Genomic DNA, 245,628 nt, shown 5'->3' with positions numbered 1-245,628 from the left:
CTCGCCGCAGCTTGGCGGCTCAGGGGAAAGAATCCGGGCTGGGGAGCCAGAGGTCCTAGGTTCGAATCCCGCCTCGGCCACTTGTCAGCGGTGTGACTGTCACTTCACTTCTCAGTTACCTTCTGATGAAGACTGGGAGCCTCACGTGATGACCCTGCAATAGTAATAATGGTGGTATTTGTTAAGCGCTCACTATGTGCCGAGCACTGTTCTAAGCGCTGGGGTAGACACAGGGGAATCAGGTTGTTCCACGTGGGGCTCACAGCCTTCATCCCCATTTTAATAATAATAATAATAATAATAATGTTGGTTTTTGTTAAGCGCTTACTATGTGCCGAGCACTGTTCTAAGCGCTGGGGTAGACATAGGGGAATCAGGTTGTCCCACATGGGGCTCACAGTCTTAATCCCCATTTTACAGATGAGGGAACTGAGGCACAGAGAAGGTAAGTGACTTGCCCACAGTCACACAGCCGACAAGTGGCAGAGCTGGGATTCGAACTCATGAGCCCTGACGCCAAAGCCCGTGCTTTTTCCACTGAGCCACGCTGCTTCTCTAGTCACCCCAGCTCTTAGAACAGTGCTCTGCACATAGTAAGCGCTTAACAAATCCAACATTACTATTATTAAGACATGCTGCTTCTCTGAGTGCAGTGACTTGCCCGAGGTCACACAGCAGACAAGGGGCAGAGCCCGGATTAGAACCCACGCCCTCTGACTCTCAAGCCCGGGCTCTTTCCACTAAACCACGCTGCTTCTCTGAGTGAAGTGACTTGCCCAAGGTCACAGAGTGGACAAGCGGCAGGGCCGACATTAAAAATAATGGAATGGCTTGGAAAAGGGAGACCAGGTGGGGACTGCTTAGAGAAGCAGCACAGCTGAGTGGAAAGAGCCCGGGCTGGGCAGTCGGAGGTTGCGGGTTTTAATTCCGCCGCCACCACTTGTCGGCTGGGTGACCTTGGGCAAGTCACTTCACCTCTCTGGGCCTCAGTGACCTCATCTGGAAAATGGGGATGAAGACTGGGAGCCTCACGTGGGACAACCTGATTACCTCTACCCCAGCGCTTAGAACCTTGCTTGGCACATAAGCGCTTAACAAATACCAACATTATTATTACTATTCTTATTAATTAAGTTTAGCCCCACCTCAGTTAGTACCTTATTATTCCCCTTTTTAGACTGCCTGTTGTTGGGCAGGCATTCTCTCTATCTATTGCCGAACTGTAGAGTCCAAGCACTTAGTACAGTGCTCTGCACACAGTAAGCACTCAATAAATAGTGTACATTCGAAGTGCTTAGTAGAGTGCTCTGCACACAGTAAGCTCAATAAATACAATTGAATGAATTAGCATCACCTCACCTTCTCCCCAAAAGTAATCAATCAATCAATCGTATTTACTGAGCGCCTACTGCACGCAGAGCACCGTATTAAGTGCTTGGGCGAGCATTCATTCAATTCATTCAATAGTATTTGTTGAGCACTTACTGTGTGCAAAGCACTGTATTGGACTGCATGGTGAGAAGCAGCGTGACTTAGTGGAAAGAGCACGGGCCTGGGAGTCAGGACGTGGGTTCTAATTCTAGCTCCGCCACGTGTCTGCTGTGTGACCTTGGGCAAGTCACTTCACTTCTCTGTGCCTCAGTGACCTCATCTGTAAAATGGGGATGAAGACTGCGAACTCCAGGTGGGACAAGCTGATGACCTTGTATCTACCCCAGCGCTTAGAACAGTGCTTGGCATGTAGGAAGCACTTAATAAATATCATTATTATCGTCGTTACTAAGCACTTGGGGAAGTGCAATACAGAGTAGTTGTCGATTCACCAAATAGGGCTGTCTGACAGGCCCGTCAAGTCAGTGGTATATCTTCACAGTTTAATGCGTACTGAGCGCTGTTGTCTGGGGAGACACTCGAAAACTGTACAGATAGGAAGTCACGGGACCTGGGTTCTAATCCCAGCTCTGCCACTTACCTGCCTGGTGACCTTGGCCAAGTCACTTAATTTTCTGGGCCTCAGTTCCCTCCTCTTTAAAATGGGGATTCGTTACCTGTTTTCCCCTCCCTTTTAGCCCTGTGTGAGGCAGGGACCGTGGCTCAGTGGAAAGAGCCCAGGCTTGGGAGTCATAGGTCATGGGTTCGAATCCCGACTCTGCCCCTTGTCAGCTGTGGGACTGTGGGCAGGTCACTTCACTTCTCTGGGCCTCAGTTCCGTCATCTGTAAAATGGGGTGAAGACTGTGAGCCTCACGTGGGACAACCTCATTCCCCTTTATCTACCCCAGTACTTAGAACAGGGCTCTGCACGCAGTAAACGCTTAACAAATACCAACATTATTATTATTATTATTATTAACCTGATTAACTTGTATCTTCTCCAGTGCTTGGCGCATAGTAAGCTCTTAACAAGCATCACAATTATTACTATTAATGGCAAGAAGGAAAAGGGGTCATGTCCATGAATTAGTAGATAGAGCACGGCCTGAGAGTCAGAAGGACCAGGGTTCTAATTCTGACCCCGCCATTTGTCTGCTGTGTGACCTCGGGCAAGTCACTTAACTTCTCTGTGCCTCAGTTACCTCAGATGTAAAATGGGATTAAGAATGTACGCCTCGTGTGGGTCACGGATTGTGTCCAACCTATTTAGCTTGTATCTACCCCAGTGCTTAGAACAGTGACTGGCAAATAGCAAGCGCTTAACAACTATCATTGAAAAAATGAAATAAATAGGATTTCATGATTGAGTGACTGATGAGTTTACAGTCTAATGGTTAAGAGTTTCTACTTGTATGGAGAGTAATGGACGATTATTTGAGATTTTTAAGGAGCGGGGAGGTGTACGCAGGATGACATTTTAAAGAAATGATCCGGGCAGCAGAGTGAAGTATGGACTGGAGAGACCAAAGGCTGGAAGACCAGAATTCAGTAGTCAAGTCAAGAACATGAAAAGCGCCTGACCCAACACGGTGACAAGTTTGGACAGGAAAGGGTATGTCTTGGAAATGTAATGCATGAAAAAAAAAGGATTTAGTGATGGACTGAACGTGCAGGTGGAAAGAGAGGGGAATGTCAAGGATAATGCCAAAATTGCAGGCTTGAGAGTCTGGGAGGACGATGTTAGGAAAAGTTCAGAAGAGTTAGGTGGAGGAGAGGATTTGGGAGGGAAGCCGAGTTCGGTTTCGAACACGTCGAGCTTGAGGTGCCAGGTGACATCTGTGCGATGTCCTCCCTCTGGCCTGGAACGCCCTCCCCCTCCATATGTGCCAGATCACCACTCTCCCCATCTTCAAAGCCTTATTAAGGTCACATCTCATTTCCTCTTCTCCCATTCCCCTCTGCATCGTCCTTGTACTTGGATCTGCTCCCTTCATTCACCCCTCCCTCAGCCCCATAGCACGTATGTACATATCCCATGAATTTATTTCTATGAACACCTGTCCCCTCCTCTAGACCGAGAGCTCGTCGTGGGCAGGGAACGTATCTCCCAACCCTATTTTATTGTCATCTTTTGTTCTCCCAAGCGCTCGGCACGATGCTCCTCACACAAGCGATCGATCGAGACGGACTTGCTCGCCCTCCCTCCCTCCCTCAATAGTCTTCGAGCCCACGAGGGGAAGATACGGTGTCCAATCTGATTATCGTGTAGCCGGCCCAATTCTCAGCAGATAATAAGGACTCAATAAGTACCGCTAGTGTTATCGTCGTATGTGACGGTGATGCCCTGGAGGCAGGAGGAGATGGGAGATTGCGGAAGACAGGGAGCGATGCTAGTGAGTGGATCGTTGTCTTGTTTTTGTTTTGCCGTCCGTCTCCCCTCTTTACACCGCGAGCCCGTCACTGGGCGGGGATGGTCTCTCTCTGTTGCCCGATTGTCCATTCCAAGCGCTCAGCGCGGTGCTCCGCACATAGTAAGCGCTCCGTAAATACTACCGAGTGAATGAATGGACTGGGGAGTCACCTGGCCCGAGGTAAATTTCTAAGGGCCGTGGGCCCAGATGTTCATCGACGGAACCCCAGGGGCCCCCGGCAAACTGCGAATCACCGAAGGCGGCTCGGCAGTGAGTGCGAAAGCGGTCCCTGCTCCCACACGCGGGTTGGGCGAGAACTTTATGACCGATTTAAATGGCTCACGGAAAGCGAGCCGGAGTCGGGGGGTGGTGGTCCACTCTAAATTGCCTCTGCAGGCCGCCCTTTTCTTTGCCCGCCGGGGCCAGAATGACGGCCCTCGACAGCCGCCCGGCCGGCTTCTGGCCCTGGAAATCCCCGGCGGGGCGAGGGCCGAGCGGGACGGGCCGCTTCTCCCCGCTGGGCGCCACTCCGAGCATCCCCAAGGCGGCCCGGCCGCGTCTCCAAGGCAACGCGGGGACGGTGGGGAGCGGCCGGCCGGTCCAGCGTCTCCAGGGCAACGGGCCTCCGGGCGGGAAGCCGGCGCCTCCATGGCAACGAGAAGCAGCGCGGCGCAGGGGCTTGGGAGGCGGAGGTCGTGGGTTCCGGTCCCGGCTCCGCCGCGCGCCGGCTTTGCCAGCCTCACTTGCCTCATCGGTCAAATGGGGATGAAGACTGTGAGCCCCACGTGGGTCCACCTGATCACTTCGTAGGCAACGTGGCTCAGTGGCAAGAGCCCGGGCTTGGGAGTCAGAGGTCCTGGGTTCGAATGCCGGCCCTGCCATCTGTCAGCTGTGGGACTGTGGGCAAGTCACTTCACTTCTCCGGGCCTCAGTCACCTCATCTGGAAAATGGGGATTGACTGTGAGCCTCACGTGGGAGAACCCGGTTACCCCGTATCTACCCCAGCGCTTAGAACAGTGCTCGGCACACCGTAAGCGCATAACAAATGCCAACGTTATTATTACTATGTGCAGAGCACTGTACTAAGCGCTTGGAATGGACAATTCGGCAACAGATGGAGACAATCCTGCCCGACTACGGGCTCACGGTCTAAACGAGTTAGTGATAATAATGGTGGCGATTGTTAAGCGCTTACTATGTGCAAAGCACTGTTCTAAGCGCTGGAGGGGATGCAAGTTGATCAGGTCGTCCCACGTGGGGCTCACAGTTTTTAATCCCCATTTTACAGATGAGGGAGCTGAGGCCCAGAGAAGTGAAGTGACTTGCCCAAAGTCACATGGCTGGCAAGCGGTGGAGCCAGGATTAGAACCCATGACCTCTGACTCCCAAACCCGGGCTCTTTCCACTGAGCCAGTTGATTCTCTAGTAGACACCATCCCTGACCTCGAGGTGTTTACAAGCAAGCCGGAGAGTCAGACCCTGGCCAGGGATTCTGTCTACTGATGCCACTCTACTGTCTAATTACTTTGTGCTAATTTATATTTATTTTATATATATGTATATATATATATATAATTCCTTGTAAATGATTTTTAAACAGACTCAGCACAACTGGGAAGCACCATGGCCTAGTGGAAAGAGGACTGGCCTGGAAGTCAGAAAGTCATGGGTTCTAATCCTAGCTCTGCCATTTGTCTGCCGTGTGACCTTGGGCAAGTCACTTCACTTCTCTGGGCCTCAGTTCCCTCATGTGTAAAATGGGAATTAAGACTGTGAGCTCCACGTGGGACAGAGACCGTGTCCAACCTGATTTGCTTGTACCCACTCAGTGCTTAGTACAGTGCCTGGTGCATAGGAAGTGCTTAACAAATACCACAGTTATTATTATTATTATTATTATTACCTGTCTTCCCCTCTAGACTGTAAGCTCCTTGTGGGCAGGGATAGTGTCTACTAACTCCTTTGTATTATACTCTCCCAAGTTCTTGGTTCACTGCTCTGCACCCGGAGGAACTGAAGAAGAGAAAAAATCATAACATAAAAAATTCTGAAATGTGCTTTACTCATTCATTCATTTAATAGTATTTATTGAGCGCTTGCTATGTGCAGAGCACTGTGCTAAGCATTCGGAATGGACAATTCGGCAACAGATAGAGGCCATCCCTGCCCAACGACGTGCTCACAGTCTAAACGGGGGAGACAGAGAGCAGAGCAAAACAGAACAAAACGAAAACAAGGCAACATCATCAAGATAAATAGAATCAAGGGGATGTACACCTCATTAACAAAATAAATAGGGTAATAAATAATATATTCAAATGAGCACAGCCTGCTTCCTTATGGAGCCACATTCATTCATAGGTAATAACAATCAAAACCGTTGTGTGTGTTAAGAGCTTACTCTGTGCCTAACATTGTACTAAGAGCTGGGGTAGATACAAACCAGTAAGGGCTCAATAAATGCCTTTGAGTTGTTGACTGATTGATTGATTGATTGATTGATTCAAAGCCCTCCACCTCCAACAAGTTTTCCCTGATTGGTTCCCAACACCCCAAGTCACCTCACATCCTCAGCCACCTTTAGTACCTACATGTTTATTTATACCATTCCTCAGCATCGATGTGCGAATAATCTATTTATTCTGATCACCTCATGTATGAATATTTTTATATCCATCTCATCAGAATGTAAGCATCTTGTAGGCAGGGAATGTTTCTCATGCTTCTGTTGTATTTTCCCAAGAACCTAATACGGTGCATAGTACCCAGTGGGTGCTTAATAAATATCTTTACCGTTACTTCTAATCAATTATGCATTCAATGAATAATTCTAGTTACTCTATTTGTAAATAATATGATTGTCTCCCCAATTAGAGAGTAAGCTTCTTGGGAGCAGGGAAGTGTCACTTCTTTATTTTGTAGTAACAGTAATAATAGTAGTAGTTCTGAAGTGCTTACTATGTGCCAAGCACTGTTCTAAGCACTGGAGTAGATACAAGTCAATCAGGTTGGCTGCAGTCCCGGTCCCACGTGGGGCTCACAGTCTTAATCCCCATTTTACAGATGAGGTAACTGAGGCCCAGAGAAGTTAATCAATTTGCTCATGGTTACAAAAAAGACAAGTGAAATGGCAAGGCATAATGGATAAAGCATGGACCTGGGAGTCAGAAGGTCATGGGTTCTAATCCCAGCTCAGCCACTTGTCTGCTGTGTGACCTTGGGCAAGTCACTTCACTTTACTGTGCCTCAGTTACCTCATCTGTAAAATGGGGATTGAAACTGAGCCCCAAGAGTGGGACAGGGACTGTGTCCAACCTGATTTGCTTGTATAATAATAATAATAATAATGGTGGTATTTGTTAAGTGCTTACTATGTGTATAGCACTGTTCTAGGCGCTGGGGGGGATACAAGGTGATCAGGTCATGCCACATGGGGCTCACAGTTTTTAATCCCCATTTTACAGATGAGGTAACTGAGGCACAGAGAAGTTAAGTGACCTATCTACCCCAGGACTTAGTAGAGTGCCTGGCACATAGTTAAGTGCTTAACAAATATCAGTATTATTATTATTATTATTATTATTATTAACTGGTGGAACCAAGATTAGAACCCAGGTCCTTCTGATCCCCAGGTCCTTCTGACCCCCAGGTCCATGCTCTATCCACTAAGCCATGCTTCTTCTCCTAAGTACTTAGTAGGGTGCTCTGTATCCAGTGGGAACTTGGTTAATTAACTGTGGTATTTAACACTGTGCCAAGCACTATTCTAAGCACTGGGATAGATAGAAGGTAATCAGGTTGGACCCAGTCCCTGTCCCACATGGAGCTCACAGTTTAAGTAGGAGGGAGACCAGGTATTGAACCCCTTTTTAAAAATTAAGGAAACTAGACTGTGGGCAGGTAATGTGTTTGTTATATTGTTGTATTGTATCCTCCCAAGCACTTAGTACAGTGCTCTGCACAAAGTAAGCACTCAGTAAATACGATTTGATTGACTGAATGAAATTGAAGCACAGAGAAGTTAAGTGACTTGCCCAGTATCACACAGTGGACAATCGACAGAGCCAGGATGAGAGCACAGTTCCTCTGACTCAAGGCCCATGCTCTTTCCATTAGGCCACATTCCTTCTAGTAATAATAATGTTGGTATTTGTTAAGCGCTTACTATGTGCAGAGCACTGTTCTAAGCCCTGGGGGAGATACAGGATAATCAGGTCATCTCACGTGGGGCTCACAGTTAATCCCCATTTTACAGATGAGGTAACTGAGGCACAGAGAAGTGAAGTGACTTGCCCACAGTCACAGAGCTGCCAAGTGGCAGAGCCAGAATTCGAACCCATGACCTCTGAATCCCAAGCCCGGGCTCTTGCCACTGTGCCATGCTGGCTCTCTAGTAGTGAATGCTTTCCCAACTACTTCGGTTTGGGGTCAGAAGCTTGTTTTGCCTTTTTGACACCTACTGAGTGCTAAGCATTCTACTGAGCATTTGTGAGAGTCCAACAGAAACAAGACCCACTGCTCCCCACCCTCAAAGAACTTGTAATCTATTTCAGGAGACAAAAATGTTTTAAAATAGTATGAGCAGAAGGAAGAAGTAGACTATATTGTGATTACGTTGTCTTGTTTTTGTCCGTCTGTCTCCTCCGCTTAGACTGTAATCCCGTCATTGGGCAGGGATGGTCTCTATCTGTTGCCGAATTGTATATTCCAAGCGCTTAGTACAGTGCTTTGCACATAGTAAGCGCTCGATAAATACTATTGAATGGATGAATGAATGAACTATAACAGGTAATCAGATGAATGCTTGGTTGAAATGTTGAAATCAATAAAAGACTATCTGTCGGCCCAGCTTTCCTAAGCTTGGAAGGGATAGGGTTTCTTCCTGGTGACGGGGCAAACTTGTGCTTTGTTGTGTTGTCCCAGTGTGTGCAGAAAGGAAAATCACGTTCTGGCAGAACTGAGGTTACACATGAATGCTGAATTTGGTTAAAACAATGGTTTCCATGGAAGCAGTCTAGCGCCTTACCCCGGGTGGACCTGAGCCCAAGGGAACCATGGTTTTGGCCCAAGATCGTCCAATAGCAAGGTTTGGGGTGCGGCTATGTGGTCCACAATTTTCATTCTCTTTCTTCCACCTGAGTTTGTGAAGTGATGAGTCTGAGACAAAGGAAAGAAACAGGGGACTTCAAATCAAGACCGGGAAACAACATGCATATGGCATCGACTATTTATCTCTATTACTGTTTATTACCCAACCCCATTTTACCAAGAAGAAGCTGAGGAAGAGCAAAGGATTCACAAATGACCTAGCTATGTAGAGTAGAAGCAATGCAGCCTCATAATAATTCTGGTGTTTGTTAAGTGCTTACTGGGCACCAGACATTGTACTAAGCACTGGGGTGGATACAAGCAAATCAGGTTGGACACAGTCCCTGTCCCAGTGGAGGCTCACAGTCTCAAATCTCCATTTTATAGATGAGGAAACTGAGGCACAGAGAAGGGAAGTGATTTGCCCAAGGTCGCACAGTCGACAAGTGCTGGAACCGGGAATAGAACCCATGACTTCCTGATTCCCAGGCCCGTGCTCTATCCACTGCACCATGATGTTTCTCTAAGCACAAGACTGGGAGTCAGAGGGCCCGGGTTCCAATCCCAGCTCTGGCCCCTTGCCTGCTGGGTGACCCTGGGCAAGTCACTTCAATTCTCTGGGTCTCAGATCAAATACCTACTTATCCTGTGAGTCTCAAGTGGAAGAGAGATTGTGTCCATACTGATTATTTTGTTTCTACTAAAGCACTTAGTACAGCGTTGGGCATATAGTTTAACAAATTCTATTAGTAATAATGGCATTTATTAAGCACTTACTATGTGTCAAGTACTGTTTTAGTGCTGGAGTAGATACGGGTAAATCAGGTGGGACACAGACCTTGTCCCACGTGAGGCTCACGGTCAAAGTAGAAAAGAGAATAGGTATTTAATCCCCATTTTACAGATGAGGAAACTGAGACACAGAGAAGTTAAGTGACTTGCTCAAAGTCACACAGCAAGCGCTTCACAGAAACGGAATTAGAGTCCAGGTCCTCTGACTTCCAGGCCCAGGCTCGTTTCACCGGGCCACTCGGCTTCTCATCTTCTTCTTATTATTATTATCATTATTACTGTTATAGTCATTATAATGGTAACTATAACTCTTTCTCCCTTCAAACAATAATAATAATAATAATGTTGGTATTTGTTAAGCACTTACTGTGTGCAGAGCACTCTTCTAAGCCCTGGGGTAGATACAGGGTCATCAGGTTGTCCTACGTGAGGTTCATAGTCTTAATCCCCATTTTACAGATGAGGTAACTGAGGCACAGAGAAGTTAAGTGACTTGCCCACAGTCACACAGCTGACAAGTGGCAGACCTGGGATTCGAACCCATGACCTCTGACTCCCAAGCCCAGGCTCTGGCCACTGAGCCACACCGCTTCTCTAATCTGGAAGACCACAGGTCTCCCCATCTTCTCTCCGCTGCAGGCGGCTTTTCCTGTTTAAGATTTTTCCTCTGTCCAAGTCACATCCTCCCTATTATTAATTAATCGATGGTATTTATGGAATGCTTACTGTGCAGGGTACTTTAGTAAGTGGTTGGGAGAGTACAATGCAATAGAGCTAGTAAACACGTTCCACTGTTTGAACACTTCTTCCCCTGATTTGTAAATACTTTAGCCTAGTGGAAGGAGCATGGCTTTTAGTAGGAAGCAGCATGATTTATTGGAAAGATCCCGGGCCTGGGAGTCAGAGGGCGTGGGTTCTAATCCCGGCTCCGCCACTTTTCAGCTGTGCGATTTTGGGTAAGTCACTTCGCTTCTCTGTGCCTCAGTTACCTCATCTGTAAAATGGGGATGAAGCTTGTGAGCCCCCCCGTGGGGCAACCTGATCACCTTTTATCTACCCCAGACCTTAGAATGGTGCTGGGCACATAGTAAGCCCTTAACAAATACTACTGTGTCTCTATCTGTTGTCTAACTGTACATTCCAAGTGCCTAGTACAGTGCTTTGCACAAAGTAAGCACTCAGTAAATACTATTGAATGAATTATTATCATTATTATTATTCTCTGTGCCTCAGTTACCTCATCTGTAAAATGGGGATTAAGACTGTTGGCCCCACGTATCTCCCCCAGAGCTTAGAACAGTGCTTAGCAATAATAAACATGGAAAAATACCATCCTTATCCTTAAAATGGGGATTAGGACTGTGAGCCTCACGTGGGACAACCTGATGACCCTGTATCTCCCCCAGCGCTTAGAACACTGCTCTGCACATAGTACGCGCTTAACAAATACCAACATTATTATTAGTAGTAGTAGTAGTGGAAAGTGCAGGGGACTGGGAGTCTGGAGACCGGGGTTTGAGTTCCAGCTCCGTCCCTAGCCTGTAGTGTGACCTTGGGCAAGTCCCTTGACCTCCCTGGGGATCAGTTTCGTCTTCTGTGAAATGGGCATGAGCCAGCTTGCCCATTTCAAGTGGAAGGGACGGCGTCTGGACTGGAAACTTTGATTCTACCCTAGCCCGGTCAGAGTCAGGTCTTACTCCACTACCGGGCCTCGGCCTGAGGGCGGCGACAGTCTTTAAGGTAAGAATCCCTGGTCAAGCAAAGGGGCAAAGACAAATAATAATAATAATAATAATAATAATAATGTTGGTATTTGTTAAGCGCTTACTATGTGCAGAGCACTGTTCTAAGTGCTGGGGTAGACACAGGGGAATCAGGTTGTCCCACGTGAGGCTTACAGTTTTAATCCCCATTTTACAGATGAGGTAACTGAGGCACAGAGAAGTGAAGTGACTTGCCCACAGTCACACAGCTGACAAGTGGCAGAGCTAGGATTCGAACTCATGACCTTTGACTCCAAAGCCCGTGCTCTTTCCACTGAGCCACGCTGCTCTCTCAAATCTTGATGACAGAGAAAAAAAACTGTTTTTTCTCCGCTATGACCCACGACGGATTTCGTGCGAAACACTGGCAAAGGTCTGCGGGGCCAGACCATCTCACCACCCATATTTAAAGCTCCGGTGGGAAAGGGCAGGGCTTCCTCTCTGTTCTAAAGAATATCTGAAGAAGGACTATCAATAATCCCTGCCGAGTGCCTACTCCACGAAGAGCACTGTTCTAAGCACTCAGGAGAGTACATTCATGCATTCAATAGTATTTATTGAGCGCTTACTATGTGCTGAGCACTGGACTAAGCGCTTGGAATGGACAATTCGGCAACAGATAGAGACAATCCCCGCCCAATGACGGGCTCACAGTCTAGTCGGGGAGACGGACGGACAAAAACAAGACAACTTTATAGCAGTACAGTTACGGTAATAATAATAATAATGTTGGTATTTGTTAAGTGCTTACTATGTGCCAAGCACTGTTCTAAGCGCTGGGGTAGACATAGGGGAATCAGGTTGTCCCACGTGGGGTTCACAGCCTTCATCCCCATTTTACAGATGAGGGAACTGAGGCACAGAGAAGTTAAGTGACTTGCCCACAGTCACACAGCCGACAAGTGGCAGAGCTGGGATTCGAACTCATGAGCCCGGACTCCAAAGCCCGTGCTCTTTCCACTGAGCCACGCTGCTTCTCCAACTCTTGCAGGCTAATGGGGGAGATGGATTCATTCATTCATTCGTTCGTTCAATAGTAGTTATTGAATGCTATTCGATATGAAGATGGAGGGACCCACGTTAAGTCAAAAGGACCTGGGTTCTAATCCTGCCTCCACCATTTGTCTGCTGGGTGACCTGGGATAAGTCACTTAACTTCTCTGTGCCTCATCTGTAAAATGGGACTCAGGACTGTGAGCCCCATTTGGACATGGATTCTGTCCAACCTGATTAACTTGTATGTACCCCAGCATTTAGGGGAGTGCTTGGCACATAGTAAGTGCTTGATGAATGCCGTTAAAAATAGTTAGTAAATGGTATTACTTAATAGTAAATATTAAAATAGTAATTGTGAACACCTTATTAGGTGCCAAGCATTGTCCTAAAGGCTAAGAAAGAAGTACCCAGATGAGACCCAGAGGACCAGTGTGACCTAGTGGAAAGAACATGGGCCTGGGTGTCAGAAGACCTGGGTTCTAATTTGACCTCTGCCAGTTTCCTGCTGTGTGATGTTGGGCAAGTCACTTCACTTCTCTGGGCCTCAGTTTCTTCATCTATAACATGGGAGTTCAATGCCTGGTCTCCCTTCTACTTTGACTATGAGCGCCACCTGGGACAGGGACTATGTCCAACCTGATGAATTTGAACCGAACCCAGTGCTTAGCACAGTGCTTGAGATGTAGTAAGTGGTTAACAAATACTATTATTATTATTGTTGTTGATATTATTATTCTTAATAATGATGATGATGGGGCTGATGAGACATAAGCATGGTCCCAGGTCCCTGGCGGGCTCACGGTCTAATAATAATAATGATGGTAATTGTTAAGCGCTTACTATGTGTGAAGCACTGTTCCTAAGCGCTGGGAGGGATACGAGATGATCAGGTCGTCCCACGTGGGGCTCACAGTCTTCATCCCCATTTTCCAGATGAGGTAACTGAGGCCCAGAGATGTTAAGTGACTTACCCAAAGTCTCACAGCTGACAAGTGGCGGAGCCGGAATTAGAACCCATGCCCTCTGACTCCCAAGCCCGGGCTCTTTCCGCTGAGCCACGCTGCTTCTAAAGAGTAAGGGAGAGGCAATTGGTAACAGACACATAAAGAGAGATGAAAAACAAAAATTTTAAAGTCCTCTGGAACCCTGATGGACATTTAAGGGCCGGTATCCGTCATAAAGAAGGGGTGAGTCGCCGCCCCCCCCCCCCCGGTCACCCAACTCCACCCCAAACTACACTTAAGGATGAGAAAGTTGCCTGATCCAAGCCCTCCGAGGGAAGGCGTTGTTTACACTCCACGGAGCAGAGAGAGAAACCAGGCTTGCCTTGCAGAGCGACGTCTGCTCGCAAGCATCCAGTCTGGCTGCCACTTCTCCACAATGGGTCTCCTGGTGCTTGAGGGACACGTGGACACTTCTGTCATTGGCCACGACTGCCTCTGGCCCGTGGTCTGACCCATGTGTGCCAGAAATGGGGAGAGGGAGGGGGGATTACTGGAATACCAGTTAATTACCAGAGGCACGGAACAAGTGGACAGCAGTACACAGGTTACGTCAACTGGAGATGCACCCAGGGGAAATGGGTCTCACGTCTGAAACTTAATGAATCAGAAATATTTACTGAGAGCACTGTAAAGTACACCCAAAGGCTTTTGGCTCGAAGGACCCACCTAAGGTCGCTGTGAGCCCAGCCCAGCGCCAAGGCTGTGCAGTGGCACCAGGACCCGGCCTTGCCATAATAATAATAATGTTGGTATTTGTTAAGCGCTTGCTATGTGCAGAGCACTGTTCTAAGCGCTGGGGTAGACACAGGGGAATCGCGTTGTCCCACGTGGGGCTCACAGTCTTAATCCCCATTTTACAGATGAGGAAACTGAGGCACAGAGAAGTGAAGTGACTTGCCCACAGTCACACAGCTGACAAGTGGCAGAGCTGGGATTCGAACTCATGGCCTCTGACTCCAAAGCCCGTGCTCTTTCCACTGAGCCACGCTGCTTCTCCAGCCATCCGTTGCTATCTGTGCCACTCACATCAGCCAACAGTTTAGGCGCCCAGGGTGGCCGGGATTGCGGGTCCTGCTTTGGCCTCTTCGGCACACACGAACTTCTCTGCGATTGGTGCCTTCTTCCAGGAGGAAAGGCAATGTTACACACTCAGCGGTTCAGGCGGCTGTGTGGAATGGCAGTCCTTGGGTAACTGGATCTGACCCAGTTATCACAGAATGGCTCCAGAGGCCAGGGAGGCCAGCGGCTAAAATGGACCTAGAAGCCGACTCCCGGAGGGGAGCTGGAAGTCCTCTCGCAATCTGCTCGGCAGCTGGCTTCACAGTCGGTCGGGGCTCACCCTCTCTCTGGTGAGCCCCGTCGTCAGGCTTTGCTGTTCCCTTTCCATTCATTTCATTCATTCATTTGTATTTATTGAGTGCTTACTCTGTGCAGAACACTGTACTGGGAGAGTATAATATAGCAATAAACAGGTACATCCCCGGTCCACAACAAGTTTACAGTCTAGAGGGTGTGACAGACAATAAATAAATAATAATACACAAATAAATGTCTATTTACAATAATAAATAAATAAATTACAGCTATGTTCATGAGCGCTGTGGGACTGGGAGGGGGGATGAACAAAGGGTGCAAGTCAGGGCAACGAAGAAGGGAGTCGGAGAAGAGGAAAGTGGAACCTAGTCAGGGAAGGCCTCTTGGAGGAGATGGGCCTTCTTTAAGGTTTTGAAGGCCGGGAGAGTAATTGTATGTTGAATTTGAGGGTGTTTCAGGCCAGAGGCATGACACGGGTAAGGGGTCGGAGGTGCGATAGTTGAGATCAAGGTACAGTGAGAAGGTTGGCATTAGAGGAATGAAGCGAGCAGGCTGGCTTGTAGTAGAAGAGTAGCAAGGTGAGGTAGGTAAGGTGACTGAGTGCTTTGGAGCAATGGTGAGGAGTTTTTGTTTGCTGCAGAGGTGGACGGGTAACCACTGGAGTTTCTTGAGGAGTGGGGAAAAATGTTTGCAACCTTTTTGTAAAAAAATGATTTGGGCAGAAGGAGTCTGCTGACAACCTGTGAGTCTGTTCAAGGCACAAAGGGCCCTGAGCACCTTTCTGCTTTACCCTCCCACTTGCCAAGACCCAGCAGAGACCCAGCGTTCGTCCCACCCTCGGGGCAAGAGACCCAAACCCAGTCTTCAGGAGAGCAAAAAAGGACCTCGTCAGGAAGGCCAGAATCCCCGATTTCAAGCCCAAGCCGGCTGGGCCGTGGGGCTGGAGAGCACCAGAGCATGAGTACTTGAGAGCACAGAGATGAGCGCCTCAGGCTATTTCCTCATAGACTTGCTCCTGGACAGGCGCCCGAGTCCCCCGTCCTTGGGTTCCAGGAACACCCGTGGCCGTGCTGACGTCCACCCCTCTGGGGGCAGGGTGAGGGGCCGGAGTCCCGGGGAACGGGCCCAGTCGGAGTGCTACCACCCAGGCTCCGATCATTCGCGGCTGCGCTGACGCCTGCCATTCCAGGGGAAGGGCGAGGGTCTGGAGTCCTAAGGAACGGGGAAGGGGCCAGATCTGAGTGGCATCACCCAGGAGGTAAGTAGCTCTCTCTGGGCCTGAGATCCCCGTCCACCGGAACGAGGGTTTCAGGATGAGCATCAAATGGGGTTAGAGCCCACGTGACCCCTGCCAGCCTCCAGCAGAGTGAAGCCCGAGAGCCCGCCCCACAGAGAAAGGCCCAGGTCGGTGGTCTGAGGGTCAGAGACCGTGCTTGAACCGGGCCAGCGGGAAAGGAGGCAGGGCCGGCAGGGAATGTTTCGATGGGGTGAGGGATGGTGGGGAGGAGTCGGCAGGGGCCTCTGGAAGTTCGGGGGCATTGACTGGGGGCGGTCTGGCTTTGGGGTTGGCCGCAGGAGAGGCCGCTCAAATAGATAGCGCTGCCATCCCTCAAAATGGGAGATGTGGGAGAGGGCTGCCAGGGCAGGTGCAAGCCTGAAAACAAGCCAGGCCACTGGGGATCATGTGTTCCCTTTTATCAGCAGGATCGTCCCCTCCCAGCACTGTTTGTCACAGTTCTGCGTAGGTGGTTGTGGCTTTACACTGACCTTATCCTGTTAATCATTCCCCATAGGTGTTTCTCCCTGCCTTGATTCTTCCAGCCCTTTCACCTCTGTCAGTGGTCAGTCAGTGGTATTTATGAAATGCTTTACTTTGTGCAGAGCACTGAATTAAGTGCCTAAGAGAGCATAGTTCAACAGAGTTGGAAGAAATGTTTCCTGCCCACAGGAGCTTCTAGTGTAGATGGAGAGACAGGCATTAATATAAATAAATTACAGATATATACATATGTGCTGGGGGGTGTGAATATCAAACACTCACAGGGTACAGCTCCAAGTATGTAGATGATGCAGAAGGGAGAGGGAAAAAGGGGAAAAGAGGGCTTAACTGGGGAAGGCCCCTTGGAGGAAATATGATTTTAATTAGGCTTTGAAGCTGAGGAGAATGGTCATCTGTTTTATATGGAGGGAGAAGGAGTTCCAGGTCAGAGGGTGAACATGGGTCAGAGGAGAAATAGTCAAGATGGAGGCACAGTGAACGAGCTGGGGTTAGCCGAGCAAAGTGTGTGGGCTGGGCTGTAGTAGGAGATCAGTGAGGTGAAGTAGGAAGGGGCGAGCTGATTGAGCACTTTAAAGACAATGGTAAGGAGTCTTTGATACGGAGGTGGATGGGTAACCACTGGAGGTTCCCTGGGATTGGAGAGACGTGGACTGAACACATTTTTGGAGAAATGGTCTGGGTAGCAGAGTGAAGTATGGACTGGAGTGGGCAGACCTCTGACCTCTAGCCTGGGGAAGCCTCCCCAATCCCCAGGAGCCTGGTCTGCACCCAGATCCTCCAGCCCTCCCCCATTGTTCAGTCCAGTGCCCTGCTTCCAAATGAAAGCAAGAGGGCAGATGTAGATCCACTCAACAGGCTTCTTGGGAACCCAGACCAAATGGGACATCCAGCAGTCCTGCAGCCCTGGGAGTCCTGGGTTGTGTTCTTATCTGTCTGTCTCCCCCGATTGTAAGCCCGTCAAATGGCGGGGACTGTCTCTATCTGTTGCCGACTTGTTCATTCCAAGCGCTTAGTACAGTGCTCTGCACATAGTAAGCGCTCAATAAATACTATTGAATGAATGAATGAATGAATGAATGAATGAATGAATGAATGAAAGACCAAAGCACCACAAATGTCAAGGTGGGAGCAGGCCCAAGCCTCAGGTGGTGGGAGGTGAGGTTCCCCTAGGACCTGTGGGGAGACCAGATCTGAGCCTGGGGACTCAGCGTTTTGTGCTCGTGGTTGCCTGGCTCTGAACAGCCTTTCCAACCTCTTAACCCTGTGGGTGGTGTGGCCTTCCCCTCAATATAGCAATAGTTTCTTCAATCTCCCTTTCTTGCCCGTAAAATCAAAGTGTGCTTCAAACATAATTTTCAAGATTTCTAAAAGAAAATGGAAATTTTTCATCTTGAAATTGCCAGAAGCTTTTCACTGGGGAGCCAACTGGCTGCAAAATGATCTCACAGTTGTCAGTTGGGTTCTTCCTGCCCTCGGTTCAGTGTGAGCCATGAGGTACTTTCAGTGGGAGTCGGCAAATTCCTCCAGCCTCTTGTCATCTGCCAGGCTCCCAGGGAAGCCGATGGGGAACGGAGTTGGCATTTGTCCCGGGCTGCATTCCTAGGTTTCTCCCCCAGTCCAGCCAGCAGAACCCCAAACAGTTAGGGAGAGGAAAAGAAATCTTCCCTTGCTGAAAATGTGGGATTAATTTGAAATACCCTGAGGAAAGTGCTATCATTCAATCAATCAATCAATGGTATTTGTTGACCTTCACTGTGTGCACAGCGCTGTACTCCATGTGTGGGAGAGTACAATATAACAGTGTTGGTAGACACGTTCCCTGCCTACAACAAGATTACAGTCTAGAAGGGGAGGCAGACATTATTCATTCATTTCTCCTTTCCTTCAGTCGTACTTATTGAGCACTTACTTTGTGCAGAGCACGGTACTAAGCCCTTGGGAGAGTGCAATATAACACTAAACAGACACATTCCCTGCCCACAGTGAGCATACTATCTAGAGGCGGAGAGACAGACATTAATATAATTAAATCAATTACAGATATTACTTAAGTGCTGCTGGACTGGGAGAGGGGAAGAACAAATATAAATAAATACATTTCGGAAACATCCATAAATACCATGGGGGTGAGGATGGGGTGAATAAAGGGCAAGACAGAAGAGAGTGGGAGTAGAGGAAATGAGGGATTAGTGGGGGAAGGCCTCTTGGAGGAGATGTGATTTGATTTATTTAGAGAAGCAGCATGGCTCAGTGGAAAGAGCCTGGGCTTGGGAGTCAGAGGTCATGGGTTTGACTCCCGGCTCTGCCACTTGTCAGCTGTGTGACTTAACTTTTCTGTGCCTCAGTTGCCTCATCTGTAAAATGGGGATTAACTGTGAGCCTTACGTAGGACAACCCGATTACCCTGTATCTACTCCAGTGCTTAGAATAGTGTTCTGCACATAGTAAGCGCTTAACAAATGCCAACATTATTATTTAAGCTTTGAAGATAGGGAGAGTGATGATCTGTTGAATACGAAGGGGGAGAAAGTTCCAGGCTTGAGGCAGGACTCTAATTTAGATTTGTTTCATACCTAGGAATCTCTTCATAAGTGCACTGGTAATCTTTGAGGGGGCCTTGGAATCAACCATTGCACTAGTACTTGTTGCTCATAATCCTTAATGAGCTGCATGTTTTGTCCCAGAACAAATCTCCTTAAACACAAGCTACTAATCTATCTCAGTGTCAACTCTATAAGAGAAAATTGCAGTTCATTTGTTCAGAAATGATGAAATTAGTCACCTAAGAACATTTTAATTTCAAAAATGCTGTAAAAAAATAACTACAGATACTGAAATAATAAAGAAGGTTTAAAAATCAGCTTAACCTTTCGATGACATAATCTTAAAATTTTCTCTTCTCGTGGTAGTCAAAAGGCTATTTTATTTTTTTTTTCCGAAAGGGTGTTTTGTCAGAGATGCAGAATTAGACGGGGTTATCAATCAACCAAAATCAACAGCATTTTTCTTGACTACTTACTGCATTGCAGAGCATTGAACTAAGATGTTGAGAGAGTACGGTAAAGTAAGTAGATACTAACTCTGCCCTCAAGGAGTTTACAATCTACCATATCACCTGTACTGAGATGGGGTCAGATGATAGTTTTTAGAGTGGTTTGGAACCAGGAGCTGTAATCTCTTTCAACATATTATCGCATCAAGGGAAAGTTGGGATTGATAGACGGATCTGTGAGTGACGGCCCAGCCCTGATCCTCCAGAGTTAAAATCCGGGCCTGGAGAGGTGAGGCAGAAGGGAATGTGCCCTAAGCTGATCACCAGTTTTCAGCGCACATGACTATGTTTGTCTCTCATATCCTCTACTCAATTTTCATTTCCATTCCCATGCCAGAACAAACCAGGGTCAAAGGGCTCAGGACCCTGCGTGACCATCTGGATGGTCCAGGGGGTGTCAAGTCTAGCGCTTGGCTCTTTCCTCTCACAGACTTCTCAAAGCTTGGCTTCTGCTGTGGGCAAAGCTCTGGACTCCTTGGGGCCCCCCGGGAGTGCCCTGAAATGAACTTGGGCAGGGAGGGGCTTGGCAAGGGTGGGAGTGGCGGGAGAAGGGGAGGGAGGGGAAGGCTGGGGTTGTTGTGACCCTTAGAGGCAGAGAGATTGGCTGCACTGAATGGTCACTCTAAACTCTGGCAAACCCTCCTGGATTTCTTCTGCCTGCAGCCTCAGGGGAGCTCGTTGCGAGCAGGGAACGTATCTGTTTTGTTGCTATACTGTACTCTCCTAAGCACTGAGTACAGTGCTTTGCACACAGTAAGTGCTCAATAAATACGACTGAATGAATGAATAAATGAATGAATGAGGGCACTTTCTGGGCACGCTTGAGTTTGGCCAAACACCCCAGCTCTGTCTCAGTGTTGGCGGACAGAGACCACCCGGAATGCAGTCGGCCTCGGGAGAGACCCTGACACTTTAAACTTGTGCCAGAGCGGAGGAGAGCTGAGCCCCTCCATTTCTGGTCTGGAACACTCCACCCCAGCCCCCACCCCTGCCCCAGGGCCTAATAAAGGGGTTCTCTGAGCATTCATTCAGGGGTCTCTGGGAGGGGTGTTATGAGCCCACCATTGTACATTCCAAACGCTCAGTACAGTGCTCTGCACATAGTAAGCGCTTAATAAACACTATTGAATGAATGAATTCCCAACGTCAAGTAGCAGCATCACCCCGGCCCGAGCCCCGATCATGACTGCGGTGGGGCGAGGGGGCGGATGCTCTGGGATTTCTTCCCCTGATGGCTAATCTGGCCTCTTTGTCTTCTGTCTTGTTGATTTTGGCTTGGTTGGAAATGCAGTGGGTAGAAAGCTATGGCACAACAAGTTTCTAAACTGAAAGCACTTATGTACATAACCAGAATTTATCTATTTATATTAATGTCTGTCTCCCGCTGTGACGCTGTGTAATGTCTGTCTCCCGCTGTGTAAGCTCTCTGTGGGCAGGGATTGTGTCTGCTGTAGTACTATATTGTACTCTCCCAAATGCTTTATACAGTGTTCTGCACACAGTAAGCACTCAATAACTACAATTGATTGATTGCTCGATTGAAAGGAAGAAGAGTGGGGGCTGGGGCAAACTGCATGGCTTGATGGAAAGAGCATGGGTCTAGGAGTCAGGAGACCTGGGTTCTAATCCTGGCTCTGCTACTTGCCTGCTGTGTGAACTTGGGCAAGTCCCTTCACTTCTCTGAGCCTCAATTTCCTCATCTGTCAAATGAGCCCCATGTGGGACAGAGACCGTGTCCAAGCTGATTAGCTTTAATAATAATAATGATAATAATAATGTTGGTATTTGTTAAGTGCTTACTATGTGCAGAGCACTGTTCTAAGCACTGGGGTAGATACAGGGTAATCAGGTTGTCCCACGTGAGGCTCACAATTAATCCTCATTTTACAGATGAGGTAACTGAGGCACAGAGAAGTCAAGTGACTTGCCCACAGGCACACAGCTGATAACAATGTTGGTATTTGTTAAGTGCTTGCTATGTGCGGAGCACTGTTCTAAGCGCTGGGGTAGATACAGGGTCATTAGGTTGTCCCACTTGGGGCTCACAGTTTTAATCCCTATTTTACAGATGAGGTAACTGAGGCACCGAGAAGTCAAATGACTTGCCCCAAGTCACACAGCTTACAGGTGGCGGATCCGGGATTGGAACCCATGACCTCTGACTCCTAAGCCTGTGCTCTTTCCACTGAGCCACGCTGCTTCTCTATCTACCCCAGTGCTTAGTACAGTGCTTGGCACTTAGTAAGTACTTATCAAATATGGCCATTATTCTTATTCTCATCGAGAGAAGCAGCGTGGCATAGTGGAAAGAGCATAGGTTTAGGAGTCAGAGGATGTGGGTTCTAATCCCGGCTCTGCCACTTGTCTGCTGTGTGACCTTGGGCAAATCACTTCACTTCTCTGTGCCTCAAGTTACCTCATCTGTAAAATGGGGATTTCTTAATCCCTGTGAGCCCCATGTGGGACAACCTGAATATCTTACATCTACTCCAGCGCTTAGAACAGTGCTTGACACATAGTAAGCACTTAACCAATACCATAATTATTATTATTATTATTATTATTATTAGATAGGAATGGAGGCTGGGGTAGGGACAGGGGCAGAATGGTCCCTTGGCCTGCGATATCCCAGGGGAAGAGTGGGGCAGCTGTGGCTGGAGTTCCTCGAGTCTGTTCCTGACTTGACTTTGGCTCTGGCTCCATGCTCTCAGTGTCGGAGCTGACGGAGGGGCAGGATGGAGCTATCTGTGATCCTCGGAAGCCTCTGGCCTCCCTCCCAGGCCGCGGGGCCGACATAAGTTCCCTTCCGGTAGGTCCAGTGCCTCAGCCTCACTGTGGTCTCCAGAACTGCTCCGGTCTTCTCCGCTTGGGACCTCTCGGATCAGAGTTGATGCCTTGGCCCGGGCTGGGAGCACTAAGGCAGCCTGCCTGATTCTGGCATGCCTGACACTGGTCCCCCTGGCTCTGGTCCCCTGCCTCTGGCATGCCTGGGCACTGGGCTCTGCCTTCCAGACCAAAGTCCCTACCCTGTCTTACCTCTGCCCCCGCTGGTTCTGCCAACAGCTGCTCGATTCAGAATTAGCCTGTCCGTATTCCACACAAAAGTGAGGGGGCGGGCTTGGAGGGGGTGACGGGCAGCTTGGATTCGGACCCCTGAGGTGGCCACCCGTTTCAGAATCCCACAGTAGCCCGCTGAGCCCTAAGCAGGTCCCCGGGAGAGAAGCAGCATGGCCTAGTGGCTAAACCATGGTCCTAGGAGTCAGAGCAACCTCGTTTCTAATCCCAGCTCCTCCACTCGCCTGCTGTCTGAACCTGGGCAAGTCACTTCACTTCTCATCAGTAAAATGGGGATTAAGACTGTGAGTCCTTTTTGGGACGGGGACTGTATCCAACTCAATTACGGTGTACCTATCCCAGAGCTTAGTACCTTGCCCGGCACGTAGTGAGTACTTAACAAATACCACAATTATAATTATTATTGTCATTATTATTATTCAGCCCCATGCTCCACTCTGCTCCCACTGGGTCCAACTGGGTTTGGAAGACTCCCTGAAGAGACATCCAGCCCTGTAGCTTTCCCGACAGATAGGATTCCTTGGCCAAGCCGGCCTGGCTTCGGCCTTCCGTACCCTGCCCTCTGGGTTTGGCTGGCCTAAACCTACTTGCTGGATTTCAGTGGGAAAACCTGCGACAGCAGTGGCAAGGGGAGCGGTGCCAGTGGAGGTGGCATTAGCGGGAGCAGGAGCCCAGACTAGTCAGCGCCCCGGGCCACCTGGGGTTGGGCCTGCACACCCGTGTTCTGCCGGCAACTGCGCTTCCTCCCTGGGAGCCCCACCCTCTCCAAGAGCATGGGAACACGGCCCGGCCTGCCCACCCGCTGCCGGCCCGCCACAGGATGCGGAGTTTCTGGCTCCGGCGCCACCTCGCCCTGGGTTGGGCCGCTCTCGTCCGTGTGTCTCCGGGTCCTGCTCACTCTGGCCGGAGAACTGGGCCTCTTCAAGCTTCTGAAAGCTCCCCCGGGAGGGACCGGAGAGTAACCCCGAGGCATTTGTCTCTGGTTCATTCGTTTCCCGGCTCTGCCACTTGGCAGCTGTGTGACTGTGGGCAAGTCACTTCACTTCTCTGTGCCTCAGTTCCCTCATCTGTAAAATGGGGATTAAGACTGTGAGCCCCACTTGGGACAACTTGCTTCCCCTGTGTCTACCCCAGCGCTTAGAACAGTGCTCTGCACATAGTAAGCACTTAACAAATACCAACATTATTATTCCCTCCTAGCACAACCCTGTTCTAGAGTCCCCGTCCCCACACCAGGCCCACGATGGCAGTCTGGCCCGGACTGGACTCTTCCCGCTTCCCGGTCCAATGCCTGACTGATGACCCCTGGCCGCCCCAGTCCTCAGCCCTTCCCCATTAGAAGAGAAACGGGTCTTGTTCCGTCGTAGGGAACGCTGGGGTTTTCCTGCCTCGAGGAAGAAGAGTCCAACCTAGAAGGGTCTGGGGCGGACTTCATGCTGGACAGTGGGGAGGCAACAGAAGCCCCTTTGGAAACTGAGAAGAAGCTCAAGTGCACCCTGCGAAGTCTGACAGCAGCGCTCTTGTTGAGGGGGAGATCAGCATCCCTTAAAATCATTCATTTATTCAATGTATTTATTATTTATTGAGCGTTTACTGGGTGCAGAGCACTTTACTAAGAACTTGGGAGAGTACAGTACAGAAATAAACAAATTCCCTGCCCACAGTGATCTTACAGTCTAGACGAGGGGAGATATTAATATAAATAAATAAATTACAGATGACCCATTCCACAGTAAATCCTGGATTTTCTGAATCAGTATTGCAGTATCAAACATAAAACCATCTGAGCAAAGGTTGCTGGAGAGCTTTATGGTCATAGAGTGAAATTCCCACTAGAAGGTGGAAGTGAAGGATGGACCTGTCAGATAGGAGGATGGGGCTATCTCTACCATTTGTAACTACTGAGAATGCAAGATAACTACACTGCTTCTCTAGAGAACTTAGGATGCCGGTGTTCTTGCACGAGTGTCCCCCGACTGATTCGGGCTAGCAGGTTCAGGGCCAGGTCAGCAAAAAGAAACCTCTCCCTGATGCCCTATCAGTGTTTTTAATCAAAATGTATTTTTGGAAATTTAATGTCTTATAGAAAATGCATAGCTAGGAAAGGTGGGTGTTGGATGGATGGGAAAGTGGATGACGGATGAATGGACAAATGACGGTTGGCTGCAGATGAATGGATGGGTGACCTTGGGCAAGTCGTTTAACTTCTCTGTGCCTCAGTTACCCCTTCTGTAAAATGGGGATTAAAACTGTGAGACCCATATAGGACATGAATTGTGTCCAACTTGTCAGTCAGTCAATCATATTTATTGAGTGCTTACTGTGTGCAGAGCACTGTACTAAGCACTTGGGAGAGTACAATAACAATATAACAATAAACATTTTCCCTGCCCACAGTGAGCTTACAGTCTAGAAGGAGAGACAGACATTAATATAAATAAATAAATAAATAAATAAATAAATAAATAAATAAATAAATAAATAAAAATTACTGGAATCGTTAAACATATTGTAAGTGCTTAACAAATAACACAATTATTAGTACAGTGCCTGGTGTATAGTAAGCACTTCACAAATACCATAAAGAAATGGGTGGATGGATGGGTGGGTGGGTGGGTGGGTGGATGAATGGATATTTTGAGACAAAGGAAAGACAATGCCAGGTAAAAGGGATTCCGATGAAGTGATGATGACAATGCTAATGGAGCTCACTTCTCCCTAGAGCAAAACATACTTGGAAGCTCAATGAACAAGCCTTCCAGACAGCTGGGAACCCATTGTAGTAGGACCAGTTTGGCTACAAAGATAGAAATCACAGAGAAGAAAACTATTAACTCCTCAAGGGCAGAGACTGAGTCTCTTCCTTTTCTGTCGGTTCCCCAAACACACAACACTGTGCTCTGCTTCACTGGGCTTCTAGTCCATACTATGATGGGAAAAAGAGAGGAGCAGTTTGGCCTATTGGAAAGAGCGCAGCCCTGGGAGTCAAAAAATCTGGGTCCTAATCCCAGCCCCACCACTCGTCTGCTGTGGGGCCTTGGGCAAGTCACTGTAAGCTCCTTGCGGGTAAAGAATGTGACTGCTGACTCTGTTGTCTTGTACTCTTTCAATTGCTTAATACAGTGCCCTGCACCTAGCAAGTGCTCAATAAATACCATTGATTGATTAATTGATTGATTTAGCTTCTCCGTACCTCAGTGTCTTCATCTGTAAAATGAAAGTGAAATACCTGTTGGCATTTCCCCTTGAACTTGGAGTCTCTCAAGAGAAAGAGAGTGCGTTGGATCTGATTGCATTATTTTTACCCCAGGGCTAGAATAGTGTTTGGCCCATATTTAAATGCCAAATCATAGTAATATAATGATATATATACGTATATGCATACTTATACATATATATTTACACAAGTATATATATGTAATAGTAATAATAATAATAAATAACTGCCACAGCCAGCAGCCCGAGTGAGCATATTCCTGGGCAAAAATGTTCCAGCTGTCCTGCCCCGTCCCTGGGGGTGGTCCATGTCCCCGGTAGTGTTGTCCCTGGGAGTCCCTACTCCTGGGGGGTGCCCTTCCCACATTGTCTCTCCCTGGGGCCCATCCCTGGGGGTCCTTATCCCCCAGGCGGATCCCTGTCCCCAGGGGAGCCCATCCCCAGTGGTACCTCTGACTGGTGGTCCTCATCCTTGGAAGTGCCCATCCCCAGGAGGTCCTGGTGGCCCAAGCTTTGGTGGCTCCCAGGAAAGCACACTGCTGAGCCTTTTTTTTTTCCTATATTGGTATTTGTTAAGCACTTGCTATGTGCCAGGCACTGTTTTATGTGCTGGGGTAGATACAAGGTAATCAGATCCCACATGGGATTTATAGTCTTAATCCCCATTTTGCAGATGAGGTAACAGGCCCAGAAAAGCAAAGTGACTTGCCCAAGGGTGCACAGCAGACGAGTGGAAGAGCTGGGATTAGAACCCAGGTCCTTCTGACTCCCAGGCCCATGCTCTAGATACTAAACCATGTTGCTTCTCCAGTAGAAGCCCCTCAATGGCTCTCCTGGATAGAGTCCCTTGGGGGGTTGCCTGGATAAAAGTTAGAGAGGGAATCTAGCAGAACTCAATCGATCAATCAATCAATCATCCACATTCCTGAGTGATCACTTTCATTCATTCATTCATTCATTCATTCAATCATATTTATTGAGTGTGTACTGTGTGCAAAGCACTGTACTAAGCACTCGGGAGAGTACGATATAACGATAACAGACACATTCCCTGCCCAGAACGAACTCACAGTCTGGGATGGGGGGCGGGGAGGAGACATTAGTAGAAATAAATAAATTGCAGATATGTACATAAGCGTTGTGGGCGGAGAACTATGCACTTCGTGAGGAGCCCTCTACTAAGCATTTGAGCCCTGTAAATGGCTGTTTGGAAGAGTCGGGTTTTTTGGAGTTTAAAAGACTGGGTGGGAGCGGACCAGGGGGTTTGACTTTTAATCTTAGCATTGTGCAGCCACCGGGAATCATTTCCAGACTAGCCTCACCCTCGAGATATCCGTGGCTGATGAGGTGCCCCCATCTCCCTCATTGCAGGCTGGGAAGCCTGCTCTGCCCTTTACCTCCTCATGCATGCTCTTCTCTTCTCCCTTAGCCTCTCCCGCCACCCGCCCTCCCTCATCTCTCTCTTTCTCACCCACTCCCAAACAGGTCAGCCACCATTGGTGTTTACTGAGCACTCACCGTGTGCAGAGCCCTTTCCTAAACGCTTGGGAGAGCCCCATGCCACAGAGTTTGTGTTCCCATCCCCGCCCACCAGGAGTTTCCAGTCTACAGTGTGCCCCCTCCCCCCCGGCGCCTCCATTGCCCCTCAGCCAAAAGCAAACCATGATTCTTCCCAGGGAGTTTTTGGTGTTGCCCGCCTTTCACTTTGGACAAACTCGAGTGGGCAGGCAATGTCACTGTTTATTGTTGTATTGTACTTTCCCAAGTGCTTTGTACAGTGCTCTGCACACAGTAAGAGCTCAATAAAAACGATTGAATGAATGACAAACACACCCGTCCCTTTGCTCAATCTCTTGGCAGAGGAGCCCAGGCCAGCTGACTGTCTCCTGGGCAAACTGAGGAAGGAGGGGTCCCGAGAGTGGCTTTGACTGAGGAGGGGTCCAGACCATGGCTGTGTCTGAGGAGGGGTCGCAAGTGTGGCTTTGTCCAAGGAGGGGTCCGGAGCATGGCTTTGACGGAGGAGGGTTGTGGAGCATTGGCTTTTTCCCAGAAAGGTTCTGAAAGCATGCCTTTGTCCGAGGGGGGTCCAGATCGTGGCTCTGTCTGAGGAGGGGGCAGGAGCATGTCCCCGAGCTGGTTCGGGAACTGACCGCTCAGAGAGCAGTTGGTTCAGGAACTGACCGCCCAGATAGCCCGTGCAAGTCTTTGGGCAGTCCGAGGGAGGCAGGGGAACCTTCTGTCGACTGATAGACGCCTTTCTTTTCTAGACTCTTCAAAATGAAGCTGCAGGCGCTGTTCAGTGTCGTCTTCGCAACTGCTCTGGCGGTGGGCCCGGGGAGCCGGGTAAGGGCGGTGGCCCAGACCAGTCGGCACCGCCAGCTCAGGCCTGCCTCCGCCTGCCACCGCCACCTCTGTCCGCCCCACCGCTTTATCCGCTCCACTTCCTTTATCCACGCGGTCTCCTCCATCCTGCCCCACCCCCTCCGTCCGTGCCTCTTCCTTTATCCGCAGTGTTTCTTTTACCCGTGCATCCCCCTCTGTCAGCCACCACCACCTCCAACCCTCCTTCCTCCTCCTTTATCTGTGCCACCTCCTTTATCTGCGCTGCCTCCTCCGTCCTCCACTACCGCCTCTGTCTGTGCCTCCTCCTTTATCCACACCGCCTCCTTTATCCACACTGCCTCCTTTATCCACTCTGCCTCCTCCACCCATCACTACCATCTCCAACCATGCTAGCGCCTCCTTTTTTTATCTGTGCCCCCTTTTTTATCCACACTGCCTCCTCCATCCACCCTCCCTCCAACTTAGCCCGAGGAAACCGAGTTTGGAGAATGAAGGGTGGTTCAACGCAGAAACGCCTCCTGTACAGCGAACTAAAAGCTGGGTTGCACGGCCCATCTCATCCTGGGACCCCAAACTCCCCCGACCCTCCGCCTAAGCCCCTGAGCCCACAGCAGTGGGGACGAGACTGAAGCAGCGTGGTTTAGTGGAAAGAGCACGGGCTTGGGAGTCAGAGGTCATGGGTTCTAATCCCTGCTCTGCCACTTGTTAGCTGTGTGACTTTGGGCAAATCACTTCACTTCTCTGTGCCTCAGTTCCCTCTTCTAAAATGGGTATTAAGACTTTGAGCCCTATGTGGGACAGAGCCTGTGTCCAATGTAATTAACTTCTATTTCCCCCAGAACTTAGTACAGTGCCTGGCACACAGTAAGTGCTTAACAAATACCATAAACAAACAAGCAACCCAGGTCTTCTCACTCACAGGCCCTTGCTTTTTCAGCCAGACCATGCTGCTTCCCAGTTGAAAATTGTTTGGGGTCCAGCAACTTGTCTGGAAGAGTTTTAGGGCTTCCTCAGTAGCCTCTTCAGTAGAAAGAGCAGAGCATGAGAGCACGGAAGCCAGAAGGAGACGTGAGCTCCTTAGAGAAGTGGCACTGGAGAGTCAGAAAGAGCCATCATCATAAGAGAAGCAGCGTGGCATTGGGCAAGTCACTTAACTTCTCTGTGCCTCACTTACCTCATCTGTTAAATGGGGATGAAGCCTGTGAGCCCCACGTGGGACAACCTGATTACCCTGTATCTACCCCAATGCTTAGAACAGTGCTTGGCATGTAGTAAGTGCTTAACAAATACCATTATTATTATGATCTCAACTCATCAGCTCCCCAGGTCTATCTATCTGTCTATCACTGCTCACACTTTCTGTTTCCCTGGGCTTTCTCTGCTCACGCCTGGAGACCTCTTGCATAGTGGAACGAGCATTGGCTTGGGAGTCAGGGGTGGTGGATTCTAATCCCAGCTCTGCCTCTTGTCAGCTCTGTGACTTTGGGCAAGCCACTTAACTTCTTTGTGCCTCAGTCTCCTCATTTGCAAAATGGGGATTAAGACTGTGACCACTATGTGGGACAACCTGATTACCTTGTATCTACCCCAGAACTTAGAACAGTGCTTGGCACATAGTAAGCATTTAACAAATACCATCATCATCATCATTATTATTATTATTAGTGTCATATCTATTAGTTGGTCAGCCACTCAGCAACATAAGCAGAGATGGGGCTTTCTGTTAAAATATGGGAAGACTTGAGCAGGGGAACCAGGAGCAGGAGATCAGGGGAGTGAGGAAGGAGGGGACCATGAAAGTGGAGAATGGGGGAAGCGAGGAAACAGGGTGGTGAGGAGAGGGAAGTAAGGAAGGGGAAGGAGGGAACAGGGAAACAGAAGGGTGGGGAGCAGGGGAGTAGGGGGAGGGGGAGTGACAGGCAAGAAGGGATTTGGGGTTTAACCTAGCCTCTTCTCTTGGCCCCCCGAGGCCCAGAAGGACTGCCTGCAGGAGCAGCTGCGCCTCCGCGCTCAGGTGAGGATGCTGGAGCGGCAAGTGAAACGGCAGCACGTGGCCATGGAGCAGCTCCGGCGGGAGAAGGAAATCCAGCTCCTGGAGGCTCCTGGGGAGGGGATGGAGGCCGTGGGCCTCGGGGGCCTGAGGACATACGCAGGTGAGGGAGACCTCCCCTGGTTCCGCGGTTCCTTTCCTTCCAAACACAGGCCTTTGCCAGCCGGGATGCCCAGCAGTGGCATTCTGGATCTTCTTTGCGCTCTCAGAGGCCAGTTACCTTCCCCTGACCTGCCCCCTTCACCCCCCGTCATCCTCACTCCTGCTCCCTCCCCTGCAGTTTCACTCCCATCGACCTCCTCCTTGACTCCCCACCTGCAGCTCCATCCCCCACCTGTCCCCTACCATTCCTCCTCCTGCCCCACCACCTGCAGATTCATTCCCCACCTGTGCTCCACCTGCTCCACCACCTGTCCCCACCTACAGCTTTGTCCCCCACCTGCCTCCCTCATGTGCCCCCACCAGTTAGGACAAGGCACCTCAGGGAGGGTCAACCAGGTGGTTGCAGGGTTTGCCTCTATTGGCTGAACTGGGACCACTTTTCCAACTGTTCCTGTGCCTAACTAGGATCTGTTAAACATACATAAATACATACATACATACATGTACACACCCACATATAAGCATGTGTGATGGGAACCTCTGCACAGTGGCATTTCTCTGGAGTCCCATTTGCCAGCCAGAATGGGGCCCTACCGAGCCTGGGGCAGTGGCCCCGACCAGCTCTGCCCTAGCATCTCTGTGGCCAAGTCAGGCGGGCAGAACAGAGGCCGGCGATGGTGCTTTCAGGTCAGTCAGTCAATCATATTTCTTGAGCGCTTACTGTGTGCAGAGCAGTGTAGTAATCGCTTGGGAGAGTACGGTATAACAGTATAATAGATTCCCTCTCCACAACGAGCTTACAGTCTAGAGGGGGAAGCAGACATGAACAGAAATAAATTACAGATATGAACCTAAGTGCTTGGGGGCTGGGAGGGAGATTAATGAAGGGAGCAAGTCAGGGCGATGCAGAAGGGAGAGGGGGAAGAGGAAAGGAGGGCTCATTTAGGGAAGGCCTCTTGGAGGAGATGAGCCTTAAATGAGGCTTTGAAGTAGGGGAGAGTCGTCTGTCAGATTTGTAGAGGGCGTGCGTCCTAGGTCAGAGGCAGAATGTGGGCGAGAGATCTGCAGTGAGATAGATGAGATTGAGGTACAGTGAGAAGGTTAGCATTGGAAGAGTGAAGTGTGCGAGCTGGGTTGTAGTAGGAGAGTAGCGAGGTGAGGTAGGAGGGGTCAAGGCGATTAAGTGCTTTAAAGAGGATGGTGAGGAGTTTCTATTTGACATGGAGGTGGATGGGCAACCACTGGAGTTTCTTGAGGAAAGGGAAAAGATGGGCTGAGCGCTTTGCTGATGTTACTGACAGACTGTTCCGAGATCTACAACGATGGCCACGCGAGCAGTGGGTTGTACCAGATCCAACCACTCCGGAGCCCAGAGCGGCTCTCCGTGCACTGCGACATGTCGGACGGAGGGGGCTGGACCGTGGTGCAGAGGCGTTCTGATGGCAGTGTGGATTTTAACAGGTACAGAGAGCTCCACGGGGTGGTGGTGAGGCCAGGGGGAGAGTTGGGTTAACCGGACCCCTCCCTGCACTGTTTCCAGGGCCGGGGCATCTGACTCCGAATTTATTCAGGAAGGACTGAGCACCCAATCTCTCCCTGCTCCATCTTGTAGAGAGTGTCTAGTGCTCTACAATTCTCGACTATGGGAGGGACAGTCAAGGAGAGGCCTGTCCATTCCATTCCTAGCTTGGGCAGTGGCTAGCCAGTGGAAGGCAATCTGCTACAAGTCAAAACTCACCTGTGTTGGGCAGCAGCAGCAGCAGCATGAGAGAGAGTTGAGGGCGGAGACTCAAGTTTACTGAGTGGAAGGAGGCAATGGTAAACCACTTTGGTATTTTTACCAAGAAAACTCTATGGATACGCTACCAGAGAGATTGCTGGAGATGGGGCGTTTTGGGAGAGATGTGTCCTTGGCATCGCTATGGGTCAGAGACGACGACCGCAAAAGACCAGACAAACGAGAGGGCAGCGAGGAGACTGTAGGGAGTCTCTCAAGGCTCGGGTTCTGGGTCCCCTTCTAGTCTCCATCTCCCTCAGGGAACTCATTTGCTTCCATGGCTTCAACTATCATCTCTACACTGTTGATTTCCAAGTCTAAACCTCTAGCAGCATGGCCTAAAGTGTATAAAGCATGGGCCTGGGAGTCAGAAGGACTTGGTCTCTGATGCCGGCTCTGTGACTTGCCTGCTGTGTGACCTTGAGCAAGTCACTTCACTTCCCTCAGTTACTCATCTCTAAAATGAGGAGTAAGAGTGTGAGCCCCACCTGGGACAGGGACTCGCTTTTATCCACTCCAGAGATTAGTGCAGTGCCTGGCACATAGTAAATGCTTAACAAATATAATAATAATAATAATGTTGGTTTTTGTTAAGTGCTTACTATGTGCCGAGCACTGTTCTAAGAGGTTGGATAGATACAGGGTAATCAGATTGACCCACGTGAGGCTCACAGTTAATCCCCATTTGACAGATGAGGTAACTGAGGCACAGAGAAGTTAAGTGACTTGCCCACAGTCACACAACTGACAAGTGGCAGAGCCGGGATTCGTACTCATGACCTCTGACTCCCAAGCCCGTGCTTGGGAGTCAGATTATTATCTTTATTATTATTATTATTATCTCATTGTCTTATCTTATCATCTATCTTATTATTATCTCTAGCCCTGACCTCTCTCCTTCTCTACAGTCTCGCATTTCCTCCTGCCTTCAGGTCATCTCTACTTGGATGTCCCGCTGACCTTGCAAAATTACCATGTCCAAACCAGAACTCTTCATCTTCCCACCCAACATCTCCCTCCCCTTGACTTTCCCATCGTTATAGACACCACCACCAACCTTCCTGTCTCACAAGCCCACAACCTTGGCATTATCCTCAACTCATTCCTCTCATTCAACCTGCATAACAAGTCTGCCATCAATATTGTTGGTTCTACCTGCACGATCCCTTTAAAATCAGCCCCTTCCCCTCCATCCAAACTGCTATTACACTGATCTAGACACTTAACCTAGCTCACCTTGACTACTGCATCAGCCCCCTCGCTGACCTCCCTGTCTCCCATCTCTCTCCATTCCAGCCCATACTTCTCTCTGCTTCACGGATCATTTTTTCTAAATAAACATTTAGTCTCTGTCTCGCCACTCCTCAGAGAATCCCCAGTGGTTGCCCATCCACCCCTGCATCAGACAGAAACTCCGTACCATCAGTTAAAGGCTACTAATTCGCTTTTCCCCCGAGATGTAATGTCTCTGATCTCCTACAACCCAGTCTGCTCATTTGGCTTCTCTAACGCCAACCTACTTACTGTATGCCAATCTCCTTTCCTTTGCCGTCAACCCCTTACTCATGTCCTTCTCCCGGCCTGGAACTCCCTCTCCCTTCGCAGCTGACAGACTGCCGCTTTTCCCATCTTCGAAGCCCTAGTAAAATCGTAGCTCCTCCTCAAGTTCTTCCCTGACTAGCCTCTCATCTCCCCTCCCTCTTTACTCTCCCTTCCGAGTCTACTATGCACCTGGGCCTGTACCCCTTAAGCACATATACACTCACCACAACTCCAACCCCACAGCACTTACGTACATAACATTATACTCTGCTCCTTCTCCTATCTGTAATTCATTTTAATGCCTGTCTCCCCGACAAGATTGTAAGATGCTTGAGGGCAGAGATCAAATCTACCACTTTTATTGTATTGTATTCTCCCATGTGCTTAGTACAGTCTTCTGCACAAAGCCACTTGTCTGCTGTGTGACCTAGGGCAGATCACTTAACTTCTTTGTGCCCCAGTTCCCTCATCTGGAAAATGGGGATTAAAACCGTGGGCCCTATGTGGGACAGGGACTATATCTAACCTGATCATCTTGTATCTAGCCCAGTGCTCAGGACACTGTCTAGCACATAGTAAGTGCTTAACAAATACCACAAAAAAGTAAACACCCATCAAATTCCATCGATTGATTGATCGATTGATTGATCGATTGATTTCAATCAGAAGTGAAATCTCATTTCTACAGTGTATTCCTTCTTGGGTTTTCAGAGGCTGGGATGACTATGAAAAGGGGTTTGGAAATTTCGAACTGAAAAATGGTGAATTCTGGATTGGAAATAAAAACCTTCACTTGTTGACATCTCAAGGTAAGTCTGGAACTGCAGCATGTTCATCTGTTCTGCCAGTGGTCAGTCTGGGACCACGATGTGTCCACCTTCCTGTTCGCAGTCAGATTGGGACCACAGTGTGTCCTCACTCCTGCCCGTGATCGGATTAGGACCGTGCTATGTCCTCTCTCTTGTCTGTGGTCAGACTGAGACCACGGTGTTTTCTCTCTCCACTCTGCGGTCAGACTGGGACGACAGCATGACCCACAGCTCTGCCCCGAGCCTGACTGTCATTCCCTTTAGCTTGACACCTATCTGGGCTGAACTCACTCCCCAAGATTGGCACTGGCTCCTTGCTCCTGGCTGATGATCCCTCAAATCCTGGGACTCTGGTAGTAGAAGAGGAGGAGGAGGAGGAGAAGGCAGGAGGGGATATTCTGAATGGAGAAGGAGATCCTGTTCTGCCTTTTTTTACCAGGAAACTACACGCTGAGAATCGACCTTGCTGACTTTGAAGGAGAGAGCCGCTTTGCCCAATATGAAAGTTTCAAAGTTGGGGATGAAAAGGTAGTGTGAGCTGAGCCTGGGTGACTCACAACCTGAGTGACTGACAGCCCGGACTACTGACGGCCCTGGTGACTGACAGCCCGGATGACTGACATCCTCGGTGACAGATAGCCCTGAGGGACTGACAGCCTCGGCGACCGACCAACAGCTTGGGCTTTCAGCTTTCTCCATTTCTCCGGTCTCCTGCAAGGCGAGGCTCCAGGTTCCTCTCAGTCGTCTCTTGGTTCCCCCAACCCCACTCTCCTCTGCCTGCAGAACCAGGCCCTCAGGCTCCCTGTGTCTCTCCTCACATTCTCCCAGTGAAGATAGAACCCCGGAGCCCCCCAGCCTTAATAATGTTGGTATTTGTTAAGCGCTTACTATGTGCCGAGCACTGTTCTAAGCGCTGGGGTAGACACAGGGGAATCAGGTTGTCCCACGTGGGGCTCACAATCTTAATCCCCATTTGACAGATGAGGTAACTGAGGCACCGAGAAGTTAAGTGACTTGCCCAAAGTCACACAGCTGACATGTGGCCTAGCAGGGATTTGAACCCATGACCTCTGACTTCAAAGCCCGTGCTCTTTCCACTGAGCCACGCTGTAGCCCTGCTGTAGCTAAGCTGCCTCTAGGCCTCCCCTGCCCCCAGCCTGGGCCCCCCAACCCCTTTCCTGGCTCCTCATGTCTACTTCTCACCCGTGAGAGATAGTTATCCCGGCCCCTCTCTCCCCAGCACAGCCTCCAACCACACCCCGCCCCACCCCACCCCCTTCCCCGCCCTTCTGGCTACCAGGAATGCTGTGGTGGTCCACGTCTGGGGGACTGGACTCCTTCGGTCATCTTCCTTGGACCACGTCGCATCCTCTCGCCTCCCAGCTTCTCTAGCCAACTCCAGATCAACACAGGTCACTGACTGGTGTCCTCTGCTTGTTGCCGTTCCACCCAAGGGGCTCTCCCACCCTAAACTCGGCATCCAACCCAGCCCTACCCACCTGCTCCAGCCCGGCACAGTCCAGCCCCCCATTCCAGTCCATCCATTCATTCATTCGATTATATTTATTGAGTGTTTATTCTGTGCAGGGCACTGTACTAAGCATTTGGGAGAGTACAACAGTAAACAGACACATTTCCTGCCCACAAGGAGCTTACAGTCTAGAGGGGTAAAGTAGACCTCACCTCCATCCTCCCCTCCTTCTCCTGCCTCCTGCTTTGACCCTTGCTGCCCATAAAAAGGGAACACCTTTCCTGCTCCTGCTCCCCAGGCCCTCTCCCTACCCTTCTTAAGAAGTGGCACACGACCACTCCCTTCAGGAATTGTTCTGTGAGAAACTCCTCTCGTTCTCTCAGCCTTTGGCCAAGTCCACCCCTTCCCCTCCACACAGGCTACTATTTCTGAATGTGTGTGTGGCTGTGTGTACTTGTGTGTGGGTAGATTTATACGTGTGCGTTTGTGTGTGGATACATACCTTTGGGGGAGGAGGTGTGGAGAAGCAGGAAACAGGGGAGAAAAGGGTGAGGGCTACCCTATCTGTCCTTGCCAGCCAGAGTGGCACCTGTTCCCCGGCAGGGTCCTTGGTGCCACCCACCCCACTTTCACCCAGGGCCGGCAGTCAGTGCCCTCAGGCAGGCAGCCTAGAGCAGTTCCCCGGGTGAAGACCCCCTCCCCCTGTACAGAGCCTCCATAGCAGAGCCCCTCTGACCAGAAGCCCAGAGCGGAGCTCCCCAAGTAGGTCCCCCCAGGGCAGAGCCCCTCCAAGCTCAGTACCCCTCAAGGTGAGCCCCTTGAGACAAGCCCCTCCCCAAGCCCCGTGAACAGAGTCCCTTGAGCATGTCCCCCGACAAGCAGAGCCTCTCTGAGCGAAGCCCCAGAGCTCTCCATGTAGAACCCCCTCGAGCTGAGCCCCCCAAGTGGAACCTTCCTCCAGTAGAGCCCCCTGAGTAGAGAAGCAGCGTGGCTTAGTGGAAAGAGCCTGGGCTTGGGAGTCAGAGGTCATGAGTTCGAATCCCAGCTCTGCCACTTGTCAGCTGTGTGACTGTGGGCGAGTCACTTCACTTCTCTGTGCTCAGTTACCTCATCTGTAAAATGGGGATTAACTGTGAGCCTCACGTGGGACAACCTGATGACCCTGTATCTCCCCCAGCGCTTAGAACAGTGCTCTGCACATAATAAGCGCTTAACAATTACCAACATTATAATTATTATTAGTTCCACACACCTCTCCCTTAGGAGAACTGCCAGAAGGGCAGATGGGAGAGGAAACACATCTGGGCCTCTAGGTGTGCAGAGCCACTGAGCTGGCTCACTCACTCCGGCCCACCATCCTGGCTCACTCACTCCCACCTACCATCCCGGTTCACTCACTCACTCACTCACTCACTCACTCACTCACTCACTCACTCACTCACTCCTGCCCCAAGCCTGGCTCACTTCCACTCGCCCACTGGCCTGGTTCACTCACTCCCGCCCACTGACCCGGCTCACTCACTCCCTCACTCACTGGCTCACTCACTTCCTCACTCTTGCCCAGGCCCGGCTCACTCCCACTCACCCGTCGTCCTGGCTCATGCCCGCGACTGGCCCAGCTTGCTCACTTCTACCCACTGTGCTGGCTCACTCTCTCCCACCCTCCAGCCTGGCTCACTCCCACCCACTGGCCCTTTCTCGCAGAGCGCCTACGTGCTGAGCTGCGGCCGGTATTCTGGGACGGCGGGGGACTCGCTGGGGCTGGGGTCTGACCCCGAGGCAGAGTGGTGGGGAAGCCATCGGAAAATGAAGTTCAGCACTTGGGACCGGGACAACGATAACTACGAGGGCAACTGTGCCGCCGAGGACAAGGCCGGCTGGTGGTTTAACAGGTTGGTGGTGGTGGCTGGAAATCGGGGGAGGGAGGGCTGGCACCGGCACAGGTTTTCGGGGACCACAGACGCTTGGCAGGTGTCTTCAGAGACCTCGATGGTGATCACCCAGCCGGGAGACCCGCGGGGTCATAGGCCCGGGCTCCGGCACGATCTGGGCCAGAGATTACCAGCGCTGGCGATTATGTTGGGAATCCTGGGCTCGGCCGGGCAGGGCGATGCGAGGCAGAGGGATCGGTGGGAGGAGCTGCTTGCAGATCCCAGTGGTCTGCAGAGCATGCAGTGCAGGGAAGCGGTGTGGCCTAGTGGAAAGCGCGTGGGCCTGGGAGTCGGATGAAGTGTGTTCTAATTCCAGCTCCGCCCTGTATCTGCTGTGACCTTGGGCAACTCACTTAATTTCTCTGTGCCTCAGTTACCTCATCTGTAAAATGGGAATTCAGACTATGAGCCCCATGTGGGACAGAGATTGTGTCTGACCGATTAGTTTCTATCTACCCCCATTTAGAATAGTGCTTGGCACATAGTAAGTGCTTAGCAATTACCACAATTATCATTATTATTATAATTAGGAAGAGGGGCAGCCCCACAGGAGGAGGAAAGTTTGAGCCTCCCCTTTCGTAGCCCTGGATCGGGGGGATGGACAGATGAATGGATAAGTGGGTGCAGTGGAAATGGGCTGGTGGAGACCAGGACCCGGTTCTCTTCTGCCACCAGCAAAGGGCTGGAGCAGGAGGACCCCTAGAAGCCTCACCTGGGGGCCCAGAAGTTTGAGACCCAGAAGTGTGACTGTGGGGTTGGAACAGGAAGCCTCTTCCCAAGAGTGAAGACCGGTCCAGGTTCGGCCCTGGGCGGCGAGGGTCTGAGGGTCCGCTTTCTGAAGTTAGACTGTAAGCCCGTCAAACGGCAGGGACTGTCTCTATCTGTTGCCGACTTGTTCATCCCAAGCGCTTAGTACAGTGCTCTGCACATAGTAAGCGCTCAATAAATACTATTGAATGATCTGGGTGCAAGTCTCCCCGAAGGCCGGGAACCCTATTAGGGGTGGCTGGGGTTCCCCACTGGGTCTTGGGGCCGTTGGGGACACCTCAGGCCACTAGTTGGAAAGGTGCTGGGCTCTGACTGCATGGTCCCCCGGAACCCCGACCTGGGCAGGGCCGTTGACTGTTTCTCACATGGCCTTCTTCCCATCAGGTGTCACTCTGCAAATCTGAACGGCATCTACTACCGTGGCCCTTACACGGCCTTGACAGACAACGGTGTGGTGTGGCACAGCTGGCACGGCTGGTGGTATTCCCTCAAATCCGTGCGTATGAAGATCCGTCCGGGAGACTTTGTTCCAAATGTGGTCTGACACTCGGCCAGTGCCCCAGGCTGACCTTCCAGGCTACTCCTGCCCCCCCCTCCACTGCCCTGTGCCCAAGGCTTCCCCCTCCACCGTGCCCACCTGGCATGCCCCAGCATCCCAGCCTGCCCCTCTCGCTCTCTCCACTTGAGATCTGACTCTCACCTACCAAAGCAAAGGGGCACCGAGGGCATGGGGGCAGGACTAGGCCAACATGAATCAGTGATTCTCTTTATTTACAAGTTCCTTTTTTTATATTTGTTCATCAATCCATCAATCAATGGTATGAAGACTGTGAGCCCCACGTGGGACACGGACTGTGTCCAACCCGATTAACTTGTCCGTGTCCCACATGGGGGTCACAGTCTTAATCCTCATTTTACAGACGAGGGAACCGAGGCACGGAGAAATTGAGTGATTCGCCCGAGGTCATACAGCAGACAAGCGGCAGAGCGGGAATTAGAACCCAGGTCCTTCTGACTCCCAGGCCCGGGCTCTATCCACGAGGACGTGCTGCTTCTTTTTCTTTCTCTTGCTCTTGTTCTGGCCCTTCGGGGCAGAGTGATAAACAGAGGTGTCCTTGGCCGAGCTGCAGAGACACCTCGGAGCAGGCCCGGTGCCGTGTCTGGCGCCGTGCCCGCCTTCTGTGCTCATGGGCACGTTTTGCCCCCAATGCCTTGCACTCTGCCAGGCCACAGAAGGCCCCACAGGCTGACCGGCCTCACCGTTCTCGGCTGCGGAATAGAGTTCCTCCTGGAAGCCGGGATCTCTCTGTGCCTCCGACTCCCTGGGGTCTCTGTGCCGGCGAGGGGAGGCCGCAGCCGGCACAGCCTGATCCGCGAGGGTCGTTGCCACCGCCCCTCTCTTGAGGTGAGGCTGGCGTTTCCTGCTACGTGGCCTTGGATGTGTCTGCTTTGAGCTAGTGAGGCCGGTCTGAGCCTGGCTAATCGGAGTCTGGGAGGTCCGAGTTCAGCTCGATGCATCATGGGCTGGGGGGAAAGGTGTGGCGGGGAGGGCTCACAGATCCCTGCTTCTGCCATGCTCTTCTTCCCGCACACGGTGGGCATCAAGTCCAGCATCCTGTACACTGTGGGTACTTAGTACAGCACCCTGAAACCTGTCGAGGCTCAGTACGGCACCTTGCACACTAGGCACCCAGTACAGCAGCCTGAACGTTGTAGGCATCCGGCACTCCGAACACTGCAGGGACTCAGTACAGCAATCTGAACAGTGTAGGGGTTTTACAAACAGTGGTGCCTAGGACTGTGCCCCGCACGGTGTAGGCACCCATTGCAGCCCTCTGCACCCAATAGATACCCAGTACAGTGTCCTGCACACCACAGGCGCTCTGTTCAGCACCTTGCTTACGGTAGGGCCTAGAACGGAGTCCCAAACAAGTTGGTGCTCAATAAAAGTGGACAACGATGTTGATGCTGATCCCGCGGACGCATGACCCCGAGCAGTCTGGAAATGGCCCGTGACCCTGCTGCTGCAGCGGGGCCACCCAGGGTCTGGATGTGGGGGGTCCCACCCCAGCCTCACAAGGAAGGATGAGTAGCTCTGATTTATTCCAGCTGCAGCTCATGAATGCTTCTCCTGGGGAAGACCAGGGCAGACCAGACCAGACCAGGCCAGGGAGGCCGGGGCGGCCCTGGCGTGGCCATGGGGCGGTCCCGGCCCCGTGACCTCCGTTTATGGGAGTTGATTCCCCGCTTGTGGCTTCACCGGTCGGTGACTCAGGCTTCTCCCAGCTCATGACCACGCGCTTCATGGCTCACGGGAGCCCCAGAGGTTCTGGCAGGAAACCACAGGCAGGAGCATCCCCACCCTCGTGCTTGCGGACATCCAAACGGGCACACGCATGCAGACACACACACACACAGACACACCCACGCGCAGAAACGCACATAAGCACACGGACACCCACCCTTGCACTCACACACACACACGTGTGCCCACAATGGGGAACCGGGGCTGGAGCGCAGCCCAGAGCCCCAGAGCACCGCATATTGGATGAGACACTCCGGTTTCCCAGCCGTCGGGTGGGTGGGGATCGGGGGCAGGGGAGAGGCGTGTGGGCAGATGGGGAAGCTTTAGTTTTCTAGTGAAATATCGTGGACGCTATCAGTCTAATGGCTGAAACTGCCGGGCAGCGGAGTGGACCCCGGACCAGCTGCCCAGACCGCTCCCAGGTCAGGGGGGCGGATGCTTCCGACTGCTCGGACGTCCGGTCCGCTCCGGCCTCCCTCCGGCTCCTCTCCCCGCCCGGTGCCGGGGACTGTGGAGGAGGGGACGGTTTCCAGGACACTCTGCGTTCCTGCTCAACCCCGAGACCTTGTGGGACTCTCCGGCCCCGGCCCAGCCCCCAGGTCATCCTCTCCTCCTCTCTGTTCCCTAATGCCACCCCGAGTCATGTCTGACCTTCTTCCTTCCCACTCCCGGGGCCCGTGGGATGGGAAGGGCCTAACCCGGGATCATCCCTCTGGCCCCGGGATTCGGGCTGGGTCGTCCGCATCACCCAGGGGCACTGAGGGCGGGGGTGAATTCAAACCCAACGGACCAGGCGCGGGCCCAGAGGCGTCCGGTGTCAACCACCAGCTGGCCACGTTGCTCTGGCAGTCCAGGGGGAAGCTGGCAGCATCCCCAAGCTCGTTAAATCTTTAGGAAGTCAGAACGTTCACCAGTAAACGCAGGTCAGTCCCCCACCCGTCTCTCCTCTCCCCTGCCCGCCGCAGGTGTGACTGGAGTCGGGGGTGGAAAAAGAAGCCAGAGGGGTGGGATAATCTGTATCCGGTCACTGAGGGAGAGGCAGAGATGGACACTAATAATAAGGTTAACCACTTTCTATGTGCCCAGGACTGTAATAATAATGTTGGTATTTGTTAAGCGCTTACTATGTGCAGAGCACTGTCCTAAGCACTTGGGTAGGTACAGGGTCATCAGGTGGTCCCACGTGAGGCTCACAGTCTTAATCCCCATTTTTACAGATGAGGTAACTGAGGCACAGAGAAGTGAAGTGACTTGCCCACCGTCACACAGTTGACAAGGGGCAGAGGCGGGATTCAAACCCATGACCTCTGACTCCCAAGCCCGGGCTCTTTCCACTGAGCCACGCTGCTTCCTGGCGTAGATACAAGATAATTAGGTCACACACAGTCCCTATCCTAAATTCATAATCCAAGAAGGAGCAAGAAAGGGAATCGAGCTCTCCTTTTAGAATGAGGAACCTGAGGTCCAGAGAAATTAGGTGACTCGCCCACGGTCACACAGCAAGCTAGTGGTGGAGTCAGGAGGAGAACTCGGGTCCTCTGACTCCTCGGCCTGGGCTTTTTCCACTAGGCCGCACTGGAAAGAGGAGAGTTAAGGGTATGGTATGGTTAAGGGTATGACACAGGGGAATCAGGATGTCCCCCGTGGGGCTCACAGTCTTCATCCCCATTTTACAGAGGAGGTCACTGAGGCACAGAGAAGTTAAGTGACTTGCCCACAGTCACACAGCTGACAAGTGGCAGAGCTGGGATTCGAACCCATGACCTCGGACTCCAAAGCCCATTTGGGTAGGAATTGTGCTCTCTGGGGAGCAGAATGGTCTCTCTGGGGAGAGGGAGCTGGCTGGACAGGTTCTTGCTGCTCAGACTTTGGATCTAATAATAATAATAATAATAATAATAATAATAATGTTGGTATTTGTTAAGCGCCTACTATGTGCAGAGCACTGTTCTAAGCGCTGGGGTAGATACAGGGTCATCAGGTTGTTCCACATGAGGCTTGCCCAAGGTCATACAGCAGACAAGTAGTGGAAGTGGGACTAGAACCCACATCCTTTGACTCCCAAGCCCAGGCTCTTTCCACTGAGCCACGCTGCTTCCCCCTTACTGTGTGCAAAGCACTGCACTAAGCGCTTAGCACTGTACCAGGCAGGTGCCCTGATCTGTCAAGCGTGGCTTAGCGGAAAGAACACGGGCTTGGGAGTCAAAGGATGTGGGTTCTAGTCCCACTTCCACTACTTGTCTGCTGTATGACCTTGCACTTCACTTCTCTGGGCCTCAGTTCCTTCACCTGTAAAATGGGGATGAAGACCGGGAGCCTCACATAGGACAACCTGATTACCTCGCATCTACCTCGGGGCTTAGAATAATAATAATAATAATAATGCCGGTATTTGTTAAGCACTTACTATGTGCCAAGCACTGTTCTAAGCGCTGGGGTAGATACAAGATAAATCAGGTTGTCCCTCGTGGGGCTCACACTCTTAATCCCCATTTTACAGATGTGGTGACTGAGGCACAGAGAAGTTAAGTGACTTTGCCCAAAGTCACACAGCTGACAAGTGGAGGAGCGGGGATTAGAACCCACGACCTCTGACTCCTAAGCCTGGGCTTTTCCCACTAGGCCACCCCGCTTCGGCACATAGTAAGCGCTGAACAGATACCATTATCATTGTTATTATTGTCCGCCCGAACGTGGAGGCCCAGGGTCTTGTGGAAAACATAGTTATAATAACAACCATGATAATGTTGCTATTTGTTAAGCTCTTACTATGTGCCCAGCACTGTTCTAAGCGCTGGGGTAGATACCAGCTAATGAGCTTGTCCCATGTAGGGCTCACAGTCTTCGTTCCCATCTGACCCATGAGGAAACTGAGAATGAGAGAAGTGAAGTGACTTGCCCAAGCTCACCCAGCTGACAAGCGGCCGAGCCGGGATCAGAACCCACAACCTCTGACTTCGAAGACAGGGCTCTTTCTACTGAGCCACGCGGCTGCTCGGTTATCAGTTCGCTTTGCTCAGCCCAACCCGCCGCAAGGGCCCGCGGCGGGGCGCAACTCAAGGTCACTGAGCGGAACGTAGGGATGGTCTCTATCTGTCGCCGCATTGTCCATTCCAAGCGCTCAGTCCAGTGCTCTGCACATAGTAAGCGCTCAGTAAATACTATCGAATGAATGAATTCCTGCTGGACGATGGCTTGGGCCGGCCCTGCCCCTCCGAGCGCGGCCCCCGAGGGCAACGCCGCCCCTTCCTCGCCCCGCGGTCCTGCCCAGGGTCTCTGCCCCGGCCGCCCGGGGGCGTGCCCGAGTCGTTCACTCATCCAGTGGTATTTATTGAGCGCTTACTATGTGCAGAGCGCTGGACTAAGCGCTTGGAATGGACAATTCGGCAATTGTCTGTGAGCCCGTCACTGGCCAGGGATTGTCTCTATCTGTGGCCCAGTTGTAGTCATAATGATGTCATTTGTTGAGCGCTTACTATGTGCGAAGCACAGCAGCGGGGCTCAGTGGGAAAAGCCCGGGCTTGGGAGTCAGAGGTCATGGGTTCTGATTCCGACTCCGCCACTTGTCAGATGTATGACCCTGGGCAAGTCACTTCACTTCTCTGGGCCTTAGTGACCTCATCTGGAAAATGGGGATGAAGACTGTGAGCCCCACGTGGGACAACCTGATCACCTTGTATCCCCTCAGTGCTCAGAACAGTGCTTTGCACATAGTAAGCGCTTAAATGTCATCATCATTATTATTATTCTCTGGACCTCAGTGACCTCATCTGTAAAATGGGGATGAAGACTGTGAGCCCCACGTGAGACAACCTGATCACCTTGTATCCCCTCAGTGCTCAGAACAGTGCTTTGCATATAGTAAGCGCTTAAATGTCATCATCATTATTATTATTCTCTGGACCTCAGTGACCTCATCTGTAAAATGGGGATGAAGACTGCGAGCCCCACATGAGACAACCCGATCACCTTGTATCCCCTCCAGTGCTTAGAACAGTGCTTTGCACGTAGTAAGCGCTTAACAAATGTCATCATTATTACTATTCTCTGGGCCTCAGTCACCTCATCTGTAAAATGGGGATGAAGACTGGGAGCCCCACGTGGGACATCCTGATCACCTTGTATGCTCCACAGTGCTCAGAACAGTGCTTTGCACATAGTAAGCGCTTAACAAATGTTATTATTATTATTATTATTATTTATTACTTATTATTATTTAGAGTAGCAGGGTGGCTCAGCGGAAAGAACCCAGGCTTGGGAGCCAGAGGTCGCGGCTCCGCCACTTGTCAGCTCTGGGACTCTGGGCAAGTCACTTGACTTCTCGGTGCCTCAGTGACCTCATCTGGAAAATGGGGATGCATTCAGACTGCGAGCCTCACAGTGGGGGGCAACTTGATGACCTAGTATCCCCCCAGCGCTTAGAGCAGTGCTTGGTACATCGCAAGCGCTTAGCAAATGCTATCATCATTAGTATGATTATTTATTATTTATAGGAAGCGCTCAAGAAATACGAATGAATGAATGAATGAATGAATGAATGAATGAATGAATGAATGAGCTTTCTGCGGCCCCGCCCCCTCGCCCAAGCTCCCAGCAGGATGAGGTTCTTCCTCCTCCTCCTCCTCCTCCTCCTCCTCATCATCATTGGGAAGCAGCGTGGCTCAGTGGAAAGAGCGGGCTTGGGAGTTCGAGGTCATGGGTTCGAATCCGGACTCTGCCACTTTTCAGCTGGGGGACTGTGGGCAAGTCACTTACCTTCTCTGAGCCTCAGTTCCCTCATCTGTAAAATGGGGATGAAGACTGTGAGCCTCACGTGGGACCACCCGATGACCCTCTATCTACCCCAGCGATTAGAACAGCGTTTAGAAGCAGCGTGGCTCAGCGGAAAGAGCACGGGCTTTGGAGTCAGAGGTCATGGGTTCGAATCCCGACTCGGCCACTTGTCAGCTGTGTGACCTTGGGCAAGTCACTTCACTTCTCTGTGCCTCAGTTCCCTCATCTGGAAAGTGGGGATGAAGACTGTGAGCCTCACGTGGGACAACCCGATTCCCCTGTGTCTACCCCAGCGCTTAGAACAGTGCTCGGCACATAGTAGGCGCTTAACAACTACCAACATTATTATTATTATTATTATTATTATTATTGTTATTATCATTGTTATCCTGCACCCTCCCCCTTGAAGCCCCGCCCTCCGGGCTCGTCACTTCACTTCTCTTGCCCCGCCCCTTTAGGCCCCGCCTCCCTCCCAGACTCGGAGCCGGATTGGAGCCGACGAAGGGCGGGGTTTATCTTGCCCCGCCCCTTTAAGTCCCGCCCCATCGCCCAAGCTCGGAGCGGGATTGGATGCGGCGGGGGGCGGGGCTTTCTCCTGCCCCCCAGTCCCCGCCCCCTTCCGGCCCCGGCCGGGCTCGGGATTGGCCGCGGCGGGGGGCGTGGTTTCCCTCTGCCCCGCCCCCTTTAGGCCCCGCCCCTCGTCCCGGCTCGGAGCGGGATTGGCTGCGGCGGGGGGCGGGGCTTTCTCCTGCCCCCCCCCAAGTCCCCCTCCCCCTTCAGGCCTCGGCCGGGCTCGGGATTGGCCGCGGCGGGGGGCGTGGCTTTCTCCTAACTCGTCCCCTTAGGCCCCGCCCATCTCCCTGGCTCGAAGCGGGATCGGAGGGGACCGGGGGCGTGGCTGGCTCTTGCCCCGCCCCTTAGTCCCCGCCCCCACCCCGGCTCGGAACGGGATTGGCCGCGGCGGGGGGCGGGGCTTTCTCCTAACCCCCCCCTTAGGCCCCGCCCCCGACTCGGAGCGGGATGGGCTGTGGCGGGGGGCGGGGCTTTCTCCCGCCCCGCCCCCTTTAGGCCCCGCCCCTCGGGGCCCCGGGCGGGCTGGGGATTGGATGGGTCGGGGGGCGGGGTGTTGGGGGGCCCCTCCCCCTGTCCCTCCCCTTCTCCCCCTCCCCCTCCCGTCCGGGCTGGGGGGGGCGGGGCCCAGGTGCGCTGCGGCAGGTGCAGCTCCCGCCCCCGCCCCGCCCCCCCTCCCCTCCCGTCCCCTCCCCTCCCCTCCCCTTCGCTCGGTCTGCCGGGGCCGGGAGCGAGTCCGGTTTGGCGTGGCAGGTAAGACGGGCCCGGGGCTTCCGAAACAACTTCTTCTGCCGTCCCCCTCTCTCCCCCCTCCCCACTTTCCCCTTCCCGCTCCCGGTTGCACAGCTGCGGCGGCTGCGGGCGTCCTCATCCCCGTCGGCCGGGCCGGGCCGGGCCGGGCCGCCCCGCGACTCCCGGGCCCGCGTCGCCGGCCTGCGGGGGGCTGCGGGGAGTTGCAGAGGGCTGCGGGGAGTTGCCGGGCGCTGCAGGGGGCTGCGGGGAGCTCCGGGGGGTTGCAGGGAGTTGCGGGGGCTCCGTGGGACCGCAGGGGACCGAGTGGGGCTGCCCAGGGTTGCGTGGGACTCCGTGGGGCTGCAGGGAGCTGCGCGGGGCTGCCCAGGGTTGCGTGGGGCTCCGTGGGACTGCAGGGAGCTGCGTGGGGCTCAGCGGGGTTGCGTGGAGTTGCGTGGGGCTGCAGGAGGCTGCGTGGGGCTCAGCGGGGCTGCGTGGAGTTGCGTGGGGCTGCAGGGAGCTGCGTGGGGCCGCAGGGGACTGCGTGGGGTTGCGTGGGGCTCAGCGGGGTTGCAGGGAGTTGCGTGGGGCTGCAGGGAGCTCAGCGGGGCTGCAGGGAGTTGCGTGGGGCTGCAGGGAGCTCAGCGGGGCTGCAGGGAGTTGCGTGGGGCTCAGCGGGGCTGCATGGAGTTGCGTGGGGCTGCAGGGAGCTGCGTGGGGCTGCAGGGGACTGCGTGGGGTTGCGCGGGGCTCAGCGGGGTTGCAGGGAGTTGCGTGGGGCTGCAGGGGACCGTCGGGCGCGGGGGTCCCGTCCTGCGGTCCGGGGGTCCGTGCTGGACCACCCCCCCTTCCCGATTTTACGCTGGGGGGGCTGGCACCGGCCCACCGCCCCTCCCCCGGCCCCGCGCTCCCCCTCCTCCGTCTTCAGTCGTATTTGCGGCGTGGCTCAGTGGAAAGATCCCGAGGTCGTGGGTTCAAATGCCGCCTCCTGTCAACTGGGGGACTCTAGGCCAGTCACTTCTCCTCTCTGGGTCGCAGTGACCTCGTCTGGAAAAGGGGGTGAAGACCGGCAGCCCCACGGGGGACCACCTCATCACCTTGTAACCTCCCAGCGCTTAGAACAGTGCTTTGCATGTAGGTTAGCGCTTAACAAATGCCATTGTTATTATTAATTGGGCGCTTACTGGGTGCAGAGCACCGTACTGAGCGCTTGGACAGTACAATTAGGCGACAGAGACAAGCGCCGACCGGGTGCAGGGCACTGTACTAAGCGCTTGGACGGTACAGTTCGGCGCCTGAGACAGGCGCCGACCGGGTGCTGGGCACTGTACTAAGCGCTTGGACGGTACAGTTCGACGACGGAGACAAGCACCGACTGGGTGCAGGGCACTGTACTAAGCGCTCGGACGGTACAGTTCGACGACAGAGACAAGCGCCGACTGCAGAGCACTGTATTAAGCGCGTGGAAGGAACAATTCGGCAACAAAGATAATAATAATGATAATGTTGGTGTCTGTTAAGCGCTTACTATGTGCAGAGCACTGTTCTAAGCGCTGGGGTAGACATAGGGGAATCAGGTTGTCCCACGTGGGGCTCACAGTCTTCATCCCCATTTTACAGATGAGGTCACCGAGGCCCAGAGAAGTGAAGTGACTTGCCCACAGTCACCCAGCTGACAAGTGGCAGAGCTGGGATTCGAACTCATGACCTCTGACTCCCAAGCCCGGGCTCTTTCCACTGAGCCACGCTGCTTCTCTGATACAATCCCTACAATTCAAAGATACAATCCCTACCCAACAACGGGGTCACAGTCTTGAACGACTCCCCAGCCGCCCTCCTCCCACCTTCCTTCCATCCTCATTCATTCATTCAGTCGTATTTATTGAGCGCTTACTATGTACCGAGCACTGTACTAAGCGCTTGGAATGGACAATTCGACAACAGATAGAGACCATCCCTGCCCAACAGCGGGCTCACAGTCTAAACGGGGGAGACAGTCAACAAAACAGAACAAGTAGTCAGGCGTCAATACCATCAAGATAAATAGAATCATAGCTATAGACACATCATTAACAAAAGGAATAGAGTAATAAATAATATATATAAATCTGCACAAGTGCTGTGGGGAGGGGAAGGGGGTAGAGCAGAGGGAGGGAGGAGGGATGGGGAGGAGGAGCAGAGGGAAAGGGAGGGCTGAGTGTGGGAAGGCCTCCCGGAGGAGGTGAGCTCTCAGTAGGGCTTGGAAGAGGGGAAGAGAGTGAGTTTGGCAGAGGTGAGGAGGGAGGGTGTTCCAGGTCAGTGGTAGGACGGGTGCTTCAGTTATAATAATAATGTTGGTATTTGTTAAGCGCTTACTATGTGCCGAGCACTGTTCTAAGCGCTGGGGTAGACAGGGGAATCAGGTTGTCCCACGTGGGGCTCACAGTCTTCATCCCCATTTTACAGATGAGGGAACTGAGGCACAGAGAAGTTAAGTGACTTGCCCACAGTCACCCAGCCGACAAGTAGCAGAGCTGGGATTCGAACTCATGAGCCCTGACTCCAAAGCCCGTGCTCTTTCCACTGAGCCACGCTGCTTCTCTATCTCATCTGTAAAATGGGGATTAAGACTGTGAGCCCCATTCATTCATTCAATAGTATTTATTTATTTATTTACGGTGCAGAGCACCGTACTAAGCGCTTGGAATGAATAAGTCGACAACAGATAGAGACGGTCCCTGCCGTTTGACGGGCTTACGGTCTAATCGGGAGCCCCATGTGGGACAGGGACCGTGTCCTACCCAATTACATTGCATCTGCCCCGGCGTTTAGTAGCGCCTGGCGTGTAGTAAGCGCTTAACAAATACCACGATCGTGGTTATTTTTTATTCCTAAGTACGATTGACTGACCCAACACAGACCCTCCTACTCCCCCGACTCTTCTCCGCTTCTCCCTTGGCTCTTCGTCCAGTGCGTTTGCACGGACGCTCTCTGCAAACCCCTTTGGACCTGCTGAGGTTCCCAGCCGCCCATCTCTCCGTGGGATTGGATTCCCTGTGCTCGCCCTACTGGTGGGGGAGAAATAGTTGCCGTTGTTTGTCTGAGCCGACTGCCCTCCGGCTCCACTCCCAGCTTTTCTGTGCCCACCCTTTCCCTGCTTCTGTAAACGCTCATCCTGCCCTCTCCCCACTTGCCCAAGCACTTCACTTCTCTGTGCCTCGGTTACCTCATCCGTAAAAGGGGGATGAAGACTGTGAGCCCCACGGGAGACAACTCCATGACCCTGTATCTTACCCCAGTGCTTAGAACAGTGCTTGGCACACAGTAAGTGCTTAAATGCCATTATTATTATTAATAATGATAAGCAAAGTTGTGCTAATAATAATGATGTTGGTATTTGTTAAGCGCTTACTATGTTGAGAGCACTGTTCTAAGCGCTGGGGTAGAGAAGCAGCGTGGCTCAGTGGAAAGAGCCCGGGCTTGGGAGTCAGAGGTCATGGGTTTGAATCCCGGCTCCGCCACTTGGCAGCTGTGTGACTGCGGGCAAGTCACTTCACTTCTCTGGGCCTCAGTGACCTCATCTGTAAAATGGGGGTTAACTGTGAGCCTCACGTGGGACAACCCGATTAGCCTGTACCTTCCCCAGCGCTTAGAACAGTGCTTGCACGTAGTAAGCGCTTAACGAATACCAACATTATTATTATTATTATTACAGGGGAATCAGGTGGTCCCACGTGAGGCTCACAGTTAATCCCCATTTTACAGATGAGGTCACTGAGGCACAGAGAAGTGAAGTGACTCGCTCGCAGTCACACAGCTGACAAGTGGCAGAGCCGGGAATCGAACCCATGACCTCTGACTCCGAAGCCCAGGCTCTCTCCACTGAGCCACGCTCACAGTGGCATTTGGTAAGCGCTTACCGTGTGCCAGGCACTGTACTAAAAGTGCTGGGTTGGATACAAGTAAATCAGATTGGACATAGCCCCTGTCCCACGTGGGGCTCCCAGTCTCGATTCCCATTTTACAGATGAGGTCACTGAGGCACAGAGAAGCGAAGTGACTTGCCCCAGGTCACAGAGCAGACAAGTGGCGGGGCTGGGATTAGAACCCATGACCTTCTGACACCCCGGCCCCGTGCTCTCTCCGCGACGAGATGTCTGCTCCCGTGGGCTCACAGGGACCCCCCGGCGTGTCGGAGGTTGTCGGTGCCGGATTGTGGTGGGTGAGTAGAGGAAAGCGCAAACCGTAGTTGTCGTCTGCTCCTGTGCCACGTGCACAATCGTTTCCTGCCACGCTTCCTACGCAGGCTGGTGCGGGTTCCTGGACCGGCGCCGCTGGTCCCGCCGTCCCGCTCCGGCCCAAGTGGGAGTTAAAACCTGCGCTCTGGCAGCTCTGGCTGGTTCCAGAGACCCCCATCCCAACGCCCCCAGCCCTGCACCTGTGCCCTCCGTCAGTCGGTCCGTTCTTACTCTGTGCAGAGCACTGTACTAAGCGCCGGGGGGAGTACAATGGAACCCACACATTCCCCCGTTTAGACTGTGAGCCCGTCATTGGGCGGGGATGGTCTCTATCTGTTGCCGAATCGTACAGTGCTCCGCACAGAGTAAGCGCTCATTAAATACGAGTGAACGAATGGATTCCGTACCCACATTGAGCTTACCGTTGGGCATCACTGACCCATCGGTGGGGTTCCGGGCTGGGAGGGGCTGCCGGGGGAGTCGGGGGCCCAGCAGAACCCGGTGGGCTGCCAGCTCACTATCTGAGCCCGAGCAGTTGTGGTCATTCATTCAATCGCATTTGATAAGCTCTTACTGTGTGCCGAGCACTGTACTAAGCGCTTGGGAGAGTACATGCTGATATTGCCATCCAAGTGCCCCCTCCCCCTGCACTGCCCAGCTGTCCTGCGACCTGGGTGCCCTTTGACCTTCTCTCTGCTCCCCAGAGGTTAGGGAGGACAGTGAGGGAACGGATGCCCGAGCAGAGGACCTGTCCCCCGCGTTGCCCCAAGATGTTCCAGAGAGCCGGGCCCGTCGATGCCACCGTGCCCAACGGGCGACGGTCCGGGCGGGCCGGGGCCCCAGCCGGGCATGGGGCGGCTTCTCTGGGTGGTAGGTGACCTTTACCGTGGTGGCATTTGGCGTCCTGCCTCGTAAGCTGATCCCGAGAACCTGCAAAGAGCACGCACCACCGGAGCTACGGGGAGGGAGCTGGGGGATGATCCCGCCGGGGCCTGGTCTCGGGCCCGCTGGAGAGTGGACCTAGACGGGAGGGGCTCGCGGAGTCCGTCGCGGACTGGGCCCGGCCCGGCAGTTTGGGGTGATGCGGTGTCCTTTCCAGACTTGGCCGTCCTCTCCCGTCAGCCCGGCGGGACAGAAATAGCCTCGGCCGAGTCCCAGGCCTCTCAGCTATGGCGCTCCCGCATTCCTGGTTGCCGCCTTGTGAGGCGCGGGTGTCTGTGTGGCGGGAGGAGGCCGGCGGGGGACGGATGGCGGCCGGGGCTGGGGAGAGCCGCTGGAGAAGTCGAGAGGCTCTCAGCGGTGGGGTGTGTGTCTCTGCCCTGGCACCTTGCCCGTGCCCCGGGGCCCGCGCTGGGCTGGACTTTGGCATCGTCGTTGAGGCCCGGGGCTGGGGGGAGGTGGGCGGGCCAGGAGGTGGGGCGGGAGTCCGGTGGGGATTGGCTGAACAGTGAGAGGCAGTGGCCGGCTCTAATCCTGCCCGGGCAGTGGAACTGCAGGCTGGCTGAGGCCCGGGCACTGCCCCCACTGTGGCCAGCCCTGGGTCGGGCTTTCATTCGATAGTATTTATTGAGCGCTTACTGTGTGCAGAGCACCGTACTAAGCGCTTGGAATGGACAATTCGGCGACAGATAGAGACAATCCCTGCCCACTGACGGGCTCGCAGTCTAATCGGGGGAGACAGACCAAAACAATAGCAATAAGTAGAATCGAGGGCATGTACACCTCATTAACAAAATAAATAGGGTAATAAAAATAGGGACAAATGAGCAGATGAGCACAGTGCCGCCGGGAGGGGATGGGAGGGGGGAGGAGCAGAGGGAAAGGGGGGGAAAAGGGCTTAGCTGAGGGGAGGTGAAGGGGGGGCAGAGAGGCAGCAGAGGGAAAAGGGGAAGCTCAGTGTGGGAAGGCCTCTCGGAGGAGGTGAGCTCTCAGTAGGGCTTTGAAGAGGGGAAGAGAGTGAGTTTGGCGGAGGTGAGGAGGGAGGGCATTCCAGGATGGCGGGAGGACGTGGCCCAGGGGTCGATAGCGGGATAGACGAGGACGGGGCACGGTGAGGAGGTGGGCGGCAGAGGAGCGGAGCCTACGGGGTGGGCAGTAGAAAGAGAGAAGGGAGGAGAGGTGAGGTGTTTGGGCCCAGTCGCTAGGGCACTGGACGGGCTCCCACAGCCTCTCAAGGGTCAGGGTGAGCCCAAGCCACTTCTGGGGCTTTGTCTGCTCACCCAGACTGGACACCAGGCAGCTGGACAGTGGGCCTGGATCCCACTCTGGCCAGGCGTGGACACCCTGGCCGGGGACCTGTCTTGCCTTCACCACCCCATGCCTGTCTTGACTTCTGTCCCCTCGACCCTGGACCCTCCTTCATCTTCCCGTCCGCTGTGCGGGGGAACCAGGTGGTTTCTTGCAATGGCTGCAACCCAGAGTGGCCCCGCTGCCCGTCGGGGAGGCCCATGGGGTCACGCGCCGGGGAGGGAGGCCCACCTGCCCTTCGGCTCCAGGAAGTAGCTCCGGTAGCGGTGCCCTGGGGGAGGGGGACGAGAACACTGCTGAGCTACGGAGCGCTCTCCCCATCCCTCTCCACCCTACTCTTGTGCAGACCCCAAAGAGCTGCAGGTGACCTGAGACTGGAGATCCGCTTTTCCCGATTCAATTCAGTCGTATTTCCTCAGAGCTTACTGTGTGCAGATCACTCTACTGAGCGCTTGGAGAAGCAGCGTGGCTCGGTGGAAAGAGCCTGGGCTTGGGAGTCACAGGTCATGGGTTCTAATCCCGGCTCCGCCGCTTGCCAGCTGTGTGACTTTGGGCAAGTCGCTTCACTTCTCTGTGCCTTAGTTACCTCATCTGTAAAATGGGGATTCAAACTGTGAGCCCCACATGGGACAACCTGATCACCCTGTATCCCCCCCAGCGCTTAGGACAGTGCTTTACACATAGTAAGTGCTTAATCAATACCACCATTACCCCTGGAGGCTCATGCTCTCAACTGGCTTCCACTAGGAGGGACAGACAGCACTGGGCCATCCACACTCTCTCACCCAGGCCTGGCACCCTGAACCTAGTCCTGGTCGTGTCACTTGTGTGCTGTGTGACTTTGGGCAAGTCATTTAACCTCTCTGGGCCTCCATTTATTCATCTGTAAAATGGGGATTAAACACCTGTTCTCCCTCTTTTTTTTTCTTTTTAAATGGTATCTGGTAAGCACTTGCTATGTGCCAGGCACTCTACTAAGGGGCAGATTCAAGCTAGTCAGGTCAGACACAGTCCCTGTCCCACATGGGGTTCACCATCTTAATCCCCATTTTACAGATGAGGTAACAGAGGCACAGAGCAGTTAAGTGACCTACCCAAGGTCACACAGCTGTGATCCCCCATGAAGGACAGGTGTCGTCTGATCTGATTATTTTGAATCTACATTAGTGCTTGACACATAGTAAACACCTAACAGTTTTTTGTTATCACTATTATTTTCATTGTTACAATTATTTTGAGCGGTCAAGCGGTGGTGTGGAAAGAATGATTAAGTGTGGCTAGTACTTAAAGGGAATTGGGCTAGACTGGGCCAGACCAAGACTGGAAAGGAATCAATCCATAGTATTCGAGGGCTTGATTTGCACAAAGCACTCTACTAACCAGCTGGGAGAGTAGAGTAGGCTTACTAGATAAGATCCAACCCTGAGAGTCAGAGGACGCGGGTTCTAATCCCTGCTCTGATAACTGACCTACTGTGTGACTCTGGACAAGTTATTCAACCTCTCTGTTCCTCTGTTCCCTCCCCCTTTAATCTGTTAAATACCTCTACTCCCTCCTCCTTGGACTGGATGTTTATGAAGGACAGGGACTATGTCTGATCTGGTGGTTTTGAATGTATCCCAGTGCCTAGTACACTGCTTGGCACTTAAATGCCGTCGTCCTATTCCCTGTCCTTAAGGAGCTTACAATTTAGTCGGGGAGGTGGAAACTAAAATTACACTTAAGGGCAGCAACCGAGTATAAAAATATGTTCGTAATTGCTAGTGGGGGCTAGGAAAGGGTGCGAATACTCAGATACTTTGGTGATGCAGGCTGTCAGTTGATCATTGGTATTTGAGCGCTTAGTTTGTGCACAGCAGTGTATGAAGTGCTTGGGAGATTACAGTAGAGTTGGTAGACGTGTTTCCTGCTCAGAGATAAGGAGTTTACAGTTTAAAGGATGAGACAGGGCATTCACTCAGTTGCATTTATTGAGCTTTTACTGTGTGCAGAGCATTGTACCAAGTGGTTGGGAGTGTACAATACAACCATAAACAGACACATTCCCTGCCCACAACGCGCTCAGAGTTACAGGTAAGCAAAGCAGCTGAGTATAAGGATATGGACGTAGATGTTCACTCTTAAACCCACAGCAGTTAAATGCTAAGGGGATGGGTCTAAGTGCATGATTGAGGAAGTAGGGAGGGAAAATAGGGAGGGGAATAATCAGGGAAGGCCTACTGGAAGAGATGTGATTTCAGAAGGGCCTAGAAGATGTGGGAGAACAGTAGTCTGCCAGATGTGAGGTGGGGAAGGAGTTCCGCGAAGGAGGAAAGGCATGGGCAAGAGGTTTGATAGCAAGAGATGAGCGTGAGGTGCAGTGCATAGGTTGCCTCGAGAGGAGTGGTGTTTGAGCTGGGCTGCAGTGAGGATGGAGAGTTGATTGAGGCCCTTAAAACCAATGGTGAGGAGTTTCTGCTTGATGTAGGGAGGAATGAATAGTCTTTGGAGGCTGTTGAGGAGAAGGGAAGATATTTGCAAAGTGATACAAAATTATGTTTTAGAAAAATGATCCAGACAACAGTATAGTGTGGACTAGAAAGGACAGAGGGAGAGGCTGGAGGCAGGGAGGTCTGCCAAGAGGCTGATGCAGGAGTCAAGGTGGGATGTGATAAGTTCTCAGACTGCCTTCTTTTCAGTTTGGATGGAGAAGGGGCAGATTCTGGAGAGGTTCTGAAGGAAGAACTGACAGGATTTGGTGACTGATTATATGGGTTGAAAAAGAGGAAGGAGTGAAGAATAATGCCAAGGCCGCAGGCTTGAGACACAGAGAGGATGATGGTGTTGTCAAAAGTGATGGTAAGTTAGAAAGAGGAGAGGATTTGGGAGGGAAAGTGAGTTCGGTTTTGGACGAGACTCTTTGCCAGTGGGACATCTATGCAAAGATGCCTTGAAGGCAGGAGGAAATGTGAAACTGCAGAGGAGAAAGGTTGGGGCTGGAGAGGTTAGATTTAGGAATCATCTGTGTGGGGATGATCGAGGAAGTGAATGAATTCTCCAAGGGAGTGGATGTAGATAGAGATTAGGAGATCCAAAACGGAGCTCCGAGGGACTCGGAGAAGGTGGGAGGCAGAGGAGGAACCTGTGAAAGAGATTGAGAAGGAGTGACCGGAGAGATAGGAGGAGAACCAGTCAGTCAATGGTATTTATTGAGTACTTACCATGTGCAGAGCACTGGACTATGAGCCGTTATTGGGCAGGGATTGTCTCTATCTGTTGCCGAATTGTACACTCTAAGCGCTTAGTACAGTGCTCTGCACATAGTAAGTGCTCAATAAATACTATTGAATGAATGAATAAGTGCTTGGGAGAGTACAGTATAACAGACATTCCTTTCATGAACTTAGAGCCTAGAGGAGAGGACAGAGTGAAGCCAAGTGTTTTTTGGTTTTTTTTAATGTATTTTTTCAGCGCTTACTATATCCCAGGCACTGTTCTAAGTGCTGGAGTAGATACAAGGTAATCAGGTTGTACTCAGTCCCTGCCCACATGGGGCTCACAGTCTTAATTCCCGTTTTATTCGTTCATATAGATATGGCAACTGAGGCGCAGGCAAGTGAAGTGAGTTGCCCAAAGTTACAGAGGCGACGAGTGGCAGAGCCGGGATTAGAACCCAGGTCCTTCTGACTCCCCAGCCCGAGCCGTATCCACCAGGCCATGATGCTTCTGTAAGGGTGGGTAATGTTTCTAGGAGAAGGGAGTGGTCCACAGTGCCGAAGGCTGCTGAGGGGTCGGAAAGGATTAGGACAGAGTAGAATTTGCTGGATTGGGCCAGGAGGTCACTGGTATCTTGGAGAGGGACTCTCAGTGGAGTGAAGGGGCCAGAAGTGGGATCGTCCTCAGCAGGGCTGGTGCTGCAGCTGGTGGAAGGGTAGCTCTGCCCCTCTCGGCCCCACCTGGCCCCGTCGGAATGACCAGAACCGAAGGTCCCGTGGGCCAGGGATGCCCGCATGAGGCAGTGGCTCTTGTCACTCACTGGGGTAAAGCCCACCTGGGAAACAAGGCAATTTTTCATCTCGAATGCAAACATCTGGGCTCCTCCGTGGTCCAATTGCAGGAGTTTACTATGTACGCCCATTTCACGGAGCCCTCTAAACTGTAAGCTTGTCGGGGCAGGGAATGTGTCTACCAACTCTGTTTTATTGTATCTCCCAAGCTCTTAGTAGAGTGCTCTGCCCGCAGAGTTCAATAAATACGATTGATCGAGAAAATTGAGGCAGTAAGCACTCAATAAATACGACTGATTGATAGAGTCCAAACCGTAGTGCAGTGTTCCTCTTGGACTTTGACTCCTCCGTTCTTCCCCACCCACTTCTGCCACCACACTGGCCTCTGCAGCTACGATTGGGCCTTGGCATAGCAGGGGCAAGGGGTGCCCAGTGGTGTCCATTCCTGGTGCTTGGTATTTCCTGAGGCCAAACTGGAGGTAGGGTGTGTGGAGAAGCAGCAGAACTTAGTGGATAGGATACGGGCCTGGGAGTCAGAAGGACCTGGGTTCTATTCCTGCCTCCGCCATGTCTGCCGTGTGACCTTGGGCAAGTAACTTGACTTCTCTGCCCCTCAGTTGCCTCATCTGTAAAATGAGGATTAAGACTGTGAGCCTTCAGAGGGACAAGGACTGTGTCCAACGCAATCAGAGAATTAGAGAAGCAGCATGACTTAGTGGAAAGAGTGTGGGCTTGTGAGTCAGAGGTCTTGGGTTCTAATCCCGGCTCTGCCACTGGTCAGCTGTGTGACCTTGGGCAAGCCACTTAACTTCTCTGTGGCTCAGTTACCTCATCTGGAAAATGGGAATTAAGTGTGAGCCCCACGTGGGACAACCTGATTACCTCGTCTCAACCCCAGCACTTAGAACAGTGCTTGGCACATAGTAAGCACTAAACAAATACCATAATAATAATAATTATTATTATTAGATATGAATGCCAAATACCATAATTATTATTATTATTATTATTAATCTGCTTGTATCCACCCCAGCGCTTAGTTCAGTGCTTGGCATATAGTAAGTGCTTAACAAATACTATCATTATTATTATTATTATTATTATTATTACTGTGCAGGGCCCAAATTCCCTCCGTCGGGGCAGAGGGGAGGGGGATGGGGTAGGTTGCGGGGGAGTGAGGGGCTGCAGCAGCGAGCCGAAGGCAGGCTGCCCATGGCAGAACCTCCGTGTCGGCTGTGCTAAAGCCTTGAAAATTTTGGGCTTCCCGATTACCTGATGTTGCTGGGCCCTTAGCCTTGGTGACCCCTGACAAAGGACGGACAGAGCTCGGGGGCGGAAGTATGCCCCAGCCTGGCCCCCACTGCCCAGCAGGGACCCCCCGACCCGTGGGGCCCGGGGTGGCGAGCATGGGACCAGTCCCTGCCCCATGGCTCCCGCACTGGTGGGTGGGCCAGGCCAAGCAGGCAGGTGACTTCACTCAAGGGCCGGGAGGGAACCTGAACGTTCAGACTTGCGCTTTCATTCATCTTCTCTCCCTTCCCCACCGCACATATGTATATATCTGTAATTTATTTATTTATATTAATGTCTGCCTCCCCCTTAGACTGTGAACTCGTGGGCAGGGAATGTGTTTGCTGTTATAGCCTACTCTCCCAAGCACTTAGTACAGTGCTTTGCGCACAGTAAGCACTCAATAAATATGATTAATGATAATAATGATGATAATGTTTGCATGGAGGCGGTGGAGCAATTCCGGATCGACCCCCTGTGTCTCCGGACACGTTTCCTGCAGAGTGTCCCCGTGCCTTTCCTTCCTTTCCCTCCTTCCTTTCCTTCCTTTCCTTCCTTCCTTTTCTTCCGACCCCCGGCAGCACTGAGTGAGGATCGGACAGGGTGGACCAAGTTGGAGAGCCAGAGGGAGGGGGTGTTGCTGGGCCCCACGTTCCCCGGTTTTGCAGGATGGAGGCTACCCCGTGTGCGGCCCTTGGGATGTCCTGGTCAGTCCGGTTCGGTGGCTAAGGCGTTAAAGGGGAGGGGGCGGCACGGGAAGTGGCGGGCCTGGTCTGGTCCCCGGATCCCGAGAACGCGGCAGGAAGTCTACTCAGCGTCTAGGAATGCCCACTGCTCGGGGACTACAAGGTCACCTAGTCCAGCCCCTTGCCTCCGTCATTATAATCATCATCATAATAATAGTACTTGTTAAGTGCTTATTATGTGTCAAGCGCTGTTCTAAACACTGGGGTAGGTACAAGTTAATCAGGTTGGACACAGTCCCTGTCCCACATGGGGCTCACAGTCTTAATCCCCATTTTACAGCGACTAGGAATCTCTGTGCCCACGCCCCCCACCAGAACCACCACCATCACCTCCTCCTCCTTTTCCTTCTCCTCCTGGGGGGTTGGCCATCCCAGCCCAGCCTCCTTTCCGTCTCCCCTCCTGCTCCACCCCCTCTGCTACCCACGCCCGTCATTCCCCTCTCTTCCCCCGCCCCCCCCCGCTATTCCCACCCCCTCTCTTTCTCCCCTCCTAATCCCGCCTGCCATTCCCGCCCCTCTCTTTCACCCCTTCTACCGTCTCCTAGCCCCCTCCCCTTCTCCTGGGGCAGGAAAGGGGGCGAGGGGGCTCACTCTACCCCTCTCCGCAAGCTGCCGCCTTATTCCCCGGGCAGTGCAGGCTCTGAGCCTGCTGCGAAAGGTCAGGCCCCGCCCCGCTCGAGCCCGGGCCCAAGGGGACGAGTCGGGGTGGGGGGTAGTCCCGGAGCGCTGATGTTTGCCCCTGTTTAACCAACCAGCCCCCCAACCCCCCTGGGTCTCTGGCAGGGAGACCTAAGTGCCCCAGGGTGGGGGTGGAGGAGGCCCCGGGCCCAGGGCCAGGACCTGATGGCTGATCCTGGCCCCGATCTGTGGACCATCCCCAGATACTGGGCCTTCTAGGCCTGCTAACCAGGCCCTGCAGGATGGCAAGGAGGCATCGTCCCGGTCCTGCGGCTGACCAGCCCACATCCCTACAACTGACCGGCTCACGGCCCCGCCGCTGATCAGCTCGCAGCCCTCTGTGTGGTTTCGGAGCCCTGCTGGCCAGTGGTCAGCTGGGCCGTGTCAAGGAGAGAAAGTGCCTTGGCGGTTCCCGGTCCCGAGCCGACCTGGCGTTGGCGCCGCTGTACGTGAAAGCCGTGGCAAACACCCCATTTAGTGACTCTTGAAACCCGAATCTCAAGGAAAACTAGATTTTCCTGATTGGAAAAGGGCCCAGACAGAAGGGGAGGGTTTCCAGCCCGGAAGGCTGGGCCTTTTTCCGAGGGATCGGCTTCTAGACTCGCGCGTCCTTAGGAGTCGGAATTTGTTACACAAGATCGGGGAAGATAAGAATTAAGGTAAATTGACTCTTCCTTTTTTTTATATTTTTAGGAAACAAAATGAGGATCAAACTTGTTGAGAAACTTCAAAGCAAGAACAGCTTCCTGAATGCTTTGGAATAAGGAGGCCGGGACAGGGTTTCCCACCTCAGACTCGGGTCCCTGGGCCAGTGACATGTGGTTGACTTGAGGGGCCGCCAAGGATGGAGGCCGAGGAGCCTGGGGACAGAGCTGACCACGACTCAGGGCGGCCGGTCCTTGCACCGGATGGGAACGGGAGCCCGCTGCTGCCTCATGAAAACCCTCTGCCCCCACAGATCATCTCCGCAGCCGGGAGCTGGGCGGTGGCGAGCCAGGAGGGTGAGGTGGCTTCTCCTCCCCTGAGCCGCAGGGAGAGGATTCCTCTGGCCCCCCCGCTGGACACGCCGGGGCTGGAGGAGGGGGCCGCCGGTGCCTTTGAGGGCGGAGACCTCTCCTCGGCGGAAACACCTGTCCGAAACCTGGCTGGGCCGGAGAGAGAACAGGAGCCTGACCGTCCCCCACAGGAGTCCGAGGATTCGGGACCCAGCCATCCTGGGCTCCTCACCCCCTCGGATGGAACCCAGGCCACAGGGGTGGAGTCAGATGGTGAGACTCTGCAGGCCCCTGGCCCTGGGCAATCGGTCGATAGCCGGCGGCATGGTCGGGTGAGCGGGACCGTGTCTCCGTCATCCTCTTCCACGCTGTCCCCGTCCAGCACGGATGAAATGTGCATAGGAGACCGAAGCTGTGACACACAGAGTCCCGAGTCACTGTGGCTGGACCCGTCGGCGCTGGACACCCCCGGGGCGCTGGACGCTGCCTCCCCCAGTCCCTGTGACGTTGACCTGCAGCCTGCCGGGGTTCCCGCCGCCTTGGTTCGTGACGATCCTCGCTCGTATCCGCAGAGTAGCAGCAGTGATGGCGACGGGGTCATCGGACCGGCCGGTGTGGGATTAGAGACTGTGGGGGTCGGCCCCCAGGTTTCAGGAGGAGAAGATCTCCCGGCTGGACCGTCCACACCGGAGCCGCCCGGCGACTTGTTGGCTGATCAAAAGACCAGTGTCCTGGGACGGGGGACGCCGGGCCCCCCTGCAGCAGCCCAGTGCTCGTCCAGAAGCAGACCTGGTCACTCGGGCATTGAGCGCCCTCTGCCTGTGGCGTCCGGGGACGGTCCACGCCAGCCAGAACCTCGGCCTCAGGACAAGGGGGATGTCACCAGAGAAATTCCGGCAGTGCCCGGGAAACCCACCCCCAAGGGGAGCAGATCGGCCCCGGGGTCCGCGGGCCTGACCTCGCTGGAGCTCCGGGGTGAGCTCACGTACATAGTTCTGAGCCCCGGTCCCGGAGCCTGCACCTCCACACCCATCCCGGGAACCCAGGTCAAGTTTCCATCTGCGGCGTTGGACAAGCTCCTGGTCAGCTCGTGCCAGGAGGGAAAAGCGGGCGCAGGGGCACGGGGTGGAAAGGGCTTGTTGGCCAAAAATCTGGGGCCCCCGACGGGGTCGGCGGCCGGGAAGCTGAACCCCAGACCCGGTACCCCAGCTGGGGGCCGCTTGCGGAAAGCCCAGATCGTCAGCTTCCCGAGGCCCAACTTCCAGAACGTCCGACCGAAGGTGATCTCACGGCTGGTGCCCAGCGATCGGGTGCCGGTCCGATCCCCGCAGGTGTCCGCTTCCCCGCGGCTGCCAGCCGCCGGTCCCAGACCGCCGTGCTCCGTGCGACCGGGAGCTACGGTCCCCGCCCTCGCCGGTAAGGCCGGCAAGCAGCCGCCGCTCAGCCGGCCGAGCCCGGGCCCCGCCGGACAGGGAGCTGCCCGCTTCAGAAATGCCGGCTCCCAGGCCCCCTGGGTGGCACCGGGGACCAGGCCTTCCGGCCCCCAGGGGCTGGCCGTGCCCGCTGCCGCGGGGGTCCACCGGAGGCCCCGGCCTCCCCTGGACAGTCAGAGGGAGAGTACTAGGGTTCTGGGGGAGACATTCAGCCCGAGCAGCGAACCCCATGGGAGCCGAGGGCCGGAGCCGACGAGGGAGAAGCTGGACGAGACCTACGACCGGGCACCTCTGGACTGGGTACGTGGCTGGGTACTTGCGGGACTGGGACCGCTGGAGTGGGGGTGTGGTGTGGCCGGGGGCTCCCGATGGCCCCAGGCCGCCCCTCCGAGCGGCTGTGGCCGGTGACGGGTCCTGATGAGTTGGCCACCGGGTGGACGTCTTGCTTCGGGAAGCCCCGCTATTCTCAGGCCCGAGTCACGGTTTTGCTTCAGTTCTGCCTGTGCACCAGCAGTGTAAGTCCCTGCCCTACACAGGGCTCCTAGACTGAGGGAGGGAGAGCTGAGACTGTGTTTCCATTTAACAGAGGAGGAAACCAAGGCCCAAAGAAGTCAGCTGACTTGCCCAAAGACCCCCAGAAGGCCAGGGAAGCGCTGAGACCCGACTCCTTGGCTCCCCGGGTTCACGGTGCTCGGTGGTACCAGCCCTGGCCTGGTGTCGGCCTCAACGCCCCAGCCCCGGTTCCTCCGGAGTCGGTGGCTGTGGGGCAGAGCTGCCGACCACGTGGCCGGACGTGAGTGAGCCCAGGGCACTGCGGGGCAGTGCAGAGTGGTCCGGCAGACGGCAGGGGCAGGTGTCCTGCACCTCTTCTGCTGGACAAGGGATTTGGACTGGCCTGGAGCCATGGGCAAGAGGCACCGCTGCCACCCTGGCCAAGGAAACAGCCCCACTCCCTGGAATCTCTCCTGGCGGCTTCCTCTGGGAAGGTGTGCCCTCGGGGGCAGGCGGCTAATTAAGCCTGGGTAATTAGACTAATCACTTGGCACCTGGGATTGTAATTAGAGAGTTGAACCCTTGGTGGTCCCTGTGCGAGGCTGACCTGGCGCTGACCCCACCCTGCAGGCTTACTAACACTGGCCCGGCAAGCCTGGGAACAGTCTGGTTCTACTTTGGTCACCGGGACTCAAGTTTGGCCCTTTGGCCATTAGTATGCCAGGATGTTGTCCGAACCCTTGGACCGGCAAGCCGGCATCACGGGGTGGCCGGTTACCTTCCGTCCTGGACAAACGGCCGGACACCCCCCTCCTCATCCTTTCTCCTCCTCCCCTTCTCCCCCCTCCCCACGCGCCCCTACCTGTGTACTGCCCAACCTGGCTGCTGTCGGGGGAGGGGTTACGTGTCTATACAGACATGGGCATCACAGGGTCGTTGTCCTTTCTGCCTTCCATCAGTCTGACATGGGTGCTGGGTTCATAGGTCCGTGGCCCCGGGAGGAGGTGGGGGCTGCCGTTTGAGAGGTGGTCATTGTAGTCCCACCGTGACTTGAAGTCTCACATAATAGCAGCAGTAGCAACATTTATTGAATGATCTTTGGTGTGGTGCATTGTTCCCTCCCCACAAGGAGTTTCTAATGGTCTCCCCACAAGGAGACTCTAATGGTCCAGCAGGAACCTGGCCCGGATGCAGGGGTCTGTTTAGAGGAAAGTGTGTGTGTGTGTGTGGTTCGGGGGGTGGTGGGTGTGCACGCCTAGCTGAAAGTGTGCTTTTCTGTCCCCCATTCTCCCTTCTCTGCTTGAGAGGGCGGGGTCTCAGTTGCAGGGGATTTTGTCTTATGACCCCGGAGCCTAAAGTTTCCACATGGTGGGCAGGTTGATGGCATGGGCCGGATCTAGGTCCAGCCTCATGGTGGACAATGTGGATCGTGTTGTGTCTGCACAGGTCTCTGGAGGTGCCGCCAAGACCCCGTTGGGCCACAGCCCCCCTTCCCAGACCAGCCCTCTGAGTTGTGGCGAGGTTCCGGTCCTCCCAGCCGCCGGCGGGAACTCCTCACTCTCTCCACACCAGAACGGCAATGGCAGAAACGTCCGTCCCAACCCAGCCACGTCTCCTCCAAGGGAACAGCCTCCCACTGCCTCCAGTGAGTTCCGCAACCGCTGGGTGCTGAATGGGTCAGGGGATCAGGGAGGTGGAGCAGGGTAACTCGATGGGGAGGATACATGGGGGAGAGCTGATTGAGCACCTTAAAGTGATGGTCAGGAGTTGATTTGATATGGAGATGAATGGGCAACGCTTGGAAGTTTTTTTGAGGAACAGGGAGTCGGGCACAGAATTGTTTTAGAAAAATGATTCAGGCGATAGAATGAGGACTGGATTGGAGAGGGGAGGGGCTGGAGGCGGGGAGGTGAGCAGAAAGGCTGATGCAGTGGTTGAGGTGGGTTATACTGCTTGGACCAATATGGTGTCAGTTTAATTGGAGAGGAAAGGGCAGATTCAGATGTTGTGGAGCAAGAACTGCCAGGATTTGGTGGCTTTGGGAGAAGGATGAGTCAAGAAGAAGGCCAAAGTTGTGAGTCTTTGACGGGGAGGTTGGTGGTGTTTGTCAACAATGATGGGATAGTCTTGGGGAGGAAAAGTTTTGGGTGGGAAGAGGAAATGTTCTGTTTGGATGTGGTACATTTAAGTGGACCAGTCCACCAACTCTTAGTACAGTGCTCTGCACCCAGGAAATGCTCAAATACAATGGATTGATCGATTAAGATGTCAGTAGGACATCCAAGTATAGATGTCCTGAAAGCAGGAGGGAATGGGAGAATGCAGAGAAGGAGAGAGGTCTGGACTAGAGAAGTAGATTTGGGAATCATCCACATACAAATGGTAGTTGAGGCTGTAGGAGCCAATGAGTTTTCTAAGGGAATGGGTGAAGATGGAGAAAAGAAGGGGACCCAGAACCATGCCTCGAGGGACTCCCACAGTTAATCTTATTTACTGAGCATTAACTGTGTACATGGTACTATACTGAGTGCTTGGGAGAGTATAACATAACAGAGTCAGTAGTCACGTTCCCTGCCCATAATGATCTTAGAGTTAGAGTGTGGGAGGCAGAGGAGGAGCCCATGAAAGAGACTGAGAATGAGCGGCGAGAGAATTAGGAAGAAAACCAGGAACCAGGAGAGGGCAGCGTCAGTGAAGCCGAGGTGAGATAATGCTTCCAAGAGATGGGGGTGGTCCGCAGTGTGGAAGGCAGCCGAGAGGTTGAGGAGGATTGAACTGAGCCGAAGCGGACTCCTCTCTGTGGAGTGGCAGCCCGTCTCCACCCTGCGTTCAACTCCCCAAGTCCAGCTCTCCCCTGTTAGCCCCTCAGGCTGCAAGTGGGCACCTCGTGCAGGGCCCTGGGGGTTCCAGCCAGGGACGCTCACTATCAGCAGCGAGTCCGCGGCCCCCACCCCGTGTCCCGGCCCCGGGCCGCCCGAGACCGCGGTCGTGCTCCCTGACCCCCGCCCGCGTCTCCGGTCCTGCCGCTCTTGTTCCTGCCCCAGAGGATCGACCCCGGGCCGGCGGGACTCTCAGGTTTGGCCTTCCTCGCAGGCATGGGACGGACGTGACGTGACTGTCTGCGTTGTGTGCGTTTGGGCTGGACTTCGGGGTTGGGAGTGCGTGAGTCCACACCAGAGCCCGTATGGCCACTGTCCCGAGTTAGCAACGGGGACTGGCGTGCAGCCCGTCCTGGGGCCTCCGTCTCACCCCTGAAGCCTTCCCGTGATCCTCAGCCTCACCAAGTTCCTGGATCCTTCGATTCCTAGAAAAAGAGCCAAGTGAGGTTGGGACTATCCTGTGCCCGGGGGGAGATCCCTGCCCTTGAAGCTCTGCCAGGCTGACGGGCGGGGGGCACCGATGCCGGGCCACATTGCTGGGGAAAGTGCCCGGAGCCCTGAACCTAGTGAGCTGAGTGCTGCTGGGAGGGAGGGAGGGAGGGAGGAAGGGAGAGCGCGTGTACGCACGCACGGGGCAGGTGATGCCATCTGGTGGCAGGAGCCCTGCCCTTTCAAACAGGTCACCCTCCCCGAGTGTCCGTCCTCTGTCCTGCATCTGCACGGTCCACCTTCTGCTTCAAAAGCCATATACACTGTCATCTCTCCACATCACACATTCCTCTGGCATCCACTGGATTGTCATGAACTGGTCGGGTTCTCCGCGGTGGGAATGGGAAGGTCACGGCTGTGTCTTTGGAAGATGGGGAGGGGGCATTAGGATGGGGGTGGGGGAGAAGGTTGGAGCACTCTGACCTCTCTCCGACCCACACGCCCTTTGCAGCTGAGACGGTGATCTGCTGTGAGGGACCTTTGACGATTTGCTCAATCAGTAGTATTTACTGAGCGCTGTATTGGGAGAGTATGCTAGGCGTGATCTCTGATCTCAAGGGGCTTATAATCAAAGTGGGGAGGCAGGGACAAAAAATAACTTATGGGTAGGAGGAAGAAGAGGTTGGAAAGGTGAGTATGTGCATAAGTGCTTAATAATGTTGGCATTTGTTAAGTGCTTACTATGTGCAGAGCGCTGTTCTAAGCGCTGGGGTAGATACAGGATTATCAGGTTGCCCCACGTGGGGCTCACAGTTTTAATCCCCATTTTACAGATGAGGTTGTTCCAAGCCCTGGGGTAGATACAGCGGGAGAAGCAGCGTGGCTCAGTGGAAAGAGCACGGGCTTTGGAGTCAGGGCTCATGAGTTCAAATCCCAGCTCTGCCACTTGTTGGCTGTGTGACGGTGGGCAAGTCACTTAACTTCTCTGGGCCTCAGTTCCCTCATCTGTAAAATGGGGATTAAGACTGTGAGCCCCACGTGGGACAACCTGATTCCTCTATGTCTACCCCAGCGCTTAGAACAGTGCTCGGCACATAGTAAGCGCTTAGCAAACACCAACATTATTATTATACAGGGTTATCAGGTTGTCCCACGTGGGGCTCACAGTTTTCATCCCCATTTTACAGATGAGGTAACTGAGGCACCGAGAAGTGACTTGCCCACAGTCAGTGGAGTGTGTCCATCGCTGTTTTCGGAAGGGCTAGACAGAGTTGTGAGTTCAAAACTGTGGAGGTGGTAGTTGGGTGGGTATGACCAGGAGCAGAGAGAAAGAGTGGTCAGAGAAGGCCTCCTGGTGTGTGTGGGGGCGCTTCAGAAGGCTTTAAAGATAGGTAGAGCTGAGGGTTGGCAGATTTGAGAAGGGAGGGAGTCCGAAGCAGGAGGAAAAGGGCCTGAGTGAGGGCTTGGAGGTGGGGTCGAGTAAGAATGAGGTACGATGAGTATGTGAGCCTGGGAGGATTGGAGAGCGCAAGCTGGAGTGTAATGGGAGAAGGGTGGATAAATAAGGTGGAGGCTCAGAACCTGGGAACTGATGATAAGGAGTTTCCGCTTAATGTGGAGTTGGATGGGCAACCACTGGAGGTTTTTAAAGAGTGGGGTGACATAGACGGAACGGTGTTTTAGAAAGACGATCCGGACAGCGACGTGAAGCATGGACTGGAGTAGGGAGAGACCAGAGACAGAGAGGTCAACCAGGAGGCCGATGCAGTAGAGGAGTTGGGATATGACCAGAGTGGTGGTCTCCCAGTGCCCCCGCCTCCCCCACATCCTCAGTCCTCCCTCACTTCCCCCAACGTCGGTCTCGTGTGTTCACCCAGGAAATCCGGCAGTGGCGTGTGGGAGGGCATCGTTTCTGAAACGCTGCCTCCCCTCCGGCACAGGGGAAGATCCCGCGTCTCCACGCAGGAGGCCCGTCGCCAAGAAGGTCTGCCCGGTGACAGGAGCCGTGCCCAGATTGCAGCTGCCCCCGGCGGGGCCCGTGCGGCTGAGGACGCCCAGCGGCTCTTCGATCAGCAGCTCTCGGAGCGGTGGCAGCACGAGCAGTGGGAGTGGTCAGTGTTGGGCCGCTGGGGTCGGGGGGGGGAGAGTCGGGGCCCGGGTCCAGCCGTGGGTGCTACTGGGAGGAAGCCAGGGCTGGACATTTGGAGAAGGGTGAGAGCCTCATCGGGGCTTCCCACCCGCAAGGAGCGTTCAGAGTAGTGGAAGAGGTGAGGTGTGTTGGCTCTGGGGAACAGTAGCCCATAGGAGTATAGTTCTGAATCCAGAACTGCTGCTGCTCTGGACAGCACGTTCCTGCTTGCGGTGCCCTGACCTCTCTCCTGCCCATGGAGCGGAGCAGGGCAGGGCTCGGATTCTTTCTCCTGCCCATGGTGCCCTGGGCGCTGTCCCACCTGCGGAGCTGAGCAAGCCAGGGCTTGGTGCCCTGGGTGTTCTTCTGCCCTTGGAGTTGAGCAGGACAGAGCTCACGGTCCCGTGACAGCAGGCAAGGGGACGGATGGTTCACCTTCAGCGGTGAAGGAAGCCTCGTACTTCACTGACTGTGGATCCCCTCCTTCCCTCAGTCTCTGGGTCTTTTCCCAGTGTTCCCTGTCCTGGCTACCAGTCCCGGGGTCCTTGAGGGTGAGGAAATCCTGTCTGTGGCCTGCTGGACTTAGCCACTTGCGGGGGCAAGGCAGGTTCCCCCCCCAGGAAAAGCCCACCACCTCATTGCCCCAGCCGGGCCAGGGACTCTGCAGAAATTCCGGGAAACTCTCTGTCCCCGTCTTTGTCTCGCCACAAAGGAGTTTACCGCCGCTACCTGGGATACGTTCCCGGTCAGAGGGAGCATCGGACTGACCGCTCTCTGCCCCTCCCCCCATCTCTCCCCATCCCCCCACCCCTCCCGCCCCCCTGCCTGTTCCCCGGGAGCCGGAGACGCCGCCGTGCAAACATGGCCGCCCTGTTCCTGGCTTGAGCGGGCTCGGCTCTGGGTAAATGACCGCGGCGGGCGGCTTCCGCAGCTGCACAGACACTGGGCCCCCTCCCCCGGCTCCCCCCAACTCCACCCTGGCCCCGCCGGCCGAGCCCGGCAGCCACTATGACCTGACCTTCCTGACCCTGCTGGTGGTAGGATCTTACAGCCTGTGCGCCGTCCCTTTGTTCTCCTCGCTGACGGCCAAGAGAAGTAGGTTGGTGGTTTCGGCGCGGTTCTCTCCTCTCCCCAATTTCCCCTTGCCCCCCACCCGGGGACCCAGTGTCTGCACTCCATGTGTGACAGGGTCCCAGGGTGATGGGGTGCTCGGTTTCCCCATCCATCCCCTCCACCTGGTTGTCCCATGTCTGCGCTCTGTGTGACGGCATCCCAGGGAGAGGGGGTGCTAGGTCTCCCCCTCCTCCATCTGGGGATTCCATGTCTGTGCATTGTGTGTGACAGGGTCCCAGAGTAATGAGGTGCTAGGTTTCTTTCCCGTCCCCCTGGGGGCACCATGTTTGCATGCCAAGTGTGCCGGGGCCCCAGGGAGATGAGGTGTTAGGTCTTCCCCTCCTCCTCCACCTGGAGACCCTGTATCTAAGCACTGTGAGAAACAGGGTCCCAGAGTGATGGGGTGCTAGATTTTCCTGTCATCCTTCCCCTCCCTCGGGCACACCGTGTTTGCACGCCATTTGTGACGGGACCCCAGAGGGATGGGATGTTAGGTCTCCCCCTCCTCCCCATCCACAGGGGACGCAGCGTTCGAGCGCCAAGTATGATGGGGCGGGGGCCAGTCTGAGACCCGTTGAGATTGGGGGGGGCTTTTCCTGAGGATGGCAGGGCAGTCTGCTCTCAGGGAGGGAGGGAGGGAAGGAGGATGACTCCTTCCCACCTACTGAATCCTGTGGCGACCGGAGGCCGACTGGGGCATCGGGAGTTGGGGGAGGTTCCTGGATTCAGGTGTCAACCGATTCACCAAGCACCGCAACGTGGGCCGGCCAGGTGAGGGGCTTCAGGTTCTGGCCGCCGCCCGCTGAGCCGGCGGGGGAGTCGCCGCTGCTGCTTCCCGCGAGATGGGCTCGAAAGACCAGGGGGACGTTTCGTGTCCTCAAAATCAGGCAGGATTTCAGCAGCGTTAGCTGGTGGCTACCGCCACCCAGACTGATCGTCTTTAAATGGAAGCTAAGCAGGGCTGGACTGTAAAATGTCATGAACCAGGGTATGTGCACATAGGTGCACATGTGTGTGTTTATGTTGTCTGGCTCACGGGGTTGTGTGCACATAGGTGCACATGTGTGTTTCCTGGCTCACGAGGCTTCAATGGCTTCACCCTTCTGTGTGAGCTTCCCACTGCCCAGACCACTAGGCACCCACCCCACCCTACCCTCTGGTGGGTTTCCTGGATCAGCAGTCCCAGTCGCACCCCCAAGGCTGGCAACAGTGGGTGGTGACCCAGAGTCCTTATCTATGGGGGCGGGGGAAGGATGAGGGGGAATGAAGGGACAAGAGGGAGAGGGGAGAATTAAGGATGATGGATTGTCCATGCTGGGTCACTGGGGAAGAGTCAGGGGTGGAAAGGGGAGAGTCGGGGTGGTAGGTGGTCCACCCTAACCATGAGGATGGGTGTCCAGGAGGGTGACCTGCACCCAGTTCCTCCCAGTGTCCCAGCGTCCCCACCGGAGGCAGAATCCAGTTATATCTGAGTGCTTACTGTGTGCACAGCACTGCATTAAATACTTGGGGGAGTACAATATAGTAGAGTTGGTAGACCCATTCCCCACCTACAGTGAGTTTACAGTCTAGGGGAGAAATATATGTATACTAAGCACTTCCTATGTGCCAGGTACTACATTAAGTGCTGGAGTAGATATAAGCCAATCAGGTTGGAAACAGTTCATGTCCCATGTAGGGCTCACGATCGCAATTTCCATTTTGCAGATGAGATAATTCGAAGCACAGAGAAGCTAAGTGACTGCCCAAGTTCTCATGGTAGACAAGTGGCAAAGTCAGAATTAGAACCCAGGACCTCTGACTCCCACGCCTATGCTCTTTGCACAGAGCACTGTATAGAGTGCTTGGGAGTGTGCAAGACAACAGAGTTGGTAGACATGTTCCCTGTCCACAAGGAGCTGATAGTCTAGAGGGTCTAGAGAGAGTAGAAAGTCCTGAGCTGGGTGGACCGTGGTGCTTTTGGGGTCTCAAGACCCAAACCCCTAGATTCCGTGGACAGAGGTACAGTGTCAGGCGGCTGCTCTGATCGGTCTATAAGAAGCCGTGCCCATTTTCCAATCCCACAGCCATCAATGCCGCCTTCATCAAGAACCGGAAGAACCCTCTCCCCACGTTTTCCAATGGCATCCCAGCGCCTGTGTTCCCGAAGCCCCCAGCTCCTAGGGTCCGGTTGCCCTCCGCAAGGAGCCCAGCGAAAGGTAGGGGAGGGCCCCACCAGCCCGTGCTCCACCAGCCCGTCTTCCCCCACTGCCCTCGCTGCCCCCACTGGGTCCCCGGAAAGGCCCGGCAGCATGGAGGCCCTGGCTGCCGCAGGATGGCCAGAGTCCCATTCAGCGGTGTGCCGGTGGACTCCTGAGCTGGCCCGAGCCCGAGCTGGGTGCGAATCGTGCCCGGGGACTGGCATCGTGTACTTTCTGGCTTGTGTGGCAGGTGTAACTTGGGGCTATTTTGTCCTTGTTCTAGGGACGAAGAGCAAGGTTGCTGCAAGTGGCCCTGGCCTGGCCCCGTCCCCTAGGGGACCGAGCAGGGCTGCTGATGCCAAGACCAGGCCGTTTCTGGGTAAGGACTTGGCTTTGGTGCCAACGGTGCCCACAGTTCTATGGTTGCTGTGGCTGGCACTTGTCTGGGGGTGCTCGGTCCTCATCTGTGTGTTCCTATCGCCGGCTGTGTATGGCCAGACTGTCCTGCCCACCCGTGGACTGAGTTGGCCTTGGCTGTTCCACCAGTGCCAGCCACTGGCTGTGCCCTGGGTACTGTCCCTCTCCAGGTTCCACTCGGTCCTTCTGGGCCTGGCTCTTTCCCAGGGGTGAAACAGTAACACTCTTCTGTACAGCTCATCTGTCTCTAGCATCTGATGCCCGCTAGCTGTGGAAGGGACTCCCGGCCATGGCGGGGAGGAGCCATTACCTCTGGGTGCAGCCATGGAGGCTGTCCATGCCCTCAGGAGAGCACAGTGAAGGTGGTAGACACAATCCCAACCCACAAGGAGTTCCTAATCTTGCCGTGGAGACACACACACAGCAGTGACTACAGAGAAGCAGCGTGGCTCAGTGGAAAGAGCCCGAGCTTGGGAGTCGAAGGTCGTGGGTTCTAATCCCGGCTCCGCCACTTGTCTGCTGGGTGACGTTAGGCAAGTCGCTTCACTTCTCTGGGCTTCAGTTACCTCATCTGGAAAATGGGGATGAAGACCGTGAGCCCCACATGGGACAACCTGCTTGCATCTACCCCAGCGCTTAGAACAGTGCTTGGCACGTAGTAGGCGCTTAACAAATGCCATAATTATTATTATTAAGGACAAGAGGAAGAAGCACTCAAGCGGTAGAGTGTGTACAACTAAAGGGCAATGAGAAGTGCAAAGGTGCTGAGATGAGAGGGAGTCTGTGACCATCGGAGAAGAACCAGGCAATCTGGGAAGGCTTCCAGGATGTGGGATTTCAGGAGGATTTTGGAGATGGGGAGAGTAGAGAACTGGAGGGTGTGGAGTGGAAGGGAGGGTATGAGACAGAGGTCAGAAGGTGGGAGAGTTGAAAAGCGGGGTGTAAGGTCCTGCCTCGTGCCTCAGGCTTCTACTAGTAGTCAGGCTGGGTCTCTGCCTTATACAGTCTCAATCGAGAGGTGAGCAGACAGTTGCCAGTTTTAGTGATTGTGGTGTGATAAATGGCGGATAATCAGGTCAGAAAGACTGTGGACCCCCTGGTGCAGGTGTCTCATCCCATTTTACAGAGAAGGATACGGAAAGCCAGAGAGGTTCAGTGAGTTACCCAAGGTCAAACAGCAGGCAAGTGGTAGAGCTGGGATTCAAATCCAGGGCTCAGGCACTACAAACTTGTCTGATCTACTTTTTCCTCTCCAACTTCCAGGCTCAAGGCAGAATGTGTCCAGGCTCCTCTTTCCGGCCTCCAATCTGGGTGAGTGACATTTCTGGCCATGGGGCTTCAGAGGGTGGGACTCCCGACGCAGACCCCGAAGCCACCCCTAGTTTCTGCACGGATGGACATTTGGCACTGGAACGGGTGTCTCTCCTCCACCTCACAGTCTCCCTTCCCGTCCCTCTGCCCATCAAAGTGCCGACACTGTGCTGTCGTGCGGTCGACCACGGCAGGGAGAACTGGGCGGATTTGAGAGGGAGCCGATAGGGCTCAGAGGGAGAGAGAGACACAAGGGCGATGGGGAGGATATCTGTGACGGTGGAAATGGGATAGTTGGGGGTGGAGTGGGTTCGGAAGGGAAGAGTTTGGGTAAGTGAGGGATGCCAACAGGGTCTCCCTGAGGGAAGAGGAAATGCAGGTTGCTGTTCGCCAGGCTACGTGACGATGGACACGGTGGAAAGGTTCCTGGCTGCCCCCTGCGGTCACATCAGTTATCCTTAGAGGCTGAGCTCAGTAGCCAAGTGGGCCACTTCCAGGGTGGAAGGGGTCTCTGCGCTTGGCTAGCTTCTCCCCCGTCCTGTCTCTGGAGCCCCCACGTTGTGAGCTGGCCAGGGGGAATGGGCTGGGTATGCAGTGAGGTGATGTGCTGTCCCTTGCTCTGAGCGACTGCCTCAGTGGGCACGTGTCAGGGGTGACCCTGGGCAGCATGAGAGCGGGTGGGCTTGCGGTGCCGGGGCAAGGAGGGTCAGAGGGTCAGCGGGTTGGCTGTGACTTCCAACGTCAGTCTGGCAGCTCGGGTCCAGGCTCTGAGAGTCACCAGCAAAAGATGCGTGGCCTGGGCAACGTCCAAATCTGGCCATTAAAGCCACCTGATGAAGAGGTCATCTCTGTCCGGATCACATTGGTTCGTTACCTCTGCCCAGTCCATTCGGGAGGCCAAGATGGATAGGTGCTCAAGGTCAGCATTGCTGCAACGTCCGGGTTACCGGTCACAGGTTACATGTCATGCACGGGTCAGGTTCGGTCGTAGTATTGGGATAAGGTATGAGGGGGGGTTGGATTCTGTGGGAGTGAGGACGGGAGATGGTGGGGGTGTCTTTGGGTTGGGGTTGGTATGGAGGATCTGTGAGTGGTCGGGGGCAAGGAAGGGTCTGCGGGTTAGGGTGTGTGCTTTGCGAGGAGGGTAGGGCCCTCCCAACTGGGTAGTGGGGCATATTCATTCATTCATTCATTTAATAGTATTTATTGAGCGCTTACTATGTGCAGAGCACTGTACTAAGCGCTTGGGATGAACAAGTCGGCAACAGATAGAGACAGTCCCTGCCGTTTGACGGGCTTACAGTCTAATCGGGGGAGACGGACAGACGAGAACAATGGCACTAAACAGCGTCAAGGGGAAGAACATCTCATAAAAACAATGGCAACTAAATAGAATCAAGGCGATGTACAATTCATTAACAAAATAAATAGGGTAACGAAAATATATACAGTTGAGCGGACGGGTACAGTGCTGTGGGGATGGGAAGGGAGAGGTGGAGGAGCAGAGGGAAAAGGGGAAAATGAGGCTTTAGCTGCGGAGAGGTAAAGGGGGGATGGCAGAGGGAGTAGAGGGGGAAGAGGAGCTCAGTCTGGGAAGGCCTCTTGGAGGAGGTGATTTTTAAGTAAGGTTTTGAAGAGGGAAAGAGAATCAGTTTGGCGGAGGTGAGGAGGGAGGGCGTTCCGGGACCGCGGGAGGACGTGACCCAGGGGTCGACGGCGGGATAGGCGAGACCGAGGGACGGCGAGGAGGTGGGCGGCAGAGGAGCGGAGCGTGCGGGGTGGGCGGTAGAAAGAGAGAAGGGAGGAGAGGTAGGAAGGGGCAAGGTGACGGAGAGCCTTGAAGCCTAGAGTGAGGAGTTTTTGTTTGGAGCGGAGGTCGATAGGCAACCACTGGAGTTGTTTAAGAAGGGGAGTGACATGCCCAGATCGTTTCTGCGGGAAGATGAGCCGGGCAGCGGAGTGAAGAATAGACCGGAGCGGGGCGAGAGAGGAGGAAGGGAGGTCAGAGAGAAGGCTGACACAGTAGTCTAGCCGGGATATAACGAGAGCCCGTAATAGTAAGGTAGCCGTTTGGGTGGAGAGGAAAGGGCGGATCTTGGCGATATTGTAGAGGTGAAACCGGCAGGTCTCGGTAACGGATAGGATGTGTGGGGTGAACGAGAGGGACGAGTCAAGGATGACACCGAGATTGCGGGCCTGCGGGACGGGAAGGATGGTCGTGCCATCCACGGTGACGGAGAAGTCTGGGAGCGGACCGGGCTTGGGAGGGAAGATGAGGAGCTCAGTCTTGCTCATGTTGAGTTTTAGGTGGCGGGCCGACATCCAGGTGGAGACGTCCCGGAGGCAGGAGGAGATGCGAGCCTGAAGGGAGGGGGAGAGGACAGGGGCGGAGATGTAGATCTGCGTGTCATCTGCGTAGAGATGGTAGTCAAAGCCGTGAGAGCGGATGAGTTCACCGAGGGAGTGAGTGTAAATGGAGAACAGAAGAGGGCCAAGAACTGACCCTTGAGGAACTCCAACAGTTAAAGGATGGGAGGGGGAGGAGGCTCCAGCGTAGGAGACCGAGAATGATCGGCCAGAGAGGTAAGAGGAGAACCAGGAGAGGACAGAGTCCGTGAAGCCAAGGTGAGATAAGGTATGGAGGAGGAGGGGATGGTCGACAGTGTCAAAGGCAGCAGAGAGGTCAAGGAGGATCAGAATGGAGTAGGAGCCATTGGATTTGGCAAGAAGGAGGTCATGGGTGACCTTAGAGAGAGCAGTCTCGGTAGAGTGGAGGGGACGGAAGCCAGATTGGAGGGGGTCTAGGAGAGGGCACAACAGCTCAGTGCTCTTGTGGAACAGCTGAGAGTGGTGGCAGCTGAACTCTGATCCCGTGGCATCCTGACTGAGGTATGAAAGCCGACGGGGAGGACTGCCGTGTGCCCTGTGTGTGCTCTGTATGCGCCGTGCGAGAAGAGGTGATGCAGAACTGCCTGAATTTCACTAAAGAAAACGATATTTGGTGTGCGTGTGGGTGTACGTACCATGAACTGTGTGCAGAGTGCTATACTAGGCTCTTTGGAGAGCACAATGAAGTTGACCCAATCTCCGTCCTTGAGGAGCTCACAGTTTTACAGTGGAGACAGACACAAAAGAATTTACTCATAGGAAAAAGAGAATGGAAAATGGATGGGGGAGTAGGATATAAATCTATATGTATAATAAAAGGTACGAGTGGGTGTGAGTGCACAAGTCCTGCGGAGGGAGACGAACTGCAGAAGGCTTCCTTTCATTCATTCAATTGTATTTATTGAGTGCTTACTGTGTGCAGAGCACTGTACTAACTGCTTGGAAAGTACAATTCAGCAATAAAGAGACAATCCCTGCCCACACCAGGCTTACAGTCTAGAAGGGGGAAGACAGACATCAAAACAAGTAAACAGGCATCAATATAAATAAATGGAATTGTAGATAAATATGTATTTACATAAGTGCTGTGGAGCGGGGGCGGGGAGAGCAAAGGGAGCAAGTTGAGGAAGCAGAAGAGAGGGGGAGCTGAGGAAAAGGGGGGCTTAGTCTGGGAAGCCCTCTTGGAACTGGCGAGCCTTCAGGAGGGCTTTGAAGGGGGCAAGAGTGATCGCTTGGTGGATTTGAGGAGGGAGGGCATTCCAGGCCAGAGGTAGGATGTGGGCCGGGGTCAACGGCGGTACAGGCGAGATGGAGGCCCAGCGAGAAGGTTAGCACTAGGGGAGCGGAGTGTGCGGGCTGGGATGTAGAAGGAGAGAAGGGAGGAGAGGTCAGGGGCAAGGTGATGGTCAGCTTTGAAGCTAATAGAAGTTTTTGTTTGATATGGAGGTTGCTAGGCAACCCCCGGAGATTTTTGAGAAGGGGGGTGACAGGCCCTGAACGTTTTTGTAGAAAGATTTAATCTGGCCAGCAGAGTGAAGTCGGGACTGAAGTGGGGCGAGGCAGGAGGTTGGGAGGTCAGAAAGGAGGCTGATGCAGTCATCTCTTCGGGACTTGAGGAGTGGGATTCCACTAACTACAGGAGGTGGGATTCCAGGAAGCTTCTAAAGATGCGGAGAGCTGTGGCCTGGTGCTCAGGGGAAAGGAAGGGGAGTTCCAGGCAGGAGAAAGTATGTGAGCCGGGAGTCAGAGACAGGCAAGGGTGCCTTACAGAGAGTAGGTGAGCTGCAGAGGAGTGCAGAGTGCGAGCTGGAGTGTAGTGGGAAAAGAGAGTGGATTTGGAGGAGGGAGAGAGTCCGTCGGTTGAGTGCTTTAAAGCTGATAGTCAGGAGTTTCTGTTTGGGCGGAGCTGTTGAGTGACAGGAACCCGGAGAGAGATGCGAGACCAGTTTGGGCAGGCAGTGAACAGCAAACCGAAACCACTGAGTCTAGGGGGAGCAGGAAAAAAGAAGGATTTTATGCTTTTACATTTTCTCAAACTCACGCTCCACCTGAGGCACTGTTCTAAGTTTTCCGACGACAGTTTTCACAAGCGTCCGAAGTTGGGCCCTGCGGAGGCCTCGGCCCTCGAAACACCATGCAGTGACTGTGCTCGGTTGAAGTCCTGGCTGAGACTTGACTGATGGTCAGCTCCCTGTGGACGGGGGTCATGGGGTCTACTCACGTCTCCTGGGCAATATAATTAAATTAAGCAATGATCTAATCCCCAGTTATAATACCTTTTATTTAAGGTAGTAGACCTTTAGTCCACAATTATAATACCAAAGACCAAGTGTAATATATGTTCTTATCAGTTTAAATATCTGATATATCCTCTCTCAGGACAATTCTTTTTTTAAGAGAAGTAAAGAGACCTAGTGGATAGAGCACAGGCTGGGAGTCAGAAGGACCTGGGTTCTAGTCCCAGCTGTGCCGCTTGTCTGTAGTGTGGCTTGGTCAAGCCACTTCACTTCTCTGAACCTCAGTCACCTCATCTGTAAAAATGGGGATTAAGTCTGTGAGCCCAAAGTGGGACAGGGACTGTGTCCAACCCAATTTGCTTATATCCACACAAGTGCTTAGTACAGTGTCTGGCACATAGTGCTTAACAAATACTCCATTATTATTATTAGTATTCACATATGAGATCGTATAGCTCTCCCCAAGTGCCTAGTGCAGTGCTCTGCACACAGTGAGCCCTCAAAAAATACCGTGGATCGATCGACAGGACATCCGGAAGATGGGAAATGTCTCACCCCCCCTCCCCCCCCAGTCAGGGAGGGAACCCCGACACCCACAGCAACTCAGCCCCTGCCTTCTTCTCTGCTCTTATTATTATAATAATAATAATTCTGGTATTTGTTGAGCACTTACTATGTGCCAGGCACTGTATTGGAGCAGCAGTGTGGCTCAGTGGAAAGAGCCCGGGCTTGGGAGTCAGAGGTCATGGGTTCGAATCCCAGCTCTGCCACTCGTCAGCCGTGGGACAGTGGGCAAGTCACGTCACTTCTCTGTGCCTCATTTACCTCACCTGTAAAATGGGGATTAACTGTGAGCCCCACGTGGGACCACCCGATGACCCTGTATCTCCCCCAGCGCTTAGGACAGTGCTCTGCACATAGTAAGCCCTTAACAGATACCAACATGATTACTTGACCAAGGTCACAGAGCAGACGGCTGCCCGTGACCTTCCGACACCCAGGCCGTGCTGCTTTTCTTCCCAGCAGGGTGTGAAGTGGGGGAGGGAGAGGAGGGGAGGGGGTCCCGAGCAGGGGGAAAGGGGAGGTGGGGGGGGTCCCGGGGTGGGGGTGGGGGGGTCCCCGCGGGCGGAGGTTCGAAGTCCTCCCGCCCGGGGGCGCCCCAGCCCCACCCAACGGCCCCGGCCCAACGGCTCAACCGACTGGGCCGGCCCCCTCCCCCCGGCCCGCCCCCTGCCCCTGCCCCTGCCCCCTCTCCCGGCTCAGGAAGTCCTTCCCGCCGTCTGCCTTGGCTCCCTCGTGCTGCAGCGGCGGGACACGTCGGACCGGGATCCTAACTGACCCTCCGGACCCCCCGGATCGTCCACCCCGGGGCTGGGTGCGGCGGGGGCTCAGACCTCGACCCCTCCCCTCGTCCCGCCCCTCCCGCTTCCCCGACCGGTCGGGTCCGGTCCCGGGGGGGGGTCCGGTCCCGGGGGGTCCGGTCCCGGGGGGGGGGTCCGGTCCCGGAGGGTCCCGGGGGTGGGGTCCCGGGGGTGGGGTCCCGGGGGTCCGTGGCGGCTTGTGCGTGTGCGGCGCGGGATGCTCCTGGCCCGGAGCGCGTCGCTGTCGGGGCTGCACGTGCGGCTGACCGCCAAGGGGCTGCTGCCCCGCAACCTCCGCGGATGCTCCGCCGGCCTCTGGATCCACCCACTCCTCGGCTTCCCCCCGTGTAAGTGACGCCCGGGACGGGGGGCCTGGGCAGGGACTGGGGGCCCCGGGCAGGGGGCGGGAGTCTTGGGAGTAGGGGTCCCAGGCGGGGGCCCCGGGAGCGGGTCCTAGGTGGGGGTCCCGGGAGTGGGTCCTGGGTAGGGAGTGGGGATCCTGGACAGGGGACGGGGGTCCTGGGAGTGGGTCCTGGCCAGGGAGTAGGGGGTCCTAGGCGGGGGCCCTGGGAGTGGGTTCTAGGTGGGGGTCCTGGAGAGGGAGCGGGGCTCCTGGGAGTGGGTTCTGGGTAGGGAGCGGGGGCCCTGGGCGGGGATCCTGGACGGGGGCGGGGGTCCTGGGCAGGGAGCAGGGGTCCTGGGTGAGGGTCCTGGGCAGGGAGTGGGGATCCTAGGCAGGGGTTCTGGGAAGGGGGCGGGGGTCCTGGGAGTGGGTCCTGGCCAGGGGCGGGGGTCCTGGGAGTGGGTTCTTGGGAGTGGGTCCTGGGCATGGGGTGGGGGTGCTGGGCAGGAATCAGGGGGCCAGGGCTGGGATCCTGGGAGTGGGTCCTGGTGGGGAGGTTGGGTTTCCTGGATAGGGGAGGGGGCGAGGCCACGCTCCCGGCCAGATTAGCCCCGAAGCACCCGGTGTGGATGGGCGGGTTGGACTTCTAGTTTCTAGACTGTGAGCCCGTTGTTGGGTAGGGATTGTCTCGCTTTGTTGCTGAATTGTATTTTCCAAGCGTTTAGCACCGTGCACTGCACACAGAGAGCCCTCACTAAATACGGTTAATGAATGAATGAATTTCAGCGGGACCTCAGGTTGGGGGTTGTGGGGGGGCGGTACCAGGCACCTAATACTAAAAATTATGGTATTTGTTAAGCGCTCACTATGTTCCAAACACTGTTCTAAGTGCTGGCATAGAGACAAGGTAATCAGTCTGTCCCACGTGGGGCTCACAGTCTTAATCCCCCTTTTACAGGTAATAATAATAATAATAATAATGGTGGTATTTGTTAAGCATTTACTATGTGCAAAGCACTGTTCTAAGCACGGGGGGAATATAAGGTGATCAGATTGGCCCATGTGGGGCTCACAGTTTTTAATCCCCATTTTACAGATGAGGTAACTGAGGCACAGAGAAGTTAAGTGACTTGCTCAAAGTCACACAGCTGGCAAGCGGCGGAGTCGGGATTAGAACCCATGACCTCTGTCTTCCAAGCCCAGGCTCTTTCCACTGAGCCACGATCATTGAGGCACAGAGGAGTTGTGGCGTCCCCAAGGTCACACAGCAGACAGGTGGCGGAGTGGGGATTAAAACCCACGTCCTCTGATTCCCAAGCCTGTGCTCTTTCTCCTAAGCCATGCTGCTTGGAACATAGTAAGCACTTAACAAATACCACTATTATTATAGAGCTCACAGTCTTAATTGCCATTTTACAGATGAGGTAATTGAGGCACAGAGAAGTGAAGTAGCTTGCCCGAGGTCACACAGCAGACAGGTGGCAGAGCAGGGGTTAGAACCCATGACCTTCTGGCTCCTAGGCCCCTACTCTATCCACTGGGCCCTGCTGCTTCCTGTGTATGGTTGGAGGGGTGTTTGTGCGTGTAGGGGCGGTCGTGTTTGTGTGTGCACGGCAGGCAGATGCCTTCTGCATTTGTGTATTCCTGTTTGTGCGGCCCGGCAGACGGTGTGAGTATGTGTGTGTTGGCTGCCGGCCATGCCTCCTCCGGCTTCAGAAACTGGGTGTCTGACGAGCCCGAGTCAGAGGGCATTCTCTCACCGGGAATTGGGGTGCGTGGGGCTAGACAGCATCCCCTCTTCAGCCCCCCCTTCTCCTCCCCTCCTCCTTTCCTTCTGCACCCTCCCCCTGCTCCCGCTCCTTCCCCATCTCTTCCTCAAGGCTCAGGAGGTAAATCGGGGGTCCGAGCCTGCCAGCAAGGGAATCATTTTGGGGTGTGAACAGCCAGGATGATAATGATTGTGGTATTTGTTAAGCCCTTACTATATACCAGGCACTGTTCTAAGATTTGGGGTAGATGCCAGGTCATTGGGATAGTGACAGTCCCCGTCCCACATCGGGCTCGCAGTCTTAATCCCCATTTTACAGATGGGTTAACTGAGGCACAGAAGAAGTGAAGTGACTTGTCCAAGGTCACACAGCAGACAAGTGGCAGAGCTTGGATTAGAACCCAGGTCCTTCTGACTCCCAGGCCTGTGCTCTATCCACTAGGCAATACAGGATGAGAGGGCACCTCTTAGTTAGCCCTTGACACCGTGCTGGTCCGGGACGGGACCCGCCTTCCCGCCCTGCCCGACCCTGGCACCGTCCTGGGAAGATATGTGTGTGTATGTGTGGGGTGTAGCACGGAGCCTTGTGCCGCTGCCCCGGGTCTAGAGCTCCTGAAGGACTTGTTGTGCTGCAGCGGATGGGCTCGGAATACTGGACCTCGCTCCCCAGTTCGATTGGTCAGCTCCGCCCTGGGCATGGTGCCCGGCACAGAACTCCCTTGTTCTCAGCTCTCCCAGGACAACAGACTCTGGGTAGGCGGCGGGGAGGAGGGTGGGTGTACGTGGCGTTTGTGTGTGTGTGTGTGTGTGTGTGTGACCCAGAGACAGAGAGAGACACTCACCCCCCGCCCCCCAGAGGATCATTACACGCAGTTGAGGACCCCAACTTTTTCTCAGCCCTGGTTAGTCAGTCAGTTGTATTTATTGAGCATTTACTGTGTGCAGAACACTGAACTGAGCGCTTGGGAGAGTACACTACCACAATAGAGCAGACATATTCCCTGCCACGACGAGCTGGTCCGTGCCTGACAGCCGAGCCTATTTTGGGGGGTCCGTGGCCTTTAGGGAGGATTAGCTCTTGGAGAGGTCTGGTCTCGGACTTTCCTCTCCTAGCTGGAGGACCAATCAATCAATTGTACTTGAGCACTTACTCTGCGCAGAGCACTGTACTAAGTGCTCGGGAGGGTACAGCGTAACAGAGTTGGTAGACACAGTCCCTGCCCGTAGCCAGCTTGCGGTCTTGAGCGGAATGTGGACAATTAGAGATAAGATGGTTTCGCTGCCCAAAGACCACACTGCTGCTCCCAGCAAAGGTTGTTGGCAGGGGCTGCTGATGAGATTGGGTGTCCGCTGACTCACGGCCAGGGAAGCCGCCCACCCGGCAGCCTGTAATAATGTAATAATGTTGGTATTTGTTAAGCGCTTACTATGTGCCGAGCACTGTTCTAAGCGCTGGGGTAAACACAGGGGAATTAGGTTGTCCCACGTGGGGCTCACAGTCTTAATCCCCATTTTACAGATGAGGGAACTGAGGCACAGAGAAGTTAAGTGACTTGCCCACAGTCACACAACTGACAAGTGGCAGAGCTGGGATTTGAACTCATGAGCCCTGACTCCAAAGCCCATGCTCTTTCCACTGCGCCACGCTGCTTCTAGGCTGCTTCAGCCTGTGTCGTGAGATCGGAGCCGGGCCTCCATTGGAGACTGGTGGGAACGACCCTCCCCACCAGGTGAGCCGCGCACCTCCAGTCCTCTAGGCTGTGAGCTCATCATGGACGGAGAATGAGTCTACCAAGTCTGTCTGTTTATTGTTGTATCTTACTCTCCCAAGCGTTTAGTACAGTGCTCTGCACACAGTAAGCGCTCAGTAAATTCTCTTGAATGAATGAGGGGACCACTATGGGGTCGGGGCACCCTGGAGTCCAACGTAGGGTATTTGATGGCCCCCGGACTGCTTCCTGCCCAATAATAACAGTAATTGTGGTATTAACCACTTACTCTATGCTAAGTACTGTACTAAATGCTGAGGGAGACCCAGGATCATCAGGTCAGACACTGTCCTCCCCCGTTCCCCTATGGGCTTGTAGTGTAAGGAGGGAGGATAGTTATTTAATCCCCGTGTTACAGATGAGGAAACTGAAACCCAGGGAAATGAAGTGACTCGGCCGTGGTCACACAGCAGGGAAGTGGCGGAGCTGGGGATAGAGCCCAGGTCTCCTGGTCCCCCAGTCCCTTGCTTTTTCCATGGCCGTGGCGCTTCTCGTCCGCGGTTCGCGGTGTACTTTGCTGTGCTGGACACTCCAGGCCAATCTCGGAAGAGCCCGGCTCCTGGCCGGGCCCGATAACGCTGCCGTTGGAGCAGGAAACAGGAAGAGTGAGCTGGACTGGCCGGGCCTGGGCTGGGGCTGCTGAAGGCAGGGAGGGAGCCTTGGGGGTCCAGCGGAAATAGAGAGGTAAAGGCGCCAGCATCTCCCTGGGTGGCCATCCGTAGGGCGGTCGGGTTGTGTGGTCCTTGCCTTGGGATCGAGCGGAAACGGTATATACTATGTGCCAGGAGCCGTACTGAGCCCTGGGACAAGTCAATCAGGTTGGATCCGTTCCCTGTCCCACATGGGGCTCACATCTAAATTGGAAGGAGGAGGATTTAATCCCCATTTTACAGATGAGGTAACAGAGGCCCAGTAAAGTGACTTGCTTAAGGTCACCCAGCAGACAAGAGACAGGGATTAGAACCCAGGTCTTCTGACTCTCAGGCCTGTGCACTTTTATGCTGATGATTGTTTTTGTTAAACGTTTACTATGTGCCAAGCACCGTACTAATCGCTGGGGTAGATACATGATAATCAGGTTGGGCACAGTCTCTGTCCCACATGGGGTTGTAAGCTCTTTGTGGGCAGGGAATGTGCCTACCAACTCTACGGAAGCAGCGTGGCTCAGTGGAAAGAGCCTGGGCTTCGGAGTCAGAGGTCATGGGTTCGACTCCCGGCTCTGCCACTTGTCAGCTGTGTGACCGTGGGCAAGTCACTTCACTTCCTCTGTGCCCCAGTTACCTCATCTGTAAAATGGGGATTAACTGCGAGCCTCACGTGGGACAACCTGATTACCCTGTATCTCCCCCAGTGCTTAGAACAGTGCTCTGCACATAGTAAGCGCTTAACAAATACCCACATTATTATTATTATTATTATTAACTCTATTATATTGTGTTCTCCCAAGCATTTAGTACAGTGCTCTGCACACAGTAAGCATTCAGTAAATACGATCAATTGGTTAAATAGGAGGAAGAATAGGTATTGAATCCACATTTTGCAGATAAGGGAACTGAGGTGCAGAGAAATTAAATGACTTGCCCAGAGTCTCACAGTAGACAAGTCAGGGAGCTGGGATTAGAACCCAGCATGGGAAGGTTGGACAGCACTCCAGCTCTGTGCAGACCTTTAGTTTGGTCCGGAACCTGCTTCCACATGCTGGCATTCTCCCAGAGGATGTGCTGGCTTTTCTGATTTTGGTTTTCTACTTCCTTTTCTATTGTTGCATTGTGAGTTTGTGCGCTAGCTGTTAACACAGTTCTGTAGCAGCTTTTAGCTCTGGGTTGCCAATATAAATTTGTGATTGCACATATGGCTTTCCTGATGCAGGCTGATACATCACCTCGGATTTCTTTAAACATCATCATCTGGCTGCTTCAGTGAATCGGTTGGCAATCTGGGGTGTGGGTCTTCTGCCCACGGCAGTTCTTGAAAGACTGTGGTTGATGCTGGAAATGTGTTACGCTGGAAGGGTTTCCCAGAAGTTCAGAAGTAAATTTATTTTGTTGAACTCCCCCAAGTGCTTAGTGCAGGGCTCAACCCATAGTTTCAATCCATCACTAAATCCTGTCGGTTCCACCGTCACAATATCGCTAAAATCCTCCCTATCATCTCTTTCCAAACTGCTACCGTTTTAATCCAAGCATCTCTCCTAACCCACCTTGATTACTGTTTCAGCCTCCATACTGTCATCCCTGGCTCCTGTCTCTCCCCACTCCAGTCCATACCTCACTCTGTTGCCTGAATCACTTTTCTACAAAAATATTCAGGGCATGTTCCCCCACTCCTCAAGAAGCTCCAGTGGCCATCCATCAAACAGAAACTCCTCACCATTGGGTTTAAAGCAGTCAGTCACTTTGCCCCCTCCTACCTCACCTTGCTTCTCCTATTACAACCCAGCCCACACTCTTTACTCGTCCACTGCTAACCTTCTCACTGTACCTCGATCTTGTCTGTCCCATTGCCGGCCTCCCGCCCATTTCCTGTCTCTGACTTGGAACACCCTCCCTCCTCATATCCTACAAACGATTACTCTCTCCAGCTTCAAAGCCTTACTGAAGGCATATCTCCTCCAAGAGGCCTTCCTTGACTTAAGCCTTCTTCCCCTCTTCTCCTGGTTCCCTTCTGCGTCTCCCTGACTTGTTCCCTTTATTCATCCTCACTCCCAGCCCCACAGAACTTGTGTCCATATATGTAATTTATTTATGTTAACGTTTATCTCCACTCTAGAGTGTAAGCTCACTGTGGGCAGGGAATGTGTCTATTGTTATATTGTACTCTCCCAAGTGCTTCGTACAGTGCTGTGCACACAGCAAGTGCCCAATAAATACGATTGACTGATTGATCTGCAGATAATAATAGCTCACTAAATACCATTGATGATCGGTAGTGATTCTCACCCCTGCTTCCGGGTCCCTCGTTGGACCCTCCAGCTGGGTGACGAGGCCTGGACAGTGGGTATCAGGGTGGGCCTGGGGAATTCACAGACGCCCGGTGTGGCCCTCCCAGTCTGGCTCGCCGCGAGTCTCTGGCCAGACCTGTCAGCGTCTGAGCCAGTCCGGCAAGACCTATACACCTCAGGTTTCGTCCCCCTTGATGCCGTGAGTTCCGGGGTTCCCTCCGGCCTCTCCCTCCAGGAGTCCATGCTTGGGACACTGACCATTTCCGAGCATGTGGGGGCAGGCCGTTGGGGGGACCCCTACCTCTCTGCCGGCCCTGGGGGGAGACAGGGAACTGGTGTTGAAACGCGATCTTTGAAGAGAGGCCTCTGCGCTGCCTGGTACGAAGGCGTCCATGTCCGTGGAGGCTGGGGGATGATGGGGACCACCTGATGCACCTGCCCACCACCCAGTGGTCACAGGGTCTGCCCTTGTGGACTCGGGGCTTAAGAGGGTGAAACACAGTATGGAATCTCCAATGAAGCCTCGACCCTGCTTAAACACCGCAGGTGGCGAGGGGCTTAGTGGGAAGAACCCAGAGACCCAAGTCCTAACTCCAGGTCCCCTGCCGGCCTGCTTTTCGGCCTTGGACGGATCACCTAACCTCCCTATGCTTGTTTCCCTCTCTTTTGTAAGTAGGAATTGGATCAGTCAATTAGCGGTATTTATCAAGGTCTTACTGTGTATCGAGAATTGACTATAAGCTTCTCATGCTCAGGAACGTGTCTGTTTATTGTAGTATTTTACTTTCCCAAGCACTAAATACAGTGCTCTGCACACAGTAAGCGCTCAATAAATACGACTGAATGAATACTAAGCATTTGAGAGAGTACAATAAAATAGATTTGGTAGACATAATCCCTGCCCTCAAGGATCTGAGAGTCTAGTGAGGGAGACTTACATGATGATAAATTTTAGGTGGAGGAAGCAGATTAAATACCTATCCCCCGTCCCTCTTTGACCGTGAGCCCTGGCTGGGCAGAGATTGGGGCTGTTGTGGTTATCCTATCTCTGCCCCAGCATCGGGCACAGTGCTTGGCACATAGTCCATCGTTCCCAAAAGCCTTATTGCCATTGTCAGCAGTGCTTGAGCCAGGCTGGGCATGTGGGGGAAGGGGATAAAAATCCCAAATATGGTCCCTGTCAGCGAGGATCTCACTGCACGGCAGGCACTGAGGACTCACCTACTCACGATCCACCCTGGGAGATGAACAGGTGGGTGCTGAGGATTCACTCACTGCCCACCAGTCCAGGTGGGCGGGTGTCAGGATTCAGCCTGTTACAGAAAGTGGAGACATCCCTGATTTCAGCCCTCTTTTCCCCGACTCCCTCTCCCTTCTGTGACATCTATAGACTTGAATCTATAGACTTTAATCTTAGAGAAGCAGCGTGGCTCAGTGGAAAGAGCATGGGCTTGGGAGTCAGAGGTCATGAGTTTGAATTCCAGCTCTGCCACTTGTTAGCTGTGTGACTGTGGGCAAGTCACTTAACTTCTCTGGGCCTCAGTTACCTCATCTGTAAAATGGGGATTAAGATTGTGAGCCTCACGTGGGACAACCTGATCACCCTGTATCTACCCCAGCGCTTAGAACAGTGCTCGGCACATAGTAAGCACTTAACAAATGCCAACATTATTAATCTCTATATGCCTTTGGGCATTTGGCATTCATCCCACCCTCAGCCCCATGGCACTTATTTTTAGGTAGGTGAATTATTTGTTTATATTGTCTGTCTCCCTCTCTAGAATAATAATAATAATAATGTTGGTATTTGTTAAGCGCTTACTAGGTGCCGAGCACTGTTCTAAGCGCTGGGGGAGATACAGGGTAATCAGGTTGTCCCACGTGGGGCTTACACACTTTTAATCCCTATTTTACAGATGAGGGAACTGAGGCACAGAGAAATTAAGTGACTTGCCCACAGTCACACAGCTGACAAGTGGCAGAACCGGGAGTCGAACTCATGACCTCTGACTCCGAAGCCCAGGCTCTTTCCACTGAGCCACGCTGCTTCTCCAGCGTGAATGGAGAATGTGAGCTCATTGTGGCAAGGGAATGTATCTACCAACTGTTGTACTCTCCCAAGTGCTTAATACAGTGCTCTGTACACAGTAAGTGCCCAATTAATACCACTGATTGATTATGGACCCTCAGGACAAAACCCAGAGAAGCAATCAAGTGACCAGCGAGGCTCAAGTGCCAAGGTGGCTGTCGGGTCGCATGACCAGGGTTGGGGCTCAATCAGGAAGGGCCTCCTGGTGGAGGTTGGATTTCGGGAGGTTTGGAAGAGTGCAAGGAGGGTAGGGGAGCTCCCAGTTGGGGACCGGGTCTAATGGTGGTGTGGCTGGGCCACCCTGGGCCCGATGCTGTTCAGGCTCGGGTTCTGATGGTGTGAGAGTTGGGCCGTTCCAGGGCCTGGCCCTGTTCAGGCTTGGGTTCTGATGACTTTGGACTTGGGCCATCCCCGGCCCATTGCTGTTCAGGCTCGGGTTCTGATGTTGTGGGGGCTGGGCCGTCCAGGGCCTGGGGCTATTCAGGCTAGGGTTCTGATGACTTGGCCTAGGCCATCCCAGGCCCTGTGCTGTTCACGCTACGGCTTTGATGGTGTGCGAGCTGGGCCGTTACAGGACCCTCTGCCGTTTAGGCTCAGGTTCTGATGACTTTGGGCCTGGGCCACCCTGGGCCCGATGCTGTTTAGACTGGGGTTCTGATAGCCTGGGGCCTGGGCCGTCCAGAGCCTGGGGATGCCCACACTTGGATTCCGATGCTGCAGGCTGCTGGGAGACCAGGCATCGTGAGTTCTGAATGGCCCAACCAGGTCTAGGAGGGTTCTGGATGGAAGTGACTGTCAATGAGAGCCATCTTCTAAGGGTCAGCGAGGGGCCCCGTTGCCCGGGAGGAATCTGCCATGGAAACAGGGCTGGCAGGGGCAGCCTCAGCCTCTCCGGAGCATGTGGGCTGACCGGCTCGGACCTCTGGGAGAATGTGGTGGGGACCGGCTGTCCCAAGGTGACTCTGAGGTACTGACCATCTCAAGGTCAAATGCTATCTCATGACTTCCTGAGCCAGCAAGCAGAACTCAAAAGCGAGGGTGTAATACCGCCCCCACAACCAAGACTGCCAGATTGACCACCCAAGCTGGGAATACAGAAGGTGCCCCTCGCCCCCGTGCCAATCAAATTAGGTATGGAGGAGGGGGGAGGGCAGAGATTGGATAAACTGAGGCCAGAAGTTGGAATGGCCTAAGGGCACAGGTGATAAATACCTGCAGCCTCTAACCTTCTGTGCAGAGGAATGGGACTTGCAGCAGCCGGCTGCGGGTCGCCTCTGTCCAGAGCGTGAGAAGGCCACTCTGCCTTCACCAAGTGAGGAGCCATGGGATAGGTGAGTGTCCCGTCCTGCTGATCGCTCGTGGGGTTGGAAGCCAGATGCTTCGCCATGGGTGTGTAATGTTTAAGTGGATTTGATGCCTAAGTGGGTGCCTCCCGAGTGGGACGTGAACATGGTGGGAGCTAGCCACCTCACCACGTGCGAGTAGCACGTAAATCGATTTGACGCCTAAGTGGATTATGGTGGTACCTAGCCGCCTCACCATATGTGGGTAACGTATAAGTGGGTTTAACGCATAAGTGTATTTAACGTATAAGTGGATTCCTCCTGAGTGGGGCACGCACATGGTGGGAGCTAGCCGCCTCACCAAGTGTGAGTAAATCATAAATGAGTTCCGCCTGGGTGGGCCTGGGTGTTCTTGCCACGCGCGAGTAGCATACGAGTATATTCCTCCCGTTAGGGAAGCGCTAACACCATATTCCTCCCTAAAGAGTAGGTCGATTTGTTGTGTCTAAATAACCAAATAATTCAATTGGCCCCGCGGAATAGATTTTATACAAAGCTCAGGCTTTCCGTCCCGGACCTCTCTCTTTTGCCGCGCCGATTCACTCATTCAATAGTATTTATTGAGCGCTTACTATGTGCAGAGCACTGTACTAAGTGCTTGGAATGGACAAGTCGGCAACAGATAGAGACAGTCCCTGCCCTTTGACGGGCTTACAGTCTAATCGGGGGAGACGGGCAGACAAGAACAATGGCAATAAATAGAGTCAAGGGAAAGAACATCCCATAAAAACAATGGCAACTAAATAGAATCAGGGTGATGTACATCTCATTAAACAAAATAAACAAAATAAATAGGGTGATAAAGATATATACAGTCAAGCGGACGAGTACAGTGCTGAGGGGGTGGGACGGGAGAAGGGGAGGAGGAGAGGGAAAGGGGGATAAAGAGGGTTTAGCTGCAGAGAGGTGAAGGGGGGGTAGAGGTAGCAGAGGGAAAAAGGGGGGAGCTCAGTCTGGGAAGGCCTCTTGGAGGAGGTGAGTTTTAAATAGGTATTTGAAGAAGGGAAGAGAATTAGATTGTCTGAGGTGAGGGAGGGCGTTCCGGGACGCGGGAGGACGTGGCCTGGGGGTCGACGGCGGGATAGGCGAGACCGAGGGATGGTGAGGAGGTGGGCGGCGGAGGAGCGGAGCGTGTGGGGTGGGCGGTAGAAAGAGAGAAGGGAGGAGAGGTAGGAAGGGGCAAGGTGACGGAGAGCCTCGAAGCCTAGAGAGAGGAGTTTTTGTTTGGAGCGGAGGTCGATAGGCAACCACTGGAGGTGTTTAAGAAGGGGAGTGACATGCCCAGATCGTTTCTGCAGGAAGATGAGCCGGACAGCGGAGTGAGGAACAGACTGGAGCGGGGCGAGAGAGGAGGAAGGGAGAGATTCCAAATGAACCCGTCCCCGGCGACGGGTGACACAGGCGAGGTCCTCCCTGGCAGCATGTCCATCTATCTTCTCAGGGGGACATGACCCTGTCCACCCCAGAGGGGGCCCTTCACCCTACCCCCGCGGCTCTGGGCTGAGGCAGAGATGGAGACAGCGGAGAGGCCTCTTGACCGCCCCCTGAAACTCTGTTTTTCTGCCCAGTGGAGAGGAGCAAGGAGAAGACCGGAGGCAGGCCGGGCCCCCACCTGCCAGCGTCTCCAGACCGGCCCCCTCCGGACAGCGGCCCTGAGCTGGCCCGGATCAGAGCCACGAGTGAGAAGCAGCACGGCACCATCCTGCAGCTGCGGCGCCTCCTGGTCAGCGGTTCCCGCGGGGTCGAGGCATTGGCCGTGGTGATCCAACACCTGCTGGCTGAGGTGAGGCCAGGAGCCCCCCCCCCCCCCCCCCCCCCCCCCGAATGCTCCAAATCAAGCTTGACTTGTCCATTGTCTTGGGTCCATGGAGGGTGGGGCTGTGCCTCTATTGCCCTGTCTCCCCATCCCCTCCCCCCTCCCTTCCTGTGGGGTTGGACAGTCCGATAAAGGGTCACCGGGGAGGACGTTGTCCCAGAAGTAAAGGAGGGAGGGGCTCAATCTGGCGAACAAACTGTAATTAGGGGTGACAGTTGAGGCTGGTCAGTCAATCAATAGTATGTATTGAGTGCTTACTGAGTGCAGAGAACTGAGCTAAGGACTCGGGAGAGTTCAGTAGAGCTAGAAGCCAGTTCCTGCTCTCAAGGATCTTATAGTCTAGTGGGGAAGACAGATGTTAAATTAAAGCAGCAGAGCATCGAGATAGGCACAAAAGTGCAACGGGGAGTGGGTGGTGAGGGCCCAGGTGTGAAGGTGACCCAGAAGTATTGGGGTTGCAGTGAGGTTGGGGAAATAATAACAATAATAATAATGTTGGCATTTATTAAGCGCTTAGTATGTGCAGAGCACTGTGCTAAGTGCTGGGGGAGATACAGGGTAATCAGGTTGTCCCACATGAGGCTCACAGTTAATCCCCATTTTACAGATGAGGTAACTGAGGCACAGAGAAGTTGTGACTTGCCCACAGTCACGCAGCTGACAAGTGGCAGAGCCGGGAGTCGAACCCATGACCTCTGTCTCTGAAGCCCAGGCTCTTTCCACTGAGCCACGGAATAGGGTAGGGAGATGACAGTAATCAGAAAAGGCTTCCTGGAGAAGAACGGCTTTGAGGATGAGGAGATCGGGGGTCTGGTGGCCATGGAAGGGGAGGGAGTTTCAGGCAGGAAGGAGGGTGTGAGCAAGAGGCTGATGGCCAGAGATGTGAACGAGACACCATGAGTAGGTTAGGTTTGGAGAAGTGAAGACTGTGAGCTGGGGTGCAGTGGGAGAAGAGGGAGGGTAGCTAAGAGAGAGCTGACAGAGCTATGAAGTCAGGAGGTCAGGGAGCCGGGGGGCCCTCAGAGCACCGTCCCTCTGCGTCATCCAGGTCACTGCCCTGGCTGTGGTCCTGTTGGTGCCTGGAACATGGTGGGGGCAGCTTCCCGCCCCTTCTGAGGTATAGAAGGAAATGCTGCTCCCTCTCCAAATACCCTTTCCTGCCCCTCGGCCTTCCCTCCTCTGGTCTGGTCAGATGCGCCCGGCTCTGCCCTCCGTGGGATCCGCCGGGGCGTCCCAAGCCTCCCCGCCTCCACGCCGCTTCTGAGCTGTGCCTGCCTCTGTTGGGGCCTGTTGTGCCCGTGGCAGACTGGGACCCCCGGATGGCAGTCCACCGGGCCTTGGCACGGCCCGATCGAGGCTTCACGTCTCTGACCCCCAGGACCCCCGGGAAGGTCAAAAAGGGTGAGGGGGCGGTTTCCTTTGTTGTAAACATCGGCACTGCCCCTCGGCTGCTGGTGCGTTGATCTGGCCTCAGCTGGTGCCAGGGCCTAAGGTCCAGCCTGCGGTCCCGGGTTGGGCAGGTCTGTGGGATCTGGAGCCCCGTTACCTGCTCAGGACCGCCTGCAGGCCTCCGGTGCCCCAGCTCCCCCAAGGGCCCCCTCCCCCTCCTCTCCATCCTTCTCCTCCTCATTATACCCTCCCCCCTCCTACTCCCTCTCCCTCCTACTCCCCTCCCCCCATGCTCTTCTCTGCCCCCTCCCATCCTCTCCACCCTTCTCATCCCCTCCCCCCTTCGCTCGCCTCTGCCCCCTCCCCCTTCTCTCCATCCTTCTCCTCATCCCCTCCCCCCTTCATACTCCCTCTTCCCTTCCCCCTCCTTCACCTCCTCTCCTTCCTTCCCTTCCTCCTCCCTGTCTTTCTCCTCTCTCTGCCCCTCCCCCTCCGCTTCATCCTCCTTCTCATCCCTCTCCCCCCGCCGGCCCCCGCCCTCATCACCCCTCCCCCTCGCTAAAAGCCTCTCCCCGTGCCGGTCTGGTCGGCCACTGCCGGCCCAGTCTGTGGTCGCAGACCATGCGGGGAGTCACTGGATGACTGACTGGCCCAGTCCCTCCCTCCCTCAACACCCCCCACCCCCCCTCCCCTTTCCCATCCCTCCCCCTCCCCTCCCCCCCCCCACCCCGTTCCCTCCCTTCCCTTCCCTTGCCATCAGACTGCAGAGCCAGGCTCTGTGCGCCGGGCTCCCCGCCGTCCGTCCGGCCCGTGGTCCCTGGCCACTGGTCCCTGGCCCCCTGCCCTCTGAGCTGTTTCCCTGGAGGGGCCACAGCCGTCAGCAGAAAGTGACTTTCCCACCCCGGGCCCCTCCCCTGCAGCCCCCCGCCCTGCCCTGCCAACTCCTGCCCTGCCCTGCATCTTGCCAGCTCCCACCCTCTGCCCCTCCCTGCCCCCTGACAGATCCCACCCTCAGCCCTGCCCTACCCCCGCCAATCCCAATTCCCATCCCCAGCTCCGATCTGCACCCTGCCAACTCCCACCACCCCCGCCCCGCCCTACCCCTTGTCGATTCCCACACCCCCGCCCGGCCTGGCCCCTCCTGACGTGTGGGTCAGCGCAGGCGGGCAGGCGGCCGGAGGGCCGGGGAGAACCTCGCCGGACTGCGGGGGCCCGGCCGGCAAGGGCGATCGAACCGAGCTCGATCGTCAAGGGACAGGTCAACTCTCGGCCGCCGCCCCGGCTGCTCTGGGAATCCGTGGCCGTCGGTCACGCCGATGTCCGGCTCTCGTCTGCCCTGAGCGAAGGGCTCGGGCCCCAGAGGGCCGGGGACTGGAGCTGCAGGACCCGTGGGGCCTCCTGGGCTGAGAGCAAGTGAGCGACTGGAGCGTGGGGACCCTGCGGCCCGGCTTGGTCCCCGGTCTGGGTTTGGGGTACGCCCCACAGGCCGGAGGGTTTGGGGTGCGCCTCGCCGGGAGATGGGCTGTGCAGGCAGTGGGCTGTGCCTGTACACGCCGTGTGCCGCCACCCAGGTATGGGGACCGACGGCCGTGCGGAGGGGTGGACGGAGCGGAGAAGACAGGGTGTACGGGGCTGTGTGAAAAGCGGGAGGGATGCGGGGAGCAGCAAGGTGGGGGGGGTGTGCGTGCTGACACGTGGAGGGGCGGGGGCCGGGGCCGGAGGAGGAGCCAGGTGATTGAGGTCTGACTGGGGCCGGATGAGGACCAGCCAGTGAACCAGGGGGCGGGGGGGCGGGGTGGGGGTGGGGGTCTTGTTTCCATCTGCCGCAAACTCCATTGTTGTTGCGGGAGCGGAGAGCTACCCTGGAGCAGACCTTCACGCGACCGGTTGGGGCCCTGAGCATGAAATGTTGGCCCTGTGGGGACCGGGCCAAGCCCGAGCCCGCCAGCCCCTGGGGGTGACAGACCAGCCCATCGCCGGCGGCACTGGAGCCAGGGGAGTTGCATCTTGGCTTTGCGTGCCCCCCTCCCTCCCCAGGTCTCCTCTTCCCTGCCCCCCAGTCCTGAGCCCCTTCCCCTCCGGCCCAAGGCCCTGGTCCCGGGGAGCAGTAACTGAGGCCGCTCTCCCCACAGCGGGAGGAGGCACTCAAACAGCGCAAAGCCGCTTCGCAGGAACTGGCCACCCTGCGGGAAGAGCTAGGTGAGCAACCCCCGCGACGCCTCCCCCTGCCCCGCGCCTCCTCCCACTGCCCTGCGCCTCCTCCCCTTGCCCCGCGCCCATGACACTGGTGTTAGGGGCCCCACCTGAGGGCAGCTCTGATCTAGGCTCTCACCTGCACACACCTCCCCACACTCGGGTGTATGCCCAGGGACACGCCCAGCCATATGCCCTGCCGAGTGGGTGCGTGCAGCATAGTCTTCCTTCCAATCAGCCACGAACCAGTTTCTGGAAGGGAGATGGGGAGGACGGTGAGGCACTGACCGTACAGCCCCTGCCCCCACTGCGGGGAAAGGTTCCCGCATAGCTGGACACCCGCCCAGCGTCAGCGCCCGGCTCACGGCCAGGCTTTTGGGCCCCTGCCCCACCCCCGTAGCCGGGCACCCGCCCAGCGTCAGTGCCTGGCTCGCTGCCCGACTCCTGGTCTCATGACGGCCCTTCCTTCTCCCTGCTCCCTCCCCATCGCCTGCATCTGTCTCTCATCCTTCCCCTCTCACTACTCTAGTGGCCCCCAGGGATGCTTTGTCCACTACCGGGGCCAGCAGCTGCTGCTCAGGCCCTGGGGCCCCACGGTGCCACACCTTTGTCCTGTCCGCCAGTCAGACACCGCCCCACGGTGGCCCCGTCACTGCTGGACTTGGTGCCGGTGGGCCTACGGGGGCGGCGCGCCGTGCCTGGGTGATGGGCTGAGTTGTGTTTTCTCGCCTTCCCGGCCCCACCCAGTCTTGGCCTCGACCGCCCGAGAGCAGCTGGAGAGGGACAAGCGGGACCTGCAGACGACGTATGAAGGGTTAATTCAGAAGCTGGACCAACACTACCAGGCCGACCGGACCGAGCTGGAGGAGCGGCTCCGGGACTTCTACACCGCCGAGTGCGAGAAGTTGCGGACGCTGTGCATCCGGGAGGCTGAGAATTACAAGGAGCAGCTGCAGGGCCAGGTCAGGGCCGCCCTCCCCGAGATGGGGGCTGTGGTGCCGGATCAGGGCTGCCCTCCCCAGCGTCAGCGCTTGGGGGTCTGGTCAGGGCTGTCCTTCCCGGAGTCAGAGGTGTGGGGCTGGGTCGGGGCTGCCCTACCCAGGGTCAGGTTTGGGGAGCCGGGTCAGGGATGTCCTCCCCGGGTTCAGAACTGCTCTTCTCAGGGTCAGGGCTGTGGGGCCGGGTCAGGCGTGCATTCCCTGAGATCAGGGCTGTAGGGCCAGGTCAGGGCTGCCCTCCCCAGGGTCAGGGCTGCCCTCCCCAGGGACAGGGCTGCTCTCTCCAGGGTCAGAGTTGTGTGACTGAGTCAAGGCTGCCCTTGAGGGGTTTACATCACTCTTGCTTGTATGTGTTCTGTGAAGTCTTGGGGTGACTGGTGCTGATGCTGTCTCAGGGTGGAGGGCCTGGGGGTGCCGGGGGTCCAGAAGGACTCTGGGTTGCCCTCATGTCAGTATTCTATTAGTGTCAGGGAGGGTCAGCAATTTGGGGTGTTGTAAGGTCAGAGACAACTGGCCCCAGCCAGGCTGTGGATGTTATTCCACCACCCGGCCCCTCTGCCTCGGGACGGTCTCTCCATCCAGGTTTGCGGGGAGAGGAGTCACAGCCCCCAGTCGGTTCCTCCACCTGTGGATGAAGGGAGGAGGGTGTTGTGGCCTCCGCCTGGGGTCTCTGGCTGAGGGGGGCATGTAGGGGTCGTGGCCTTTGGCCGGTCCCTTAAGGAGGGCCGGGCCCCCCCCTTGCAGGTCGACACCCTGAAGACATCCCACGAGGCCTTCAAGCAGGCGTGCGAGTCCAGCCATGCGGAGAAAATAGACCTGCTGAGGGAGGAATACGAGACGTCGCTCTCGGGTAGGGTTCTTCCCCGGGGGCTGGACGCTGCCCGTTTTTGGCCTCGAGCACAACCACCCTGACGGTCCGACACCGTTCCCGGCCACGGCTTGTGCGGCTCATGTCCGTCACTCCCGACAGTTGCGTCTGTCATCTCCTCCCCCGCTTCCTTCCACCTTGCTCCCACCCCGTCCTGGCTACTCTCCGCTCTGCCACCAGACCGTTGTCCACCATTCGAAGTCTTCTCTCCATCCTCCCTTTCTTCCCTCCTGCCCTCTCTTCTCTCTGCCCTCCATCCTGCCTCCTGCTCTCTGTCCTCCCCCTCCCCGAGCCTCCAGTCATTACCCATCTCCCTCTGCAATAGACAGATTCCCAACCAACCAGCCAATCAACCCATCAGTCGATCACTAGCATAGATTGAGCACCTGCTGTGAGCAGAGCACTGTACTAAATGTTTTGGAAAGTACAGTTGACCTGTTCTCTGCCCCGAGAAGGTTACAGTCTAGTAGGGGAGACACAGTTCACAGAAGGAAAGAGAAGTATATATAGCAGATAGTGACCAAAGAATAGGATATGGAAGTTGATATGTGTACAGAGGTACACAGAAGTACACAAGAAGTTGATGTGTGGAGAAACAGTATGGCCTAGTGGAAGGAGCAGGGGCCTGGGAGTCAGGAGGACTTGGGTTCTAATCCCAACTCTATCACTTGTCTGCTGTGTGACCCTGGCAAGTCACTTAAGGGAACTGAGGCACAGAGAAGTTATCTGAAAAATGAGACTGTGTGCCCCTTATGGGACAAGGACTGTGTCCAAACTGATTAATATGTATCTACTACAGTGCTTAGTACAGTGCCTGGCACACAGTAAGCACTTAACGAATACCACAAAAAAAGTGCGGAGTTGGTGCTAAAGTAGTAGTTGGGGGAGATATCACCTGTAGGGAGCAGAAGTTAACTGGGGAAGGCTTTATGGAAGAGATGTGTTTTCAGAAAATCTTTAAAGATGGGGAGAGCTGTACTGTGGTGGATTTGAAGAGGGAGGGAGTTCCAGGCTGGGAAAAAGGTTTAGAAGTCAGAGGCAGAACAGATGAGAATGAAGCACAGTTACTAGGTTGACTTGGGAAGAACAGAACTGGGATGTAGTGGGAGAAGAGAATGGTTAAGTTAGGGAGGGAGCTGATTGAGAACCTTAAAACTGATGGTGAAGAGTTTCTGCTTGATGTCGAGGGGGATGGGCAACCCCTGGAGATTTTTTTGGAGTGGGGAGTGGTGTGCAGGGCAATCTTTTTAGAAAAATGATCCAGGCATCAGAGTGAAGAACGGACTGAGGGGCAGAGGTTAGGCAGGAAGGCCTACGAGGAGGCTGGGGAAGTAGTCGAGTCAGGATATGACAAGTGCTTAGACCAAAATAGAGACAGTTTGGTTGGAAGAGAAGAGGTGGAGTCTGGAGATATTTTCAAAAGAGACTGAAGATTTGGCAACAAACTGCATATAGGGGTTGAAAAAGAGGGAAAAGTCAAGGATAATGTCCAAAACAGAGCTCTTCATCTTCCCACTTAAACCCTTTCCTATCACCGAATAATATACCACTATCCTACCTGACAGTGTCCATGTCCCAGCCAGTGTCAGGACAGTGTCAGTGCAGCCAGGGTTGGGTGGTGTTTCCAGGAGAGGGGGCTGGTCCACAGTGTCAAAGGTGGTGAGGAGGATTGGGCAGAATCCAGCTTGTCGGATTTGGCCACTATCTGCCCAGCCAGAGGGAAGGCAAGTTATTGGGATCGCCTGGTCGGCCAGCGACTCTGCCTCGCCGCCTTCCATGGGCACGGGACTCCCTGTGCCAGCAGAGGAAAGACTGGATGGGCGAGCTGGACACCCCTTTTCCCCCTACCCCCAGCACCCCCCTCAGCTTTGCTCATGCCCTCCCTCCCTACCTGGAACTTCTGCCCCCTTTACAGCCTGCGGACTGCTGTTTCCACCATCTTCAAATCCCTTCTAACTTGCCTCTTCCCCGATTCATCACTCCTCTCCCCTCCACGTCCCTGCAACTTCTCTTTGAGCACTTGGGTAGCTCTGAGGCACAAACTTTACACTCTGCCGTTGCGTTCTACCTGTAACTTGATGTAGTTTCAGTCTCTCCCGCTAGATCTTTGAGGTCTAAGCTCTTTGAGGGCAGGCACTGAGACTACCTACTCTATTGTGCTCTACTGAGCGTTCAGTTCAGTGCTCTGTGCACGGAAAGGACACAGCCAATCCGATCGATCAAGTGACTGAAAGCTCGCATTCCCTGTTTACAGAAATCAAGAAGAGCCACGAGCAGGAGAGGAAGTCTCTGGAAGACTCCCTACTAGAGAGACGGGAGCTGCTGGAGGTGGGTAGCTCCCGGACGGCCCTGAGGACGGCCCGCTCGGTGGCCCCCAGCCCCCCCGGGGGTGGGGTCGGGTCGGCCCGGGGTTCCTCCCTTCCGCTCCCATCATCCCCCCGACAGTCAGGCCAGGGCGCCAATGCCATTTCTGAGCGACCACCGGCCTGCATTCCAGAAACAGATCCTCGAGCTCCAGGCCGAGAATGAGGCTGTCGGGGAGAGGCTGAAGCAGGAGGAACAGCGGAGGCTCTCCAGGGAGAAAGCAGATCAAGTGAGTTGGACCACCACCCCAATCAATCAATTAATGGTATTTATTGAGGAGTTATCCTGTGCAGAGCAATATGCTAAGCTCTTGGGAGGGTACAGTACTATAGAGTTGGTAGATATGTGCCTTGCCCACAATGAGCTTGCAGTCTAGAAGGGGAGAAAGACATTAAACTCAGTTTGAAGATTCCCTCTTGCTATCGAGTTAAGTGGCTGCCGAGCAGACGACCCTTCCTCCCTCTGCCGAGCAGACCCTTGTCTGTCCATGGGGTGTGTGTGTGTTTACACGTGTGTGTGCCCCAGGGACCCAGGGTGCTGACTGATGGATCCCTCCAAGTCCACTGGGGCCGGAGACGTTGGTCGGTGTGCAGAGGACATGGGGAGGAGCTCGGGGCTCAGGGGCCCCTGGTGAGGCAGGAGCAGCTCTCTCTGAGGGAAGAATCCAGGAGGCAATGTGGTATAGTGGATAGAGCTCTGTTCTGGGGGTGAGAAGGTCCTAATCATGCCGCCCGCCACTTGTCTGCTGTGTGACCTTGGGCAAGTCACTTCACTTCTCTTTGCCTCAGTTACCTCATCCGTAAAATGGGAATTAAGACTGTGAGTCCCATGTGGGGCGTGGACTGTGTCCAACTTGACTAGTTTGTATCTACCCAGAGCTTAGTACTGTGCCTGGCACATCATAAGCACTTAACAAATAACACAAAATAAGAGAAGGGGCTAACCCCGGGAAGACCTCCTAGATGAGGCAGGCCGAGGCTGCCAAGGAGGGGCTGCCGGAGGCCTAAGGTCACTCAGATGTGCTGCTCTTCTGATCTTTTCCCAAGAACCCCCAGCTCATGTACCTGGAGCAGGAGCTGGAGAGCCTGAGAGCCGTGCTGGAGATCAAGAACGAGAAACTGCACCAGCAGGACATCAAGCTGCTGAAGATGGAGAAACTGGTGGGTCTGGGGAGGCGGAGTTGTGGGTGATGCGGGCAACAAATTTGGAGAGTTGAGGCAAGAGCATTGGGTGGGGGATCCAGACTCTAGCCCAGCCCTTCCCCTGGACTGCTGAGTGGCCTCAGGCAAGTCACTGAGCCTCTCTGGGTCTGTTTGTTTTCTTTTCTTTCTTTCTTTCTTTCTTTCTTTCTTTCTTTCTTTCTTTCTTTCTTTCTTTCTTTCTTTCTTTCTTTCTTTCTTTCTTTCTTTCTTTCTTTCTTTCTTTCTTTCTTTCTTTCTTTCTTTCTTATCCAACAATAAACAGTGACATGCCCTGCCCACAGCCAGCTTCCTCCATCGGAGAGGAGGGTTAGAGGAAGCTGGACAGAACTAAACTGGGTAGAGAGAGGTCCCAGGTCCAGTGAGTCTGTGGGGCTGTTTGGATACCAAACCTCGCGAGGGTAGGGCCAAGCAGGGGGAGAATACCCTCTGGTTGGAATGCCTGCTAAAGTGCAAGCTCTCCGTGGGCGATGCATCCCTTCTTGATTCTCTTTCCCAAGCACTGTGGGTGTTCAAGAAATGCTTTTACTACTACTCCCCTGCCCACCTGCATTTCCGCCTACCCTCGCCTCAGCAGGCAAACTCTGCATCACCCAAAAGTGCCACTGGGACTACTTGTTTTGGGCAGTGGGAACCGGGAACATCACTGAAGGTGGGGCAGAGGGCCCGGGCTAATCCTTCATTCTCTGCTCCCTGCTGGCTCTGGGATTATAGATGTCCGAACTGGGGGAGAGTGTGGGTTGCAGAGGGGAGAGTCGGGGTGGGGGCTGGAAGATGAGCGTCCAGGAGGACAGTCGGCCAACGGTTCCTCTAAGTGCCCATGAACATCTCTTAGATGTTGTTTTAGTTGTATTCAGAACAAGGTTAGGAGCCCGGACTCAACCTGCCGCCCAGCCCCAGGGCAGGTAGTTTAACTTGGAATGACGTTGGTGGAAAAGAAAGGACAGAGCGTCCCTGGGCCGGCTCCAGCAGCTGCCCAGCCTGGGTGATGGTCTGTGCCCTCAGCTGCTGCCCGGTAGGGCTGTGGCCTGGTGACTTGCCTCGGATGGAGCTGGGCATCGGTAACTATCAGAACTGCTAGGCATCCTGAGTTTCCACACTCGGTGCCACCCAGTAACTCAGGTGCTCTTGGCTGCCACGTCCAGCCCAGAGCCTCTGCCCATCTCGGTTTCCCTGGGGGAGCCAAGGTGACCACTGGGGCTGGGGCCCGACAGGGTGGCCTGGTTTGAGTCCATCCTGATCCGGGCCGGGTCAAAGGAGCTGAGTTCGGATCCTCCCACTCCTGTTCCCCCGACACGGACCCCAACCCCTTTGCTGACCACGGTTCTTTTGGTCCTGAGAGTCTGGCCCCAGGGGATACCCTGCTGGCGGCATCTGGGAGGGGATGACACCCATAGGAGGGGGTGCAGCAGGCGGGCTTGCACACATCCTTGTACGCCTGCTTGCTCCGGTGCCGGTCCCAGGTGACGGCCGCTCCGCCTTCCACCAGGTGGACCACAACGCGGCCTTGGTGGAGAAGCTGCAGCGACTTCAGCAGGAGAACGAAGAGCTGAAAGCCCGCATGGACAAGCACTTGGCATTCTCCAGGTAGACAGGCCCCGGCCACGCCCCACGCCTGAGGCTCCGTGCCGGGGTCCTGTTTGCAAATGGCGTTCTGATGCGAGGGGTGGACGGACCCGGCCGAGGGTGGGGGGGTAATACGGGCGTGGGGTGTGGAATCTTTGAATCCGGCACCTTACTTGTACCCCCGGGCACCGCTAGTGCCTGGGCCTGCAGTGGGCCCCAAAAGCCCGACCGATGCCCTTCCTCCCTGTCTCCCTCCGACTGACCGGAGGCCTGGCCCCGGGGCCCTGGGCCGTTCCTCTTGCAGGCAGCTTTCAACGGAGCAGGCAGTCCTGCAGGAGTCACTGGAGAAGGAGTCGAAGGTCAACAAGCGCCTGTCCATGGAGAATGAGGAGCTGCTATGGAAACTGCACAACGGCGACCTCTGCAGCCCCCGGAGATCCCCCCCGGCCCCGCGGGACCCCAGCCCCAGTTCCTCCCCGAGATGACGTCGGCCCGCCCCGCGCTGCTGAACTGGAACTGGACACCGGATGTCGGAAACGGCTGGTCCGGTACCACGGGAGGACAGGGCTGCACACGGCGCGGGCCGGGGATTGCACACGGCACTTGGGGCGGAGGGCTGGTCCTGCCCGGCCCAGGGGAGGATCCGATCCGGGGCCGGGGAGGCCGCTGCCCGGGGTGAGGGTTGTGGGGGGAGGGGGGTGCCTGCCGCCGTCACCGCCTGATGAAAGCCGGACAGCCGGTGCTGCCACCAGCTTCGCTCAGCCAGAGGTTGTCCCTGTGAAGGCCCAAGCTGTCAACGGGCAAAGTCAGAGGTCAAACTAGGAATCCCCTCTTCCCCTCACATCCACCCTTGGGGCCGGTCTCTTTCTGAGGGTCTGGGTGGGTTGGCGGCGGTTGTCCTTTCCCGGAGTCCAGCTGGAAAGGCTGCCGGACTTCCGGCCCCACCCAGAGCAGCAGGCATAGAGGACGCCACGTGGAGCATTAATTAATTAATTGATTGATTGGAGCCCCCGAATCTCATTATCCCACACTGGGACACCTCCCCGCCACCGCGTCCACCCACCGTCCGCTGCTTTAGATAATTGCGGGAGAGAGGGATCCGGGCAGAGAAACCCGGGTGGGTGCCCGGGGGCGATCAGGGACCCAGCCTCACCTGCGATAGTGGGGAGGGACCGGCGCGCCGGGAGCCAGAGGAGTGCCTGCCGCCATTACGGGAAGAGGCTGGAGAAGGCCTTCCCAGCCACGCGTTCCACCTAGGGAAAGCCAGCCTGGCTTGTGGAGACCGGATGAGGTAGCTGGTCCCGTTTGAGCCGGTCCAGGCGGCCCAGATGCGGTAGTCGGTTCTGTCCGTGCCGTTCCAGTCGACCCGGAACACCCTCGAAGCCGAAGTGGTCGCCGGGGGAGAGTCCAACGCTGATGGCGGCCATTGCCTGCCTTGTGCTGGCCTTGGGCTTGGATGGGTTTGGCTCCTAAGCTTTTCCGGCACTTCTGACCACAAATCCCTGAAGCTCGCCGGGGCGGGCGGGGTCACCTCTGAGTGGAACCTCCCTGAGTCAAAGGCGGCAGCGGTGGCGGCAGGTCATGTGTTTTGCAGTTGGTGGGTGTTTAATAAATGCATTTTTACTGATTTCAGAGGCTGGTGGGGTTGGTTCTAAGGCAGAGGGGGTGAGCGTGTACCTAGACTCTGAGCCCAGATGGACGGATGGAGCTTCTGGCTCTGGGGGTGGGGAGAGGGCGGCTGTTGCGGAAGCATCCACCTCCGCGGCGTTTGCGTGTCTCTACCTGCAATTCAGCGATGCCCTGTGCCATCGTCCTCCTGCTCGGCAGGAGCGCGGCACCAGCTGCCACACCTTGCCAAGGGCTGGGATGACCTATGGAAGCACCTTGGCAATGGGCATGTCCACACCCAGCATGGACCCAGCCCTTAAGGCCAGGGCACGGGGAGGGGAAGGCACCAGAGCCCCCAGGCACTCCATCCTGCCTTACAAAAAAGGTTCATTTTCTGACCGAGAATTTGAACCTGTTTTGACCCGAGGGCCGTGACGGGTCGTGGGGCCCGGACCCAGGGGGTCCCCGTAGCTTATCTGGGACAACCCCCCAATCCGGCCCCACCCCTCCCCAGTCAGCGCCGCGCAGCCCCCGACTGGGGTGACTCGTGAGTGGCCCAGGGGAAGGCCCCGAGGGGACACCAAACCAGCCTCTTGCGACGGCAGGCGGGGAAAGCCCACTGGACAAGACGCGTTTCCGCAAGACAGCGCAGCGTGGCTTTACTGGAGGTGACTGCACTCGCGACCCGATGGCCCCCGTGCGGGGGCAGCACGAGGAATCGGTAATCCCGTCCCAGGGCGACGGCGGCCCCTCTCCCTTTCTTCCTCCCTCCCCCCAGTTCAGACCCCAACCTGGACAGCCACAGTGGTCCGGCCCTGTGGCGTCTGGGCCGCGCAGGTGTAGAGCCCGGCATCGGGGCTGGCGAAGTCGTTGAGGGTCAGGACGCTGGTGGACACCCTGGTGGTGTGGCCATCCCCGCGGGGCACTAATCGCCAGGAGTCTTGAATGGTCACAGGTCGCCGGTCCTGGCCCACCCCGGGGGAGCACAGTGAGGACATCTGCCCACCAAGCCTCGCGGCCAACCCGTCCTGTGCTGGGCTCCGCGATGCCTCTGTGCCCACCCCCTCCCACCTCTGGGTGGGGGCACAGTGAGGCAGGGTCTGGGGCCCTGGCAGCGGTGGTGTATGGCAGTGGGCTTTACCGTATACATCTGTGCTCAGTCTAGGGGAGCAGGGGTCCTAAAAGATGTGGCCATGAACTGCCCCCAGGCCCACACCTCAGCTGTGGGGAGAGACTGAGGGAAGAGGGAAGGGCACGGTGGAGAAGGATGCAGGGAGGTGGAAAGAGAGGGAAGCCGATGAGGCAGTCTGGGAGGCTGGATTTCTCCGGCCTCCCCGGTGGCCGTGAGATTCGGCCTGGGGAGACCCCTTCAGCCTCCTCCGTGGCAATGAGATGTGGCCTGGGTAGACCGTCTCTGCCTCTCCGGTGGCAATGAGATCCGACCCAGGTAGCCCCCCGGACCTCCCCCGCTCAGGGCAGGATAGGAGGATAGGAGTCAGCCGGGAGGCTGCCGGGGGCTGGCTTGGGGAGGTGAGTTTGCCTTCAAAGTCCCAGCGCGGGGCCTGACTCGGGAGTGTTTCACTGACCTTCTGACCTGGGTAAGTCCAGCTGAATTCCACCTCGATACCGGGCTGCCCCAGGGCTGAGCAGTGGACGCTGACACGGCCCCTGCCCCGCTTGCGGCTGTCTGTGGCCAGGATGGTGGTGGGTGGGGGCCCCTTGGGCACTGCGGAGAGAAGACTGGAGATGAGGGATGGGATGGCAGGTGTCGCTCCAGTTGAAGAAACGGAACTTGGTGGCCCCTCCTGGCCCTCCCTCCACCCAACACAGGTTGGTTTGCAGTCCGGGCCACGGGACTGCAGCAGGGTAGGGGGACGATGTGCTGCCGATGTGCTGTGCTGGGAACTAGGAACCAGGGGGACACTGGACTTGTCTATATAGTGTTTAAGGCTTGGGCCTTAAGGTTCCCTCTCCATTGGGAAAATGGGGGTCGTGAAGAGATCCTTCCTCAGAGGAGTCCTGGGGGTTCGGGCAGGGGCAGGGGTGTTCCGGGGGTGATCAGGGAACAATCTGGAAGGTGGAACAGGAGAAGGACAAGAGTGGGGCCCAGAGACGTGTGTGCTGGGGTGGGGATCTTTGGTCACTCTTAGAGCAGAGGGCGGGCATAGGCCCAGCTCCACAATGGGGAAAGGAGTGTTGGAGGAGGAGAAGGTGCCTTACGCCCCCCAATCACCCCGACCTTCGAGCTTGACCCCAGAAAACAATACCCAAATGCACCCGTCAACCAGGCCAGCTTCCAGGCCTCGGCGTCGGCCTCGAGAAAATGGCCAGATGGCTCACCTGCCACAAAGAGCAGCTGGTACTTGTTGGAGACCTGGACCAGGCCCTGCGCGTCGGCCCGGCAGTACACGACCCCCTGGTGCTCTGCCTGGGGTCGCGGAAACACGAAGCCCCTCTGGGCATCGTAGACAACTTCCGACCCGTTGCCGTTGGCCACGATCTCCTGGGCCGGGAACTCTCTGTGCAGCGTGACCCTGGCGGCCGGCACCGTCACTCTGCAGGGGACCACGGCCGGCTGGTCTGCCACCAGGTACACCACGTCGAAGTAGTTGGGGGAAGGCACGAACAGCTCACCCTCCTCTGTAAGAGGGGTGGAGGGGTGGGTGGTTAGTAGTGAGTGGGGGACTGGTTATCCTAGGGATGGAGGCTGAAGGGACTGGGTTACTGCAGGAGTTGGGGGCCTGGGACCAGTTTCCCAGGGGAGATGGGGAGGATGGTTTTCTGCCGGCTGGGCGCCAGTTAATCAATCGTGTTTATTGAGCACTTACTCTGTGCTTGGGAAAGTACAGTGTAACGATATGATAGACACATTCCCTGCCCATAACGAGCTTACAGTCTAGAGGGGCCCAGATATCCAGGGTGATGGTGGAAGGAAACGGGGAGGGGGTGGTTTTCTGGGTGGGGGTGTTGGAGAAAGGGGCGATTGCCAGTTAGCTGGGAGGACAGTGCAGGGGCAAAGTGGGGGCAGTCTGGTCTGGTGAGGGTCGGGCCTGGGGAGCACTTGCAGGAGAGGGGTTTGGGGTCCAGTGTCCGGACTCACAAGGTGAGCTCCAGCTGGGGCGGGGTGGACCGAGTCTCACCGGGAACGAAGACATAGGTGGAGATGGTCTTGGCCTCGTCCTTCCCACAGCCGGGGCCCGGGCAGAGCTGCGGCCAGCAGCCGTACTGCCCGGTGTCGGCCGCGCTGGCGTTGGCCAGGACCAGCTGACTGTAGCGTTCGTGCTGCTGGATGCTGGATGGAGAGTGGCCGAGGGCACCAGTCGGGGGACGGAGAGAAGATGCCTGTAGTCGCAGGGGGCGCAGGCTGGCCTGCCCCCTGAACCGCTGCCCCCTGCTCGGCACGTCTCAGCCGGTGCCTGGGTGGCTCCATTGACTGGTGGGGGCTAGATTTGATGCTCGCTGCTCTAAGGGTTAATGCCTACTCCTCAGACTGGGATCCCCAGGGGCTGGGGACCACAGTGACCTTCCAAGGGAGGCCTGCCCCATTGCTAAGGCTTCTAGCCGATGCTCTGGCTAGAGAGGGATGAGCCCAGCCAGAGCCCTAGCTGCAAGCGTGAAAAAGAGCAGCGCAGGCCTGCTCTGGTCCCATGGGCCTCCGCTGCTCTGGCTCCGGCCCCAGTCCCCGCCCTGGTCTGGCTCTTTCCCTGCCCCATTGGCCTGCTCTGACCCGGCCCCTGCTCTGGTCCTGGTCCCAGCCCCAGGTTTGGCCCCGTGGGCCTGCTCTGATCTGAGAGAAGCACTGTGGCTAAGTGGAAATAGCCTGGGCTTGGGAGTCAGAGGTTTTGGGTTCTAATCCCGGCTCTGCCACTTAGCTGTGTGACTTTGGGCAAGTCACTTAACTTCTCTGTGCCCCAGTGACCTCATCTGTAAAATGGGGATTAAGGCTGTGAGCCCCACATGGGACAACCTGATTCCCTTTTATCTCCCCCAGTGCTTAGAACAGTGCTTGGCACATAGTAAGCACTTAACAAACACCACCATCATTATTATTATCTGGTCCCTGCTCTGGTCCTGGTCCCAGTCCCTGGCCTGGCCCCATTGACCAGTTCTGACCCGGCCCCTGCTCTGACCCGGCTTCTGCTCTGGTCCTTGTCCCAGTCCCTGGCCTGGCCCCATTGGCCAGCTCTGTCCTGGTCCCTGCTCCTGCTCTGATGGCCCTGGCTCTGATCCAGCCTGGTCCTGGTCCCAGGCTCTGGCCTGGCCTAGAGGACCTGCCCTGCCCCGGTCCCTGCCCCAGCTCTGACCTGGGCCCAGAGCTCTGACTTGGTCCCTGCTCTGGTCCTGGTCCTGGTCCCGGTCCCGGTCCCGGTCCCAGGCCCTGGCCAGGCCCCATTGGCCTACTCTGTCCCGGCCCCTGCTCCTGCTCCGATGGCCCCGGCTCTGATCCAGCCCCCGATCTGGTCCTGGTTCTGGTCCTGGGCCCAGTCCCTGGACCAGTCCCTGGCCTGGTCCCATTGGCCTGCTCTGTCCCGGCCCCCGAACCTGCTCTGATGGTCCCGGCTCTGATCCGACCACTGCTCTGACCTGGCTTCTGCTCTGTTCCTGGTCCCAGTCCCTGGCCTGGCCTAGTGGTCCTGCCCGGCCGCTGCCCCGGCTCTGGTCCTGGTCCCAGGCCCTGGCCCACGAGGTCCCAGGACAACCCGTTTACCTTGTATCTACCTGAGCTCTTAGAACAGTGCTTGACACATATTAAGCGCTTAACAAACACCATCATCATCATCATTATTATTATTATTATCTGGCCTCTGCTGTGGCCCCGGTCCCAGTCCCTGCCCTGCCTTACTGCCCTACTGTGCCGCCTGCTGCTTGGAGATTCATTCAATAGTATTTATTGAGCGCTCACTAGGTGCACAGCACTGTCCTAAGCGCTTGGAATGGACAACTGGGCAACAGACAGAGACAATCCCTGCCCAATGACAGGCTCACCGACTAAACCATGTGAGTGCGCTCCAGGTTGGGCGGCCCCGCTCCGTCCCGCACGGTCCCGGGAGCCGCCCACGTGGCCTCTGCCGCGCACACCCGAGGCCCCCGCATCGCCCCCCGCATCGCTCTCGGCAGCCCAAGGCCGAAGTTTGGTCCCGATTCGGAAGCCGCGTTTTGCGGGGTGAGCGGGCGGCGGATCCCCTGGGCCACGTCCTCCCGCTGCCCCGGAATGCCCTCCCTCCTCACATCCACCAAATTAACTCTCTTCCCCTCTTCCAAGCCCTACTGAGAGCTCACCTCCTCCGGGAGGCCTTCCCACACTCAGCCCTCCCTTTCCCTCTGCACCCCCTCCCCATCCCCCCTTCTCCCGCCCTCTGCTCTACCCCCTTGCCCTTCCCGTAGCGCGTGTGCATGTTTGCATATATTATTTATTACTTTATTTTGTGAACGATGTCTCTATATCTACGATTCCGTTGATCTTGATGATATCGACGCCAGACTACTTGCTCTGTTTTGTTCTGTTTGGTTTTGTTGTCTGTCTCCCCCGTTTAGACCGTGAGCCCGTCATTGGGCGGGGATGGTCCCTGTTGCCCAGTTGTCCATTCCAAGCGGTTGGCACAGTGCTCTGCACATCGTAGGCGCTCAATAAATACGATTGAATGAACGGAGAAGCAGCGTGGCTCAGTGGAAAGAGCGCGGGCTGGGGAGTCAGAGGTCACGGGTTCGAATCCCGGCTCTGCCACTTGGCAGCTGGGTGACTGCGGGCAAGTCACTTCACTTCTCTGGGCCTCAGTTCCCTCCTCTGTAGAGAAGCAGCGTGGCTCAGTGGAAAGAGCCCGGGCTTGAGAGTCAGAGGTCACGGGTTCGAATCCCGGCTCTGCCACTTGGCAGCTGGGTGACTCTGGGCCCGTCGCTTCACTTCTCTGGGCCTCAGTACCCCCATCTGGAAAATGGGGATTAACCGTGAGCCTCACGAGGGACAACCCGATGACCCCGTATCGGCACGTAGTAAGCGCTTACCAAATAGCAACCCGCATGAATCCCGGTGGCCGGCCCCCCTCCCCGTACCTGAGCCTGGGGTCCCGGGCGGCGTGCAGGGCGGCGGGGAGGGTCCAGCCCATCTTCCCGCCTTTGCAGCGCAGCTCGAGGGCGCGTCCGGCGGGGACGGTGAGCGGCGCGGCGGGCCGAGGGGGGCGCGCAGGGTCCAGCAGCCGCGGGCCGGGGGCGTCGGGGAGGGGTCGGCCCCGGGCCCGGCCCCGGCCCGCTTTGGGCTTGGCTCTCCTCGGGGCCGGCCTGGCGGGCTCGGGCCCGGGCTCGGGCTCCTCCGGGCGCGGCGGGCCGGCGGCTGGAGCGGGCGGGGAGGAAGCCCCTTCGGGCACCCAACGCCACCCAACGCCACGAGGCCCCTCTCGGGGCCGGCCCGTCCACCCGGCCCGGCCCCCGGCCCGTCCACCCGGCCCCCCGCCATGCCCCGCCGACACGTGGACGCCCCGCCCCGGCCCGCACAGCCGGGCCCTGCACCGCGATGGGGGGCCGGGGCCGGGGCCGGGGCCTGGGACGGGGGTCAGCTGGCCACCACAGCAGACCCCTCCCCCTCCCTCTGGCGCCTCTTACCCTCTTCTCCCCCTCCCCTCTTTTCTCCCTCTCCCCCCACCCCTTCCCCCCTTCCCCCTCCCTTCTTCCCCCCCTCTTCTCCCCCTCCCCCTTTTCCCGCTCCTCTCCCCCTTTCCCCTTCCCTTTTCCCCCTCCCTTCTTCCCCTTTTCCCCTTCCCCTCTTCCCCCCTTCTCTCCCTCTCCCCTCTTCCTCTCTCCTTTCTCTCGCTCGCCTCCCTCCTTTCCCTTTTTCTCCCTCCTCTCTCCCCCTTCCCTCTCCTTTTCCCCTCCCCCTTTTCTCGCTCCCCTCTTCCCCTCTCCTTTTTCCCCCTCTCCTCTTCCCCTCCCCCTTTCCCCCTCCCCCTTCCTCTCTTTTTTCTCGCCTTCCCCTCCCTCCTTTCCCTTTTTTCCCCTCCTCTCTGCCTCTCCTTCTCCCCGTCTCCTTTCTCCCCCTCCCCCCTCCTTTTCCCCCTTCCATCTTTTTCCCCCCCTTCCCTCTCCCCTCTCCCCTCCCCCCATCGCCGTCTCGCCTCCCCCGCCCCAGCGCGGTCACCGACCGTCCGGCAGCGCCGGGGTCAGCAGGAGCAGGAGGCCGAGCAGAAGGGTCGCCCGCATCTTGGGGCCTGAGCCGGGCGGGAAGCGGCGGCGGTAGGTCGGGTCTCTGCGAGGAACGATTTGGGAAGAGAAGCCGGAGTTTGGGAAAAGTTTCTTCCCTCTAAACCCCGAGTCCCCGCCCTCTGCTGGACACCGGGCCAAGGGGCGCGCCCAGCGGCCCGCAGCATTGATCGATCGATCGATGGACGGATGGACGGATGGACGGATGGACGGATGGACGGATGGACGGATGGATGGATGGATGGATGGATGGATGGATGGATGCCTTCACTGTCCAGTACCGCGAATTCCTCTATGCTCCACTTCATTAATGTCTAGTCAGCCCCGTCCCGTATTCAGTCGAAGGACGTGTAATAGTCCAGCAAGAATACTGGTAGGAGATTCAGTACAGGAGAAGCAGCGTGGCTTAGTGGAAAGAGCTCGGGCTTGGGAGTCAGAGGTCGTGGGTTCCAATCCTGGCTCCGCCACTTTAGGGGAAGCAGCGTGGCTCAGTGGAAAGAGCCTGGGCTTCGGAGTCAGAGGTCATGGGTTTGACTCCCGGCTCTGCCACTTGGCAGCTGTGTGACTGTGGGCAAGTCACTTGACTTCTCTGTGCCTCAGTTCCCTCCTCTGTAAAATGGGGATTAACTGTGAGCCTCACGTGGGACAGCCTGATTCCCCTGTGTCTACCCCAGCGCTTAGAATAGTGCTCTGCACATAGTAAGCGCTTAACAAATACCAACATTATTATTGTCAGCTGTGTGACTGTCATTTAACTTCTCTGTGCCTCAGTGACCTCATCTGTAAAGTGGGGATTAAGACTGTGAGTCCCACATGGGACAACGTGATTCCCTTGCATCTCTCCCAGTGCTTAGAACAGGGCTTGGCACATAGTAAGCGCTTAACAGATACCATCATCATCATTATTATTAATACTGTCAGTCTGCATGATGTCCAAGTTGCGTGATTTGAAATCCTGGAAGGCTGTATGTGTGCATACATGTGCGTGTGCGCGCACACACACACACATGCACCCTTTGAGTTTGGGCTGTGGTCGTGATGAAGCGTTTAGTGGGACTAGTGTAGGTTGCCAACTATGCCCCTTACCTAGACATAGCAGTCTCCCTTGAGAAAGGAGAACCAACAAGACCCTATCCCTGCCTAGGTGTGTGTGGGGGTGGACAGAACAGAAGGAAGGGATCATTAGACTCCCAGACCCCTCGCGTCCCTGCTGGTAAATAGGAGTAGCAATGATCTAGACCTTGGGGTGTGGAAGAGGGAGCTCAGGAGTGAGGTTGGGATCGGGACAGATACCTCATGGCTGATGGTAACGGCCACCTCCAATCCAACGTTGGTACCTACTGTGTGGAGAGGACCACGCTAAGCCTTGGGAGCAATTAATATAATAGATTAAACTGACATGATCCCTGCCCTCAAAGAGTTGGACATCTGGGGAGGGAGTCAGACACCATAATTATTTACATACCCCCCCCTTTCCTCCGTCCTTTCCTTTCCTCCACGAGAAGCAGCGTGGCTCAGTGGAAAGAGCCTGGGCTTGGGAGTCAGAGGTCATGGGTTCGACTCCTGGTTCTGCCACTTATCAGCTGTGAGACTGTGGGCAAGTCACTTAACTTCTCTGTGCCTCAGTTACCTCATCTGCAAAATGGGGATGAAGACTGTGAGCCTCACGTGGGACAACCTGATGACCCTGTATCTCCCCCAGTGCTTAGAATAGTGCTCTGCACATAGTAAGCTCTTAACAAATACCAGCATCATCATCATCCTTCTATCTAATTTAGCAAACGTTTACTACCTGTGGATGGCACGACCATCCTTCCCGTCTCTCAGGCCCGCGATCTCGGTGTCATCCTTGACTCGTCTCTCTCGTTCACCCCACGCGTCCTATCCGTTACCGAGACCTGCCGGTTTCACCTCTACAATATCGCCAAGATCCGCCCTTTCCTCTCCACCCAAACGGCTACCTTACCGTTACGGGCTCTCGTTATATCCCGGCTAGACTACTGTGTCAGCCTTCTCTCTGACCTCCCTTCCTCCTCTCTCGCCCCGCTCCGGTCTATTCTTCACTCCGCTGCCCGGCTCATCTTCCTGCAGAAACGATCTGGGCGTGTCACTCCCCTTCTTAAACAACTCCAGTGGTTGCCTATCAACCTCCGCTCCAAACGAAAACTCCTCACTCTAGGCTTCGAGGCTCTCCATCACCTTGCCCCTTCCTACCTCTCCTCCCTTCTCTCTTTCTACCGTCCACCCCGCACACTCCGCTCCTCCGCCGCCCACCTCCTCACCGTCCCTCGGTCTCGCCGATCCCGCCGTCGACCCCCGGGTCACGTCCTCCCGCGGTCCCGGAACGCCCTCCCTCCTCACCTCCGCCAAACTGATTCTCTTTCCCTCTTCAAAACCCTACTTAAAACTCACCTCCTCCAAGAGGCGTTCCCAGACTGAGCTCCTCTTCTCCCTCTACTCCCTCTGCCATCCCCCCTTTACCTCTCCGCAGCTTAACCCTCTTTTTCCCCTTTTCCCTCTGCTCCTCCCCCTCTCCCTTCCCATCCCCACAGCACCTTCCTCGTCCGCTCAACTGTATATATTTTCGTTACCCTATTTATTTTGTTAATGAATTGTACATCGCCTTGATTCTATTTAGTTGCCATTGTTTTTACGAGATGTTCTTCCCCTTGACTCTATTTATTGCCATTGTTCTTGTCTGTCCGTCTCCCCCGATCAGACTGTAAGCCCGTCAAACGGCAGGGACCGTCTCTATCTGTTGCTGACTTGTTCATCCCAAGCGCTTAGTACAGTGCTCTGCATATAGTAAGCGCTCAATAAATACTATTAAATGAATGAATGAATGAATACCTGCCAAGGATGGTACTAAGTGTTGGGATAGGTTCAAGATAATTAGTAAAGCAGACAAACAATCCTTGTCTCACGTAGGACTCACAATCTAAGGGGCAAGGAGAGCAGTCAATTTATTTCCATTTAAAGAGCAGCGTGGCCCAGTGGGAAAGAGCCTGGGCCTGAGAATCAGAGTACCTGGGTTTCAATCCAGGACCCGTCACTTGCCTGCTTTGTGACCTTGGGCAAGTTATTTCTCTTTTCCAGAGAAGTAACTTGGGAGGGACGAAGTGGGCAGGACTGTGTTTTAGAAAAACGATCTGGGCAGCAGAGTGAACTAAGGACTGGAGAGGGGCAGAGGCTGGAGGCCGGGTGGTCAGCAGAGAAGGAGCCTGAGGCTGACGCAGAAGCTGAGTTGGGAATACGCCACGTGTCTGGATCAGCAGATCAGCCATTTGGATGGAGAGGAAAGGAGGGATGCTGGAGATGTTATGGAGCAAGATTTGGTGGCTTACTGGAATATGAGGTAGAGGGAGGAGGAGATGAGGATACTATGATTAAAGGGACCCATGACATAGGTTTCTTTCTGGGGGCAGTTTTCTGATAATAATGTTGGTATTTGTTAAGCGCTTACTATGTGCAGAGCACTGTTCTGATACCCACTGTGGTCCTTCCCAGGATGGACTGTGGTGTGGCCGGACTGTGGCACCACATCGGTTTCCCTCCCACCCCTATTCGTCTGTCCAACCGTCCCTCCTGTCCCCCTCTGTCTATTCGTTTCAGCCCCACGGCGCTTATGTGTATATCCATAATTTATTTATTTGTATTCATGTCTGCCCTCCCCTCTAGACTCTAAGCTCCTTATGAGCTGTTAATCATGTCTGTTAGTTTTGTTCTATTGTACTCTCCCAATAAACAAACAGATGGATTTTGGAGCAAATTAAGCCAAAGTGGTCTTTGGAAGGCCAAATGACTCAACTTAGATTAGCATATTTTGGACACATAACCAGGACTAATTCTCTGGAGAAGATGCTAATGCTAGGAAAAGTCCAGGGAAAACATGGAAGAGGCAGACCAGCAGTTTGATGGATAATAATAATAATAATAATAATGATGATATTTGTTAAGCGCTTACTATGTGCCAAGCACTGTTCTAAGCAATGGGGTATATACAAGGTATTTAGGTTGTCCTACGTGCGGCTCATAAACTTAATCCCCATTTTACAGATTAGGTAATTGAGGCACAGAGAAGTGAATTGACTTGCCCAAAGTCACACAGCTGACAAGTAGTGGAGCCAGGATTGGAACCCATGACTTCTGACTCCCTAGCCTGGGCTCTTTCCAGTAAGTCACATTGCTTCTCTATAGAAGATAGAAACTATAACAATGATAACGGAAGAACCATTAGCAAGGTTACGCATTATGGCAGAAGACAGGATGTCCTGGATAAAATGTAACCATAGAGTCGCTTTGAATCAGAAACGACTTGATGGTACCTGGTAATAAACTCTCCCAAATGTTTAGTACAGTGCTCTGCACACAGTAAGGGTAGTGGATAGACTTGGGCCTGGGAGTCAGAAGGTCATGGGTTCTAATCCTGACTCTGTCACATCTGCTATGTGACTTTGGGCAAATCATTTTACTTCTCTATGCCTCAGTCACCTCATCTGTAAATGGGGATTGAGACTGAGCCCTATGTGGGACAGGGGCTGCATCCAACCCAATTTGCTTGTATCCACCCCAGGGCTGAGTTCAGTGCCTGGCACATAGTAAGCACCCAACAAATGCCCTAATTATTATTATGCGATTGAGTGATTGATTAATGATTGAAGCTGTGGGAGCGAATGATTTCTCCAGGGGAGTAGGTGTAGATGGAGACTAGAAGGGGACCCCAGAACTGAACCCTGAGGGACCCTCGCATTTAGGGGGTGAGAGGCAGGGGAGTAGCCCACAAAAGAGACCGAGAAGAAGCAGTCAGAGATAGGAGAACCTGGAAAGGACAGTCTCAGGGAAGCCCTCCCGTCCCCCTCCATCCATCCGTCTGACACTTTCACCCTTTGTCCGTCTGTTCCTCCCCATCCTCCCTCTCTGTCAACCAATCAATAGTATTTATCGAGCTCTTGCCGTGTGCAGAGCATTGTTCTAAGCATGTGGGAGAGCACAGATTCCCAGATACTTATTGGCAAGCTTTGGGAGGCGGTGTCTGAGGAGTGCTCTTCCTTTACCCAGGTGAGTCTCCCCCTTTTCGGACATCTTCGGTGGTGCCCCTTGCTGGCTCTGAGCCCCCCTCCCTTGCTAGCCCCACATCCCTTCTCTCCCCTCAACCTCCCCCAGCTGGCCCCCTCCCCTCTCTTGCTAGCCCCCATCCTCCCCACCCCGACCCACCGCTGGCCCCTCGCCCCTCCCTCTCTGGCTCTGAACCCCCCTGCTTTGCTTTGATTTGGAATTCTGTTTATTGCCATTGTTTTTGTCTGCCTGTCTCCCCCGATTAGACTGTAAGCCCGTCAAACGGCAGGGACTGTCTCTATCTGTTACCGATTTGTACATTCCAAGCGCTTAGTACAGTACTCTGCACATAGTAAGCGCTCAATAAATACTATTGAATGAATGAATGAATGAATGAAAGAATAGGCAGGCATGGTCCCTGCCCAAAAGGAGTTAACTTATTGGAGCGGGGGGTCTCCCCGATCGATCTTCCCCTCCCTCTGTCCATCTCTCCTGCCCTCTCCGTCTCCCTGCCTCCCTCTGTCCATTTGTCCCTCCCTCCTGCCCTCCATCCGTCCCTCTGTCCACCCCTCTCGCCCACCATCCGTCGGTCGGTCTCGGGTCGGATGCCGGGGTCTCCTCCCTAGGGCGGAGAGGGGCAGAGCCTGGCAGGGACAAAGCCAAGGCCCTTGTGGGATGGGCAGAAGGTCCAGACTTTAGGCCACAGTTCTGGTCCCCGGTCTGCTGGGTGCTGCTATCTATGATCAGCAAAATTAATACCCTTTCCCCATGAGGATTGTAAAACACTTGGGAGCCTGAAGAATCGATTGTATTTATTATCTGGTGATCTCTGCTAGAAATGAATGTATAAATATCTTTCTTGAAGAACTCATTTATAAAAAATATGGTACACGCTATAAAATCGTAATAGTTCAAAATAGCTTAAAACCTAAAAACTTCACATAGAAAGGCTTAAGAATGGAGAAGGAGCCAATTTCCTTGGTAGCAAATGCAAGCAGAATTTGGATCCATTTTGTCATATCTCTCCCCGGATCGGGCCACAGGCATACACACACACACACACACGCACGCACGCACGCACATGCACGCACACGATTATTGAGCCCTGGTTATATAGCGCAGTGCATTAGATACCCCCACCCCCGCCTTCTGTGAGTAAATGGGAAGCTTTGCCTGGGAAGGCAGGCAACCCTCTTAGGTTTTTGTATTACAAAATCCTCCAATTTGGAACTATGCCCGAGGACCTGAGATTTTCACTTTCCGGGGTGCAAGGATGGTTCTGACAGCTTTCTTGGCAGCGTGCCTTGTCAGAAACGCCCCCATAGACTTGGATTTGGGTGAGGGGCTCAAAGTGGTGCCAGAAGGGGCCACGCGGAGGAGCACGGGGCCGGAGGCTCCCGGCTCACCCCCTACCAACTGCCCTCCCCATCAGCAAACCTGCAGGGAAGATGAGTCCGGGAGGCTGGGGAAGGAGGTCAGGATTGGAAGCTAGAAGGAGGGAGCCCAGGAGTCCAGGATTCCAAACTAGGGCTCCCGAGCTTTGATGGAACGGGACATCCCCAGAGACTGGGGCCAGGAGTAGCCGATGAGGTTGGCCTTGTGGATCGGTGTCTCGACGTGGAGAAAACAAAGACAGGTTATGAAGCTGCCCCCCCAGCCAGGTGACGTGCTAATTAGCTGTTGGAAAGCGGGTTGGATGTGAATCTGCCCCTTGGCTCTCCCAGGGTGGCAGCTCTGAGCAGCGTGCAGGCTGGCGGCTGGAGCTGGGACAATTTGCCACATGAGGTAGCCCAATTCCAGGTGGAGGAGATTGCTAGTCAGGGCCCCTGGGAATCACTCACCCAGGCCAGTCTGGCAGCTGAAGAAGCGACAGGGTTGTGGGGTGCCAAGGGCACCCTGGATGTGAACCCCATTTGGTTAGTACCATCATGGTCAAGATTTCTCAGCTTCTCCCCAGGGATGTGGCCTACACCATTCTCTTTCCTCTTTGCGTGTCCTGACATTTGCTGCGCAGCCATCCCAGCCGAGCTCAGCCTGGCCACCCGCTCTCCCTGACTTGGACAGACAACGTCAGGGCATTTCAAGCACTATGTGTTTGGAAAGGTCTGCCCAACCCTACATCACAGCAGCGAAAGATGAGAGGGGCGGACTCGTTCTGAGCCTCCAGATCCGATGCTACGGTCCGCTCCCCTCTCGCCTCTAGGCAGGGAGGGGGCATTCACAGGGCCCAGGGGTCCACCTGAGAATTGAAAACAGAATTGAAGAAAGGAGAAACACGTGGGCCGTGGTTGGGCCTCCAGAGAGGAAGATGGATCGGTTCTCCCCCGGGAGAGCGGGAAGCAGGTGCTGAAGTTTAGTTTCTGAGTTTGCCTTAGTGAGAATGAGCATCTGCACCAACTGCCCTTGGAGGAAGCCAGAAGGGATGTGTTAAGCACATGACCCTGGACTTCTCCAGCTCCTCATCCCAGACTGAACAGAACAGATCGCATCACTGTCTTCTCTTTGCTAGGGGACCGGAGGCAACTTCCAGTTGAAAGACCAGTCAGAAGTGGGTGTGCAATCACACACACACAGTTTCTGTGGTCCTTTGGGTTCCAAGATGATGCTATTCGAAGTGCTAACGATCATCTCCCTGACCTTGGCTGTGGGGACTGGGGTGGACAATGAGGCTTTATTCTTATTACTAATCATAGGAGCTAGGCTTCCCACTCACGCAGAATTACCCTTGTCAGATGCCCTCTACCTATCTGTTTGTTTGTTTGTTTTAGTTTGTTTGCTGTCTTCCCTCGATCCCCTCTGCCTCCCGCTGTAGTGTTTGCTAAACACACACACGCACACGCACACACACACACAGGTTAAGGCTTGAGACCTTGACTTTTCCAGGTCACCGACATGTGTAGTGTTGCCGTTGGCCCTTGCCAGAGCCTAGGCACATCTATGGATGGGCCCAATGTCCCCAGCAGTGGCTGCCCTGCGGAAGCCCAGTCATTCTGGGTGCAGTTACTCACGGTCACTTTTCTTCTGGAAGAGGAGAGCGTGGCCAGGAGGTTGTAGGCGGCAAGACGGTTCCACCCTGGCCATTGACAAACGCTCTTCCTCCTTTGGCCTTTCTCCCTTCCTCAACAGGCCTGCTTGTTTAGAGAAGGGACCCACACTCGTGACCTCGGAATAGGGATTCGGGATCATTTTGAAGTGTGATGTGAATTTACCCGAATACAGCCGATGCGAAAGACACACAGACACACACAGACACCCACACACCCATACACGCTCCCCCCCTTGCCCGCCATGGGCACGGCACATCCTCTCCTTCAGCCCCTCATCTGGGAAGAGTCTCCGTGTGGCGGCAGTGCGGGTTCCGCGGCTGCCACCGGCTCCCACCGGCCCCCGCTCTCGCTGGGGTCAGGTCACGCTGGAGGCACCACGCTGGAGGCAGGCCACACTGGCTTGGCCATGGTGGGGATGGGTTACGTTGGGGACGGTCTGTGCTGAGGATGGGTCGACACTACAGGAGGGGCCACGCCGCAAGAGGGCCATGCCGGGGACGGGCCACGCCGGGGATGGACCGAGCCGGGGTCGGGTCACGGTGGACGGGTCACACTGGGAGAGGGCCACCCTGGGTTGGCCGTGGGTCACTGCTGGGATCCTGTCATGCTGGGGGACGGGCCACGCTGGGTTCAGCCACGCTAGGGCAGCCCACACCGTGGGAGGGCCATGCTGGGAGCGAGCCACACAGCAGGTGGGCCACGCTGGGAAAGGGCCACGCTGCGGGTGGGTCACCACGATGCACAACGAGTTGAGTTCAAGGGCGGCAGCAGACTCACAACCGACCAACCGAGCCGCTCCGCTGCGCCCGCTCCCCGTGTTGGCGCTGCGGCATCAACACTGGCTGGTTCGTTCGTGGAGGAGGAAGTGGCTGTGCTCGTTCTCAGGGTGCAGCTCCCCGGCTGCAAAGACACTCTTGACCTCCAACGTGCCACCGCTTGCTTCCAAATATGCATCTTCTTCCTCCTCTTCCTCCTCCTCCTCCTCATCACCCCTAGGGAGGCCTTCCAGGCTATGTCTGATGCCATAGGCAAAGTAGATCAGGAAACCTTGCAACAGAGAAGGAACTCCAAAGTTAGGGATCCAAGTGACGCTAGTGGCAAATCACCAAATTAATCATTAATGCTGCAGGCTGTATTGGGTGCCTACAGGATGTAGACCGCTGTAGTGGATGCCTACTGTATTGGGAGCTTGCTGTGTGTGCACCTGCACTAAATGCTTGGGAGACTACGACAGGGTCCTTGTCCTGAGGGAGCTTTCGGGCTAACGGGAAGACAATGGTATTTGTTGAACACTTACTGTGTGCCCAGCACTGTACTAAGCACTTGGAAGAGCACAATATAATGGAGCTGGTAGACTTGTTCCCTGCCCACAGAGAGCTTACAGTCTAGAGTATGTGCAAACTTTCACAAGTGCTCGTGACAGGCACAAACCATTCCCAAATGGAGGAGGATGAAAAGAACGAAGCCAGGCTCCAGTTGCTGAAGGCAGGAGTTTGGAAGGGAGAGTGGATACCCAGCTATAGCTTCAGGCCTCCTCAAGTCCTGGAAAAGGGAGGGAGGGGAGAACCTCCCAGCTGGGGAGTACCGGCCACACCAACCAGTTTTCTATCTGGGGATGCAATGGAGACTCAAGGAGGTGGGCTCACCATGACAAAATAGCTGGTGACTCAGAGTAGCCCGGATCCGGGCACCCTCTGTGCCCAACTGAGGTGTCCATCTAGGGCTGAAGGCAGACCCCCGTCCGAGTGGGGCCTGACCCCAGTGGGTGCCCAGGCTATCTTCAGCCGGCTCGGTTCTTGCACTAACCAGCTACACTGCTGTCGGGGCCTTGAAGCCCCGCAGAGCAGAGCAAGGCAGGGTAGGACAGGACAGGACATTGTGCATTTATCTATGGTTCTATTTATCTATTTTGATGGTAGTGATGCCCGTCTACTTGTTTTGTTTTGTTTTGTTGTCTGTCTCCCCCTTCTAGACTGTGAGCCCGTTGTTGGGTAGGGATTGTCTCTGTTGCCGAATTGTACTTTCCAAGCACTTAGTACAGTGCTCTGCACACAGTAAACACTCAATAAATATGATTGAATGAATGAATGAATGAACGACAGGGCAGAGTAGGCTGGGGAGGGGTGTACCGGTGAGGGGGACCACACTTCTGCCTGGGGGGACCTTGAAGTTGCCGGCAGGAGGCCCCTGAAACAGGTGCCTTTCTGCTTTGAAGTGAAGGGTAGGAGGTGGGGTGTGAGCTGGAGGGAGTACAGTCAATCAATCAGTCACTCAAATGATTCTCATCTTCCCTCCCAAACTCACTCCTCTTTTGGACTTTCCACCACTGTCGGCAACACCACCATCCTTCCTGTCTCACAAGTACCATGACCTTGGCATTATCCTCAACTCATCTCTCTCATTCCACCCGCATATTCAGTCAGTAATTAAATCCTGTCGATTCTATCTCCATGACATCTCCAGAATCCACCCCTTCCACTCCATCCAAATTGCTAGCACACTGGTTCGAATGCTTGTCATAGCCTGTCTCGACTACTGCATCAACCTCCTCACTGATCTCCGTGCCACCTGTCTCTCCCTACTCCAATCTATCATCAATGGTATTTTTTGAGAGTTTGCTCTGAATAGGCTGACATTAGAGAAACAAAGTGTACGGGCTGAGTTGTAGTAGGAAATCAGGGAGACTAGATAGGAGCGGGTGAAGTGAATGAGTGCTTTGAAGTCCACACGTCCTTCCGCTGCCTGGATCATTTTTTAAAAAATCGTTCTGTCTCCATCTCCCCAGTCCTTAAGGGCCTCCAGTGGTTGCCCATCCACTTCCCCATCAAACAGAAACCCCTCACCATCGGCTCCCTCCCCTTTACTTATCTTCTCTCCTCTCCCACTACAACCCAGGCCCCTCACTTTTCTTCTCGAACACCAACGTATTCCCTGTGCCTTGATCTCATCTGCCTCACTGTCGACCCCTTGCTCACATCCACCCTCCAGCCTGGCACTTCCTTCCCATATATATCCAACAGACCACCATTCTCTCCATCTTCAAAGATCTACTGAAATCATATCTTGATTGACTAATCTCTTCCAGGAAGGCTTCCCAGACTAAGTTGTCATCCCCCTACCTTACTTTTCTTGCCTACTGCCTAAGCACTTAGGTACCTCTCCAAATCCCCACCCCCACAGTACTTACGTACATCTTATACTAAGTTGCTGCCCTTAATGGTAATTTATTATAAAGTCAGTCTGTGGTCTATATGCATCTTGAGGGCAGGCATAGTGCCTACCAACTAACTGTATGCCACCAATCAGTGCAATTTATTGAGCACTTGCTATGTTCGGAGCACTGTTCTAAGAGTACAATACAACAGAATTAGCAGACACATTAGAAGCTCATAAGGAACTGTACTGTGCTTTTCCAAGCACTCAGTACCATGTTCTGCACAAACTAAGTGCTCAATATATACCACTGATTGATTGCGTGCTTGGCTGGGGTGTGGGGCCAGGGGAGCCAGTCCCCCTAGCCTCAAGGAGGCAGAAATCAGGCTTTATTCCGATGGAAGCTGGGGAACCTTTCTCCTGGGACCCCTCCCCATCCACCCAGGGGCTCCCACCCCGGCACGGCCTACCGAGAGCCATCCATATGCTGAACCGGACCCAGGTGTCGGCACTCAGCTGTACCATCAGGTAAATGTTCACCAAGATGCTGGACGCCGGCAGGAAAGGCAGGAACGGCACCTGCGGGCAAACGTGCTGGCCGTGAAAAAGCGCTTCGTCTCATACCCCACCTGGGCTGTCCCCCTCACTTCCGTTGGGCCCATTTGGGGAAGAAATGGGATATGGACCGTGTCAGATTGGTCCTCTCTCAGCTCAGGACTTGGCACAGACAGCATGCTCAATCACTGCTGGGTCCCAACCTGCCCAGAGCGCATCCAGCCTCAATCCTGACTAACGACAGTGAAGCCTGCCTCAGTCAGCCCCGCCTGCTGGGCCCGAGTCCACACCAGGATCCAAGGCACTAAGCTGCTTCCCTGGTGGACAGAAGGGCCACAGACTTTTCTGCCCCCCGACCCCTCTTGTCTACCTCCCTGTGGAGCTGGGAGGCTTCAGGGATATGGGAGAGCCCAGGCAGGCTGACAGAGCAGGGGGTGGGTGTGTTGGGGGGCAGGAGGGGCTCGGTGCTACATCGGCTGCTAACTGGACAGCTCCTGGTCTGCCGGGGAGGCACGCGGGCACACTTACCATGAAGGCCACTTTGTGCTGGTTCTGGGGCTGTCTCCAGATGATGAGGACAATGGCAGTGCAGAGAACGATCAGCATGACCAGCAGGGCCAGGCTCCAGGCCTCCAAGTTGCCAATTGCTTGGACCCCGTAGGTGGTCAGAATACTGAGGCCTAACACCAGAAAAGCTGCAAGGAGAAAAGACGGTTTGCAGTTATCTTGATGGATAGTGTGGCGCTCAGACAGGCTTCTGTTGGTGACCAGTGTGCTAAGAGGCAGCAGGGCCTGGTGGAGAGAGAGTGGGGGTTGGGAGACCCTAGTCCCAATCCTGGTCCCAGCTCTGCCACTGGCCTGTGGGATGGCCTTGGGCCAGTCGCTTCACCTCTCAGGGTCTTATTTCTTCCTCTGTAAAATAGAGATAAAGTTTCTGCTCTCCTTTCTTCTTGGACCGTGAGCTCCACGTGGGTCAGGGACTGGGTCCCAAATGATAATCTCGCATCTGCCCCCTAAGGTTTAGCACAGAGTCAGAGCTCAGTAAGCACCATGGTGATAACCACACCGGAAACAAGAAACCCTTGTCTTTTTCCAAGACTCCCTGCTGTGTTCCAGTTCCGTCTGGGACCCCATTTTCTGTCCCCATATTCCCCTGGTCCACTCTCAGTTTTGAAGTTCATTGTGAGCAGATAGTGTGTCTGTTTATTGTTATATTGTACTCTCCCAAGCGCTTAGTATAATGCTCTGTACATATTAAGTGCTCAATAAATATGACTGACTGATTGACTAGTAGATGGTTATTCAGGGCCAAGGGGTCCTCCTCTAGACTGTAAACTCATTATGGGCAGGGAATGTGTCTACCAACTCTGTTATATTGTACTCTCCCAAGCTCTTGGAACGGTGCTCTGCACTTAATAAATGCTCAATAAATTAGATGGATTGAATGATCCTCCATTCCCTCCCTGGGTCTGCTCTTTGACACCCCCAAAAATAAAAGAGAAGGGCAAGAAGGCACCGGGGGCTACTTCACCACCAGGGCTTGTTCTTTGAGGACCCTCTGGGATGGAATTCCAGGGGCCCTGGGAATAGAGCAGGGAGAAAACACTTAGTGGGTGCTTAATAAATGTCAACAGTAGGAGCACACATCCCTAGGCTTGGAAAGGAAAAGTGGAGGGCAGAGGACTTAGATAAAGCAGTCCTGGTCAGGGAGTCCCAGTCCTGACTATGATGGGTGGTGTCCAGGAGGGTGACCAGCACATGGTCCCACCAAGAATCCTGGTCCTATTGTTGGAGAGAGAGCCCCAGGCTGAATGGGCCTTGAGTATTTGGTATTTGTTAAGCGCTTACTATGTGCCAAACACTGTTCTAAGCACTGGGGTAGATACAAGGTAATCAGATTGTCCTACGTAGGGCTCACAGACTTCATCTCCATTTTACAGATGAGGGAACTGAGACACAGAGAAGTTAAATGACTTGCCCAACGTCACACAGCTGTTAAGCGGCATAGCCGGGATTAGAACCCATGACCCCTGACTCTCAAGCCCGTGCTTTTTCCACTGAGCCACGCTGCTTCTCTTGGGCCTCAGTCGTGAATAGTGTGTAGCTCAAGGCTCAGGCTTTTTGCTCCCTTCCTGTTTTACTGGCTGCCCAGGGTACACCAGTTCCAGCCTCTGACTCTACTGTTCCCCGGAGTGGGTAGGAGGTAGGGGAGAGGCTCCCTTAACCATTGGGGGCAAGTGGTGGGGGATGGGCTTACCCAGCAGCCCCACCAGAAAGCTGACCGCAGAGGCAGACTGTGTGGTGGGGAAGACGGATGGGTTGAAGAGTGACTGCAGACTGAAGCCGTTTCCCTGAAGCATGCTGAGCTGAGATTCACTTTTGGTCGCGGGCTTGGCCGCCGCTAGGGCTTCCTTCTCTGGAGAGTATTTGGGCTGCTCGTAGCTCTGGAAGCCAGGCTGGTACCTGGCCAGAGAGAAGTTCTCAGCTTTACCCGCGAGCAGACAGCCAGGCACTCGAATGGGCAGATGGACAGACGGACAGACACAGAAAGGGAAGCCAGGGTGCTAGACTTGGGGCTGGAGTTTCCCGGGGGGGTCACTAGTCCAGATGGCAGGGCTGCAATCACTGACTTACGTGAACACTGATGTTGGAGATGGGCAGGATGGATGGTGTGTGGGGAGTGAAGCCTAGGGAGCAACTGGGGGGGCAGCTCGGGGAACACTCAGAGGAGAAGCCCAGGGAGCAACCTAGGGAGCAGTCAGGAGAGCAGGCCAGGGAGCAGTCAGGGCAGCAGCTTGGGGAACAGCCTAGGGAGCAGTCAGGGAGTAGCCTAGCTAACCAGGGGAGATCTGGGCTAGGTCAAGGCATTTCTGGGCATGCTGGTCTCACCTGAGGATGAGCACGCAGGCAGCGACGAGAGAGTAAGCCAGCAGTGTCCCTATGGACATCATGTCCACCAGAGCCTTCAGGTCGAAGAGAAACGCCATCACAGCTAGGGAACGGAAAGATGGTGGGAGTGAGGGATGCTTACGGGCCAGGCTGGGGCAGTTTCAGATTCCTCAGGTCTCGATGGGGTCTGGATTTGCTGAGCCAGATGTTTCTGTAGAAACACCAGCTTGAAATCTGGCAAAGACTCAGGGTCCCGGGGAGGGATGATGACCTTTCTTGGCCTCCAGGCTCTGGGGAGATGCAGTGTGCTAAGGGGAATTTGGAATGAACCTGTTAGTTCAGAAAATTCCAGTCCAAGCCCCATTGTTTTGGATGTTTTCAAAGTGTCCACTGAGCTTTCTCATGGGATTGGCTCAAGAGCCATGCTGAAGAAGGCTGGTGAAGGCCAAGAGCTAGGGCTGTCTCTCAATCAATCAATCCACAGATGACATTTATTGAGCACTTCCTGTGTGCAGAGCACTTTACTAAGAGCTTGGGAAAGTACAGTACAACAGAGTCAGCAGATGCAATCCCTGCCCTCTCAGCAGAGCCACTGGAACACCCTTCTGGCCAATGAAGGCACTCAGTGCTTGAAAAGGAACAGGCGATTCTCGTGGGCTATTTAGCATTCAGGTAAAAGAGTTTGGGGGATTTTGAATATATTTGACAATCTAAATTTGAACAAGGATCTCTGGCCCGAATCACACCTGACACTTGATAAACGATCTCTATGCTAATAAACTTTTGCATATGGCCACTTCAGTTCTAAATCACGGTGTCTGAAAGACTCAGGGCCCAGTCAGACTCTGATTTCACACTGCTCTTGAGAGAGGGAGACAGGTTCATTTCCAGTCTGCCAACATCCTCTCCGGAGTGGGAGACTGGGCCTTTGCTAGCATTTTTTCCAGCCAACTCAGGCCTCTGCTCTTTAGCCCAAATTAGCAAGAATTCTAGAGGTTTTTTCAGTAACTTGGGTGTTGTTTTGGAGGGTAATTGGCTGGGTCTTCACCAGCATCAACTAGGAGTCAAAATGGCTAGCCTTTTAAAATGGGAAATGTTGTGTCTGTTTCCCCACAGGGTGCTCGCTTCTGTGGTTGGATATGTGCTGTGTGCTCTGGATTGCCCCTCTGGTTATATGTTGTGTGCTCTGGATTGCTCCTGTGGTTCTAAGCAGTGTATTCTGGATATCCCTTGTGGTTACAGGCAGTGTGTTTGGCATTGCCCCCGTGGTTATATGCTGGGTGCTGTGAGTCATCCCTGCAGTTATATGCAGTGCTCTGGATCGTCCCTGTGGTTATAGGCGGTGTGCCCTGGATCATCATGCCTGCAGTTATAGGCAGTGTGCCTTGGATTGAAGGCGGTGAGCATAGTTCCGCTGCCAAAGTAACTCATTACAAGAGATTCATGTAAACATGCTAGATTCTTGCTCTCATCTCAAAGGGCGAGGTAGGGATGGGTAGGGTGTGGAAGGGAACAGGAATGTGAAGAGTATTTTGCTATGTTGTTTATTTAAAAAACAGTCAAATGGAAGCTTCCTTTAAAGTCTTCCTTTAAAATTATTGGGCTTCATCATAGTTCAACATTTTTATAAATAAAATGTTCATAAATGTCTAAAGGTGGGTCTAAAGAGTAGGTTTTAAGGGAGGTTCTCCCAGTAGAATGGAGCAGATTTTTGAGTCTCGATTTCTGGTCCTTTTTGGGTACTTCTGGGGGAAGCCAGTCTTGACCAGAGGGAGGGACCGGGCATGGGAGACTGAGTCTACAAGGAAGGACTAGTCCCAAGTAGTGGCTAAGGCACTGATACCAGGGAATGGCCTTTCAACAGTGCCTGACCGGACTGGGAACATGACATTCTATAGCAGAGGATGGAGAAAACCTTCCTCCTTCCCCATCTACAGCTTGAACCCCTGCTCCCCTCCCACCTTAGTTCACCAGGTGACAGTGCTGAAGGCATCTTCAAGCGGTCTTTGGTTCCCCGTCTCTCAGGGCCATCACGTCCCCCTGTCTCCCCAGCTCCTCCACGGGATCCTGGAGGATTCGTTCCACCCATCAGAGGAGGGCAAAGTTTGCCCCCTCAGGGGCTAGCCAGCATAGGCCCAGTGTGACAGGGCTGCTCAAGCATGAGCAAGGGGGGCAGCCTATGGTGGGCCTAGAGCCGATAAAGCCTGGGCACAGTCTTGCCAGGGCAGCCTTCTTAGGCCCTGAGAGCTAAATTTTTCCTGGGTGAAGGGACGGGGCAGAATGGGCCACTTTAATGGTGGCCAGTCCCCTTTCCCCTCAGGGCCCCCAGCTAGGAAACCCCTGGCCTAATTCTTGGCCTCCTCAGTTCATCCCCAGAAGAAAGTCCAGCCATAAACTGCTCCGGCAAGGAGGGGTACAAGGGGCAAACAGAGAACACTCACTGGGATCCCTGTCTGGGGCTCTTTGGGCAAATCGCCTTGCTCTTGAAATCATCTGGCTTTACCCACTCTAGTATTGATGCCTGACTACTTGTTTTGTTTGGTTGACTATCTCCCCTGTTTAGACTGTGAGCCCGTTGTTGGGCAGGAATTGTCTCTATCTGTTGTGAAATTGTACATTTCAAGTGCTGAGTACAGTGCTCTGCACACAGTAAGCGCTCAATAAATACGATTGAAATGAATGAATGAAATGACACTAGTAGCTTCGGGGATTTTGCTTTCTGCCAGTACCAGCACCAGCTCCAGCCCCAGTACCAAAACCAGGGCTGGCAATGGGAGGGGTAGCCACCTGGAGCTAGGCATGGAGGCGAGGACGAAAGGTTGGAAAGGTGAGGGATAAGGGGTCTTTGTTTCAGCCTCTGTGTAAGGCTCTAGAAACAGAGGCTAAACATCTGCTCAGGTGCAGACTTTCAAGAATCTTCTTCTCTGAAGTATGAGTGAGCCTTCGGTTTGACTCAGGGATGCAGGGGCAGCCTCAGCAGGCAGGCTCTGCCCATCGGGAGGCTAGGTTGGCACAGGATGTGGGCAACCCCAAGCAGGCAGACTCTGCCCACAGGAGACCAAATTGGCACAGGGGCAACCCCAGCCGGCAGGCTCCGTCCACAGGAGGCCAAGTTGGCACAAGACACAGGGGCAGCCGCAGCAGGGAGTTTCTGCCCATTGAGGAGGCCAGGTTGGCACAGGACAAAAGGGCAGTCTTTCCAGGATTTTCTATGTGGTGAGGTTTCCTCTTGGAAGGGTCTCAGTTCTCTTGAAAAGCCCTACAGTTGGTGCTGTTGTGTAATGGTGACAGAATTCTAGGGAAACACCAGGGCTGCCCAGGGCCACCAGGGCTCCCGATGGCAGACCGGGCAGCTTCATGGACTTCACCCATGCCTATGGGAACACACTCCCTCTTCAGCCACCCTTTTAAGCACTGACCTCTAAGCAGCCTGGTGCTGTTAACAGCAGCAATAGCTGAAGTCAGGCAGGCCGAAATTTTCCCTGTGAAATTGTCCTCCTGGGACCTGGATCTGCCCCACTGGAACTGCCCCCCTTCCTGGGACGTCCTTAGGGTAGCTGGTCCTGGGGTATGGTCGAAGGTAGCACAAGGCCTCACCAGGCCTAAGATTGGCTGGATGGTTCTTACCTACCAATTTCCTGTTCTGGGCTATGCTGGGCTAAGGTGAGAGGCTGTGTGCCAGCAAACTGGGTTTAGCCTGGAGTGTACTTCCCTTGGCATGAAAATACTTGACAGTTACCAATGGGTGAGAGGGGAGGGTGGGCCACAGCCCTTTCTCCAACCCAAAATGCATTTCCAGCTATTTGTGGCTTACTGTGACTTCCTTTCAGCGCTACAGCTCGCCAGTATTTGTTCTGAGGCTGGGCTGGGCTGGGTTGCGCAGGGGTTGGGGACGGGGAGGGGCTGGGCTGGACTGAGGCTGGGGCCAGGGCTGGATGAAACTGGGGCTGGGGCTGGACCAGGTCCAACTCTTGCTGCAGCAACACCAACTGAATCTAAGGAGAAACATCCATTCCAGTGGGGCAGAGTGAGGGGCATGAGTTGGGAGAGAAGTAACCAGTTATCTGAAGTCCAGAAGGGCTGGAACAGCCCAGGCCCACTAAGGAGCACTGACTTCCTTGGCTGCTGATTGTTATTGCTAAGAATTCAAACCACTGTTTCAGGACCTGGGCCTGTCCCTACCCTTGCCCCTGCCCTTACTCCTGGATTAATCACTTCCCTTATGCAACTACACGTGAGGGAAATGTGGTGTCCAATCCGCTCCTGCTGGGGATCCTGAGCTAAGGGACTGTGTCTGCTCTATATGTACTATGTCCCAGAGCTTAGCACAATATTTGCCACAGAGTAAGTGCTTAACAGATAACACAGTTATTTTCAATCGCTGTTTGTTTCTATGCCCTAGACCATTTTTCATGATTAATACTGGAAAAGAATGGATTCACACTTGGGTCGAGACTCTTCTTCAGCAGGTCTAAATATCAGGGTACAATTTTGTGTGGAAAATTTTGCCAGCAACTCCCGATCCTGGATTCCCAGGATGACCTCTAAATTGTGACTCACTGTGGGCAGGGAATGAGTCTGTTTATTGTTATATTGTACTCTCCCAAGTGCTTAGTACAGTGCTCTGCGCACAGTAAGCACTCAATAAATATGATGACTGAATGACTGAGCCAACAAAAAGGAAGTTTTTAACCCAGAGCCGATGAAATCAGTCGTACAGAGGGCAAGGAGAAGACGGAGAGAAAGCCCGCAGATGGTTCAGAGCGCTGAAGACTGAAACGTGCTGGGATGTTGAGTTGACTCCGCCTCTCCCTCCCTCACCCCCGGTGATTGTGCATGCCACCAGCACACTGAGTCCTCAGGCTGCCCCAATCTCCGCCACCGTCCACACACATGCCAAAACGTGCAGGCCCTCAGCCGAGGAATGCTTACCCGAGATGAGCCCTGCCGTCAGTGTGGCAGCGACTGGGGTCTGCCTCTTACTCACTTTGGCCAGAAATCTGAAGAGTAAGCCATCGCGGGCCATGGCAAACAGAATGCGGGGCAGAGGGAACATAGAGCCCAGGAGACTGGAACAGAAAAAGGATGGTTCAGTGACAAGCTGTTGCATGCATCACTTCCCACGGAACACACGTGCATGTGTCTCCGTTCCCCTCCAAGCTGGGAATGGAGGGATGTGGCAGGGACCTAGAGATGCACCGTCTCCTGGGAGGAAAAGTTTCAGTAACCAGAGCCAACACTACTTGGCCTTTCCCGTGTCCTCGAAGATCAACTGTGGCTCATCTGCCACAGCAGCGGATGACAGAATGGCAATTACCGAGGTCTTCGTTTTGGGATTAATTTGAGTTAGACATTGGAAAAGCAACCCAACCTCCACCATGGCATAGATTACCCACGGCATCGGGAAGATGGAGCCAAGAAGGTGGGGTAAAAACAAACACAGGCGGAATGGGAAACACACATCCAAGCAGGATTCCTCCAGTGAGTGAGGAGAGAGGAGAGAGAAAGAAAGGGAGAAAGAGAGCGACACAGCATCACTGAGCACAACTCGGTGTCACGAGACCATCAGAGGCACCATACTTTACAGTTGGGACCATCCAATCCTCCAGATCACTGCTTTCCTCCTCTTTAAGGCCCTTCTAAAATCTCATCTCCTCTAGGAGGCCTTCCTGAACTAAGCTCTCATCTCCTCACCCTATTTCCCCTGTAGTAACTCTTCAATGCCTCCTAACCACTTGGGATAATCCCCCACTGGGCTGTAAGCTCTCTAAGGGCAGAGACCAAGTCTGCCAATCGTGTCTACAATTCTGTTATAGTGTACTCTGTTTAATAATGTTGGTATTTGTTAAGTGCTTACTAAGTGCAGAGCACTGTTCTAAGCGCTGGGGTAGATACGGAGTAATCAGGTTGACCCACGTGAGGCTCACAGCTAATCCCCATTTTACAGATGGAGTAACTGAGGTACAGAGAAGTTAAATGACTTGCCCACAGTCACACAGCTGACAAGTGGCAGAGCCAGGATTCAAACCCATGACCTCTGACTCCCAAGCCTGGGCTCTGTCCACTGAGCCACGTTGTTTAGTATGGTGCCCTGTACATAGTAAGCTCTGAATAAATATGATTGAATCATTGATTACTAACTCTATTGAACTCTCTCCTAAGTGCTTACTCAGTCTACCCTGTTGATTGATTGCTTGATGGAAACAGTGCTATGCATTGGGCTGAATGTGTCTCACCACCAGGGGAATGAGATAGGATCGTCACATCATTCATTCAATTGTATATATGGAGCGCTTATTATGTGCAAAGCACTGTACTAAGCACTTAGCATCTACCCTAGCTCCAGGGTTTTGGGGGACTTATAAATCGTTATGAAACATTTGTTGGGCAATTCTCCAATTTTTTCTCCACATTTGTTGGGCAATACTCCACGATCCTGTTAAGGAGTAAGGAAACTAGGCATAGTCGGAGACTGTGAGCCCGTTGTTGGGCAGGGATTGTCTCTATCTGTTGCCAAACTGTACATTCCAAGCGCTTAGTAGAGTGCTCTGCACATAGTAAGCGATCGATAAATACGATTGAATGAATGAATGAATTTCAGTTCTTCAGGAATAAAGTATGACCTAAAATGCAATCAACTCTCAATTATTAGAGGCAAGGAGGTATAGGGTGAATGGAGGGAAATTCCAAGCAAAGAGGTGGAAATAATTGGCTACGCAAAAGTCATTCATTTAAATGAGAGAAAAAAAATCTTCCCCAGTCTTTCCCCTGAGCTAAAGAAGTGAGAAGCAGCATGGCCTAGTGGATAGAGCATAGGCCTCGGAGTCAGAAGGTCCTGGGTTCTAATCCCAGCTCCGCCACTCGTCTGCTGTGTGTCCTTGGGCAAGTCACTCCACTTCTCTGTGCCTCAGTTACCTCATCTGTAAAATGGGGATTAAAACTGTGAGCCGCATGTGGGATATAACCGTGTTCAACCTGATTAGCTTGCATCTACCCCAGTGCTTAGTACAGTAAGTGCCTGGCACATAGTAAGCACTTAACCCCATAAAATAAAAAGAAAAGTGACTTGCCTAGGGTTATACAGCAAGTAATTGGTGGAGACAGGTCCTCTTACTCCCAGGCCTGTGCTCTTTCCATTAGGCCATGCTGCTTCTCTACAGCTCCAGGGAGACCTCCACAGCCTGCTGGGGCAGGCAGGTAGGCAGGCCTGGGCAAAGGGAATGATTCCTAGAGCCATCCATCACAAGCAGTCCTCTCCGTGCCTGTATGAGCACCCTGATGAACCAGCGGTGAGGAATGTATTTGTGGACTGCTGTCATGGATTCAGCAGACCATACTAAAGCACGGTAAAGAACATCTGAAAAGACTACAGGTCATTCTGAAACAAAGTTTCACATGACTGAGGAATTTTCAATATTAAAAAGAGAAGAATGAAAAATGAATGTCTCCAGTTGAACTTGGGTACCTAAAATTGTTCAAATGAAATGGGAGATGTTGAAAGATGGAGCAGGCTACTTCATTTATTCTAGAACATGACCAGACTGAGCTGCTGCAGGACATGTGCTTTCCCTGGAATTGCCCTGTAAAGAGTGTAGTTGTTTAGAATGAGAGTACTAAACCTTTAGGCTCTCGAGTAGAAAAGACTAAACAATTCCCCAAATGGAAAATGAATGACCCAGACCCATCCCCTCCATCACCCCTGCCCTGGGGAACAGCTGGGGACACCAGGGTGCCTGGAATGGGATGGGGTGAGGGAGGTCTGGGGAGAGGATGGCGGGCCGCTGGCCCAGCCCTTCCCCCCAGGTGCCTCCACTCCAACCCTGCCTCGGGGATCTGTGGGCTTCTGCCTGAGATGACAAGGCCTCTTGCAGGACTACCCTCCCTAGGGTCTGGGGCCATTCAAAATGGGCCCCGGGTTCTAGTTTAAATTCTCTAAGGACTGAATTTGTTCCCGCTCATATCTGCTTGGACCCCCCCACCCCCGCCGCTGGAACTTCCAGTGGGTTCTGGCCCCAAGCTGCTCCTGCTCACAGAGTAGGTGGGAGGAGGTGGGGAGCCTCTCCCTACTCCTTCCTTCCCTTCCCGATCACCTAGCAGTCTGAACCCTCCAACCGACCCACCCCCAGGGGCCAGGTGCCCCTTCCCACGGGCCGGGGAAGGCCCCTTACCTGGTGGATAGAGCGCAGAGCGAACCTGTGGCCACCACGTACTTGGCAGGCCCCCATCCGACGTACTCAAATGCCACAGGGAGGGGGCTTTTCTCGTCAAGAAGGTAATACGGCATCATCAGGGTCAAAGCCGCGGAAACCCCAAAGTACGCCATAAAGCAGACCAGCAGAGAAGTCACGATTCCGATGGGAATAGCTTTCTGGGGGTTCCTGACTTCCTCTCCTACAGAGGGAGGGAGGTGAAGCACCGTAGGTTTGGTTTCATCCACCCAACTGCCCGCCCAGTCCTTCACTCGTCTTCTCCCCCTCAAATTCAAATCCAAATTCAGAGGGCCACCATGCCCTACTGCCACCACCCGGTACCTCCTTGCTCCCACCCTACTTGCCCCCAAAGTCTCCCCCCCCAGTTCCTCCCCCATGCTGTTCCCAGAGTCCCACCCCACCGCAATGCTATTGCTTAAGCTGAAGGGATACTGAGAGGTGAGACCGATATTCAGTCCCAAGCCTATTTATCCAGCTCCTCCCACATGGAATCCCTCCACTAGCACCCACCCCTCTTCTGCCTCTCCACCCATCTACCACCCGTCCCCAGCCACAACAACCCCTCTGCCTTTCACCCTCCCTTCACCTTCAGCTCCTTCACTCCCTCTCCCTCCACCCCCAGTCCCGAGGTGGAGAGTCTTTCCTTACCGGTGGTTGCGATGCAGTCAAACCCCACGAAGGCATAGAAGCAGGTCGCTGCCCCCGCCAGGGTCCCGGCAAAGCCGTAGGGCATGAAGCCCCCAGCCCCATAAAGACTGGTCCCGTTCTCTGAAGGGGGCTCTCTGGAAAAAGGAACATCCCAGGACCAGGGAGGATGTGGGAAAAGGCAGGAGATTGGGCCCCTTCCCCCAGCTATTTTCTGGATCACAGGGAGTCAGGGCCTGTACTTTCTTGGGGAGTTCAGCTCCTCGGGGTGGCTGAGCTTTCTTGGGCCCGGATTACATTCTGGCCTGTTCCTCTGGGTAGAGGGCAAAGTGATCTCGTTCCCTGCCCCATGGTGCCCTGTGGTCCCCTCCTCCTTCTAGGAGCTTGCATGGACAAGGGGAGGGGCCTGCCGTGCCCTGCACCCCAGGACTCCAGGGGATGAGATCTAGGGGAGTCTGTCTAGGGATGGGATCTGGGGGAGTATGTCTGGAGACAAAGCCTGTGGGAGGCATTTCCGTAAGCAGAAGGAAATAAGTGGGAAATGGCTCTAGACTCGTGGGCAGGGAACATGTCTACCAACTCTATTGTACTGTCCTCTCTTGAGCATGTAGTACACTGCGCAAAGTAAGCACTCAATAAATGCCACTGACTGATTGAACGAACACAACACCCCCGAAGGGCACAACTACCTTGCAGCTGATGAAATGTTTTTCAGAAAATCTTCACTGATTTTCCAGTTGGCCACGTTGCCTTTCACAAAGCCGGCAATCATAACGAAGAGGAGGACGAGAATATTAATCGCAGTGAAGACTTTGTTCACCCAGGCAGACTCTTTGACTCCAAAAGACAACAGGCCTGCAGTTAGGTAAGAAAGGCCAATTCAGTGCGCCGTCCTCTTCGGGAAGACCGATACAGTTTGGTCCCATCGCCTGCGGTGGGGACGGATTACTCCTTTTAAATTTCCTTTCATTTTCACAGGTTCTTTCTCCATGTTCTCTGACTGCGGGCCCTGGGGAGGGTTTCCTAGCTGTGCTGTCAGAAGGGGAACATGGACCCAGAAAGCCAGCCCGCTTTCAGCTACAGGAGCCTCCTCTTCATACACAAGCTTCTATACACACACACATATACACACGATACACACGGAAACATTCTGCCTTGCTCAGTCATACCCACCAACCCACTCTCATAATAATAATAATGATGTTGGTATTTGTTAAGCGCTTACTATGTGCCAAGCACTGCTCTAAGCGCTGGGGTAGACACAGGGGAATCAGGTTATCCCACGTGGGGCTCACAGTCTTAATCCCCATTTTACAGATGAGGTAACTGAGGCACCGAGAAGTTAAGTGACTTGCCCAAAGTCACACAGCTGACAAGTGGCAGAGCCGGGGCTCGAACCCATGACCTCTGACTCCAAAGCCCGTGCTCTTTCCAGTGAGCCTCGCTACTTCTCTCATCATCAGCAGTGCATGGGGCTTCAAACACACAGGACTGAGTCTGTCTCCTGAACTCTCTCAAGGCCTCTGGTGACCAGGGGAAGTCGATGCGAGAGGAACCTCAGCCGACTGGTTCCAGGGGGAGCCTTCTCCCCAGCAGAAAACTGTACTCTCCCAAGTGGTTAGTACAGTGCTCTGCCCACAGTAAGCGCTCAATAAATACGATTGAATGAATGAATGAAAGTAGGGGCTAATAGGGACAGGGACCAAGATGGGGCCGCGTGATGTGGAGGGAGGCGTGGTAATCCAGCTGGACGCAGGTCCCTGGGGTCCCGGCAGAGCTGTATGGGTCAGGTGGGACTCAGCTCCCAACCGATACTCCTTTGGCCAACGGGGTCCTGGAAGGACTTCACTCAGAAGAAGATGCAGCTCTTGTCAGCCCTAGTGAGACCCCGTAGAGGCCTCTTCTGGGAGCAGCTTCCTGAGGCAACTTGTACCCTAAGATAAAATGGGAATGACAGAGGGACTGGCATAGCCCTGGTTTCTGGCAAGCTGGAGACAATGAGTGTGTACGTGTGTGTGTGTGTGTGTGTTTATTTGAATGTGAATTTACTTTAGCACACTGGAATGCTAACTATATATATTTATATATATATGTGTGTATATATATATATATATATATATATATATCTCACACACATTTACAAAAATTAAAGACTGGCCATAAATCACGTTCACATACACATAGATACATACACACCTCTCTGTCTCTGTCTCTGTCTGTCTCTCTCTCTCTATATATGTGGATGTATATGTATACACACACATACACAAATATATTCATATATCAGAATGCAGAATGCTCAAATTTACAAAACAAAAATGGTACAGTGATAGTTACGATTCTGATTTGACAAAGTGAATTCACATTCAAATAATTCCTTAATTTATTATAACTTATTTCCAAGGTCGATTTTCTCTAGGAAAGAGCAAGAGCAATAACTTACTTTTAATGATTTAACGTTTATGAAAGTTGCTGAAGGTTGGATGACTTCTTCTATTGTACTCTCCAAGCACTTGGGAAGTACAGTGTTCCTCTTGTTCAGCACTCAACAAACACTACTCTTTCTACAGGGGAAGTTATCTCACATATTTGCAATATTCTTTATTCTATAGGCTCAACGATTGTCACTGGTGATGGTGATAATGATGATGCAATCTCCTGTTATAAATGATGGGCAAGCCCTGACCCAGTCACAAAGACTTTGGGACCAAAAACCTGTGCAAAGGAAAGGAGGGTAGGGCTAGTGGCTGGAGCTGCACCACTCACACTCTTTCATCCTACTCCTCGCAATCCGGCTGGGATACCGAGTGCAATGAGCAAGTCAGTAGGCAGGGATGCAGCACATAATAGTAATAATAATAATAATAATGATAATAATAATAGTTGTGGTATTTGCTAAGTGCTTACTATGTACCAGGCACTGTACTAAGCAGTGCAGTAGATACAAACTAATCAGGTTGGACATAGTCCCTGTCCCACATGGGGCAGACAGTCTTAATCCCCATTTTTCACATGAGGTACCTGAGGCACAGACAAGCAAAGTGTTGCCCACGGTGACAGAGCAAACAAGTGGTAGAGCCAGGATTAGAACCCAGATCCTTCTGACTCCCAGGCCCAGGCTCTAGTCACTAGGCCATGCTGCGTCTCAATGAGATGTGACTATAGCATGTTGATGGCACAGTGCTGCAGTGCCAAACACCCCTGGGGGTCTTTGTGCCCTCTTAGCCAGCTGTTTTTCAGGATTCCTTCTGGGCCTGCCCACCCACCCTTCCTGATACTCTAGGAGGTTCTTTGGTCCTGCTAGTATAGTCCCACTGCACTACTTCTGGCTAGTCCATTTTCCCACGGCACGGGGTGGGACAGGCTTGAGTGGGAAGGACTGTTTCATTTCTCCATTGAGAAACAGCATGGCCTAAGAGCAAAGGTCTTAGATAAAGGACCTGGATTCTAATCCTGGCTCTGCCACTTGTCTCTTGGGTGACCTTGGGCAAGTCACTTACCTTCTCTGGGCTTCAGTTTCCTCATCTGTAAACTGGGGTTAAAATACCTGTTCTCCCTCCCTCTTAGATTGGGAGCTCCTTGTGGAAGAGGCACTATGACCCACATGATTAACTTGTCTCTACCCCATAGTAAACTCGGCACATAGTAAACACTTAACAGATGACATTATTATAGTTTGCCCAATTATGTTCAAAGATTTAGCAATCTTAATTTTAATCTTGAGGTGGGGGAGTGAATTATCCACAGAAGAGTTATGCTGATTATTATACAAACTGTACTCAATTCAGCTAAGCTTCCAGCAGTGGAACCAATCTGTAAACCCTATAAAGGACAGGGACTGTGTCCAATCTGATTGCCCTGTATCGATCCAGGCTCTTAGTACAGTGCCCGGCACATAGCATGTGCTTAACAAATACCATTAAAATAAAATCTACTTCCCAGGCCTGAAATTCTTACCTAAACCCATAATGTTCCACACTGGTAATGGTTTCTTGGTTTGGCATTGGTCATTGTGAAGTAAAATTGGATTTGTAATGCGTGAAATTTGCAAGAACAAGATAAAATGTAACTTTGAGTCTCATTTGGAATGGGAGACAGATAGGGCAGAAAAAGGAGATGAGCCACCTCAGTCTCACAGCTTCTCTGGAGAACTGACCAGAGCCTCAGTGGGCCAGTAATGGGCTCGTTCGGGTCAACTCTGGGCCAGCTATGGGCCTGCTGACATGTGTGACCTCATCATTCTGGGATTAACTCTGCAATGAACCCACCAAGAGCTCATCGTTGGCTTTTCGACTCTGATGCTCAGCCTGTCTAACTGTATGGAAGTAGAGGAACTGTATTTTTCTTGCTTCCCCAAGCAGGAGTGATTCTCTTCTTCTCTCTGGACCCTGCCCGAGGTTAAAGAGAACCTCAGTGTGGCTTAGTGGAAAGAGCACAGGCTTGGGAATTGGAGCTCTTGGGTTCTAATCCTGACTCTGCCACTTGTCAGCTGTGTGACTTTGGGCAAGCCACTTAACTTCTCCGTGTCTCAGTTACCTCATCTGTAAAATGGGGATTAAGACTGTGAGCCCCATGAAGGACAACCTGACTACATTGTATCTACCTCAGTGCTTACAACAGTGCTTGGCACATAGTAAGTGCTTAACAAATACAATTATTATTATCATTAATATTATTACTAAAGAGACCCAGATTCTAGCCATGCCAGAAACACCAATCCCCAATCCCCAGGCCGACACGGTGGGAGCGGTGATGGTGGTGGCAAAAGGAGACTCCTCGCACTCCTGTTTAGTACAGCAACTACATTTACGATGTCCCATCATTGCCAAGAGGTCCCCAGACTCCTGAGGTGAACTGGGAACCTCAGCCCAAAAGTGGGACTCCCAGTCACCGATGCCCACAGGAGGCATCGTCATAGGGCAGAGTCGGTGGAGTAGTGGTGTTTTACCTGCCAGAATCAGGATAAGGCAAACTGCAAAGAAATCCGGATACTCCGCCAGGCCGGTGGAATTCATCCTGAAGTATGTTCGGAAAAACTGGCCAATCTGCTTGTTGAGAAGTTCATCGAAGGTGCCACTCCACGCTCTCGCCACACTAGAGGTGCCTGCACACAACACTCTGACTTAGGGAGTACACACTGAGTCCCCCAGCCCACATCCCCAGCTCTGCATGCTCCCCAGTTCTGCCATCCCCAGCTCTGTATGCCCCCGGTTCTGTCACACCACTGCCATCCCCAGCTCTGCCCACCCTCAAGCCACGACACTCTGAGAGAAAAGCTTAGACCCCAAGTTTGTCTTTTCTTTTCAGGTGAGAACCCATGGGAAAATTCAACAAAATTTTGACTCCACTAAAATGAAGACCAGCTGGGTAGTAGTCTCTTTCAAGTCCAGGACCAGGAACAAGCCATGCGCTGGTAGCCTGCTTAGTACAGCTCTGCGCAGAGAAATGAGCCCTCAATAAACACCATTGGCTCCTGGCTTGCCTGACTGGTTGTCTGATGGCTTGCTTGACTGGCTGACTTGTTGACTGATTAGCTGCCCACCTGCCTGCCTCATTGACTAATTAGCTGACTGACTGACACGTTGACTGATTCATTAGCCGACTGCCCATGTGACTGACTGGCTGCCGGCCTGACTGACTGGCAACTGACTGGCGGAATTCCCGCCTGGCCGGCTGACTGACGGACCACCTTTTCTCGGGCAGAGATTCGGAAGGAATCAGAATGTTGGGATTGCTACTGAGTCTGCTTCTGGAGGCGGTTGGTGCCCACCAGCGAAGGGTTTGTCCAGGGGTTGGTGGAGTGCACCCTTCTGGCATACCTATCACGTAGGACAAGATGAGGTTCCAGCCCGTGATGAAAGCCCACAGCTCGCCCACGGTCACGTAGGTGTACAGGTACGCCGAGCCGGTCTTGGGCACACGGGCCCCAAACTCCGCATAGCAGAGGCCAGCCATGACTGAAGCCAGGGCAGCGATCAGGAAGGACACCACGATGCTGGGGCCCGAGTCTGCTTTGGCCACTTCTCCGGCCAGCACGTACACGCCGGCCCCGAGCGTGCTGCCCACGCCCAGGGCGATGAGGTCCACGGTGGACAGGCAGCGGCACAGTTTGGAGTCTTCGGGACCATCCATCGTGACGACTTTTCTCCGAATCAGGCACTGGGCGAATGACACGACCGCTCCGCAGGGGATCATCGTGGACACTGCAATCTGGGGAAAACAGGGGACCCGGTTACAGCCCTCAGCCCGCTTCTCCCTGACCTGGGCCTTGGAAGCAACCCTAACTTGCCTTCCAAGGGTGTGCCTTTGCCACCAGAAATCACGAGAGTGGGTCGCTCCCGTGTTTGGCCACCTAACTTCACGTTCCCTGAAGAGACACGGCTCTCCGGAGGGGCCATGGGTTGCCGTTGGGACACAATCCTCCAATGAGGACATGGTTCTCTGGCAGGAAAACAGTGTTCTGGTGAGGAACCTTCTTCCTTCTGAATAGGCAGAGCGTACTCTGGGCTGAGGAAGACTTGAGGCATAAGTTCAGGCCAGGGGCAGTGGTGTCTGAGTGGCCTTACAAAGGGTCGAGTCCAGGACGCCGTGCCATCGATAAGGGTGCTACCGAGCCAGGGGAGGGCGAGGTCAGCCCAGGTGGACTGGACTAAAACAGGGGTCTCAGCCACTTCAGCCTGGCGTTTCAGTTTTGTGTCGGCCTGAGCCTGGTATCCGGGTTCTGGCTGGAAAATGGGCAGAGCTCTCCCACCCCACATGTTCTTGGATTGTGGCTGGGCCAGACCCCTTCCCCGACCCCCATTAGCCCCACCATCCTTACCAAACCCAGCCCGGTAGGCATCAGCACCAAGCCAAATGGACATAATCATATCCCACAGTCCCACAGGGCAGGCACCAACCCCTCCTTTCCTCCCACCCGGGCAATGGCACACCGGGGCCACATCCAGGCAGGGGGCAGCTCCCTCCGCCCGCCGACTAAGGCTCCTCCTGGCCAGAATCTTGAGGGAGGCTGCTGTGTCAACATAAGCACGAGGCCCTGAAGGTGCCCCCTTTTTCGGGTCTGTGGGCTCACCTCAAACATCCTGCGGCCTGAGCTCCCTGCACACTGGAGTACTGTGGACCACTTTGAGACTCACATATCACGGGGCTCGGGACTTGCCGTTTCTACAGCCATCCCACAACATTTGCATACAAAGAAAGTGTTTCACTCACGGTCAGGCGTGAGGCGTGGGCCCTGGGCTGGAGCCAATGTTGGGGCGGAGAGAGGAACTGCAAGGGCTTCATTCCTCACACCCTAGTCTCTGAGGAAGCTAGTGACAGCAGAGGAGGGCTTCAGAACAGGCGGAACGTTAGGAGCCTGATGGAAATCTGGTTGTGACAGCCCTTGGGCTGCTTAGAAACCACCAGGATGATAAGATTACCCAGATCTCAGTGGGGGCAACAGCTTGGAAGCTCTCGAGCTGCATTTTCAGCCCCCATCGCCTACCTGATGGCTGAATGTTATCCTTTGCACCAAAACTTCCCCACTAAGACCTCAACCCCACCCCAAATCCTGTCAAAGTCCCCCATCCTCCCTGCACCCCATGGGTTACTCCATCCAAATCTGCCTAAGCCTCCCTCCTCTCTCCACCACATAGGCTGCTCCATCTATATCTGCCCAAGTTCCCCTCCGATTCTCCACCACATGGGCCAATCCGTCCCGACCTGCCGAAATCCCACTCCCCAGGTGGGTTGTTCCATCCCCTGCTCATTTGTCAATCTGTAGGGCCCAATCTTGGAAGAATGACTACACTGAGTTGGCTGACACAGAGAAGACCCAAATGTGCTAATCTAATTCACTGACACGCGAGATTCCGGAATGCCACTTTTGACCCGAAATGTAGTCCTGGGATTTTCTGGCTCAGTAACACACCACTGCTACCAGGCCCCCTGCCCGGGGGAAGGGGGGGAGACACCCGACCCGGAGGCTGAAATTTCAAACTTCACCCTTGTAGCTAAATCTCAGACCGGCCAGGGAGCTCACCCTGGGGTCGGAAGCCTTAACTAGTTGCCCTGATGGGCAAAGGGTGCAATTTCACACCTGAATTCACAACTCTGAGAAGCTCAGAGTGCCATCGGCAGCCTCAAGCGAGGGAGGACTTGCGAGCAGCAATTTTGATGGCTCTGGGCCTGCCCTGTGCAGGGAGCATTGGGAAGAGCTGGGTGAATTCTCCAGGCCTCGGAGCATATTGATAGTCACCCCTCCCTCTGTCAAACAGCACTTACATATATATCCATCTGTAACTTATTTTAATCTCTGTCTCCCTCTCTAATGTGTAAATTCCTTGCGGGCAGGGATGGTCTATAGCTACTCTTTTGTATTGTACTCTCCCAACTGCTTAGTGTAGTGCTCTGCAGACAGGAAGCACTCAATAAATACCTTAGTTTGACTAACTAATCCCATGGTTTCCTCACACCCAGTACCCGCCCCTCTGCTTGGGCATCAGCAACTCAACAGTACCACACTACAGGCATCCTGACTCCTCGATGCCCCTCACACCCTCCAATGGGCCACTCTCTCATCAGCCTGAATACCCCAACCCCAGTGAGCGGATTGGCCTGTGGGGAGAAGTTTTCCAGGGGGCAGGGAGTAAGGGGTAGGAGAAAGGTTCATTTGGAATGGACTTAAGACTTGGTCTCCCCAAGGAGGCGTTCTCACTGGTGAAGAAAGGGACTTTTCAAGGTCCTTCTAGACTGCAAACTCTTTGTGGGCTGGGAACACGTTCACCAATTCTGTTATATTGTACTCTCACAAGCATTTGGTATAGTGCTCTGCACACAGTAAACCCTCAATAAATATGACCGATTGATAGGGAGAACTACTCTCTCCTATCTCAAGGAGGCATTGCCCCTCAGGCAGACAGCTGGAGAAGGGGCATGCCCAGGGCAGTGCTGGGGTGGGACTGGCAGCATGAGGCAACAGGGATCATGTCTAGGGCATGCCATTGGTCCATTTTTACTCCCAACAGTATGGTTTTCAGCTGATCAGTCCCCTCCCCGGGGACAGACATGGCCTGGGATGCCTCTGTATGCAGGATTTTTATTGTCAGGGCCCAGCCTTCCTCCCCTTTGGCTCCTGGTATTTGTTAAGCGCTTACTATGTGCAGAGCACTGTTCTAAGCACTGGGGTAGACACAGGGGAATTAGGTTGTCCCATGTGGGGCTCACAGTCTTCATCCCCATTTTACAGATGAGGGAACTGAGGCACAGAGAAGTTAAGTGACTTGCTCACAGTCACACAGCTGACAGGTGGCAGAGCTGGGATTCGAATTCATGACCTCTGACTCCAAAGCCCAGGCTCTTTCCACTGAGCCATGCTGCTTCTCCTGCTGCCAAGTGCTGCGGTTCAGAAGTGATGCCTGTGTTCATGGGGATCTTTTTGGGGGTGTGTGTGTGTGTGTTTATGTGTGTGTGAAGGGTAACAAGGTTGCGCCACTTATCTGCTGTGTGACCTTGGGCAAGTCACTTCATTTCTTTGGACCTCATCTGTAAAATGGGGATTAAGATGGTGAACCCCACGTGGGACAACCTGACTATCTTGTTTCTACTCCAGTGCTTAGAAGAGTGTTTGGCACATAGTAAGTGCTTAAAAAATACCAAAAAAAAAGTGTAGAGTGTCAGGTGTCACTCCTTGAGAAACACTTTAGGTTAGGCTAGGCTCGGATGCCTTTCTGCAAGATGTTTTGTATGACAACAAAACGCAATGCTTCTTCATCTGGAATGATACATGCAAGTATCATATGTCTGGTATTCAAGAGGGTGGCTCATGGCCATGCTGATTCTGTCCCCGTGGCCACCCCTGATTCTGTTCTCCTTGCAGGGGTTGCCAGAGCTCAGCCTGGGTCTGGCAGAACTTGTGCCCAGCTCTCTGGTGTATGGGCAGCTCAGGAAGACTCCCCTGGCCATACCTAAAAGAGCCCCTTGTTAAGGTGGCCCTGCACTCGGCAGGGAAATGAAGCTGTTCATTGTTTTTGGTCCTTGTTCCAAAGGCCCGTCACACTGTTCTAGTGTTTCTGCTAAAGCTTGAAGGCATTAAATAAGACCTTATATCTGACAATATTTTCAAACTCCTTTAAAAGATATGAATTTCTGTAAGTTACCAATTGATGAGCTCAAGTGGTAGTCAAGGGTGCAATATAATAATCCTATTTTAATAGTCTGTTTATGACATTATTCATTCAATAGTATTTATTGAGCGCTTACTATGTGCAGAGCACTGTACTAAGCGCTTGGGATGAACAAGTCGGCAACAGATAGAGACAGTCCTAAAAACAAATCTTGGAAAAGGTGACCTTCCCCCCACCCAACTCCCTGCTTCTTTCCCCTGACAAAGACTTAAATTAATCAATTGTATTTATTGAGCACTTACTGTATGCACAGCATTATACTTAGCACTTGGGAAAGTACATGTCCCATGACCACAGATAACTCAGAGGGTAATCAAATACTGAACTGGAAAACACCACATCATATCACAATCTTACTGCTCTCTGATCAAAACACAACTCTGGCCACCCCTGTTGTGTAAAAACTGGTTTTGTGCATTTTTTTATAGTATTTGTTAAGAGCTTACTATATGCTAGGTGCTAAACTAAGCACTGGGACAGGTAGAGGCTAATCAGTTTCATTCATTCATTCAATCGTATTTATTGAGAACTTATTTTGGGCAGAACACTGTACTAAGCATTTGGAACGTATAATTCAGCAACAAATAGAGACAATCCCTGCCCACAACAGGCTCTCAGTCTTAATTCCCATTTTACAGATGAGATAACTGAAGTGCAGAAAAGTGAAGTGACTTGCCCAAGGTCACACAGCAGACAAGGTGTTGGAGCCGGAATTAGAGCCCAGGTCCTTCTGATTGCCAGGCCTGTCCTCTATCAACTAAGCCATGCTGCTTCTCTAACATTTTGATCCCCCACCTATTTTCTCCCCAAAAGGGCTAAGAGTTGTTTGGGAGGAGTCAGTCAGGTTCAGGGACTAGGTCTCTTTGCTGCCAGGGGAGATGGGGGCTTTCTCCTGTATCCTGGAAAAATGGGATCACGCAATTTCTAATTTCAACCTGTACTGGATTTGGAGCTTAACTTTACATTCATTTTACCAGATCACTTGATGAGAAGTATCACTTGTAAAGCTAAATTTTTAAATTTCAAAAAACACACTAAAATTGGATACTCCCCCTAGTCCCTCCCTCTGCTCCGCCCCCTTCCCCTCTCCACAGTACTTGTGTATATTTGTATATATTATTTATTACTCTATTTTATTAATCATGTGTATATATCTATGATTCTATTTATCTTGATGGTATTGATGCCTTCTTGTTTTGCTATCTCCCCCTTTCAGACTGTGAGCCCATTGTCTCTATCTGTTGCTGAATTGTACATTCCAAGTGCTTAGTACCGTGTTCTGCACACGGTAAGTGCTCAATAAATACGATTGAATGAATGAATGCTAAAAAACATTCGAGTGTGACACTGCCAGAAATCTTCAGTCACTCAGTCCTGGCAAATTTTCAAACACTGATATGAGTTTGGGGAATTTCTCAAGGTCACATTGGTTTCAAGTAAAGCTAAATAAAATATTTCTATTGCGTGTTCAAAAATGCATGCACAGTTGCCAATTTTTCATATCCATGATTCAAAGCCACTAAAATTTTAAATTTAGAATGTGCTAGCGAAAAGGAATTCTTGAAAAATATCAAACTTAAAAAGAGAACACTCTTTTATCTCTGAAAGACAACAATCCTGCCACATTATTCTCTACCTTTCAATGTTTCCTTCACCAAAATCTTTCTCCTGACAGGTGTGCCAGACTCTTTCTTGATTTTGGAAATGGCTTACTGCACACATAGAAGGCTTCTCCTTTCCATCCCATCCATAGCCTTTCACCTTCCCTTTCCCCCCTGTGCTCTCCCTGCAGACCATCTCTTGACTGTAGCTTATGCCTGGGGATAGCTCTGCTAGTTCTTTTGGATTTCACATGGAAAACCTTCCAGTATGCACCTCCTCCCACCCTCCCACCTCCATCCTCCCACTCCCCCAACACACAAACACGCACACACACACACAATTTTCAACAATAACAGAAAGCATTCGCCCCATGAGGCTAGTCTCTGTTATCAACCAGGTTCCCAGCCAGGGACCCCAGGACAGTGCTGATGCCCACCCACCCACCTGCCCATCCCTGGGGCTGGAGAGTTGACAGTATTTGGATTCAAGGGAATCCCAAACACTTCCAGCTTCTCTCCCTACCGGGACCCCAGCGAGCCATCAGAACACACTCCTGATTTAATCTGGTGACAACACACTTCGCACCTTCACTGAGTCAGGAAGTTTCCTCTTTCCCTCGATACTCAAAAATGAACCCACGATTGCCTTTTCATAACCAAAGGCAGAATTTGGCTTGAAACACATTATACATCTGGAATTCAAAATGTAAACCCTCAGGTATTTTCCTTAATAAGCCCCATATTTGATTAAGGAAGCTGTCCTGAGGGATGTCTTAAGTGGTAAGGTTTTAATCTTGGAACATGACAGCCCAATTCACAACTCCAAACAATAATACATTTCTTCCCAGGCCTTTAAAAGTGCATCTCCATCAGAGCCTTAAGAGACATTAAAATTTGAATTTAAATGACCACAACTCTTAAAAGTGAACAGAATAGAGGACTGTGGACAAACGTTCATTTTTTTTTCTCATGATGAGATTACAACCCACCCCTCCCCAGTTCCATCCGGCAGTGTAAGAAGAACTAGGGAAGATGATTACTCACCAACTCTTCCCCCAAATGGGTCCTTTAGAGAAGACCGTTTTCACGCTTTCTTCTTCCAGGAACCAAAAGGCCAGTCCTCGGCCGCCCAGCCCCTCTGGCTGCCCAGCCCCCAGCCCCCGGCCCTCCTGCCCCTCCCCCTCTCCCCACCGCAGCTTTCTCTGGCTTGTGGGCCTCCTGGCCAACTCAGCTGCCCCCGACCAAGCGGCGCCAGCACCCAGCAGGAGTGTCCTGAGGAGCGTGCCCAGGAGCCAGGCGCATGGGGCCGAGGCCCGGGCCCTTCCAGATTAGCCCGAAGGGGATCGACAGAGGCCCCCTCCCCACGCGTAGGACCCCCTGGAGTCGGAGGTTAGGTGGGCCCGGTCCCTTGGGCAGCAGCGGGGTTCCTGGAGCAGTGCCCTGCCTGCGGAGTCCTTTGGCCCGGTCTGGCCCAGCTCGTCCCCGTGATGTGTTCAGGAAACGAACTGCCCGTGGCCACGGTCTGGAAGAGCTTCTCCTTCCCGCTCCACAACCCTGACTGTCAATACGTCTGTGGGAGGGTCTATTTAAACTATGCCGGGCAGAGGTCTGTAAATAAACTCGGTGGCCAAAGTGCTTTCATCTCCAGAACGCTCAAGCATGCTGAGAACCAGAAAATGTCAAACCCCGTATCAATCGCCTAGTTTGCGGAGGGCCGGAGAGAGCTGGGCTCTGCGTCTGGGCCCTTTTATCGCTCCTCTCCTCCAGCACCATCCATTGCCGGTGCCCGGAGACTGTGCTGCATGGGCAGCGGGTGGCGGGAGATGGTAGTTAAGCAGGCGAGCGGCACTTTGCCCCTAGAACCGTTTCTGGGAAGGGCACTGGGCAGAGAGATTGCACCGACTAAAACCAGTTTGTGAGCTGAAGCGAGTCCCTCCGGACTCGAGCCCGTTTCCTCCGGGGAGTGAGGTCAGGGTGCTGAGTACCACTACATGGCGTGGTGTAGCATGTTTGAAGACGTTTTGGCAGGCGTATTGTACCATGTGGGAAGCACAACGTGGAATGGTGGAAAATGCAGTGTGACGTGTCGGAAGACATGTTGGAAAGCACAGAGCAATGTGTTAAAGCCCAGTGTAGATTGTTGTGTAGCACAGGGCAGCGGGGTCAAAAAACATGGAGAGCGCGGTGGCCGGACAACCACGTCCCGGATGTCAGGAACGGCAGTGGCTGTCAGCAAGTCGATGAACTGATGGAGATCAATCAGTTCATCAATCAAAAGATCACCTTCGAATGGGTGGCAGAAAATTCCCAATCTGACAGAGACTAAGACCCCTTGCTACTTTGCCCGGTCCCTCTGCCGCAGTAGTGACTGTCAGCCCCCAGATTTGGGAATGGTTCCTTTTTATTTCTTTCTAAATGTTGTGAATTTGCGTGCCCCCGGCTTGCCACATAATTGTTTGCTTCATCTAGATGCCTAAGCCTGGAGATTGTAATCTCTCAGAGGGCAGGGTCCATGTTTTTTTAGCACCCATTTTGTAGACACCGTGTGCACAATACAGGCTCCCAAGAATCTGCCCTCTGTCTGGGCGGTTGTCCGGCTGGAGTAGAGGGAGCTGGAAGAGCTATCTCTTCACCAGCTCCCACAGGCTGGGGACACCCGGCAGCTGCTGCTTGGATCACCGCCGCCTCCACTTCCTCCCTCACTCCTGCTTCCCAGCTCCAGATTCAACTGCTTTGTGCCATTTGATTGCAAACAGAAATCTCAGTGAATGGGGGTCATCTTCCAGCCCCCGCCCCCATGTGCACATACACACATAGCCCTAAAAGTGAAAGCAAGAACAGGGAGAGAGAGGTGACTGTTTTGTCTTCCAGGCCTAATGATGACTGGATCATTAGCTTCCCAGCCTGATTCACCTCATGGCCCGGCAGACTCCTCGGGTCAGTTCTCGAAAAGGTACTCTAGATCTCGAGATGTCCAGCTCTCCGAGGCCCCGAAACCTGGCGGCGGACCTTGGAGGTGTTGCTTTAAGCCCCGGGAAGTGGAACAAAAACAGCTCTGTTTGCCTGCCCTGTCTGAGGTTCAGATCACCATGGAGGCTCCACAGCTCTCGGACCTGAGCCAGAACCGCAGTTGCTGCCCACGCTGGCAGTGCCCACGCCGGCAGCTCCCACACCGGCAGCACCCACATTGGCAGTGCCCACATTAATGAAACTCGCATTAGCGGTACCTTTGCTACCAACATTTAGGTGTCCCCAGAAACGCGGGTGCTGCTTCCGAGCGGCAGAGGCTGAGGCTAGGGGGAGGCCAAGCGTTGGGAATGAAATAGTGGATTCATTCAATAGTATTTATTGAGTGCTTACTATGTGCAGAGCACTGTACTAAGCGCTTGGGATGAACAAGTCGGTAACAGATAGAGACAGTCCCTGCCGTTTGACGGGCTTACAGTCTAATCGGGGGAGACGGACGGACAAGAACAATGGCAATAAATAGAGTCGAGGGGAAGAACATCTCGAAAAACAATGGCAACTAAATAGAATCAAGGCGATGTACAATTCATTAACAAAATAAATAGGGTAACGAAAATATATACAGTTGAGCGGACGAGTACAGTGCTGTGGGGATGGGAAGGGGGAGGTGGAGGAGCAGAGGGAAAAGGGGAAAAGAGGGTTAAGCTGTGGAGAGGTAAAGGGGGGATGGCAGAGGGAGTAGAGGGAGAAGAGGAGCTCAGTCTGGGAAGGCCTCTTGGAGGAGGTGAGTTTTAAGTAGGGTTTTGAAGAGGGGAAGAGAATCGGTTTGGCGGAGGTGAGGAGGGAGGGCGTTCCGGGACCGCGGGAGGACGTGACCCGGGGGTCGATGGCGGGATAGGCGAGACCGAGGGACGGTGAGGAGGTGGGCGGCGGAGGAGCGGAGTGTGCGGGGTGGGTGGTAGAAAGAGAGAAGGGAGGAGAGGTAGGAAGGGGCAAGGTGATGGAGAGCCTCGAAGCCTAGAGTGAGGAGTTTTCGTTTGGAGCGGAGGTCGATAGGCAACCACTGGAGTTGTTTAAGAAGGGGAGTGACAGGCCCAGATCGTCTCTGCAGGAAGATGAGCCGGGCAGCGGAGTGAAGAATAGACCGGAGCGGGGCGAGAGAGGAGGAAGGGAGGTCAGAGAGAAGGCTGACACAGTAGTCTAGCTGGGATATAACGAGAGCCCGTAACGGTAAGGTAGCCGTTTGGGTGGAGAGGAAAGGGCGGATCTTGGCGATATTGTAGAGGTGAAACCGGCAGGTCTCGGTAACGGATAGGACGAGTGGGGTGAACGAGAGAGACGAGTCAAGGATGACACCGAGATCGCAGGCCCGAGAGACGGGAAGGATGGTCGTGCCATCCACGGTGATAGAGAAGTATGGGAGAGGACCGGGTTTGGGAGGGAAGATGAGGAGCTCAGTCTTGCTCATGTTGAGTTTTAGGTGGCGGGCCGACATCCAGGTGGAGATGTCCCAGAGGCAGGAGGAGATGCAAGCCTGAAGGGAGGGGGATAGGACAGGGGCGGAGATGTAGATCTGCGTGTCATCTGCGTAGAGATGTTAGTCAAAGCCGTGAGAGCGAAAGAGTTCACCGAGGGAGTGAGTGTAAATGGAGAACAGAAGAGGGCCAAGAACTGACCCTTGAGGAACTCCAACAGTAAAGTCATTTCCAAAGCAGGCAAGGGACAAGCTTGGCCTGTTAATATGGGGTAAGATCAGACTAATGGCTGCTCTAGCTCTCAGGCCGGCCTGGAGGCCACTGAGCCAGCTGCACAGCTGGCTCACCTGTCCTAATCGTGTTGTCCACGGGGATGCAGAAAACAAAGCAAATTTGCCTCAGGGTAAATCCAGAGTGTTGGTGAAGGCCCCAAGGACTTGTAAGTCATCCCCATTCCCTTCTGGAGTCAGCAGGAAGCACCACCAGGACGAAGTCGCCATGGCACCATTCCCTCCCCAGCCCGAGCTGGGCCTTCTAATTATGTCAGTGCTGACTGCCCCTGAACAGCCTCGGGACCCCCAGTCCCATTGGACCAACAACGTGATCTGCCCCAATGTGGCTTTGGACTCCCCCACCCATCAGTCCAACTGTGCAGGCTGCCCCTGCATGGCCTCTGGCCTTTCCACCAGTCACCAGTGTTTTCTCAGTGCTTTAAATCAGGCAGAAAGACCATCTGACCAACAGCAAAAAATCCTCTGGGCCTGGCTAGCCCCACTGTCCCTTCATCCCCCATCCTCTCATTGATAGGGCACTAGGTTGCTTGGAGGAACAGAATGGCAGCCAGGCTGAGTTGAGGGATGCTGTGTTTAGATCAGGGATAAGAATATTACCCAAGGGCTTCAGTAATCTCCTCTGGGAAAATGTTCTTTCTCTCAGTCTGCCTGCCCAATGGCACCGGATGTCTGGCCTCTCTGGTTCACCTTTATCCATTCCAATTCCTAGCTAATCCACCAGGCAATGATTTCCTCTGCAATATTTCAAGATGCCATGATGTCAACCCAGCAGGCTCCTTTTATACCGTTCTCTTACCTCCATCGTTCAGAACTGAGCAACGACCAGAGGCTATGCGCAGCTCAGCCTAAACTCAGCCTCGGCTCCAGTCCAACACTGGCTCACGCCCAGGCATGGCTCCCCGCAAGCCCCAGCTCCCACCCAAGCTCAGCTCCATCCCCAGCCCCAGCCCAGGCACCAGTTCCTGCTTGGCCCTGGCTCCCTCCCAGCCCCAGCTTCTGCTCAGCCCCATCTCCTGCCAGGGCCCCAACTCCAGTGCAACCCCAACTCCTGCCCAGTTCAGGCTCCTGCCCAGGCCTGGCTCCTGCCTGGTCCCAGCTCCAGCCCAGCCCCAACTTCAGCCCAGCTCTGGCTCCAGCCCAAGTCTCCAGCCTGGCCCCAGCTCCAGCTCAGCTCCAGCTCCAGCTCCAGCTCCAGCTCAGGCCCACCAATGGACAGATGGACAAACAGACAAAGTGCCCGTGGCCTCGTCAAACAAGGTGAACAGACAGATCAGTCACTTTTCGGGGAGCAGTAATTGGCCATTATTCTTCTGGCCACAAAAGTCCTCGATGACCTGCCATTCCAGGGGAATTTTGTTCAGGAGAATGACATCTCAGAGTCCCTCCCCCACCCTATGTGAGAATTTCCAATGCTTGAATTCCCAATTTCATTTATCTCCTGTCAACAAAGTCCTAGTTTGTTTAAGATATTTTCATAGGAAGGTTTCAACAAAAGCCGTTTGCAGGAACGTCCTTGTGTGCAGGCCGCAAAGCAAAGTTTCGCCATACTCCCAGAAACCTCACCCCGTTACCTAATGCAGCCTCAGGCCCAGGTGGCCCACACCCACCAGACCAGGCCAGGCCAGGTGGGATCAGACAGACGGACCCTCCCGGCCAATCAGGCGGCAGCAAGTTTGAGCCTTCCACGGTGCCTTCAGGCCAAAACCATCTCTCTCTTCTGCCTAACCTTCCAGAGTGCCAACTCCAGTCCCACAGACCCTGCCTCCTCAGCACTTGGCAGAGGGACACTTCCTCCGACTGTACTTCACAGAGGAACAGAAGGCTCTTGCCGCCTGACCCCACACTAATCTCTCTTACCAATGGGCTCTGCCCACCTACTTGTCTATTTCCCATAGAGAAGAGCCCACACGTGGACACTCAGCACCCTTTCTGGCCACCAGAGGAAGGACCATCATCTCCAAAGCACAACGGCCTCGACAGGGGCCTCTAGAGAAGCAGCTGGAGGAACAGCCAGTTTGTCAATTGGAGGGGCACCTGGTTGGGTCTCCAGAGGAGCGACTGGTTGAGTCAGTAAAGGAACAGCTGGTTTGTCTATTAATGGAGCAGCTGGTTAGGTCCTCTGAGGAGAGGCCGGTTTGGCCCCTGGAGGAGTGTCTGGTGGGCCCCTGGAGAAACATCTGGTTAGATTCTTGAAGGAGTGTCTGGTTGGGCCTGTGGAGGAGTGAGTAGTTGGGCCCCTGGAGAAACATCTGGTTGGGCCCATAGAGGAGCAGCTTCTTGAGGTCCTAGTGGAGCATCTGGTTGGGCTCCTGGAGGAGTCGCCAGTGGGGCCCCTCGAGAAGCATCTGCTTTTTCCACTGGTGGAGGAGCTGACTGAGTCCTTGGAAGAGTGGCTGAATTGACCCCCAGAGGAGTGGCTGGCTGGCTGGCTGGGCCCCTAAAGGAGCATCTGGATGATCCCCAGAGGGATAATAATAATAATGCTGGTATTTGTTAAGTGCTTACTATGTGCCAAGCACTGTTCTAAGCACTGGGGTAGATACAGGGTAATCAGGTTGCCCCACATGGAGCTCACACTCTTCATCCCCATTTTACAGATGAGGTAACTGAAGCACAGAGAAGTTAAGTGACTGCTGAGTGGACCCCTGGAGGAGCGACAGATGTGTCTGCCGGAGGAGCCGCTGGTTGGGTCCCGGAGGAGTGGCTGACTTGGTCCCCAGAGAAGCAGCTAGTTGGAAACCTGGAGAAGAAGCTGGTTCGTCCACTGGAAGAACCACTGGTTGGGTCCCCAGAGGAAAGGCTGCTTTGGCACCCAGAGGAGTGGCTGACTTACCAGGGCCTCCGGATGCTTGAGTTTTCTCAAGTCAGGAGCCAAGAGCAGCGATCAAACAAATTCTAAGCGATACTGAATGAATGAATTCACTAATTATGATATTTGTTAAGTGTTTACTATGTGCCAAGCACTGTACTAAGTGCTGGGGAAGATACAAGGTAATCAGGTTGTCTCAAGTGGAGCTCACAGTCTTAACCTTCATTTTTACAGATGAGGTAACTGAGGCACAGAGAAGTTAAGTGGCTCACCCAAGGTCACACAGCAGACAAGTGGCAGAGCTGGGATTAGAACCCACGTCCTCTGACTCCCAAGCCCGTGCTGTTGCCACTAGCCTATGCTAAACTGGCGGGGCAGGCAGGCAGGTGACTGGGGTGCCGCCAACATGCAGAAACCATCTGCGGGGTGGAGGAAACACGGCCAAACCCAAGGTCGCATAGCTTCCTGCCCAAAAAACGGCTCGATGCCAGTCTCCGCCACACAAGTCTGCTGATGGGCACAAGGCTTCTGAGGAAGAGCAGGTGACTGACCTCCAGCCAGTAAGGGTAAACAAGGATAGCTCAACCTCAGCCCCACACTACTTAGGTAAATATTCTTATAGTCTACTTTATCCCTTATCCCTAATCTATTTTAATGACTGTATCTCCCCCCTCACCCCGCCGTGACCAATCAATCAATGGTATTTACTGAGCACTCACTGAGTGAAGAGCACTGTACAAAGTTCTCGGGAGAGTATAATTTAAAGAGTTGGTGGACATGTTCCCTGCCCACAAGGAGCTCATAGTCTAGAGACTGTAAACTGTAGAGACTGTAAGTTCCTCGTGGGCAGGGATTGAACCTACCAACTGTATTGCACTGTGCTCTTTCAAACGTTTAGTATAGGGTTCTGCACATAATAAAAACTCAATTAATAGCACTAATTGATTGATCTGATCTCCACTGTGGAAGAAGTTTCCTACCCTTGGATAGGCTGGGATGGGACCACTCTCAGTCCCTCTAGAAGGATGGAGGCTTCCAGCTGCTGGACAGTGGGAGTTCACCCCCCGAGCCAGTATTTTCCCAGTCTTGAAGGCCAAAGAGCCCTCACCTAAGTCTCTGATGAGAGGTATCCAACAGCTACTGGGATTTCAAATAGATGATGTCATAATGGCTCTGATTAGCCATTATCAAATGGGAGTGGATTTACAGATGTAAATTAGTCTTTCTCACAGGTCTCTTCAAGGAAGCAATGTGGTTTAATGGATAGAGCACGGATTTGGGAGTCAGAAGGACCTGGGTTCTAATCTCAGCTCTGCCACTCTTCTGCTGTGTGACCTTGGGTACAGCACTTAACTTCTCTGGGCCCATTACTTTATCTGTAAAACGGGGATTAAGACTGTCCCATATAGGACAGGGACTGGGTCCAACCCACTTTGCTTATATTCACCCCAGTGCTTAGTTCCACGCCTGGTACATAGTAAGTGCTTAACAAATACCATAGTTATTATCATTATTATTATTATTTAAAAGTCAGCTTCCTCGCCTTGGCAACCCCAGTCCATTTCCTCTGGTCTTTGTTTCCCCAGGCCTCTGACCAAGGATTCTCCAAAATGCAGCTTGGAGTCCTGGGTCCCTGGTGATTTTCCAAATCCAGCCAAGCAATCTTTGCTCAAGTTACTGCACATATGTTCTCAATCTATACCCAGGGGGCAGGACCCTAGTCCCTCCCCTTTGCTGCAGAGAAGAGCGTGTTCCTGGGACAAACTGGACAGTTCTTGGGGAGGAAGTTGTTTTCACCTCCTGGAGCCTTGCTTAGGGCTTTGGTAGAGGCCGGAGGTGTTTTGGAAATTGTGTACTGAGGACAGGATCTTGAATTAAAATTAAAGGAAGATTTTTTTAAATTTTAGCTCAGAAGCCTTGTAACCCAATTAGCCACCAGCCCAGTACATGAAACAGCACTGGTTTCAATCTCACCTGGCAGGTCGCCATCGGCCTCTCCCCAAACAAAGAGCACATCCTCCTGGCACTGGACCTCCTGAGGGCTGGAGGGTGGCTGTAGGGAGTAGGGGGTGAGGGGCAGCCAGAGACCTGGCAGTGGGAGACACTCTCTCTCCTCCCCATTCCCCATCCCCACCCCAGCCTTGGTTGCTCCAGCAGATGGACACACAAGGATCTGTTTAACCACAGCCTCCGCAGTGTGGGTCCTAGGCCCAGACAGAGGCTGGGAGAGTTTGAGAGGGTGGAGTGGGGAACTTCGAGAAAGAGTGTGTGTGCGTAAGAGACAGAGAGAGTGAGTTGGAGCATAATGGAAAGGGGAGGAGGAGGATGAGAGAGGTATTTGTGAGTGTGAGTTGGGGCATAGCGGAGAGGGGAGGAGAGGGGTGAGAGATGTTTGTGTGTTTGTGCGGAGGGGGCGGGCTTGGGGTCGGCACAGGGCTGGGGAGCAGCTGGCAGAGGCACCGCTATTGCTGGGACTACAAGGCTCAGCAACCCAACTCACCCCGGCCAGCACTGCAGCGCTCTGAGAGGTGAACACTCGTGGGCCAGGCTCAACCTCCAGCATCTGGGGCACGGCTGGGCCAGGAGGGCCGGGGGCAGGCCAGGAAAACGCAGCCCCTCCCAGCTTTGGGGCAAGACCCCTAGGATGCCAACTTCTATGGGGAAGGATATGCTGTAGAGTTTTGGCTTCCAAATGTGGGGATTTTTCAGGCAACCACAATCACTGCTCTCAAAGGATCAAGGGACACTAAACTACATTAAGTGACAAAGATGTTCGATTTTGTCAGTCCTTACCTAGGGACCAAGGGTGTCGTCTAGCTAGGCCGGGCCTTCAAGAGCTAACGGACACTACTGTCCTGAGCCAATGGGGAAGGGAAGCAACTGGCTGAGTCAGAGGTGGATTTCCAGTTGAGGGCTTTAACCACCAAATCTTCCCTTTCAGGTTGCTCCGCTCAGGGAAGCTGCATGTTCTAGGGGATGGAGCACAGGCCTGGGAGTCAGAAGGACCTAGTTTCTAATCCAGGCTCCTCTACTTGTCTGCTGCGTGACCTTGGACAAGTCACTTCACTTCTCTGTGTCTCAGCTACTTCATCTGTAAAATGGGGATTTCATCTGTGAGTTCCATGTGGGACAGGGGCTGTGTCCAACCTGATTAACTTGTATCTATCCCAGCATTTAGTACAGTGCCTGGCACATAGCAAGTGCTTAATAAATACCATAAAAAATTAGGTCTCGATATAAATAGCTCAATTCCAAATGTTCACACCAGGGCTCTTTGACTAAAAAAATTAGAAAATTAAAATGAAAAAGGAGTGGAATGCCATCCCTGCCCACTGCCCTCCCACCCCAAGTCGGATGGCCCCTCTGGCTGTGGGCATGTACCTAAAAGAGGGCTACCAGAGTCTGAGATCTCATTAGAAATGTCCTGAGGAAGAAAATCCTGGGACCCAGACTACCACCTGCAAATTCCTGGAATAATCACTGTGGTATCTGTTAAGTGCTTACTCTGATCCAAGCACTGTACTAAGCGCTAGGGTAGACAAAGGATAGTCAGGTCAGGTGCACTCTGTACCACAGGAGCTCAAAGTCTAAAGGGGAGGGACACCAGCTATTTAATTCCCATTTTAAAGCTGAGAAAACAGAGGCCAAGAGAAATTAAGTGACTTGCCCAAGGTCACACAGCAGGCTCAGGAACCCAGAAATGCACCTGCTTTGCTTAGCTCCCACCCTGCCCTGTCACCAGCCCTGTGCCCATTCTGCTGGGGTTGAGGCTTGCCAGAGAACGCCAGGTACCTCTCTGTGCTGGTTACAGTAATAACCCAGTGTGACAACTGTGGTTTCCTTGGGAAATCAGCCCCGCCCATCCCAAGTGTGTCTGCTATGAGTTTCCCACGAGTTCTCATGGGAAGCAGCGTGGCTTAGTGGAAAGAGCAAGGGCTTGGGAGTCGGAGGTCGTGGGTTCTAATCCCAGCTCTGCCACTTATCAGCTGTGTGACTCTGGGCAAGTCACTTAACTTCTCTGTGCCTCAGTTACCTTCTTGGTAAAATGCAGATTATAACTGTGAGCCCCACGTGGGACACCCCGATTACTTTGTATCTATCCTAGTGCTTAGAATAGTGCTTGGCACATAGTGAGCGCTTAAATACTATCATTATTATTATTATTACTATTATTCTCTTCATCTCCTCTGAAATCCAGCTTTATCCTGGCTTCTAGGGTCTCTCTTCTCCAGTAAACTGCACAACTTTTGCACTTGGTTGGATTCAGACCAGGAGACAAACAGGGCCCTAAATGTGGGTTCGAAAGGAGACGGAGGAAGCAGAAGGCCAGGAGGGTTCAGTTAGGGTCCACGTGCGCTGTGATATGATGGCACTGCCCCCATGACGGTCCACACGGCCCACGATGGCCCACGGCTGTTGATTTTTCTCCTGACCAACCAGGATCCCCGTGGGCTCAGTTGGCTTCCTCACAACACATTGCTCTTGGCCTCTCTCGTGGGGGGAAGCCTTAACCTCTGAAAAGGATTTTATGATCATAACTCTGAGCCCGCGGTATAAGAACATTTAAAAATAACTTGGAAGCAACCGTGCCAGTGAGGGAGTCTTGAAGAGAAATTCCTGGCTCGAAATAGCGGCCGTGTGTTCATTCAAACACGCCCCTCGGGCGCAACCACTAACGCAGCTCCATCGCCGCCAGCTCCAGGAGATACCTGACACTCACTCTTCTCTTTCCACCTCGGGGAAATTCAGAAACCAACATGACCAACCCAACTACTGTCAACAAGACACAGGCCCCCAGCCAGAACCTTGATTCCTGCCCAGTACTCCCTGGATGTTTCCTGGAGGTCCACGGAAGGCTCTGCAAATGCTGCCCGGTGCCCATTAGTCGGGAGCCCAGCATGTTGACTCTCCCTCCATCCTCCCCCGTGGACCACAGTCACAACGGTCACCACCTCGTTATACGGGATCCAGCAGAGAGGGCTCCTCTTGGGGCTCAGGGATTAGACACTCCAATCCCAGCTCTGCCGCTGGCAAGTAGCCGGGCCTCACTCGTAATCATCGCTGCCTCTTCCTTTCCCACGGTCTCCTTTAGGGCAAACAGGGCAGCTCCTTGCCAGCTCCATCTCTGGGCCACCACCAAGCCTCTAGCCCCCTGGCTTTGCGCATCGCTTGGAGCCCGGAGGCAGTCCACCCACCCCCTGCTACTCAGGGCAGCTCAGAGTCACACCCACTGAGCCCGCTCAGATGGACTGGCAGAAAAGACCGCTCTGACCTTTATACTTTACAGATTGCTTTGGTCAAGTAGCAGGGGATTAATCCACCCTGAATGAGAATCTGTGTCCTCCACTGAAGACACAGAAAGAGTCGCTCCGATGCATCAGCTCTGGAGGACCTCATGGCACACAGTGGAAGAGGGAGGAAGGGGCTTGGCTCTGAACCACTCTCTGCTCTTACCTTGCACCAAAGCCAGTGGCATTGGGCCTCCAACACCAACCGGTCTGTGGTCTGAAACTCCAGTTTCTAGGGTAGGTTCTGGGTCTCCAGCACCGGTCTGGGGTGAGAGTCAGCTGATCCCGAGCAGTCAGTCAGAAAACCCCCTCCCCTCAGGAACATAGTGCAGCAGTGAGAAAGGGAAGACTCTTGTGCGCATCCTCAGGATCCCTCCCCCAAAACACACGTGCCTGAGACCAAGAGGAACAAACACAAAAATCCAAACTAAACCTCACTAGAATGCCAAGGATCAAAAAGCTTGTCCCTGGGCTCTAGGTGGCATCCTGTATTTACTGTCCAATCTGAATACCTTATGTCAGCCCAGGGCTCAGCACAGTGTGCGGACACCTAGAAGCACATAATCAATAGCATGATTAATTATTTAATTACTGCCTTGGAAAGAGAGGATAAGCCTGCCCTGAATCCCCTCTGTGCCAAGCTGGGATTCAGTGCCCAATAGGAGGCTGCAGCACCAGGAACCGTCCCCCTGGGCAGCTTGGGGGTGGGGGCGGGCCAGGGGGAGGGCACTATTTGCTTCCATGAGAGCCTTGCCCCAGCTTATTTTTAGAAGAGGGCTGAAGCAATTTGATATGCCAAGAGGGCAAGATTTTAGGCAAATAGTTTAGGTCAAAGTCCACCCTGTCACATGAAAACAGCAAGTGGCAGCAGAGAAGGTACTGTGACATGAGCAAAGAATTCAGCTTGAGGAGAAGCATGGTCCAGTGGAAAGAGCATGGGCCTGAGAGTTAGAGGACCTGGGTTCTAATGCCGGCTCCACCTTGGGCCTGCTGTGTGACCTTTGGCAAGTCACTTCATTCACTCATTCAATCGTATTTATTGAGCGCTTATTGTGTGCAAAGCACTGTACTAAGCACTTGAGAGAGTACAATATAACAACAAACAGACATATTCCTGCCCACAGTGAGCTCACAGTCTAGAGGGGGAGACAGACATTAATATAAATAGATAAATGAATAAATAAATTACAATGTCACAACTTCTCTGTGCCTCAGTTACCTCATTTGTAAAATGGGGATTCAATACTTGTTCTCTTTCCCGTTTAGATTGCGAGTCCTGTGTGAGACAGGGACTGAGTCCGACCTGATCATCTTGTATCTTCCAGAGGGCTTAGAACAGTGCTTGACACATAGTAAGAACTTTACTCCTTTCCCTTCTGGCCTGATGACTTCAGAAACTTATTTCCATTCCAAACCTACAGCTCTCACTAACCCCCTGCTTCGGCTTGGGATTTGAAAGCTTGTTTGATGCAATGCATAATCACTTCAGTGCCTTGGATGGCCTTTCCTACATCCGCCACTGATCCTGTTTCCCGCTCCTCCCAGTCTGTGAGTAGGCTAAAGTACCATGCTTCTACATCGGGTCCAGACCTGCTTCCTCCTTCTCTCCCTTCCTCCTCCTCGCACCATTTCCTAGAGAGCAGGAGAGCTGCTGCCCCTCACCTCCCTCAAAAGCCATGGCCAGCATGGACACCGGAACCCAGGGGTTTTCGGGGAGAGTCTGGGTTTGCAGGTAGGACAATCACCGGGTTCCCAATTGGGGACCACCCGAGGGTGGCATCTTGGGGCTGAAACTCACCTCCCCAGATGGAATCTGCTGCATGTAGGGCCAGTGATGGCTGGGTTGACAACTGCCCTGGGCAAAAACCACCTGAACAGCAGGAGTGGAAACATTTACTGAGTACCCACTGGGAAAGCACTGTACTAAGCACGTGGGAAGAACAAAACAATCAAGTGACCGATTCCCTGCCCACAAGAAGCTTAAACTCTAGTCGGAGAGACAGATGTAAAATCATTTTCAAACAGAGAAATGAAAATAAATAATTGAATGTATAACTGAAAAAGGGCACATACGTAAGTGCTGAAGCATACACAACAGTAGAAGTAGTAAATAGTAATTATTGAGTCCCCACTGGGTGCAATACGTCAAATAGGTAAGGAGAAGCAGTGCTGTCCATACTTCACTCTGCTGCCCGGATTATCTTTCTACAGAAACGTTCTGGGCAAGTCACCCCCCTCCTCAAAAATCTCCAGCGGTTGCTTATCAAACTCTGTATCGAGAAAAACTCCTCACTACTGGCTTCAAAGCTCTCCATCGCCTTGCCCCTTCTTACCTCACCTCCCTTCTCTCCTTCTACACCCCAGCTTGCACACTCCGCTCCTCTGGTGCTGCTAACCTTCTCACTGGGCCTCGTTCTCACCTGTCCCGCCGTTGACCCCTGGCCCACGTCCTACCTCTGGCCTGGAACGCCCTCCCTCCTCAAATCCGCCAAACAATCATACTTCCCCCCTTTAAAGGCCTAATGAAGGCTCACCTTCTCCAAGAGGCCTTCCCAGACTAAGCTCTGCTTTTCCTTAGCTTCCCCTCCCCTCTGTATCACCCCGACTCACTCCCTTTGCTCCAGCCCCCTCTCCCCGCCCCCACAGCACTTGAATATATACATACATATCTATAATATAATCCTTAACTCCCATTCTCTCCTAGACCCCCTCCAATCTGGCTTCCGTCCCCTCCACTCTACCGAGACTGCTCTCTCTAAGGTCACCCATGACCTCCTTCTTGCCAAATCCAATGGCTCCTACTCCATTCTGATCCTCTTTGACCTCTCTGCTGCCTTTGACACTGTCGACCATCCCCTCCTCCTCCGTACCTTATCTCACCTTGGCTTCACGGACTCTGTCCTCTCCTGGTTCTCCTCTTACCTCTCTGGCCGATCATTCTTGGTCTCCTACGCTGGAGCCTCCTCCCCCTCCCATCCTTTAACTGTTGGAGTTCCTCAAGGGTCAGTTCTTGGCCCTCTTCTGTTCTCCATTTACACTCACTCCCTCGGTGAACTCATTCGCTCTCACGGCTTTGACTACCATCTCTACGCAGATGACACGCAGATCTACATCTCCGCCCCTGTCCTCTCCCCCTCCCTTCAGGCTCGCATCTCCTCCTGCCTCCGGGACATCTCCACCTGGATGTCTGCCCGCCACCTAAAACTCAACATGAGCAAGACTGAGCTCCTCATCTTCCCTCCCAAGCCCGGTCCTCTCCCATACTTCTCTATCACCGTGGATGGCACGACCATCCTTCCCGTCTCTCGGGCCTGCGATCTCGGTGTCATCCTTGACTCGTCTCTCTCGTTCACCCCACTCGTCCTATCCGTTACCGAGACCTGCCGGTTTCACCTCTACAATATCGCCAAGATCCGCCCTTTCCTCTCCACCCAAACGGCTACCTTACTATTACGGGCTCTCGTTATATCCCGGCTAGACTACTGTGTCAGCCTTCTCTCTGACCTCCCTTCCTCCTCTCTCGCCCCGCTCCGGTCTATTCTTCACTCCGCTGCCCGGCTCATCTTCCCGCAGAAACGATCTGGGCATGTCACTCCCCTTCTTAAACAACTCCAGTGGTTGCCTATCGACCTCCGCTCCAAACAAAAACTCCTCACTCTAGGCTTCAAGGCTCTCCATCACCTTGCCCCTTCCTACCTCTCCTCCCTTCTCTCTTTCTACCGCCCACCCCGCACGCTCCGCTCCTCTGCCGCCCACCTCCTCGCCGTCCCTCGGTCTCGCCTATCCCGCCGTCGACCCCTGGGTCACGTCCTCCCGCGGTCCTGGAACGCCCTCCCTCCTCACCTCCGCCAAACTGATTCTCTTTCCCTCTTCAAAACCTTACTTAAAGATCACCTCCTCCAAGAGGCCTTCCCAGACTGAGCTCCTCTTCCCCCTCTACTCCCTCTGCCATCTCCCCTTTACCTCTCCGCAGCTAAAGCCTCATTTTCCCCTTTTCCCTCTGCTCCTCCACCTCTCCCTTCCCATCCCCACAGCACTGTACCCGTCCGCTCAACTGTATATATTTTCGTTACCCTATTTATTTTGTTAATGAATTGTACATCGCCTTGATTCTATTTAGCTGCCATTGTTTTTACGAGATGTTCTTCCCCTTGACGCTGTTTAGTGCCATTGTTCTTGTCTGTCCGTCTCCCCCGATTAGACTGTAAGCCCGTCAAACGGCAGGGACTGTCTCTATCTGTTGCCGACTTGTTCATCCCAAGCGCTTAGTACAGTGCTCTGCACATAGTAAGCGCTCAATAAATACTATTGAATGAATAATTCTATTTTTTTATTGATGTCTGTTTATCTGTTTTGATGTGTATATATCTATAATTCTACTTATTTATATGGATGCCTGTTTACTTGTTTTGATGTCTGTCTCCCCCTTCTATACTGTAAGCTAGAATTGCTGAATTGTACTTTCCAAGTGTTTAGTACAGTGCTCTGCACACAATATGCACTCATTAAATACGATTGAATGAATGAACGAATAAAGAAGGGCCTGGGAGTCAGAAGGACCTGGGTTCTAATTCTGACTCCTCCACTTGTTTGTTGTGTGACCTTGAGCAAGTCACTTCACTTCTCTGTGCCTCACTTACCTCATCTGTAAAGTGGGGATCAAGACTGTGAATCCAACTTGATTAACTTGTATCTACCCCAGTGCTTAGTATAATGCCTGGCACATAGTAAGCACTTTAAAAATACCATTAAAAAAGGTGCAGAACTGCCAGGCACGGCAGCTGACTCCTGGGTAGATAGGCAGCTCGGAGGAAATAACATCGCCTGCCTGTGCCGAGAAGGAGGGTTTCTGGGAATGGGACATGCTCACTTGGGCTCTTGGCATGCACAGGGCAGCTGGCTGGGTCAGGTCCCCTGGCAGTGGTTTCCTTTGTCTTCCGCTCACATAAACATGGGTTTATGAGAAGAAGAGTCCCTGAGGGCAGCTGTCGGATGCCACTCTTCTCTGCAGCCCCCGACGCAGGACCCACTGATGACCCCTGTGGACCTGGTGGCCTTGACTGCTGTACCATCTGCCACAGGAACCTACCTCTTCCCTCTCCTTCCCCTCAGTTTCACCATTTTCCAGATCTTCCACTGACTCAGCTCCAGACCATAGCCAGCTTCCAGGAGGGTGGTGGGCCCGAGGAGCATGAAGCATGATGGTCCCAGAGGCCTAAGAGCCAGCAGAAAGCCTGGTCACTTCTCAGGGAGGTCCAGTGGGTGTCTGGGGCCTTTCTGGAAAGTCCCTTCGAGACGAGACCTGCAATCTTAAGAGCCATGGGGGCATCCAGCTGCTGCATATGGCTCAGAAAGCCCAGCCTCCATGGAGCTTGCCCCTTCCAGAAAAGTTGTTCTGGTCTTCTTTTGTGAATTCACACTATGATTGTGATTATTATTATATATTATATAATGTGTGTGTGTATATATATAGCTATAGATCTATATCTATATATAGAGAGAAACTACTGATGATGAAGATCACCTTTGAGTATGAGTGTATGTGTGTGTTTGTGTGTGTGTGTGTGTATAGGTGGCCAAAAAAGCCAATGTGGAATCCACAATCCTGGCCCACACTATGCATACAAAAAAGCTGTTTTTCATTGTGCTTCATTGCTTAATGTTTGCAGTGCCTGGTGCTGTTTCCTCTTGTCTCTTGTTCCTTGCAAAGCTTGGGCTTGAAAACAGTCACTGTCCTTTCTTGATAGCATGACCCCATTCAAACTAGTCTGTCCTCGGCCACAGGTTCCCAGTTTTCAGCTGAGAAGCAGCACTGTCAGAGGCTTGGTTATACCATCATCATTATCACTACTAATAACAATAAAGATAATAACTTAGCACTTTCTCTACACCAAAGCACAGTGCTAAGTACTAAGGTTGATATAAGAAAGAATCTTATTCCACACAGTCCAGGTCCCATAAAGGACTCACAATCAGAGGCATTTTACAAATGAGGAACCTAAGAGGCTCAGAGAGGCTAAGCGATTTACCCAAGGTAATACAGCAGGCCAGAGGCAGAGCAGGGACTAGAACCCAGGACTCCTGACTCCCAGCCCCATGCTTGTTCCACAAGGCCAGACTGCCTCCTACTATTACAGGAAGAACCTGGATTCTAATCCCAGCTCCGCCACTTATCTGCTGTGTGACCTTGGACAAGTCACTTCACTTCTCTGCTCCCTCATCTGTTAAAATGGGGATTAAGACTATGAGACCCATGTGGGACAGGGGTGGTGTCTAACCTTATTAGTTTGTATCTGCCCCAGGGCTTAGTGCCGGGCACATAGTAACTACTTAACATGTGCCACAATTATCACAATGATTATTTATAAGCTTCATTTACATCTGCAGCAGCAATGTGGTGAGCTTTTCAATGATTTTGTCTTTTAATTCAGTTCAGATCAATAGGGCCTAATACTTTCACAACACATTTCTTCCAGAGAGGCAAAAGAAAGGCTGATATTGGCATGAAGTTTGAGTAGAAGAGACCAGAATTAACTGCCCGTCATCTCACTCATTTAAAAGTTATGTATTTGAGTTTTGGGGGGTTAAAAGCCCTTGTCCAAGAGTGGCAGAGCTAGGAGTTTCTTTTTGCTTCAGTGCAGAGCAACTGGGAGAACCGGGCTCCCTCCCCCGCTACACAGGGGCCCCTACCACCGATGCTCAAGATCTAGAGGGGGAGACAGACAAAGAAATACATTATGGACAGGAGAAATGGCAGGGAATAAGGATGTGGACATGTGTTCAGGGGGATGAGGGTGGTAAGCTTCCCACAGAATGTAAGCTCCTTGTGGGCAGGGAACCCTTCTACCAACTCTATGTTGTACTTTACCAAATGGTTAATGCTCAATAAATTCCACTGATTGATTAATTGGATGGATATCAAGTGCTTAAAGGGTACAGACCCAAGTGCATAAGTTAAATGGAAGGGAGAAGGAGTAAGGGAAATGAGGGTTTAGTGGGGAAAGGCCTTTTGGAGATCTGATTTTAGGAGGGTTTTGAATCAATCAATCAATCACATTTATTGAATTGCTTCCCGTGTGCAGAGCACTGTACTAAGCACTTGGGAGAGTACAATATAACAGAGTTGGTTGACACATTCCCTGACCACAAGGAGCTTACAACCTAGAGGGGTGGGGAGAGTGGGAGGGGGTTCCAAGCTAGAGAAAGGACATGGGCAAGGAGTAGGCAGTGAGATAGATGAGACTGAGATACAGTGAGAAGGTTGGCATTAGAGGAGCAAAGTGTCCAGGCTGGGTTGTAGTAGGAGATCAGCGAGGCAAGCTAGGAGGGGATGAGTTGATTGAAGGTTTTAATGCTGAATTAGGGAGTTTCTGTTTGATGCGGAGGTAGATGGGCAATGACTGGAGATTCTCGAGGAGTGGGGAGGCAAGGACTGAATTTTTTTTTTGGAAAATGATCTAGGCAGCAGAATGAAGTATGGACTGGGGTGGGGAAGAGACAGGGCAGGGAGGGCAGTGAGTAGGCTGGTAATCAAAGTGGGGTATGATAAATGCCTGGATCAGTATAGTTGCAGTTTGGATGGGAGGAAAGGGTCACCTGCAAAGGTGACAGAATATGGTGACAGGCTGAATATATGGGCTGAATGAGAGAGATGAGTCAAAGATATTGCTAAGGTTATGGGCTTGTGAGACAGGAATGATGGTGGTGTGGTCTGAAGTGATGGGAAAATCAGGGGAAGGTCAGGGTTTGGGTAGGAAGGGGAAGGGCAGGGTTTGGGTGGGAAGATGAGGAGTTCTTTTTTGGACATATGAAGTTTGAGATATTGGCGGGACATCCTTATAGAGATTGTCCTAAAGGCAGGAGGAAATGTGAGACTGCAGAGAAGGAGAGAAGCCAGGACCGGAGAGATAGATTTGGGAATCACCTGCATAGAGAAGGTAGCTGAAGTTGTGGAAGAAAATGAGTTCTCCAAGGAAGTGGGTATAGAGGGAGAATAGAAGAGGACCCAGAACTGAACTTCGAGGGACTCCACAGTTTAAGGGTGGCAAGGAGAAGAGGAGCCTGTGAGAGAGACTGGGTGGCCAGAGAGATAGGAGGAGAACAAGAGATGGCAGCGTAAGGGCTGTGGATTCCACAGTGGCCTTTTCAGGCACAAACAAACACACATACACACACACACACAAGCACATACACATGCAATTCGCTGTCACAAGTACTTTCCATACGTTCAAAGAGCAACTCGATATATTTACTGTCCTCAAAGACAAGACTCCCATCTTTTACGTCTACTGACTGCTCCCAAGTGCCCAGTACAGTTATTATTCTTATTATGATTTGTTCAGTGCTTACTACATATCAAGCACTGGAGTAGATACAGGTAAATCAAATCGGACACAGTCCCTTTCCTACATGGGGCTGAGAGTCTCAGCAGGAAGGAGAACAGGCATAGAATTCCCATTTAACAGATGAAGAAACTGAGACACAGAGAAGTTATGTGACCTGACCAAGATCACACAGCAGACACCTGGCAGAGCTGGGATTAGAACCCAGTAAACCCTCACGATAGATAGGTACACAATCATACACACCCAAATGGCAATGGCATGGCATTTGATGTACTTGTTAGAAAAATATTTAAAAAAGGGGGGACGTTTATTTGGGAAAGGGCCAACACTGCACTTTTTGCCCTTCACTGGTCTTATACACATTTCAGCAAGAAGACCACCATTGTGTAAACACACCTTGAATTATTCAGAAAGTTCGGTGTGGATAAAATACATTATCAACAGAAATTTTGTGCAATGTCGGCTCTTCTTTTATTTGGTCCACTGCACTAAGTGCCCCCCATCTGTTGCAGCATACACACACAATTTCTCTCTCTCTCTCTCACACACACACACATGCACACATAGTCCAAACCCCCAGATATTCAAACACTGAAAACAAGCAAACTGCTGGCTGTGGGTTCAATGGACCTGAAACAATATTAATGAATTTTTAAAAAGTTCTTTTAAAAGGTGACCCAAGATTTCCAAAAAACAATCTAAACCTTATAAAGATTATCCAGTTTAATGTTATTTTTCAGTGTGGTCTCATCATATGCATTCCATTTCATAAAAGAAAGAGTTCCATGACTGAGTTTCTAGGAAATTCTTTAATAACAGTAAGACAGATTAGTGCCTGGGCACTTCTTTTTGCAAAAATGAAACAAAGCAAGATGTCTGGCAAGGAAATTGTTTACAGGCTCCTTTATACAAACCTCACTAAGTCCCACCCAACATGCTCCTCTTCCTTCAAACTCTCCTGCCCCCAGGAATTCAAATTTCCATTCTGGGTATCAAGAAGCAGTGTGGCCTAGTGGTGAGTACAATATAACAGAGTTAGTAGACATGGTCCCTGCCCACGATGGACTTATCTTCTGAATTCACACAATAATAATAATGATGATGATATTTGTTAAGTGCTTACTATGTGCAAACACTGTTCTAAGCACTGGGGTAGATATAACCTAATCAGGTTTTCCCACGTGGGGCTCATAGTTTTAATCCCCATTCTTACAGATAAGGTAAAAGAGGCACAGAGAAGTGAAATGATGTCCCCAAAGTCACACAGCTGACAAATGGCCCAGCCCAGATCAGAACCCACGAGTAGGTGCTCTATAAATACTATTGATTGATACAGTTGAGTAACAGCCCTAAGTGGGGCTAAACTGTTGCAGTATTCTATTGGGCAATAGTAGGGAAGATGACTTCATTGTGATTCAGTGATATTTTATTTTTGTCCCATCTAATTTTGAGCTTTTCTTGAAATTTCTCATTTTTCTTCAAGGAAAAAAATCCTTCAAAATTATCTGGCAGATGATGAATGAGTGAACAGCTGGAGAAGATTGTCCCCAGTCATTAAAGCAAATGCCCAAAGAGCAGCCAGAGAGGAAACACATCCAGTCTTCTGGTTCTCAGCTTTAAACTCTTGTGTTTAGGGGTACAATGTCTAAAGGGATGTAATGAGTTTGAGTGTGGGTGTGTGTATACACTACCTTTGCATTTCCTCACACACTTTTTTACTATGTTTTATTCTATTGGCACTAAAATTACCTTCTTTTTCTCTGTTTCTAAAGTTTTTTGGGGTTTTTTTGGTATTTATTAAGTGCTTATTGGATGGCAGACACTGTACTAAGCATTAGGGTAGTACAACTAATCAGGTTGGACACCAAACATGTCCCACTTGGGGCTCACAATCTTAATCTCCATTTTACAGATAAGAACTGAGGTAGAGCGAGTTTAAGTGACTTACCCAAGGTCACCCAGCGGACGTGTCGGAGCCAGGATTAAAACTCAGGTCCTCTGATTCCCAGGCCCTTGCTCTTTCCACTAGTCCCAGTTATTTACCCCCCTTATTTGTTCATTTCTCGTTTTTCTGTTTATTTTTCTTGTTGTCACTTAAATGTGTTTTCTCTTTCATCACCATTTTATGTCTTCTATCTAGATCTACCTGTTTCCCCTGCCAGACTATAAACTTTACGAGGGCAGAAACTGCTCTTCTCCTTTTACTGTATCCTCCCACGTGCCCAGTTTGGTGTTCTGCCCAAAGTCAGCACCAATAAAGTGCCCAACACACATTAAGTGCCCGTTTGGGCACTCTATTCACAGGAGGCATCCAGAGGAGCACTGTGGCTTAGTGGATAAGGTGCGGGGCTGGGAGTCAGAAGGAGGTGGGTTCTAGTTTTGGCTCCGCCACTTGTCTGACAAGTGACTGTGGGCAAGTCACTTAACTTCTCTATGCTTCAGTTACCTCATCTATAAAATGAGTATTAAGACTGTGAGCCCCACATGGGACAGGGACTGTGTCCAACTTGATTACCTTGTATCTACCCCAGTGCTTAGAACAGTGCCTGGCACATAGTAAGCACTTAACAGATATCATAAAAAGGCAGTGCTCTAGCAATAGTACTAGCAGTAGTAATATTAAGTGCTTACTGTGTTCAAAGCGTTGTACCAAGAAAGGGGAAAGATTACCCAGGTGGGAATTGGACACAGACCTTATCCCTCAAGAGGCTCATGATCTACATGTAGAAGGCACTCAGTACCAGCCTCTGCACATAGTGCACATCCAGTACTGGGCTCTGCACCCTGTACAGCGCCCTGCACACATTGGGCACTCAGTAGAAGCTTCTGCAAACAGTAGGCACTCAGTAAGTTGATGAAGATCAACTTGGTATGAGAAGCACTCTTCCTTTGGCCAGTACAAAAGAAAGGGGTTTGTTTAGACTTCAAACATGCATCCTAGGCACGTGGAATCTTTTTTACCTCATCATTTAATTTACTTCCTCATCTTCTATGACAGCATTACCTCGTGAAAGCTTTGGCGACTCCAGACCTCCATGTGTAAATCTTAGCCGGATTTTGCAGCCTACTAGAAAGAATGTGACCTTTCACTCCAGCACCGTGACTAGCTGACACAGGTATCTAATTGAGATGAAAGCCAAAGAGAAAGAGCTTTGGTGGGGAGGAAGTCTCTCTCGGCATGGAAGTGTCTTTCTAGGAGCTGGTCTGGCAGCTCTGCCAGACATGCCCGTAAGTTTTTCACTCACTCAATTGCTCACACAGTCACTGCTGCTGTAGCATTTCCTGTCCCCCATTCACTCAATGGAACCAAGTGGCTCAGGGAGCTGCCACAAAGGCATCAATCAATCTATCAAAAGTATTTATCAAGTGCTTACTGTGTGCAGAGTACTGAACTAAGCGCTTGGGAGAGTACAACACAACAACATAATATAACAGACTCATTCCCTGCCCATGACGAGCATACGCTGCTCATCTAGACCAGGCGAACGTCTATCATCTAATGTCCTTTGAGGAAGAGGCTCCACTTCCCAAGTGCCCCTAGGGATGACACCAAGCCTGTGGGCTTGTAATAATGTTGGTATTTGTTAAGCGCTTACTATGTGCAGAGCACTGTTCTAAGCGCTAGGGTAGATACAGGGTAATCAGGTTGTCCCATGTGAGGCTCACAGTTAATCCCCATTTGACAGATGAGGTAACTGAGGCACAGAGAAGTTAAGTGACTTGCCCACAGTCACACAGCTGACAAGTGGCAGAGCTGGGATTCGAACTCATGACCTCTGACTCCCAAGCCCGTGTTCTTTCCACTAAGCCACGCTGCTTCTCTTGTGAGACGGGAAGGATGGTCGTGCTGTCCACAGTGACAGGGAAGTCAGGGGGAGGACAGGGTTTGGGAGGGAAGACAAGGAGCTCAGTTTTGGACACGTTGAGTTTTAGGTGGCAGGCAGACATCCAGGTGGAGACGTCCTGGAGGCAGGAGGAGATACGAGCCTGAAGGGAGGAGGAGAGAACAGGGGAGGAGATGTAGATTTGGGTGTCATCTGCATAGAGATGATAGTTGAAGCCGTGGGAGCGAATGAGTTCACCAAGGGAGTGAGTACAGATGGAGAACAGAAGAGGGCCAAGAACTGACCCTTGAGGAACCATCCTATCCAATAATGGACTCACAATCTAGAAGGGGGGAGACAACAAAACAAAACAAAATAGGTACAAGTAAACAGGTACCAATAGCATCGGTAAAAATAAATAAAATTATATATATATACATCATTTATAAAATAAATAGAATAATAAATGTGTATATATATACATGCATACAAGTGATGTGGGGCGGGGAGGGGGGTAGGACAGATGAAGAAGTCAGGGCAATGGGGAGGGGAGGAGGAGGAGAGGGGGACTTAGACTGGGAAAGGGGAGCTTAGTCTGGCGCTGAGGTCCAGGACCCCCCCTCCCCGGTCTCTGGATCAGAAATCTCCAGAGGCCTGCAGGGTCTTGTTAGAGGCTATCGAGCACTTTGCCTTTCCGTCAAGAGGTCCTGCTGGAGTCCACATCTCCTCGCTTTTTCCATGTTTGGGGGAAAACGCAAGCATTCCAGCCCAAATCCCTTCCATTTCCTGCTCACTAAGTTCTTGGCCCACTGGCTCCCAGCTAGAGGCCGAGAAATAACTTGTTTCCCCCAGGAATCCGGCGAGTGCCACAAGCCGCCCACGGCTCTGGGGCCCGGCCAGTAGCAGTTACGGAGAAGGCAGGAAAGCAGGAAGGCAGGGAGGCAGAGGGAGGCAGGGATCGCCGGGCAGGGTCCCCGCCTCGAGGAACAACGGACAGGCTGTGGTGAGTCAGACACCGCAGCCACTGCGGGCTCACCGCTTGCCCATCCATCTCATGAAGGGGATCCCCACTCTGGGAGTTTTTAGGGGCATCCAAACAGGGACTCTGCTGACTCTGCTCCCAGGCTTCTGTTCCCCGGTGGGCGACCCTCTTCCTCCCTGAGGGCCCCTGATTCCTTCACACTCCACACAGGGCAACACTCTGGAAGTTAAAACCCCCACTGGCTATGTCTCTTCCTCTGACTCACGGCTACCCAACTGACAGAGGCTGAAAGGCCAGAGGCCACTTGGCCCAGTCTCGTAGCTAACTGTCCTAAATCTGCTGCTCGCATGTCCCTGGCCCTTCCTCCCACTAACCCAGAACCAGTGCCTTCTCTTTCTCACCCAGGACACAGTTTCTCGCTTTGGCAGTTAGGCAAGTGACTATTTCCAAGCCACTCTCCTTCCCTCTTAGGCTGTGAGCCTCATGGCCGCCAGGGTCCGTGGTTGACTTCTACCCCAGTGTTTGGCACAGTTCTCAGGACACAGTAAGTACTTAAGTATCATCATTATTAGAAGGCTCTGGGACCGTGAACCCAGTGGATTCCGTCTCTGTGGAAAAAGTATAGGAATGGGAGTCGGGAGACCCAGGTCCCAGATGCAGTTCTATCACTGGCCTGCTCTGTGTCCTTGGGCAAATTGTTTAATCTTTCTGGGCCTCAAGCTCCTCATCTGTAAAATGGGGATAAAATACCGGCTCCCCCTCCCTCTGAGACTGTGAACCCCATGTGGGGCAGGGACCATATCTTATCTGATTCTCTTCTGTCTGCCCCAGTGCAAAGAACAGTAATTGGTAAAGAATAAGTTAATAAGTAGATCAATCAATAGCATTTATTGAGTAACTACTGTAAGAGTAGCATTTATTAAGTGCCAATTATATGCAAAGTATGGTATTAAGCATTTAAAGAACATAGTAGAGTTAATAGATTAGATGTGCACATATATATATATCCATACATCTATAATTATGCTTATTTATATTGATGCCTGTTTACTTTTTTTGACCTCTATCTCCCCACTTCTAGACTGCAAACTCAGTGTGGGCAGGGATTGTCTCTATTGCTGAATTGTACTTTTCAAGAGCTTAGTCCAGTGCTCTGCACACAGGAAGTGCTCCATAAATAAAATTGAATGAATGAATCCCTGCCCTCGAGGAGCTTAAAGACTAAATGGGGAGACAGACATTGAAATCATTTCCAGCTAGGAGAAGTGGTTATGTACACGAGCCAGTGCTTTAGTAGGGAAGGTAAACAAATATGCACAGAAATAGACATAAAGCGCACGAATAAATCAATAATTGATAATCTTGACATTTCAAATTCCTAGCTAAGTGCCCAAATTTTGGTAATTTCCTAGACCAGCGCAGAAGATGATCCGGGGACTAGAGTGATCACTGGAATCTGGGGACTCTGTGGGTTGGGGAAAGACAGAAGTGGGGAGTTTAGACCGATGAGGAAGATTGACCATCATCTTCCACAAGACAGAAACGGTGCAGGAACAAACTTGGATATAATCTGCTCAGGTTACACCACTGTGGCTCTCAGGTTGTGGAAGGTGAAGAAGCTGAGAATGAAGGCAGGCAATAGGACAAGGTTTACCAAATCCTGTCGGTTCAACCTTCAAAACATCACTTAAAATCTGCCCTTTCCTCACCATCCAAACTGCTATTATGTTGATCCCAGCACTTACCCTCACCCGCGACTTCGTCCCTGAACTCCTTGCCTCCTGTCTCTCCCCATTCCAGTGCATACTTCACTCTGCTGACCAGACCATTTTTCTACAAAAACATTCAGTTCGCTTCTCCCCACTCCTCAAGAACCTGTAATGGTTGCCCATCCGCCTCCACGATCAAAAGGAAACTCCAGGAGGGAGGCAGAACTTTGGACCCCAGACTGGGGACTTCACTCACCCAGAAACAAGTGGGGTGTCATGGAATGAAGTGCTCCCCGTGCCAGCCCAGAGACAGGCTGCTTGCCTTTGTGGAAGCCTCTATCTCTTTAGACTTTCAGAGAAGAGACCAGACCCTGATTAGCTCCTAAAAAGCTTCCTGCTTTTAAAATTGCAGTGGTAAATTACAGACCTGCACATGCGCGCACACACACGCACACACACACACTCACACACACACGGTCTGGCTCAGGGTTTGCGGCTTTGCTGCTCAATCCAATTTGTATAATTTGGCATTATACAGCTTCAGCTTTCCACTTGAAACATTCCTCAACTCCCCAGGACTCGTCCCACTGTGTAAGTGCCAGAGAGGCTTGAAAAGCCTTTTGGAGAGGAGAGAAGGGCACCATGGGGGCCGGCAAGTCTCCAAATCACTCTCACACCCACTGAGTAGCTCTAATCCAAACTAGACAACCAAAAAACATCTCCTCCGCCAATCCCACGTGCTCACACAAACACGCACACGCCCCTGTAGGCACATACACATACCCCGGCATACACACCCCTCCCACACATATACATCCAACCACACACACACAAATGCTGCAAGCCTGAGTCTGCTTCAGGAGCAGTAAACTTTGCTCAGTTCCAGCCCTTCCAGGACTTGACAGGAGGCTCTATATTTACACAGAAGAGTGGGGTGGGGTGGAGGGAGATAAAGCAGGGGAAGGGCAGAGCCAGGACCCCTCCTCTAAAATTTATTTTTAACGACTCGGGAGGAGTCCCATCTTCTCCCTCAGCAAAAGGGAGCTCCCCTTCTGGTTACAGAAACAGAGTCCGGTCCATCCCGAGTCATGGGGGGACTAGGAGAGAATGTGGATGGTTCAGTGCAACCCATCACCACTAATGGGAAAAATTATTCCCCAGTGCACGTCCAGCTGGCAGCGGGCACTTCCTCCCTCACAGAATAAAAAAAGTTCCCAGGAAGCAGGGGCCCAGGATAAGGCTCGGAAGATGGCTGATGAGACAGGGGTGCTGCTCAGTGACACCTGACTGTATAAACAACCCTGGAGAAGGGGCCTCAGTGTGCCCTACACAACACCGCCTGTTGTCTCATATTTAGAATGGAAGCTCCCTGTGGGCCGGGAAAACGTCGCTTCGTTATTCTATGCTTCCCAAGAGCCTAGCACAGCGCACTGCACCAAGTGGGTGTGCGATAAACCCCATGGCTACTGCTCCTACCACCCAATTCCAAAGCCACACTCACACGCACATGCACACACACACACACACACGTGTGTGTATGTACAGGTCTCTGTAATAGTACAGTGCTCTGCACATAGTAAGCGCTCAATAAATGCTATTGAATGAATGAATGAATGTAATACTCAAAGGCAAGAATTAACTAATAGTATTTACTGAGCGTTTACTCTGTGCAGTGCACTGTACTCAACAATTGAGAGAGTACAATGCAGCGATTAGCAGAAACGTTTCCTGCATAATGTCACCCACATACCCTACTAGCAGCCAACTAGCCAAAAACTCCAGGTGACCAAAAGAAATCAAAAGAAAACATTTCATAAATATGCTTTACAATATAATTAACTCTGAACAGAGTGAACCCATACAAGTGAAAATGATCACACTCAAAAGAAGCGCATTTTTTTGTTCACAAGGAGTATATTTATTTTTTAAATGCTGCACTCACTTGGGCCATAAATAAATTTTTATCTACAATTTTTGCATGCAGTTCCCAATGTGTGGCTGCATCCCTGCCCCTACATGCTTACTGCCCTCACTGCCCCAGCGGGCATATAATGGGCAGGAATGAGAGTGAGATCGGTGCCATGCAAACCTTCAGCGAGAGCCGTCGACTTCTTCAAATACAGCCTTATGTAGTAGTAACAGTGTTTATAATACTAATGATGATAATAATGGCATTCGTTAAGCTTTACTATGTGCCAAGCACTGTTCTAGGAGCTGGGGTAGCTACAAGGCTACTACTGTGTGTAAAGTACTGTATTATGTGCTGGGAAAAAAATACATAGATGAAAATTCTAGACTGCAAGCTCGTTATAATAATAATGTGGGTATTTGTTAAGCGCTTACTATGTGCCGAGCACTGTTCTAAGCGCTGGGGTAGATACGGGGTCATCAGGTTGTCCCACGTGAGGTTCACAGTTAATCCCCATTTTACAGATGAGGGAACTGAGGCACAGAGAAGTGAAGTGACTCGCCCACAGTCACACAGCTGACAAGTGGCACAGCCAGGATTCTAACTCATGACCTCTGACTCCCAGGCCCGGGCTCTTTCCACTGAGCCACGCTGCTTCTCTTACTGATTGATGGTACTTGCTAAGTGCTTACTATGTGCCAAACTTTGTTCTAAGCGCTGGGGTGGATACAATCCCCATCCAGAGTGTAAGCTCGTAATGGGTATGTAATCAAGCAGCATGACTTAGTGGCAAGAGCCCGGGCTTGGGAGCCAGAGGTCATGGGTTCTAATTCCGCTCCCCCACTTGTCTGCTGTGTAACCTTGGGCAAATCACTTCACTTCCCCAGGCCTCAGTTACCTCATCTGTAAAATAGAGATTGAGACTGGGAGCCCCATGGGGGACACAGACTGTGTCCAACCTGATTGCCTTGTATCTACCCCAATGCTTAGAAGAGTGTTTGGCACATATTAAGTGCTTAACAAATACCACCATCATCATTATTATTATTATAATTAATGGGTAGGAAACGTGTCTGATTATTCTGTTGTATTTTGCTCTCCCAAGCACTTATTACAGTGCTCTGCACAGAGTAAGTGCTCAAGTCATTCATTCATTCAATCGTATTTATTGAGCACTTCCCAGATGCAGAGCGCTCTACTAAGTGCTTGAAAAGCACACTATAGTAAGTGCCTAACAAATACGATCATCAATACTATTATTATTATTATTGCTATTATTAATGGGTAGGAAATGTATCTGCTAATTCTGTTGTATTATACTTTCCCAAGCACTTAGTACAGTGCTCTGCACATAGTAAGTGCTGAAGTCATTCATTCATTCAATCATATTTATTGAGCGCTTTCCAGGTGCAGAGCGCTCTACTAAGCTCTTGGAAAGTACACTACAGCAATAAAGATGGGCAATCAACACGATTGATACCTTGATTGATCTAGATCATCATCATCACAGTCATATCCAGAGATACAGTATCATCCATTTAAGTACACCCACTGTGACACAAGGTCACAAAGTCTGCCATTCACATCGACAGTTCCAGGCCCACACAGCCGATGCTGCTTAGTGGCAAGAGCCTGGGCTTTGAGTTGTACAGTCCGAGCGCTTAGTACAGTGCTCTGCACATAGTAAGCACTCAATAAATACGATTGAATGAATGAATGGGCGTCAGAGGTCTAATCCCGGCTTCGCCACTCATCAGCTGTGTGAGTTTGGGCAGGTCACTTCACTTCTCTGTGCCTCAGTTCCCTCATCTGTCAAGTGGGGATGAAGACCGTGAGCCCCACGTGGGACAACCTGATCACCTTGTATCTACCCTAGCGTTTAGAACACTGCGTGGCATATAGTCAACGCTTAACAAATACCATCATTATTATTATTACGATTATGAGAAGCAGCGTGGCTTAGTGGCAAGAGCCCGGGCTTGGGAGTCAGAAGTCATGGGTTCTAATTCCGGCTCTGTTGCTTGTCTGCTGTGTGACCTGGGGCAAGCCACTTCACTTCTCTGTGCCTCAGTGACCTCATCTGTCAAATGGGGATGAAGACTGTGTGCCCCACGTGGGACAACCTGATGACTTTATATTTATCCCCGGGCTTAGAACGCTTGGCACACAGCGAGTGCTTAACGAATGCCAACATTATTATTATTATTCACCTGAAAAATGGGGATGAAGACTGTGAGCCCCACGTGGGACAACCTGATCAACTCGTATCCTCCCCAGCGCTCGGCACGGTGCTGGACACCTAGTGAGCGCTTAACAAATAACATCATCATCATCATCATCATTATTCACCTGAAAAATGGGGATGAAGACTGTGAGCCCCACGTGGGACACCCTGATCAACTCGTATCCTCCCCAGCGCTCGGAACGGTGCTCGACATCTAGTGAGCGCTTAACAATAATAATAATAATGTCGGTATTTGTTAAGCGCTCACTATGTGCCGAGCACTGTTCTGAGCACTGGGGTAGACACAGGGGAATCAGGTTGTCCCACGTGGGGCTCACAGTCTTAAGCCCCATTTTCCAGAGGAGGTAACTGAGGCACCGAGAAGTTAAGTGACTCGCCCAAAGTCACACAGCTGACAAGTGGCCGAGCCGGGATTCGAACCCATGACCTCTGACTCCAAAGCCCGTGCTCTTACAAATAACATCATCATCATCATCATCATTATTATTCACCTGAAAAATGGGGATGAAGACTGTGAGCCCCACGTGGGACAACCCGATCAACCCGTATCCTCCCCAGCGCTCGGAACGGCGCTTGGCACCTAGTGAGCGCTTAACAAATACCATCATCGTCACTGGTAGGGTCGCCTCTGTTGCTGGGTTGTATTTCCCCAGCGCTTAGCGCAGCGCTCCGCACACGGCCAGCCCTCCCTAAATTCGATGGAATGAATGAATGAACGTGGGTGGGTCCCCCCCCCAGGTTGACCCCAGTGACCCCGAGGGTCCCCCCCCCCCACCCCGTCCCGCAGGGCGCAACCCGGCGCGATGCCCAGCCCGGTGCCCACTCTGTGCCACCTGCCCCGCGGGCGGGGGTCTCCGCCCTCCCCCCCCCCGTGCGCGCCCCCGCGGAGCCCCCCCCCCCCCCCCCCCTTGCCCACCCTTTGGGACGAACTGACCGAGCGCTTCCCGGGGGCCCAGCGCTCGGGGGAGGGCCGTGCAGCCGTAAAGAGAGACGAAGGTGCGGACACTTACGGGGCCGCTGCGGCCGGGGCACCGGGAGTCAGGAGGAGGAGGAGGAGCAGGAGGAGGAGGAGCAGGAGGAGGAGGAGGAGGAGGAGGAGGAGGAGGCGGGCCGGGCCCACGTGCGGCCACACGCCCCTCTTCACCTCCCCTCCCCTCGCCCCCTCTCAGCGGCCCCGAGGTCCCACCAATGGGAGGCGGGGGCGTGGCTCCTTCTCTCTGTCAGTGAGTGTGTGGGTCTGTGTGTGGGTCTGTGTGTATGTTTTGGGGTGGGGATAGGGGGTGCCCCGCGGGCCCGTTAAGGCTCCTGCCCTCCTGCCTTCCCTCCTCCTGCCCGCCCTCCTGCCCATCCTCCGGCCCACCCTTCTTCCCTCCCTTCTGCCCACCTTCCTGCCCGCCCTTCTTCCCTCCCTCCTGCCCTCCTGTCCACCTTCCTGCCCACCCTTCTGCCCTCTCTCCTGACGCCCTCCTGCCCACCTTCCTGCCCACCCACCTGCCCTCTCTCCTGCCATCCTCCTGCCCGCCCTTCTTCCCTCCCTCCTGCCCTCCTGTCCACCTTCCTGCCCACCCTTCTGCCCTCTCTCCTGACGCCCTCCTACCCACCTTCCTGCCCGCCCTCCTGCCCTCTCTCCTGCCATCCTCCTGCCCGCCCTTCTTCCCTCCCTCCTGCCCTCCTGTCCACCTTCCTGCCCACCCTTCTGCCCTCTCTCCTGACGCCCTCCTACCCACCTTCCTGCCCGCCCTCCTGCCCTCTCTCCTACCCTCCTGCCCGCCCTTCTGCCCATCCTCCTGCCCTCTCTCCTGCCCTCTCTCCTGCCCGCCCTTCTGCCCATCCTCCTGCCCGCCCTCCTGCCCTCCCCCCACAGCCAGCGCCTGGTGGACCAGGGAGCTCATCGCCATCCCCCTCAGGGCCTTGTCCCCTCACGTCTTTCGTTTCCCCTCAGTGCCCTGACCCGCGCCCCCGACCACCTCGCCCTTCCACGGTCCAGAGCTCCCCGAGGTGGTTCCCTCAGAGGTCCCGCCTCCACGGATCCTGTCCGACACCCCCTGGGGAACCCCCAACCCAGGAACACTCAGACCCGGGCACCAAACACAGAGCCACAGCCAACACCTGGGACAGCTCCCTGTCTAGGGCATCCCACTGGGCCATCCCGCTTTCCACTCGCCCCCTCCACCCCAGGATAATAATAATAACCACCACCACAACAACAATAATAATATTCATTCTTTCAATCGTATTTATTAAGCACTTACTATGTTTAGAGAACTGTACTAAGCGCTTGGGAAAGTACAACACAACAGTGACATTCCCTGCCTACAACGAGTTCACAGTCCAGATGAGGGGAGACAGACATCAATACAATTATTTGTTAAATGTTCTCTCACCCTCCTGCCTGGGATAACAACAATAATAATAGTTATGTCTTTAAGCACTGTAATAAGTTCTGAGGCCAACTGGGAAGTGAGAATTCTGATGCTGCAAATGTGTCTCCATGTCCAGGCCCTGGGAAGTGGATGACAGACCACAGCCTTTCCCATCTCAGGTCTGAGCTGAAGTGTATTTTCCAAGGAAACAAACATTGTATTCTTTCCCTTCCTGTGGGTGAAACCCGGGTTTGATGGTAGAGGCATCTCTCCTCAACCCTGGTAGTGTTACCTAGCTACGCTCTGGACCGTAAACTAGTTGTGGGGAGGAATGTATCTGTTATATTGTACTGTCCCAAGTGCTTAGTACAGCATTCTACACACACTAAGCACTCAATAAATACAATTGACTCACTGCCTGACATGCTGGGTCTTGGCTAGAGAGTCCATCTGTCTGGTTTTCAGCAGACCTGACCCCATCCTGAGTCAGAATACCTGGGGGGGAAAAGGGTGGAGAGAGCTGTCAAAAGGATGTCCAGTACAGTTATGTGAGTGTGTCTCTGTGTGTGCATGCTGTGCGTTTGCATATGTGAGAAAGCTGATGAAGGACTGTCTGGTATTTTTGAGTGTGGCCACAGATGCCCATCTCTGGGCTGGGCCCTGGCAGCATCTACAGCAGAGCAGAGTATGTTGAGGATGGTTCATGGAGCCACTGGGAAGACTCCACTCCTGGATTTGGCATCCACATCTGCTGGCATGTGATTCCACGAAGTATTCCAAGTCATTAGCCCTTGTTATGGGAAAAAGCTGGGGCATAAAACACAACTCCAGGAAGTATCTGGAGACAGCAGGGTCTTTCTTCTGGGCGGAATCTAGTGGCTAGATCAGGAAGCTGGCGTAGAACTTTTAGTGGTTCTCATGGGATAACCATGCTTCAGATCTTGCCCCATCTTTATTTTTTTTCCTTTCCCCCATTTTATCATTATGCCCACTGACATCTGTCAGACTTACATTTTGTGGACCAGCCCTCACCACTTTATCAGTGCCCTGAGTAGACTGTCAGTACCTTCCCAAGTGACAGAGCCCAAGATTTATTTTCCACACTGCCAAAATTCCAAGGGTGCGGGACCACTTTTTCCTGAGTGAAAAATTACCAGGTGGCTTTTCTAGGCAAGAAGAGAGCAATCCACAGGTATGTCTTCATTGCCTGTAGTATTTGCCTTCTTACTCAGCTAAAATTGGTTATTGGAGAGAGCACAGGCCTGGGAGTCAGAAGGACCTGGGTTCTAATCCCGGATCCATCACTTGTCTGCTGTGAGACTTTGGGTATGCCACTTAACTTCTCTGCACGCCAGTTACCTCATCTGTAAAATGGGGATTAAGACTGAGTCCCATGTAGACAAAGACCAGGTCCAACCTGATTAGTCTGTATCTACCCCAATGCTTAGTACAGTGCCTGACAAACAGTAAATGCTTAATAAATGGTATTTTTAAAAAATCAGTCAATCAGTGATATTCTGGGCATCCATGAGGAAATATGCTATGAGTCCCCTGGAGTCTACTCTGACTAGGAAAAGAATAAAGAAAGAGCAGAGAATGAAGTGAGTGATTATATCTGTTTAGACTTTGGAGAAAATATGGGAAAATGGGGCATATAAAAAAGAAAGCCACAGCATTTCCACCTGAAAAGTGATATTGGGTGATACTGTACATTTGGGTGGAAGAATCAATATTTTTTCTAATGAAAATGAAGTGTCAGGAAGGGAGAGATTAGGAGACATTATTTATAAGTCTGTCAAATAGGTCAGTACTCTTTGCTCTGCATTTTCATATTTACAAGTTTAAACAAAGACCAGATTGAAGTTCCAGCAAGGACTCTTAGATATTCCCAGAAGCAGCATGGGAATTCTGCATGCTGACCCTTGGCTTCCTGCTGGTCTCTCCCATTGGCCATCATTCAAGAAGAATTCTCGGCTTCCTTCCACCCTTTTGGCCAAGCCTTGTGCTTGATCTGCATCTTCAAGCGCTTAGTACAGTGCAAGTAAGTGCTCAGTAAAATGATTGAATGAATGGAGGAAAGCAAGTTTGAGAGTGGCTTCATTTGGGGCAAGAAGGTGCCAATCTTGACAGGAGGAAGAAGACCTAATTCCTTCTATTGAATTTCATTGTCGTATTCACTGAGTGCTTACTGTGTGCAAAGCACTGTACTAAGTGCGTGGGAGAGTACAATACAACAACAAACAGACACATTCCCTGCCCACGGTGAGCTAACAAAAGTCACTCCCCCATAAATGACAGCTAAACTTCCTTGCAAGGAGGAGGTCAGTGAGGTAGAGAGAAGGAGGAGTGTGAGGGGTTAGACATAACCTAGCCCCAGGGCATTGTGATAATAATAATAATTATTGTATTTATGAAGCACTTACTATGTGCCAAGCACTGTTCTAAGCCTTGGGATAGATACAGAGTAATCAGGTTGTCTCACGTGGGGCTCACAGTCTTAATTCCCATTTTACAGATGAGAACACTGAGGCACAGAGAAGCTAAGCGGCTTGCCCAAGGTCACACAGCAGACAGGTGGCTGAGCTGGGATTAGGACCCATGTCCTCTGATTCCCAAGCCCAGGCTCTTTCCACTGAGCCACGTTGCTTCTCCTAGAGACCAGAAGGAGGAACTGCGCAAGTAGGAATGGGATGAGTATTTGAGGGAATGAGAGAACAGAGAAGATTCAGTCAAGGACACTGAGGAAGGAGAATCAAAGCCAGAGAGGTCACGAATGATTTTGTTGAGCTCGCTCTGCTGTTGATCCAGTGGAAAGAGCATAGCACTGGGAGAGGGAGTAAGGGAAATGAGGGTTTAGCTACGGGAGAGATTGGACCAGCACCAACACTGCCAAGCCTTCAGACCTGCCAGTGGGCGGGCGTTCGGGCATTTCACACAGCCCCTGGACACTGTCTGGAGGCTGCACTGGGCCGGAGCACTGGGACCAGGCTTCCCCCTGCCCCAGGTGGGCGGGCTCCTTGGGGACCGGGGATCTCCTGGAGGCTCTGTCCCTTAGTGAAGAAACCACCCAGGGTGGAGCCTCGGGGCTCCTAACACTTCAGGAGACCACACAGGGCCACCGTGGCAGAGCCGGATCTGCTCAGACCTGGTTTCGAGGTCGGAGTTGCTTCAAAAGTGAGCAGACTCTTTGACAGGAGACACGGATGGCAACCGAGCAGATTCAGGAATCTCAACCTCCACCCTAGTTTCAACCCTTAGGCTTATTTGCCTCTGGTTTCCGACCATGTTTTCTGCTCTATTGAGAGCTGTCTCCCCCTCCTCACCGGCTGTCAGAGGGTCGGGTTGCCACCCTCCCTCAAGTCCTCTCCGGCTCCCTGTGGACAGATGACCCCGAGTTGTAGAAGTCAATTAATATAGGAGAGCTTGAAAACACATGACCTCATCTAGAGGCTATTTCCACAGCACTGCAGGGAGAGATATTTTCAATGCTGTTGTTGTGACTGCAGAAGACTGGAGCTGTATATTAGGGGACCACTGCTAATCACGACAATAATAATTATTACTATCGCGGTACTTGTTAAGCACTTACTAATAATAATGTTGGTATTTGTTAAGCGCTTACGATGTGCAGAGCGCTGTTCTAAGCGCTGGGGGAGATACCGGGTAATCAGGTTGTCCCATGCGAGGCTCACAGTTAATCCCCATTTTACAGATGAGGTAACTGAGGCACAGGGAAGTTAAGTGACTTGCCCACAGTCGCACAGCTGACAGGTGGGAGAGCCGGGATTCGAACCCATGACCTCTGACTCCCAAGCCCGGGCTCTTTCCACAAAGCCACGCTGCTTCTCTGAGTTGAACGATGAGTTGAACATAGTATATATATTTATATAGTCGAGCTATAAGCAGATGGAACAAGGTCTGTGTCCTACACAGGGTTCACAGTCTAAGGGGGAAGGGAGAACAGGTATTTCATCCTCATTTTACAGATGAGGAAACTGAGTTCCACAGAAGTTTAAGTGATGGGCCCAAAGTTACACTGCAGGCATGCAACAGAGCTCATCGATCTTGGTTTCACTGACCCTGTCCTCTCCCGGTTCTCTTACCTCTCTGGCTGCTCTTTTACAGTCTCTTTCACTTCTCTTCCTTTGTCTCCCACCTCCCAACCAGAGGTGTCCCGTAACGTTCAGTTCTGGGTCCTCTTCTATTCTCCATTTACCCCCATTTCCTTGAATAACTCCCCCACTCCCACCTCAAAAGCAGCATGGCTCAGTGGAAAGAACCCGGGCTTGGGAGTCAGAGGTAATGGGTTCGAATCCCGGCTCTGCCACTTGTCAGCTGTGTGACTGTGGGCAAGTCCCTTAACTTCTCTGTGCCTCAGTTACCTCATCTGTAAAATGGGGATTAAACGTGAGCCTCATCTGGGACAACCTGATTACCTTGTATCTCCCCCAGCGCTTAGAACAGTGCTCTGCACATAGTAAGCTCTTAAATACCAACATTATTATTATTATCAAAAAAGCATAAGCTTGGGAGTCAGAGGACCTGGGTTCTAATTCTAACTCTGCCACTTGATTGCTGTATGACCCTGGGAGAGTCACTTCACTATGCCTCAGTTATTCATCCTTAAAATGGGAATTAAGACTGAGCCCTATATAATAGGACGGGGACTGTGTCCAACTTGATTATTTTATATCTATCCCAGGGCTCACTACTGTGTCTGGCATATAGTAAGTGATTAACAAATACTATTAAAAATATTAGGGTGATGCCCAAATCTATCTCTCCAGCCCTGACTGGTCTCCTTCCCTGTAGTCTCTCATTTCCTCTTACCTTCAAGGACATCCGTACTTCTAAATCCTGCTGACACTTCAAATTTAACATGTCCAAAACAGAACTCCTTACTTTTCCACCCAAGCCCTCCCCTCCCCCTGTTTTTCCCATGAATGTTGACAAAACCATCATCCCCCCTATCTCTTGCCTGTGACCTTAGCTTTATCCTTGACTCATCTTTTTCCTTCATCGGTCACACTGTCAGTCACCAAATCCCGTCAGTTCTTTCTTCAAATCATCTCCAGAAACCATTCCTTCTTCTCCATCCAAATTGCTACTCTGCTAGTCCAAGCATGTGTCATATTGCTTCCCTACTACTGCATCAGCCTTCTTGATGACCACCTTGCCATACTTCATTGCTGCCCATACTTCATTGCTGCCCAGATCATTTTTCTAAACATCCATCTGCAAACATCTCTCCACTCCTCAAAAACCCTCAGTGGTTGCCCCTTTATCTCTGTGTTCATTCATTCAATTGTATTTATTGAGCACTCACTGTGTGCAGAGCACTGTTCTAAGCGCTTGGGAGAGTACAGTATAATAATAAACACATCCTCTGCCCACAACAAGCTTACATCTGGAGGAACTGCATTAAATAGAAACTTCTCACCATTGCTCTAAGGAACTCGATCAGCTCTCTCCCTCCTACCTATATTTGTTCCTCTCCTACTACAACTCAACTCACACACTTCTCAATCGATAGTAGTAATTGAATGCTTACTGTGCGTAGAACACTTCACTGAGTGCTTGGAAGAGTACAATGCAACAGAGTTGGTTGTCACGTTCACTTCTCTGACATTGATCCACTTTTTGGGTCTCAACCTCATCTCCCTTGCCACCAACTCCTTGCTCAAGCCCTCCCTCCAGCCTGAAACTCCCTCCTCTTTCATATCTTTCAGAGAAGCAGCGTGGCGCAGTGGAAAGAGCACGGGCTTTGGAGTCAGGGCTCATGAGTTCGAATCCCAGCTCTGCCACTTGTCAGCTGTGTGACTGTGGGCAAGTCACTTAACTTCTCTGTGCCTCAGTTCCCTCATCTGTAAAATGGGGATTAAGACTGTGAGCCCCATGTGGGACAACCTGATTCCCCTGTGTCTACCCCCCCAGCGCTTAGAACAGTGCTCTGCACATAGTAAGCGCTTAACAAATGCCAACATTATTATTATTATCCAACTGATCATCACTCTCCCCATCTTCAAAGTCCTACGAAAATCATATCTCTTCCAGGAAGCCTTCCCTGACTAACCTCATCTCCCCATCTTCTTCTCCCTCCCTTCCTCATTGCCTATGTACTTGACTGGATGCCCCCCAAGCATTTTGATACTCATCCCACCACCACCCTTACAGCATTTATGTCCATATCCTTATACTCTGTTGGTTCCCCCATCTGTAATTGATTTTAATGTCTGTTTCCTGCACCAGATTATAAGGCTCTTGAGGGACCAGAAGGTGGATGTGGACAAGGGGCCAGCTGTGACATAGTCGAGATTGAGGTACATTGAGTAGGTTGGGGTGGGAGGAGCGAAGCACTTTCAGTCATTCAATCGTATTTATTGAGCATTCACAGTGCTCTGCACTAAGCACTTGGAAAGTACAATTCGGAGACAGATAGAGACAATCCCTACCCAACATCAGGCTCACAGTGTAGAAGGGGGAGACAGACAACAAAAAAAACAAGTAGACAGGCACGCGGGTTGTGGTGTAGTAGGAAATTAGCTAGGTAAGAGAGGAAAGAGGCCATCTAAATGAGTGCTTTAAAGCCAATGGTAAGGAGTTTCTGTAAGATGCAGAGGCAGATGGGCAACCAATGGGGGTTCTTGAGGATCGGGGAGATGTGGACTGAATGGTTTTCAGAGAATGACTGGGCAGCGGAGTGCAGAAAGGGCTGGAGTGGGGAGATACAGGAGACGGGGAAGTCAGCGAGGAGGCTGACTCAAGGAGGGATATAAGTGCTTGAATCAGCATAGTAGCAGTTTGGATGGAGAGGAAAGGGTGATTTTAGCAATGTTGGGAAGGTAGAACTGACAGGATTTCGTGACAGATTGAATATATGGGTTGAATGTCAGAGATGAGGTTTCTTCCCTTTGGACAGCCTGGCCCAACACTGAAATTGCTAAGATCAGTTTTGGCTTAAATCATATAATCAGTTAGAACCGTAGACATAGGGAAGCACAGCAGCAGGCTGTAGCGAGACCCCAGAGCAATCAGACAGCCTGGTGGGCAGCGTCCGGGAGAGGGGCTGCTTACCTTGAGCAGAGGATGCTGGGAGACCCTACAGGGGACAGACAAGCCTGGTGGACTGAGGTCAGGGGAGGGGGCTCTCTTCTGGAGCAAAGACTTTGCGAAAATCCAGATAATAATAATGATGGCAGTTGTTAAGCGCTTACTATGTGCAAAGTGCTGTTCTAAGCCCTGGGGAGGAATACAAGGTGATCAGGTTGTCCCAAGTGGAGCTCATGTTCTTCATCTCCATTTTACAGATGAGGTAACTGAGGCCCAGAGAAGTTAAATGACTTGACCAAAGTCACACAGCTGGCAAGTGGCGGAGCCGGGATTAGAACCCATGAGCTCTGACTCCCAAGCCCATGCTCTTTCCACTGAGCCACGCTGCTTCCCTAATGGGATAATGGGAGGGAGGATTGAAAACAGAGACAGGTTCTGTAAGGGAAAAATCCATTACTGCCCTCAGATCACGCAGGAGTGCCCACCCCACATTAGACTTTTCAGCATCTTCTCATCCAGAAGACCTTCTCTGGTCAATAAGCAGGAGCAGTGTGGCTTAGTGGAAAGAGTACGGGCTTGGGAGTCAAAGGACGTGGGCTCTAATCCCGGCTTTGCCACTTGTCTGTTGTGTGAATTTGGGCAAGCCACTTGACTTCTCTGTGCCTCTGTTATCTCATCTGTAAAAATGGGGATTAAGACTGTGAGCTCCACTTGGGACAATCTGATTACCTTGTATCTACCCCAGTGCTTAGAACAGTGCACTGCACATAGTAAGCACTTAACAAATACCATTATTGCAATTATTATTATTTCTTCTTTCCACCTTATTTCCCCTTCAGCTATTCCTTTCCAACACTTTTGCCCCACTTGAGCACTTGAATACTCATACCTCTCATACCCCTGTAGGTCTTATGTACATATCTTTACACTCTACTAATTCCTCTTATTTGTAATTTATTTTACTGTCTTGTCTCATCACTAAACTGTAAACTCCTTGAGGGTAGGGATTATCACCAATAGTATTTATCAAGTACTTATTGATCACTTACTGTATGCAGAGCACTGTATTAAGCCCTTGATTATGCCTACTTATTATGCCTACTTATTCTATTCTACATTTCCAATCTCTTAGTACAGTGCTCTGCACACTGGAAGTGCTCAATAAATACTATTGATTGATCAATGAAAGATTGTGTCAGAAAGGAAGAGAGACAGGAGGAGACTTACAAAGAGAGTGATGAAGATAAAGAATGAGAGAGAATGAGAGAGATTGACAGCAAGAGAGAAGTAGTGTGGCCTGGGCCAGGGAGTCTGAAGGGCCTGGGTTCTAATCCCTGCTCTGCCACTTGCCTGCTGTGTGAGCTTGGGGCAGTCACTTAACTTCACTGGACCTCAGTTACCTTAATCACAAATTGGGGATTAAAGTTGTAAACCCAAATGGGGACATGGATTGGGCCCAATCTGATTAGTTTGTATCTACTGCAGCACTTAGTACAGTGCCTACCACGAAGTAAGTCCTTAACAAATACCATTAAAAAAGGGTAGAGAGATAGAGAGGCCTAGAAAAAGGACGGGAGAGTGAGAGAAGGGGATGACACAAAATGCAGAAGGAGGAAGAAGGCAGTGGAACGAGGTTGATTACTTTTCTGCCCAAGCCCCATGAACCAGTCCTGCCCCTATCAGCTGAGCCTCCCTCTCTGGACCTGTTTACCGTATAAACATCTGCCCACCCTCCTGCTTGGGGTCCCTGTAGCTGCCATCCTGCTTCCAGTTCAACCTTGCAAAAAGCTCCAAGCTTCTCACCATCCCGCTCTCCCCATTAGGCCCCGCAAACTGGCGGGAAAGGAATTCTGTTATCCTTGCTCACCCCTCCCTGGTACTCGCCCTGGCTGAGTTGGCAAGAGGTTATTTTCAAGACGAGACCAGGTGGCGGGGATCAAGTCCAAAGAAAGTGACACCCCAGCCCCACCCCAGGATGGCCGGAGCTAGGGTGTGAGCTCAGATGTTGCTGGAGCCTGCTGGGAACAAGGTGCTCCTGATGCCTGCCTCCCGATTGGTGGCCGGGCCTCCCTCTGTTTACAGCCCCTCTGTTCACGGAGGGCCAAGGGTGGCGTAACGACCAGACCTTATCGTGCTCCTGCTAGAAGGGTGGGCCCGTTGGGTCAGGGCTGAGGCAGTTGGCAGGAGATCCTGCCCTCACACGTGCTTAGGCCTAGATAAATATAAGATTTCAGTCCCTGGGACAGCCCGTCCACTCACCTCTTGGAGTTCAAATACCGAGAGATGGTAGAGGAAAGAGGAAAAAACCAGCAGGGCAACCATGCAGGCTTTGTCGAGATCAGTTGTCCCTCAAAGAGAAGTCCTGGAGGCAGCTTAGCAGAAGCAGAGCCTCTGTCAAGGTGCCTGTTTCCCTGGCCTGGGCTGCTTGGTTCTACTAGCTCTCCAGCACAGCAGTCCTCCAAAGCCATGCATTGCCAGGGTGGGCTCTGGGGGATGCGGGCGGGACCGGAGGGGGAAGTCAGGGGTGGTCAGGGAAGCTGTTGTGGGGCTGTCGATGGGCCATTGGGTGGGCTTTTGGGGTGGCCATTGTGGGGCTGCCAGGGGCTGTGAGAGGGGCTCTCAGGGCGGCATCTCAGGTGTGGTCGGGGTTGCCGGAGAAGCTGTTAGAGGTCTACAGGAAATGTCAGGGGCTGGCGAGCCTCTATCCTGGGCTCACTGTTTGGAAGCACAAAACATCTGCCACCAGGCTGAGGGTCCACAAGCCTGAGAGATGGAATATGGCCAGGCTTGACTGCCAGGCCACCTGCCTGCCTTGTGATCAGCGGTGGGTGCCGTGGGGTGAGGAGGGGAGGGGAAGGGGTGTGCCTGGGCGTGGCTGAGCCCTGCAATCACTGGGCCCTGAGGGCCCTGCCAGGCCCCAGCTGACCAGCCTGTGCACTTGAGCAATCGAGGTGGCACCGGAGGCCTATATGGGCTGCCAGAATTTCAGACTTCCATCTGACTGCAAACGGACAAAGTTTCTACTGGTCACTGGCAGGTTGAGCATGTAATCCTGGCTAGGAGTGTTCCTGCTCTCCTTGGTAGCTACAGTCCCAGGTCTCATTCATTCATTCATTCATTCATTCATTCATTCATTCATTCATTCATTCATTCACTCACTCACTCACTCAGTCACTCACTCATTCATTCGTATTTCTTGAGCGCTTACTGTGTGCAGAGCACTGTACTAAGCACTTGGAAAGTACAATTTGGCAACAGAGACAATCCTTACCCTTATCCTTACTGGGCTCACAGTCTAGAAGGGGGGAGACAGACAACAAAACAAAACAAGTAGGCAGGCAACAATAGCATCAAAATTAATAGAATTATAGATATATATACATCATTAATAAAATAAATAGAATAATAAATATGTACATATATACACAAGTTCTGTGGGTCGGGGAGGGGAGTAGAGCAGAGGGAGGGAGAAGGGGTGATGGGGAGGGGAGGAGGAGCAGAGGAAAAGGGGGGCTCAGTTTGGGAAGGCCTCCTGGAGGAAGTGTGCTTTCAGTAGTGCTTTGAAGTGTGCTAGTTTGGCGGATGTGAGGTGGGAGGGCATTCCAGGCCAGAGGTAGGATGTGGGACGGGGGTCAACGGCGGGACAGGTGAGAACGAGGTCCAGTGAGAAGGTTAGCGGCTCCAGAGGAGCAGAGTGTGTGGGCTGGGCTGGAGAAGGAGAGAAGGGAGGTGAGGTAGCAGGGTGCCAGGGGATGGACAGCTTTGAAGCCAAGAGTGAGGAGTTTTTGCTGGATATGGAGGTTGATAGGCAACCACTGGAGATTTTTGAGGAGAGGGTAAAAGCGTTTCTGTTGAAAGACAATCCGGGCAGCAGAGTGAAGAATAGACTGAAGTGGGGAGAGACAGGAAGTTGGGAGATCAGAAAGGATGCTGATATAGAAATCCAGTAAGGATATGATGAGTGACTGTACTAACAAGGTAGCAGTTGAGATGGAGAGGAAAGGGCGGATCTTGGCGCCTCGTTTACATTGCTTCCGAATCCTTGAGCCTTTCACATTCCATAATAAGTCTGGGCACAGCACCAAGAGCACCACCCCTCAGCGCGTGCAAACACACACACACAAACACACGGTTTGGGAAAAACCTACTCCACGTGGGATCCAGGTTTTTCCGACGCAAATTTGAAGTGGGGCAAAGCAAAGCCCCCAGTAATAGACTGTGAGAGGAGCAGCTCCAGAGGAAGGGCAGGAAAGCCCCCTGGGGTCAGGGGTGGAGTGGATTGGGTGGCAGGGAAGTATCCATTCATTCATTCATGTAATCGTATTTATTGAGCGCTTACTGTGTGCAGAGCGCTATACTAAGCGCTTGAGAAGTACAATTCAGCAACAGAGACAATCCCTGCCCACAAAGGGTTCACAGTCTAGAAGGGGGGAGACAGATATCAAAACAAGTAAGCAGGCATCAGTAGCATCATTATAAATAAATAGAATTATAGGTATATGCACTTCATTAATAAAAATAAATATAATTATAAAAATGTACATATATACACAAGTGCTGTGAGGCGGGGAGGGGGGTAGAGCAAAGGGATGGTTTGCTAGTATGTGTATGTGTTTGATAACAGCCTTTGCATGGTTAGCAGGAAATTGCTATAAATGAATAGTGCTAGTGGTTTTCCATAGCGTCACTCACTCTATCTTACCCCAACCATTAAACCGGAAGCTCCTTGAGGGCAGAGTTTATGTCTACCAACTATTGCAAGCGTGGCACGGTGGAAAGAGCCCAGGCTTGAGAGTCAGAGGACTTGGGTTCTAATCCCAGCTCCGCCACTTGTCAGCTGTGTGACTTTGGGCAAGTCACTTCACTTCCATGGGCCTCAGTTCCCTCATTCATTCATTCATTCAATAGTATTTATTGAGCGCTTACTATGTGCAGAGCACTGTACTAAGCGCTTGGAATGTACAAATCGGCAACAGATAGAGACAGTCCCTGCCCATTGATGGGCTTACAGTCTAATCGGGGGAGACAGACAAAAACAATAGCAATAAATAGAATCAAGGGGATGAACATTTCATTAAAACAATAGCAATAAATAGAATCGAGGTGATGTACATCTCATTAACAAAATAAACAGGGTAGTGAAAATATATACAATTGAGCAAACGAACACAGTGCAGAGGGGAAGGGAGGGGGGAGGAGGAGAGGGAAAGGGGGGAAAAGAGGGTTTAGCTGAGGGGAGGTGAAGTGGGGGTAGAGGGGGAGCAGAGGGAGCAGAGGGAAACGGGAAAGCTCAGTCTGGGAAGGCCTCTTGGAGGAGGTGAGCTGTAAGTAGGGTTTTGAAGAGGGGAAGAGAATTAGTTTGGCGGAGGTGAGAAGGGAGGGCGTTCCAGGACCGCGGGAGGACGTGGCCCAGGGGTCGACGGCGGGATAGGTGAGAACAGGGGACGGTGAGGAGGTGGGCGGGAGAGGAGCGGAGAGTGCGGAGTGGGCAGTAGAATGAAAACTCTGAGCCCCAGGTGGGACAACCTGATGACCTCATATCTACACCAGTGCTTAGAACAGTGGTTGGCACATAGTAAGCGTTTAACAAAAACCATCACCATCACTATTATTATTCTGTACATAGTAAACATTCAAAAGATACCACCGATAGATTGATTGACTGCCCATCGTGTTCCTTCGGATACAGTTTGCCATGAGCTAATTGGCTGGCGGGGGTACAACAATTAGGGAAGTACACTGAGAAGTATTTTTACACACAAAAGCCTTTTATGGCCAAAATGGCAGCAGCACAGTGCCGACGCTGGGCTCTGACACCAGAGACCAGCAGGCGATTACCAGGTAGCTGCCTGGCCAGCTATTTTTAGGATTTCTCCTGGGTGTGTCCACCCCATGAGATGCCCTCATTGGTTCTCCATCAGAAGCCTTCCCTGCCGAAGGCCCCGCCTCAAAAGGCGGGGCTGGCTTGATTTAGGACCATGTTGAGGCTGATGCAGGTAACTCAGCTCCACGGGTGTGTCTTCAGTCTCTAGAGCCTCCTCAATTAGGTTTTGGGGGCAAGGACCGTCTTTGGAGACATGTATATGGAGTCGGGATTAGAACCCACGTCCTCTGACTCGCAAGCCCGTGCTCTTTCCACTCAGCAACGCTGCTTGTCAGGTAAAAATCGCGATAGTAACCTGAATGCTCACGGGGGCCCAAGATTTCTCAATCCTTTTCGGGCCCTCTTTATCAATAGCTCGAGTATTGATGGAGTGTCTACTAGTTGCTAAGAGCTATGGGAATGAGGCCGGACCCAGTCCCTTCCTCACCCCAAGGGGGACGGCTTTGTCATTATTCCACTTAGCTCTCACTCCCTTACTGCTCCAAATATCGTGCACCCTTTCCTTTTCTACCCCTTCCCTTTCCTCCTCTCAAATACCGTTACCATCGCTATTTTTAGCTGACAAGTAGCGTGGCTAGGCAAGCAGCTTTGCTTAGCGGAAAGAGCACAGGCTTGCGAGTCAGAGGACGTGGATTCTAATCCCGGCTCCACCACTTGTTTGCCGTGCGACCTTGGGCAAGCTGCTTAACTTCTCTGTGCTATAAAAGGGGGATTAAAACTGAGCTCCCCGTGGGACAACCTGATTACCTCATATCCACCCCAGTGCTTAGATCAGTGCTCGGCACATAGTAAGTGATTAACAAATACCATTATTATTACTATTATCACTACTACCTTCTTGGTAGCTCATTTACCTTCCCATTCCTGCCACCTACCATGCCCCAAACTTCTTCCTTGCTGCTCTTCCCTTGCCCCCTTCCCCCTGCCCCTCTCCCAACCCCACCAAACCACCTCCCCCAGCTGTCTCAGCTCATTTTTTTCAGTACTGACCGATTGGCACGAACTGAGAGGCCTGTGACCTTCTCGTTCCTGCAACCCGCAGGGCTCAGGTTTCCAAAATCCAGAAAGGAATTGCAGGATGAGGAGGATACCGGCTCTGATGTCCTAGGTTTAAAGGCCACCCGGGCCTCAGTGAACTCTCAAGTGGCGGCTGCCCAGGGCCATACCTGCACCATACCCAGCTGGTCAGGGTGGGGAGCCGGGAGGCCCATAGGGAAATTCGTTTGGTGGTCCCATGGGCCAGAATGCACACAAACAAGGCGTCTGCAGCCCAGGAGGATGCCAAAGTTGCCCTGTTTTCCACTGTCCATGCTCCTGTAACTGGCATCTGAATAGCTTGGGCATTAGTCTGTCACCCTCCTCCTTCCCATAATAATAATTATGGTATTTGTTAAGTGCTTACTATGTGCAGAGCACTGTTCTAATCGCTGGGGTAGATACAGGGTCATCAGGTTGTCCCACGTGGGGCTCACATTTTTTAATCCCCATTTTTACAGATGAGGTAACTGAGGCACAGAGAAGTTAAGTGACTTGCCCAAGGTCACACAGCAGACAAGTGGTGGAGTCCGGATTCGAACCCCTGACCTCTGACTCCCAAGTCCAGGCTCTTTCCACTGAGCCACGCTGCTTTCCATCTCCTGGTCCTTTCACCAACTGGGAGAGCGGCATCACGGGCAGAGTGAAATCAGTCTATTGGTTTCTTGCCAGAGGCCTTGGGAAAAATTTCTGGGGGAGAACCACTAGCTTTTAGCCAAAGAGAGGTTTTAGGTTTTGATTTTCCCAGCCACCCCCACTCCCTGAAGCCTGAAGAATCAATTGATTAAATAGTATTTATTGAACGTTTACTGTGCAGAGCACTGTACTAAGTAAGCACTTCGAGAGTAAAATATAACAGAATTGGTAGACAAATTCCCTGCCCAAAATGAGCTTCCAGTCTAGAGAAAAGAACTGAAACAGGGTAGACCATTAAAGTCTAACTGGGACTCATTTGTCCACTAATTAGTTGGATGACTTTGGGCAAGTTATTTAACCTCTATTTGGCTTCCATTTTCTCATCTGAAAAATGGGGGTAATATTTGCTCTTTTCACCTCGATGGGACAGTGGGGGGAGAAAATAGGTGGCATATATCTATGTGCTTTATCATCATCACCATTATGATCCCGTTGGGGCATTGGGTTCTTCCACTCATCTTAATCCAACTTATACACACACCTGCATATGCTAAAAAGCAAGGTGCCCTAATTATAGTCAGTCCGTTTGCCTTCTGTTCAAAGATGACCCTGCCAATGGGGAGATTGCATCCATGAGTGTGAGTGGCGATTGATCCAGAATCCCTTACACGCTGACCTACTGGGTTCTGGCTCCTCCATTTTGCTCCAACTCCAGTGGCTAAGAGGGGAAAAGTGGGTCTCACCACCACCCAGGACATGACTTGGAGTTGTATGCGAGGCGATGGGGATGGTTTGCACGGAGCCATCCTCACTCTCTCTCCCTGTTCTCCTGAACCCAGCAGCCCTCACTATGAGACAGCTGGCGGGGGGTGGGCTCAGGCTGTGGTCTCAGAAGGACAACTCTGAAATCTTGACAGCAGCAACAGGGGACTCTGTGGTGCCCTCACCCACTTCATTCTAGGGCATTGACAGCAGCACCCCAAGGGACTTGTCTAAGGAGCAGCATGAATTAGTGGAAAGAACCTGGGCCTGGGAATCAGAGGACCTGGGTTTTAATGCCTGCTCTACCACTTGCCTGCTGTGTGATCTGAAGGAAATCACTTAACTTCTCTGTGCCTCATTTTCCTCATCTGGAAAATGGGGAATCAACACCTGTTCTCCCTCCTACTTAGACTGTGAGCCCCATGTATGACAGGCACTGTGCACAACCTGAATGATACATATCTACCCCAGCACTTAGAATGGTGCTTGACATAGAAAGTGCGGAACAAATGCCATTTAAAAAAAAAAGTTGTGTAGTATGGAGCTGTCAACCCCTTCAGTGGAGAGCTGATTTGTTGTATTTTGCCACTCCCAGGCCCCATGGGTCCTCAGAATTATCACTTCCCTCAAAATGGGGAAAATTGAATTCAGAGGCCTCAAGACAAACATTGGAACAGGCTGCACTGGGACACCTTCAAACCTTGAGGTGATTAGGCTTGGGAAGGTGCCCTTGGAATTTGAAAAATATGAAATTTTGGATAGATTGATAAATTGAAAAATGAGCTGGGGTATTGGGATCTCTTTACTATGCATAACTCTTGTATGATGGTGATTAAAAATAAAAACTTTTTATAGTCACATCCGGGGACAAAAAAAAAGCATCTATTTTCTCTTTCTCAAAGATACAGTGAGAAATGCATTGGGACCGCTTGTTTAAAAACATGGTAATAATACATTTTATCAAGAAAAACGTTCAGTTCATGTCTCCCCACTCCTCAAGAACCTCCAATGGCTGCTCACCTACCTCCACATCAAACAGAAACTCCTTACCTTTGGCTTTAATGCACTCAATCAGTTTGCTTCATCCTACCTCACCTCCCCAATCTACTACAGCCCAGCCCGCACACTCTGTTCCTCCAGCACCAGTTTACTCACTGTATCTCAATCTCATCTATCTTGCCACCGACCCCTTTCCTACAGCCTCTCCCTAGCCTGGAATTCCCTCCTCCCCATCTACGCCAGACCATCATTCTCTTCACTTTCAAAGCATTACTAAAGTCCTCATTAAGCCCTGGCTCGCTCTCCCTTCTGCATCATCTATGCACTTCAATCTTTGACCTCTAGACATTTGATATTCTCTCCACCCCCAACCCCGCAGCATTTATGTAAATATCTTTAAATTATGTATCATAAATTACTTATTTAGATATATTCATATCTGTCTCCCCCTCTAGACTGTAAGGTCATTATGGGCAGGGAACATGTCTGCTAATTCTTTTGTATTGTATCTGCCCAAGCACCTAGTACAGTGCCCTATATGTAGTAAGTGCTCAATAAATACAACTGATTGATCGATTGAAGTAACCTCCTCAATGTATTGCAGTGGACTATTTTCCTTGGAAGCAGGGAACATGTCTACCAACTCTGTTATATTGTACTTTCCCAAATGCTTAGTACAGTGCTCTGCAGAGAGTAAGTGCTTAGTAAATCCAACTGATGGATTGGTAGAGTAATAATAATAATACTTATTGTAGTATTTGTTAAGTGCTTACTATGTGCCAGGCACTGTACTAAGTGCTGGAGTAGATACAAGCAAATTGGTTTGGACACAGTCACTGTCCCACATGGGGCTCAGTCTTAATCCCCATTTTACTGATGAAGGAACTGAGGCACAGAGAGGTGAAGTGACTTGCCCAAGGTCACACAGCAGACAAGTGGTGGAGCTGGGATTAGAACCCAAGTCCTTCTGACTCCCAGGCCTGTGCTCTAACCACTGGGCCAGGAAGTGAGTCCTTGTGGACTGGGGATCGCATATTTGGCTGCCTTGAGCGTTGGCGACATCTCCAATAGCTAGTCCCTAATCTTGCAGCAGTTACAGCTGCTCTATTCAATCCATTTCCAACCAGTCAGTGGTATTTATTGAACATTTATTGTGTGTGAAGCATTGTACAAAGCACATCCATCCTAGTAGTGCTCCACCGAGTCATCTGCGATCCCATGATAACGATGATGGTATTTGTTAAGCGCTTACTATACATCAAACCCTGTTTCAAGTGCTGGGGTAGATGCAAGCTAATGGGGTTGGACACAGCTTGGCTTCACTGTTCCCTGTCCTCTCCTGGTTCTCTTCCTATCTCTCTGGCCTCTCATTCTCAGTCTCTTTCGTGGGCTTCTTCCCCTCTGCCTCCCACCCTTCAATTGTGGGTGTCCCTTAAAGTTCAGTTCTGGGTCCACTGCTATTCTTCATCTACACCCACTTCCTTGGAAACTCTGAACACAGTAAGCATTCAATAATCGACCGACTGACTGCCTTGTTCAACATAGGGCTCGAAGAGTTAGAGGAAGAGAGAGCTGGGTTCTTATCCCCATTTTACAGATGAGAAAGCTGAAGCCAAAAGAGGTAAGTGATTTTTCCACCGTGCCGTCTCCTCCAATGATTTATGTGTCAGAGATGCCGACCAGCTGTATTAATTCATAGTGATACTAATCATAGTATTGCCTTCCACCCAACCATAAAATCTGAGAGTTCGATGGGACCTCAAGAATCAGTGGTATTTATTGAGCGCTTACTATGTGCAGAGCATGGTGCTTAATGCTTGGGAGAGTAAAATAAAGTCATACAGTCCAGGAAGGTTGGTGACTAACCCACCAGACAGGTCAATGACTATTCTTTAAAGCTCTCCAGAGATGAGACTCTCAGCCCCGTGGCCATGGTAACTTGCCCCAGAGTTTACCTGTTCTGAGGGCCAAAAGGTCTTCCTTGTGTCAAACTGAGCTCTCCAGTTGCAACCAAGGCCCATCTCCTCCTGTCCCAGTCCTCTTTTCAGGGGCTCCAAGTACATTTCTTTACATAGCCTGGAAGGAGCAGGGAGTTCTCGGGGGCGAGGTCCATTCAAATGACCAAATTTCTCCTTGAGCATCTGTTCTTCAAGGAGGTCAGAGTTGTTCAGCGTGGAGTAACTGTGCTCTGGTGCACTGAGGCAATCGGAAAACTGGTCTAAACTGGGAACTCTTACAAAACCCTGTGACCTTTGGCAGTGGCCTGAGGAGTCTTGAATACTTGTCAAACATGTGGCAAGATTTTTTTTGCCTCCTAATTCCCACATTTCCTATGGCCAATAGAGCCTCTTTGGCCTCAGCAGAGCCAAAGAATGACATTTCCTTGGGAGGTGAAATTTCTGACTGAGGGTAGCAGTAAAATGAAAGTCTCATTATCTTTGCTCCAGCCTCCGTCAGACTCACTGCTAGGTGACTACTGAGTGGTGGTCAATCATTCAGTCAATCGAATTGTGTTCACTGAACTCTTACTGAGTGCAGTATACTGTACTAAACACTTGAAAGAATACGAAGGAGTGAGTAGACATGATCCAGAGGATCACAGTATTGCCAAGGAGACAGACACAAGTAATTTGCAGAGTTGGGGAATTGGGGCTTAAAGAGTAGAGGGTGTAAATCAGTTTGCAAAAAAGAGATTCAGGAGGTGGCGAGTGCATACATGTTGAGGTGGGAGAATAATCCAGGGGCACAGGATTCCTTGTTATGATTGAGTTGTTCCTTGCTTATAAGGCCATATTTAATCCATAGCAGACTCCAACTGGGTAGACAAATATGATCTGTTTGACAGTCTCTCTTTTCCACTGGTCCAGGAGTTTCATAGTTTGTCATGAATCAGGATATTACATCCTGTCAAAATTATAGAATGAACAATGCAGACCACCTGCCCTGTGAAACTGCTTTTGGCTAAATCATCTTTATAATCAAAGAGTGGTGATTCATGAGCCATACACACAACCCAAAATGTTTATTGCCAACACAAAGCTTAACATGGTCATATAATTCTGTTAACTAATAATAATAATAATGTTGGTATTTGTTAAGCGCTTACTATGTGCAGAGCACTGTTCTAAGTACTGGGGTAGACACAGGGGAATCAAGTTGTCTCACGTAGGGCTCACAGTCTTCATCCCCATTTTACAGATGAAGTGAGGCACAGAGAAGTTAAGTGACTTGCCCACAGTCACACAGCTGACAAGTGGCAGAGCTGGGATTCAAACTCATGACCTCTGACTCCAAAGCCCGTGCTCTTTCCACTGAGCCATGCTGCTTCTCTAGGCAGCAGTCTGACCAATGATGCAACGATTGCCAAGGAAGTAGAAAGTTGAATCAAGAAAGCAGTGTGGCCTAGTGGATAGGGAGTCAGAAGGACCTGGGTTTTAGTACCAACTCAGTTGTCTGCTATGTGACCTTTGGCAAGTCACTTCACTTCTCTGTGCCTGTTACATCATCTAAATGGGGATTAACACTGTGAGCCTCGTGTGGGAGATGGACTGTGTCCAATCTGATTAGTTTGTATCTACCTCAGTGTTTAGTACAGTACCTGGCACATCAGTCAGTCAATTGTATTTATTGAGCACTTACTGTGTGCAGAACACTGTACTAAGTGCTGGGAGAGTACAACACAACAATATAATGGATACATCCCCTCTAGACTGTGAGCTCATTGTGGGCAGGGGTTCTTACTGTTTATTTTTGTAATGTACTTTCCCAAGACCTCAGTACAGTGTTTGGAGAAGTAGCGTGGCTCAGTGGAAAGAGCACGGGCTTGGAAGTCAGAGGATGTGGGTTCTAATCCCAACTCCACCACTTGTCTGCTGAGTGACCTTGGGCAAGTCACCTAACTTCTCTGTGCCTCAGTTACCTCATGTGTAAAATGGGGATTAAGACTGTGAGTCCCACGTGGGACAACCTAATTACCTCGTATCTACCCCGGTGGTTAGAACAGTGCTTGGCACGTAGTAAGTGCTTAACAGATGCCATCATCATTATCATTATTATTATTATTTTGCACGCAGTAAGTGCTTAATAAACACTATTGAATGAATGAATGAATTCCCAACTCACAGTGTCCTTACAGTCTACAGGGGGACAGACACCTGCAGCAGCACCATGGCATAGTGGATAGAGCACGGGCTCGGGAGTCGGAAGATCATGGGTTCTAATCCTGACTCTGCCACTGCTTGTCTGCTGTGTGACATTGGGCAAGTCACTTTACTTCTCTGTGCCTCAGTTACCTCATCTATAAAATGGGGATTGAGACTATGAGCCCCAGTGGGACAGGGACTGCATCCAACCTGATTAGCTTGCATCCACCCCAGCGTTTAATATTGTGCTAGGCACTAATACTCTAATTATTATTATTACTATTATTAACCTTCATGAATAATATTAATTATTACTAAACTTCATTCAATCATTCATTCACTGGTATTTATTGCGCGCTTACTGTGCAGAGCACTGTGCTAAGTACCTGGGGGAGTAGACTACGACAAAAAACGGACACATTCCCTGCAGTACACCCTGAGGGCTGCAGCCCGCACCTTGCAAGTGAATTTGCTTTCTAACTTTCTAATTTCCAACTTTCCAATTTTGCTGTGGGGACGACCTTTATGACCTTCAAAAGAGAGGGGGGCTCAGGGGTTGGACAGTAGGTCGCTCCGCTTTTCTGTCCTACAAATAAGAATAATGAGAGGGTGGGGCGCAGCGTGGGAGGACAAGCTGTCTCCTGCGCTCCAGACACTCTCCATCCCCCACTCCCCATCTGCCCCCGGCCCACCCGGCAGAGAGGAGCGGGAGGGCTTTAGGGCCGCGCGGGCTCCGCTGTAAGGGGGCGGGGGTGCGGGGCGGAGGTGCGGGGCGGGGGGTGGGGGGCCGGGGGCGCATCCGACCTGCTGCGAAGCGTCCCGCGGGGCCAAGCCGGCGCCGCGGCGCCCAGCGGCCCGGGAAGAGAAGAGGCCGCCATGGAGCACATCCGCACGCCCAAGGTGAGTCCGGGGCGAGCTGGGCCCTGCGGGGGGGCTGCGGGAGAGGTGCAGGGGCCCGCAAGGGCCCCGACTCTGGCCTCCAGCCCCGGGGCGGCCCATCGCCCTCCCCGCTGTCCGGCCCGCTGTCCTGCCCGCGGTGCCGCTTTGGGCGAGGCCCCGTTCTCATCATCTCCATCCTCCTCATCTCCATCCTCCTCATCTCCATCCTCCTCATCTCCATCCTCATCTCCATCCTCCTCATCTCCATCCTCATCTCCATCCTCATCCCCATCTCATCCGCATCTCCATCCTCATCTCCATCCGCATCTCCATCCTCATCTCCATCCTCATCTCCATCCTCATCTCCATCCTCATCCTCTCCCTCCTTCCCCATCGCCAGGCAGGTTGAATCGGGCCTGCGTTTGCTGCTGCTGCTGCTGCTGCTGCTGCTGCTGCTGCTTTTCCCTGCCTGGGTTCCGGGCAGCCCCTTCCCTAATATAGCATCAGCCCCTTGTCTCGTCTCAGCGCCTGCTGGCCTAACTCCGAAGAAGCGTGGGTGAAATCTCCGCCGTCGGTGCCCAGCCCCGTGCCCCGACCCGTGCCCTCGGCCCCGGCCCAGCGACCGATCCATTTCCCCGGGCGGAGTTGCCCGCAGTTCACAGGTGATGGCAGCCCCAGCCAGCAGCCAGGAGCCGTGGGGCTTGGCATCTCTCTTGTGATGGACAATTGCTCTTTTCTGTTCTATTGACCCTTTTATTTCCTTCCCACCCTTTCCCGGTCCCCAGGCCCGCTTCAATCAGCGTGCCAGGGATCCCAGCCCCACAGGGCACAGAAGTGGGTCGGAGGGGCGGCGGCGTGGGCACGGCGACGGAAGAGTGGGCTCTTACAGCTGGAGGTCCTGAAGTCACAGCCTGGCAGGGCGATCAGTCAAGCAGTGTGGGCTAGTGGAAGGAGCCTGGGCTTGAGAGTCAGAGGACCTGGGTTCTACTCCCGGCTCTGCCGCTTGTCTGCGGAGTGACCTTGAGCAAGGTACTCTGTGCCTCAGTTACCTCATCTGTAAAATGGGGATTGAGGCTGTGGGCCCCGCATGGGACAGCGACCGTGTCCAAGCTGATTAGGTTGTATCTACCCCCGGCGCTTAGTGCAGTGCCTGGCACATAGTAAGTGCTTAACAGATAACATAAATAAAAACCAAGTGCCATTAAAAAAAAGTTAATCGGGAGTATTTATTGAGACCTTAATGTGTGCGGAGCACTGAGCTGAAATCTTGGGAGAATACAGTAGAGTAAGGAGACACGATCAGCGTGGCTCAGTGGAAAGAGCCCGGGCTTTGGGGTCAGAGTTCATGGGTTCGAATTCCGGCTCGGCCACTTGTCAGCTGGGTGACTTTGGGCAAGTCACTTCACTGGTCGGTGCCTCAGTTACCTCGTCTGTAAAATGGGGATTAAGACTGTGAGCCCCACATGGGACAGGGACTGTGTACAACCAGATTAGCTTGTATCTACCCCACTGCTTAGTGCAGTGCCTGGCACAAAATAAGTGTGTAATAAATAACGTAAAGAAAAACCAAGTGCCATTAAAAAAGAGTTAATCGGGAGTATTTATTGAGAACTTAAGGTGTGCAGAGCACTGTGCTAATATCTTGGTAGACTACAACATAGTAAGAAGACATGATCCTACCCTCAGTGAGCTTACAGGAGTATATTGAAGGCAAAATTCTTGCCCTCAGTGAATTTATCAATCAATCAGTCATATTTATTGAGCACTTACTGTGTGCAGAGCACTGTACTAAGTCCCCAGGAGAGTACAGTATAACTATATAACGGACATATTCTCTGCCCACAGTGAGCTTAGAGTCTAGAGCGGGAGATACCCATTAATATAAATAAGTAAATTACTGATATATTCATAAGTGCTTTGGGGCTGGGAGTGGGGATGAATAAATAATAATAATAATAATGTTGATATTTGTTAAGCGCTTATGATGTGCAGAGCACTGTTCTAAGCGCTGGGGTAGATACAGGGTAATCAGGTTGTCCCACGTGAGGCTCACAGTTAATCCCCATTTTACAGATGAGGTAACTGACTCCCAAAGAAGTTAAGTGACTTTCCCACAGTCACACAGCTGACAAGTGGCAGAGTCGGGATTCAAACCCATGACCTCTGACTCCAAAGCCCGTGCTCTTTCCACTGAGCCACGCTGCTTCTCAAGAGAAAGAGAAAGGGTGATACAGAAGGAAGTGAAAGAAAAGGAAATGAGGACTTAGGGAAGACCTCTTGGAGGAGATGTTCCTTCAGTAAGGCTTTGAAGGTGGAGATAGTAATTGTCTTTTGGATATGGAGGGGAAGCGTGTCTCATTCCAGAGGCAGGACACGGGTTTGAGTTCAGCAGTTAGATGAGATCGAGGTACAGTGAGCAGGTCGGCAACAGAGTTTACAATCTAGTGGGCGATTTTCCTGGCAGTAAGGGCCCCGGAGCCTAGAGGCGCCCATGGGAAATGGTTTTCCTGCCAGTGTTGTTCTGATGCTAAAACTTGGTAGAACCCCAAAATAGCCTCAGCTGGGGTTGAAAAGCACTAGTAGTAGCAGTAATAGCATTTGTTAAGTGCCTACCGTGTGCCAACCGCTGTACTAAGTGCAGGGACAGCATACCCCGCCAAGGCTTAGATGCTGATCCTGACCCTCCAGGGACTCTAATTCTAAAAATAGGGCAGGCCGGGCCCCGGCAACAACACAGGAGGAAAGATGAAATAATATAAATGCAAGACAACATAGAAGAAGACATAAAAATGCAGAGTCCAAGAAGTCTGGTGATAATTGGGGACCAGTAGGGACCTTGTAAGACTTGCAGTATTAGTCAATCGTTCCCAGTCAATCATATTTTTTGAGTGCTTATTATGTGCAGGACATTGTACTAAGCACTTGGGAAAGTACAATATAACAATACATCAGACACATTCCCTGCCCACAAGGAGCCTACATTATAGATTGGGAACAGACATTATATAAACAAATAAAATTACAGATATATACATAAGAGCTGTGGGGCTGGGAAGGGGGATGAATAAAGGGAGCAAGTCAAGGTGATGTGAAAGTACAGAAGGACATAGGATAAGAGGAAGGCAGGGAGGGCTTAGTCAGGGAAAGCCTCTTGGAGGAGATGTGCCTTCAGTAAGGCTTTGAAGTTGGGGAGAGTAATTGTCTGTTGGATTTGAGGAGGGAGGGCATTTCAGGCCAGGCAGGACCAGGTTGAGAGGGCAGCATGGCTTAGTGGAAAGGGTGTGGGCTTGGGAGTCAGAGGTTGTGGGTTCTAATCTTGACACCACCACTTGTCTGCTGTGTGGCTTTGGGCAAATCACTTAACTTCTCTGTGCTTCAGTTCTCTCATCTGTAAAATGGGGTTAAAGACTGTGAGCCCTGTGTGGGACAACCTGATTACCTTATATCTACCCCAGCACTTAGAGCAGTGCTTGGGATATAGTAAGCGCTTAACAAAGACCGTCATCATTATTATTATAGATGAGATGGAGGTAAAGGGAGAAGGTTAGCATTAGAGAAGTGAAGTGTGCAGGCTGGGTTATAGTAGGAGAGCAGCGAGGTGAGATAGGAGGGGACAAGGTGATTGAGTGCTTTAAGGCCAATGATAAGGAGATTCTGTTTGATGTGGAGTTGGATGGGCAACTACGTGCAGAGGTGGCTTGTGGTGCTGCTGAAATCCCCTGTGGTCCAGCATACCCGGGGCAAGTCGGGAACGGTGAGCCCCAGCTGTAGCCGTGGGGAGGCAGCAGGGTTCTCAGGGCTTTCACTGGGCCATCTGGTGGAGAGAGAGGCCGAGGGGTGCCCTGCCGTCACGCAGATCTGAAGAGGAAACCCCGGCCGGGTGGGCCGCCAGACTTCGTTTTGTCGCCATTTAGAATAGGTGGGAAAGGGAACCCAGTAACTTCAAGCAGGCGGGGAAGTCTGTTCAACTGCTGGGACTCCCTTGGGTACACACCAGCCCCCAATCCCACCTCCAGCCATCCCAGGAGGAAATTTAGCAAGCCGCTCGACAGAGACGATCCTGGGCTTCTCCTCAGTGTTCCAGGTTAAGTCTGTTCCTCTTCGGGAATCAGGCCTCATGCTCAGAGGCCCATCATTTTCAAAATCCAATGGCCAGATACATTGTTCCCATTCTAGAGAAAGGGAAACTGAGAGCCCAAGCAGGCTCATTCTTCCAGACAGGCAAGACTCTGTGGGAGGGTACCATCTGGCACTGTGGAACGGAGACAACACGGTCACTGAGGTAGCTACACTTTATTCTAGGAGGGTGAGAGGAGTCTGAAATCATCTGAGTTTGCCTCACAGATGTGGAAAAAGCAATTCACCCACTGTTATTCAGTAGCTTGACACCTGTCATTGTCTACCAGTTCTGCCTTGGTCTCAAGAGGGCAATTGATCAATCAATGATATTTATTGAACGCTTACTGTATGCAGAGCACTGTATTAAGAACTTGGAAGAATACAATGCCACAGAGTTGGTAGACATGTTCCTTGTCCACCAGGAACTTACAGTCGAGACAGGGGGACAGACATTAAAATAAATTACAGATGTGGACAGAAGTGCTGTGTAGCCAAGTATATTCACAGTGCTTAAAGGGGGCAGATCCACATGTAAGAGTGATGCATAAGGGGAATGAAGGCTTAGCTGGGGAAAGCTCCTTGGAGAAGATGTGATTTTAGTAAGGCTTTGAAGGTAGAAAGAATGGTGGTCTGCCATGATATGAGTGGTGGTCTGTTGGATATGAAGGGAGAGGGAATTCCAGGCCAGAGGGAGGATGTGGGTGAAGAAGGATCAGTGGTGAGACAGACGAGATTGAGGTACAGTGAGTAGGTGGGCATTAGAGGAGTGAAGTGCACAGGCTGGGTTGTAGTAGGAAATCAGGGAGGTAAGGTAGGAGGGAGCAAGGTGATTGAGTGCTTTTAACAGGAGTTACTGTTTGTTGCAGAGGTGGATGGGCAAACTCTGGAGGTTCTTGAGGAGGGAGGAAACATGGATTGAACAGTTTTGTAGAAAAATAATCTGGGCATCAGAGTGATCTATGGACCGGAGTGGGGAGAGAGAGGAGGCAGGGAGGTCAGCAAGGAAGCTGATGCAATAGTCAAGGTGGGATGTGATTACCCTGTATCTACCCCAGTGCTTAGAACAGTGGTCTGCACATAGTAAGCACTTAACAAATACCAACATTATTATTATAAGTGCTTGGAGCAGCATAGTAGCAGTTTGGATGGAGAGGAAAGGGTGGATTTAGTGAGACAGGGGCCCATGAATAATCTGGAAAGCCTCACAAAGGGCTTGCTCTCTCTCCCTCTCTGTCCCATTCCATCTCTGTCCTTTGATGCTTTTTCCCCCAAGTGGTTGTTCCAGGGGCCAGGAGGGCTCCCCATGTCCTGGGGGAGAATGGGGACTCGAGGCTGATTCGAGAGGGGGCAGTGTTGCAGGCCACAACAGTCCTCCTGGACTTGCTTGTTTCCAGGGCCCTGACAGGCATTTTCTGCCCCACATACTGCACTGCCATGCAGTGGTTCTTCCCTGGGGAAGCCTGGGAAGACTTTGACTTGGCTGAAGATTTCAGCTGGCTCCGAGTCCGGTGGCTATTGCGTGAGGATGGAATTTCAAGCTAAACCAAGAAACAGTTTTTCTCCCAGAAGTAGCAGGAAACATGAATTTACCGGAAAAGTTGTGCAGTCTGAAATTATCAGGTTTGCGAAAGTTCTAGGTACATTCTTGGATGAGAAGGATTCAAACCTAGAGGCAAAATCTAGGGGTGTTGGGTGGTACGTGCTGAGACATGGAGGGAGTGTCAGAGATGGAAAGGGGAGAGTCAGGGATGTTGGATAATCTGTGTTGGGTCACTGGAGAGAGCAGCAAGGGTGTTGGATGATCAGTGCTGGGTCACTGGGGGAGAGTCAGGGTTGAAGAGGGGAGAGTTAAGGATGTTGGATAGTCCATACTGGGTCACTAGGGGGAAGTCAGGGATGGAGACAGGAGAGTTAGGAGTGTTGGATAGTCCATTCTGGGTCACTAGGGGAGAGTCAGGGATGGAGAGGAGAGTTAGGGGTGTTGTTTGGACTGTGTTTGGACACTGGATGGAGAGTCATGGGTGGAGAGAGCAGAGTTGGGGTGTTGGACTGTCCAGGCTGAATCACTGAGGGAGAGTCAAGGATGGAAAGGGGAGGATCAGGGATGTTGGATGGTCTGTCTTGGGTCACTGAAGGAGGTTTCCAGCCATTATCCCACTAGCTGTTCTCCAATCACTTCATTATGCTCTGCTCCAAGGGTCCTGTCAACACTCACTCTTTACAGCTCATCTCTTCTCTTTTCCACTCCCAAATCCCCAATTTCTTTCTTCTTGACTTCCCAGTCAGTCCAGGACCAATACATTGAGGGCAGGCCCTGAGCGGGGAGACCAATTTTCTTTGTTATGACACTGTCTTCCCTTGCCTGCAAGCTAGACTGTAAGCTCCTGGGGGCAAGGAATATGTCTACCAACTGTACTCTTCCAAGTGCTTAGTACAGTGATCTTCACATGGGAAGCACTCAGCAAATACCATTGATTGATTAAAAAAAGCAATGGTAGGGAGTTTCTGTTTGAAGTGGAAATCAACAGAAATCCATTGGTGGTTTTTGAGAAGTGGGGAGAAGTAGACTGAACTTATCTTTAGAAAAACGATCTAGGAATCAGAATGAAGTATGGACTGGTGAGGGGAGCAGTCAAGGAGGTCACAAGGAGGCTGATATAATAGTCAACCAGAAGCCGCTTTGCCTAGTGTAAAAAGCACTGACCTGGGAGTCAGAGGACCTGGGTTCTAATCCCAGATAATAATAATAATAATGTTGGTATTTGTTAAGTGCTTACTATGTGCAGAGCACTGTTCTAAGCGCTGGGGTAGATATAGGGCAATCAGCTTGTCCCACGCGAGGCTCACAGTTAATCCCCATTTTACAGATGAGGTAACTGAGGCACAGAGAAGTGAAGTGACTTGCCTAAGGTCACACAGCTGCCAAGTGGCAGAGCCGGGAGTCGAACTCGTGACCTCTGACTCCGAAGCCCAGGCTCTTTCCACTGAGCCACGCTGCTTCCCAGATCTGCCAATTGCTTGCTGTGTGACCTTAGGCAAGTCACTTAACTTCTCTTTGCCACCTATTTAGACTGTGAATCCCATGTGGGACAACCTAATTAACTTGTACCTATCCCAGCTCTTAGAATACTGTTTGATAGATAGTAAGTGCCTAACAAATACCATTTAAAAAGAAAAAAAAGGGATCCTCCCTGTCTCACAAGCCCATAACCTTAGCATTACTCTCGACTCATCGCTCTCATTCAACCCACACGTTCAGTCTGTCACCAAATCCTGTCAGTTCAACCTTCACAACATCCACCCTTTACTCTCCTTCCAAACTGCTACCACATTAAACCAAGCACTTATCCTATTCCTCCTTGATCACTGTATCAGCCTCCTTTCTGACCTTTCTGCTTGCTATCTCTCCCCACTTCAGTTCATACATACTTCACTCTGCTGCCCAGATCATTTTTCTACAACACAGTTCAGTCCATGTTTCCCCACTCCTCAAAAACCTCCAGTGGTTGCCCATCCACCTCCACATCAAACAGAAACTCCTTACCATTGACTTTAAAGTACTCATTCACCTCGCCCCCTCCTGTCTTACCTTGCTGATTTCCTACAACCCTGCACATTCACTTCACGCCTCTAATGCCAACCTACTCTATTTTGTCTCTCTTGCCACTGTGCCTTTGCCGCCGCCTCCCACCCCCAGCCTCTGGCCTGGAAGGCCTTCTCCCCTCCCCTCCCGCCTCTCTGCCTGCTTTATATCCAACAGATCATCAGTCTCTCCACCTTCAAAGACTTATTAAAAGCACATCTCCTGCAAAAGGCCGTCCCCCACTATGCCCTCATTTCCCCTACTCATCTCAATCCATCAATCTGTGGATTTATTGAGCACTTACTGTGTGCAAAGCACTGTACTAAACACTAGGGATAGTATAACAGAGCTGACAGACGTGTTCTATAATAATAATAATAATGTTGGTATTTGTTAAGCGCTTACTATGTGCCGAATACTGTTCGTGTTCTCCCTGCCCACAAGGAGCTTACCATCTAGAGAGGAGCTTTCAGTCTTTCTGTGGTTTCCTTGCACTTGGATTTGTTCCCTCTAAGCACTTGATATTCACCCCACCATCGGCACCACAACACTTATATAAATATCCATGATTTATTTTAATATGTCTTCCCCTCTGTAAGCTCCTTGTGGGCAGTGGAACGTGTACCAACTCTGTTATTTTTTAATGGTATTTGTTAAGCACTTACTATGTGCCAGGCACTGTACTAAGGACTAAGGTAAATACAAGATAACCAGTTTGGACACAGTCCCCATCCCATATGGGGCTCACAGTCTTAATCCCTGTTTTACAAATGAGGTAACAGATGCACAGAGAAGGTAAGTGATTTGCCCAGGATCACACAGCAGATAAGTGGCAGAGTTGGGATTATATCCCAGGTCCTCTGACTCCCAGGTCCATACCACCTCCAGTAGACCTTGATGCTTCTATTGTACTCTCCCAAACACTTAGTATAGTTTGCTGGACACAGTAAATGCTCTATAAAAATGATTGATTGATTAGCATAGTGGCAGCTTGGATGGAGAGGAAGGGAGAGGTTTTAGAGATGTTGGAACTGATAAGACTTGGTGACACACTGAATATGTGAGATGAATGAGAGAAATGAGTTAAGGATAATACCAAGGTCCTGGGATTGTGAGATAGAGACGATAGTGCTGTTGTTTACAGTGATGGGAAAGACAGGGGGAGGACATGTTTTGGGTGGGAAGGTGAGGGCATGTTAAGTTTGAGGTGTTAGTGGGAAAACAAAGTAGTGGTGTCCTGAAGGTAAGAGGAAATGAAGAACTGAAGAGGAGGGAGATCAGGGTTAGAAATGTAGATCTGCGAGTGTAGATTTGGGAATCATCCGTATAGAGGTGGCAGCTGAAGCTGAGGGAGTGAAGGAGTTCTGCATTCCTGATTCCCAGTCCTGTGCTCATTCCATGTCGAGAGGAGGGGCCTGGCCCAGTGTCCATGGGTGTCAGTGCCCGAGATATGAGACGGCCTGACCTTGGGGCCTGTTGCCATCAGTCATCCTGGTGTCGTGACCCCTGGCTGCCCCCCATTACTGCCCTCAGGATTGGTGCAGGAGCCTGACTTCCTACAGCAGTGATGTCTCCACTGGACTCTTGTCCTTTGGACATAATGGATATTTTAAACACCATCATTCTGTATTTTATGTAGAAGTTGACCAAGACCTGTTCTTCTCCTGGGTTGGGGATTGGTTGATGTTGAAGGTTGCGCTTTAGGTGGGCTGCACAAGCATGAAATGTGTTTCTCCCAGGAAGCCCACGGCCACTCTCTACCTCCTTTGGCCCTTTATGGAGCTTCCCAGGATTTCAGTTACCCTGCAGCCATCTGGCTGAGTGGGTGTTTATGGCTTTGTGATTTGCCCACACTGGGGCTTTGATTTGGTGGATTGTATCTTCTGACATCTGCCCATATGTAACAATTTCCCCCACCCTCCAGCTGACTTCCCTGGTGACGCCCCTTCACCACAAACCCCTTCCTGGGAGGACCCCCTCCTCCTGGAGAACCCCTGACTGCTGAAAGCCCTCTCTCCCCTGTTGGTGTTGGCTGGAAAACAACAGGTTCCCTCAGTTTGGAATTGGGAGTATTTGCTCTGATGTATTTGCTTGGAGTAGGCATTATTGCCCTTGGAAAGTCCTGGGCGCTGGCCAGCACTGGTCAACATGCCAGAGCCTTTCAGGATGGCTTCCCAGAGAGCCGGGCTCATGGCCCATTGGAGGTGGAGGGGGGCAGAAGGGGTTGGGGGTGGGGCAGACTGCTGCTCTCCTGCCTTTCCCAAAATCAAACCCCAGTTCAGATGCCCAGTTGACCATTAGAAAGGTTTTTAAGTAAATAAAGGAAGTTTCTTGGCCCTCTCCATTGCCTCATATCACATTCTGTTAATCCAGTAAACTTCGCCTTTTAGAGTGATCTTTCTATTTTGATCCAACAACCTTCTTTTCTAATGCTTCAGTCCTTGTATGACTTCACTGGGTTATGAGACCCCATCTGTTCTTAATTTGTTTTCCTTTCGACATCTATATTTTATCTGTTTTTCCTCTCCTGTGTGCTGGGTTGAAAATGGTAGTTCTTCTTGAGATTATTTATACCCTGAAAGGTGTTGTAAAGTGGCAATGAATCTTTTGATCCTTGTTCCCTCCCACCAGGCATGAACGTTCCTTTGAGCCCCCAGCCCAGGGCCACCTCACAAAACTAAATCATGTGGGCATGCAGCAGTGCTCCTGAGGGCCTGGAGCTTTTATTTAAGACACAGCAGCCAGCCGGCATCTGCAGCTTCCACTCATCAGTGTCCTGGTCTAATCCTGGCTTTGGGCTCTTTTAAAGCGCTTACTATGTGTCAGGCTCTGTTCTAACTGCTGGCGTAGATAAAAAGTAATCAGGTTGGTTATCGTCTCTGTCCCATGTGGGGCTCACAGGGCCACATAGCAGACAAGTGGCAGAGGTGGGTTATGATCCCACGTCCTTTTGACTCCCAGACCTCAACTCTTTGCACTAGGCCATGCCACTTTTTTGTTCATGTTGAAGGAAGAGAATAGAGAGTGTGCAGATTTTGTCTTGGAATTCCATCCTCCTTTGTATCCAACAGACCACTACATTCCCCACCTTCAAAACCCTCCTAAAACAACATTTTATTTTTTTTGGTATTTGTTAAACCCTTACTATGTGTCAAGCAGTGTTCTAAGCCCTGGGGTAGTTTCAAATCAATCCAGTTGGACACAGTCCCTGTCCTACAGGGAACTCATAGTCTAAATTAGAGGGAGAAGGATTTAATCTCCATATTACAGATGAGGTAATGAAATTGAGACACAGAGAAATTATGTGACTTGCCCAACATCAATTAATCAATCAATTGTATTTATTAAGTGCTTATTTTGTGTAGGGCACTGTATTGGCAGAGCCAGGATTAGAACCCAGGTCCTCTGATTCCTAGGCCCATGCTCTTTCCACTAGGCCATGCTACTTCTCCACAAAATCTTCCCCCTCTAAGTCTTTTATTTCCCCCATCTGCTCTCCTCTTTGAGTTCACTACGTATTTGGCTGTGTACCCCTTAAGCATTTCACTACTCACCCCAGCCCTCCAACACTTATGTAAATATTTTTATACTCTATTTCCACTATCCCTAATCTATTTTAATGACTGTCTCTCCCTCTATTAAGCACTTACTATGTGCCAAGCACTGAGCTAGTGCTGGGATAAAGTCAAGATAATCAGATTAGACTTCATCCCTGTTCCTCCTGGGGCCCACTATCTGAGGGGGAAGGGAGAACAGGTGTTTGTTTCATCCCCACTTTACAGATGAGGAAACTGTGGCAGAGAGAGGTTAAGTGACTTGCCCAAGTCCTCACAGTAGGACAGGAGCTGAGCTGGGATTAAAATTTGGGTCTTCTGACTCCCAGGACAATGTCCTTTTCACTAGGCCACGCTGCCTCAAATCACTTCCTCATCCATCTTCATACGCACACTGTTTGTCAATGGTTCTGCTTGTCTGTCTCCCCCTGTAGACTGTGAGTTCCTTGCTTCTGTTCTCCTCTCCAAGCCCTTAATGCAGGGTCACTGAAGGATTTATTGATGTAAATCCTGGTGATTGCTCTGCAGGTTGGGAAAAATCATGGGGAATTGGTAGAGGGGGAAATTGGCCAACAGGCAGCTCCTCCTGGCAACTACTCCTGCCATCCCCACTGGTCACAGGCCCAGGAAGCTGAAACTTGAATTTTCAGAGATGTTCAAATCAAAAAGACACAGGATGGTGGCAGCAATTTACCTGGGTATTGGGGTGCACTTGTGGGAATTGTCTCCAGTGTAGCAATAAGCAGTGGCATCTGACAGATTCCCCTACAGTGGCTGTAAGATCCTGCTCCCAGTTGGACCCACCCATGAATTTCAGGGGAATCCCCTACCTAAAAATTGGCCAGAATGCCGCAGCTCACTTGAGAGGTAAGTTTCTTGATCAGAAGCCACCGTGTCCATAGGGGGAGATTGCCAATGCTGGCCAGATTGAAACTGGCTTCAAAATATGAATGGGGGTCAGAGGTTAGCATGGGCAGGCAGGAACCGTAGCATTCTAGTGAGCAGTTCTGCAATTTTCTGTAGGGTAGGTAGCTCCCTTCCTCCTCTCCTGCCCTCACCCCATCCCAGTGCCCCCAAATTGTAGGCCTGAAGAACTTGGCCAAGTTCAGTTGCTGAGCTGCTGCCACTTCCCTGGGAATAAAACCCAGAGAGGTGGTCAGCAACCTCGCAGATTGCTGGTTCAGGCCAGCAGGTTTATAATAATAATGGTGGTATTTGTTAAGTGCTTACTATGTGCAAAACACTGTTCTAAGTGCTGGGGGGATACAAGGTGATCAGGTTGTCCCACGTGGGGCTCACAGTTTTTAATTCCCCATTTTACAGATGAGGTAACTGAGGCACAGAGAAATGAAGTGACTTGCCCAAAGTCACACAGCTGGCGAGTGGCGGAGCGGGGATTAGAACCCATGACCCCTGACTCCCAAGCCTGGGTTCTTTCCACTGAGCCACGCTGCTTCTCGGTTTATTTCATCACAGTGCTCGCCTAATGTCCAGTGTTTTTAGTGAAGGGTGATGGAGCTGAGGAGGAGGAGCAGCAGAAGAAGGCAGCTTTGAAAAGGTGAATGTGGGCCCATATTGAAATTGGCATTCCTGCTTTTGCCTCTGTAGGAGCCTGAGGGCATATTTTTGAAAGCCTTTTTCTTGTTAAATTCTTGAAGATGCTTTTGTTTATTGCACTTGGCTTCCCTCAGTTAGATGACTTACATAATAATAACAATAATAATAACAATAAGGATAATTGTGATATTTGGTAAGAGTTTACTGTGTGCCAAGCACTGTACTAAGCGCTGGGGTACATATAAGATAACCAGATCAGACATATTCTCTGTCCTCGTGGAGCTAAGAATCCAAGTAGGAGAGAGAAAAGGTAGCGAATCCCTATTTTACAGATGAGGAAACTGAGACCCAGAACAGGGAAGTGACTTACCCAAGATCACACAGTAGGCAAGTGGTAGAACCAGGATTAGAACTCAAGTCCTCTGACTCCCAGGCCTGGCTCTCTTCCTCTCTTCTCTTCCTTCTCCTCTCAGTTCTTTCCCAGTATTTGACCTTTTAAGCTTATGGCCCTGGGAAAGGGCTCCATTCAGACTTTATAACAGTCTTATATTTTTATGAATCATAAACAGTCTTTGGGGGGGGTGCTTGGTTTTTTTTTGTTTCAATCCCAAACCACTGGATTGTTTAGAGGACATCTGAAAGAGAACTCTGTGACTTATTCCTTACCAACATTTTGAAAGTTGTTAAAAATAAATAGCCAATTTATTTTATCCGAAAAAGCCTTCGCCAGGGTCCGCATCTTCAAGGAATGTCATCCTGCAGTTGTCAGCCAGCTGGAGCTCTCTGTTCTGCACTCCCACATTTTCCTCCAAGGGTCTCCGAGCACCACAGCCACAGGAATTCGTTCTCCTAGCATCCCTAGAGAGGAGAATATGGGTTCCATGTGGCTGTCAAGGAGACAGAGCCTGAGGGGTAAACGGCTTCAGGGTAGACTGAAAGTTCCTTGAGGACAGGGATAGGACATCTACCTACTCTGTTGTACACTTCTGAGTGCTTAGTCCAGTGCTCTACGCACAGCATGGACCTAGTGGAAAGAGGGCAGATCTGAGAGTTAGAGGACATGGATTCTGAACCTGGCTCTGCTGTGTGATCTTGGGCAAGTCACTTCTCTGTGTCTCAGTTATCTCATCTGTAAAATGGGAATTAAGACTGTGGCGTGGCTCAGTGGAAATAGCACGGGCTTTGGAGTCAGAGGGCATGGGTTCAAGTACCGGCTCTGCCAGTTGTCAGCTGTGTGACTGTGGGCAAGTCACTTAACTTCTCTGTGCCTCAGTTACCTCATCTGTAAAATGGGGATTAAGATTTTGAGCCTCACATGGGACAACCTGATTACCCTGTATCTACCCCAGTGCTTAGAAGAGTGCTCTGCACATAGTAAGTGCTTAACAAATGCCAACATTATTATTATTATTATGTGGGTCAGGGACTGTGTCCAACCTGATTACCTTGAATCTTCCCCAGCACAGTGCTTGGCACATAGTAAGTGCTCAACAAATACCACAGTTATTATTCCAGTACTTAGAACAGTGCCTGGCACATAGTAGGTGCTTAACAAATAGTACAGTTATTAGTAAGTGCACAATAAATGCCCCTTATTGATTGCAGGCCGTACAGCGGATGCATTGTAATGGGAATAGGGAATGCTGTAGAAACGAATCCAATCAAAATCCCCCCAAAATCGTGACAATGAAGGGAGACTTTGAGAGCAGAGTAGGTAGTTACTGTCTCAGGGCTCAAGGGTTAGGGACAGGGATGAGACAACCCTCTGCCAGGCCAACGTAGAGAAATGCTCTCATTAGGGAGATTCAGCGAACACAGTTTTGATCTGGGGCAGGACCGACATTAGAGAGTAAGGCCCTTGGGGACAGGGAACATCTCTTCCTCTGTTCTTCCCAAGCGCTTAGTACAGGGCCTTATTAAGGAACAAGTACTATTCCTGCAGCTACTATCGAGGAAGATGGTGGAACATTTTCCTCTTTAAGGACAGGGGTAGGACCTCATTCATGAAATGGAAGTTATGGGTGTCTATTGTGGACAAAGTACTGCACTAAATGCTGGGGAAAACTAGACATGGTCTATGGCCTCCAATAGGCTCACAATCTCAGAATAATTGTAGGGAGCAGAGGGACACTGTGGAGAGCTGGGTAGGAGAAAGGCGGTGACAGACAGCTAAGGAAAGACTGAAATCATAAAACAAGAAAATCAATATGAAAAGACAAGGACAGAAGTAGAGTGAGAGCAACTTTCTCAATGAGCAGTGAGGAGTGCTCTCCCCTCCAAGGTTTCCTGTTTATGAACTTGTCAGTAGAGCTCACAGCTATCCGCCCTGATCGGAGGGTAATAAAATCTTCCCACGTGGGTAATTCTATTGTACTATAGCAACATTTTATAATTACATAGGATCAACTCCAAGTGTCATTCATGAGTCCCAAATATTTTACAGGAATACTTTATAAGGTGATTCAGAGATTTTTCTTTAACCAAAATAATATTATGTTACTTCTGACTACATTTGTTAAACATAATCTGCTCCTCTAGAAGAGCATCTTTTCTGAGGGATTCCTCCTGCCTTGGGGGACCCTGGGTTTGGAAGCACCAAAGGAATAATAATAATAATAATGATACCCTACTTACAGCTCACCTCCTCCAAGAGGCCTTCCCAGACTGAGCTCCCCTTTTCCCTCTACTCCCTCTACCGCCCCCCCTTCACCTCTCTGCAGCTAAACCCTCTTTTTCCCCCATTTCCCTCTGCTCCTCCCCCCTCCCTTCCCATCCCCTCAGCACTATACTCATCCGCTCAACTGTATATATTTTCATTACCCTATTTATTTTGTTAATGAAATGTACATCACCTTGATTCTATTTATTTGCTATTGTTTTAATGAGATGTTCATCCCCTTGATTCTATTTATTGCTATTGTTCTTGCCTGTCCATCTCCCCCGATTAGACTGTAAACCCGTCAAAGGGCAGGGACTGTCTCTGTTACCGATTTGTACATTCCAAGAGCTTAATACAGTGCTCTGCACATAGTAAGCGCTCAATAAATACTATTGAATGAATTAATACTAAGCACTGTACTAAGCTCTGGGGTAGACGTAAGCTAATCAATTTGGAAGCAGTCCCTGTTCTACATGGGTTTCACAATCTGAGGAAGGGAGAAGCAGCATGGTCTAATGGAAAGAGCCCAGGCCTAGTGGATAGAGTATGGGCCCGGGATTCAAAAGGACATGAGTTCTAATCTTTACTAAGGGCTTGCCAGGAAAAGAATGACTGCAGATTTAAGGGGCCCAAAATTGAGGACGATCCAGACCCTTGCCCATGGCCAAAACCTTCCAGGCAGGTAAGTGTAGTCCTCTGCTGTACTACTAGGAACACCAGACTATCTGGCAGTTCTAAATGCCCAAGCCCTCGCTGCTGCTGCCTCCAGATTTGGCAGCTGTTTGGCTCCCTGGGTGCCTAATTAGTCAACTCCCTTGAATCTAATTTGTGACTGGCCCAGGATAGGACTTCCCTGGAGGGCCAGGACCCGAAGCAGTCGGTTTTGAGTCCCTCCCTCCCTCCTTCTCTCCTACCCTTACTGCCTTTCTTCCTTCTTCCTAGACTAGACATAGTCTCTGGCCCCCAAGGGACTCACAATCTCAGAATAATTGTAGGGAGCACAGTGAGACTGGGGAGACTAGGGAGGCTATTCTGTATTTCACTCCTTCCCTCCTTCCCACCCCCAACAATGGGGTTTCCATTCTGCAGACTCCGAGGCGCATGGGGGTCTCGGGTCAGCCAGGATGACTGCAGAATCCAGAAATACTTTTTTAACTGGAGATCTGCTGGGGTCAACCTGACCTTTTTTTTGTCATTTTAATTGGTATTTGTTGAGCACTTACTATGTGCCAGGCACTGTTCTAACCACAGGGATAGATATGAGATAATCAGGTTAGACACCGCCCATGTCCCACATGGGGCTCACCATCTTAACCCCCATTTTACGGACGAGGTAATTGAGGAACAGAGAAGCTAAGTGACTGCCCAAGGGCACACAGCAGACAAGTGGCAGAAATGGGATTAGAATTCAGGTCCTCTGACTCCCAGGCCCTTGCTCTTTCCACTGGGCTATGCTACTTCTCAAATCCAGGGCATACAGGCAGACGAGACCAGCGTAGCCCAGACTGCTGACCGGACAAGATCTCTCTGGGGCCCGGCTGCATGGTGCAGACCAGGTCTAGAGAGTGGCACTTCCAAAACTTGCCTCAAGGGATAAGTCCGGATTGCACCCATAAGAACAGCTTTTGGGACATTGTTGCTTTTCGTTGAAAACGGTAGGTTATTCCAGCATGACTTGATGGAAAGAGCACAGGCTCGGGAGTCAGAGGCTCTGGTTCTAACCCCAGCCTTGCCACTTGCCTGCTGTGTGACCTTATACAAATAACAACTTCCCTTTGCCTTCATTTCTTCACCTGTAAAATGGGGATTCAATACCTGGTCTCCCTCTATTTAGTCCTGTCCAACACTCTGTATAGTGCTTGGACCAAAGTCAGTGCTCTGAAGTACTAGAAGGCTTAATCAGGGAAGGCCTCTTGGAGGAGATATGACTTTAATATGACTACTATGAATATTAATAATTAATATTAAGTGCTCAACAAGTACCATTAAAAAGTCTTCTCCTCATTTTACAAATGAAGAAACTGAGGCCTGAAGAGGTTAAGTGACTTCCCCCAGCCATACAATTGGCCAATGTCAGATCTGGGATGCGAACCCGGGTCTTCAGACTCTCAGCCTTGTGGCTTTTCCACTGTTTTTTTTAATGGTATTTGTTAACCCTGGCACACAGTAAGTGCTTAACAAATACCATAAAAAAGTTTACAATGTGTCAAGCAGTGTACTAAGAGCTGGGGTGGTTATAAGCTTATCAGATTGGATTCAGTCCATGTCCCACATGAGGCTTATAGTATTAATCCCCATTTTACAGTTTAAGTAACTGAGGCACAGACAAGTGAAGTGACTTGCCCAGGTTCGCACAGGAGACAAGTGGCAGAGCCGTGGTTTCACTGTCTCTAAACTTGCAAAATCACGTCTGATTCTTTGTCTCAATCTTTTTTAATAGCCAACACATCTATAATGCGGTCATCAAAATTCTATTTCTCTGTCTTTCCCTCAAATTAATCTCTCTGTGTAGGTTGAAAATGTCCGTCTAGTTGATCGAATATCTGCCAGAAAAGCAGCAACAGGGACGTTATATCTGACAGCCACTCATGTCATCTTTGTGGAAAACGTGCCTGAGACCAGAAGAGAGACATGGGTAGGTTGTCTTAATATGCTGGAGCATTCCATAGTTGGTATCTCATGTATTTGTCCACATAACCAAAAAGAGCAGAGTAAAGGACACTTTACTCAAGGAGGCTGGACATGTCGATGTTCCATGGATTTTTCTCCCGGTCTGTGCCTCCCTTCTTTGGGACACCCAAGGGTCCAGTCATTGGCTTTCTTTTGAAGCTGCTCTGCCCAGCTTGGAATGTGAGCCATTTTAAAGGTCCTGCTCATCTCACTGCAGTGGCAAAGGTTAAGGCAACCCCAGCAACACAGAGGCCTCTTGGTTCTCGTGTCTTACTGACAGGAGAGCAGCCCGAGGTGCTAGATGAACAGGTGGCCTGCTGGATTTGAGCATGTGTCCTTGGTGGGGGCTGAAAGACTTGGGCCCCTCGGTTCACGTGTGACCCACTCAATAACTCGGCACAGACAAGTCCCGAGGTGTTCCCGTGCTTGAGTTTCCCATTTGGAATTGAAGAGCATTGTGGCTTCTCTCACCATGGACCCACCTTGCGGCCTTGTTTTTTATTTCATATAATTTCCTCATCCTCCATCTCCTGGCCTCCTCCAGTGGCCACAACCGAAGCTGGCCCAACGCTGGAGTGGAAGGGTGGGCCATCCCCAGGGATGGAGCCTCAATTTGGACTCCTCTCTTCCTGAGTTCCTGCCCTAGAAGCTCCCTATCCGCCATGGCCCGGCTCTGCTCCCAGGCCTTCCCTCCCCCGGCTCCTTCCCCGACACTACGCAGGCAGTGTGGGTACCCGTCTTGCACCGAGTGGGCAGCACGGGTGCCCGGGGAGCTGTGTGTCCTGGGTTCAGGTGGCACTGCTCCCTGCCACTCTTCCTGACCATTTGGCTGGCGGTATCATGACCTAGCTATTTCTGTTTCAGGTTCTTCATAGTCAGATTTCCTCCATTGAGAAGCAGGCGACCACTGCTGGAGGAAGCCCGCTGCTGATCCGTTGCAAGAACTTCCAGATCCTGCAGCTGGTCATTCCTCAGGAAAGAGACTGCCATGACGTCCACATTTCCTTAATGCGTCTGGCCCGACCAGGTAGGCTGAAGGAGTCCCCAAAATCTTCTAGGCTAAGGGTCTTCATCATTGTTGACATCGTCATCGTCATCTTCGGCATCCTGATCATAAAAATAACAATTGTGGTATTTGTTAAACACTTACTATGTGCCAAGCATTGTGATGAGCATTGACATAGATATAGGACAAACGGGAGGACAGCCTAAGGCGGAGGACGAATAGGTATTTAATCTCCATCGTATAGATGAGATAACTGAGGCCCAGAGAAGTTAAGTGGCTTGCCCAAGGTCGTACAGCAGGCAAACGGTAGAGCCAAGATTAGAACCCAGGTCTCTTGATTCCCAGGCCCGTGCTCTTTCCATTTGGATGTGCTGCTTCCTTTTCAGTGAAATGGCAGGCCTCTGGGAGTAAACTTCCCTGGGCACAAACGGGCAAGGTTTGGGCATGGCCTCTCGGCCTTGCCCTGTCCCCAAGGAGGCTAGGCAGGGTTCCCGAATGCACTGCCAAGACCACTTGGACGATAATTGGCTTCCATTTCCAGAAACCTTGTTAAGGCTTTTCCCCAGTGGTTGGAGGAGCTGAGCCAAAGCTGCAGCTGAACTTTGTCGAGGGTGTCCTAAAATTGGAAAACCAGTGCTGGGAACATATCCCCTTGACTGTGTGCAACGGGGCGGGCACAAGGCTTCAGAGGACAGGAACTTCGGGGTTGTAGCGCACAGATGCAGCAGACTCAGGGGCATTGCCTTCCCCTCACACCCCAGCCTCCTGCAGGTCGTAGACAATGGGCTGGGACCCCCAAGGCGGTAGGTTGGGAACCTCAGCCCTGCTAGGCATTGGGCTGGTGACCCTGCTCTGCCCTGCTGCCTGTGGCTCCGGGCTGAGCCATTCCAAGTTAAGCAGTCAAGTGGTGTCTGGTGTCCCTTTTTCTCCTGAGAGGAGAAAAGCTAGCCTGGGAATCCCTGGGTGCTGAGGGCTGGGGTGGCTGATGGGACCTTTGGTACCATTGTTTTTTGTTGTTGTTTTTTATATTTGTGAAGTGTTTACTCTGTGCCAGACACTGTCCTAAGAGCTGGGGTAGATATTAGCTAATCAGGTTGGACACAGTCCCTGTCCCACATAAAGACTGTGGTGTTTGTTAAACGTTTACTATGTGTCAGGCACTGTACTAAGCACTGGGTGGATGCAAGACAATAGGGTTGTACACGATTCCTGTCCCACGTAGGCCTCACGTTCTTAATCCCCATTTTACAGATGAGGGAATTGAGGTACTGAGAAGTGAAACGACTTGTCCAAGGTCATACAGCAGACAAGTAGCAGAACCAGTATTAGAATCCAGATCCTCTGACTCCCAGGCCTGCGTGTGCTCTTTCCACTAGGCCATGCTGTTTCGGTCTTCTGGTGAAGATAGATGAACTGTGGGGCTGACCCACTATCAATCTTTCTTGCCGTGATTCAATAGTATTGAGGACCTACTGTGTGGAAAGCACTGTGCTCAGAGCTATAGAGGTACAGAGCTAATAGACCTGGTCCCTGCCCTCAAGGAGCTTGCAATGTAATGGAAGAGGCAGGCATAAAATTTACAAGATGGTTGCCCTTCGTATTCAAAGAAGACACTATCGATGGTGAAATTCACTTATGAAAATCAGTGTGAGTGGCTAGGAGATATTTGAAATAGTTTGGTCTGAAAATGACGCTGATGGCATCGCTCAGGGAGCTGGGGATGGCGGCCCTATGGGGTCTAGATCTCACCACCGTCCAGAAGGTTGAACAATACTGTGCCCTATAATTTGGTCTGAAGCCAGATACCACGCTGCCACCATGCTCTCTTTGACAGTCTCCCAAAGGACGTGCTGTCCTTCTTGATTCGGTTTTCTAATTCCCCGTCGGTCATCATGTCGTTGACCAGCGTGCTGTCTAGGTAACACAATTCCGTGACAGCTTTTAGCTCTGGTTGTCAATATGAATTTTTGGTTGCTTGTGTGACTTTCCAGGTGCAAGCTGCTACATCACCTCAGATTCCTTTAGACATTATCGCCAGCCCTTAGCGTCCGGCCGATTGGGTGAAGTGGTTGATGATCGCCGTTCTGCTATATTTGTATTGTTTTGGTCAATTTTTAGGGTTGTGTATATACGTCAGTGCCCTTTGTTATTCTGTATAGGAAAAAACTTGGGCATTCTTCCACTTACACACTCTGTTTTCATCTCCAGAAGAGACAACCCATCTTAGGGTGTCCTGGCTGTGTCCCACTAAAATGCCTGCAGCCCTGGGAGGGTGCCGGGGAGCGCGGGACAGGATGGTGGTTAGTTGAAATTCCTTCCTGACACACATGCATTCAGCAGCCTTGAATGGGAGTTCCACCCAGGGATCAGCACCCCACAGCCACTAGGTGCTCACAGAGGGGCCTGCATTAGCAGGGGCTTGGCTGGGTGCCCAGGTTCCCTGGGAGTGCAATCGGATGGGACTCCTTTGGGCTGGGGCCGGCTGCAGCCAACAAAGAGGTTCCAGGCCTGCCCGGGAAAAGCCCCAGGGTTTGTAAGTTCTTCTGAATGGCTACTGTGGAAGCAGAGGTGCACGGTTGATGTCAAGTTGTGTGGGTCCAGGGAGGGTCCAGGGTGAAACGGCTGTGGCCCAGGGCCAGCCAGATGCGGCCCGGTATGGCCTGGTGAGGTAGCGGCCCAGGGCAGGGGTCAGGCCCAACTTAGATCGGGCAGCTTGGCCACCCTGCTGTTTTCTCTAGAAGCAGTGTGGCTTAGTGGGTAGAGCACAGGCCTGGGAATCAGAAAGACCTGGGTTCTAATGCCAGCTCTGCCACTTGTCTGCTGTGTGACTCTAAGCCTCAGTTCTCTAGGTCTCATCTGTAAAATGTTGATTAAGAGCGTGAGCCATATGGGGGACAGGGATTGTGTCCAACCTGATTAACTTGTATCTACCCCAGCGCTTAGAGCAGTGCTTGGCACATAGTGAGCGCTTAACCAGTACCATAATTATTATCATTATTATTATTCTCTCTTTCAGTAAAATACGAGGAGCTCTACTGCTTCTCATTCAACCCCAAGCTGGACAAGGAAGAAAGGGAACTAGGATGGAAGCTCGTGGATCTTGGAGAAGAATATCAGCGAATGGGTGTCCCGAATAACTACTGGCAGATCAGCGACGTGAACAGAGACTACAGAGTGAGTGGAGGGATTTTATGGATGGCTTTTGACCCAACTGGTTCATGACTGGTAGGCATGACCTGAGACGATTGTAACCACTGCTGCCCATGTTCCAGGCTCCCCAGCCCAGGGCTACGTCCTGCACACCCCCACCCCGACTGCCCCATTCCAAAGGTTTAAGAGAGGGTGGCTGTCCCATCTCCTCATGGTATGGGAGCACTCTGGGCGCAGTAGGGAACAAGTCTTCCACTGCCCCATGCCCTGTCCCTCATCTGGACCAGTGCCCCTCTGGCCTGGGGCTCTTGACCAAGGTGGTGCTCAGGCTGGATTCTGGGGAAAGACATTGATCTGTGCCCGGGATCCCTCGTGCGCATCATTTAGTGCTGCAGGGATAGCTGGAGCTGTGCCAGCCAGGACCTAGAGAAAGGGAGAGCTCCAGCTGGGAGGCTGCTAGAGCCGGAGAGGGCACAGTCGACAGGGCTGGATGCTCCCTTGCTGGATCACTGGCGGGGAGTCAGGGATGGACGGGGAGAGTTGTGGTGGGGTTGGATATTCCATGCTGGGTCACTGGGGGACAGTCAGGGTTGGACAAGGAAGAGTCGGGGGGGCTGGACGGTCAATGCTGGATCACAGGGGAGAGTCAGAGATAGACAGGGAGAGTCAGTGGGGTTGGTTGGTCTGTGCCGGATCCCTGTGGGGAGAGTCAGGTATGGAGAGAGGAGAGACAGGGATGCTGGTGGCTCCCTAGTCCATGAGGGTGGATGTCCAGGAGGGCAACTTTCACACGGTGCCTCCAGGTGTCCTGATGTCCCTGCTGGAGTCAATCCTGGTAGGACTGACCATAGGACTAACCCAGGACAAAAATTGGTTTGCATTTTTTAGCACTTTCATTTTTCCAAAGCACTTTGATATCACATCTCATTTTGTCCTCAATACATCCCTGTGAGAAAGGGATAAGCAAGAATGATAATCCCCATTTAGCAAGCAAGGTACCCAAAGCCTAGAGAGGTTAAGTCACTAGACCTGAGGTCACACTCAGGCTAGTGGCATAACTGGGGCTGGAAATCCAGTTTCCTGTATCTGTCCCACAGTCTCCCCCAGACTGTGTGACTGGATTTTGGGGAGAGTAGACCGGTTCCAGGAGTGTCATGGAGATAACCCGAAAGTGTGTACAGGGTCTAGTCTTGTCTCTGGGTGGTCTTGAGCTGCGGTCCCACCCTACAAACCCACCCTAGGCTGCAGTGTCAGCTTTGGGGCTCCAGGCTATTTACCCTCCTGACCCATGGGAAACCTGTTTGTCTGTCTGAAGGTAGGGGCATTCTCCCCACTGTCGTCAATCACAGTTCAATTGCTCAGACCTCTAAAATGGCCCTGGTTTTGGAAGAGGGAGTTTGGGTCAGGGCAGTGGAAGGCAAATGCCAATTTTCCTCGGACAAATGTCTTTATAGGGAGAAGATGTTGTTATAGAAAATATCTTCAGTCTCTCTGGCTCCAGTGTTGGTATTTCTCTGAATCTCTGGTGTGGGGGCAGGGTAGAGGAGTGCTCATTCAGATTCAGAGACTGGTACCTTTTCTGGTAGTACAGCCTGTTTAAGATTCTGGGTGAAATGCACTACCTAAATGGGGATTATCATTCCTGTTTATCCCTTTCTCACAGGGATGTCTTGAGGACACAATGAGATGCGATATCAAAGTGCTTTGGAAAAATGAAAGTGCTAAAAAATGCAAACCAATTTTTGTCCTGAGTAGTCCCGCAGTCCTTCTGTCTGTCTGCCTCTTCTCCGAAGAGGCTGGAAACAGCTGATGCCATTTGGTGATTTTATTTCCTGATATTTTCTTCCTTTCCATCCTGGAATGTGTCTTTGCCATGTAGGCAGTGAGGTTATGTGTCTTTCCCCATGGTTTGGGCAGGGTCTCCGGCTGCTGAGGCTGGGAGACAGTGGGTTTTCCCAAGCAGTCTGAGTCCCCGGGCCACCCTTGCCCTCCCAGCTGTCCTGCTGGGTGAGGGGTGAGCTGGAGTATGGGCAGTAGTCTCTCCTGCAAAGTGTCTCTTCCCCAACTCTCAAACCCAAATCCTTCTTCCCAGAACCCTCAAACCCAAATGCTTCTTCCCAGAACCTCCGCCTGGAGTTCTGTCTCCCTCAGGCCCAGAGGATACAGGCAGGCAGGGATCCTGGCGTATCCATTTGAGGATTGGACTGAAGCTGTTTGGCTTTGCCTGGCTCCACGTGCATTGGTGACCATAGAATTGGGTTCTCGTATTTGCCTTTTGATTGACCCAGAGTCCTTCTCCTGCTTCCTGAGTTCTGGAGCTCTGGGTGGCACTCCCTTTATTCCGTTGTCAGACTGCCTGAACTCCGGAGGGTGCCGCAGCCCTCAAACAGAGCTCAAACTCCAAAATGCTGTCTGGTTGGCTCTTTGGGGAACAGGTTGAAGATTCCCAGGGCAGGTTCTTGGGGGAATGGCAGCAAGGGGAGCCAGCCGAATAGCCCACTCCCTCCTCCACACCCTCTCCAAAAGGGCATCAGGTGCCAGGGAGTGAATTGCCTTTGTGGACTGGGGGCAAAGAGGCAATCTGTCCAGTAGCCTCAGAGCCAATCAGTGCGAGTGCCTGAAGGAGGTGCCATGCACATGAACTCCTGGCTGCCATCCTCTGTGGGATGCCAGGGCCCAGCTGGTGTCCCGACTCCATCGTGCCGAGACAGTCTTGTGCCCACCATACCTTGCCCATGGTGGAAATCCTAGGAAAGGGAGCCAGCCCAGGGTCCCTTCTGCCCTGCCCTCTCCAGCGGTTCCTTCTACCCACCTGACTAAGAGCGCACTGAGCTGACTGCCAAGTGGTGATGCCTGAGTGCCGGTGAGCGAAGCCTGGAGGCGGCAGAGTTGAGTCTGCCCCTTCCCAGAATGGTGAGGCGGAATTCGCTTCCACGAAAGCCAACCCGGTGTTTTGTTTTGGGGCCAACAGGTCTGTGACTCTTACCCCACGGACCTCTATGTCCCCAAGTCCTTGACAGCTCATGTCATCGTGGGGAGTTCCAAGTTCCGCAGCCGGAGGCGGTTTCCGGCACTTTCCTACTACTGTAAGGAGAACCAGGTAAGTCTTAGCCTCTGGCTCTGTTTGCTCTCATCTTGCTCCACGTCAGTCCCCCACTTCCCCCCGACACCTTGTCCAAGTGGCTGTTTTTAAACAAAACCCTCTCTATTTTTGTCTGGGAAATGGGTCATAGGAAAATTTTCTAAGAGGATTGCTGGCCCTGTGGGGTCTGTGGGAAGAGCCTGGATATCTTTATTAGTGAGGAGGAAGCGTGTTCCAGTAGGTGAAACTGAGATTCAAGGATTTGTATTATACAGACCTCAGTGGAAGCAACCCCCAGATGCCTGTGGAAGCGATGGGAGCTACGGAAGTTGCAAGGAATGGGCATTAAGTTGCCCTGAGCCCCCTCTGCAGGAGAGTCAATCAATCAATCCTATTTTTGAGCACCTATTGTGCACTGTACTAAAAGCTTGGTAGAGTATACTAGGGAAGCAGCATGGCGTAGTGGATAGAGCACAGGCCTGGGAGTCAGAAGGTGATGGTTTCTAATTCTGGCTCCACCACTTGTCTGCTGAGGGGTCTTGGGCAAGTCACTTCACTTCTCTGGGCCTCAGTTTCCTCATCTGTAAAATGGGGATTGAGACTGTGAGCCCCACATGGAACAGGGACTGTGTCCAACCCCATTTGCTTGTGTCCACGCCAGCACTTAGTACAGTGCCTGGCACATAGTAAGTGCTTAACAAGAACCATTATTATTTCTTATTTATTACTATTACACTATAACAGAATTTATTCATTCATGCACTCAATCGTATTTATTAAGCACTTACTGTATGCAGAGCACTGTATTAAGCACTTGGGATTGTACAATACTGCAATAAGCAGTGACAATCCCTACCCACAACGAACTCACAGTCTAGGGAGGGGGAGACAGACATCGACAAAAATAAATAAAATTACAGATATACACATAAGCGCTATGGGGCTGGGAGGAGGAGGGAAGAGCAAAGGGAGAAAGGGTGACGCAGAAGGGAGTAGGAGATGAGGAAAAGTGGGGCTTAGTTGGTAAGCACGATCCCTGTTCACAATGTAATAATGATTGCCAAATAGGAGCGTCCCCTTAGGATTGAATGCAGTGCTGAACCTGAAGAGGAAATCCAGTGTCTTTTCTTGGGTCTCAGCCCTGAGGCCGAGGGGGAATGGGTGGGACAGGGGCAGGGCCCACCCAGTGCTTGGCAGGTAGCCATCCACAGCATCTTTGAGCAGCTGGGCTTCACTCTGTGTGGCAGACAGGTCTCTCTGTAGCGAGAGCTAGGGAAGGCGGTTCCCCGAGCCCAAGGCCAGCCAGAGAAGGAAGTGGGACTTGTCATAGGGGCAAAGAGCACAAGGGTTTCGCCGGGTGATCCTGGGAGTGCAGGTGAGGATGGCCATCACCACCACCGTCCACATCGTCACCGTAGAGCTGGTCAGGGCCGTCTTGGGGGGGAGAGCCTGCATATACTCCAAGTAGATGGCCTAGTCCCTGCCCTTGAGGAGCCGATAATGAGGTCTTTGTCTTTGCCACACTGGGACACAGTCTCTCCAGGAGATGAGTCAGCTGAGAATTGGAAGGACAGCTCTCTGGGGTCTGAATCCATGTGGATATTTTGTGTGTCTACTTTGGTTTCAAGGACCAGCTGCCGCTGCTGCTGGCCACATGGCCGAGAGGCTTAGACTCTCCACGATCAATCAATCATCAATGGTTTTTAGTGAGCGCTTACCGTATGCAGAGCACTGTACTAAGCACTCGGGAGAGTACAGTACAGCAGAGATAGTAGACACGTGCTCTTACCACAAGGAGCTTACAGTCTAGAAGTTACAGCCTGATGACAGTGGAGACGACGGTCTGGCCACAGGCATATCCTCCCTTGCCCCTGACCCATTGACGAGCTGGGATTAACGAGTCACAGTTTACATCACCTCTGTGAGCCTGGAACTTGGACTTCTGCCCTCCATTTTCTGACCTGACCAGTGCTGCTAAATCTGGGCGGCACCCTGACCTTCAGCTCTCCTAGAACACCGGTCAGTTAGCCAAGAGCACCCTGCAATTTGGCTCAGTTAACGCCTTTGGGATCTCAGGGGAATGGAAGCTTCCGGCAGAAATCCCAAGCTGCTTGGGTCTTTGAAAGACCCCTGAGCACCGCTCCAGACTTTGCTCTTCATTAGGTATTCCTCAGGCTCTGAAGTGAACAATTTTGAGTGCTACCCCTCATGGACTCAAATCACAACTCCCATGAAACAAGAGGCTGGCCGTTTTCCAAAATGACTCCTTCCAATAAAAGACAGATTAATTAATTCATTCAGTTGTATTTATTGAGCGCTTACTGTGTGCAGAGCACTGTACTAAGCACTTGGGAGAGAACAATATAACAGATACTTTCCCTGCCCACAATGAGATTACAGTCTAGAGGAGGAGACAGACATTAATACGAATACATAATTTACAGATATGTACATAAATACTATGGGGCTTGGAGGGGGGGATGAATGCATAAGAGAAAATCAGGGTGACATAGAAGGGAGCGAGAGAAGAAGAAAGGGCAGCTTAGTCAGGGAAGGCCTCTTTGAGAAGATGTGGCTTCAATAAAGCTTTGAAGAGAGAGAGAATAATGGAGAAATAGTAATTGTCTGTCAGATTTGGGGCAGGAGGACGTTCCAGGCCAGAGGCAGGACGTGGGCGAGGGGAAGGTGGTGAGATAGATGAGATCGAGGTACAGCGAGAAGGTTAGCATCAGGGTAATGAAGTGAACGTGCTGGGCTGTAGTAGGAGAGTAGTGAGGTGAGTTAGGAGGGAGCAAGGTGATGGAGTGCTTTGAAGCCAATAGTGAGATGTTTTTGTTTGATTCCAGTTTTCCATGGGCTTATCCTCCTGGAGCTGGGAGGAGGCTGGGCCCATGAGGCTCAGGGGAATGGGCTGTTGTGTCTCCAAGGAATGGGAAGCTGGTGTGGACAAGGGGACTTGTCATGGCACGAAGAGGGGGTTAGGACCCAGAGCCCTCTCGCCAGGCTGAATGGGAAGGCTGGGATGGGGTAGGGGACTAGAATACTGGGAAGCAGGAGGGCCTGTTCCGGGAACTCCGGCCCATCTCCCACCCACCTCGGACACGATCACTTGTCGGCCCCATAGGAAGAAAGGCCCTTTGGGTCAGCTGCTGTGAGAGGGGGGTAGGTTGGGTCTAGAGAAGGTGGAGTTAATTTTGCCACGGCGGTGTCTTTTCGGGCAGGGCATCAGCACTGACCACCACTGCCACGATCCCGCTGCCCATTTCCGCTCTCTCCCCAGGCGACCATCTGCCGGAGCAGTCAGCCGCTGTCCGGTTTCAGCGCCCGCTGCCTCGAGGATGAGCAGGTGCTCCAGGCCATCAGGAAAGCCAATCCCGGAAGTGATTTCCTTTATGTTGTTGACACTCGGCCCAAAGTGAGTCTGTCGCAATTCAGACACGAATTTCACCGCCCGACATTGTGCAACTGGGAAAGAAGCAAAGTCCCCTGGGGCTGGGGGTCATTTCTGTTTGTTGTCAGGGAGGGCGGAGCGGGCCCCCCTGACGTGGCCAGAACCCATCTACAGCTGCTCACGGTGCTGCTGGCAGGCTGCTGGAAACGGCCACTGGCGGATTCTCAGTGGCTCTGCGGGGCGGAGGGGCTGACTGGGCTGGCTGGCGGAGTAGAGTGGGTGGCTGGTTGGTTCTATCCATCCGGTTTACCCCTCTCTGAAGTTGCCTTCAAATCCTCGCTCAGAGGATTACCCCTCCTCTCTGTCTCCTGCCTCTGCATCTCTCCTCCCACTCCTCGGGGGAGATCAGGATCTCAGGGCAGGAAGACCTCCCTCCCCAATCTCTAGCTTAGTGGACACACGAGGAGGGAAAGCCCCTCTGAGAAGGGGAGAAGGACAAGCCCACGAAGTGTGCTCTGAGAAGGTCAGAGGGCTCAGCAGCCACACCTCAGAGGGGAGTAGTGTCCCCTCTCCCACTAACGGCTAGTCAGAGCCACCCCTACCCCACTGCTCTGCCAGGACCCCCATCACAGAAGAATCTGCCCTCCCACCCCACGGTGGGTAGCCTCTCTGCCCGAGCCCCACCAGGACTTCCTTCACAGAGGAATTTTTTCCCCCTACTGTCTGTGCCACTCTGGGTTTGGAGATGCTTGCAGGAAGAACAGATTGAAAAGGGGGAGGATGTTGTGCCCGGCCATCTCAAACTAGGGCTGGCGAGGACTTATCGTCCACCCTGTTTTTCTGGATCGGACCTCTCTGGCTTAGCTGACGGGGGAAGAGCTTGGGACCATACGTCTCCACGGAAACCTAGGAAGCATGGTGCCTGCTGGAGAGCCAGGGCGGGTCTGATAAGAAATCCAGTTCTGGATTTGGCATGGAGACCATAGTTAGTTCTAGTGTCATTCCAGTTGACAATAGCCACTTGGTTCCTGCCTGTTAAGGTAATCAATCGACCGTATTCATTGAGCACTTACTATGTGCACAGCACTGTTCTAAGCACTTGGGAGAGTAGAATTAGCAGGCACATTCGCTGCCCATCATGAGTTTACAGTCTAGGATAGAAGGATGCTGGGAGATGCAGTGCTGCTATACTGTCTTGTTCGCACATGCACACACGTGCATGCTTCTCTGTTCCTCAGGACTCCACCACATGAGTGGTCAGAGGTTAGATCTGGTTGTTTTCACGCCATGCGTGCAGGCTGGGTTTGGCCGCTGGCTGAGAGAAGGACTGGGTGACCTGATTAAAGAGTAGACGGGGCCTCACAGATGAGCAGACCAGGTTCTCCCGGGGGTGGTGGGGGAGTGCCACTTTTAAGGTCAAAGAGAGAGATTTGTCCTTTTGGTCCAGGTGGGCCCTGGGCTTCGGCTGGCAGGAGCCCCCCCCCCAGTTGAGAACACGGTCGGTCAGCTGCAGGAGGCCGTGCCTTCTTGATGTGCAAAAGTCAGACAGACAATAACTGGACCCTGGCCGGACCCAGGCGGCAGTTTGGACCGAGGGTTCATGGGAGCAGGATCGGTCTCAGGGGTCAGTGCTGCTGCTGACAACAAACACACCCTCCTCTCCCCTTCACTCAGCCCACTCACCTTTCCGCCACCCCCTCCGTCACACCTCTCCCCCACACACGCAAACACGGCTTCCCAGTGCGTCAGAGACCTGGCCTCCGTGCCCTCCCCTGCCCCGTCCGGAGGCCCGGCTCCAGGTCCAGCTCCTGTTGGCCAAGTGGAGGGGCGTTCAACGAGGCCAACAACAACAGCAAGGCAGGGACTGTCCCCTGCTCCTGACATCTACCCCCGTCCCTCCCCACCCAGCCTTTCCCCCCACAGCCTCTACCCCAGCCTCAGCCTCCTCTCTATTCCCAGACTTCTCCCCAACTCTGGCCTCCCCAACTTCAGCCGGCTCCCTGCCTCCCCCAGGCCATAGTCTCTTCCTGCTGCCCCAGCCTCCCCTCCTGGCCCAGCCTCCTCTCCATCCGAGCCTCCCTCCCACCCTAGCCTCCGCCCTCTGCCCTAGTCTCGCTCTCTCTTTTTTTAAAATAATAATGTTGGTATTTATTAAGCACTTACTATGTGCCGAGCACTGTTCTAAGCGTTGGGGTAGACACAAGGGAATGGTATTTTAAATGGTATTTGTCAAGCACTTACTATTTGCCAAGCACTACTATGTGCTGGAATAGAAGTTACTCAGGAGGGGGAACAGGTATTGAGCCCCCATTTTACAGTTGAGAAAACTGAGGCACAGAGAAGATATATAATTTGCCCAAAGTCACACGAAAGGCAAGTGGTGGAGTAGGGATTAGAACCCAGGCCTTCTGGCTCTCAGGCACCTGCTTTATCCACTAGGCCACATTGTTCTTCCTGTGTCAGTCCAGCCTGCACTGCACCGCACTGGAGTTCAGCTCGGACAGTCCACGGTAAAAGGAGCCCGGGCTGACCCAGCAGAGAGGGGAGGGGGAGGTTTTTTTGGAGGAAGAATGGAACTTTCAGCCTAGTGATAGGAATGAGGAACATCGGTGACGGTGGCAATGATGAGGATGCCTGCCTTGGATTTTGTACAGCTTTCATTTTCAATGTATGTCCAAGAAATTATGCCTGGCACTGGACTCCGCCAGACCGGTCCTAAACCAAGACCATTGTAGGAATAGTATCCGTTTAACCCGTACTGTGTGAGGAGCTCTGTACCAAGCTCTGGGAGAGAATACACAGGAGGGAATTAGGCCCGGTCCCTGTCCCTCAGGGGCTCTAGAAGCCTAAAAGTGCATTGCCCCAGCAGTTTGAGGACACTAATGACTGCTCCACGTTTTGAGGTCTTGGTCCTCTGCCTCGGAAATTCCCCGTATCGACCCTACCAATCTGCTGGGAGAAAGATTGTGGTGGAATGATGATGTTGGTTGGTGGATAGTAAACTGCCATCTTCTGGCTGACTCTGTAGCATGCAGGCTATCTTGGACTAGGCCTTTTTAAAAGGTCCTTTTTTGTGTGATCTTTACGTGCTTACAATGTGCCAGGCACTGTACTAAGCGCGGGGGTAGATACAAGATAAGCAGGTTGGACACAGTCCTTGTCCCACATGGGCTCTGTGGCTTAGTGGATAGCGCATGGGGCTGTCTAATCCTGAGTCTACCACTTGTCTGCTGTGTGACCTTGGGCAAGTCACTTCACTTCTCCATGCCTGTTGCCTTATCTGTCAAATGAGGCGTGAACCCCATGTGGAACAGGGACTGCGTCCAACTTTAACTCGTATCTACCACAACACTTAGAACAGAGCTTAAACATAGTAAGAGCTGTGAGCCTGTTTGTTGTGGGCAGGGATCGTCTCTCTTCATTGCTGAATTATACTTTCCGAGGGCTTAGTACAGTACTCCGCACATAGTAAGTGCTCAATAAATATGATTGAATGAATGAACCAGTACTATTATTACTATTATTCCTCACAGTTTTAATCCCCATTTTGCAGATGAGGTAACTGAAACACAGAGAAGTTAAGTGACTTGCCCTAAAGTCACACAGCAGACAAGTCTTGTAGTCCATCTCTGCATTTAGGAAAACTGCATTTTAGCCATCCTGATCAGGTGGCCAGTGATTTATGTAGGTGGCAAATCTCATCTTCAGTTGTAGATTATAACCTAATTCTGGTTTGATTCCAGAAAACCTTGTGTGGCTGGAATGCCAAGGCCTTGGCCTGTGCAGTCTGGGCCTTTGGGCATAAAAAGATTGGACCAATTGAGTTTGGAGCAAAAAGAATACTCTGGTTGGTGTAGGCTTTTCAAATGGAGCCTCATCTGGGGGATGAAACAGACTAGGAAACTGGGTAATAACATCTTATCAGGCCATGACTGGAAGTTCCAAGAGGGCAACCATTTCTTAGGATTATTTGAAAAGAATTTTCCACTTGGCCACTTACTCTTTTAAAAATATTTTTGGAAACCTTGCTTATTAATCTTCTGGCTGTGGACACATCTATCTTTGAGATGATACATGTAATTTTTTAGTTAAAAAGAATCTTTTTTCAGTGGTGCACCATTTTCTCATTTGTTCTCAAAGGCCTGAGACATGGAGGTAAGAGAATTACAGGTTCACATTCCTCCCAGGAGGTCTTTGGAAGAATGTTACCAGATATTTCCCTTTCACAGCTCACTGTAGCCATGAACTTTCTGTGCAATTGTGCATTTTAAGAGGGATTTCCTTCTTTCAGTCAATCAATCAATCCATCAGTGGTATTAATAAGCACTCACTGTGTGCAGAGCACTGTCAGTCCATGGTATTTATTAATTCCCTGCTGAATCCAAACTCTATAGAAAGTACAACAGTAGCAAGACATATGTTCCCCATGCTCTAGGAGCATACAATTTTATGGGAGAGGCCAATGTAAATCATTCACAAATAGCGAAATCATCAAGAAGGATAAGGATAAGGAAGCAACGTGGCCTAATGGGTAGAGTATGGGCCTGGGCGTCAGAGGGACATGGGTTCTAGTCCTGACTCCACCACTTGTGTCTCTGACCATTTCTGTCTATGCAGCTCAACGCCATGGCCAACCGGGCCGCAGGGAAAGGCTATGAGAATGAGGACAATTATTCCAACATCAAATTCCAGTTCATCGGCATCGAAAACATCCACGTCATGCGGAGCAGCCTGCAGAGAGTGCTGGAAGGTGAGTGGGCAGACAGGCCCTCTGGGCCAGGGCCCGGTTAGTGGAGGAGAGCAGGGACCTGGGGGTTCATGACTCGACTGAGCTGTACCTACCTAACTGCCATTTGGGCTCAAACACAGGGTTAGCCCAATCCCCGGAACCCAGCACCCTTCCATCCAGTGACTGTGCCTTGGGCCCGATCCTTGGCTCCTGGCATCCTTTGGCATCCCTTGGTCTGGTGACCGGGCCCTGGGCCCTTTCCTCTCCATCCAAACTGCTACCATGTTAATACAGTCACTCATCTAATCCCATCTGGATCACTGCATCAGCCTCCTTACTGACCTCCCGGCCTCCTGACTTTCCCCACTCCAGCCCAAACCTCACTCTGCAGCCCGGATCATTCTTCTACAGAAACGTTCAGGACATGTCACCCCACTCCTCAGAAAACTCCAGTGGTTGCCCACCCATCTCTGCATCAAACAAAATCTCCTCACCATTGGCTTTAAAGCCCTCAATCACCTTGTCCCCTCCTACCTCACTTCACTATTCTACTGCAACCCAGCCCGCACACTTCGCTCCTCTGGTGCTAACCTTACTGTGCCTCGATCTCGCCTTTCTCATCACCAACTCCTCACCCACGTCATTCATTCAATAGTATTTATTGAGCACTTACTATGTGCAGAGCACTCTACTAAGCACTTGGAATGTACAATTGGGCAACAGATAGAGACAATCCCTGCCCATTGACGGACTTACAGTCAGCGTGGCTCAGTGGAAAGAGCACGGGCTTTGGAGTCAGAGGTCATGGGTTCGAACCCCGGCTCGGCCACTTGTCAGCTGTGTGACTTTGGGCAAGTCACTTAGCTTCTCGGTGCCTCAGTTACCTCATCTGTAAAATGAGGATTAAGACTGTGAGCCCCACGTGGGGCAACCTGATTCCCCTGTGTCTACCCCAGCGCTTAGAACAGTGCTCTGCACATAGTAAGCGCTTAACAAATACCAACATTATTATTTAATCGGGGGAGACACGTCCTGCCTCTGACTTGGAATGCCCTCCCTCTTCAAATCTGACAGACAATTACTCTCCTCTCCTTCAAAGCCTTATTGAAGGCACATCTCCTCCAGAAGGCCTTTTCTAAACCTTCCCTTTCCTCTTCTCCCACTCCTTTCTGCATCACCCTGACTTGCTCCCTTTGTTCTTCCCTCCTCCTTCAATTGTATTTATTGAGTGCTTACTGTGTACAAAACACTACTCTCCCGGCCTTACAGCACTTGTGTACATATCTGTTATTTATTTATATTAATGTCTGCCTCCCCCGCCCCCATCTAGACTGTAAGCTCATTGTGGGCAGGGAATGTGTCTGTTTATTGTTGTATTGTACTCTCCCAAATGCTTGGTACAGTGAATTTCCCAGATCCCAGTACCCTCAGTCCCGTGACCGTGCCCTGGGCCTGATCCCTGAATCCTGGCATCCCTCAGTCTCGTGATTGTGCCCTGGGCCCATTCCCCAGATCCCAGCACCCACCCAGTCCAGTGGTGGTTGTAGCCAGAGCAGTTGGGTCCCTTAGGGTGAGGAGGGAGCTGGAACAGAAGCCATTTCCGGGAGCTTCTGTTATTTCTGTTCCCAGTGGGAGCTTTCTGTGGGAGCTTCTTGCCCTTCAAGCCCTTCATTGCAAAGCCACAAAACCTTCCAGCTTGGGGATTAAGACTGTGAGCCCCACGTGGGACAACCTGATTCCCCTATGTCTACCCCAGTGCTTAGAACAGTGCTCGGCACATAGTAAGCACTTAACAAATACCAACATTATTATTATTATTATTCCAGCTGCACAAAGTCAGGATGCTAAGAAGGACTCGACTGGAAGTTTGGGCTGCTCGGAGAGAGTGGCAAGACAGCAGTCCCCACCCTTTTCGGTATCCCCTGAAGTGTTGGGGTAGCAGTTCCCTTTCACTGGGCTCCCGAGGGTTGCCCTCAGAAGAACAGTCTGGGAACCGAGCAGGATGATGCTGGTCAAAGACCTGGTGATTTCTGTCAGTTTTGTTCTAGAATTTCAGCTTCTCCAGGGCAGAGATTGTGTCTTTTTAGTTTAGTTGTATACCCCTAGGTGGCCAGCACAGTGCCCTCTGCCCACTGGACATCCGGTACCATTCCCGGTGCTCAGTGGACTCCCAATATCCTGCTCTGTGCTCAGGGGTCACCTGGTACAGTGCCCTATGTCCAGTGGACATCCAGTACAGTGCCCTGCGTCTAGTGGATACCCAATTCACACTCTATGCCCCATAAATGCTATGATGATGATCTGCTCTACTGTCCTGGGTTCCAAATCCCAAACAATTAAACTGACTCCATCTTGGGTGAGGAAGGAAAAGGGGCAGGAGTGGGGGTCAGTGGCCTCTGAACTGGCTGCTGCCAGGCTGCTGCTGCTGTCAATCCCTGCACCGATGGAAGTCACCAGATTGTCACCAGAGAGCATGCCAGAGTGATGTGATATGTGTGTGTGTGTGCGCGTGTTTTGCACACATGGGAGATTTGCTAATTAAGAATCTTCTGATCACAGGGTGGGGTGGATGGATGGAGGCAGTGTTGGGCCGCCTCACAAATCTCCTCAGGCAGTCCCCCGAACCCCGCTGACTCCTGTGCTTTTTGGGGGTTCAGATCTGATGCATGGTGATGGCAGCACCCCTAATGTGGCAATCTTGGGGTGTGGCAGCATGGAGCCCCAAGAGAGTCTGAATTGCTACGAGCCCCACCTGGGCATCTGGCTTCAGACATAAGCAGAATTTCACCCGTGGTGATTTACTTCAGAGGAGAGGGTTGGCCCATCTGTCGCTTCCCTACCCCCCAACTCTTTCCTCTTCATCCCTGGCTTTCTCTGTCTTCCCTGTAGTAAGCCATTTCCGAACACTCGCCCACAAATCTCTCCAAACCCTGCTTGAAGTTACTGATGTCGGTGGCCACAACAACTTCCTGTGATTGAGTTCCAGGTGCTTATTGCCAACAGGGGGAAGGGTTAGGGTGTTTTATTTGGAACTGATGGTGTCAGGTGTCAACAGGTGCCTGCCCCTCACTCTAGACACGTGGGCTCCGCTGAACCTCAACACTCCCGGAGGAATTTTGGCGACGCGAATATCAGGGAGGTGGAGGATTAGTCCGGGAAGGCATAGGTCGATCTCAGGAAACACAGGGAGTGGCTAGCAGCTAGAGTTTCCGCTCCGGGTCCACAACGTTCTCAATAATATTTTCTGGGCACCCACTGTGTGTAGAGTACTGTACCAAGTGCTTGGGAGCCCAGTTTAGAGGTAGAAGATACTGTTCCTGCCCCCGAGGAGTAATTCCTAGATTATAAGCCTCTGTCGCATCTACCAACTGTATTGCATTGTATTTTCCCAAGCACTTAAATTCAGGGCTGTGCACACAGTACGTGCTCAATTAATACCATTGATTGATATTCGGTATAATGGGAGAGGTAAGCAGATATAGACTTAATACATACCATGGATCAATCATTTTGTGATATTTATTGAACACTTACTGTGGGAGTGTACTAAGTGCTTTGGAGTGTCTGTAGAGTAGGTAACCAGTCACCCCAACCTGCCGGTCTCACCTTCACAACATCGCCAAGATCTGCCCTTTCCTCTCCATCCAAACTGCGACCTTGTTAGTACAGTCACTCATCCTATCCCGACTGGATTACTGCATCAGCATCTTTTCTGATCTCCCCAACTCCTGTCTCTCCCCGCTTCAGTCTATACTTCACTCTGCTGCCCGGATTAGCTTTCTACAGAAACGCTCCGGGCGTGTCACCCCACTCCTCAAAAATCTCCAGGGGTTGCCTATCAAGCCTTTGTATGGAGCAAAAACTCCTCACTCTTGGCTTCAAAGCTGTCCATCCCCTGGCCCCCTCCCACCTCACCTCCTTTCTTTCCAACTCCAGCCCAGCCCACACACTCCGCTCCTCTGGTGCCGCTCACCTCCTCACCGGGCCGCCTCCTCGCCTGTCCCCTCGTCGACCCCCATCCCCCATCCTACCTCTGTCCTGGAATGCCCTCCCTGCTAACATCCGCCAAACTAGCACACTTCCCGCCTTCAAAGCCCTACTGAGAGGCCCTCCTCCAGGAGGCCTTCCCAGACTGAGCCCCCTTTTCCTCTGCTCCTTCTCCCTTCCCCATCGCCCCGACTCCCATCCTCTGCTCTACCCCCCTCCCTGCCCCACAGCACTTGTGTATATATGTACATATTTATTATTCTATTTATTTTATTGATGATGTGTATATATCTATAATTCTATCTATATTGATGCTATTGATGCCTGTCTACTTGTTTTGTTGTCTGTCTTTCCCCCTTCTAGACTGTGAGCCCGTTGTTGGGTAGGGATTGTCTCTATCTGTTGCCGAATTGTACTTCCCAAGCGCTCAGTACAAGTGCTCTGCACACAGTAAGCACTCAATAAATACGATTGAATGAATGAAAGGATGTTACAGTCTAGCAGATTAGGAAGAGGAAAAACACAGTCAATCCGTTGGTAGAAGCCAAAGAAAGCCCAGAGTGAAGGAACCAACAGCCCTGAGGCAGGCAGGCAGCTCGCCCTAGGGGTGAAGGCCACTGTCCTGGGTGGCCCCTCTGGGGGAGGTGGAAACTGTCAGATTTGAACCCCGGGAGCACTAGGTGGGCCAGGCCTGGCCAGGCCCCCCGCTCCTGATTTGGCGCTGCCCGCTCTCTCGGCTCTGTGGCAGTGTGTGAGCTGAGGGACCCGTCCATGAGCGACTTCCTGTGGGGACTGGAGAACTCGGGCTGGCCGCGACACATCCGAGCCATCGTGGACGCGGGGTTCTTCATCGCAAAGGTGCGTGGTGCCTCCCTGGGGCGGGAGGGCCGGCCGCCCAGCCTCTCTGGGCCTTAATAGGAACACTTAATAGGGACAAATTCGCAGCTCCTCCCCCTGTCCGGGCAGGGAGCTGGACAGTGGGCGAGGCTCCGTGTGGGGATGGACATGAGAACAGCACCTCCCCCCGAGCTGCTGTTTTCTCCCCACCTTTGCCCCCCGGCAGCTGGCATCTCCTCCACCCCACCCCTGGGGCTGACTCCTCTTCTTGGCTGGCACCTCCCCTCCCCTCACTGACCCCTCTTCCCCCAGCTGGCATCATCTGCTCCCATTTATTCATTCAGTTGTATATATTGAGTGCATACTGTGTGCAAAGCACTGTACTAAGCGCTTGGGAGAGTACAATATATCGAGAAGCAGACACATTCCCTGCCCCTAGAGGTCTAGAGGAGCTTACAGCCTCCTCCCCATGGCCGGCATCTTCTCCTCCAGCAAGAGGGGCTTCCGCCAACAGGCGGGGACTGGGTGCGCCTGAGATTCGGATGTGGGGCTGGGGGCCGGGCGTTCCCGGGCCGGCCAGCCCGGCCAGCCCGCAGTCTGCTGACCCTCGGCCGGCGTCCGCCACGGTTGGGTGGGAAGCCGGCCCACCGGCCCGGTGATCCCACTTCATCCACAGGCGGTGGCAGAGGAGGGGGCCAGCGTCCTTGTCCACTGCTCGGACGGCTGGGACCGGACTGCCCAGGTGTGCTCCGTGGCCAGTCTGCTCCTCGACCCGCACTACCGGACCCTGAAGGGTTTCATGGTGAGTTAATAATAATCATTATAATGATAATGGTACTTGTTTAGTGCTTACTATGTGCCAAGCACCGTTCTAAGCACTGGGGTAGATACCAGTTAGTCAGGTTGGACTCAGTCCCTGTCCCACAAAGGGCTCACGCTTCTTATTCCCATTTTACAGATGAGGGAACTGAGGCCCAGAGAAGTCAAGTGGCATGCCCAAAGTCACAGCTGACGAGTGGTAGAGCCAGGATTAGGACCTAGGTCCTTTTGACTCCCAGGCCTAAGACATGTTGTCTTAGGTTGTCTCATGTTGTCTCCCTCCCCCAACAAACACATACACAGGGGGTATGTTCATTCAGTAGTATTTATTGAGTGCTTACTATGTGCAGAGCACTGTACTAAGCGCTTGGAATGTACAGTATGTGTCGGGGGAGACCCTCACGAGAGAGACCCCTCCACCCAGGAGAACCGAAGGCTCCCAGAGTAGCAGGCCGGAGCTGCTGCTGGACCCGGCCTTCGTCAGAGCACCTCGATGGGTCGGGGGCGCTCGCGGCTCGGCTCCTCCCTCCCTCCCCGCTCCCGCCCACCGGCGAGCAGGCACAACTCCCCCGGTCCTGGAGAAGCAGCATGGCATAGTGGATAGAGCCTGGGCCGGGGAGTCAGAAGGTCGTGGGTTCTAATCCCGGGTCCGCCACTTGTCTGCCGTGTGACTTTGGGCCAGTCACTTCACTTCTCTGGGCCTCAGCTCCCTCATCTGTAAAACGGGGATGGCACTGTGAGCCCCACGAGGGACAAGAGCTGTGTCCAACCAATTTGCTTATATCCACTCCAGCGCTTAGTCCAGTGCCTAGTGCAAATTCAAGCGCTTAATGAATACCAGAATTCTTATTATTAGTTATTGTGGGCAGGCCACGGCTGGGGCGTGCGGGTGGACTTGGGCTAGAGGGGCTCGACTGGCCGGCCTGAGCCAGGTCCGTGGGGCTTTGCGGCCCGGCAGACCTGGGCCCGGGCCGACTCCAGCAGTGGCCCGGGCAGGGGCTCCCTCGAGGTGGGCCCGGGAGCAGATGGCCGCCAGCTGGGCCCTCGGCCAGGCATCGTCCTGACCCAGTCTCTCCGCGTGCGCTAGGCGCTGATCGAGAAGGACTGGATCGCCTTCGGCCATAAATTCAACCACAGGTGAGTGAGCGCGCGCGAGACCGGGCCGGGCCTGGACGGAACTCGCCGGACCTTGGATGCCCGCCTGCTCCGGACCGGGCGAGCAGAGGAGGCCGGGCCCCTCCGGTCCTTCGCGGGGCGGCGTGGGTCCGGACGGGGTCCGAGGGGGTGGCCGCATCTCCCCCGACTGCGCGGCAGGTACGGCACCCTGGTCGGGGACCCCAAAGAGGCATCGCCTGTCATGGACCAGTTTCTTGAGTGCACCTGGCAGCTGGCGGAGCAGTTCCCTTGCGCCTTCGAGTTCAACGAGAGGTTCCTGCTCCACATCCAGCACCACGTCTCCTCCTGCCAATTTGGGAACTTCCTGGGGAACAGCCAGAAGGAGCGGCAGGAGCTCAGGTAGGGCCGGGGGTCGGCCCTGCCACCCTCCGAACCCCGGCCTCTGGTCCCCGGCTCCCAGCCCGCCCCAGCATGGTCCCTCGTTCTCACCTGTCCCGCTGTCGACCCCTGGCCCACATCCAACCATTGACCTCTAATGCCCTCCCGCCTCACACCCGCCAAACTAACTCTCTTCCCCTCTTCAAAGCCCTTCTAAGAGCTCACCTCCTCTAGGAGGCCTTCCCAGACCGAGCCGTCCGTTTCCCTCCGATCCTCCTCCCCTCCCCATTCCCCCTACTCCCTCCCTTTGCTTTTCCCCTTTTCTCTCCCCACAGCATTTGGGCAGATTTGTATATATTATTCTCTATTTATTTTGTTAATGTGTATATATCTATAATTCTATTTATCTTGATGATATTGATGCCAGACTACTTGTTTTGTTTTGTTGTCTGTCTCCCCCGTTTAGACTCTAAGCCCGCTGTTGGGCAGGGATTGTCTCTATCTGTTGCCGAATTGTACATTCCAAGCATTTAGTACAGTGCTTTGCGCATAGTAAGTGCTTACTAAATATGAATGAACGAATGGTGGCCCTTCCTTGTCCGCAGGATCTGGGAGCGGACCTCTTCCCTCTGGGCTCACCTGTGGAGGAACAGGGGAGACTACCTGAACCCCCTCTATCGCCCGGACCCCGGCTGCAACCAGAGACTCCTCTGTCCCCCCGCCGCGCCGGCCAGCTTCATGTACAAGTGTGTGGGGCGCGGTGGGCCCGGGGCGGGGGTTCAGGCCTGGGACGGGGGTCCTGGGGCGGGGGTCCGGGCCGGCCGCGGGGCTCTCAACCCCCGGCAGCTGGGAGGGCTGACGGGTGGCTCGGGGTCGTCAGGTTCTGGAGCGGCCTGTACAACCGCTTCGAGGCCGGGCTGCGGCCCCGCCAGTCGGTGACCGATTACCTGATGGCCGTGAAGGAGGAGACGCGGCAGCTGGAGGAGGAGCTGGAGGCCCTGGAGGAGGTAAGGGCCTTGGCCCCGGCCCTGCCCACCGGGCGCTGCCCCTCTTCCCCGGTGAGGAGGAGGAGGAGATGGAGCCCCGGCCGTCCTGGGAAGGCTGGACGTCATCATCATCATCATCATTATTATTATTATTGTTATTATGGTATGGAGCCCGGGCCTCCAAGTCACGCGGGGCTCCCCCGCTGGGACTGCCGCTCCCCTGCCACTTGTCTGCTCTGTGACCTTGGGCAAGCCGCTTGACTTCTCTATGCCTCAGTTACCTCATCTGTAAAATGGGGATGAAGACTGTGAGCCCCACATCACAACAATAATAATAATAATAATGATGGTATTTGTTAAACGCTTACTATGTGCCAAGCACTGTTCTAAGCACTGGGGTAGTTACAAGATAATTGGGTTGTCTCACATGGGGCTCACAGTCCTAATCCTCATTTTACGGGTGAGGTAACTGAGGCACAGAGAAGTTAAGTGACTGCCCAAGGTTACACAGCAGAGCCGGGATTAGAACCCACATCCTCTGACTTCCAAGCCCGGGCTCTCACCACTAGGCCAGGCTGCCATGTGGGACAAAGTGATTACCTTGTATCTACCCCAGTGTTTAGAACGGTGCTTGGCACATAAGAAGCACTTAATGAATACCGTTATTATTATTACAGCCCTACCCCATCGTACATGTCCTCTACCCTTCCCGCCACCCCAGCCTCAGTGTCTCTTTGGGTCTCTCCGTTTCCAGAGGCTGGAGAAGGTTCAGTGCGGCCGAGTGCCGGTCGGCGGGGCCGGAGAGCAGGAGGGACAGCCGGAGCAGAGGAGCGGTTTGGGGTTCTCCCCCTCGCCGCCCCCCTCCGGCCGCAGCCCCGACCCCAGCCCCAGCCCGACCAGCCCGACCAGCCCGACCAGCAGCACGCCCCCCACACCGGGCAACAGTGGCACCGGGACTCCTTTCCCGTCCCGCAGCCCCTCGCAGGGCGACGGAGACTCCGCCCTGATCCTCATCCTGGGCCAGGACAATGGGAAAAGCTCGGACGCCGACCTCTCGGCCACCAGCGACCAGGAGTCCGGCGTGGAGGACTTGAGCTGCCGCTCTCCGAGTGGCGGGGAGGGGGTGCCCGGCGACGACAGCGGCAAGGACTCGGACGAGGCGGTGTTTCTCACGGCGTGAGGGTCCCCCCCGGGGCCGGGCCCGGGTCTGGGCCCAGGGCGGGCGCTGCCAAGAGGTAGGGAGCTGGCCAGGTCCCAGCGATGACCGCCTGTCTCCTCGACCCCGCCACGGGGAAGGAGAGTGGACGGGGCTCAGGCCGCCCCCCCACCTTCCCTCATCAAACCCTCCCTGGAACCCGAGGCAGGACAAACCCAGCCTTCCCACCCTGCCCGTGGGATGCCCTGGGAATCGGATTCACAAAGTAGCTTTCCTTTCAGGCACCTTTTACCTTCGGTGCCACTCGTTTAAAACCCTAACCCTTAAACACCTTTAGCTCAAGGGCCGAGAGCAGTAAAGCAGCCCAGGGTGGGCTGCTGAAGACAGGCCCGTGGCTGCGGCGTGAGTCGCCGGGACAAGGAGCCAGTGGGCAAGGGGCAACAGTGGCTCTGAGTCACCCTGATGAAGTGGAAGGTGGGTGCCCCTCTCCCAAGCCGTCCACAGGCGTGCGCTACACACTTTCCGTCTGGACCCACCAGAAGCACCCTCTGGCAGCTAAAATCTGCAAATCAAAGGCAAGGGGTGTTAATAATAATTGTGACATTTGTTAAGCGCTTACTATGTGCCAGGCACAGTACTAAGAGCTAGGGAGGATACTAAAATGGGGTTGGATTCAGTCCCTGTCCCACGTAGGGTTCAGTCTTAATCCCCATTTTACAGATGAGGTAACTGAGGCACAGAGAAACAAAGTGACTTGCCCAAGGCCACACAGCCGACAAGTGGTGAAGCTGGGATTAGAACCCATGATCTTCTGACTCCCAGGGCCGTGCTCTAGCCACTATGCCATGTGGTTTCTCTGTGCCAACACGTGGGCAGGCAGATGTCTCGTGGAGTCTGGTTTTCCATGACTTTGTCATTGTGT

At 52.5% G+C, this 245,628-nt stretch overlaps 5 protein-coding genes across 11 annotated transcripts; 3 read left to right on the top strand and 2 right to left on the bottom strand.

Moving 5' to 3' along the window:
- The first annotated feature begins 15,842 nt into the window (after nt 1-15,842).
- On the top strand, nt 15,843-39,430 carry FGL1 (fibrinogen like 1). Its single transcript, XM_029076413.2, has 8 exons — nt 15,843-16,000; nt 28,133-28,208; nt 30,178-30,361; nt 31,662-31,821; nt 34,391-34,488; nt 34,928-35,016; nt 37,664-37,851; nt 39,043-39,430. The coding sequence occupies exons 2-8, from the start codon at nt 28,143-28,145 to the stop codon at nt 39,200-39,202; spliced, it is 945 nt and encodes a 314-aa protein (XP_028932246.1). The 5' UTR covers nt 15,843-16,000; nt 28,133-28,142; the 3' UTR covers nt 39,203-39,430.
- A 7,556-nt stretch (nt 39,431-46,986) lies between these two features.
- On the top strand, nt 46,987-103,843 carry MTUS1 (microtubule associated scaffold protein 1). Of its 4 annotated transcripts, none has more exons than XM_029076475.1 (16): nt 46,987-47,059; nt 60,896-62,930; nt 64,569-64,767; nt 68,371-68,541; nt 71,738-71,869; nt 72,135-72,230; nt 73,532-73,579; nt 91,387-91,601; nt 95,156-95,222; nt 95,964-96,178; nt 96,959-97,064; nt 99,337-99,410; nt 99,580-99,675; nt 100,493-100,606; nt 102,135-102,232; nt 102,516-103,843. In XM_029076475.1, exons 2-16 carry the CDS (start codon nt 61,047-61,049, stop codon nt 102,694-102,696), a joined length of 3,696 nt encoding a protein of 1,231 aa, XP_028932308.1. In that variant the 5' UTR covers nt 46,987-47,059; nt 60,896-61,046; the 3' UTR covers nt 102,697-103,843. The 4 variants fall into 4 exon arrangements, with proteins under 4 accessions (XP_028932308.1, XP_028932306.1, XP_028932309.1 ...); XM_029076473.1 differs by having other exon boundaries at nt 68,308-68,541; XM_029076476.2 differs by lacking the exons at nt 46,987-47,059; nt 60,896-62,930; nt 64,569-64,767; ... (2 more) ...; nt 72,135-72,230; nt 73,532-73,579 and adding an exon at nt 79,761-79,912.
- Nucleotides 103,844-104,452: 609 nt separating this feature from the next.
- Nucleotides 104,453-110,064, bottom strand: PDGFRL (platelet derived growth factor receptor like; the record flags this gene model as incomplete). Its single annotated transcript, XM_029077064.2, has 5 exons — nt 104,453-104,784; nt 105,406-105,545; nt 106,160-106,459; nt 106,960-107,111; nt 109,871-110,064. Coding segments are annotated over 5 exons (972 nt in total), but the record flags the coding sequence as incomplete, so codon positions are not given.
- Nucleotides 110,065-116,857: 6,793 nt separating this feature from the next.
- SLC7A2 (solute carrier family 7 member 2) lies at nt 116,858-179,264 on the bottom strand. 3 transcript variants are annotated; one of them, XM_029076724.2, is made up of 12 exons: nt 179,188-179,264; nt 140,384-140,774; nt 139,513-139,668; nt 135,254-135,419; nt 134,568-134,701; nt 133,878-134,100; nt 130,642-130,778; nt 125,710-125,812; nt 125,078-125,283; nt 123,349-123,515; nt 122,736-122,844; nt 116,858-120,159 (listed from the first exon to the last, which is right to left on the bottom strand). In XM_029076724.2, exons 2-12 carry the CDS (start codon nt 140,757-140,759, stop codon nt 119,945-119,947), a joined length of 1,992 nt encoding a protein of 663 aa, XP_028932557.1. In that variant the 5' UTR covers nt 140,760-140,774; nt 179,188-179,264; the 3' UTR covers nt 116,858-119,944. The 3 variants fall into 3 exon arrangements, with proteins under 3 accessions (XP_028932557.1, XP_028932556.1, XP_028932555.1); XM_029076723.2 differs by lacking the exon at nt 179,188-179,264 and adding an exon at nt 159,330-159,486; XM_029076722.2 differs by lacking the exon at nt 179,188-179,264 and adding an exon at nt 147,376-147,908.
- Nucleotides 179,265-201,827: 22,563 nt separating this feature from the next.
- MTMR7 (myotubularin related protein 7) lies at nt 201,828-245,365 on the top strand. 2 transcript variants are annotated; one of them, XM_029076346.2, is made up of 14 exons: nt 201,828-201,948; nt 219,912-220,034; nt 220,934-221,096; nt 224,092-224,249; nt 227,197-227,325; nt 230,588-230,722; nt 235,316-235,448; nt 240,163-240,272; nt 240,928-241,053; nt 242,158-242,207; nt 242,385-242,585; nt 243,170-243,304; nt 243,445-243,571; nt 244,305-245,365. In XM_029076346.2, exons 1-14 carry the CDS (start codon nt 201,925-201,927, stop codon nt 244,728-244,730), a joined length of 2,040 nt encoding a protein of 679 aa, XP_028932179.1. In that variant the 5' UTR covers nt 201,828-201,924; the 3' UTR covers nt 244,731-245,365. The 2 variants fall into 2 exon arrangements, with proteins under 2 accessions (XP_028932179.1, XP_028932178.1); XM_029076345.2 differs by having other exon boundaries at nt 243,170-243,310.
- The last annotated feature ends 263 nt before the right edge of the window (nt 245,366-245,628 follow it).

The sequence above is a fragment of the Ornithorhynchus anatinus genome, chromosome 12 (assembly GCF_004115215.2).
Source record: "Ornithorhynchus anatinus isolate Pmale09 chromosome 12, mOrnAna1.pri.v4, whole genome shotgun sequence".
Classification (NCBI taxonomy): Eukaryota; Metazoa; Chordata; class Mammalia; order Monotremata; family Ornithorhynchidae; genus Ornithorhynchus; species Ornithorhynchus anatinus.
The sequence above is the reverse complement of the archived record's forward strand: the minus strand, read 5'-3'. Positions and strand labels throughout refer to the sequence as shown.

What these genes read in the sequence shown, in the direction of transcription:
- SLC7A2 (XM_029076724.2), bottom strand. Translation starts at nt 140,759, where the DNA reads ATGATCCCCTGCGGAGCGGTCGTGTCATTCGCCCAGTGCCTGATTCGG. An exon ending in TGACTGCATCGCAACCACCG is followed by an intron (nt 134,101 to 134,567) that starts GTAAGGAAAGAC and finishes CTCCCTCTGTAG; the next exon opens with GAGAGGAAGTCAGGAACCCC. An exon ending in CTTTCTGGTGGGGCTGCTGG is followed by an intron (nt 123,516 to 125,077) that starts GTAAGCCCATCC and finishes TTCTCCTTGCAG; the next exon opens with CTTTTCTGGTGTTAGGCCTC.
- MTUS1 (XM_029076473.1), top strand. Translation starts at nt 61,047, where the DNA reads ATGGAGGCCGAGGAGCCTGGGGACAGAGCTGACCACGACTCAGGGCGG. An exon ending in CACCCTGCGGGAAGAGCTAG is followed by an intron (nt 95,223 to 95,963) that starts GTGAGCAACCCC and finishes GGCCCCACCCAG; the next exon opens with TCTTGGCCTCGACCGCCCGA. An exon ending in AGAGACGGGAGCTGCTGGAG is followed by an intron (nt 99,411 to 99,579) that starts GTGGGTAGCTCC and finishes CCTGCATTCCAG; the next exon opens with AAACAGATCCTCGAGCTCCA.
- FGL1 (XM_029076413.2), top strand. Translation starts at nt 28,143, where the DNA reads ATGAAGCTGCAGGCGCTGTTCAGTGTCGTCTTCGCAACTGCTCTGGCG. An exon ending in CGGTGGGCCCGGGGAGCCGG is followed by an intron (nt 28,209 to 30,177) that starts GTAAGGGCGGTG and finishes TGGCCCCCCGAG; the next exon opens with GCCCAGAAGGACTGCCTGCA. An exon ending in GCCGGCTGGTGGTTTAACAG is followed by an intron (nt 37,852 to 39,042) that starts GTTGGTGGTGGT and finishes TCTTCCCATCAG; the next exon opens with GTGTCACTCTGCAAATCTGA.
- MTMR7 (XM_029076345.2), top strand. Translation starts at nt 201,925, where the DNA reads ATGGAGCACATCCGCACGCCCAAG. An exon ending in AAGGAGCGGCAGGAGCTCAG is followed by an intron (nt 242,586 to 243,169) that starts GTAGGGCCGGGG and finishes CCTTGTCCGCAG; the next exon opens with GATCTGGGAGCGGACCTCTT. An exon ending in CCGGCCAGCTTCATGTACAA is followed by an intron (nt 243,311 to 243,444) that starts GTGTGTGGGGCG and finishes CGGGGTCGTCAG; the next exon opens with GTTCTGGAGCGGCCTGTACA.